The 288,358-nt window shown below is 43.2% G+C and overlaps 1 protein-coding gene across 1 annotated transcript; it reads right to left on the reverse strand.

The window, feature by feature from the left end:
- Positions 1 to 1,759: 1,759 nt before the first annotated feature.
- tmem132e (transmembrane protein 132E) lies at positions 1,760 to 169,333 on the reverse strand. Its single transcript, XM_056284913.1, has 9 exons — positions 169,252 to 169,333; positions 167,396 to 168,368; positions 91,758 to 91,898; positions 64,683 to 64,875; positions 44,970 to 45,113; positions 33,308 to 33,513; positions 24,145 to 24,424; positions 7,193 to 7,387; positions 1,760 to 2,848 (listed from the first exon to the last, which is right to left on the reverse strand). Exons 1-9 carry the CDS (start codon positions 169,328 to 169,330, stop codon positions 1,760 to 1,762), a joined length of 3,300 nt encoding a protein of 1,099 aa, XP_056140888.1. The 5' UTR covers positions 169,331 to 169,333.
- Between the last annotated feature and the right edge of the window lie 119,025 nt (positions 169,334 to 288,358).

Consider the following 288,358-nt stretch of genomic DNA (forward strand, 5'->3'; position numbering starts at 1 on the left):
ACACTCCCTCCACCGGCTTGTTGTCTTCCCACAGTGCATCCTGGTGCCATCAATTCCCAGGTAAATGGCTCACATGTATACGGCCATCGACGTGATCTAAAAGAAAACGGGACTTATCGGACCAGGCTACCTTCTTCCACTGCTCCAAGGTCCAGTTCTGATGCTCCCATGGCCATTGTAGGTGCTTTTGACAGTAGTCATCATGGGTGCTCTGACCAGTCTGTGGCTACGCAGCCCAATACACAGCAGGGTGCAGTGCACTGTGTTGTGACACATGCCTCCTGTAATCATCATTAAAATATTTTCTGTGACTTGTGCCACAATAAACTTTCTGTCAGTTTGGACCAGATGGGATAGCTTTTGTTGCCTTTGTGCATCGTTTAGCCTTGGGCGTCTAACACCCTGTCACCGGTTTGTGGTTTGTTCCTCCTCGGACCACTGTCTGTGGGTGCTCACTGGGAGCACCCCACAAGCCTTGCTGTTTCAGAGATGCTCTGACCCAGTTGTCTGGCCGTAACAATTTGGCTCTTGTCAAAGGCGCTCAGGTCTTTACTCCTGCACCCAACATGTTGACTACAAGAACTGATTGTTCGCTTACCATCTAATCTACCCGGACTTTGACATGTGCCCTTGTTTGTAGATGATCGTTATTCAGTTCACCTGAGTGGTCATAAATGTTTTGACTCATCAGTGTATGTATGTATACATGTATGTATGTATTTAGGCCTGACATGGCATGCGTGTAAAGCATGATGGCATATTTACTCTAGTAATGTGGAACAATGATTACATAATTACAATACAAACATTTACAACTTTGGAAAAAAAGATTCTGATTGTGCCTCTAGATTTCTTTACATGCAAAGAATGTCAGAGATCCTCACAATTATACAAGCTCTTCTCTTTTCATACTACATGTCTGAGAATCAGTATTACACTACTTCTAACCACAGTGAGAAAACATAGTGTTTGCGTTGATACGTGTAGTGAGCTGTGACCATTTTATAAGGCATTGGATTTGCTCAGGACCAGATAAACTAGTAGTAGGGCACTGCTTTTGGCTGCCTATGAAATGTAGAAAACTGTAAGGAATGAATATGAATACAAACCATGAGAGTGCTGCACCAAGAACGGCAATGGAAAAACGGGACCCCCCCCCCATTAATCAGATGCATTCCTGGCAAAAAAAAAAGAAGAAAGAGAAGCAAAGAAAAAACAACACAGCATTCATGAGAATCTTTGACAGTTTTTTTGTTCATCAAAGGCCTCTTTGTCTGGAGTAGGTACTTAAGAGTTTTGATAAACCAGCAAAAACAAAGCCAATACCAGATCCCCTTCCTGTCAATATAACAGGCTTGCTATCTCATTCCCCTCGAATGAACGAACAGCAGCTCTCATCATGTTTCCAATGAAACATACACACTTAGACACTTCCCTCCACCCCACACAGAGGGAATCTCCTGAAAGCCGTTTTTTCTCCTGGCTGAGATCCTCTGGTCTAGTCTTTGGCTTCCTTTGCATTTGTTTTTTGTTTTTGTTATTTTTGTTTCTGAAAAATGTGAGCATGTATGGGATAACATCACTGTGCAAAAAAAGACAGGAAAAAAAACACAAAATGACAGTTGGCCTGTTTGTTTGTGAAACATTATCTTTCACTCAAGTGAAAAAAGAGAAAAATAGAAAGGAATGTTTATTTTATTCTTTTTTTTCTTTTTTTTTAGAAAGCTGAGTGTGGTGCCTCACACTGCACCATCTTATCTCAGGCTATTTCCTTTATTCTACGCATGTAGTCATGCAGTTCCTCAGGGTCTTGGAAACCCATGTCCTGGCAGACCCATTGAATGTCCTCTTCGTCTGCTATGGGGATAGAGTTGTAGGGCAGGTCCTCTGTGGGTAGGGTGGTAAAGGTGGTAAACTTCACTCTCTTGCGCTTGGAGGTGGGTGAGCTGGCCTCCTCACCGTTCTCCTTCGTGGAGCCGCCGGAGCTGCCATCGCCTCGCCCATGTACCTGGCTCTGAACACTGGTCTGAGAACTGCCACTGCTGTGGTGGTCCCCGTGGCAGCAAGTCTGTACACCTTCTAAGGGGTTGCTTGGGCTTTCCACCTGCTGCGGTGAGAGGTCACCCTGGGTCCTCAGAGGCTGGCCGTTTCCCAGGAACACCCAGTGGTGGGAGTGGTCCATGTTGGCCTGACCCTCAGGCGGGATCCGCTTGTGTCGGTATTTCAGTACGAAGACGATGCAATTGATGAGAAAGACCAAAATGGCCAGGCAGAAGACCCCTAGCAGAGCATACATGCCAATCTCCAGGTCGGTCATGTTACGTGGCGAGTGGACAAAGTCATCGTCCTCCTCCTCCTCCTCCTCCTCCTCCTCTTCTCCCTCGGTCGGTCTCTCCTGGTTGCTAATAGTAGGAAAATTAGTGTAATCTATGGGAACACTGGCAGGCTGCTCATTAGATGTCTCATAAATTCGCCCACCAACATTGGGATCAATAATTGGCCGTCTGGTGACGGGAGCCAGCTCAATCTCGCCATCGGTGTTTGCCTCTTCCTCAGAATCCTCTTCTGGGCCCAAGCGGACTTTGATGAAGACAGCAGCAGATGCAATGACGCTTTTGCGCTTGGTCTTCTGGCAGGCCTCACAGATGGTCATCTCCAGGCGCACCATATCCCCAGATCCTTCCCCTTCTGCTACCACCACCGGCCAGCGCTGCTGAGGCTCTTGGGATACAGATACCAGCTTGTCATCCAGTGTAGAAGCATTAAGGTTGTAGTCTTTCGGGTCAAAATAGGTGAGAGGAGCTGCTGTATTATCACTGAAGCACATCCAAATAGACAAGCTGGCCTCCTGTCGAAAGAAAAAAAAAGGCATTGCAAATGGAATGTTGTAAATGTATGTTTACAATTTTCTACAAGGAAACAACACAATTAATATCAAAGTATCAAAACAGCATTTTTCGTTGCTGAATAGCTGTGAATCTAGCTTGTGTTTATATCTCTCAAAAGGACATTTTGGTGGTTCAGATGCCATTCTTTCATGGCCTTGCCTGTGATTTGAATATCTGTGCCCAATTGAGCCTTTGAAGTTTTGGACTTGCTCCAGTCCGTAAACCTCTAGAGTGTCTCTGAACATCAGCAGCACCCTCTCTGCTCAGTACAAGCTTTGACACACACAGACGAACTGCCTCTGATGCGTACACCAGCAAACCACTTTAAAGCAAGGAGGAGCGTGGAGGGGAGGGCAGTGGGGGTTCTGGTGGCAGTGATGACTGTTGTCCTGCAGGCAACAACACAGCAGTGCTTCACAGCACACTGTGGTTAAGGTGCAGTGTCCTCCTAGAGTGCCATATTAGTTCTAATCTCACAACCTTTGTCACATGTTGTCCTCTCTCTCTCCACTATTTTCAGTCAGCTGTCCACTGAAGCTGAGGTGGGATAAAAATAAATGTATAAAAGCATGGGTACATTGGTGCCTGTGTACTCATTACATGACAGCGCTCATCTGCCTCACACAAATCTTTTTTTTTCCCCTCCCCTTTTTCTCCCCAGTTGTACTTGGCCAATTACCTCACTCTTCCGAGCTGTTCCACCCCCTCTGCCGATCCGGGAGGGCTGTAGACTACCACATGTCTCCTCTGATACATGTGGAGTCGCCAGCCGCTTCTTTTCACCTGGCAGTGAAGAGTTTCACCAGGGGGACGTAGCGCGTGAGAGGATCATGCCATTCCCCCTAGTTCCCCCTCCCCCAAGAACAGGCGCCCCGACCGACCAGAGCAGGCGCTAGTGCAGTGACCAGGACACATACCCACATCTGGCTTCCCACCTGCAGACACGGCCAATTGTGTCTGTCGGGATGCCCGACCAAGCCGGATGTAACAGGGGGATTTGAACTGGAGATCCCTGTGTCGGTAGGCAACGGAATAGACCGCCACGCCACATGGACGCCCCTCAGAGAAAGCTCGACACGTGCCCATGTGGTCAACACAATACTGAGCCTTCCAAGGGTAGGTAGCCTTTGTTGTCAGCTCGGTGACAAACAAGGAAAAATTGTCCACAGAAAAGAGCCCCCAGTTTTGGAGTGGGTTATAAAAATAGTACTTTTCTCTCTTACTGAGATAGGCTTATCCAGACTCTGTCGGGAAGGTCTTGAAAAATACTCCGGTCCACGCCGTGTGTGAGAAAGCAAAGACAGCGATATTCCAGTCAGAGCCAGGCCTTTATTTTCCCAGTTTGCCACCACAAAGGGAGCCTTTGATAAGCACAGATTTAAATAATACATTGAGTTTGGCATCCATGCTCTCATGAGTCTATTCCAGTGCGATCTGGGTGACACAGACAAAACGGCAAAGTGGGGGTGTTATGACACTGACAAAGTACTTCAAATATATTCAGCAGTAACCGCATCTTATGCTGCATTGATTCAACACAAAAAGCTTAATGTCATGCTCTTGGAGAAGATCATTTTGTTTTATTGGGCTGTGATGAGAAAAGAGAATACCAAAAAAGAGAAACCTTCCTCTTCGGGCTAGTGTCAAAAAATCAAATGAGGCTTGCGAGATTTGTGCATTATAGGTCCATTTGAGTCATCTTAGCCCACTGAACCGTCGACACAACCCTCCTCTTAAATTAATGTTATCTGTGTGTATCCAAAAATTAATGTGTGTAATATTGTGGAGCATGGTAATGCCGGCTGCCTATCTTGGTTTAGTTCATGCTTTATAGTGACAGGACATTAATGACAGCAGAAATTCAGCATAAACAGCTATACAGAATAGAATATATAATATCTTTTAGAATATCTCCTAGTAATACACTGTAATTATAAGACTCCTCAAACCTGCAGTGCTCATCTTATGAAAGCTTATTTATTTCATTAAAAACATGTTACATTAGCAAATGTGTCTGAGTATTAAGTTGAGATACTGCATACTGGCTTGGCACTCACACATAAAACAATTAAAGTGGCTGAACTTGGTTAAATGGGGAAAGGAAACGGCGTGGAAAGGCTCAGATTGCCCACCTCCACCTGTACTTGTTTTAGCCCTTTCAATTCATTTCTAGAATAACTGGAAGCATAAAAAAGTTTCCCTGTGAAACAGCATCAAAGCTTGAAAGAGCCCACACGTTGCTTCCTCTGAGAGCTGTGCTGGCAGAAGGACTGGCTGCCTTTTATGGCCAAGCCTTGGAGACCACTTAGGACAATACATTACAATAATTAAATATCAAGGTGGCCAAGAAGCAGAAAGCAAGAAAAATCGGAATTTAATGCTGGCTTCTCTTTCACTCATGCTTGATGTGGTTGTTGGATTTTTGGCAGCTAGCAGGCCACTGGAAGGGCAAACTACTGGCACACACACACACACACACACACACACACACACACACACACACACACACACACACACACACACACACACACACACACCTCTCTTGGTCAGGGACCAGTGCCAATTAAATCTTTACAGGGGCTGCAAAAGATTCCTATGCCCACTGTACCATTGTCAACACAACGAGGTAGAGAAGCAGCACACACTCCTCTGTGACACAAGATGCCCCTCTGCTTCTTGCTTGTCAAGTGCAATTCACCTTGGGGGTCTTTATTTTTTCCTTTTTAATAAGAAGTGTTTTTCCAGGCTTGGCAAATAATGTAGCTAGGGTTAAAACACCATAACTAGGCTATTTATTAGTAAAGCAACAGCACTTTAATCTGCCATCCAATTTAACAATTCTGGCTGGAGTTGAAGAGATCTGGCATGAAAATAATATACCAATCCTCCAAAGTGACCAACAAAATGGCTATCTGAGTCCACCTGGATACTAGTATTATAACCACTGGGAGTAATTATGCAATTAAACTGGGCTTTACTGCTGGAGAGAGAGGAAAAACAAACAGATGTTAGTTGACTCAGGGAATTAAGGATTATTTTTGCAAGAATAGGCCAAGGATTAATTTTTACTGCCTAACAAAGGTAGTAAAACACTCTGGTTATTCTTACATGTAAATGGAGTACAGTATGGTGTGAAATTCAGTTTTCTGGTGTTAGCCTTGCAGTCAAGACCAATCAGGGTGAGAACAAGTCCAGACCGACTCTTGATGGGGGCGAGTCTGATTTGCAAAATGCACAGAAAAAGCTACGTTTTCAAAAATACCCGTGTACGTGTGGACAAAGCATGAGACTGAAGCTTATCTAGTCTGAGTCAAGTCTTTACCGTGGCAAGTCCAGTCCATATCAAGACCAATGGAGCCAAATCCTATGTAAAGGCTGACACCAGAACAGTGCAAATCCAATGAAACACCACGGCTGTATCTGTAGCACTAATATAATACATAATAATACTGAATGAGGCTTTTTTTTCTGTCCCCCCCCTCCCTTTTTTCTCCCCAATTGTACCCGTCCAATCACCTCACTCTTCTGTGCCGTCCCAGTCGCTGCTCCACCCCCTCTGCCGATCCGGGGAGGGCTGCAGACTACCACATGCCTCCTCCGATACATGTGGAGTCGCCAGTCGCTTCTTTTCACCTGACAATGAGGAGTTTCACCAGGGGGACGTTGCGTGCTGGAGGATCACACTATTCCTTCCAGTTCCCCCTCCCCCCTGAACAGGCACCCCGACCGACCAGAGGAGGTGCTAGTGCAGCGACCAGGACACATACACACATCCAGCTTCCCACCAGCAGACACGGCCAATTGTGTCTGTAGGGACACCTGACCAAGCCGGAGGTAACATGGGGATTTGAGCAGACGAGCCCCGTGTTGATAGGCAATGGAATAGGCTGCTACGCTACCTGGACGTCCCAAGGCTTATTTTTTTTCTCCTCTGCCAAGGAAGTAATGTTTAAGATTCCAATTTTCCAATGTTTCAGACACATAAATTAATAACTCAAAAAGGTTAGTTAAAAGTAAAAAAAAAAACTAATTTAGTCTTTTGAAAAAATTATCACAAGTCCACTCGGTCAGAGACCGAGTTCAGTCTGAGTCATTATACTGTGAAGTCAAGATGGAGATGGAGACTTTCAAAATGTGAATTAAGACTGGGCCTGAGACTGACTCCACACTCGAATACTACAACACTATCTGGTCCTTCAAAAGGTGCTTTTTTTTTAAAACCCTATATATAATAAATTATTTTTCTGAACAAAGTTAATATTCAACAGTGTTGATTCAATGTTTGCGATTGAGCGATAAATGACCTGTTTGGGAGTCGTGAGCGTCTGCAGGCCGGTTGCCTTAGCAACCATGGTGTGACTGTTTCCGGGGCTGGGCTGGAGTGACAGGCTCAGGCCAGAGATAGCATGCACACGCAGCTCTGAGATGGACACTTTATCATCTGTGACTGCGAACGGTGATTCTCCCAATACTGCATCCACAGCCAATGGAGACTCAACCTAGGAACAGAGAGAGAGAGAGAGAGAGAGAGAGAGAGAGAGAGAGAGAGAGAGAGAGAGAGAGAGAGAGAGAGAGAGAGAGAGAGAGAGAGAGAGAGAGAGAGAGAGAGAGAGAGAGAGAGAGAGAGAGAGAGAGAGAGAGAGAGAGAGAGAAGGATGGTTCTTTATTGGTTTTTTTTTTTTTTTGGCAAGACAGCAGGATATCATTTAAGTGGAGACTAGATAACAGGTTTATTGTCCTGCGGTATCTATAAACCCCATCAAAAGCTAATTTTGAGTCCGAGCACATTGTGCTGTTGTTTGTTCCAGGGTGGAAAGAACATCTTGAATCCAAGAGAGCCGACTTGTTGACAACTGCTCATCAAGACACAATCTATAGCATCCACCACAATCTTCGCCAAGTGATAGTTGGTGTGAAACAATTGAGTCCATCAAAGTGCCATTAGATGTAACAGAAAAAAAAAACAAACAAAAGGTAAAAAACCTTAAAACGCTGGCAATCCGTCTTCATGGCTTTTGACAGGCCTTTTCACCCCGTATTTTGAGCCACCTTTAAAAGATGGTCATTCTCCCTTTCAATTGAAGCCAGAGGTCATGAGGGACTTTAACAAAGTGGAAAGGGCAATTTGGAGAAGCATCGACTTTATATTTTTTTCAGTCATATGAGGAAATACTTGAGTATTTTGATGGGTTTGCCAGTGGGAAATTAAGAAGGCTATGTAAGAGCAGTGGAGGGTGTGGATGCTCTGACATGCGTCCCCAATTATTAACTAAATCTTTCAGAAGGAGAACCAATAGATCTGTAAAAAAGTAGACGTTGCTAGTTTTCAAATGTTGCCATCTGCAGACTGTAAATTTCAGTTTTTACTCTCACAGAAAAAAATTTGGATCTACTGCAAGTATCCTGGCTGATGCAATTTAAAATAAAAAAATATGTTATTTGCTTGACGGCTTTAATACTTCAATCTCTGATGGCTATATGGACACTTACTGTAACAAAAAAACCCCCCAAAAAAATACAACCTGTGTTTTTGTTAACATCATAGCTGTCTTGTCACATGCATGCTGCGCTTCCCCCCAATATTTCCTTCATGACTGTCACAGCTTTTCCATGTGATTATGGTGCAATGTAATTTGTCATGAAAAGGAGATTGTGTCCTTTGCCAAATAAACAGTAGAAACAAGCTGGCAGCCATACCAACATGTACCCTGGCTCTGCCGCATGATACAAGCTAAGCAGGTATGGGCTTGGCTAGTACTTGGATGGGAGACCTCCTGGGAAAATAAGTTGCTGCTGGAAGTGGTGGGCCAGTAGGGAGCAGTTTTCCCTCTGATCCTTGTGAAAATCCCAGTGCGGTGAAGGGGACATTGTGCTGTAGGAGATGCCGTCCTTCGGGTGAGACGTTAAACCGAGATCCCAACTCACTGTGGTCATTAAAAGTCCCATGGCACTTATCGCAAAGAGTAGGGTATCCAGGCAAAATACCCAACCTGGCTCTCTCCATCTGGCCACCTAACCATCCCCCCCATGTATTCGCTCAATGATTCCCTCCGTCTGGTGCAAAACGGCTGCCGTGCATCACCCAGGTGGATGCTACACATTGGTGGTGGTTGAAGTGAGTTTCCGCCTGTGAGCACTTTGGATATCGAGATAAAGCGCTATATAAATGTAATCCATCATCATCATTAAGCGCATTTGCATGTCTCCAGAATAACTGAGTTGGTCTCAAAACATTTCTCTTTCAACTGTGCTCAAAATTATTAACTTCCCACCACTACCTCCATACGTGCACGTGCGCCCACACACACACAATCCACTCAGAGTGCATCAGTCTGCTAATCTTTTTTTATTACAGACTTTTACTCCCCTAGCCTTTCCTTCTTTCCTAAGAAAGCCCTCCATAGCAGAGGAATGGCATTTGTACCCCACTTACATTATTACTCTTTTTCAAATGGAACAAGCTGAACTCCGTGCTGAGGACATCCATAAAATATAATTTGACACCACAGCTATGGCAAGACGAGTGGGAACTTGGACACTGTCTTCAGCTTGTGGTGGAAGTCTTTTTGCAAAGTTAAGTCTCTCAATTCCTGATAGAATATAATAAATATAGTGCTGAGTGGAGCCACTTAAGCCATCTAGGGACATTCCTCTCTCTGATTGCTGCTACAATGTAGCCACTAAACAGATGATGATGCCCTTTCAAGCCAATGAGTCAGTGTAACATTAGCCAGTTGTTGCTGAGACTGATAAAAAAAAGTTAGAAATTTGGGGGTGAAATGTAGGCCAAGTCTAAAGGTGTGTTTGAGACTGTTTAGACTGTTAGACACACAGCAACTCATTGCCAGACTCGATTCACTTTCAAAGAGAACGGTTGTTGCGGGAACCAAGGGGGATTTGGGTATTAAAGGTACATTTTTTTTATGTGGATGTCGTACAATCAGTGTTGAGTGCAAATGTAGTCAATTGAAGCAATACAATCTTCAGCGTGTGCTATATTGACTGAGAAATCCAAGTATTCTTGGTCGCCGAGCAGTGCCGGCAGGGCTTACATGTCCCAGGATGCATTGCACATGAACTTCTGACACCCAAACCCTGCCCAGGCAGGTGTATCTTGCAGCTCTGTGTACAAGGAACGACGTCTTTAAATATTTACTCTTCTGCCTCCCAACACGGGGATCGCCAGTTCGAATCCCCTTGTTACCTCCGGCTTGGTCGGGCGTCCCTACAGACATAATTGGCCATGTCTGTGGGTGGGAAGCCGGATGTGGGTGTGTGTCCTGGTTGCTGCACTAGCGCCTCTTCTGGTCAGTCGGGATGCCTGTTCGATGGGAAGGTGGAACTGGAAGAACAGGTAATCCTCCCACGCGCTACGTCCCCTTGGTGATATTCCTCACTGTCAGGTGAAAAGAAGCGGCTGGCGACTCCACGTGTATTGGAGGAGGCAGCCCTCCCCAGATCGGCAGAGGGGGCTGAACAGCGGCCGGGACGGCTCGGAAGAGTGGGGTAATTGGCCGGATACAATTGAAGAGAAAAAAAGGGGGGGGGAATAAAAAATATTCACTCTTCGATCAGAAAACTGAAAAATTACCTAAACTGAATTGGATTAGTTCATTGATAACATGCCTTCTCATTGTATCATGCCTGGATGTGACATCTACAGAAAGAGGAGAGGAGGGACTAAGTGTAAACAACCACTGATTACCAACAGATGTTGAGGGGTGCAAAGAATGACTCTGAGCAATTAAAACATTAAAAAAAAAGAAAAACAAACCCAAATAAGATGAGAACGCACCGACACCAGTACTGGGAAATCTTTGGGTATGCTCTTTGCATTTTGCAGCAATGACTACAACAGGGACAAATATTTGAACTGTGCAATACTGTGGTGTATATTTATACTGCATTAGTACTGCATTCATATTCTGCACATATTTTTACACATTTCTTATTTTTCTATATACAGTTATATATTGTAGTATAATGCACATATTTATTTTCAATTTTTCTTATAATTTCACTAATGCTTCGATTTATTTTCTCTTCTAGAACGTGAGCAACTGTAACTTGACCCAGTATCCCCTCGGGGCTTAATAAAGTATTTCTGATTCTAATTGCAAAATCTGGCATGGTCACTGAGTTTGAAACGGGCGTTCTTCAGAATGTCTTTTCAGGCAGCCAGGCCAGGTTGCAGATAGATGTAGTTACCTTTGAAATAACACATCTTGGCCATGGAGGGAACCCTGGCATTTACTGAAACTTTGCTTTTCAAAAACATTATAAACATTTTGTATTTTGCATTTATATTTCATCTTTTTTTGGTCTTTACAATTTTTTTTTTACTAAATGCTTGGATTTAAATAAGTGCATAACAAGCTCCGTTCAACTGCCCTGTTTCCACAACAAGGTGAAATAGGTTTTTAAAGCACTTATTCCATCTCACTTAGAAAACCCACTCCAAGTCAACAGCTTTCCCATTCTGCCACAAATGGTTTATTTTTAACCATGTATCACCCCCCCCTCCAAAAAACAAAATAACAAAAAACCTGCCCTGTTTTGGAAGAAAATGCAATGCATCTTGCCTCTGAAGTGAAGGATCTCTGGATAAGCCAGTAGGTATGATTTTGCATGCACCTGACATCGGTGTACCTGCAGCAAACTTTGATAGTCTTTAGTGTGAAAATAAACCATCCAAGTTTGTGTGTGTATGTATGTATACATACATATATATACACACACACACACACACACATATATATATATATATATATATATATATAGAGAGAGAGAGAGAGAGAGAGAGAGAGAGAGAGAGAGAGAGAACAGCTTTATTCAAACCAACACATTACAATGTGTTATTCAATTTTCAAATCAATATTTAGCATATTGCACATCATACTTTGCAGAGAGTAAAAGACAAGAAAGAAGGTGGTTATTCATCAGGAATCTACAAGTACTGATCATATACTGTAATGTTAGCAGCTATGACTTAATTGATCATGACTACTGCAAACTGTTCTCTTCTCTCACATGTCTTTTCTCTCTCTCTGAATGATGTCTTCTCCTTTCTCTTCTTCTGTGAATGGTGTGACGTGAGTCTCCCTTGTGTGCACGTGTAGTCAGTCCTCCTCCCAGGTTTTCTTAGTGACGGTGGTCGCCACCTGAACGCTGCTTGGCATCCCTCTCATCACATTTTCTTTTTATATATCTTATAAATCCATATAATTTTGTTATCCTGTTTCAATGTTATATCCTCCTCTCACTAAGATGTGTGACTATTCTTTTCTTCTTTTTTTTAAATGGTGATGCTGGTCGCGTGGCTTGGGTCCTGGGCTGTTCCGGTGGCATCTGTACACTTCTTGGCATCCTCCTCATCATATTCTTCATGAATTTTATAGTTCCATTGTAATTCTGTTGTCCTCTTTTGATGTTGTATTCTGTAAATTGTGTAAACACGGCATCCATTGCACGTTGTCCATCTTGGGAGACAGAGCGATCCCTCCTCTGTTGCTCGCCCTGAAAATTTCATCACTCATCTATGTGACTTCATCAGTCTCAGCTGACTGCGGGTATCCCAAACCTTATAAACACCAGAGTTGCACAACAACCGAAACTGGTGATCGGTTTAATATGCACGGCAATTAGCACATGAAACTTTTGTTACATTGCCGGTTTTGGTCGTTAACACGGCGGTCATTGTAATTACAAGTTACCTTAGTGAAGACAACAAATAACATCAGGGTGATACACTGGGCGATGTTTTGGCCAGATGACAGGGTAATCTGCTTGCAACAGGAAATTTAGTGAGATGTGGGAAAATATATTATAGAATTTATCTGTCTAACAAGAGGTTGCTATGCAATCAGTACAAACATGTTGAGAAAACCACTTGTCCAACATTGCCATGTATCACCACATCAGCCTCTCGTTATTACTTTGTAGGCCAAAACATAGCACACTCACTCAGTGGTCATCTGCCAACCCTGCTGGTCTTGGTTGTCTTTTCCAGTTTATTTTTGGGATCCTGAAGAAAATATCCAACATACAACGGTCCATGTGAGGAGTAAACCTTTCATCCATAATAACACAAACACAGGCTGTCTCAGGGTTGGCATCAGTGACAGCATCAAGCAACAACTGCCCACGCTGGAATTCATTGCAGCAGAATGACTCCGTTTCTGTTGTCATCGGAGGGCAATTTGAGTAACGTCACCACCAGTCAATGTTTGCTCTCAGCAGCTGAGGTTCTGGATGGTTGCCGCCCGCCATAGCCGCTTTTTTTTCGTTCCCCAGTTTTATACGGCCAATTACTCCACTCTTCCGAGCCATCCCGACCTCTGCTCCACCCCCTCTGCTGATGCGGGGAGGGCTACAGACTACCACATGCCTCCTCCGATACATGTGGAGTCGCCAGCCGCTTCTTTTCACCTGATAGTGAAGCATTTCACCAGGGGGACGTAGCATATGGGAGGATCATGCTATCACCCTCAGTTCCCCCTCCTCCCTGAACAGGCGCCCCGACTGACCAGAGGAGGTGCTAGTGCAGTGACCAGGACACATCTGGCTTTCAACCCACAGACATGGCCAATCATGTCTGTTGGGATGCCCGACCAAGCCGGAGGTAACATGGTGATTCGAACCAGCGATCTCTGTGTTGGTAGGCAATGAAGTATACTGCTACGCTACCTGGACGCCCCATCCCGCCATATCCTCTTGCTCAGCTACTGCAGCAGCAGCCTCGGCCTCTCTCTGATGCATTTCTTCGGCCATATACTCTGGCTCAAACAAATACGGTTGAGTATCCGAGTCAGCCAAAACAATGTAAAATGTATCCTCGTCCATAAGATCCTCTGCACTCATATTTTAGGATGCCATTTTCGATGTTGGAAATGACAGCTCGTTTGCAATACAAGGTGAAGAGAACAAGGAAGACTAGAAGACTAGAGGCTAGAAATCCAAGCTGAACTTGCCCATACTTCTTCCTTTTCACCAATTATGTCACTGATGCGTCAAATAATGACACTGGTGCCGGAAGAACAGATTTTGCAACTACGGCCTAGAGACACAGAGAACGTTAGCAACAACCGCAGACATGTTTCACACTATATCCCAAATTCAAACAGAGAGAGATAAGGTTGAAAATCGGTGAAGTGGTCCTTTAAGGACAGGATGGCAAACTGTAAAAAGGATGAAAAGTTGAGAAATGCTGAAGTTTTGGACGATCTGGGCAACATATCACCCAGCAGTAGCCAATCAGATTCAAGTGTTTTACTTCTTACTAAATTTGGTTCCCTCCTCCAAGTTCCTGCTAAAACAAAAATGGATGAGAAGCTCATCATTATAGTCTATGGATTCCCGACATTCAGCAATATTCTGTTAACTTTAGTAACTATTTTTCTCCTATTTGATAAAACATAGAATACCAAGAAAGGTGACACGAACAATAAATGCACTGTTAGATTACACATGAATAAACCGCATATCTAGCTACTAGCTCAAATGTTGTAAGCATATTGGAGCTAATAGAAGAAAGCGAAAAGAAACAAACAAAAACAAACAAACAACAAAAAAACAAGTAACAAAAATAAAACACAGAACACACCCACAAGCTGTTAACACCAGAAACTTTTTTTTTTAAATTTTCCCCCCCCTTTTCTCCCCAATTGTACCTGTCCAATTACCCCACTCTCCCGAGCCATCCCGGTCACTGCTCCACCCCCTCTGCCAATCCGGGGAGGGCTGCAGACTACCGCATGCCTCCTCTGATACATGTGGAGTCACCAGCCGCTTCTTTTCACCTGACAGTGAGGAGTTTCACCAGGGGGACGTAGCGCTTGGGAGGATCACGCTCTTTCCCCCAGTCCCCCTGAACAGGCGCCCCAACCAACCAGAGGAGGTGCTAGTGCAGCGACCAGGACACATACCCACATCTGGCTTCCTACCCACAGACACGGCCAACTGTCTCTGTAGGGATGCCTGACAAAGCCGGAGGTAACAAGGGGATTCGATCTGGCGATCTCCGTGTTGGCAGGCAACCGAATAGGCCACTATGCTACCCGGATGCCTTAACACCAGAAACTTGAGCGATATGTCACCTCATGTCTGGACAGCCTTGGTAGATCAACAATGTGCTAAGGTCTAATTGGTAAGACTAATTAAAGATCAAGTGGGTTTTATTTAATTTTTTCTAGGGATCTCAAGTTTCCGTTAGCCCCAGTAGTCCTAGGTGTAGGATAGAGATGATAGAGCTTCTCACCTGATAACCCTAGTTTTTCACAAATTCTTAAAGGGTCTGAATGACAAAAAGTAGGTGTGAAATGACTTTTTCTTGCCCCTTTTTATACTGCCTCGCAACACGCTTGCATGCAACGTGATGGGCAGCATGCTTTCACTGAGGGAGCAGACTTGAATCTTATCCTGCTTACTAAACTGTGCTGTCAGGGTCCACTTCCATGTGCATAATGTTTGGATCTGATGGATTAATGTGCCAGAAAGGAGAGTTATGGTTCACTGGTCATCCCACAGACACGCATATGCAACCCCCCCCCCACACACACAACTGCACAGGCAAAAGCCCGAGGGGTGAGATTGACACAAATGTTAAAGTTTTCATGAAGAAAGCACAGTTGGATGATGGATCACTCACTTTTCCACTATCACAACAACTTTGCGTTAGGCTTTATAGCGGAGCTTTGTTTCATGGTGATTGGCACAGCAAGTAATCAAGGTGAAAAGCAGAGCTCCTTTTCATCGGTAGTGATAGATGATGAGAGGCTGCAACCCCCTTCCCCTTTTGCCTTTTTCTGCAATGCTTTTAATGGGGCCTGTTGCATTTCCATTTGTGATGACACACCTGCATAAAGGATTGCTCCAGGAAGCTTGGACATTGATGAAAAACAGGATGGGTTGCCTGTGGTTTACCGCTGTGTTTAGGTTAATGAAACCGACACAGGGATGAAAGATCTCCAACATCTAAGTGGATCCAATTGACAGACTGAAAAAATTATTTATAGCAGACCAGCGTGCTACAAGTCAGCAGTTTGTATTTGTCAGAAAAGAGACATCTAGGGGCTTTATAAAACTCTTATGAGTTAAACCTCGACTTGATGAATTTAGTGAAATTTGGATGCCTGTAGATGAGGAGGCAGAAAAAATGAGGAAAAAGGAAGGAGACAAGTTTTCCAGGTTTACCTAGAATGTTGAAGTTCATTGAAAGGTGGGGCTTGGTGTCCAGGTAGCATAGCGGTCTATTCCGTTACCTACTAACACAGGGATTGGCGGTTCGAATCCCTGTGTTACCTCTGGCTTGGTCGGGCGTCCCTACAGACACAATTGGCCATGTCTGTGGGTGGGAAGCCGGACGTGGGTATGTGTCCTGGTCGCTGCACTAGTGCCTCCCCTGGTCAGTCAGGGAGCCTGTTCAGGGGAAAGGAGGAACTGAGGGGAATAGCGGGATACTCCCATGCACTACGTCCCCCTCGCGAAACTCCTCACTGTCAGGTGAAAAGAAGCGGCTGGCGACTCCACATGTATCGGAGGAGGCATGCGGTAGTCTGCAGCCCTCCCTGGATTGGCAGAGGGGGTGGAGCAGTGACTGGGACGACTTGGAAGAGTGGGGTAGTTGACCAGGTACAATCAGGGAGAAAAAGGGGGAAAAATCCCCACCCCCAAAAAAACAGAAACAAAAACCCATGTTACAAAGGGAGGAATGGTGTAGGCACCACAACACACCGAAACTACTGAATACAGGTAAGGATTAAAGATCAGTTGAGTTCAGTATGAAATATTAATCTTCGGCCAAACATTTTATTTTGATGTCATCTTTCCAACAGACGGTGAATACTGACATTCCCAATTAACCGTGACATTTACAGACACAGTGTCTAATACGGTGTGTGTGAAGGATGGAGCAAAATAACAATTAAGATGGAGGACATGACATACAAAGCACTTGACTAACTGCATCTCATTTGCACTGCATTCACGCCCCCATAATGAGCTGTTTGAGAAAGAGTAGGCAACAAGGTGGCAGGAAGAATCAAAATTCAAATATACCGATAGCAAATCCTCAGACTCATAAGACATGGCATTAATAAGTCATATAATTAGCCGCCATATTTGTTTCTGGTGTAACTTCATTTGAGTAGTGACCCTGGATTATTCTCTATCAGATTAAGGTAAAATTAATGAATTTAATCCTTGTTTATTATGTGTAATAATGCGTAAATAAATTCCTAAGGGATAATAGGCAAGAAAAAGAAAACTGAGACGGTTTAAACAGGATGCGGGTACTATTTCCTTCTGAACACCAACTTCCTTTCGAAACAGAGAACAACAAGAGACGGCTAGATCTGCTGCAAGTCTGTAACTCTCTCTGGAGGAAAGCATCTGCTAAATGAGTAAATGTAATGCTAATGCAAACTATTTTTACAGTCGACAATAATAACATGAAACCCATGATATGCCACTCAAGCAGAAATTCAAACAAACAATAGGACGGTAACTATGAAAAAAATAGGGTCATTCCAGTTTAGAAATATCTAAATTCCTCACATGAAGACCAAGTCCAACAAAGATCGACAGCTGAACAAAAAGAGAAATAGGGAGGAGATCACTGGTTATAGTTAATATTGCATTATAACACTTAGTCTTTTGTTTTTATTGTTGCATTTTGGGAGTAGATTGGGAATGGGTTCCCCAAAATAGAGTGATTAGGACCTGGAAAGGCAATAAATGCAGCAATCTAGTATGTTTTTTCTTTGATAGTGTCATTTTTATATTTCCAGGCTTTTTCAAGTAAATGTTACAGAAAAATTGAAAGGATAAACATGGATGTATCTCAGTCTCAGCCTCTTGCTTTGTGTTTCCCTCCAGGCTGGCTTGTAGTCATCTGTCATGACTGCCACTGGCAGGGCAAGTGAGATGAAGCATGAATGTAGTTAAACTCTATATTTTGTTTTGCCAGGAGTTGATCTGTCAATTACTATTGATTGTGTGACATGACACAATTATGTAGCAGTATGTGGATAGTAGCATGTGTTTGTACCATCCAGTCCTCCACTTGTCTTGCCAGAGGCTAAAGAGGCAAAATCAATGGCCGGTCTGAGCCACTGATTGATCACAGCCCGGAGACTGAATACTAGCACCTGCCTGACTACACCTTCATTCAACTGCATGCAGTTTGCACCACACTGTAATCCCCCCCAGTCCGCTCCTCCTCTGCTCCTCTTTCCAACCTTTGCATTCGATAAAACACACAAAACCTTTTTCATACAAAGTATTATAAAAAGTCAAGTTGTATCCATTTTAGGAGGAAATTTCATATCTGTTTGCTACCGTCTATTTTCTCTGCCCTCTCTGGGTCTCTGACTAGCGGATGAAACATTCCTGATAAGGATACTTCACATCTCTGACAACGAAACATCCTCATAATATCACACTGTGCCGAGAGAAAATCACGACCACAGAGACCGACATACTCCCTCACACACTGTCTGGACAGGCTGGAAGAAAGGACCTTTGAAAATAAACAGGCACGAGCATTAGTTTATCTGGGCTTTCCTTCTCTAATTAGCAATGCGATGATCTTTTGAGGGCCTTGCATGCTGCTATATTCAGCGAATATCTGGGGAGATCTTTTTGGTGTAGCTAAGTCGAAAATTATTATTGTGTCAACTAGAAATTTCCTGATGTGTGAATATGACAAAACAGAATGAACTCATTCTAGCTGCTATGAAGCTCTATTTCATAAATTACACTCGAGCCCCCCCTTCCCCCCCCTCTTTTCACCCCAATTGTATCCGGCCAATTACCCCACTCTTCCAAGCCATCCCGGTCACTGCTCCACCCCCTCTGCCGATCTGGGGAGGGCTGCAGACTACCACACGTCTGCTCTGATACATGTGGAGTCGCCAGCTGCTTCTTTTCACCTGACAGTGAGGAGTTTCGCCAAGGGGACGTAGCACATGGGAGGATCACGCTATTCCCCCCAGTCCCCCCCCTCCGAACAGGCACCCCAACTGACCAGAGGAGGCGCTACTGCAGCGACCAGGACATATACCCACATCCGGCTTCCCACCCGCAGACAAGGCCAATTGTGTCTGTAGGGATGCCCGACCAAGCTGGAGGTAACACGGGGATTCAAACCGGCGATCCTCATGTTGGTAGGCAACGGAATAGACCGCCGCGCCACCCGGACGCTCTCGAGCCCTTTTTTAAGCATATCGTTACTTTTCAGTCATCGTCTTTGTTCACTGGTATTTAGCTAGTGTGTCCAAAACATTAAGTGACCCCGATGGCCAAATAGCTCTTCTTCCTGCAATTACAAAATGACATGTGTCGTTACAAGGTAGTGTCTTGTTATTAGCTAAACTGCCTGTAAAAAAAACAAAACAAAAAAAAAACAAAAAACAAGTAAGCGGTAGCAGTAATGGTAGGCTATAGCAATCCTTCAAACAGCTCAGTGAGACATTGCTTGTATGGAGATGATATTACCTGCCCGCTTGTATCTCTTTAAAAGGGAAAAAAATAGTTTGATTCGTAGGACAACAGAAAAACACCATCAGCAAACTGAAACTCCATTTGTCATTTTATTGTGGCCTAAAATGACATATCATTTAGTTTGGTTGTGGTTTGACTTTCACACGATCTCTTATTCATCTTTTAGAGAGAAAAAAAAGAAGCATCTGACATATTTCAATTTACTCTCAGTCAAAGAAATGAACATTGACAAGTATTGTGATTTATCCTGTCTTTATAGGCTGGTGTGCAGAAAAGGGAAAGTGGCTTTCTTCCAAGAGATTGAACTGATGTAATATAAATATAAATCCTCTGAAAATGAAATTAAAAACATGCTCCCTTGCACCTTAATAGTTCTGTATACTTTCAGGTATTTACTGAGCTAACTAAAAAAAGTGAAAGAAGCAGAATGAGCGTATCGTTTTTACTTGGTAAAAAAATGGAAGAGAGCACTTGGGTAATAAAAAAGCAAAACATGAATTTTAATACCTATATGAAAGCACTTATGCTTCATTATTATTCAACCTGATGTCATAAAATCACCTTGTGATCACCGTTGTTTGTTAGTTTGTTAGAAATTCCTCTATGCTTCATCCATATTCATGAGCTGGCCAGGAGTGAGAGGGAAATGAAGTTCAGTGTCAAGTCATCTAGGTGATAGAATATTTCTATAGTAAGCACATGGCTTTAATATGCATCACTCTTCACTTTCCCTGAGAATGTCAGTGCTCTCAGTGAGAAATATCCCATACACTGGAGATCTTTTACCTTCTCTCGGATTTTTATGATTCAAGTTTCTTAGCCATCAGTCATTTAATTTGATGGGAATGTGAGTCCGTAGCAGTCTCCTTTTTCTTTTCATCATGGTATTTTCAAGATTAAAAAAAAAACATTTCCAAGATATTTCTTAGCTCCCCGCCATCGGTTCAGGGATGGTCATCAATGTGAAGAGGGAATGACCATCCCTGAACCGGGGGGGGGGGGGGGTGCTAAGAGTACATCTGTCGCCATCTTACAATGCTGTGATTTCAACCATTCCCAAATCCTCTGTGAATAGTACACATGGCCACTGTAACTCTAGTTAATACTCACGGCAATTTGCATATGAAACCGATTGTTTTCGGTCGCTATGCAACAGTATTGTTTATAAGGGTGGGGATACCTGCAGTCAGTTCAGACTGAAGAGGTCACTTAGATCTATTGTGACAATCTAGATAATGCCATAATCTTTAGAAGTTGTATGAGTGATGGAATTATGTCTATCTAATTATATCTAACTCTTTTTAACCTGTTTTCTTTTGAACAGCTCGAGTCAATAAGGCAAGTTTATATCTGCTATTAAATCAGGCTATAATTATTCAATCTTTTCAAGAGATTACAAATGATACATTGCTCATTTAAGATGATGGATTGTTGACTGGTATCTTTTCTCCCTTTTTAACCACCATCATCCCCATCCATCAGACAGCTATTTTCTTCCTCCTGACAGGCTGATAGTGTGATCATTCATGGTGATCAAAAGTCCCACTAACACTTAATTCTTTGAATCTCCAAACACCAGTGACATAGCAATAGATCTGTGGAGGATATGTAACTTCTATCATATCTCCTAAAACGTCCTAAGTAAAACTTGAATTACATTTTTTGGTGCTGAAAACATATTCATATTTCTATAAGGTGGTAAAACAGATTGCCCAGGTAATTAATTCAACAACCGCAACCACATCACATGACTGCTATGAGGGAGATCATCTATGCTCTTTTTTTTTGTGGAATTTTCCCCCTTTTTCTCCCCAATTGTATCCGGCCAAATCTCCATTCTTTCGAGGGCTGCAGACTACCACATGCCTCCTCCAATACACGTTGAGTTGCCAGCCGTTTCTTTTCACCTGACAGTGAGGTGTTTCGCCAGGGGGACATAGCGCATGGGGGGATCACGCTAATTTCTCCCAGTTCCCCCTCCCCCGACAAACCAGAGGAGGTGCTAGTGCAATTACTAGGACACATACCCCACATCCAGCTTCCCACCTGCAGACAAAGCCAGTCGTGTTGTAGGGACGCTTGACCAAGCCGGAGGTAACATGGGGATTCGAACCGACGATCCCCGTGTCAACGGAATAGGCCGCTACGCTACCCAGACGCCCCTTCTCTCTCTTTCTTCTGGGGTAAAATGAACATTACAATCAACCATCCCCAATTTGCCAGCATCATATGAGGGCATCAAATACATTGTGACAACTTGCATTGTGTTGCTGACACACTATGTGCAGTCCACTGCTCATTAGACCAATTAAAAAAAAAAAAACATTTTTTTGAACTACTTTTATTAATCCCCGTGGGGCAATTCTTTCTCTGCATTTAACCCATTCTAGTTGTGTAGCTAGGAGCAGTGGGCAGCCGCCGTGCAGCACCTGAAGACCAACTCCAGTTCGTCTTGCCACGCCTCAGTCAGGGGCACAGACAGGAGTATTAACCCTAACATGCATGTCTTTTTGTATTATATGAGGTGAACAGAAAAGTGACACGCCAGCATTAGCCAACTAAACTTTATGGCTAGACTTGTGAGAGGCTGGGGCATTGCGTTCTTCAACAATAGTGCCATCTTCCCACACCACCCTCACTTCTCTTAATTTCCATCACTTTTTTTGCCTTTTCAAAATGTAAATGGGCGGAGACAAAATAAGGAAGTGTTTATTTACTCATCTTAGGTTAAATCATCCACATAAGTTAATTTAGGTTAAATCATCCACCCTGCTTCTGATATGGGGAGATGGCGCTGCAAATTCACGTTTGCAGTGGCCTAACCCAGTACCGGTGTGGGAAGATGGCAGCGCGAAGTCACATTTGCAGTGGCCTCATCTGGTACCGTCCATGCAGTGTCATTGTCCACATCTGCATCTAAGTTTGTCTTCGTTTGATGGCTGGGGGAGCTTGGTCTGCTGCGTCCTGCATCCCTGCTTGGAGCTGTGCCCGAAGAGGCAACACCAAGGGTGGTCTGACAGGATGCGGAAGTGGGGCAGGCTAAGCTAACTGCTAGCCCATGCAGACTGACAATTCTGATAACACCGAGGGCGGTCTGGTGGCGGCCTCGCCTAGCCTTGACTATGTTTTTAGTGTTGTCGTGTTGAGCGTGGGGAGGTGTGTTTAAGGTGTCTGGCTGGGAGAGCTAGTGTTGGATTGGCTGAGGGAGCTTGTTCTGCTGCATCCTGTGGGCCCAAGGACCATGGCTCTGACTGGAGCTACGCCTGAAGAGGAAACACCAAGGGCGGTCTGACAGGACACAGAAGCAGGGCAGGCTAAGCTAACTGCTAGCCCATGCAGACCGGCAGTTCCGACAGTCATCCTGGCTGGTGTTCGCTCTCCTGGAAAGTGATTTTTTTGTTTAGTTTAGTTATATGTGTTAGTTTAGACATGCGTCTTCTTGTAGTTCTTGTAGTTTCTGGATATGTTTTTGTCTTTGTGTTGCACTGCTGTGGGCCGGGGGAAATGATGTTTCATTTCATTTCATGTGCACAAGTGCATGAAATGAAATGACAAATAAAGTGTTCCTGATTCTGATTCTGACATAAGCTTTCCCTGAGGTTTCTTTCTATTTTTTCTCCCTGTTAAAGATTTTTTTTGGGGGGGGGGGGGTTGTTGGCTATCCGATGTGAGGGCCTAAGGAGAGGACTTTGTGTTGCTGTAAATCCCGCTGATGCAAATTTGTAATTTGCGATAACGGGGTATACAAATAAAACTGACTTATATTAGAGAGCTGGACACAACAGTGGCAACACATTCAGTTTTAGATGAAACAACATTTATATTATAGGCAATACTTACCTTTTAAATGGTAAAAGAGAAAAGGATTTCAGCTTTTTCAAATGATTAAAGGAAAAACAACACTGACACAATTGGGACCCAAGACTTTAGGATGAAGTTTCAAAGGCCATTCATCAGCGAGCAATCCATATTTGTGCAACTGGAACCACATAGTACATAACATCGAAGTGTTAATTGGGTTTTAACTTAGTTTGACTTTAATGTAGAGCTGAAATCCACAACTACCACAATATGTCCCTCCCTCTGGCAGCAATAACTACAAACAAGGTGCAGCAGCCATTGCTGCTTGTGTGCCATCAGCTCAGCAGTAAATATTCCCCCCTTGTAAAAACTGCATCCTCAGATCAAAGCTAACACAGGCAATCTAATGCATTACAAAATACATTAAACTATATGGGAACACTGTTTTACTGTAATATTGATTGTAGAATTGGTACAGTACCTGTCCAACAGAAGCACCGGCACACTGTCATAACCTTTAGTTGCTTTTTATCCTGTTTGAGTAGGAATGTTTGCTACTGCCTCTATGACCATTCCACCCAATCAAGCATTTCAATAATGGCATATGGAATATCTTCAACCATGGTAAAGATGCCAGTTAGTGTTATGCAACCTGACTCCCTGATCCAGATGGATAAAATAAGTACCTATTTATGGAGAAAAATACCAGATTACAGCTTTAATTGGGCTTTAAGCTTTTCTCGACTATGTTAAAGGTTCTATGTTCTTCTATGTTAAAGCCTATATCAAATATTAAACATATTGCACGAGTGTTAATTTTGGGCCTGATGGTGGTGAAGTACAAGTTCAAAGAGAGCAACTCATTGTGCAAACTCCCACACTTCTCAGAGATGCACTGTTTTTCACCAGTGATACAGCTACTTTAGAAACCTGTTCCAGAGCTCAGTCCAGTTACCTTCAGGAGAGTGGAGCCAAGCTCTAGGCCCACCAGGACAGTTCTGTCTACCAGCTCGGCTATCCTGGGATCTGCCACCTTGAGGGAGTCTTGAACGAGGTCTGTGACATCCACCTGCCAGTCGGGCCCCAGCATGGTGATGACTTGGTCAGTGCCCTCTGTAGATGTGGTGTGGAACTGAGTCAGGACTTTGACCAAAGCGCGCTGGTACTGCAGGGTGCAGCCCCGACTCACCCGCCGCTCATCCTCCTCATCCTCTGCGTCACTGTCTCTGGTGCTCCTTTGAAAGAGAAAAATGTGGGAATAATGAGGAAAAAGAACAAAAGTATATTATGTCAGAACAATAAACCTTGGTTGTTGTCAGTGTCGAGGCTTCAACAGATATCAGGAATACATAAAAGCACCCTCGAACGAAAAAAGGTGAGCAAATACTTCTCTAGAAACTTGTCGAAAAAAAATATTGTCACACAAATAATGAGTCTTCATACGCAATAAAACCTCAACTCTTCAAGAGTTTGACTATCATGGTACTTGCACTGGCATGATTTTGTACATATCTGTTACATTTATTTGTTCTGATGTCACAACAATGTGGGGGAAAAGTACTCTAAACCAGCAGGAGAAGACAGATAAGCACCAAAAATCAGAATTTGGACTGATGCCCCTATTTCATAGGGCCCCTGGGCAGAGGGGTTAAACATGCCAGGTGCATCCCCATCCAAGTGCAATCTGTTCTGCAACAAGATATATGAGTTCGCCAACAACCCTCAGTAGGCTTGACAGGCTGCCAGTTTCTCTTTTAAAAGCTCTCCTCTGCCTAATCTGTGCTTTGACTTGTGCTTTGAAAAATTTGAGATTTAGGAAAGGCAGTGGGCTTGTCACAAACTGACAGAGTATTATCTCACACATTGATACCAAGAAAAGCCCTGACTATTGGGCTAGGGTCTGCCCTGAGGTCTTCAAAAATGTTGAGACAATGTTCCCCCAGCACCAAAAATGCGTTCTACATGTGTGTTTTCATCTCGTATGCTCTGTTTTTTTGTTTGCTTGTTTTTGTTTTTTAGCTGCTAATTTTGATGCCTCTATGTAACGCCGTCCATTATCCAAACCTATCCTACATAGGGTCACGGGGATGCTGGAGCCTATCCCAGCAGTCATTGGGCGGCAGGCGGGGGAGACACCCTGGACAGGTCGCCAGTCCATCACAGGGCTGATACACAAACACACAAACACACACACACACACACACACACACACACACACACACACACACACACACACACACACACACACACACACACACCTAGGGACAATTTTAGTGTGGCCGATTCACCTGACCTACATGTTTTTGGACTGTGGGAGGCTTTGAACCCAGGATCTTCTTGCTGTGAGGTGACCGTGCTAACCACTGCATTACCATCCCACCTATATATAACTGACAAACTCAAATAAGACCCATCAGTGAGAAGATTTGATGTTGCTATATAATGGCTACAAATGCTTGTCTCCAAGTCAGATTCCACGTGAGGCCTGATGAAACCATTTATAGCACACAGACGGGATACATAGCCACAATTAGAGATACATCACCCTATTGCTGTTTATCTTGCAAACATCACTACATGTAATGCAAAGATAAGAATGGGCTTCACTCCCAAACTGTTTTCAAACTCTTGAGTGCTGAACTAAAATTGTAAGTCTGTGTGTTATAGTACACTGAAGAAGGCACTACGCAGAAATGCGTCTGTGCTGAGATGTTCTGACAAATAAAAAATAAAATCAGATTATACAAACTGCGGCATTTTCCTGCTTTACTGAAACACCATTACACCCCAGGGCGAATGCTGACCTATATGACAAGTCACAATGCTTATGCCAAATGAAGTCATTCTTCTTTTTTTTTGTTTTTGGATTTTTCTTTCCCTGTTTCTCCCCAATTGTATCCGGTCAATTACCCCACTCTTCTGAGCCATCCTGGTCGCTGCTCCACCCCCTCTGCCGATCCGGGAGGGCTGCAGACTACCACATGCCTCCTATATGTGGAGTCGCCAGCTGCCTCTTTTAACCTGACAGTGAGGAGTTTTACCAGGGGGACGTAGCACATGGGGGGATCATGCTATTCCCCCCAGTTCCCCCTCCCCCTGAACAGGCACCCCGACTGACCAGAGGAGGTGCTAGTGTAGTGACCAGGACATATACCCAGAGCCGGCTTCCCACCCGCAGACACAGCCAATTGTGTCTGTAGGGATGCCCGACCAAGCTGGAGATAACACGAGGATTAGAACCGCAGATCCCTGTGCTGGTAGGCAACAGAATAGACCGCCACGCCACCTGGACGCCCCTATGAGGTCATTGTTCTGGGAAACTTTACCACTTTTGTCCACAGTGGTGCGCAAAGTCAACAAAAATCCAGCTTTATTAAAACTTTTATTTTAGTGCATTGTCTCAGCAGTTTGCCAGGCCCTCTATACAAATCTGTATGTCCTAGAATGCAGAGACACAAGTACACACTTTCTTCTTTTTGTAGGCCAGAATAATTGCCAATACAATATTAACCACCCTGCCTCCTTCCTCTATGTTGCTTATAGTTTTCTCCCCAATTATATCCGTCCAATTACCCCACTCGTCCAATCTGTCCCAATCTCTGCTCCACCCCCTCTGCTGATCTGGGGAGGGCTGCAGACTACCACATGCTTCCTCCGATACCTGTGGAGTTGCCAGCCACTTCTTTTCACCTGACAGTAAGGATTTTCGCCAGGGGGACGTAGCACGTCAGAGAATCACGCTATTACCCCAAGTTCCCCCTCCCCCCTGAACAGGCGCCCCAATCAACCAGAGGAGGCACTGATGCAGCAACCAGGACACATACCCGCATCTGGCTTCCTACCCTCAGACACAGCCAATTGGACGACTGTGTAGGGATGCCTGACCAAGCCGGAGGTAACATGGGGATTTGAACCGGCGATCCCTGTGTTGGTAGGCAATGGAGTAGACTGTTACGCTACCCGGACATTGTTGCTTATAGTTTTGAGCTGAGTAAGAATGAATCACAACAAGGTCGTCATGGGTCATTGTAGGCACCCACATTTGACTGTGGATTTTTATTCAACCGGCTTTCACCTTGTGACACAGTTCTGAACTAGTTCAGCATAGGTCACTGAATTACCACATTCACATCTAGAGTTTCAAATGAATGAATGAAGACTCTTCCACAGTGACGGTGACATTTTGATACTGCGTGACAATGTGCCAAACCACCTGAAATGAACTGTGGAAATGTTTGGCACAAGGTGTATGGCAGGCAAGTGGATGTGTGATTGCTAGAGTACAAGAATTAAGCAAATTAGCAAATGTTACCCCACTACTTTATTAGAAACTGCAAATGGATTTGTCAACAGTTTAAACAAAGATTTATTGACACAAACAACAAACCCCTCCTTTAAAATGTAAACAAACCATTTAAAATGTATGGTTTTTGGTCATCTTGAATTTACACACTTCAATGTGACTAGCTGAGTGGTGATGCCATTGGGATATTTTAATGGAAGACCTTGGTGGGTTTGAGACTCACACCCGGTCTTTAGGATTTGTATTTTTAGTCATGCTTAAAAGGTGTGCACATTACAATAGATGTGGAGACTGCAGATTCTGGAAGTTAAAAAGGTGGAAGGGAAAACCAATGAGACAGTTTGACTCTCAAGGAGTTTCCAAACTCCTGGGCTGGCTCAGGTCAGCAAAAGTTTACCTTCCCGAGACTATACCTTGAAATAAGGTTGATATTTTTCCTCCCCCAGAAGAAAAATGTCTGTTCTCATTAGAATCTCTGATACACCCGAACAAGCTGAGGCTTCAGTGCACACAGACCGGCCTGCCTGAATACACTGCCTTTCCCTTATTTAGAACATGTTACTGGATAATACAGCCAGTGAGCAATTTTGCTGCACTGTAGCAAAGGCACACTGCAGGCCAGGAGACACTGTCTCCGATGGAAGTTCAGAATGAGTCACTTTGCAGGAGATGGAAAGGATGTAATGTAGCAGGATTGCAAAATGTAAAAAAAAAAAGTGTGTAAGAGAGAGGTTGTGAAAAAAGGAAAGATAATTTGCTTGCGAGCGTGAAAATGAGTGCAGGAGAATGGGAGTCGCAGTGTGGGAGAGGGAGAGAGGGGTCGTTGAAGACAAGTGTGGTGGCAGAACTTAACTGTGCTCTAGGAAAGCAGTGAATGAACTGTGTAATTTATAGTATGTCAATAACCACATAGCAAATAGAGCAGCAGAGGCTCTTCCACAAAGACTCAGATCCGTTTTCACATGCCTTACCTGGGTAAATAAAGCAGATTCTGATGCTGAAATAGGAAGACAACCATCTGGCTTCTGTGGTAAATAGGCACTTACGTGGATATCTGCCATTTTTCTGATGACATTGCAAACATCTAGCAGAGTCTTTTGAAAGGATGAGGAGCCTTTTTTATTGACTGTTGACAAAACGGACCGCTTTTATAACCATTTTTTTGAAAACTTATAAGGTAAATAAAAAATATGGCGATAATGGAGCAGGTGACAAGAGATGACACATTGCTGTATTGCACCTAAAGTGCACATGTCCACCACACAACACTGTGAAAAATATCATTATGCCTTACAAAAGAGTAAGACTTCCAGGGTTAGGCCTGATCTGAATTCAGCAGCACATCAGCCGGCTCAATAGTCTGTGTGGCACTTCTGAAATTGAGGGGAGACGCATCTATCTGCTGTTGTCACTGATATCTGTGAAGTACTACAGGGACATGGTAAAGCAAATAACACACTCCTGGTAAATCTACAATACGGTATGCAACAGAGTCATTTTTCACCTGCACTGAATAATAATCCATAGTTTGGATTGTGGGCACTAAAATGAACTTGAACTTGAAATAGAAAATTGATTAAAATATCTGCAAAGATAATAGGTTTTATGATATTGGGGGAAAAATGTGATGGACCGTTTAAGCTAACCTCAATCTCTTCGCTGCTTTTACCTACCAACCCTCAACCCCTCTGACTTGACCCTGGTGAGAAGAAACACCAAGCTGCGGCACCTTATGTCTGAAGAATGTCGCCTATGAGTGACATTTCAGAGCGCTGGCAAACTGCAAGGTCTGGTACCCCATAACTTGGCTCAAACAGCCCATAGAGGAAGGAAGAGTTTCATCACAAGGCCTCACAATGAAACTGTATGGAAGTTACAAAGAGTTTTTTTCCACAGACAATGTGACTGCTTGTGTGCAGGACTCAAATAGACATTATTACTTTAGATTACTATAGTATGTGTCCTGGTCACTGCAGTAGCACCTCCTCTGGTCGGTCAGGGCGCCTCTTCGGGGGGGAGGGGGAACTGGAGGGAATAGCGTGATCCTCCCACGTGCTACGTCCCCCTGGCGAAACTCCTCACTGTCAGGTGAAAAGAACTGGCTGGTGACTCCACATGTATCAGAGGAGGCATGTGGTAGTCTGCAGCCCTCCCCAGATCAGCAGAGGGGGTCGAGCAGTGACCAGGATGGCTTGGAAGGCTGGGGTAATTAGCCGGATACAATTGGGGAGAAAAAGGTGGAACCCCCCCCCCCCCCAAAAAAAGTCTTTACAAATATTGAGACTTAAGGTTCAGGATAGTTCAGTCATATGAAAGAAGAAGAGAGAACTTTGTTTTGCTGTTTGTAATCAAAAAGATGAAGTTTGCGTCTCTGTTCTTTAATTCTTTATATGATGTATGGGACGGTATAACTTACTGTAAATGACTTTCAGATCTGTAAATTAAAGTGGGCCACTGCCAAAAAAAATAGTGTTTTCTGCAAACACCCTATGAATGTGTTAATGTTTCATAAGCAAATATGCAGAGTGGACAAAGTAATGGAAAAGCCAAAGAATATATGAATATCAAGTATCCAATAAAGAGTTGGGCAACCTTTCGCTCTCCGAACAGCTTTAATCCCCCTTGGAATGCTGTCATTCAAGTGCTGATCTGTGTGTGGTGGGTTATGGGAAAGTTCTTTAGCAAGGAAAGCCTCGAGATATTTGAGGAATGAAGGCAGTGGAGATTTTTCATCATGCTCTGTGCTACATGACTCTCTTAATGATGTTGAGTTCTGATGAATGGTGAGGCCATTGAAATCATTAGACTATGTCTTGATTCTTGATGTTTATGAAACCACAGCTGAACTAGTTTGACTGACTGTAAAGGGTATTTATCATATCGGAATATATAACGTGGGAAAAGTTTTTTTTTTTTTTGGATGAATCATAGAGCATTCCTGGCCCTAGAAAAATGTTTCTTGTTCACTGTAAAAACATGCAGCTGATCATCGGACCAGATAAAGCCTATTCAACCATGCAAGATGGTTGCCCATGCCATCACATATTCAGATGAAATCAGAAATTGTGAACTGAAAACTTGTTAACTTGTTTGATTTCCTCCAAACATAAGCCTATTAATATGAGAAAACATGAAAAAAAAGAAAGACTTATCAGACCTTATAACCTTTTTTTCTTCCCAATTGCTCAGAGGTTGACGGTTTGAGCGCCTTACACTAAATTCTGCATCATTGCGTACTGACTTTGGATATAAGCAGCTTATGAATGGCAGCCCTGCCTTGAATACCATCATTGTGAAGCTCACAATGCAGCTTTTTTTTGACTCTGTGTCATGTTAATTCAATTTTGAACATTTTGGGTGGCACGGTGGCCCGGTGGTTAGCGCTGTTGCCTCACAGCAAGAAGGTCCTGGGTTCGAACCCCAGGCCCTTCCAGGTCTTTTCTGTGCGGAGTTTGCATGTCTGTGTGGGTTTCCTCCGGGCACTCCAGTTTCCTCCCACCATTAAAAAGACATGCATGTCAGGGTTAATACTTCTGTCTGTGCCGCTGACCAAGGCAATAGGAAGAAATAACTGGAGTTGGTCCCTGGGTGCTGCATGGCAGCTGCCCACTGCTCCTAGCTACACAGCTAGGATGGGTTAAATGCAGAGAGTAAATTTAATTTGTATGCATGTACAAAATGACTAATAGAGAGTATTCTATTCTATTCTATTCTATTCTATTCTATTGTGGTGATATTTGAGGCAATGTATTATGGTATTAAGTAACTGCTTTACTAGGTGTTGGAATTTTCAAGTTGGTTGGAATTTTGGGTATAGTGTCATGTATTTTGGGCAGTACCCCCTGAGTATGCAATAATGTTGAGATGCACACCTTTAATATTTGGGTGGCAACTAATTGGCCACTTGGGACTCTAGCATGTTGCTTTTCAATCTAATGGAAATATTGGTAAGAGACTGACTTTTTTTAAAGATTAAACATGTGTATTGACATTCACCATAATGCGACTTATCTGCTGCTGCTTCTATTTTTTCATGATCATTTATTCATATATAAATAAATATACAAAGAGAGAGAGATATATTTAAAAATATATGAATACTTAATTTGTCTGTAATACAACACGCAGGCTCTCTTCATCTACAGGATTAAACTTTGGTAGCCTGGCAATAGTTAAATGAATGAGAAATGTGAATGACAAAAAGATGGCGATACAACGGGTGACTTTAAATCAAAATAATATACAGAACCACATATAGCTTTAAACCCCTATGTAAATATGAGGCTATGAATTAAGTTTTCCGTGCACCAAGTGTCGTTTAAAATGCAGATTTTCAACCTCAGGCAACTTGAATGTAATAACTGTCATTATTTTCCAACACATAAATTTGGTCTTTACTGACATGCTCCAGTGCAACTGTATGGTCACAGTAACCAATACTGCTCCCATTTAACATGTCTGATCAGATGGAGCCTAGGATTGTTGCTCCAAGTAGCATGACAAGAGTACTTTACCGCTATAATGACCCTGTGGGGCCATGCCCCTTGAATCAAAACTAAATTTTCATTTAGATTCTTGCTTGAGTGTTTGTGCATCCCTTTGGTATTGTTTATCTCTAAATAAACATAAGGCCTCTGTTGGGTATATATTCTCATGGTTTGTGAGCCACAGCTCATTCCATTTTTATTGCCAGCTACATTCTTTCTATAGAAGAAACTATAATATCAACATCAACGCCACATAATTGACCTTGATCCCTCAAGCTAGCAAAGCCATATAATACATTGAATATTAAGTGCAGAAGACTGTTATATGGTAAATGGGCTGCACTTATACAGCACTTTTCAAGCTGCAACAGGCACTCTAAGTACTTTACAATTAATGCCTCACATTTTACCCACCCATCCACCCAAACACACACACACACACACACATACACTCATACACCAATGGCAGTGTCAACCATGCAAGGCAACAACCAGCTCATCGGGAACAATTAGTGGTTAGATGTCTTCCTCAGGGACACCTCCACAATTTTGCAAGGAGGAGCCAAGGTTTGAACCGGCAACCCTACGGTTACCAGGCGACCAGCTCTACTTCCTGAGCTACAGCCGGCCCTATGAGTGAACAGAACTATTATGAGAGCTTAATAAAGCTAGAAAATGACAGAAAGTAAGACCATACGCATATGGCATCGATGTCAAGCAGTAGCCTTTTGCAAGTACAACTATGGAAACTGTTAAATCATCTTTTTATATACCAGACAACACCTGGAAATAACCTCATTGAGTATAAAGTGTATGCCTTATTCCAAACCTTTTTCTTGGCAACTTAATGTTAAACTGAAACTAGTTTTTGTTGTTTATGTTGCATTATTCAAAGTCGAACAAAGTATCATCTCAACCGAAGTTTCCATGACATTTTTTTTCTTAAAAAGCCTGGTATTTTTGTTTCTTGTTAAATTTTCCTGGTCTGAAATCAAGTGAAGATACTAGGAGAACTGCAGCTGTATTGACATGACAAAAAAATTCTGACTATTCTGAATGTGTGGATATTCATAATACATCCAATAAAACATCATAAGATATTGTGTTCTTTGAGGACAATGTGCATAGTTTTGCTCAAAGAAAAATATTACCATCAGAGGGCACATTCGGCTATTGGAACCAGAACATCTGACTGAAACGAAGCCAATAGTCTTATGGTAAATGGACTTCAAAAGTATTTCATAGGGTGTTTAGTATATGTAGGAAATACCTTCTATTGATTCTCATAGTGTATAATAATTTCATCTATATGTGGGGTGGAGCCTCACCTTCGGTCGGGCAGAATGGGTACCCTCCAACCTTTGATGAAGCTGAGGTTGTTGTCAGACAGTTCCACCTGCAGGGGGAGTTTGGGCACCCAGACGGTCAGCTCCAGTGGTGCGCTCAAGTGCTCATAGCTGAATATGACCCTGGCGTTCATGGACCCGCGTGTCTCCTTCCCATTGACGAACACATAGTCACAATTCATGGACACCTGGGATAGATTGGAAGGGGGGGGGGTCAAAAGTCAAAATCCATCTCTATGGTAATGGTGGCATCAGTGGCAGAGGACTGAAGTGACTTGTGATGATAAACAGTCGCATTCATTACATAGGATTTTAAGGTTTGCTCTTTCAGCAGAGCCGATTTAAGGAATTAAGGCCTTTTAGGACATCGTATTGTAATATTTTAATATGATGTGTACTTTTGGGGTCAAAAGCAATCCCTGTTAATAATTCAATTTTGTCCAACAAGAGACTTAATTTTGTCTTTTTTTGGGGGGGGGGGGGGGGTCCCCTCTCCAGTTGTATCCGGCCAATTACTCCACTCTTCCGAGCCATCCCGATCTCTGCTCCATCCCCTTTGCTGATTCGGGGAGGGCTGCAGACTACCACATGCCTCCTCCGATACATGTGGAGTTGCCAGCCACTTCTTTTCACCTGACAGTGAGGAGTTTCACCAGGGGGAGGTAGTGCGTGGGAGGATCACGCTATTCTCCCCAGTTCCCCCTTCCCCCCAAACAGGCACCCCAACTGACCAGAGGAGGCGCTAATACAGTGACCAGGACACATCCGGCTTCCCATCCGCAGACAGGGCCAATTGAGTCTGTAGGGTCACCTGACTAAGCTGGCGGTAACACGGGGATTCAAACCGCTAATCCCCATGTTGGTAGGCAACGGAATAGACCACTACGCTACCCGGACATCCCTCTGAATTTTGTCATTTAGGGGCATCTGTGAAACACATGGTAAACAATGAGTAGTGGGGAAAAGTCCTTAATCTAACTTGCATCTCTTACTCAGTGAAATGAGTCACTCTAAGTAGCTGAGCTGTTTGGCCCGTACAGATCAGGGATGTTAACAATGTCCCAATCTCATCACCTCTCTTACCCATCCCATTCACAGTGTAATGATCCATGTACAATTATATAGACACATAATATAACAACAAACGCTTTTAAGAGAGCAAATAATTCACATGATGTGAGAGCTGAAAGCCACGCAACACTTTACATGTATTCCACTTTATAATGCTTCATAACACCTGGGCAAGCGCATCGTAGAAGGTGTTTGATCAGGTGTTCATGTAAAATGAATGGTTTGGGACAAAGCAGCAATACAATGTATGAATTTGTCGGACAAATTCTCAAAGTACAAAAAAACCCCTTAACAATTGCCATTGCTAATTAAAAACCATGGCTTTAGGCTTTTAATCGAGTCAACATCCTCAGCCCTGATGTATTATCATAAATACTTGTCCCCATCTAATAATAAATTATTAACTGCAACAGATCTGGAGGGTTTTGCTTTTGGGCTCCCATCTAACATTTATCTACCAGTGGGAGGTAGCTGGCATTGCAATCAGGGAATCTAATCTTCCACAAATGGAGGTCGGCTTGGCCAGTCTTCTCAGGGCTGGGGATTCATCATAACTTGGGGGAGGTCTGGGTAATAAAATTTCCCTTCCAACGCAGACAGGCCAGGGCGGGGGGAAGGGGGAGGTGGAATGGAAGGACTTCTTAAGATGACAGCCTTCTTCTGTGGTTCAGCTAATGCAATTTTTACAGCATTTGACCTCAGAAGTTGCCCAGTAGCCTGTCTTTGTGTTGGACACACACTGCTGTAGTTCTACTGGAGATTTTACAGGAATAGAAATCAGAGGCCTGATACAAAATAATAATGCTATTTTCGAGAGGAAAAAAAAATCCCAGCCACCTTGATTAATTACCCCACATATCACTGTCTGAGGAGTCGAGAGTGTCCTCTACCTGTCATAAACTCACCTATTGCTACCCTTAACCAACACACACACACACACACAAAGACACAAAGACAATGGACCCAATAGGCACTAGCTTCAGCTCCGCTTCAGCTCCTGCAGCTATTACCGCAGATAAACTTGGCTGGCTAATTGCAAGTCAAAAGCTGTTAGTGACTGTGGGTATCAGTGGCCCTGTGGGGGCATGCTGAAAAGGGCTTTCATGCACCAAGCCACCAGATGCCATCACACTACCACTAATGCACTGTGGCACTTTCCACGGTGCCAGCAGATTGCCTGGGTGGAGCGAAGATCATTAGGATAAGGGTGCAAGCGGTTCTGAATCTGAGTAAGCAAACCTAGTGGCTGAGGTGAACAAAAAGGTTCAGAATACTTGGTGATTATGGTACGACAACGACTGATCCCTCAGATGATTAGGATAACATTTCATGTATGTTAGGAATATCAAATACCCTGTTTTCTGAAGAATATATGTTTATTCAATCTGCATGAAAAACATCTGACACACGAAGCAAAGACAGACGTTTTTGGCACCGTAAATGGCTTGATGAAGTTTGAATTTTAAGGGTATATTTGATAACTTGGTGGATTACATAAATACTAGCTAAATAAGGCTTGGAAAATGATTGGAAAGATGCCTTTCAGCTGTTAAGATGCTTTTTATCATGTCATAAATGTGTTGCTAAGCTACATACAAGAGAAGAGAGACGAGTTTCCGTTGAGGTTGCTTACCTATTTTAAGCCACCCCGTATTATCCTATTGTTGGAAAGTGATTTCAAGTCTGAATTTATCCATGGTATTGTAGTACCTGTGCTCACTGTTGTGCCTTCTGGAGGTTTTGTGGCCCTAATTCAACAGATCATCTGTTCAAGGAGGCACCCACTCATGAAGTGCAGCCAATGCACCGTCTAGAAATTCACCTCTTTCTCTTTTTGAATATAATCACTTATAAGCTCTGTGATAGGTGACATTTTACCATGTAAGTGTCAGTGTTGGATGGATTAAGCCCTCTCATTTGCCGTGGTGCAAATCAACAGACAAACCTGCACAACTGCACATTATCAATTACGACCGCAAGCAATCTTTGTTAGAACCCATGAATTGAATTACACAACATGCTAAAACAGGATGTTGCGTAAAAAAAAGCACAGCCTCCAATTTTATTTGCTCTGTCTTACCCCAATTCCCTGTTTCTTTTTAAATTTAGAGTTGTGCTAAAGGTGAATGTGTCACACTAATGTGGAAGTGATGCATGGAGGAGGGAGCCTTCCTTTACCCAGGCATGTGGGCAGGATGTCCATGGGCATGGAAAGCGGCAGTCCAACACAAGGCCTTATCTCTGTCTTCAGATGGGTGACATGACTCACACAGCCTGGGGGAGAGGATGGATCAGCGAGGGGTTGGGGGCGCGTGTCTCCTGCGCCTCTGATGTCAGCCCACAAGGTCTAAGACCTCTTTCTCTCCTCCTTCCCCTATCTCACACCCTCCACCCAAGCCCAAAACCTTGTACAAGCGTCCAGTCTAAGCAGAGCCCTCGAGTGCTTAAATAACTATCCCATGTGCACATGCGTGCATGCATGCACACACACACACACACACACACACACACACACACACACACACACACACACACACACACATACACACACAAAGACTGGCAGGCATGTACACATCACACACACAGAACTGCTTTATGCTCTTGACATATACTGTGGGCCATTTATTTCCAGAGGAGGGGAAAGAAATCAAAATAAGCAAAGGAACAAGTAAAAGCCTCAGCATAAAAGAATGAAAAGAATGAAAGCAGCATCACCTTTTTCCAAAAGTTAGGCACCAATTACAACAGCTTTGGGTTGGCAGGTATGCAAATGAAATGGAAAAAGAAAAAAGGCCAGGTGAAAGTAAAACTTTGTTCAGGGGAGAGCTTTGGACAGTAATCGGACTTCAAATTTTTTTTGAATTCCAATCTGAAGCATCGGGTTCAAGACAGACGCCATGAAAAGGTTCTCTGAAGCATTTCACTTCTTTTAGCTGTGGCAACTTGGGTCTGTGGCGCCTTGTAAAAAAAACAAAAACAAAAACATCTCAACTAAATCAAGAACAATCTAATTAGGACATGCATTACTGATGTTTCTTGAATTACGGGGCCTGTAAAATGAAACAATAAAAGAATAATATTATGAGTACTCATGGTGACTCTTTTATCTCTGGGTTCTGGGTAGTGTTTTGTTGAACTGTTATTTGGATTTCCTGGATGTCAGGGCCTAAGCCTGAATTTGCTTCTTGGGTCAAACGGCAGGAACAATGAAGCAGACCGCAATACCGCATGGCCGTCTTCCTTGCTTTTTAATGGTTAATGGAAAGTGATATATGTTGTGCTAGGGTAACAGCCAGCTTTCTAGTTGATAGTGCACAAGTTTTTTTTTTTTAGAGCAAAGATCACTCCCACTATATCAGGAATCAGCCCAAAACAAGCCGGTAAAGGAAGACCACCTCTGCCCAATTCAATCAAGTGCACTGAACGCTCCATCGACAGACCGTTTTTGAATCATGAGAAAAGAAAAAAAGAACTTTAGTAGCTAAGCCTTCCTCAATCCTAACCAAATTACCAAATAACCCAGGTTCAGGGAGGATGTGCTACAGGTTATGTGTAGTCTACTACTACTACTACTACTACTACTACTACTACTACTACTACTACTACTTTCGGCTGCTCCCGTTAGGGGTTGCCACAGTGGATAATCCGTTTCCATCTCTTCCTGTCCTCTGCATCTTCCTCTGTCACGCCAGCTACTTGTGTGTCCTCCCTTCACCACATCCATAAACCTCCTCTTTGGTCTTCCTCTTTTCCTCTTGCCTGGCAGCTCCATCTTTAGCGTCCTTCTCCCAATATACCCAGCATCTCTCCTCCACATATGTCCAAACCATCTCAATCTTGCCTCTCTTGCTTTGTCTCCAAACTGTCCAACCTGAGCTGTCCCTCTAATATACTCATTCCTAATCCTGTCCTGCTTCGTCACTCCCAAATTAAATCTCAGCGTCTTCAACTCTGCCACCTCCTGTCTTTTCGTCAGTGCCACTGTCTCTAAACCATACAAGATAGATGGTCTCACTACCATCTCGTAAACCTTCCCTTTAACTCTTGCTGGTACCCTTCTGTCTACCCACTCCACCCTGCCTGCACTCTCTTCTTCACCTCTCTTTCACACTCCCAGTCACTTTGAACAGTTGACCCCAAGTATTTAAACTCATACGCCTTCATCACCCCTACTCCTTGCATCCTCACCATTCCGCTGTCCTCCCTCTCATTCACGCATATGTATTCTGTCTTGCTCCTACTGACTTTCATTCCTTTTCTTTGCTTCTTTTTTCTTCTTTTCTTTTTTCTTTTTAGGTTATATGTAGTCTCTACACACCAACTATTCTGTTTGTAAAACTTCCACCAGCTCAATAAACACAAATACTGCCCGATAGGTAAATGGAAAGCTTGATAAATTGGTAACCCTTCCTTTTAGCTACCGATAAACTCCTGTTTGATCCTACTTTTTTATCAAATGGTGGCATGACTTTAAAGATAGTAAGGGTACCAAGTGTATATTTTCAACAATTTCATACTTGAAGATTATCAACACTGGTGCTTTAATAAAACAGCATCCTTTCTAAGTCTAAGATCTCTTATCTGGGTATTTATTCAGTTTTAAGAATCCATTGGAAATATTATTTTGGGCTACACAGCTCATGTTGTTTATGGATAAAGCTTGAAGATAATAAAATGAGTAATAACAGAGTAGGTGTACTTTGTGGGCCCAATTTATCAGTCTTCTAGTAAAAGTACAAGGTATAAGTACAAGGAGAAGGAGGAAGGCTATTAATTTGACAGAAGAGTGGTCTGTCTACAAGACAGAAAAATTATAACTTTTTAACTTTTGTGAGTCTGAGCTCGATGTTAGATTGAACCATGTACAATCTCAAAACACCTTTTATTCAGCAGTGTGAGCATGTTAGCATTACTGTGCCATCCAAACAAAACATCAGGGAAGGAATAACTGGAGATTAATGCATCATGCTCAATAGAGCACGGCGTTGGTGAGATAAAAAGAAAATGGTTGAACCTAAAACTGAAAGAGATGAGAAAAAGCCACGTACAGTCAGTGCACTTCAGCTGTATATCAGTTAATCTCTATTAAAAGATTACACACACACACACACACACACACACACACACACACACACACACACACACACACACACACACACACACACACACACACAATCTGTAGGCACGGGGCAATATTTTAGTATTGGAAGCGTTCTGGTTTCCGTTTTAGTCCGAGCAGTATTGACCAATCACGTTTGGAGTAGGTGGCGATTTCTACAGGAACATGCTTTGGTTGCATTTCGGTAACGTAACGTAACGTAACGTAACGTAACGTAACGTAACGTAACGTAACGTAACGTAACATAAAGTCCGTGTTGTTTGTCTAGGATATATTGAATGCATGAATAACTGACAGACACGTGTGCCAAGCTCAGAACTTGTAATCTCAAGAAGCATGTAACAACGCTACTACATCCGGGGTCATGCATGAAACAACAAACAAGTAGATTGCCGATGGCATCGATCTCACTAGACCCTGTAACATCCTCCTTTTCCAAAGTAAACACCAACACATTAGAGCATAGTGCAAGTACATAGTGCAACATGTCACAATATAGCTTGTAAATAAAATAAATCTTTTCCTTTATCAAAACATTACAACAGTCTCTGTTAACTACTGTTTTTCTGCATTCCTTCTGGTTCTCTTTCTTTTCTTTTTTTTTGAATGGCAACAGCCATACACAGTCCATATTAAAAGTTGAATCTATCAGGTGGCTTAGACAGCCATCCGGCCCTTGTATAGCTGTGCCCCTCTGAGGGTCCGGCTCCGACTGACCTGGGAGAGGCCCTTGGTGTGAGCCTGATGGGGCTTGGCTCGGCCACAATTGGGGGAGCCTCTGCAGCACTATTCTTTGGAACATGTGTAGGCTCTGGCTCATTCTCTTCGCAGGCCCGAATAGGAGTTGGCTCTGCCACTCTGAGGTCAAACCTGTTACGTTGATAGAGTGAGCCATCGACATCCACCAGGTAAGATCTCGGTGCAACCTTGTGGGGGCAGGTCCTGACCTTCCAGAGACTAGTGTTATGGCCAGGCAGGGGCGTCACTCGGACAGTTTCCCCTACCTCCAGCTCCGACAGATCCCGGCTGGACTGGTCATAGAAAAACTTGGCAAGCTGCTTCCTGTGACGTGTTTCTCAGTGACCCTACCACAACGACTGGTTCAAGGAGTTTGTTTGTCACTGGAATGGAGGTTTTCAGCCGACGAGACATGAAGTGTTGCACTGGGCTGCTGTCCATGTTTGCGGTGGGAGTATTCCTCCAGTGCAGTATGGCCTTCCAAGGGTCAGCACTGTCACGCATGGCCTTATGCAGTAGGTTCTTTGCAATCTTTTTAAAAAAAAATGTATTTCTGATTTTTCCCTTTTTTCTCCCAATTTAGTGGCCAATCGATCCCTATTTTAATTCAAACACCCACCCTCATACTGCATGCGTTCCCCAACTGCATCTCTCCGGCCGGCAGTCTCGAAGGAGACCGCCTCCCCACTTTCGTGACAAGGCGACTCCAGGCCGAACCACTGTTTTTTCCGACACACACTGAGACGCATTTATGTGACGAACACAAGCCGACTCCGCCCCCCTCCCGAAGACAGCGTTGCCAATGATTGCTGCTTCATCGAGTCCGGCCATAGTCGGATCTGATGAGACCGGGGGGTTCTTTGCAATCTTGATGGCCGACTGTGCCTTGCCATTTGCGCTCGGGTGCCTTGGAGAGGAGGTCACATGCTCGAATTCCCATTCAGAGGCAAAACGTGCAAACTGCGAAGTAAATTGTGGGCCATTGTCTGTGATGACCTTGTCTGGCTGGCCATATCATGTGAACTGTGCCTTACAAGTCAGGGAGGAGCTTAACTTGCCAAAAATCTAAATAGTGGTCGACTATGAGCAGATAGTCCTTCTGCCTGTGGCTGAACAGGTCCATGCTCACAATCTGCCATGACCTGGTGGGCAGTTCATGTGAGAGCATGGTCTTTTTTTGCTGTTTGTGAGCATACTCGTTGCAGGTGCTCACAAAGTCCTTTATTTCTGCCTGCATGCTGGGCCAGTACAATGTCTCTCGAGCTTGTCGGTAGCATGTGTCTCCTCCTATGTGACTCGTATGTATGCGTGTAAGCATCTCTGAGTGTAGTGATTTCGGGATGATGACTTTCTGCCCCCAGAATAAGATGCCATTCTGTGTGCTGATCTCATCCCGGTAGGGCCAATATTCTCTGATAATGAGAGGCATTTCTTTTCTTACATCTGACCAGCCCATGAGAATTGTAGACTTTAGTGTCTGCAGACATTCATCCCGGTCAGTGTGCAGCCTGATTTGTTCTAAGCGCTGGTCACTTACATTTAAGTAATCTGCCTGGTTCACGTGCTGTTCATCCTCTTGCTTGAGATTATGGCCTCATTGCTGTAGCTTGACCTCATGGCAGCGCTCCATCAGCGCCAGGAGCTTAATGTTATGGTCAGTTTCAGCCTCTTTGTGTCCCCGCAACCCAAAACCAAGATGTCGTCTGCAATAGGCTCGATGCTTTTCAGTCCAACCAGGAGCTCATGTTGTTTTCGCTGATACATCTCAGGTACCACCGATAATCCGAATGGTAGCTTGAGCCAGCATTTCCTCCCCAAGGGGATCCAAAAAGTGGTCATGAGACTGCTCTCATTGTCCACTTTGCATTGCAGAAACATATCTCTGGCATCCACCAAGGTGAAGACTCTTGCTTTTGGTCATATGTCTGCATTCACTTCCCATCACGCTCCTCAGAGTTGCAGCCTGAATTTTCTTGTCCCTTTCAGCTATACCCGTAACGAGGGCATAGTCTTCATATTCGTTGGTGCTCCAGTCGCCCATGAAACTCATTGATGAGGGGGGTGGAATGTTAGTCGCCTTGCTAGCTGTTAGCGAAAGAGGCACACCTGTTACATTGCTTGTTGACTCCGCTTCAGAACTATTCGAGTCCGATCTTGACATAGCCTACCCACTCAGCTAATATATAAATCCATGAACGCGAGTTCAACTACTTCTGACATGTTTGTCTAGGATATACTGAATGCATGAATAAATGACAGACACGTGTACCAAGCTCAGGACGTGTAATCACAAGAAGCATGTAACAACTCTACTACACGTGTGGGGAGCAAAAGTAGAGGAACGCAATGGCTGAAATGCAGTCTGGACCTAAAACACCTCCAAAAAGTATGTTTGTGTATTGTGTGGAGAAACGTTCGACTCGTGTCAACTACTTGTGAAACAATCTGGTCGTAGACGTCGTCTCTCAACTCCAACTCTATTCTTCGCATGGATGAAGAAGTCTTCATAGGATAGGGAAGTGAGCAGCCAGCAGCCACACCGGTAGCTTCAAAATTTTGTCAGTTGTCCCAGATTTAGCCTCTGGATTCTGAGATTGTATATCAATAAACAAAGGTGTTGCAGGCAGACAAGTTCAAAAAAGCCCTACTTCACTGTAGCTTGTTCCTGTGCATCAGGGGGAAATTATTTACCTTAAGAAAAAGCCTATTAGGGACATGCAGACTACCACATGGCTCCTCCGATAAATGCGTTGCCAGCCGCTTCTTTTCACCCGACAGTGAGGAGTTTCACCAGGGGGACGTAGCACATGGGAGGATCATGCTACCCCCCCTGCCCCCAGTTCCCCCTCCCCTCCGAACAGGCACTCCGACCAACCAGAGGAGGTGCTAGTGCAGCAACCAGGGCACATACCCACATCCGGCTTTCCACTAGCAGACACGGCCAATTGTGTCTGTAGGGACGCCTGACCAAGCTGGAGGTAACACGGGGATTCGAACCCGTGATCCCCGTGTTGGTAGGCAATGGAATAGACTGCTACGCTACCCGGACACCCAATACTATTAGGGATAGTTAACATGTTTGGGAGCATATGGCTCACAGGCAGGTGCAACATATCAGAATAATCTCTTGGGAATGTGCCAATAACCAAGAATCCCAGTACTGCAACAACTTGTGTATGTATGATGGCAATGGTTCTTTGTGTTGATTGTGTAAGATCGGGTTAAAAAATGTGTCACAGCATCAATAGAAGATGCCGTGGTATAGAGAACCCACTCATGAGTCATTCTTCATCTTAAAATTTTTTTTTTAAAAATAAACCGGTCCCGAACACTTATTCTGTTTTAAGATTGTGCTATCCACTACATCCTCATGTATAGCAAGGTCAGCCATTGCAAACCACCGCATTCTCATCCCTTGGCCTCGTATATTGCATACATATATAATGATTTGCAAGGTCCACTTCAACGTCTGTATTACATGTGCCGGTTGTTCCATAGGCTACAATGTTAAACTCTCACCCTGATGTATGAATATGTATATTATATCATCATACAGGTTATCATACATTAATATTAACATACGGGTTAGGTAGTCAAGTTTGGTGTTACGATTAAGTGGTAGTTAAACCACCGTGTGTCAAACAGATGCCAAAGCGTACAAAGCGTCAATATATGATGCCATGGCATGAGATTAAGCTCTGCAAAGCATAGGTATACAGCAGGGTAGTACATCTGCCTGTATCATAGCATGACATTTTTATTCAAGCAAATTAATATTGATAATTTGCCTGGAAAAAAAACTATCTAAAATGGAATTTGGATCCAAAACCAAATCCAATGAGTTAAGCTTCACAGCTCTGAAGCGTTCAGCTCAGCCCTATGCAGTATGATGAAAATAAATAAATAAATATTTTCTGATGAAAAAGCAAAGACATTAATTGAAAAAGAAATGAAGCGAGGTGCAGTTTGAGAGCTTCAACCTGTCTTTTTCACATCGTCACCGCTAATCAAATCATAGCAAAATGCATTCTACTGCATTGCTACCTTGAACTATATTAACTATATTATTGTGTATTCTGCCTATAATCCAATCTATTATGACTGTAATTGAGTTGAGAGAATAATAATAGTGTAATCACATCCGCTAATGTGCTCTGCAAATTGTTGTGATCCCCTTTAATTTATTTAATCAACAAATGGGAGTTGATATTGTATTCACAAACTTGCATTCCCCATGGGCCAGAGTGGTTGTGTGTTGATTGTTATGCATCCCAGGACACGAGTGTCATATCTCTGCCTGCAGCCATCTAACTTGGCAAAGTGAATAAAAAAAACAAAAAAATAATACATGGTAGGCTTTGCGCTGGATCATGCAGCAGAACTCTGTGGGGGACAAGGTGTCTCACCTATAAACCAAGAGTAGGGGTAGTGTTTCAAAATAACTGTTATGGAGCCATTACTGCTGCTTTGCAGCCCTATTGATTTTCATGTAGCATTTGAGAATGAACATCCATTGATTCATCTGGGACATAAGAAAGGAATTGAATCAGCAGCACCTATGAGCCAGCATGTAATGAAGTTTTTATGCTTTCATGAGGTTTTGTCTGTGGCGCTGGGCCACTTACAGTATTAGGGGAGTAGCAGAGGGGCTCCATTTTCTAAATTGACATCATGCCCCAGGCTTGTATAGATTCAGGTGAGTCAGTTTTACTGTACCTTGACAATGTCTTCATTTGAGGACTTGCATTGTACGAAGGCTGAGATGTCGGTGACTGCTCCATTCATCTCTATCGAAACCATCTTGACGGGGATGGCCACGGTGCGCCCAGTCAGAATGGCAGTGTTAATGATCTCAGTATCCTACAGAGACAAAAAGAGATGGTTAATTATGAAACCGTTTCTGTAACAGAGAGCTTGTCCTTAGCATTTCACCATTTCGAAACCATTAAAAATCTATTTCCATCAGGGGTCTAACATCCTGGTAGTGCCCTAGGTGGTAGACTATATATCAATTTGCTGAGATCCTTCTCTTATTGATTTTATCAACTGAATTATCCAATTCAACCACACTATTCCATCAGCTGTCCTTTAAACCTTCCAATGATCAATCGGAAGTAACTGAAATGAGGGCAAAAGGGAATAACTGCATGAAAGTAATGATGAATCGTTATCCCAATGCAAGACACTTTATTGGTTGTCCTATCTTTCACCTGAATTTCACCTTGTTATGAAGCTCAAACTACAAGCTTTATAAAGGGAAGTAAACTCACCAACAGCATGGGATCTGATATAAATACTTGTGTTAATGTAGTGTAAGTACATATGTAGAAAGCCTACTTGAATGTGAGAGGACCAGGAAATGGTGAGAACAAGTTTGTCACAGAGATAATTGAAGTGGCACCTTACATGACAGATTGTTTAATTTATGTGAATTACACCCACCTCACCACTAGAAGGCTGAAAAGTAAGTTTTGACAGCAAGGTAACACTGAGTAACACTGAAAAATTATACCCGCCAAAATAAGGTACAGCAAACAACACGGGAAGAAAATAGGCAGGAATTTATGTCTGTCTTTTCTGTAGTCACATGTATATGCCTGCTGGTCGAAGATTGAATCCCACCAGGATATTTTTGTCCCGTGTCTCCATCTCAGCTTTCCTACTGTTTAAACTAATTAAAAAATACTTGGGCGAGTGAACTAACCACTTACATTTTCAAAATAAAAAATCTGTTGCAGCTGCATCAGTAATAGGTTTATTGCTACTGAACAGATAAGACAATTAAGAGGCTAGGAGAAGCCTGACATTATCCCGGAAAAAAAAATTATATCAGGGAAAGATACATGATGAATGTTCAGAAGCAGGGACATTATAATCATTATTATTTCAAAATGTATAGGCGTCCGGGTAGCATAGAAGTCTATTCTGTTGCCTACTAACACGGGGATTGCTGATTCCAATCCCCGTGTTACCTCCGGCTTAGTCGGGCGTGTGATAAGTCAGATGTGGGTATGTGTCCTGATCGCTGCATTAGCGCCTCCTCTGGTCGGTCGGGGCACCTGTTCAGGGGAGAGGGGGAACTGGGGGGAATAGTGTGATCCTCCCACTTGCTACATCCCCCTGGTGAAACTCCTCACTGTCAGGTGAAAAGAAGTGGCTGGCGACTCCACATGTATCGGAGGAGGCATGTGGTAGTCTGCAGCCCTCCCCGGATCGGCAGAGGGGGTGGAGCAGCAACTGGGATGGCTCGGAAGAGTGGGGTAATTGGCCGGATACAATTGGGGAGAAAAAGGGGGAAACAATTATAAGTATTGTTTTTTGAACGTTTTTGTTATGAAATTTATTTCTGCTCATTTTATTTCAATACCAACCAATGTAGACTATCCTAGCATACAATAATATGTGCTTACACTCGCACAGCTGTTCATTTCATGCTTGTTTCGCTTTGTATCTGGTGTACTGCTAGATACTTTTAATACCCTAGTCGTTAAGGTGGAAAAGTTATGATTATTTTCATTTTCAACTCACTATGAGTTATATCTATAATGTGTTGGTAAAATAAAAAAGGATAGGTAACACTTTATTTGAAGGGGTGCGCGTAAGACTGACATGACATCATCAGAACCATGACATTACACTTGTCATGAACGTGAGGGACTCTTTATGAATGTTTATGACTGTTGTCATTACGTGTCATTCAGTCAATTATGTCATTTTAATGCAAAATTAACAATGTTTGAGATGTCCTTTTTTGAGCTACAGACATATGACATATATCAAAATGAGCGACTTGGTCCCACTCGGGTTGCTACAACAAACAAAGACATCTCAAACAATGTCAACTTTGTATTAAAAATGACAGAATTGATTGAATGAGACTCATAAACATTCATAAAAATTCCTTCATGTTCATGACAGGTATCATATTGTGGTTATGATGGTATCATTTCAGTCTTATTTACACCCCTTCAAATAAAGTGTGACCAAAGGTTATAATAACTGCGGGTTTGAGATCCTCTGTCTACCAGCCACAGATTATAGGTGCACGCAAACACCCTTTTCATTCTGAGATGTATGACTGTGATCCTCTTAAAGAGTAACAAACCAAACATCTCTGATTGGTAAAGGCAAATTGACCTCAGGATAAATGAATGTTAATCTGTGTGAAGACTGAATGGAATTGTCTTCATGCATGCTCAATAATCCAGGTAAGGGAATCACAGAGCATTGAATCAGAAATGAATGGAATGAATGGAATTATTCTGCTGTGCCATCTCAGTTTGATCACACCAGTGATAATAACGTATAGGCCTAATAGGAAATTTGATTGTAATTTTGAGTCAAATCCCCACAGTTAAATAAGGTTCACTGAATCGAATTTTAGCAAGATGAGGACTTTCTTTTTTGTAAGTGCCAGTCTAGTAGTCAGGTGGCTTAGGAACAGATTTGAGAAGGATGGGGACATGCCGGACAAAAGCACCAAATTTTTTCCACATGCTCTCCATCACCATAGCTTTCAATTTTTGATGGGAGCCACTTCATCAAGATGGCGGATGGTGGCCATCTTGGAATTTCCGCCATGTAAAATCTTAAAGTGCCAATATCTCAGCTTCCAAGCCACTTAGAAGGTCAATCTTGGTGTCAAAATATAAATTTTCTGGGTCAATGAATACATTAAAGCTATTGAGAATATCACTAGATGATTATTTGTGCCAAGATCAAATAAATATGTTCATTCTGACAATGTATTTACATAATTTTCAACTCAGTTCCTAAACGGTCAGACATACATTAATATAGGTCATATACATCTACACTGAAAAACTGACAACATGCATGAATTGAATTGAACTTTATTATCTTCACTAAGATAATATATAATATTCTAAGATAAAGTATATTCAAATGATGTCACATTTACAACTGCAAAGATCTGTGCAATTCCAGTGTGCCTTCTTGCATGAGCACCTTGCACCACAACCACTTGTGCTTTGACAACTGCACTTGACTAGTTCACTGCAGGCTTTTGACGCCATTGGTAGAATGCTCCACACAGGAAGTCAGACCTGGCTGTCTCCATCCAGTGTCCATCCCCATCCTTCTGGACTGGGTGTCAGCTGCTGGGCCAGCTCAGATGTCGCCCAGATCCCAGACTGGTAAGCAACTCACTTCACATGCTGCAGCAGTGAATCTTGCATTGGTGGAGTGTGTTCCATCGTTTTGTTCTTCTGGCAGAACAACTCTCTCCGTGCTTCATTGACAGATTCCAAATCACTTGTCTTGTCGTAAAGGACAACTGTGTAGCGCTCCAGAAGTCGAAAGTGTTGGGCATCTATGGTCACGGGAATGTGCGGATTCGCTGCCATGTAGTTGAAGGCCTGCTTGACCTTGGGGTAGGAATTCCAAGCCACCCATGCTGACATCGGTGACTCCACATAGAGGGGGAAATCCTGTTCTCTGTGGGCCCGCACACATATCAGACCCAGAATTTCCATGTTGAGGATGGTATCCCAGTACTGGAATGCTGGACTCTTGGTGATCATATCTTGTCTCTAAGCTTCTTTGGTCTTCTCATCATGTGGTCCCTCAGTCAGCATGTCCAAGAAGGCATCCTGCTGCAGCTTCGCCAATGCCAGAGCGCTCACTTGGTGGGCATGTCTTGTCCTAGTGAGGTGGGATGCTTTGAGGAAGGATTCGGCTGTGCCAGAGGATGCAATGCCAGCCTCAATCAGTGCAGTGGTCCATCCAGAGGCCTCCAAGTAGTCGCCATGTGTCTTCCACATTGCCATTTCAATATGGAGACCACCAAACATGACTACACATTTGTCTTCCCCATGTGTTTGAGGCCAGTTCCACTGAACAGATTTGGCCAGTGCGTACAGTGGTGCATCCACAGCCATTACTGGGATCTGTCCTGGATTCAGAAACTGTGTGGCTTCACACTGTACATCCATCCCATGCTTGATCATGGAAGCTAATTTCCTATATAAGATTAAATGGCTAACTTTACTTACCTTATTGTCTACTGGAATGCTCACGCTGTGTGTTACAAAAATATGTTGTGTATAATGTACATAATTGTGTAGATATAGTGCCAGAATGAACTAAATGATCTAATATCAGAAAAAACAGTCACCTATTGATATTCTCAATAGCTTTAATACATTTGTTGACCCAGAAAATGTATATTTTGACATCAGGATTGACCTTCTAAGTGGCTTGGAAGCTGAGATATTGGCACCTATAGATTTTACTTGATGGCCGCCATCCGCCATCTTGATGAAGTGGCTCCCATCAAAAATTGAAAGCTATGGTGATGGAGAGCATGTGGAAAAAATTTGGTGCTTTTGTCCGCTGTGTCCCCATCATTTTGCTAAGCCGCCTGACTATAGCTGTTGGGTTAAGCTAAGTTTGTTTTATGAAAATCCTAGGAAATTTAGCTTCCCCATAGCTGATGCCCTAGCACCGCCTATGCTCTTAGACCTAAGAGTATCTCACAGAGTATCCGGTGATGAAATCACAACCAGACAGCTAAAGACAGACGTGAACTCCTCCAAGATCCATTAAATATTCCATCACCCAAACTACCTCTGCAGGATGTTAAAGATGTGTGTGATCATATTGTTTATATAGTGTGCGCTTAGGAATGCATTCTTCACATGCCCAAGCTGAATTACATAAACTTTCATTTGCACACCTATCACTAACATGGCATAATAACACAATTAATATCAGTGTAGTCCTTTGTGCCAATGAGTTTAAGCTAACATTCGCAACTGTAGTCTGCAGCAGTGTCAAGATCACCAAGAATTTTTTTTTTTTAAATTAAAAAAAGATCAAAATATCTTTTCATAGTCATTCTAAAATGAATAAAGCAGCAGTATTTCAGAGTTAATGTTGATATATTTTGACAATAAGTCAACATTTTGAGAAAAAATGCTCAAAAAATATTTTTTTCTGCATTTCATTAAGTCATTGTCATTAGTAAAGGCCAAACAACAGCCAAGTAACTGCAACAAGAGAAGCACAGCATAAAAAAAAGCCCTTGGCTTAGGAGTGCTGCTAAATGTCAGCATTCAGGTGTTGTGGCCAACAAATCCATGGTTTCTTCACATGTGAAATTCCCTGATCTAAAACTAAATCTAAAACTTTGGCTCTAGCCACCCATGACACCGCACAGGACTAAACAGGTCCCAAAAATTAATTAAAATATGAATGAATCTGCTCAGACATGCAAGTCGCAACACAAACTGTACCACATTTCTAAAAGTAATATGAACCATGACAGTGGCCTATCATGTCATGGTATGCCAGGCCTGTCATGCTATAACCCCAAAATAAACTTCACATTGCAGATCTAATAGGGCATATTAAGTATCTTTTATTTTATCATTATTTTCAAACCTTCTCCATTCTAATTTATGCTAACTCGTTAAATCATTTTTATGCAATTGTCAAGTCCACAGATTGCAGCTGAAGTCAAGTTAACTGATAGAACTCAGGTAATTATGTGGGGTTTCATTGACAAGACTACATTGAGAAAGTAAACGTGCAGACGTGCTTTGTCTCCAAGCCATCCAAGCTGCCTCTTTAATACACTCATTTCAAATCCTGTCCTTCTTCGTCACTCCCAATGAAAATCTTAGCATCTTCAACTCTGCCACCTCCAGCTCCTGTCTTTTCGTCAGTGCCACCATCTCCAAACCATACAACATGGTCTCACTGCCATCGTGTACACCTTCCTTTTAACTCTTGCTGGTACCCTTCTGTCGCAAATCCCTCCTGACACTCTTCTCCATCCACTCCATCCTGCCTGCACTCTCTTCTTCACCTCTCTTCCGCACTCCCATTACTTTGAACAGTTGACCCAAAGTATTTAAACTCATCCATCTTCTTCACCTCTACTCATTGCATCCTCACTATTCTATTGTCCTCCCTCTCCTTCACACATATATACTCCCACTGACTTGCATCCCTCTTTTCTCCAGTGCACACCTCCACCTCTCCAGGCTCTCCTCAACCTGCTCCCTACTCTCACTACAGATCACAATGTCATCCTCCGCAAACATTATAGGCCATGGAGACTCCTGTCTGATCTCATCCATCAATCTATCACCATTGTAAACACGAAAGGGCTCAGAGCCGATCCTTGATGCAATCCCACCTCCACCTTGAACCCATCCATCATTCCCACTGCACACCTCATCACTGTCACACTGCCCTCATACATATCCTGCACCACTTTTACATACATTCTCAAGGCAAACACTGCATCTGTAGTGCTGTTTCTTGGCATGAAACTGATGATTAGCTTCTCGCTAATTATCACCTCTCCTCTTAACCTAGCTCTTTCCCATATATACATGCTGTGGCCGATCAACTTTATATCTCTGTAGTTACTACAGCAGCTCTGCACATAACCCTTATTCTTGAATATTGGTACGAGTATACTTCTTCCTCAGGCATCCTCTCACTTTCCAAGATTGTGTAAAACAATCTAGTTAAAATCTCCACTGCCATCTCTCCTAAACTTCTCTATGCCTCCACAGGTATGTCATCTTGACCAACTGCCTTTCCACTCTTCATCCTCTTCATAGCTGCCCTCACTTCATTCTTGCTAATCCACTGCACTTCCTAATTCACTATCAACATATCATCCAACCTTCTCGCTCTCATTTTCTTCATTCATTAGCCCCTCAAAGTACTCCTTTCACCTTCTCAACACATTCTCCTTGCTTGTCAGCACATTTCCATTGCTAGCCTTCATCGCCTTAACCTGCTGCACATCCTTCCCAGCTCGTTCCCTCTGTCTAGCCAATCGGTACAAGTCCTTTTCTCCTTCCTTAGTGTCCAACCTCTCATAAAACTCGCCATACACCTTTTCCTTTGCTACCACTCTCATCGCCTTATGCTGCATCTACTTGTACTCCTGTCCACTTCATCTCTCTAACTATCCCACTTCTTCTTCGCCAACCTCTTCCTCTGTAAACTCTCCTGTACTTCTTCATTCCACCACCAAGTCTCCTTGTCTTCCTTCCTCTGCCCAGATGACACACCAAGTACCTTCCTAGCTGTCTCCCTCTCTATTTCTGCAGTGGTTGCCCAGCCATCCGGCAGCTCTTCACTACCACCCAGTGTCTGTCTTAACTCCTCCCTGAACTCCACGCAGCAGTCTTCCTTTTGCAACTTCCACCATTTGATCCTTGACTTTGCCTTCACTCTCTCCCTTTTCTTGATCTCCAAAGTCATCCTACGGACCACCATCCGATGCTGCCTAGCTATACTCTCCCATGTCACCACCTTGCAGTCTCCAATCTTGTTCAGATCGCATCTCCTGCATAAGATATAGTCCACTTGTGTGCACTTTACTCCACTCTTATACGCCACCCTGTGTTCCTCACTCTTCTTGAAATATGTATTCACCACAGCCATTTCCATCCTTTTCACAAAATCCACCACCATCTGTCCTTCCACATTCGTCTCCTTGACACCATACCTACCCATTACCTCTTCATTGCCCCCATTCCCTTCACCAACATGCCCGTTGAAGTCCGCTCCAATCACCACTCTCTCCTCCTTGGGTACACTCTCCACCATTTCATCCAACTCACTCCAGAATTCATCTTTCTCTTCCATCTCACATCCAAATTACGGAGCATATGCGCTGATAACATTCATCATCACACCTTCGATTTCCAGCTTCATACTCATCACTCTGTCCGACACACTCTTCACCTCCAGCACGCTCTTGACATAGTTTTCCTTTAGGTTTAACCCTACCCCATTTCTCCTCTCATCTGCACCATGGAAGAAGAGTTTGAACCCACCTCTGATGCTCCTTGCCTTACTCCCCTTCCGCCTGATCTCTTTCACACACAGTATAGCTACCTTCTGTCTCTCCATCATATCAGCCAGCTCTCTCCCTTCACCAGCCATAATGCCAACATTCAAAGTTTCTACTCACCTTTACACTCCTACCCTTCTTCCTCTCCTGCTGCCTCTGGACATGCCTTTCCCCTCTCCTTCGCCTAAATGTGGTAACATATTGTTCCTGGCTAACCAACAGCTACAAACTAAGATATATGACTGTATTTCACTCGCTAGCTAGTTGGCTAACGGCTAACATCAGTATAGCTAATCCAAACGAGTTGAATCAAGTGCAACTGGACTTGGTATATATCCGTGAAGACGTTTCGCCTCTCATCCAAGAGGCTTCCTCAGTTCGTGCCTTTCTGACTAGACGAAGCTAGTCTGAGCCTTTCTGACTAGACCGAGCTAGTCTGACTGGCTGGTGATGAGACTCAGAATTTATCCTCTTGGAGTCGTTGTTAGAGCTATAGATGTCCATGGCTCTTTGTGTCCCGATGTTTACCAACGCCCGTCGCTAACAGAGCCATAGATATGAGTGGCTCTTTTGTGTACCGATGTTTGGCCGCGCCCGTCGTTATCGGAACTATTGATATGCGTGGCTCTCCTGCGCTCCGATGTTTGGCCGCGCCCGTCGCCATCGGAGCTATTGATTTGCATTTGTTTAGCAGCGACGGTCGTTGGGGGGGGGGGTTCGTTTCGACTTCATTGTTCAGTCGTCACGAGAGTCATTGGAGCCGTTAGTGACCGACTGTTGTTCTTGGAGGCTAGGCTTCTTGAGTCTCCTGGGTAGAGATGAAAGGACGGCATTGTAAGTGGGAGATAGGTGGTGTCTCAGACCTCCTCCTCTGTTGAGGGATGGTTTTTCCAGTTTCGCATAGATGGCTTCCTTCACCCCTCTTTCAAACCATCTATCTTCTCTGTCCAAAATGTGTACGTTGCTGTCCTCGAAGGAGTGTGTCTTCTCCTTTAGGTGTAGATAGACTGCTGAGTCTTGTCCTGAGGAGTTTGCCCTTCTGTGTTGGGCCATCCGTTTGTGTAGTGGTTGTTTGGTTTCTCCTATGTACAGGTCAGTACAACCCTCATTGCATTGTACAGCATACACCAGATTGCTTTTTTGGGTGTGTGGTACACGGTCTCTGGGATGAACCAGTCTTTGTCGGAGTGTGTTGCTGGGTTTGAAGTATACCGGGATGCGGTGTTTGTTGAAAATTCTCCTGAGTTTATCGGAGACCCCAGAAACATACGGGATGACTGTGCTATTCCTTCTGTTCCTCTTCTCCTCAGAGGAGGAGAAAAGGAACAGCACTTGATTCAACTCCTTTGGATAACCATGACCTGGATGAATGAGAACATTCACAGACAGTATAGCTAATGCTAGATTAGCTGTGCTTAAAATAAATTTTTAGCCAAAAAGAAAGACTTGATAGTAAAGTTACATAGCTTGATAACACATAATATATGTACCTTGTCTTTAGAGTGCATGGAGAAAGTATCTGGAAGAAAATACGAATCCTTTTAGTCCTAGTAAGAACACGAGGTAGTGCTGCGCTTCAGCCTCCTGTGGCCAAAATGAGTATTACAACAGCAAACACTTGGAAAAACGACCCTGATTAAAAAAAATCAAATTTTTTCAAAGATGAAAAAAATTAACTTAGAAAAATTATCTTAGAATTTTTTTTCATCAAGCAAAACACTTTTTCCACCTGTTTCACAGATTTAATTTTTTTTTAGAAAGACTGATGATTTAATTTACAGGTGTACTTAAACCCAGTGACGTAACCTGAAATTGTTTGTCTCCAAAGCCCATAGGTATACATTTAAACTAGAATGTATTCACATTTTGAGAATTGTATTTTATTGTCACAACCTATAAGTACTGTCAACTGTTATTCTAAGATGTATGTGTCTATAATTGGAATCTGTCTCTACACTATAAGACATGTTCTTCATTGTTGACTATTGTTTTTCTAATCTAATTGTTGTTCTTACAGTACCCTTCCCTACATTTTTGAACCAGATGCTTGTTATCTGATGATGATACGTAATCAATTTTTCTGCAGTTATGTCGGAACTGGCCCCAGGGGTTAAATTCTCATTGTCTTGAGTCAAGATTAGTTAGCACATGAAACCCAACTGTTCTTTGCAGAACCTACCCTTTTTTAGTGGTTTCATGTAATAAAGTAACAGTTAATCTTCTTCCTGGTCTGTGTTGTGTGTATGCATGTATTGATGCATGTACACATAAAGAAAAAAAATAAAAATAGAGCGCAACTCAAATCCATGAGGCTTCAACACTGAAAACAGCATTCATAAAGGAGTCAAAAATCTACTGTACCTTCAAATATACTGTATAGTGTAATCTTCCCTGTTTCCTCTCCTATTCAGCTACCTTCTCTATAACTGACAAGGACAACCCATGAAAGAAAGCTTCAATGGTTTGATGCTAACTGTGCACTAGACAAGCCTGGGGTTTGATTTAACCACATTCACTTGAAACACTTTCACCTTTCACAGTGTAAATTCATCATGATTTGGGGACTTCCCTCCCACTCCAAATTGATCAATAGGTCAACTCCTAGGTGACATGCACTCTTTAAAGAATCTTCATTAAGTCAGAGTTAGGAATGTACGCCAGAACCTAATATGTGGTTCAATCTTTACACAACAATAAATGCATTAGTGTTTTTGAGGCCACTCACTCACACACACACACACACACACACACACACACACACACACACACACACACACACACACACACACAACACAACACAACACAACACAACACAACTCAACACACATCTGTTCCTACGGATTCTGGAAATGCATTGCAATCTTTTATCAAGCTATTCTTTCACCAGAAGCTCAAAAGTGCTGTTTGACTGACATGTAACTATCCTCACAGTGACATCCTACCTTAAAAGAAAATAAAGGGATTTGTGCCTTCAGATACAGTCTTTTTTGAACTGTAGGTAACAGCCTAAAATTGCTTCGTACATGCCATTTCTTATAATATTTCAGGGTTTAGACCATGTTTAGAGACTACTGTAGCAAGGAACCACTAGAGAAAGGGATGCCAGTGTTCAGTTCCATGTTCTCAACAATATGAATAAATAATAATAACAATAAAAAAATATCTTCTAGGTATTGGACAAGAGCATAGCAAAAAACAGTCACACAGTGGTAAGTTTTCCATCAATCCATCCATCATCTTAACTGCTTATCCTGCTCTCAGGGTCGCGGGGATGCTGGAGCCTATTCCAGCAGTCCTTGGGCGGCAGGCAAGGAGACACCCTTGACAGGCCATCACAGGGCCAACACACACACACACACACACACACACACACACACACACACACACACACACACACACACACACACACACACACACCTAGGGACAATTTAGTACGGCCAATTCACCTGACCTACATGTCTTTTGGACTGTGGGAGGAAACCAGAGCCCCCGGAGGAAACCCACGCAGACACGGAGAGAGGATGACCCGGGATGACCCACCAAGGTTGGACTACCCCGGGGCTCGAACCCAGGACCTTCTTGCTGTGAGGCGACCGCGCTAACCACTGGGCCACCATGCAGGTTTAACATAAGGAAAGGAAAAGAAAAAAATAACTCTAAATAAAGGAAGGGATCTGGGGGAACTACTCTATCAAGTGAGGTGACTGCAGACGCTTGCTAAAATCCTCATTACCATCATCATCATCACAATTATATGGTGGGACCCAGGGATCAGAATATCTAACTTGTACAGCATTAAGTACAGTCTTAATACAATATTTATGGATCACCCAAATTATACAAATAAAACAATAACAAAAAAACAGAAGGCTACCCAAAATCAGGGTACCCATAAATGACGCACCCACAGATACCAAGGGGCCGAACACCCTTGTTCAGTATCACGTTTCAATTCTGATATTTCAGCATCATTGCTAGTAACATTTGCACGGCATTCAGTGGAGATCATCTTACATACACCACCGTGTGAGGCTAACAGAAGATATAATGCCATCCTATTTTCAGTTGCTACACATCCAACATCATCGAAGCGTCTCGCCGTGGTCGTGACGGCAGCTGTAGAGATGTTCATGTGACGTTCTAACACAGTAGAGAGTGACTTGATCTCTCCCTGAGCTGCATATAAACCATAAGAGGAAACAGCTATAAGCCTGATCACCACAAACCAGATAGACCTCTTCAGGCAGTACGGGTTGCTTACTGAATAGGCGTGCTAGCTTTAGCAAAGAAAAGAGCTTCACTTGATGTGTGATGTCATGATGACAAGATTACTAAAAATGTATCGCCGGTTCGAATCCCCGTGTTACCTCTGACTTGGTCGGGCATCCCTGCAGACACAATTGGCTATGTCTGCGGTTGAGAAGCCGGATGTGGGTATGTGTCCTGGTCGCTACACTAGCACCTCCTCTGGTCGATCAGGGTGCCTGTTCGGTGGGGGGGGGGACTGGAAGGAATAGCGTGATCTTCCCACGCACTACGTCCCCCTGGCAAAATGCCTCACTGTCAGGTGAAAAGAAGCGGCTGGCGACTCTACATGTATCGGAGGAAGCACGTGGTAGTCAGCAGTCCTCCCCGGATCGGAAGAGGGGGTGAGAGCAGTGACCTGGACGGCTCGGAAGAGTGGGGTAATTGGTTGGATACAATTGGGGAGAAAAAGGGTAAACCCCCCGCCCCCCAAAAAAAAAAGATTACTGAAAATTTAGGTAGGGGGACTAAAAAAGGAAACGGTGTATAAAAGGTCAATTAAAAACAAAATGTTGACATCAGTGTGGTCTTTGCTATATGATACACATACTACACATACAGGATGTTGGGCTGTTAATGGTAAACATTAGAAGACATTTACACAGGTAAATTTAGTTTTATAATATAGTATGATCTAGCTGTAAATGCCAGGTAATTTACAGTTGGTATGAGGTTGAGTATAAATAACTGATGAAATAATAACCACAGTAGGTGCTTAATGCCAGCAGTAAGGTTTTAATGTCAATGCTAATACAGTAAGATAAGGAAAGAGAGAGAGAGAGAGAGAGGAGATGGAACAAGGGGGATGCTGTTCAGTTATTGATGAGTGCCACCATTCAGGATTAAGTTATTTTAGTGCCTGGGTGTTTTAGTTTTTATGGCTCTACTTGGCTTCCCGGAAGCGAGGACACCAAATAGGGAGGGTCAGCAGTTATCTTGCCGGCATACTCCCCAAGTCCAAAATCATTTCCACTGTCTTCATCAGGATCAAGCTCTGGGTTGTTTTGACAGCACTGGGGAGATAGCTCCTTAACCTCAAATCCAGATTTTGACTTCTCGTCATTGCAGTTGGGGTCAGTTAGGGTTTCTTTTTATCCACAAACCTCTGGACCTTTCCAGAGGGGTCCTTAGGGGCACAGTGGTTTGTGCAGAAGCAGCACAGTGAGAACAAAACATGCATCCCTATGGTGAAACAGCGCTGAGAGTCAGCGTTTCTGATTTTTGCTGGTGATTCATTGAAAGACTGGATTAGCCTGCAGGAGCTCCAGTTAGATGGGGTTAACTGCAGAGCTGTAGTCTGCAGTGTCCTTGCACGAGTTTCCAGGCACTGATGATACATGGGATGAAGTACAGGCACATATTGTCTCTATGTTTCATAAATCTGTGGGCTACACAAGCATACAGGTGGTCTTGAAGATGTTGAGGTGAACTGGAAGTTTAAAAGTTCCTCATGACAACAGAGGTCAAGGACAACATGTCTGTATGGTCAATGAGTTACGGACAGATTTGTGTTAGCCCATGTTTTCTTCAAAGTTAATTGGTAGATAATGGTCCAATCGTTTGGCCTTTCAATTATCTGTTGATAAAGTTTTATGGAAAATGCACCAAGATGGTCCAGATGACCTTTTGTGTGAATTGGATGAATGGCCTAGGTAGAGCGACAATGGAACAGATGTGAAAAAATAAAAACAATAAAAATGGCAAAAAATCCAACATATTTGAAACTTGAGAGTAATAAATTGGACATATTGCTTGTTTTAGTGCCACCATGTGGATAATAATGACGATAATGTAGCTCTTGTTTCCCCGAGTAGTGAGTGAAAGTCTAAATCTGCCAGGTTCGGTTGTGAAGCTTTTATGGTCTCTGAGGACCACATACTTTCAGGGCAGAGGAAGGGTTAGGGTTAGAGTTCAATAACTTTGTGCTTGGATTCCCAATAACTATAATAAAAAAAGAATAAAACAATTCCAAGAGGGCTCCAGCACACACAATGATTGGACTGCTAACTAAAATCAATAATTCAATGATAACAAAATGTAAGCAAAAAGAAAAAGGAGAGACCATTAATCTGTTAGTCAACATACAATCGGCACACATTTTGAAGTAATTCTTGCTAAAATATCAGTTACCGTACACTTTACAGGGCTGACCTTAGTTTTAACCTCCTTGCAAATCATGCATTAAATTTTTTTTTTCCTACAGCAGAAAGGGGGTGTCACAGGAATTTACAAAAGCTAATACTGTGCTTCATAATAAGACTCCAGTCATCACTCACATCTCAATCTGCTGGGTCAGGATTTAGTAATGACATGTTAACCATCTCCATCACATTTATTGATTGAGGGGGACACATATCATAGAATTACAATGCTCACAAGTATTCGTCTTGCAAGTGAAATCATCGTGGTCATCACAATGTCCAAGTGCGTAATCATATGTGCACAGTTAAGTTTTTATAGTTGATGGTTTAATGGTGTTAACTTAAATAATGGGATGTGGCAGCCATTCCGGGTGCTTATTTCCTAAAAGCCTTTCTGCACTGAGGGGTTGTTGGCTGAGGACCTTTCTTAGTCTCTCTTCATATCCTTGCTTGGCAGGTAAAACACTCCCCAGCCTTTATCCTGCCTCTTTTTAAAAAGTCAGATATCCCCACGCCAAAAACAAATGAATGAGGTCATAGTGTCTGATCTAAATATTACATACCATATCAGATATAACGGCATCAGCTACATTCAGTAGATGTTATAACGTTGGTAATGGGCATTTTATGTGGCCTACCTACAGGTGTCCTTTGGACTTGGAACACTAAAAAGTGGTATGTGACAAAATGTAATGACAAACAGTGTTGTCACTCATTTTTGTCCCTTTCTCACAGAGCAATGGACATCCAACTTCAACTTTCCCCCCCCCTTTTCCTCCCCAGTTGTACCTGGCCAATTATCCCACTCTTCTGAGCCGTCCCAGTCACTGCTCCACCCTCTCTGCCGATCCGGGGAGGGCTGCACACTACCACATGCCTCCTCTGATACATGTGGCATTGCCAACCGCTTCTTTTCACCTGATAGTGAAGAGTTTCACCAGGAGGACGTAGCACATGGGAAGATCACGTTATTCCCCCCAGTTCCCCCTCCCCCCCAAACAGGCGCCCCGACCAACCAGAGGAGACACTAGTGCAGTGACCAGGACACATAACCACATACGGCTTCTCACCCGCAGACACGGCCAATTGTGTCTGTAGGGACGCCCGACCAAGGCAGATGTAACACGGGGATTCGAACAGGCAATCCCTATGTTGGAAGGCAAAGGAATAGACCACTACACTACCGAGACTAATTCAACTTTAACTTTTTGCTTTCAAATGAGCTTCAATCTATTCAGTCACAAAGCAAAGGTTTGATACAAATTCAGCTTGAAGAAAATACAACAAAATCCAAGTTGCTTCGCGAGACGTTGCCTATACATGAATATCTACTATTACTACTACTTTTGGCTGCTCCCGTTAGGGGTCGCCACAGCGGATCATCCGAACATGAATATATTTCTCCTTATTTCTCTAGATCTCAGGCATCTATCACATTGCACTTTTTGACAAATCAGTCTATTCAGCAGAGGTTGCATTTATTTTGATTGGAGCCCCCCCCCCCTCCCTTTTCATCTGATCAATTGTTAGTCATGACTATCTTTATACATTCATAATCTCAACAACTGAGCGCCACTAAAATAATAATAACAATTAAAAAAAACTAGAGAATTTGACGATCCTTTGACATCTGATTACCACAAAATAAGGAAACTGACCCAGTGCTTCAACATTTCTCAGAAATCCATTTCAGCATTTGTCTTTGTGGTACTTCTTTTACAAGACACACCAATAAATAGATAAATACATAAATAAAGCAACAAATAAGGATTTCTCCTTTGTCATTTCCTGCCACGTTTAAAGTACATGGATAAATCATATTCACACATATCACGGGACTTAATGTGTCTATGGAAAAGGGGGAGGAGGAGGGAGGCACTTATTGATATGCCCGTCATCTGGCTTTTTAGAAAATAAATCTCATTGGTGCCCTCTGAATCTTTGAATTTGCCTATCACACACAGCGCTGTATTTCATTGTCATTGCTCCTCCTTTCTGTGGCACAACAATGTATGTGCGGTATTTGTGTAGTCTCCTAAGCCCATTTCCATGTGAAACCGCTGATGAGCATCACCACGGAGACATCATTATGGAAATTTGCCTTCCAGTGCTGATGTGAATGAATTGGGAGTGAAATCTATTGTACTAGTAATGAAGGAAAAGCTCAACCTCATGCATCCCACAATGGAGACTGATGATACTGCTCATACATTACTCTAGACATTTAATTACTACATGAGGCTTAGTCCCAACTGTGGCATTTACGTGGCACAAGAAGCACATGAGCCGCTCCCAGTCATTGTCATTTGACAAAATTTAACCTCATTCTGGACATCACAGTCAACAGCACCCATGTTTAATTTAAACTCTGCTTTCAAGAGTTGCTGTCTTCATTATATTTCCCCCTTTAACGGCGTTGCCTTTAAGTGTTCTTCAGTCCCCAGAGAAGGGAGAAAACAGTCTAGGGGCAGGTGAGAATATTATTTATGGAAGGAAGTTTGGTGGTATGGTGAAAGCTGCAAAATATAATAATAATAATAATAATAATAATAATATTTATATAGCACTTTTCTAGTCACCCAAAGCACTTCACATTGAAAGGGGTAACTCACTTCAACCACCACCAATGTGTAGCACCCACATGGGTGATACACAGCAGCCATTTTGTGCCAGAATGCTACCACACATAAGCTTGAGGTGGAGATGGAGGAATCGTTGAGCCAATTACATGGGGGGATGATTAGAAGGCCAGATGGAGACAACCAGGTTGGGAATTTCCCCAGTACACTGGGGAACCCCCTACACTTTGCGATAAGTACCATGAGATCTTTAATGACCACTGTGAGTCAGGACCTCGGTTTAACGTCTCATCTGAAGGATGGCATCTCCTACAGCACAGTGTCCCCGTCACTGCACTGGGGCATTGGGATTTGATATTTGTTGTTTTTATGAGGACCAGAGGGAAGACTGCCTCCTACTGGCCCAACAATACCACTTCCGGCAGCAACCAAGTTTTCCCGGGAGGTCTCCCACCCAAGTACTAGCCAAGCCCATACCTGCCTAGCTTCTGTCATTTGGTAAAGCCAGGGTACATGTTAGTATGGCTGCAAGTGTAAAGTTATTTGCAATGCAAGAAGCGATAAAGAGTAAGGTGTGTTGCTTAAAAAACATGTCACACAAATAGCAGTTGCAACAACAGATAATTTTACTGTAAAAGCCCTCCAGCTTAATTATCATGAAAGTCATTACTTTAAATATATTAACATGAACCCTCCACCATTTAGCACTTTGTACTGGTGATATTATATGTGATGATGATGATGATGATGATGATGATTATATGTGTAATCATATAATCAATTCCACCTCAGGGATGAAGAAAGTTTTTTTTAACTGAACATTAAATGTATTTAATAGCCATACAAATCTGGCACTCGTTTAGTGCTAAACTGTTTAATACTATCCAATCTTACCAACATTTTACTGTTGTATAAAGACAATTATATCAATAATCCATCCATTCCATCCATCCATTATCCAAACTGCTTATCCTGCTCTCAGGGTCGCGGGGATGCTGGAGCCTATCCCAGCAGTCATTGGGCAGCAGGGGGGATAATATTATATAAAAATCTAAAATGTCTGAATATCTGAAATATCTTGAGAAAAGATTGTAACTACTTTTTGTGAAACATCAGCTGGTAATTAGCTCACTGAAACTTCCGTATAAGTAAACAAATCCACCAGCCAACAATCAACCTCTTTACCTTAATGTATGTTTCAATGGTTTCACTGAGTTCTTAATGTGATTTTTGTAAAAAAAAAGAAAAGAAAAAAAATCAGTCACCATCACAACATCACATTACCAGCTTACGTTTCTTGCTTAAGCAGACAAGTCTTAAGCAGCGAACTTTGACCATTGATTTACTTTCTCACCAAAAGTGGTATGCACGTGCTGGCCAATTTAATGAGAAAGAAACAAGAACAAATATATTCAACTACAAATGTTGACTGAGTCTCGAATTCACAATTTTTCATAAATCGGAGTCCCAAGGCCTCTGATTCGGTTGGCCCATGGGGGGAATAATTGGCATGTGATGAAATCAAATGTCCCAATGAGTTTGACCTTTTCCATCGGTCTCAACTTCTCCAAGTAAGTGACATGAGACCACCAGGAAGAACTTGACTGAAGGATTCAGGCGTCTTTTGTTTTGAATCAATCCCTGTAATGGACTATTCACCGGCCTCCCAAAATCAGTTGTGCGCCAACTAGAGTTAATTCAAAATGTGGCAGCACGTGTTCTCACCGGAACTAAAACGTATGAGCACATTACACCTGTTCTTAGATCTCTGCATTGGCTCCCTGTCAAAACTAGAATCGATTTTAAAATTCTGTTAATTATATACAAAGCACTAAATGGCCTTGCACCACGCTATGTAAAAGACATGGTAATTACTTACAAACCAGCAAGAACTCTCAGGTCCAATGGCAGTGGTCTTTTAACCATCTCTCATGTTAGGTCTAGAGCAGGGGAAGCTGCGTTTTGTGTTTACGCCTCAAGTAGATGGAACAACCTGCCTGAGGACCTGAGAGAGGCCCCCACACTGGACACATTTAAAAGCAGGTTAAAAACCTTACTTTTCAAAACAGCCTACAGCTAAGTTCTTGGTGTGTGTGTTTGCCCTGAATATTTTGATATTTGTATATTCTGTACTAACACCTGCTGATCTGCATATTTATTTTCTGCATTTGCACTTTTAAGATTGAGTTGCAATTGTATTGTCATTTTATGTAAAGCACACTGTGTTGTCCTGTGCATGAAATGTGCTATATAAATTAAGTTTGGCTTGACTTGACTTTAGCTCCTGTAGTTTGTTTACAAATCGCCGTAACTGTCACCACGCTTGACTAATAGATCTTTAAGTGCTCTGTGCTTTCTCAACAACCAGCATGTCATTACAGAGTGCAAGCGTGGATGAAATACAAGAAAAAATTTGGGAAACTGGTGGTTCAGAGTCTGTCGTTCCTTACAAGGTAAACTGCAATTTCAGGATTGATTAAAATGCCACTTAAAGAAACAGCTCTAATGCTGCAGAAAACGTGTCCCTGTTAAAAAGATTTTCGGTGGCTTCACAACTCACCATAGATAGGGGTATGATGGCCTGAATGTCCCTCTGGACCACAGTCAGCTCTGTCACAACCTTCTCGGAGTCAGGAGGTGGATTCTGTCCCTTATAGTCAATGTTCCAGTTAATCCTCCTTGTCACTGACAGGCTGGTGAAGTTCTCCATCTCGAAATCCAGCTGCATCACCTCCACATTGCCCAATATATCCCTGCCAAGGATAGATAGATAGAAAGAAAAAGAAAAAAACAGCTGAAAAACAAATGCCAATTACAGCAAGATGTTCATGAAAATTACTGTGGGGACACAACACCGAAATCTGCTTTAGCATGCACTTGTTTTTGATAACTGAATAGTGTTCAGGACTGCAGAACTTTCAGAAACACAGTCCTCTGTAGCTGTTTTTTATTACTTAAGTCACTCATGAGAAAAATTGTTTTTATTCATTATGATAATAATGGGAATCAGCCCCACTAAAGGCATTAGAGTGAGGCTAAGTATTTATTTAACAAACAGCAGCAGAAAACATAGCTTTTCAATTATGCCCACACTCATTTAATTCACATTTAATTACATTATTTCCATAATTTTTCTAGTTGTGTTTCAATTTGTTTTAACTAACTTGTTGTAATCAACATAACCATTGTGATCTAGTGCTTCGGAGAAAGTGTAAATGGCAACTCTTATTTCACTGCTCTACATTCAAGTGAGACAAGGCGGACATTGTATTGATGATATATAGTAACCCCCCCACCTTTTTCTCCCCAATTGTATCTGGCAAATTACGTCACTCTTCCGAGCTGTCCCGGTCGCTGCTCCACCCCCTCTGCTGAGCCGGGGAGGGCTGCAGACTACCACATGCCTCCTCTGATACATGTGGAGTCGCCAGCCGCTTCTTTTCACCTGACAGTGAGGAGTTTCGCCAGGGGGACGTAGCACGTTGGAGGATCACGCTATTCTCCCCAGTTCCTCCTCCCCCCCAAACAGGCGCCCTGACTGACCAGAGGAGGCGCTAGTGCAGCGACCAGGACACATACCCACGTCCGGCTTCCCACCCGCAGACACGGCCAACTGTGTCTGCAGGGATGCACAACCAAGCCAGAGGTAACACGGGGATTCGAACTGGCGATCCCCATGTTGATAGGCAATGGACCACCACGTCACCCAGACACCTCTACAATCGTACACCTTTCCCTTAAACCAAAAGAGGTTTGATACCATAATCCCCACCTCTTGCTTCAACTTAACCTCACCTTAAGTTGTGATATTGATACACACACACACACACACACACACACACACACATTCACGCATGCATATGCACACCGCTAGATGTATCTAGGAACTGTTTCTCCATCCCCGCCCTAACGGCTATATTATTTGTTTTTGTTTTTTTTGGAATCTTGTTCATGTGTAACCTTGTCTCTGTGTCTTGTTTGTCTTAATTTTGAACCACTACTTTGTGTGCTTTAGAAAAGTGCTACAGCATTGCTCTCCCTATCTGCTGGCAGATCCCAGACTTCCTGACAGATAGAAGGCAATATATAACGACTCCACTACCTGTCAGACTGTCTCACTGGGAGCGCAATGCACCACAGCCTTGTATGCTGTGCCACCTCCTTCTACTCCCTACACACACACACACACACACACACACACACTGAAATGTCCATTTGTCAAACTTTTCAAATTTATTTTCAAGGTTGTGGAGAACCCCACCCTTGTGGGCAGCATCCCCCTCATTATCCATGTACAGGAGAAAGGAAGCTCGCTTTATGCAACAATATTTACTGACAACCTGGGGCTGAACAAACTAAACTGCTCAAAACATTGAAATATGACAACCTATTTTTTATCTATTTCTTACAGGCCCACATCTATGCACGGCAAAAGCATTTTCCCTCCCTTTCCCCCCTGATGCACTATGCATTGGATTATTATTCGAAAGACGACAGTTTTTAGGGTTGTATTACAGCAACCCTGCATCCTCCAACTGGGCTACCCCATGAATTATCCATATAACAGATACCATGGGCAGGGTCTTGCGGCTCCCTCCCTTTTCTCTTAGTGCCAAGTGCACAGTTTGAGAACACGGATTACAAAACTTTGTGTTATCCGTGCTCTCAAAAAAACAATCGACTCACTGAGGGGACTATAGGTCTGCTTCTGGAAAAATAAATTATTTATTTTAAGTAGTGTGATTGCTGGCCTTTTGTCTCCTCTCCACATGGAAAGGATACCCAGGATAAAGATTGGGTATCTTTATTTTGCTTCCATGAATTGCTAACACAAAGTTACAAAATGTCAAGCCTAAAACATCCATCCATCCTTTATCCAAGCCGCTTATCCCAGTCGGGGTCACGGTGATGCTGGACCCTATCCCAGTAGCCATTGGGCAGCAGGCGGGGAGACACCCTGGACAGCCTGCCACGCCATCACAGGGCTAACGCACACGCACACGCACACACATCTAGGAACAATCTAGTACGGCCGATTCACCTGACCTACATGACTTTGGACAGTGGGAGGAAACCGGAGCAGCTATATAAATATTTATATATTTTAATTCCAACACTAGTAGTTGTGTGCCAGGATGCACTGAAAAAGGGAAGACTTCCAGAAAGTGAGAGATGCTTCACTCTTGCTGTGATACAGATAAAAGGGGAAGAACCCTCACTACCATGGTAGCTACAGATTGATATCGCTGGGTAGTGTTGAAGATGTCATATTCGCCAAATTACAATCTAAGCAAGTGGAGACCCTACTTCCTTCTCTGGTGCACCTGGATCAAGAAGGCTTTATTCAGGATAGGAGCCCTGCTGACAATTTAAGAGTACAGCTTCACTTGATGCAGAGAGCTAAGGATGAGGCTGAGCTCCATCCTGTGTCCTCTCCCCTGATGGGAGAGGGCCTTCTATAGGGTGCAATAGGGATATCTCTTTTGCACGTCCAAAAAATTTGGCTTGGTCCAATTTTTTTTCCAAATGGATCAAATTAGTGTGCAATAATCCAGTAGCATCTGTGACAGAAGAAAGAACGAAAGCCACTTTATTTTGTCATTGTATGGTTAAAATGAAATGTGTTCTCTGCATTTAACCCATCGTGTTGTATAGGAGCAGTGGGCAACTGCAGCACCGGGGACCAACTCCAGTTCTTCTTTCCATTGGTCAGGGGCACAGGCAGGAGTATCAACCCCAATATGTATGTCTTTTTGATGGTGGGAACTGGAGCACCCGCAGGAAACCCACGCAGACACGGGAAGAACATGCAAGCTCCACACAGAGGATGACCTGGGGTTCGAACCCAGGACTGTAATAGCTCCACATCAGCACAATTCTCACTTAAGAAAATTCACAAAAAAAATACAAGTCCAGTCTCCCCCCACATCTTTGTCCTCATGTTTGAGCCTCTTGGAACAACACCCAACACATAAAGTGTAAGAGCAAGGCGACAATTAACACAAAATTCACTTGTGTAGATTACTTGCTATTAGTAGAAGTTGACCCACAAGTAGCTGTCCCAGAAATATGCTCTGTAACTGACAAGTTATCATTGATTTCGGGGTATAAAATCAAATCGGACAAATCAGAAGGAATACCCCTCTCAACAACATCAGAACCAACTGACCTTTAATACTCGTCTTGTCTTGTCTGGTAACAAACACATCACAACTAGATAATATGATGCAGAAAAAAATATCGAACCTGTTATTCAGCGTACTCAAATTTTATTGAAAAACTGGAGTAGGATAACAGTTTACCAAGCAGGGGTTTTTAAAAGATATTCTAAAGATTTGTATGCAAATAGCTGTCCTTTATGTTTCTTCACCATAGCAGCCAGTTGCATATGAAAAAGGCAATGGCGACTTAGAAGAGGCCAAGTTCTTGTAGCTTTAATCAAACCGATTGTTGCTCTCAAGATTCAATAAATGACTTACATTTTCAAGCCATTACTAGAGTGATACAAAGCATATACGTATTCCATCCATTATCTGAACCGCTTATCCTGCTCTCAGGGTCGCTGGGATGCTGGAGCCTATCCCAGCAGTCATGGAGACACCCTGGACAGGCCGCCAGACTATCACAGGGCCGACACACACACACACACACACACACACACACACACACACACACACACCCATTCATACCTAGGGACAATTTAGTATGGCCAATTTACCTGACCTACATGTCTTTGGACTGTGGGAGGAAACTGGAGCCCCCAGAGGAAACCCACGCAGACACAGGGAGAACATGCAAACTCCACACAGAGGACGACCCGGGATAACCCACCAAGGTTGGACTACTCTGGGGCTCAAACCCAGGACCTTCTTGCTGTGAGGTGACAGCGTTAACCACAGGGCCATCGTGCCGCCCAAGTATATATTTGGAAATATAAAAAAAAGCACTTCTCAACTGCTATAAATCATATTCTTTGAAATGTATTAGGAGGCTATTATTTATTATTATTATTAATAACAACAACAACAAAAACAACAACAATAATAATAATGTATTTTATCTGTATTGCTCTTTTCATTAAAAGCAAATCTTAAACTACTAATTTCCAAAATTGATTGACAAAGTCACTCATTTGCACACACACAGATTAGCCAACAGTTTTTTCCATCCAGCATGGACAAAGGCTGAGCAGGAACTTGACATTCCTTCTTTTTGGAGGACATTTTGACAAAATCCCATCCACTTGTGTTTCTTCAGGATCCAGTCATTTTGAGAAAAGCTGGAACATTATCAACTGACTAAAAGTAATCCATGGCTTTTATCTGAAGAATCGGTACGGTTTGCTACAGAGAAAAAAAAAGCAATAAACATCCTGCTGTAGCCAGCGGGAGAACTATACTTTCAATGGGGAACTATACTCAAAGGATAGGCATGGTGGCGCAGTGGTTAGTGCTGTCGCCTCACAGCAAGAAGGTCCTAGGTTCAAACCCCGGGGTTGTCCAACCTTGGGGGGTCATCTCAGGTCCTTTCTGTGTGGAGTTTGCATGTTCTCCCCATGTCTGTGGTGGGGTTTCTCCGGGTGCTCCGGTTCCCCCCACCATCAAAAAGACATGCATATTAGGGTTAATACTCCTGTCTGTGCCCCTGACAGAGGCATGGCAAGACGAACTGGTGTTGGTCCCCGGGCACTGTACAGCGGCTTCCCACTGCTCCGAGCTACACAGCCAGGATGGGTTAAATGCAGAGAAAGAATCCCCCAATGGGGATCAATAAAGTAGAAAAAGTAAAAAAAACAAAACAAAAAAAAAGTATATGGGGGAGATGCCTTGGTCTCCATAAAGCATCCAAAAAGAAAGTTTGGGTTTGGAAAAACAGACTCCTTGAAATTTCTCCAAGTTAAACATTGCCTTTCTTCAATTATTGAAAATAAAATCCAACCAACCATCAGGAATCTGAGACCTAGTTGAAACACCGTGGGGAAAGATGGGGTGCACATCAGTGTCTTATATGAGACTTTCATGCACCCCATCTTTCAGGATTTGAAGGAAGTTAATGAAAAGTGTGGGGGGAAAAAGAATGATGAGCAGAGTTAGCTTGAAAATTAAATGCTTAAATTAAATAAAAAGATAATAGAGGGGGGATAAATCCAGGGTGAGCCACTGTAAAAAATAAATAAAGTAAGAATGGAATAAAATTAAGTAAAAAGGGGATTAAAACAAGGGTGGGGGGGCTGTAGAAGGCTTAAAAAAAGGCCTCTTGATAAAGAAGGGTTTTACGGCCCGTTAATAAGGGTGAGAAAACTCACCCTTATTAATGATACAGGATTTAGTACATCAGAGGACAACACACCGCTTATCAATACCAATGTAATGAGTATTGTTTGGCATTTTACCCAGATGAGATTGAATTGGGGAGGCATGATGGCGCAGTGGTTAGCACGGTCGCCTCAGGGCAAGAAGGTCATGGGTTTGAGCCCTGTGGTTGTCCAACTTTGGGGGTCATCCCGGGTCATCTTTTGTGTGGACTATGCATGTTCTCCCCATGTCTGCGTGGGTTTCCTCCCACAATCCAAAGACATGCAGGTCAGGTGAATCGGCCGTATTAAATTATCCCTAGGTGTGAATGTGTGTGTGTGTGTGTGTGTGTGTGTGTGTGTGTGTGTGTGTGTTTGTTTGTGTGTGGGCCCTGTGATGGCCTGGTAGCCTGTCCAGGGTGTCTCTGCGCCTGCCGCTCAATGACTGCTGGGATAGGCTCCAGCATCCCTGCAACCCTGAGCAGGATAAGCGGTTTGGATAACGGATGGATGGATGGGATTGAACTGAACCTCTGTATAAGCTCATAGTGATGTCAAGCTATGGCTAAAATGTGCAGAATTGTATGGACACTGGAAAACTACAGTCAGTCTCTGGTGCAATGAAAGTTTGAGTAATACTTATGCTAAATACAGCAAGCTACTGTAGATCGTATTTAGGAGTACAGTACTGGAAAAACTTATTTTGAAAATCTGGACACCATTTGGAAGGAATGATGTATAATTGAAGAAACTGGTCCTGGCAATTGTATTGAATTAGCAAGTTGAAATATACACTCCATAAACACCTGCTTGTTTTATGGTACACACTATTATATGAAATACTTTGCATGACGGTAAACACACACACACATATATAAATATATATATAAATATATATATATATATAAATATATATATATATATATAATGAGGAGCGGAATTATATATCTATATCCTCATTATATACACACACACACACACATATATATATATATATACTATATACACACACACAGACCACAGACACACACACACACACACACATATATATATATATATATATATATAATGAGACGCTCCAGCAGAATATTAAGATAGATGTAGGAAAAAAAACCAAACTTACATACATAGCAGAACAAGCCTGCTTCGTGCGTCGCACACTCATCAGCTGCTAATATATATATATATTATATATTAGTTTTATTGTTTATAAATGACCTTACTTTACCTTATTCTTTGTGTATGTGTATAGACACAATAACACATCTACTAACACTTATAAAGGGTAAAATATAATATATATTGGTGCATGAAACTGGGTTTTGTTTTTGCTCAGTGTATAATTTTTGCAGTCGAAGTGCTTCAAGGGAGAATTTGAGCAGGGGCAGATTAGGATGGGATAATTACTAAAAAAATTATATAAATGGTCTCTAAGTGCGTAGACCAGTGTTTCATACTGAAGCAGCTGGTTTGGGGGAAACATCTGTTTGTCTCAGGGAGAGTGGTTTTTGACCTGTATTTGGCCATTTATATAGAATCCTTTCTTTTGAGACAAAATTGAGCTGAGTGCAAAATTCCATCCTTTTTTCCAAAAGTAGAAAGTATGTTTCTTTCATGTGTTGAGAGAACCTACAAAGTTGGTTCACATTTAATCTCTCTCCCTCCCTCCCTCCCTCCCTCCCTCCCTCCCTCCCCCCCCCCCCCCCCCCCTCTCTCTCTCTCTCTCTCTCTCTCTCTCTCTCTCTCTCTCTCTCTCTCTCTCTCTCTCTCTCTCTCTCTCTCTCTCTCTCTCTCTCTCTCTCTCTCTCTCTCCCTATCTATCTATCTATCTATCTATCTATCTATCTATCTATCTATCTATCTATCTATCTATCTATCTATCTATCTATCTATCTATCTATCTATCTATCTAAAGAGTTCAGAACCAAGGCTGCCGTCTGCAGCGCCATCTCAAGATGGCCACCTGAAGGACATCACAGACCCCCTACTGGACCCCCCGCAGTTTGCCAACTGGGCAAACAGGTCAGTGGATGATGCAGTCAACATGGGATTGCACTACATCTTGCAGCATCTCAAATCCCCAGGGACATACGCAAGGGTCCTGTTAGTGGACTTCAGCTCAGAGTTCAACAGCATCATCCCAGACATCCTCCACTCCAAACTCATCCAGCTCACTGTGCCCACCTCCATCTGTCAGTGGATCAAAAACTTCCTGACAGACAGGAGACAGCAGGTGAGGCTGGGGAATATTATATCCAACCACCGGACAATTAGCACTGGTGCCCCCCAGGGATGAGTGCTCTCATCTCTATTCTCTATTATTCTCCCTCTACACAAAAGACTGTACCTCAGGAGACCCATCCTAAACTCCTGAAGTTTGTAGATGACACAACAATCATCGCCCTAATCCAAGATGGTGATGAGTCTGCGTATAGATGGGAGGTTGATCAGCTTGCCCTCTGGTGCAGTCATAAAAACCTGGAGCTGAACGTACGCAAAACAGTGGAGATGCGTCCAGGTGGCATGGCGGTCTATTCCATTGCCTAACCAACACGGGGATTGCTGGTTTGAATCCCCATGTTACCTCCGGCTTGGTCCGGCGTCCCTACAGACACAATTGGCCATGCATGCGGGTGGGAAGCCGGATGTGGGTATGTGTCCTGGTCGCTGCACTAGCACCTCCTCTGGTCAGTCGGGCGCCTGTCCAGGGTGGAGGGGGAACTGGGGGGAATAGCGTGATCATCCCACACACTACGTCCTCCTGGTGAAACTCCTCACTGTCAGGTGAAAAGAAGCGGCTGGCGATTCCACATGTATCGGAGGAGGCATGTGGTAGTCTGCAGCCCTCTCCGGATCGGCAGAGAGGGTGGAGCAGCGACCGGGATGGCTCAGAAGAGTGGGGTGATTGGCCAAGTACAATTGGGGGGGGGGGGGGGGAAATCCCTCCCCCCCCAAAAAAACAAAAACAAAACAAACAAACACTGGAGATGTCAGTGGACTTCAGGAAGAGTCTCCCTGTGTCTGCTGTGGAAACTCTCAGGTTTCTGGGTTCCACAATCTCCCAGGAACTAAGGTGGGTGTCCAACAGACACAATCATCTAGAAGACCCAGCAGAGGATGTACATCAGCTCAGAAAGTTCACCCTGCCTCAGGAACTGCTGATTCAGTTCTACTCTGCAATAATCCAGTCTGTTCTCTGCACATCCATCACTGTCTGATTTGGATCGGCCATCAAACAGGACAGGGACAGACTACAGTGGACAGTCAGGACTGCAGAGAAAATCATTGGTGCCAACCTGCCCTCCATTCCATCTCCCCGGCAAGAAAAATCACTGCAGACCCATCACACCCTGGTCACAACCTGTTCCAACTTCTCCCCTCTGGCAGGCGTTACAGAGCACTGTACACCAAAACAACCGGACACAAGAACAGTTTCTTTCCACAGGCTGTCATTCTGATGAACACTTAACATTGTCATAATAAATCCAAGCACACTGTATACACTGTATATTGTACATATACATGCATATTCTGTCACGTCCACCTAACTCATGTGTATAAGTAACCTGCTAACATATTTATTCCAGCATCTTTGCACTCTGCCCCATTGCACTATTGCCTTCCTTTAACTTGTATACAGTCATTCCTTGTATATATTCCTGAAGATTGTTGTGCTGTTATTCTATGTAAGTACATTGAGAGCCACTAAACCAGAGTCAAATTCCATGTATGTGCAAACACACATGGCCAAATAACGATGATTCCTATCTATCTATCTATCTATCCATCCATCCATCCATCATATCTCATTTCCAACATTTCCAATTCAAGTTTATGTAGGTGAAAATGTGAACGGTTTCATTTGCATTGTCCTCTTGTCTTTCATCTGTTTCTCACTGTTTTATTTATTTGTTTCTCCAATATTATATTTACGTATAAAAAGGGTGACATTTTCATCACAATATTTTGGACTTGGTGTATCAAAGAATTACTACTTTGACACTAGGCCACAGCTACGCCAACAAAAACACAATTTCCTTTGACTCTTGATTTCCCCCAGCAGGGTACTGTCAAAACTAACAAAAATTATATAGACGGCACTTTTCTAAGTGGAATTATAAAGACATTGGGCCTCATTCATCAATCGTTCGTACATACAAATTTGTTCTCACACACCCATGGCATTTTTTTTGAGCTCTCAAGATTGCCCGACAGTCAGAAGCAAAGCCTGATGGTTATTTGTAATTCCCTCCCCCTAACATCTATTGTTTACCTCTTCCAACGAACAATCACCCAGATTTGCAAAGACATCAGTGTTAGCCAATTGGTGTCTAAATTCAGGGGTTAGCCAGGTTCTATACTGGCCTCTGAGAGAAACTTCAGGGCTAAAAAATCCCATGGGTGTGTAAGAACAAATCTGTACGTACAAACGATTGATGAACGAGGCCCATCATAATTATTGTAGTAAAATTAAAAAAAAACATGTGGATCAATCATACAGGCAAGACAGCAGCACTATAAAACTTGGACTCCGTTCTATCACATAATATTGTCCGACTCATTTGTCTTATGGTAGTCAACAAGTGTATGCAGAGTTGCTGCAGAGTTGCTTGACCTTGTGGATCACTGATTTGTGTGCAGACGTTGTCCACACGAGAATATGGGTCAAAGAAATAACATAAATTAGATGACAAGTGTGTGCAAAACTGTATTTCAACGCCAGTCTCTCACTACTCATATTTTTAAAGGGTTATCACTTCATTTTCTCCCTATGCAACAACAAACACTCACACATTGGCGTGAAACTGGTGTAATCGCTATCAATGCACCAGATTTCTCCCACTCATTGTTATTGTCTGAGCCCTTTTAATCCAATTCAAGATCAAGGCAGGCTGGAGCCTATACCAGTGGGTATTGAGCAGAAGGTACAATGACACCATATTCAGTCATTACTATTGGCTAATTATAGTCTCCAATTCACCAAACATCCTCATCTGGACTTTCTTTTTTTCTTTAAAACCCCCCCCCCTAATAAAATTACAAATTATTTCAACATACAGTCATTCCAGTCTCTCAATTTGTGTCTGACATTATTTGGCCTTGTTCACATTGACTACAGTTGAAAGAAATATCACCTCATACTTTTTATGATGATACTAAATAAAAAAATTAAAAAAATCAGACATTCAACATACAATTTGCGTAATTCAATGACCAGTGTCAGACAAGAAAACAAAAAACAAAAAAACAAAACACAACCAATTTGCCCTGCTACAGACTCCGGGTTACCAGAGTTTATGAAAATTGGGCTATAAACAACTTCTCTACCTGCATACGCCATATGCATTCTCAGAACTGGTGTAAACTGTCAGCTGCAAATGAGCATGAGACCCGTTGGTCAGCTTGCAAAAAGGTAGCTGATGCATTCCCCTGGAGAGTGGAACATTTTTCTTTTCTGCTTTGGTATAAAAAACGGGAAAAAAACAAAACACAAACAAAGAAACAAGCACACTGCCTTTGTAAAATGTCTCCTTTCTGTCTGCCTCGCAGGCATTCTCTTCACTTTCATATATAAATAGGAAACTATACAGGAAGCAGAGTAAATGTGCTCCTGCATGTTCTGCCCCAACTCCATTTGCTTAATGATGCCCTCTGTAATTTGTGCCAACAAAATCTACTTTTTGTAATACCTTGCTTAAAGGCTTCTATAGAGCTAGAGGGGATTTCAGCTTTTGATCAGAGCCCTCTGTGAACTGATTAACGGGGAGAGTTCAATTGATCATTTACCTTCAAGGCATAGTTATCAAACAAGAGCCAGAAGACATGTGGTGCAGCATGTTCTTAAATCTATCTCTACACAATGCATATTTGCACTGAGTGTACAAAACATCAGGATTACCCTGTCTTTCCTCGGTATTTTCTCACTTGGTAAATCAGTGTGCATGCCTTAATTGCTTATTGATTTTACAATAACTTCACCTGACTCATGATGGCGGGGTACAGATGAAGAGGTAGGAGACAGGTTAAAGACATATTGTCAGCTAGTTTGCAACAGAGACATGGTTTGTCAGAAGGGGCGTAACTTAATCACAATTCGGAGGGTCACCTTACTTTGCTATGCACACTCATTGTACGTACTGCATTATTGTCTTGAAATGTTATGGTTTTATACTGTGACATCATAGGCACTACACTTACTGTAAAACAAATCAACTTTGTTTGCTATTTTAAACGTTTCCTGGTAGGGTATAAAAGAAAATATATGATTACAATATTCATTCATTCATTCATTCATTCATTCATTCATTCATCATCAGCCGCTTCTCCGGGGTTGGGTCGCGGTGGCAGCAAGCTAAGTAGGGCACTCCAGGTGACCCTCTCCCCAGCAACGCCCTCCAGTTTCTCCTAGGGGATCCCAAGGCGTTTCCAGGCCAGATTGGACATGTAGTCCCTCCAGCGCATTCTGGGTCTACCCCGGGGTCTCCTCCCAGTTGGCTGTGACCGGTAAACCTCCAAAGGAAGGAGCTCAGGGGGCATCCTAATGAGATGCCCGAACCATCTCAACTTGCTCCTTTCAACGCGAAGGAGCAGCGGCTCTACTCCGAACTCCTCACCCTATCTCTAAGGCTCAGCCCAGACACCCTACGGAGGAAACTCAGTTCAGCTGCTTGTATCTGCGATCTCACCCTTTCGGTCACCACCCAAAGCTCAATCAGAGGTGAGGGCTGGAACGAAGATTGACTGGTAAATTGAGAGCTTTGCCTTCTGGCTCAGCTTCCTCTTCACCACACCGGTCCAGCACAACGTCCGCATTACTGCTGATGCTGCACCAATCTGCCTGTCAATCTCCCGCTCCATCCTACCCTCACTCATGAACAAGATCCTGGGATACTTGAACTCCTTCACTTGAGGCAGTAACTCATCCCCAACCCGGAGGGAGCAATCTACCATTTTCTGGTAGAGAACCATAATTAATTGCAATTATAATATCCATCCATTATCCTAACCACTTATGCTGTTCTCAGGGTCACGGGGATGCTGGAGCCAACCCTCGCAGTCATTGGGCAGCGGGAGACACGATAATAATATCCAGCCCAAAACTTAGCAACTATCTGTTCAGTGTGGCATCACAAACAAGTGGTTCTAGGGCATTCGGGTGGTGTGGCAGTCTATTCAGTTGCCTACCAACACGGGGCTCGCTGGTTCAAAATCCAGTGTTGCCTCCACCTTGATCGGGCGTCCCAACAGGTACAATTGGCCGTGTCTGCAGGTGGGAAGCCGGATGTAGGTATGTGTCCTGGTCACTGCACTAGTGCCTCCTCTGGTTGGTCGGAGTGCCTGTTCAGGGGGGGAGGGGGAACTGGGGGGAATAGCATGATCCTCCCATGCGCTACATCCCCCTGGTGAAAATCTTCACTGTCAGGTGAAAAGAAGTGGCTGGCAGCTCCACACGTATTGGCGGAGGTATGTGGTAGTCTGCAGCCCTCCCCAGATCAGCAGAGGGGGTGCAGCAGTGACCAGGGTGGCTTGGAAGAGTGGGGTAATTGGACAAGTACAATTGGGGAGAAAAAGGGGGGGGGGTGTTAAAAAAAATAATAGTAAGTGGTTCTTGGGTCAGGGCTATCTATTTTTTCTTAGGAGCATTTATATATTAGTGCTGAAGTTGTGCTTGCTCGACCCCTTGTTTGATAAGGAATAATTTAGAGAATTATTTAGAGCCACAGGGACATATTTAGAGCAAAATATTGCCAATCAAGAAATAACCTATATCAAACCTTATTTTTCTCCTTTTTTGATTACAACACTGGGAAAGTGATGCATTTACAAAAACTCATAATGGATCCAATGGCCACAATCAATAAGGTTAAAAATCAATTATGCATTATAGTGATTGTATCAACAAGCTTCAATAAGCAGTAAACAGTATTTCTGGATTGAGAGTCAAAAACTGAATATACTCAGAATATTTCCAACGACGACTTAAGCTACTAGTTGATGAAGAAACAACTGGGGGATAAGGACATTGAACAAAGAATGATGAAAAGATCAACAATACAGCAACGTAAAAATGAAGAAAAAAAAAAACAAGTTACAGCTTTCTTTTCATTTCCATGTTCTTCAGGCAAACAAAAGATGTTCAAACAGAGTTAATACTTTCAAGTGCTCACTGGTGAGATGTTTAATGCCTCAGGGTGAAAAGGACAGAGTTGTGCAGAGGTTCTTATCATATGGTACGGAGGGTATGATGGTGGTGAGTCCAAAGTATACTGTTGAAACCCCGTTGATATGTATATAAAACTTATCTATATTTGAGTTGTAGCTATCACTCACAGCTACAGATAAAAATGAACTCTAAGATGCTAAGAAACCAGAATTATAAACTGAACATTTTTGCAATAACATGTTCCAGTGACCGAGATATCTTTGATAATACTCAGAAATGAATATAATTTATATCTGGTTCCCTGTTTGCTGTTCCATGAACCGAACACAAAACGGATATTAAGAAGAAACCTTATGAGCTCAGAAGATGTGTCATGATTATCATCCAATTCTCTTTTACAAAAAGTAGCTGCAGTAACTACATGATGAGCTTGGGGATTAATTCATCACTGTTGCTTTGTGACAGATGACAGGATAAGGCTGCAAGACCTATTTTTGGCTAAAGAAAAACAATTAGTATTACATTTAAAGAAAAACACAATTATAGATATTTCTAGAAATTGCATGATTTTGCTTTGCGCTCTCATCACATCCGGATATGACAGCAGTTACTTTGTGGTGATCGTCTTAACTTCAAACCAGTTAAGCGGTAGTGAAATCCAGCTTTCTACATTATCATTCTTTTCTAAAACAATACAGTGCTAAAATTTAACTTTCTAGTGGTAATTTTGTAAACACACATAATCGACAAGCTAATCGCTTCCACCATCCATCACATACTCTCATCCACTCAAGAAAGGTAGAAAATTAACTGGGTGGAACTATAATATCAAAATCAAAGCTGCATTACCTCCAGCTTGGCTGGGCGTCCTACAGACACAATTGGCTGTCTGCGGGTGGAAAGCCAGATGTGGGTATGTGCCCAGGTCGCTGCACTAGCGACTCCTCTGGTCGGTCGGGGCGCCTGTTCGGGGGGGGAGGGGAACTGGGGGTATTAGTGTGATCCTCCCACGTGCTACGTCAGGTGAAAAGAAGCGGCTGGCGACTCCACATGCATTGCAGGAGACATGTGGTAGTCTGCAACCCTCCCAGGATCAGCAGAGGGGGTGGAGCAGCGACCGGGATGGCTCATAAGAGTGGGGTAATTGGCCGGATACAATTGGGGAGAAAAAAGGGGGAGAGGCAATAAAAAAAAAACTAAGCTGTTAGCAGAAGCATATTCACCCAGCCAACTGAGGATGCACAAGCCAGTGCTTTCTTAGTGCTGGTCCCAAGCCCAGATGAATGGGTTGTGTCAGGAAGGGCATCCGGCGTAAAATGTTTGCCAAATCAAATATGCGGATCATAAATCAGATTTCCATACCAGATTGGTTGAGGCCAGGGTTACTAATGACTGCCACTGGTACTGTTGGCCAGCAGGGTGCCGGTGGAAACTATGCTACTGTTGGGTGAAAGAGAAAGAGATGGGGAAGGCATGTCCAGAGGCAGTGGGAGAAGAGGAAGGGTATGAGTTTGGAGGTGAGAGTTGGAACTTTGAATGTTGGCACTATGACTGGTCAAGGGAGAGAGCTGGCTGATATGATGGAAAGAAGAATGGTAGGCATACTGTGTGTGCAAGAGACCTGGTGGAAGGGAAGTAAGGCCAGGAGCATCGAATGTGGGTTCAAACTCTTCTACCATGGTGTGAATGGGAGGAGAAATGGGGTAGGGGTAATTCTGAAGGAAGAGTATGTCAAGAGCGTGCTGGAGGTGAAGAGAGTGTCAGACAGAGTGATAAGTATGAAGCTGGAAATTGAAGGTGTATTGATGAATGTTATAAGCACATATGCCCCGCAATTTGGGTGTGAGATGGAAGAGAAAGAAGAATTCTGGAGTGAGTTGGATGAAGTGGTGGAGAGTGTACCCGAGGAGGAGAGAGTGGTGATTGGAGTGGACTTCAATGGGCATGTTGGTGAAGGGAACAGAGGTGGGTAGGTATGGTGTCAAGGAGAGAAATGTGGAAGGACAGATGGTGTTGGATTGCAAAAAGGATGGAAATGGCTGTGGTGAATACATATTTCAAGAAGAGGGAGGAACACGGGGCGACTTACAAGAGTAGAGGAAAGTGCACACTGGTGGACTATATCTTATGTAGAAGGTGCGATCTGAAAGGGATTGGAGACTGCAAGGTGGTGACAGGGGAGAACGTAGCTAGGCAGCATCGGATGGTCGTCTCTAGGATGACTTTGGAGACCAAGAAGAGGAAGTGAGTGAAGGCAGAGTCCAAGATCAAATGGTGGAAGTTGAAGAAGGAATACTGTTGTGTGGAGTTCAGGGAGGAGTTAAGACAGGTACGGGGTGGTAGAGAAGAGTTGCCGGATGGCTGGGCAAGCACTGCAGAAATAGTGAGGTAGACAGCTAGGAAGGTACGTGGTGTGTCATCTGGACAGAGGAAGGAAAACAAGGAGAATTGGTGGAGGAATGAGGAATTACAGGAAAGTACACACAGGAAGACGTTGGCAAAAGAGAAGTGGGATAGTAAGAGATGAAGAAAGTAGACAGGAGTACAAGGAGATAGGGCATAAAGTAAAGAGAGGGGTGGAAAAGGCAAAGGAAAAGGCATATGGTGAGTTTTGTGAGAGGTTAGACACTAAGGAAGGAGAAAAGGACTTGTACCAACTGGCTAGACAGAGGGACCAAGCTGCAAAGGATGTGCAGCAGGTTAGGGCGATCAAGGATAGAGATGGAAATGTGCTGACAAGCGAGGAGAGTGTGCTAAGAAGGTGGAAGGAGTACTTTGAGGGGCTGATGAATGAAGAAAATGAGAGAGAGAGAAGGTTGGATGATGTGGGGATAATCAATCAGGAACTGCAGTGGATTAGCAAGGAGGAAGTGAGGGCAGCTATGAAGAGGATGAAGAGTGGAAAGGCAGTTGGTCCTGATGACATACCTGTGCAGGCATGGAGACGTCTAGGAGAGATGGCAGTGGAGTTTTTAACTAGATTGTTTACCACCATCTTGGAAAGTGAGAGGATGCCCGAGGAGTGGAGAAGAAGCATACTGGTACTGATTTTCAAGAACAAGGGCGATGTGCAGACTGCAGCAACTACAGAGGTATAAAGTTGATCAGTCACAGCATGAAGATATGGGAAAGAGTAATAGAAGCTAGGTTAAGAGGAGAGGTGACGATTACCATGCAGCAGTATGGTTTCATGCCACGAAAGAGCACCACAGATGTGATGTTTGCTTTGCAAATGTTGACTGAGAAGAAAAGAGAAGGCCAGAAGGAGTTACATTATGCCTCAGTGGATTCAGAGAAAGCATAAGACAGGGTGCCGAGAGAGGAGGTGTGGTATTGTATGAGGTAGTCGGGAGTTGCACAGAAGTATGTAGGAGTGGTGCAGGATATGTATGAGGGAAGTGTGACAATGGTGAGGTGTGCGTTTGGAATGACAGAGGGGTTCAAGGCCGAGGTGGGATTACATCAAGGATAGGCTCTGAGCCCTTTCTTGTTTGCAATGGTGCTGAACAGGTTGACAGATGAGATTAGGCAGGAGACTCTGTGGACTATGATGTTTGTGGCCACATTGTGATCTGTAGCGAGAGTAGGGTGCAGGTTGAGGAGAGCCTGAAGAGGTGGAGGTATGCACTGGAGAGAAGAGGAATGCAAGTCAGTAGGGGCAAGACAGAATACATATGCGTGAATGAGAGAAGTGCAGTGGAATGGTGAGGATGCAAGGAGTAGAGGTGACCAAGGCGTATGAGTTTAAATACTTTGGGTCAACTGTCCAAAGTAACGGGGAGTGCAGAAGAGAGGTGAAGAAGAGAGTGCAGGCAGGGTGGAGTGGGTAGAGAAGAGTGTCAGGAGTGATTTGTGACAGAAGGGTACCAGCAAGAGTTAAAGGGAAGGTTTACAAGATGGTTGTGTGACCTGCTATGTTATATGGTTTGGAAACAGTGGCACTGACAAAAAGACAGGAAGCGGAGATGAAGGGGGCAGAGTTGAAGATGCTAAGATTTTCATTGGGAGTGACGAAGAAGGACAGGATTAGGAACGAGTATATTAGAGGGACCGCTCAGGTTGGACGGTTTGGAGACAAAGCAAGAGAGGCAAGATTGAGACGGCTTGGACAGGTGTGGAGGAGAGATGCTGGGTATATTGGGAGAAGGATGCTGAAGATGGAGCCATAGTAGAGGAAAAGAGGGAGGCCAAACAATTTTTTTTAGAAAATGATTGTTATTTATATAATAAGATACTGGCCCTATGCTGATACATAAACACCATTGTGGCTGTCAGATCAGTTTTCTTTCACCCCAAGTTAACAGAGCACATGTACTTTTATCATATAATTCCTTGTTTTGTTTTGTTTTAACCTGTGATGTCAGCAGTCTTGGCATACAACACAAGGAAACTGTATACCAATGTGTCCTAGACAGAGTTAATCTGCAAGTGGAGTTCAGGTTCTCCACTTGCAAAGGAAATCTTTATTAATTATCAAGAGCTGCTTATAATAACTCTGTCCTTTGAATGATCTGTGGGATGACAAGAGCACAGGGTTTTTGTTATACATTTATAGCCCCCACCGGCCCCGTTCTTCTGCATATTTGATCAGCTAAACAAACAATGAGCATTGCTTCTCCAAGAGGGGGACAATCACCACAAGTGAAACAAGGAAACTTAGAAATGGAAAATTACAACATATGTCTGATAAGGCAGACAAATACCCCTTTCACATTGGCCAAAAAACCCCGCTAACACCTGCCTTTGGTGGTCAATGTTACATTGACCAAAGGCAGGTGTCACGGGGGAGGGGACAGTCCCCTCCCCCCGTAGTCCACACCCATGACAATGAGCCGCCACCCAGGGGTCCTGGAAAGCACTCGGCTGTGCTTACTGCTCACTGCAGCCCGCCGGTACGCAGCAGGCAGGACACTACCTAGCACCAAGAATAAAGTGATCCACCTGGGCAGGGGGCCCACCCCGGCCACTCCCTAGCTTACCACCCACCTACACTGACCTGCCGCTCAATGTGTCTGTTGTGTATGGAGTTATTATGGCAGAGTGTGGAAGTATCGTCCAGGCTCATCAGACCCAAACCACTTCTCACGCCCTGTGGACCCTGACCTGGTAGTGGGTGTTGTTTAGAGTGTGGTTTGTGTGAATGGGTGTGTGATAAGCTAGTGTGATTGGAATTAAAATTTCAGGACATTGTTGAGGTGCATGCAGGGGCAGGAGTGCTGCGGGCAAGATCTCCACTACCTGCCAGGCCTTCACTCAAATGGCTCGTACCTCACCTCACCTGTCCTGCAAACACCAGACCTATGTATCGTTTGTTGCACATGCTGCATGCATTCCAGAACTGGGGGAGAAGGGCAGGGCACAGCAAGACCAATGCAGGAGTGCAGCCAGCCAGAATGGTCAAGCAGACCCCCCGCCTCAGGACCGGTCTGTGGCTCATCCCCGGTACTGGAGGGGACCCCACCCGTAGCGACCAACCAGAGGCACCCGCCATAAACCTCCAACATGGTGGGCTGTCCTTATAATAGTTTAGTAAAAGGATAGCTTATTAATTATATGTTGGCCCAGAATGTTTGAACAGGTGGGGAGAGCCAGATGGCGTGGAAGTAATCGTCCGTGGTATTGAGTGTACAATGTGAACAAGTGCCTTTTTTTCTGGGAACCCCATTTTGAACATTTGGTGTTGTGTGATATGTGCTCTATGTAAGACTTTGTACTGGATAAGTTGCATGTTTGAATTGTAAGTCATAGAAAACGGGTTGTTACAAATATACTTCCAGAAGGCAATATTATAGTCTATATAGTAGAATTCTTTTTATTCAATAGCTTGGTTGCCAGGTTGAGTGGTACAAATCACATGAATTCTGCCATGTGATTGAAAGTTAATAGCTTATTAGTCAGAGAGCATTTTATGGTATCCAAAAAACACAGAAATTTGACCAGCTACACATAAAAAAAATTACGCAGTATGATAATTTCATACTCGGATTGAAGGACCTCATACAGATGCTTTTTTTTTATCTCGTGGGTTTTGTTTTTTTTTCATGCAAAAATATTCGGACTTGGTATGTACAGACCTTAATATCCAACAGACCCATTATTAAGGCTATTAGTTGCAGCTGTGTTTTTCCTGATATGTTTACATCACATAGTACCAAGACCAGCCTGGCATGTTTAAACATTTAGATGGTTTTTATTCTGTAGATGACAGCAAACTCACTAAAATGGTCTAGGGTTTAGTTACCCTTTCACCAATCTGCATCAGTTATTGTGGTAAGGACATAAGTGTGTATATGTCTGCTAACAGGAACCAAAACAATGAGATGCAGGCTGCGAAGAATGGAGAGGTTCTTCATGTCATAGCAATGTCTAGTAGGGTTCTACGATTCTGGATTATATGGGAATCACAGTTTTTGGCTTCGAATTGAGATTATGATTCTTAGACACTAATATTGTTAAAAAAAAAACCTCTCTCGCTCTCTCTCTCTACATTCATTTGCTAAAAGGCAATTCACAATTTTTAAAAAATTTTTTGAGATACTTTACTGAGCCCCGTAAGGAAATTATGATCTGCATTTAACCCATCCTAGCCGTGCAGCTAGGAACATTGGGGAGCCGCCGTGCAGCAGCTGGGGACCAATTCCAGTTCATCTTGCCATGCCTCAGTCAAGGGCAAAGACAGGAGTACTAATCCTAACATCCATGTCTTTTTTTTTTTTTGATGGTGAGGGAAACCGGAGCACCCGGAGAAAACCCACTGCAGACATGGGGAGAACATACAAACTCCACACAGAAGATGACGTGGGATGACCCCCAAGGTTGGACAACCCCGGGATTTGAACCCAGGACCTTCTTGCTGTGAGGCGACAGTGCTAACCGCTGTGCCACCGTACTGCCTGATGTATGTATGTATATGTATGAATGTAGTGAATTCAGGGGCAGCCAGGAATCCGTCGCAGCCAGGAATTGAACCCGGATAGCCCGGACCATGGGCGACTGCGCTAACCAGTCAACTAAAGGGCCCGACCCCTATAGATAAAAAAATCTATTAAACATTATTACAAAAATGTCTACTTAAATTAGCACCTAAACTTAACCACTAACCCTACACTTGCTGTCACAGGGCCACAAGTTCATTGTATTGCTTTAACCACTGCTGCATGCATTACTGATAGCCAGAGTGTGAATGTGTAATGAGAGAGAAAGAGACAGGTACCCGTACGAGGGCATACAACTATATAACCCAATAACTATTATATAATTAACTATCTTATTTACTACTTGGACAAGCAAAAACCAATCACATGTCACAGTGGGAGCAGGAATTGAGGACTCAAACGCAGATGTGGTAGCAGGTGGAAAAAAAAAGGCTTACTGGTAGGGAAACTTGAGGGCATCCTTAACACACGTGACAAGAACATGACGGAGATATGGTGCAGACATGGCAAGTGGTTGTGACATGGTACGCTCTGACAATGAATGAACGAAACATCCATCTATCCATCCATTATCCAAGCTGCTTATCATAATTAGGGTCACACGGATGCTGGAGCCTATCCCAGGAGTCATTGAGCGGCATGTGGGGAGACACCCTGGACAGGCTGCCAGGCCATCACAGGGCCAAACTTAAACACACAGAAACTTGAATAATCAACAACAGCTTTGGGGCAAATGGATAACAGAGGGGAACTGGACAGGCCTCAGGACTAGGGTGGTGTTGTCAGAGCAGGACAAGACATAAGACATGAGATGTTGAAACCAGGGCTGGAGTGGCCGCAACCAGGAGCGACCATGACACCACGAATATATTCAATAACAACGATAATACATTTGCCACTAATGGAAAGCACTTCACCATATCATCACTGCATGAATGTGCCACAGCATCATGCGCACTGCTGGGAAGCAGCACAAGTTAAGCACAATATTCACCATTCACTCTTAAATCTCCTCGAATGATTTGCATTCTGGGAGATGTTGGTCAAATCCAGGATTCTCTTAACTAATCCTTGAAAGTTTGGAGACTTGTGAAGAAATCAACGGGCTCATTCATCAATCGGTGGTATATACGTATTTGCTCTTACACACCCATGGAATTTTTTAACCCTGAAGTTTGTCTCAGATACCAGTGTACCAGTGTACCTGGGTAACCCCTGAGTTTCATCATCATTGGTGGTCACTCAAAGCAAGTATAACTGTCCTCTCCATTGGGTTGTCTACTTGTGGGTCTCCAGATGGCTGTAGAGGCCAATCCGTGATGCACATACTTTGGTGAAGCGTGGACAGGGGAAAGTAGTGGTGGTTGGTGGTGGTGGTTGAGCCTTTGTCTCTCTCTCCACGCGGTGCTGTTGATTTTTCTCTGCGGCACAGTTGAGTTCCAGTTCATGACATACAGCTCCTTCTTGCACAGATTTCTTCCAGGAGTGCCTATCCAATGTAATGTGTTCCCGGTTGCTTGATGTGATGTTGAATTTCTTCAGACTGATTTGATTTTGCCCTTGAAATGTTTCTTTTGACCCCGAGATACTTGAACTCCTTCACTTGAGGCAATGACTCATCATGTCTCCTTCACTTGAGGCAACGACTCATCATGTTCACGAGTGAGGGTAGGATGGAGCGGGAGATTGTAAGGCGGATTGGTGCAGCATCAGCAGTAATGCGGACGTTGTACCGGACCGTTGTGGCGAAGAAGGAGCAGAGCCGGGAGGCAAAGCTCTCAATTTACCAGTCAATCTTCGTTCCAATCCTCGCCTATGGTCATGAGCTTTGAGTAGTGACCGAAAGGGTGAGATCGCGGATACAAGCGGCTGAAATGAGTTTCCTCTGTAGGGTGTCTGGGCTCAGCCTTAGAGATAGGGTGAGGAGCTCGGACATCCGGAGGGAGCTTGGAGTAGAGCTGCTGCTCCTTTGCATCGAAAGGAGCCAGTTGAGATGGTTCAGGCATCTGATTAGGATGCCTCCTGGGCACCTTTCTTTGGAGGTTTACCAGGCACGGCCAACTGGGAGGAGACCCCGGCATAGACCCAGAATGCGCTGGAGGGACTACATGTCCAATCTGGTCTGGGAACGCCTTGGGATCCCCCAGGAGGAGCTGGAGGGCGTTGCTGGGGAGAGGGACGTCTGGAGTTCCCTACTTAGCTTGCTGCCACTGCGACCTGATGCCAGAAAAGTGGCTGAAGATGAGATGTTTCTTTTGCCTGCCGGGAGCTCACTGACCTTCCTTCAGCTGGGAGTACAGGATCTGTTTGGGGAGACGTGTTGGACATGCAGATGACATGGCCTGTCCATCGAAGTTGGTGCTGCATTATTGTGGTGGTGATGCCAGTCGTGTTGGCTTCTTCCAGAATGCTGATGTTGGTGCGTCTGTCCTTCCATCTGATTGTCAGGATCTTTCATAAGGATCTTTGGTGGTATTGTTCCAAGGCTCTCAGGTGCCTTCTGTGAGTAGTCTGTGACTCTGCTCCATACGGCAGGGTGGTGAGACCAACAGTTCTGTAGACCAGGAGTTTTTTTCGGGCCTTTAGGTCTCAGTCTTCAAAGACTATTTTCCTGAGTCTGGTGTAAGCACCACTGGCACAACTCAGTTGATGGTTGACCTCAGCGTCGATGTCAGCTTTTGAGGGGAGAAAGCTGCCGAGGTAGGGGAAGTGACGTTTAACGTCACTTCCCCTACCTCGGCAAAAAACAAAATGTTGTCCACTTTTATGGTGGACTGGGTAGATGGCTGGTTGGGTGGAGGTTGATAAAAGACCTGGGTCTTCTTGACATTTAATGCTAGACCCCGGGGCTCTGTATGCCTTGGCAAAGGCATTCAGAATGTCCTGGAGGTCTTCTGCAGAGTATGCTGCAATGGTGTTGTCATCTGCATACTGAAGCTCCATGATGGTGGTGTTGCAGACTTTGCTCTTGGCCTTGAACCTATTAAGGTTGAAGACCCTGCCGTCAGTTCTCTATAGGATTGGGATCCCCCATGGCAGCTCTTCACCAATAAGATGGAGTATGGCAGCAATAAAGATGGCAAACAAGGTGGGTGCGATGATGCATCCATGTTAGATCCCTGTTTCCAAAGTGAAGGGCTCTGACTCAGAGTTGCTGTTGCTGATCACTGTGACTGACATGCCATCATGTAAAACCCCTAATATTGGATGTATTTGTCAGGGCAGCCATATCTTGATAGATAGTATGCTCCACAGAGCCTGGCAGTCTATTGAGTCAAAGGCCTTTGTCAGGTCTATAAAAGCCATGTACAAAGGCTGCCTTTGTTCATAGCATTTTTCCTGGAGTTGGTGTGCTGTAAATATCATGTCTGCTGTACCTCTGGATGGGCGAAAGCCACACTGAGATTCTGGGAATACTTCCTCAGCCAGTGGTAGCAGTCGGTTTGTGAGGATGCGAGTGAGGACTTTGCCTGTTGTTGACAGGAGTGAGATGCCCCTGTAGTTTCCACATTCTGCCTTGTCCCCTTTCTTGAATATGGCCAATATTAGAGCATCCCTGAGCTCTGAGGGAGTTCTTCTGTTTCCCAGACCTTAAGGAGGGGGGCGTGGATGTGGTACAGGAGCTCTGGTCCACCTTCCGTTAAAATCTCAGCTGGGATCCCATCTGGACCGGTGGCCTTGTTGTTCTTAAGGCTCCTGATGGCATCTTGATGAAGTTCCACCATTGAGGTCTTGGTTGGATTGCTCTTTGTCAGGGACGTCCCCCTTGACCTTACCGCCATGAGTGACCCTACCAGGAGCATAGCTCCAGACGGCATTGCTCTTGAGATCTCAGGACCACGCAAGCTTCTCCACCACGACACGGGGACAATCCATGGAGAAAAACCCCTGAATTTAGACACCAATTGGCTAACACTGATGTCTTTGCAAGTCTGGATGATTGCTTGTTGCAAGAGGTAGACAATAGATGTTAGGGGGAAGGAATTACAAATAACCATCAGGCTTTGCTTCTGTCAGACAGTTTTGAGAGCTAAAAAAAATTAATGGATGTGTAAGAACAAATTTGTACATAGCAACGATTGATGAATGAGGCCCAATATTTGCAAATGCATGGAATGACATTTCCAAGTATTTGTATGCCACTTGCTAAGAATGTGAATTAGCAGTCTTTGTCACATGGTTTCAAAGAGAATGCCATCAATACCACGAACGTGGTCTGCTTTTTTTGTCTACATGTTGCATTCTTGTATTTACATGGTACAATGTCATTGGTCACAGCAAATAAGTAATTTCATGATCCTGTGTAGCTAGACCTCAGTCTCATCAAGCTTCATTGTGCTTGACCTAAATTACAATGTGAAATCCATTTTCAGTGGCAAGATGGCCAGACTGTAACACATATCAAGAAATATCAATTTAAATGCTTTGCAACGTACTAAGAAATGGGGTTTAAATGTGATGTGCAAAAATCTGTTTCAATGTTGTTGTTGTTGTTTTTTTTTCTGGGTTTGCCAGATATCAGATTTGAGTTGCCATTCTCAACATAACCTGAGGGTGCGTTCACATTGGATTGGATTGGTTTTTCTGAACCTGGGACTGTTTTCCCCTGAGAGTTTGTTATATCTTATCAAGTGTGAGAGCTGTTTTCGAAGTCAGTCATGCATCAAAAAAGCAGCCTTGAAGCTGTTTAAAAATGGGGGTCAATGGACTGTGGTTGGTATGAAAATGATCTTGTCTAATTTGAGAAAGTGAACTGTTATGTATTATGTATATTTTGATGGGCTGTCACAAGGTGGGTTTCCATTAACCTGCTTAATGTGCAATTTGAAACTGAAAAAAAAAAAACTAATGAAAACACGTGAATTTCAAAAAAACTCAAACATCGCAAAAAAAAGAAAGAAAAGTATACGCTAGCATGAGTTCGTTTTTCAGACGATACAACAAAGCGATATCTCGCAAAATTGAAATGGAAAGACATTTTTCGCATTTAAGTCAAGGTAGACACACCACCCATTGTTCCGACGGCCCATTAGTCTGAAAAATGTCCAATTGGACTGAAAGCCCATTTGTCCGATACCCCGAAAACAAAAGCCTACTCCTCTGAAGGTCCATTGTTCGTGAGGCGCAAATGTGAAGATACCGTAGGAGGTAGAATGTTAAAAGCACTTGTGGGAATGTCATCTCCTCTTCACCAGAAATAACCGCTTTCTTGTATTTATCGCTGGCCAGCTCAGATCAACGATTCGCAGCGGAGAGTGTGTGTTTTCGGAGCAGCTGGCTTTTGTTTTGGGGATAATGGGCTACTGGACAAATGGGGCTTTGCCCAATGGGACATTTTTCGGATTATCGGGGCTTCGGAATAATGGGCCAGCGGATATGGCATGGCACCTTATAAAGAGCGACAGCTATGCGCTTCTCCATTGGAACTGGCTCCCTCAAGCATGATATGGCAGGCGCCACAGCAAGAAGGTTCTGGGTTTGACCCCTGGGGTAGTCCAGCCTTGGGGGTCATCCCGGGTTGTCCTCTGTGTGGAGTTTGCATGCCCCCCCCCCGTGTCTGTGTGGGTTTCCTTCGGGTGCTCCAGAGTTTCTTCCCACAGTCCAAAGACATGCAGGTTGGGTGAATCAGCTGTACTAAATTGTCACTAGGTGTGAATGTGGGTGTGTGTCGGCCTTGTGATGGCCTGGCGGCTTACACCACCTACAACGCAATGACTGCTGGGATAGGCTCCAGCATCCCCGTGACCCTGAGAGCAGGATAAACGGATTGGAGAATGAATGATTGTATTTACATATCTGTATAGCTGTACGTTGTGGTGTGGTTATCTGTATGTTTCTGTGCATGTACTGGCTGTGAAAACACATTTCCTTCAGGACAATAAAGTATCTATCTATCTATCTATCTATCTATCTATCTATCTATCTATCTATCTATCTATCTATCTATCTATCTATCTATCTATCTATCTATCTATCTATCTAAATATGTACCCCCCCCTTCTGTAACCTCAGGGGAATTTTCACTCCCGGCATGGATCACTACCTTTAGAAGCAACCTTTAAGTAGAGAGTAACCTCTGAATGCCATGACTGAGTTTTTTTTTCAGTTTTTTGCCCATTGTTGTTCAAGGAAAAATATCCTTTTTCTATACATACCAGAAGGGAGGGCAAGAATCAGCAGCTACAGCTGCAATGTCGGTTAGACAGATGTAATGTGTGCTTAGGCTTGGGGCTGTTGACTTACTCTTGTTTCACTCCTTTGTTTTTGTTCACATCTATGGTGGTGATGGAATGCTTTGCCCCAGACTGCACCTTCCAATCCACCTTCCACTGGGCATTCTTTGACTTACTCTGGAGCAGGTTCACCCCTTTCTTTGCCTTGACCCTGCAAAAACAGAGGGAGAAGGAAAAGATGAATCAATTTTACAAGAAAGGATGATTTATGTGTCAGGTCAGAGGCAGACACTTTATGGGGACAGTAGTTCTCTTCATATCATGTCACAGCGAAAGCAGTCACAGAGATGAATCAATGACAGAAATGAATGTCGATTACTGGGGTCAAGATATATTAGACCAAGTGATAAAAAGGTTAAGAGATTAAAATTATTATACACAATAACATATACTGTGAATATCACGATGCTATTTAAAATACATTACATATGCTTACATATTACATATGTTTATAAAAACTTGTAGTTGTACATATTATTTAATAGTGATAAATAACACCAACTCAAAGTCAAGTGAAATGATGCTGTCAAAATATGATACTTTCATTGATTCCCTTAGGGAAATTTTGTTTTTGCCTGCTCCCCCATCCTCTATAGGGAACCCTGAGTGCAGTGTCAGGTAAAGAAATGCACCCCTGAAGTTGAAGGGTTTTCAGTGTTGCTCAGGGAACTATAAGAACGGGATGATTCTTGCTGACACACAGACTAAAGTCTTTGATCCAGTATTAAGATGGTCTATTCATTTTATCACTTTTCTCCACCACAATTGTAACTACGTAACTGCTGACGTAACTACACTTTGCATAGCCTAGTTTATTTGCTCCAAACCAGTTGATGGAAACGTGGCTACTTCAAATTTTTACGGTTCAAGCGCGGAGGTCTTTTTTTTTGTGCTGGTTTATTATCCATCCATCCATCCATCCATCCATCCATCCATCCATCCATCCATCCATCCATCCATTATGCAAACCGCTTATCCTGTTCTCAGGGTCGTGGGGATGCTGGAGCCCATCTCAGCAGTCATTGGGCGGGAGGCGAGGAGACACCCTGGACAGGCCGCCAGGCCATTATTATTGCTATTCTTCTTCTTCAGAAATGTTTGAGCAAATTCTTGTGAGATGGTGAATGATACAGACACGAGATTTTTTTAAAACCCCCTCTCCGGTTGTACTTGGCCAATTACCCCACTCTTCCGAGCCATCCCTGTCCCTGCTCCACCCCCTCTGCCGATCCGGGAAGGGCTGCAGACTACCACATGCCTCCTCCGATACATGTGGAGTCGCCAGCCGCTTCTTTTCACCTGACAGTGAAGAGTTTCGCCAGGGGCACGTAGCGCGTTGGAGTATCAAACTATTCCCCCCAGTTCCCCCTCCCCCCGAACAGGCGCCCCGACCGACCAGAGGAGGCGCTAGTGTAGCGACCAGGACACATACCCACATCCGGCTTCCCACCTGCAGACATGGCCAATTGTATTTGTAGGGACGCCCAACCAAGCCGGAGGTAACATGGGGATTCGAACCCAGATCCCTGTGTTGGTAGGTAACGGAATAGACCCGAGACATGATATTTTGCTCATTGTTTGGAAGTTGTGTGCAAGTGCTGCCCAAGAAATATGACCCCAATCGGCCTGATGGGGCACTACAATTAAAGGTAAAAATTTTAAATGTTGAGAAGTCATAACTCCTAAATCCGGTTTACACAAAACGTTGTACAGACATCCATCTATCCTTATTCTATAAATTTGCCCCAAGAACCACTAAAGTTCACCTGGCTAGATTTTCCGCCATTTTTAATTTTTTTGGAAAAATGCATTTTTGACCTCCTAAACCGTAGGCCCAATTGCTTCCAAATTTTCCGTGGATCAGATTATTGGGTGAAGCCTATCAAAAGTTGCATAAATCTTGTTGATATCTTGTTAAGTTTTCAAGATATTGACCAATGAACTTCAGGGGCATGGCTCAGCACATAAATAGATCAAAGTCAACAACTGTTGGGCCAATCTCCACAAAACTTGCAGGATATGTCCACATAAGTACCTGAAACATACCCTGACAGTTTTATTCAAATCGAACATTAGCGGATGCTACAAAGGCAAAAAAGAAAAAAATCGCCGTGGCATAACGCAAATCACACTATAAATCAGAGATTGTTTGTCCAATCATTGCAAAACTTGCAGGATATGTTTCATAACAATTTTGAACCATATGTGTAAACCTATTTTGAAATGACTTGATAGGGGGCGCCACCAGTTCCAAACACTTGCATGGGCCTGACGCAAATTTGGCCAAAAATCAATGACAGTTTTGCAAGCATCATCAAAATTGGTGGATATTTTTGATTAAGCTGTTGAAGCTATCAGCTTCTAACGGTCTTTGTTGGCTTGAACCCTGGAATCGCCAATTGTGGCTATATTCTTTCTTCCCTTTTTTACGACATTTCAAAAGTTTGCTTAAAATTTGCCTGCAACACCTGTTAAACCAAACTTTGTACTGAGATCTGAAGTACCTTGATAGAGAATGAATTTTGTAAAAATACTGAAGGTGAAAACAAAGGCTGTATGAGCATGGTGTTCTGGAAAGACAGGACACATGCTCACATTCACTATGATGACAACCACATTGAATTAAGCGCATGTCGGAATGAGAAAATAATATATCTATCTTTATGCATGCTCAATAATCCAGGTAAGAAAGTCACAGAAAGTTGAATCAGTTTCTCTGGAGAAACTGACTCAACTTTCTGCTTCAGGTTATATTTCAACTACATCACCAGCTTTACTCTTTTTGAGACCTTTCTGTTAACAACAAATGACTGATCTGCTGTGTACTATTGCAAAATAAATTATAATTCTTATGTTGACAAGGATTGCCCCTTAAACCGTGAGACTGGTAACTAAGTATCTTAAATGTTTAATATTCCAATATATATAAACAAAAGTTTTCCAGACGTATAAAAGCATTTGTCTTGCAAGGAATACAAAAAGCAAATAGAAAACAAACAACCCCCCCCCCCAATTACTGGCACTTCTTTCTTCTCAGTCGGTGAATTTGGAAATTTGAACGCTGCCCTACACCCAGCAATCTCCAGCAATGATGCACAAGAGGAGACGATCCATCCATCCATGGAGATGTAGAAGCAATGGAGCTCTTATTGATCATCTCATCTCATTTTCATGAAATGCAATACGGAAATTAATTATTTATTAATTAGGAATCTGTTTTTTTTTCTTCCTGCTCTGTCTCTCTAAGCCGGTTCATTAATAAACAGACCAATTGATAGTTTGGCTGTAAGATGTAAAGATTTGCAGCTTCCTGCTCCTGCTAAAGTACCGCACTTAAAACGTTCAAGAATTAACAAACAACAAATGTTGACACGATAACTCAATGAACAGCATTATTTCCCAATGGTTGTTCCTGGTTTTATAGGCATGGATAAATATCCAGGGTTAGCTCTCAGCCCCCAGCAGGCAACGCTCTATGGACACAGACTGAACAGCCTTGCTGAAAGCAAAAGGCAGTACTGTTTTTTTCATGTTGAAAAATAACAGCTCTTTACGAAAAATAACAACCAAAATAACTCGAGTATGATCTATTTTTTTCCTCAGGCAGTTTGTGTGCCATCGAGCTCACACTTTCAGACCAATGGAACATCTTTCAGGTTCTTTTATTTCTTTAATGAGAATATTTTGCATCGTGCTGGGATGTTTACATCTGCCATGTTAACCTACGCACAGTGCATTAACCTCTCATCTCTGACTTGACAAAGCAACAGACTTTCAACAGAATCTGCATCTTTCATCTAAAGCACATAAACGGGGTATTAAATAGGTTAAGAGAAAACAAGTCACCCGCGGAGTATAAAGATTTAACTCGACTATTTCCTCAGTATGTCCCCATTAAATGAGAAGCACTGATTAGTAAATACAGTGCAGCCTATGGGAGATTAAATAGAAATACTTCTTTTCTCTGATATGAGGATAGGTTTACTTTGGTCTGCTCATTTATAGACCGATGAACTGTGATGCCGCTGCTGACTGTTACATTGCAGTACCTCACAGAAACTGGTCATTAGAAATGATAATTACTGTTTATAAAGCAGAACAAATTACATTTCACTCAATGCTGCCGAGTAAGGATGCAGCACTGATGAGTAAATCACAGCTATATCCATTACCTATATTCACCAGCAAGTTATAAAACCCACTACATATTCATCTTCATCTTCTGAGAGACTCTGCATATTGTATGGTACCAGTGTATTTTTAATCAGATGATCCATTTCACAGACCCCGGCCCATGTTAATTTTTCGCCAACAAATGAGAGGGGGATGAGGCATTACCCTTGGGAGGCACCACGTGAATCGGTTTAGCCATTGCACGATACTAAAGCGGATTAATGAAAGAGCATAGCAAATGGAATCAGAGTAAAGCAATAACGAGTAGGGATACGAGTCCAGGTTCTGAGAGATCCGATGTGAGCTCTGCAGCTCTCGTAGGAAAACGGAGAGAAAATCTGAGCCACTCGAGCTAAAACAGTGCTTTTACTTACTCATTCCACACAGATGCCTCCTGCCCTGGCAACATCTATTAGACTACCGAGTTTGTTGGCTGACTGCTAAATAGGACAGCTTAGCTCTACACATTTCCACTCAGCCCAGAGTGGATTCTTTTGAAAAAGTCTTGCACACTGGCAGTGCAGCGTTCAGACTACACCCTCCGTAAACTCAACTCTCCCTGTGATCACGTATTTAGAAACTGTCTAAATGGCATTAGCCTTTGCATTGTCTGATTAATCTGGCGTTTAACCTGCAAAGCAAGACTTCCTGCATAATGTTGCCATCTTTGATCCAGCTTGTCGTTTAAAAGGCGTCTATAACCACCTTCAAACGCCGCGGCGTCGAGATGGCTCCAGTGCAATAGATGGCAGGCGCTCGAGCGACGGGCACCGCGGTGCCCCCAGATCAAAGGCAGCAATCTCCGCGATCATCTCAAGCACTTTGATATCTTATCTTGCTGATCGCTACACAGCTCTGAGATTTTTTTTTTCTTCCAACAGCGGCATAGAAATGCATAGCCGGGGAGACCGGAATTGTGTGTGAACCTTCCAAGGACAAACTTTTTAATATCAAGCACCGAAAATTAGAATGTGAGAGACTCGGGAAATATCAGACGGTGGATGACACCTTTGAAAATATGACTGCCAGCGAGCACGCGTTGAAGTGATTGATATCGCATGGATAATATACTTAAAGTTAAGGTGCTGTGATAAATGTGCATAAAGGTACCGTGAGAATATTCATAATTAACAATAAAACATTGAGTTATTAACAAAAGAAAGTCTTGAAGTATGAATAACCTGCCAAAAATGTCTGAAAGTATTATCAACTAGAATAAAAAATAGCCAGCCTTGATGGTTTGATTTTATATTCGGTTCACACATACCATGTTATAAGCCTGTTAGAAGAGCTTCAAAGGCTTGTGCGCCATCATGAAAAATTGACAATACTACAAATCATTACAACTATGGGCTGCAAGAGTCACACCAAGGAAAGCATCAACAATTGTGTTGAGGTTATGGCTTATATTTCAAATAACCCTCCTCTTGCTTCCACGGTGGAGCACAATGGTTGCAAAATAAGTTGTTATTTTATTTGCGTTAACATGAGAATCGTCCTCCGATTTCTTCGCGTTCTCCCTCCCATGCAAAGGCCGCCCAAGAAAAAATGGGAAGATGCACTGAGGGGCCGATTTTTGAGTGGGATTAACCGCCAAATGGTTTTCAAACATTTTCTCCCTTTGCCTTTGAACTACAGTGCTGTTCCCACTGCACTCACCTGATAAAGCCCCGAGCTCCAGTATAAGGACTGAACCATGATGAATAGCTGCAGTTCCTTTAAAAATAAGCCCCAGTTCACACTTATCTCCTCTTTGATGCTCCATGCTAAAGTACTAAAAAAAAAACCCACCCTCATTGATGATCTGTAACATTTCCACTTTTCAAATGTAAACATCAATGGGGGAAAGGAGATGAAATCTTTTCAAGATTTTGCATGGATCTCTCTTCGGAAAAGGATTTCCTTTCCTAGAAATTTGAAAGTGCAAGTCTGCAACTGGGAAAGCCTCAAACACAGGTGGAACTTTTGAGGGATCTTGCAAAGCTCTGCCTTTCTTCTTTTTTGTGTGCAAAATCCTTGTTAATTAGGGAAAGGGATGATGGCATGATATCTCCTTCAGATTGCACAGGATAATTTTTTTTTCAAATCTCAAACAGCCTCCAATGCTGTAGAAATGCAAGAAGATAACGTTATGCAACAACAGAGGACAAGATCTTATTTGGACACTTCTATTCAAAGATTAAGCAAGCACTCGTATTCAGTCTGTCTCTGTCTCCTGACATTTATAAAAAGTTGATAAAAGAGGGTTGTAGATGTAGAGGACAGTGCTGGTGGTGTAGATTAGACTGAAGGTGTCACTGTTGGAGTAGACCACCTCATCCCAGGTTCTCACAAGTCTACCCGTAGAGTTTAGTTGGCTAATGCCGGTGTGCCGCCTTTCCAATCACCTCATATTTCATTTGTCTTACAAGCTGGACCCCACATGTTTCACCTGCATCACATGGGTCTCAGAGTCTTCGATGCCCCTATCTTAAGTTTTTTTTGTTGTTTTTTTTATTTTCCCCCCTTTTTCTCCCCAGTTGTATCCAGCCAATTACACCACTCTTCTGAGCCGTCCAGGTCGTTACTCCAACCCCCTCTTTTAAAAAATCAGGTTTTTAAGACCAGAGAGAAAGTTTTTTTCCCCCAAATAATAATTATAGACACCGTCAAGGGATTTGGTTACAGGATTGTGCAAATAGTTTTAGAGAGACAGAATTGCTGATAGCAGGTAAAAACAAATATGGTAAAACTAGACATATATGCATTTGGGAGAAACCATAACATTCGATGTAGCAGCTGGCTTTGACTTTGTTTCCCCTTAGAATCCCCTGTTTGCATTAACTTCCTTGTCCCTAAATTTACCATCCCCGATTCTGAGTATCACGAAATACACAACTCCGCGTTCCACTTTGTACATTTCACTGGGGCCTGACCACAATCCCCATGTGAAATTATCAAGCAGAACGGAAAAGACCTTTTTTGTTGCATGCCAAACCCTAGCAGATTGGACTTGAAGTATTTGGCAGTTGCTAGTGACATAGCATGCTGCGGATGGGGACAACAAAAATAGACATTTGATCATGGATGCTGGAGACAACAGCCGACAGAGCACTTGTAGTGCCACCACTGGTGAGCGGAAATCTGATGGATGGAGTTAGGCTTCATGGTGGTTTCCTTTAGCAATGCACAGATGAAGGCAAAAAAGTAAATAAACAACTAAAATGTCAGCACTAGAATGTCTCAAAGGCATTAGTTGCACTCCCTTTTGCATTACAGCAAAAACAGGGTCTCTCACGACAGCTAAATTTGGCCAGCAAAGCCATTTTTCTCCGCTCATCTGTAGGCAGAAGCTCCATTAGTTCCTCTGAGGGGGCACTTTACAGACAACTTCACCACTTGCAGTACTGCAGACACAACAAATTCCATTCCATGACAATATATATAATTCAAAATAAGTGCATATTTGTATTTGTCCTTGGCCTGTGGCTAATGTAGAGGCTGTTTTTATGTGTCAAATGACATGATTCAATCACATACTTGACTGTGCATGGAGTCTCAGCTATAGCATAGAGTACAGTATACGCTGGGTACATCCAAGTTTCATTCAGAATTGTTGCATATCTTCAGACCTTCCGTGTAACCTTCAAGCACCCTTTTAAGCCTTGAATTCAGGACAAAGCTCTTATCAATTTCTAAGCTGTCACCACAACAGTAGATGATTTTAAAACACGGCAACATCCTGTGTGGCCACTAATGCAAAAGCCCTCTCAGAGCAAGGTCAAAGAACCCAATTTGTTGCAGAACCTCAGACTGATATAGTTCTTATAAAATGGATGTTTCCTGAAGAAATATAAGTGAAATGGTTAATACAATTTATATCTTGGTGTTTATAAATTTAAAAAAACCCACACACAATACATGCACTTAAAACAAGATGAACATACCACATCTACACACATATGCACATTTATTAAGGCTAGGCCTACGCACACACAGAGCACCTTACATCAAACACTATTTATTATTATTACTGCTTTTTTGTTCTGTTTTGTTATTTTAATGCTACTCAAGAATTTTACTCTCTTGTACTTTTATAATCAGACGTAACACATAAAGAATCTTGAATCTTGATCTCTGCATATAAGGAATGAAAAAAAACAAACATCAGGGGTATAAAAATAATGGAATAAATTATTGGCATGTGCCATTCACAGGAGCCTGATGTGGTCTGCCAAGATTTGCTGCAGTTAAATTGATTTAGCAGGGCATTAAAATCTGAAAAACAATGATTTAACCAGTGCAAAAGGTACACAGTTCAGAGCTTCTCTGCACGTGCGCGCGCATTATAACAATCCCAGTGCCCGCTGGATCCTCAAGCTGATCATAAAACCATAGCTAACTTCAAGATGGGGGCTGAGGTTGGTTGCGGGCAGCCCCAACAAAAAGCCTGTGCAGTGTGTTCATGTGTTGTGTCTCCATCTAAGAGGTGTCAATATGGGGGCTGCACAATGTTGTCACTGATGAGGATGAGAGCGGCCATCTCCACAGCTGTTCACTTGGCATTGTGATGTACAGAATCACGAACAGATCCAAAGCTCATTATAAAAGTCAGATGACAGAGTGCCCATCTAACGACAAACGAAGCAGCTGGGTAATGTGATAGGGGCTGGCCAGCGGGGACATCATCAACACAGGCAGTTTTACAATAATTTCTCACTAAAATGAAATAAGCTGCAACACAATGGGCATTGCAGTATGGACCAATAGTCTGAATTTGGCCTAATCCGACAATTCACCGGAAAAGAAAAAAAAAGGAGTAGAAAGTAGAATAATAATTTGATCATTTTCATGAGAGCCATTTCTCAAGTTGCATGGATGGATGCTTGAGACTAGTCATCTAGTATGGCTCTATTTAGGCAATGTGGAACGTGTCCTTTATTTATTCAGCAGAAGTGACAGAGGTCCCAGAAGATATGGAAATGCAGGGACGCCGGCATAGCCGAATGGTTACGGCGCTAGCCACATGGTCGCAACATGGCTGGTTCGATTCCAGCAGGCGATCTTTGTTGCATGTCATACCCCTCTCTCTCCCTCATTTCCTGTCAGCCTCTACACTATTCCTGTCTTAAAAAAAAAAAAGCCAAAAAATAATTCTAAAAACAAAGAGATGGAAATGCAGTTTTTATAACCTGATAAAAGGAGACCGTTTTTTGAAGGCTTAGCAAGTATTTGCACCCATGGGGAGGATCTCCCTGAACCAAATCCAATTCAGCCTGTTGCTATGGAAATGATCTAGACTATAATTACAGTGCACTTCAACTTCTCTTACATTTCAAATCTTAATCATGTCCCTGCCTGTTTTAACTGTATTGAACAGAGTTCTGTACTCTGACCTCTTGCTGCAAATCTCAATTAGAGGACTTTACAGGAAGCAAAACTGAAAGCCTTTCTCGTCTGAGGTAGTAGATGAAAAGGGCTCTTTCTGCACAGCCTCTTGGTTAGTGGGGATAAATGCTGAAGTCTCCTCCAGACAGTTCCAAAGTGTTGTGCATCGGATCCATTCGGGGTGGCAAGGGTTGCATTTGCCTCTACTTCTTGGCCAGAACTCATGCTCGGTGCTAAATACTCCCAGCTTTCCTCTAAATTAATTAATGTTCAGTGTTTTCAATGCAGCAGTGAAAAGCATCCAGCATCACTTAACCATTCAAATAATGTTAATTTCTATTATTTAGGATTTTTGTTTCATCGTATAAAAACTGAAAACTGAAAGGGCTGGCTGACGGGCGCCTAAAGTCATTTTTTGCTGACATATGGTTGTGATGTTATGATACAGCTGGGTGGTACAGAGAGCTTACTTAATGCACTTTCTTGACATAATATCACCACAGAGCACTTTGGACCCCTGAGTATTAGATATCATGTAGTTTGACTGATGCAAGCTTGCACTTGGCAATCTCTAAGTCCACACTGCTTGTTTTCTGGAAACAGAGGAAATGGTCTTGGGCCAAAAGACCGGAGAACAAACAAGCGACTTCTCCTTTTGCTTAAACCAACTGTCCTTTTTATGTTTGGACAATAGTTGATTCTTCACATTTCCCAATGGAAAGGGTTCAGAAAGTATTCAATCCCCAGACTATCCTTGACTCTTTCAGCAATTTTGTCATGTCACACCCTAAATTTACAATAGATTTACTCAAAATTGAACTTTGCACAGTAACACATATCATCACAGATTTTTCTGATAATTCTTTTAGAAAACAATTAGAAATGTTATTTTAGCTAAGACATTTTAAGCTGATAAGTATGCATTCCATGCAATACATTTAATTGAGTCATCCATGTTATTTAAGAACCCAATGTTGTGAATGTACGTGAGATGTCTGGTCAAGTTGTACTGTTGCAATTCAGTGCAATTGGGTGTGGTTTAAAACAGAAAACATAAACTCAGAACTGCCCATAAAATTTAGAGCCACATCAAGGGCAGGCATATGTGCAGAAGGGTATATAAAAAAAAAAACAATTTCCAAAATGTAAGGAGCTGAAAACATTCATCTGTGAGTGGATATGGCTTAAACAAAATATAAATGTCTATATACAAACCTACACGACAGTGCATTTTTTTTATTTTATTTTTCTTTACTGTATCAATCCCCATGGGGAAATTCCTCTCTGCATTTAACCCATCCATAGTGGGCAGCCGCTGTGCAGCACCCGGGGACCAACTCCAGTTCGTCTTGCCATGCCCCGGTCAGGGGCACAGACAGGAGTATTAATCCTGACATGCATGTCTTTTTGATGGTGGAGGAAACCGGAGCACCCGGGGAAAATCGACCGCAGACACAGGGAGAACATGCAAACTCCACACAGAGGACGACCTGGGATGACCCCCAAGGTTGGACAACCCCGAGGTTCAAACCCAGGACCTTCTTGCTGTGAGGTGACAGCACTAACCACTGCACCACCGTGCCGCATGTCAGAGCAAAAACTCCATCATGAAGTCAGCATCATACTGGGGGGCGGGGGGTGGATTTTTCAGCAGCTAGACTTGGAGACTTACTAGGTTAGCAGGAACAATATATTTAGCCAAATACAGGCAAATTATTGAAGCAGATGTGCTTCTAAGTGCCATGGACCTTTAAAAGGGGTAACAATTTTTGTCTCTGTAGGAGAATAAACCTGAGCGTACTGTCGAATTAACTCTGCAATGTCTGTAGAACAATAATGTAAAAGTCCTCGAGGGGCCTGGACAAAGCCCCAATCTCAATGGAGTTTTGCAGAATGAGTTAAAAATAACCATTCACAGACGATTCTCGTCTGACGTGAGTGAGCTTGGGTAAATCTGCGACGAAGAATAGGAGAAAATCCTAAAATCCTGCTGTGCCAGGCTGGTGAAGTCATATCCAAAAAGACACAAAGCTGAAATCATTGACAAAAGTGTTTCTACAAAGCACTGTCTCAAGGGATTGAATACTTAAACAAAATACATCTGTTTTTAATTTTTACATAAATTTTCATTTCTAAAGATATGTTTTCAGTTTGTTATGAAGTGGTATTGTGCTGAAAGAGGAAAAAAAAACGATAGTTGAGAAGATGTCGATGGTTAAAAAAAACCCAAACGTTTTTAAGACCATGCCTTTAGTTTACTCTAAACAAATGGCATGCAAAATCACCAGCATTACTAAAAATGAAAATATATCATACTTAGTATAAATCATTTATCTTAAGAGTTAAAATGGCAATTACATTAGCTGTTAACTCAAATCTTTGCTTGTTTGTATAAACAATTTGTGTTAAAAATACATATTTACACAGTCCTTTTCTATGGTATAGATGTTTCAGCTAAGTAATGATCTTAGATCAAGTAGAGACTATTTCATACTAAACAAAGGTGGGAGAACCTGATGAACCAAGGAGGAAGGATCAGTTTTTAAACAGACTCCTTTCTCCTCCTGCACAAATGGGGCACTGAGCATTTACAAAACACAACCACAACACAAACACACGGTTGCATACATCGCAGTTTAGAAGCATTAATGGAGCATCCTTCAAGTGGACAATTATTCTAAGTAGTTTTCCCATCTTCCAGAGCCATGAGTGGAAGATCCTGGGGTGAGCTAGAACCTTTCTGTCGAGGCAATCGGGGAAATAGCCACCGTCCAATTTATCTGATAAGGTGAATAGAACTCAGACCTGCCAACAGATGGAGGGAGGAAGAAAATAAGGGCCTCAGTGAAACCTAGTTGTTGACAGTTTCAGAGTTCAAATCACCATACATAGATACACACATACACACATGCACAAATACATACATACATACATACATACAATGTGTTTCACCATGGTTTGTGGAGTAAACTGCAAGTCGTCAGCTCTCTGTAAGCCAGCTTGAAGATCAAACAAAATCTATGAACTGCAGGGTGTCCGGGTAACATAGTGATCTATTCTGTTGCCTACCAACACGGGGATCGCTGGTTTGAATCCCCATGTTTCCTCTGGCTTGGTCGGGCGTCTCTACAGACACAATTGGCCGTGTCTGCGGGTGGGAAGCCAGATGTGGGTATGTGTCCTGGTCGCTGCACTAGCGCCTCCTCTGGTCGGTTGGGGTGCCTGTTCGGGGGAACTGGAGGAAATAGCATGATCCTCCCACGCACTACATCCCCCTGGCGAAACTCCTCACTGTCAGGTGAAAAGAAGCAGCTGGCGACTCCACATATATAGGAGGAGGCATGTGGTAGTTTGCAGCCCTCCCTGGATCAGCAGAGGGGGGTGGAGCAGCAACCGGGATGGCTTGGAAGAGTGGGGTAATTTGCAAAGTACAATTGGGGAGAAAAATGGGGGAAAAAAAATCTATGAACTGCTTCTCACTGGAGCTTGAGATCGCGAGGCTGCCTCACATTACCAGTGGTAATTTCTATATAGTGATGGTATACAATTGAGCCTTCATTTAAATTATCCTGGAACTGGTGTTCAAAGATTCTTTTCAGGAGTGGTGTCAGCGGTCCTGTTTTCTCGACTCCTCCCCACGAGAGCTCTAATTCCACAGGGAAAAACTTCAAAAAATGACAGCTCTCGAGATTATCAGCCACACACAAACATGGGAACGTGAGATGAATGTCATTCCTTTCAAGGGACTCAAGGGACACAAACTCGTACAATACTGGTAACAGTGACTCCGTATTATGAATCACAAAACTACCAACAGAGCATTTAACATCCCCACATGGGAGAGTCAGCGCACAGAAACATTCTAGCTATTATTTGAATTATTGAATCAGTGAGTGCTGTCTTACTGAGTGAAATCTTAAAAAAAAAAAACTAACAAAACATGTGAATGCCACACATGACATATCACATATCTTAAATAGAGAACAATCATTCCTCCCCTGACCAATTTTATTACAGTACTGCCTCCATGACAAAGCTCCTCTTTACAGATAATCAGTGCCCCAGAAAGCACTTGCCCCTTAGAAGATCAGTTGAAGACAGACCACAAAACAACATGGGTCCTTATCAGACTAGTAGTCGAACCTGCAGGCAAGGAAAATCATCAATATGTCAAGTGGGTCCATTTCTGATCTACACATAGCAACATCAAGCAAATGGCTTTCTTTTGCCTCTTCTATGGCTGGGTTTCAAATATTTCTCAGTAACCTGAGGCACATAAAATTCCTCTGACGTAGTACTGGCAGCAGTCTTGTGACTGATGTCAATTATCCTGCTACAAATGACAGTAATACTCCAGAGAGCAGCTCTCTGACATACCCTTAACTTGTAGATATACCTCTTTCAAATGCAAATTCATCTTTATTTCTCCCAGGCACAGGAATTGCTCTCTACATCTCTGCAGTGTAGCGCATGAGTATAAAGGTTGCCAATAATCCCTCCAAGACCTGAGAAGAGGTACCACTTGAACTTCCTTGAGATGTCTTTGTGATTATGCATGCCGGATATATATGTGGCTGCTGCTGCAGCCGTCGTTTTAAGTGGAACTGTCGTCAGTTCTTTTTAAAATACTTGTATGAACTTTCCACAAGCCCCTCTTCATTGATTATGTAGCTATTATTATCTAACTAAGCTATACAGGGAATGAATGTGCTGACTTCCGTTCAGACACATCAGTAGTCTCTGGAAATTATTTAAAGGCAGACAATATATTTGCTCATGTCTGCTACTAGAGCCTTGTTAGGTTCTTCCCTCCTCAACCATACCTCATGGGTGGAATGGGTATTATATTGTATCGTACAGGCATATAACACTATAATAAAGATTGAAGGATCAATCACTACTATTACTACTACTACTACTACTACTACTACTACTACTAATTTCGGCTCCTCCCGTTAGGGGTCACCACAGTGGATCATCTGTTTCCATCTCTTTCTGTCCTCTGCATCTTCCTCTGTCACACCAGCCACCTGCATGTCCTCCCTCTCCACATCCATAAACCTCCTCTTTGGTCTTCTTCTTTTCCTCTTGCTTGGCAGCTCCATATTCAGCATGGTAACTGGGTACACCTTGGACCCTGGCTGAACTACAAGGGACTCGGAGGAGGTCTGGCCCCTAGACATGCGGTACGCAGGCCCACCAGTGTGTGGATATTCCCTGATGCCTACGAACCAGCCCCCAGCTATGGGTTAAATAGTGCAACTGCCTAATGGATACCTCGGGAGAGGAATAGACTACGGGAGTAAACCCCTACAGAAAATCAATGTCTACAGTGCTTTTGTTTTTTTGTTTTTTTTTTCTTGACCTTTGTGTCTGTTTAAGTCGGAGAGTACTGCTGGTGTCATGTGTGGCTGCCACTTCTCCCTCTCGTAGCCCCCCTTCCCTTCCACCCCTGTATGTCTGTGTTATGTTTATCTGTTGTCTTGTTTCACTGCCGTTTATTATAAAGTGACTTTGAGTGTTAGAAAAGCGCTATATAAGTTTGGTTTATTATTATTATTATTATTATTATTATTTCTTTCACGATTTCAATCTCCAGGTCTTTGTACTTGGTCAGCTTCTCAGTGACTTTCACTGAGGTGTTTTTTTCGGATGATATTGCCATGTCGATGAGCATGCACCGCCTTTGCTTCCTGTCCTTGATAACAATGTAGAGCTTGTTGGCTTTTATCTGTCTGTCAGTGTGGATGGGCATGTCCCAGAGGATGGTGACATCATTGTTTTCAGTGACCGTTTTTGGCTGATGTTCGTACCACTTCTCAGTTGTCTTGATCTTGTAACTCCTGCAGATCTTCTAGGGCAGGTATGCTGCTGCTTTGTTGTGCCTGTACATGTACTTGGTCTTTACCGGGCAGCCTGAGACAATGTGGTCGATGGTTTCTTCATTTATTATTATTATTATTATTATTATTATTATTACTATTATTATACCCAGCATTGCTCCTCTGAACATGTCCAAACCATCTCAATCTTGCCTCTCTTGTTTTGTCTCCAAACTGTCCAACCTAAGCTGTCCCTCTAATTTCTTCTTCTTTCAGCTTTTTCCCTGTTTTTCAGGGGTTGCCACAGCAGATTTTACAGTTTCCATAAGGACCCATGAGGGCATAGCACCAATGCTGGCCATTGTTAATGTGGGCCTCAACCGATCCGGTATGGTCTTGTCAATACGCATACTGACTTAGCAAAATTTTACTTTGGATTCCCTTCCTGACACAACCACTAACCCTATGGACTAGCTGTCCCTCTAATATACTTGTTCCTAATCCTGTCCTTTGTCACTCCCAATGAAAAGCTTAGAATCTTCAGCTCTGCCATCTCCAGTGTCACCTCCTGTCTTTTCATCAGTGCCACTGTCTCCAAACCATATAACATCGCTGGTCTCACTACCATGTTGTATAATTTCCCTTTAACTCTTGCTGGAACCCTTCTGTCGCAAATCACCCTTGACAAACTTCTCCACCCACTCCACCCTGCCTGAACTCTCTTCTTTACCTCTCTTTCACATTTCCCATTACTTTGAACAGTTGACCCCAAGTATTTAAACTCATCCACCTTTGTCAGCTCCACTCCTTGCATCCTCACCCTTCCACTGTCCTCCCTCTCATTCACATGTGTTCTGTCTTACTCCTACTGACTTTCATTCCTCTTCTCTCCAGTGCATACCTCCACCTCTCTAGGCTTTCCTCACCCTGCTCCCTACTCTCACTACAGATCACAATGTACTCTGTGAACATCATAGTCCACGGTAACTACTGCCTGATTTCATCCATCATCCTGTCCCATCACCACTGCAAAAAGAAAGGGCTCACGAGCCTATCCTTGATGTAATCTCACCTCCACCTTAAACCCATCCCTCATTCCTACTGCACACCTCACCACTGTCACACTGCCCTCATAAATATCCTGCACCACTCTTACATACTTCTCTGCCACTCCCAACTTCTTCATACAATACCACACCTCCCCTCTTGGAACCCTGTCATATGCTTTCCCTAAATCCACAAAGAGACAATGTAACTCCTTCTGGCCTTCTCTATACTTCTCCATCAGCATTCTCAAAGCAAACATTGCATCTGTGGTGCTCTTTTGTGGCATGAAACCATGCTGCTCTCCTCTTAACCTAACTTCCACTACTCTTTCCCATATTTTCATGCTGTGGCCGATCAACTTTATACCTCTGTAGTTTACTTTAGTGACTACAGCTCTGCACATCACCCTTATTCTTGAAAATCGGTACCAGTACTCTTCTTCTCCCCTTGTCAGGCATCCTCTCACTTTCCAAGATTGTGTTAAACAATATAAACTTAACACAAAAAGTAAGGAAATTTGTGTTTGATAGATTATTTCTTTGTTGTAACAATGCTTCTTGGCAATACATTTTATATCAGGCACCTGATTGTTAGCACCTGGGGTACCAGAAGCTCAAAACAAGAGTCAATAGCAACAGCAAAATAAGCTGTTTGGCATTGGCAGAGAAGATTTGGCAAATTTTCATGGGCGCAACCCACATACTCAGCTCTGCTGCTCATCCCACAAATACATGTTCCTTACAAATGTGGCACCATTTAAAAGGGAAATAACAGGCTTTCCAATGGTATAAGATTTATTGCCAAGAACCATTGTTACAACAAAGAAATAATCGACCAAACACAAATGTCCTTACTTTTTGTGCTAAGTATAGTTAAAAACTCCACTGCCATCTCTCCTATACATCCCCATGCCTCCAGAGGTATGTCATATGGACCATCTGCCTTTCCATTCTTCATCCTCTTCATAGCTGCCCTCACTTCAACCTTGCTAATCCACCACACTTTTTAATTCACTATCCCCATATCATCCAACCTCTCTCTTGTTTTCTTCATTCATCAGCCCCTCAAAGTACTCCTTCCACCTTCTAAACACACTCTCCTCACTTGTCAGCACATTTCCATCTCTATCGTTCATCACCCTAACCTCCTTCACAGCCTTCCAAGCTCGCTTCCTCTGTCTAGCCAGTTGGTACAAGTTCTTTTCCCCTTCCTCAGTGTTGAATCTCATACAACTCGCCATATGCCTTTCCCTTTGCCTTCGCTACCTCTCTATTTGCCTTACACTGCATCTCCCTGTACTCCTGTCTACTCTTGTCCATCTCTCTAGCTATTCCACTTCTTCCTTGCCAACCTTCCTCTATATACTTGTCTATACTTTGTAATTCCACCACCAAGTCTCTTCGTCTTCCATCCTCTGTAAAACCCTGGCTGTCTCCCTTTCTGTTTCTGCAGTGCTTGCCAAGCCATCCGGCAGCTGTTCACTACCACCTAGTGCCTGTCTCAACTCCTTCATGAACTCCACACAAGTCTTCTTTCTTCAACTCCCACCATTTGATCCTTGGCTCTGCCTTCACTCGCTTCATGTTCTTGATGTCCAAAGTCATCCTACAGACCACCATCCAATGCTGCCTAACTCTGTTCTCCCCTATCACAACCTTGCAGTCGCCAATCCCTTTCAAATCGCGCCTTCTGCATAAGATATAGTCCCCTTGTGTGCACCTTCTTCCACTCTTATATGTCACCCTGTGTTCTTCACTTTTCTTGAACTATGTATTCACCACAGCCATTTTTATCCTTTTCGCAAATTTCACCAACATCTGTCCTTCCACATTTCTCTCCTTGACACCATACCTGCCTATCACCTCCTCATCACCTCTGTTCCCTTCACCAACATACCTATTTAAGTCTGCTCTAATTACCACTCTCTCTTCCTTGGGTAAACTCTCTACTACCTCATTCAACTCACTCCAGAATCTTCTTCTCTTCCATCTCACACCCAAATTGTGGGGCATATGTGCTGATAACGTTTATCATCACAACTTCAATTTCCAGCTTCACTGCTTCATGCTTGCCCAACACTCTCTTCACCTCCAACACACTCTTGACATACCCTTCCTTCAGAATTACCCCTACCCCATCTCTCCTCCCATCCGCACCATGGTAGAAGAGGCTGAACCCAACTTCGGTGCTCTTGGCCTTCCACCCCTTCCACCTGGTCTCTTGTGCACACAGTATATCTACCTTCCTTCTCTCAATCATATCAGCCAGCTCTCTCCCTTTAACAGTCATAGTGCCAACATTCAAAGTTTTGACTCTAACCCCCACATTCTTACTCTACCTCCTCTCTCGCTGCCTCTGGACATGCCTTCCTCCTCTCCATCTCCTTCGCCCAACAGTATCATTGTTTCTGGCACCCTGCTGGCCAACAGTACTGGTGGCGGTCATTGGTAGCCCGAGCCTCGACCGATCCAGTACGGAAATCTGATTTATGATCCAATATTTTATTTGGCAGAGGTTTTAGAAAGAATGCCCTTCCTGACACAACCCTCCCCTTTTATCTGGTCTTGAGACCGACACTAAGAATGCACTGGCTTGTGCATCCCCAGTGGCTGGGAAAATACTTCACAATAATTATCTCTTTAAAACAGCTTTTAGAGCTCTGTGGAAATGCCACCCAATATTAATCTTTGTTTGTTCTCGCAATCGTTAAAATATTTTTGATTAGGAGAAGAAGCAGTGCAAGACATACAAAACTGAGACCTGCTGCTGTAAAACAGCCATCACTTTTTCATACGTCAGCAGACTAATTTCCTAAATCTTCGCGGGTCTTCAGACTGCAGTGGGAATGCAGACACCAACTGGCTTAAGGAACCTTTTACCTCCTTGAAAATTAGTTCCTGGGGCGTCCGCGTAGCGTAGCGGTCTATTCCATTGCCTACCAAGATGGGGACCGCCAATTCGAACCCTGTGTTACCTCCGGCTTGGTCGGGCGTCCCTACAGACACAATTAGCCATGTCTGTGGGTGGGAAGCTGGATGTGGGTATGTATCCTGGTCACTGTACTAGCGCCTCCTCTGGTCGGTTGGGGCGGCTGTTAAGGGGGGAGGGGGAACTGGGGGGAATAGCGTGATCCTCCCACGTGCTATGTTCCCTTAGCGAAACTCCTCACTGTCAGGTGAAAAGAAGTGGCTGGTGACGCCACATGTATCGGATGAAGCATGTGGTAGTCTTCAGCCCTTCCCGGATCAGCAGAGGGGGTGGAACAGCAACTGGGACAGCTCAGAAGATTGGGATAATTGGCCAAAATTCAATTGGGGAGTAAAAGGGGGGGGGATTAGTTCCTGGGACTAAGGCTGCATTCATACAGAATCAAGCAATGCGTTAAAAACGCAAAGTCCTCCCATTCATTCTGAATGAGGTTAGTGCCTTTATGCTGTGGCAATGTATGCCACAGGGGGTACAGCAGGGAAGAAAAAAAAATGCATTGGCATCAGCAAGAAAGTTGAGCTAATTCAGCTTTTGCCAGAATGCAACCCAATGTCATGTTGCAGGTCCATATCCCATAATGGCCATAATCACTGCAATTGCCCACTGCAGTGATCACTGATCGCAATGGCCCATGTAGAAACACGTCCACACTGCTGCACTACGCTGTGGCCAAGCATCGCATTGCCTGATTCTGTGTGAGTGTCGCGTAAAAGTTACAGGTACTTTGGGTGGAAACACGGCTTAATTGTAAGAGCTGTAAGTTCCACTGGTTCTGACTAAATAAGTTGTTACCAGACTCTTGACTCCATTAATTTGTGCCACATAAGCATAAATGTCAAAAAAAGTTCAAGGACTCTACAAATAGCACAATATTTCTAAAAAAAGAAACATTATTCTTGCATATATGCAAGTTTTCACATTTCATAGGACCTGTGACTGAATTTTAAGAAGTTCATAAACAATGAACAACACCCATGCTGACATTCATTTGTGAACAAATGAATGAAAAGTGGTGCATGACCTTGTGACTGTGTGAGAGAATCAGATTTCAACTCCGTTCCTCACACTTACAGCTGCCATCATCTGCGTCTTAAGAGAAAATGCTCTTCATCAGCAACTTTAATTTGCAGTGGCATTTATTTGCAGGGCAATATCCAAAGGCCTCTAAAAAATCGATTAAACGATAAAGGTACAATTACTATACTGATACTAACCTAAGGCACTGTGCAGCTGTAATGCAGCATGCTAATATGTCAATTGAAAACAGTTATTTTCTGCTTTTCTTTGCCTTGAATGCACAAGTTGTCACAACTGAAAGAACTCAGTGAAAAGGACACACCTGCCTGAACCAGGGTCCTCCTATGTCCTCATTCACATATCAAGTGGGAATTATCCATGTATTGCTATATAACCAAACACTATTTTCTTGAAAACCTAAAAAACAAACATGAAATCCAAAGGAGGAAGTGGCTTAAACTGGCATTCCTGTTTTTGAGAGAGTTCACATGGGAGGTTGGTCATCTATGGCAAAGCAAACATATTGGTGCCAGTTAATTAAGAAAATCTTTAATGACTCTATTGTATTTAGAAATCACGTCAGGACACAGCGCTGTCGCTCGACACAACCGCTACGTTGCATTCTTTATTTAGACTGACACAGCATCACAGGCAGACCCGATCAAACAACCCAGAGCCCGCAGGCATCACCAATCGATCCCAGCACAATAGAACAGCACCAAATCAAATGCAGCACTGTCGATGTGTACAGACATAACACCCCCCCCCCCCGGCAGGATTTTAAACATGAAAGGTTGACACAAAGTCCTCTAGGTGGCCAAGGCGTAAACGTGTGCGAACAGGTCGCGGGCGGCCTGAGGCTGGGCAGGCCGAGGTGGGGAGGGAGAAGGCAGGGGAAGCTGAGGCCCAGGAATGTCTGGGGCCTGTGTAGGAGCTGCATGAAGCCCCGGGGCATCTCGCCATACTGAGGGAATGGCTAAGGTTGTGTCACCAGCTGTGTGTGGCGGAGCTGACACCTTCCGTAGACGACTGGAGTGCCACCGAGTGCCATCGCTGAGGAGGTAAGTGGCTGGGCCCAGCTGACGGGTGACTTGGAGAGGAGAGGACCAGTATGAAGCCATTTTATTGTCCCTGTGGGGCCTGCGGACCCTGACCCAGTCTGACACATTGATGTCTGGCACCCTGGTTCATTTTGACTGGTCAAACTGTTGCTTCATCCGCATCTGCTGACGAGTGACTGAGGCTCTGATCCCAGACGGAGGTGCCTGGGGTGTGGAGGGGCGGAGCCTGTCAAAGGGCATGCACAGTTCCCAGCCTAGCATGAGAGAGGCTGGGGAGACGCCTGTGGTCGAGTGCTGTGTGGCCCGATAGTGCAGCAGAGTGTGACGGATGGCCTGCGTGAAAGAGCACCCTTGGGCCATGTGTGCTCTGAGGCCGTTCTTCAGTGACTGGTGAAAACGTTCAACGCCGCCATTGGCCTGGGGGTGGTAGTACGCAGTGCGTATATGACGGATGCCCTTGCTTTCGAGATAAGCAGTGAACTCAGCAGAGACCAGCTGAGGGCCGTTGTCAGTGGTGATGGTCTTTGGGAGGCCCCAGCGAGAGAAAAGAGAGTCCAGGAAGTCGATGATGATCTGTGAGGTCACAGTGCCGGAAGTGGTGAGTTCAGGCCATTTTGAGTGTAGCTCGTAGGCGACCACCATGAAGCGTTGGTGGTGGGGAACTCCATGGATCTCACCACAAATGTCCAACTGCAGGTGTTCCCAGGGCTGAGAGGGCCAGGCGAGAGGTTGCAGGGGTGGGGGAGCCTGGTGGCCAGTCTTGCCACTCACAAGGCAGGCAGAACAGTCCTTCACCAGAGCCTCAATATCTCTGTCTATCCCCGGCCACCACACCAGGTCTTGGCAGCGCTGTTTCAGTTTCACAATGCCCAGGTGGCCTTCATGCGCCATATTCAAAACACGTGCACGGAGAGCAGCTGGGACCACTGTGCAAAACCCACGTGCCACGCAGGTGTCGTTCCAGCAGGAGAGCTCCTGTCTGACTCGGGCGAACGCAGCCAGCTCCTCTGGGACCTTGTGAGGCCAGCCGTTCTGGATGTAGGTGCGGAGCTGGGAGAGGACAGGGTCCTGTTCGGAGGCTGTCCTCAGCTCCTGCAGAGAGACAGTGGCCTGAAGGGGTGTGTGTAGCATTTGGACAATGTCCTTTTCCACAAAGTCGGTGTCCGTTTGTGGAGCTGGGGTGGAGACAGAGCGAGAGAGCAGGTCGGCGACAACATTGTCTCTGCCTGGGGTGAACTGCAGGCTGAAGTTGTACTGGCGGAGGCGGTCAGACCAGCGGTGCAACCTCAGGGGTTTGTGGCCTGTCCCAGATGTGGACAGCAGCGCTGTCAGGGCCTGGTGATCTGTCCTGAGGGTGAAGGAGCGGCCATAGAGGTAGAGGTGCCACCTTTCACAAGCCCAGATACAGGCTAACGCCTCACGCTCACCCACGGAGTACCGCTGCTCGGTCAGGTTGAGGGCACGGGAGGCGAAGGCAATGGGCTTCTCCACACCGTTCTGGGTTTGAGAAAGCACAGCCCTTATCGCTGTGGCTGATGCGTCACAGGTCACAAAGGTGGAGCTGGAGATGTCGAAGTGAGCCAACACTGGTGGTGAAGTCAGTTGAGTCTTGAGATCACGCACAGCGTCACTGCATGCCTTTGACCACACCCATGGCTCGTCCTTACGCAGCAGCTGGCGCAGGGGGGCTGTGGTCGCAGAGTACTGGGGAAGAAACCTCAGGTAGTAACTTGTCATACCCAGGAAGGAGGCGACCTGGGCGGCCGAGCTGGGCTCAGGGATGGCCTGAATGGCGTCCACGTTGGATTGTAGTGGAGTTACACCGCTCGCTGACAGCCGGAACCCCACGAAGTCGATGGCTGGCACAGAGAGGACACATTTCTCAGCATTGAAAGTTAGCTTGTGCTTGGACAGGGCTGCGAAGACCATGTTGAGGCGCTTGTCGTGGATTTCACTGGTGGGCCCGTGTACCACTATATCATCCAGATAAATGGCCGTGCCCAGTATGCCAGCCAGCACGGAGACCACGATTTTCTGGAAGCAGCTAGGGGCGGAGCTGAGAACGAAAGGCATCCTGGTGTAGCGAAACACTCCTGCATGTGTCACAAAGGCTGTGAGGTTTTGGCTGCTGGGGTGGAGGGGCACCTGTAAGTACCCCTGTCTGAGGTCGAGCTTGGAGAACACCTCAGAGCCATAGAACTGAGCAGTGAGTTCTTCTGAGGTGGGCAGTGGTACTTATCAGGGACCACTGCCTTATTTACTGCACGTAGATCGACGCAGACACGCAGGCCCCCCGACTTCTTCTTAGCCACCACGAGGTTTGAGACCCAAGGTGACGCGTCCACCGGTTCAATGATGCCAGCTTCCAGCAGTTGTTGCAGCTCGGCGGAGACCCCATCACGGAGAGCCAACGGGATGCGGCGCAGTGGTTGGATGACAGATTTCACAGCAGGGTTGAGGAGAGGTCGATGGGCGAAGGCGGAGAGGCAGCCCAGCCCCATAAACAGCGATGGCCACTTCTGCTGCCAAGGTGTGGCAACAGTCAGGATTGCTGCCCCCCTTGTGTCTAAGAGGGAGAATCCCAGAGCGGAGAACAGGTCCAGGCCCATCAGGTTGGCCCCACGGCGTGCCACATGAAAAACTGCATTGGGCACCAGCTTGGTTCCATAGCGGACAGTCACTTGGAGAGAGCCAACCAGATCGATTTTGGAGTCACCATACCCACAGAGGACTGCTGAGGGTGCGGACAGTGGCAGTGAACCGAAAAATTGACTGTAGGTATCAACATTCAGGAGAGACACACCTGCACCGGTGTCCAACAGCAGGGGGATGCACACATCATTAATGTTGACTGTGCATGATTTGAATGACACTGGCCCAGAGCTCACCTTGTGAATGACGGCGGTTGAAGACTGGGGGGGTGTGGCCCTCTGACCCAGCCGGGGAAGATCGACAGACGTTGGCAAAGTGATTTTGCTTACCGCAGCTACGGCATGTCTGGCCACGGGCAGGGCAGTTCTGAGCCCTTGAAACATGAGACCGAGATCCACAGTTACCACAGGACTGTTGAGGGCGGGGCCGAGAACGCCGTCGTTGCAGTTGCAAGACGTCCCCAGTGGAGTCGGCGCCCGCCTCGCTCTGGCTGGGTTGCGTCCCAAGGGGCAGCCGTGAGTAGAGGGAGAAGTTGTTGGCAGCTTGACTGGAGGTGGCCACTTGCTGTGTATTTAGCATAGCAGCACACTCAGCTGCTCCCTCAACCTGTAGTGCGATGGCAATTGCTATGGACAGCAGCAGATCGTCTTTTTCCAGCAGGAAAATCTCACGCACCTTTGCGTTGTTGGTGTGTTAGATTAGCTGGTCGCGAACCATCTCGTCCTGAAGCGCGCCAAACTTGCATGAGCTAGCTAGCCCTCGCAAATTAGCTACATACTGCTGCACAGACTCACCAGGCAGTTGGTGTCGCTGACGGAATATAAATCGCCGAAGGAGGGGACTCTGTGGAGCAGCGAAATGGGTGCTCATAAGTCCCACAGCTTCGTCAAAGTTTGTGACGTTCCCCAGAGTCTCGAGCACACGATGACCCTCTGCTCCCAAGCAGTGTAGCAACAGAGCCGTCTTCCTAGCCTGGCTCACGTCGTCGAGCCCTGAGGCGATGATGTAATTTTCAAAACTATGTAGCCAGCGAGTCCATGGTACTGGAGGCTCGCCAGGTAATGCCAGGAAGGGGGCAGGTGGTGGGAGAGAGATATCAGCCATCCTCGTCGCCAATATTGTATTTAGAAATCACGTCAGGACACAGCGCTGTCGCTCGACACAACCGCTACGTTGCATTCTTTATTTAGACTGACACAGCATCACAGGCAGACCCGATCAAACAACCCAGAGCCCGCAGGCATCACCAATCGATCCCAGCACAATAGAACAGCACCAAATCAAATGCAGCACTGTCGATGTGTGCAGACATAACAGACTCTAATACAAGAACATATTTTTAAACCCTGTGTATCTCGTTTTATACTTGCCAAATTATGCCATTTTTTATACAATGTAGCCTTTTCATTATTTTGTTTTTCAAAAATGAAATGCATGGTAAACAGAATTCAAATTGGAAATGAGTGGCTATTTGCTGATTTTCTGACATTTTTCCCGTTTGCTAGGAATTATTCAACTAGATACAATATACTTTATATAATAACTATAAATATAACTAAATATATATATAACTATATATATATACTATATAGATAGATAGATAGATACTTTATAAAATAACTATATACATATAATATATATGTATACATATATACATACACACACACACACACACATATATATATATATATACTATATAGTATATAGTATATATATATGCTTTACACAATAACTTAGAAACTGCTGGGAAAACTGACTGGTTTTAGAGTTGCACCGTGCAACTTTTTGGTTTTTAACAGCAAAGACCACAGAGGGGATTTTTTGTCTTATAATGTAGCAACAAGATATGTGCATTTATCTACAAGCAGTAGCTCAAAAGAATATTAGGAAAGAAGAGGAGCTTTGTTCACAGATGAGCACAAGTAAAATTGTTATGTGTGTGCTGTAAAGCGATCCCTACATTTTCCGGGAGGTTTCGTGCTTGGTGGGAGACAAAATGCATACCAAAAAGGCTTCTTGGGAACTAATGTGAGGGACTGTGTCATTGTCATTGTGTCATATATTACTAGGTATCATCAGCATAGTACTGAAAAGCAATTCCATGTAGTGTCTTTAATGGCATTTCTAGCAATAAAATAAATAAGTTATCAATTTTCCAAAAAAAAAAAGGTTTTACAGTTCTCATTGTAAAAATATAAAGATGGAAATTATATATGTATTCTACTCAAGGGGATAAAAGTAGGTGGACATCGTGGTGAAGGTAACTACATTATTTTAAACATCTGAATAAATAGCTGTTGAATTAATATCCTAAGCATAGTAGAATGGTAAAATACCCTACATGTTAAAGGGAAATGTGTTTTTATTTTGAACACTATTTCTTTTTGGCATGCCATTAGGAAAAATAAAAATCTAGGGGCTACCGAGTTTTGCAGTTCTATGGTTATTGCGTGAACTCAAAGATCACCTACAACAAAAATAAACTTTGCTATCCTTGCAAAGAACAAACTTTTCATCTAGAATTGTATGCCTTCTAGCTCATTTAAGCTCAATGACAGAAGTCTGCATATTACAGAAGTGGTGGCACTTAAACTCCAATCAACAAGCTGAGGCTTTGGCCATCTACATCATCCGTCTTAATAAATGCTCTACGAGATTAGAAGGAAATTAAATCAAGATGGTAGTAAATCTTGGTCAGTAAATTTTCCTGACCTTTTGACAATAAAATGCTAGAACGCATGGTACATCTGGACCGGCTTTGATACTGTCACTGTGTATGTGTGTGTGTGTGTGTGTGTGCGCGTGTGCATGCGTGTGCCATGTGCATGGGGGTTATGAACTGGGGCATAATTTCCATGGGGATGGGGAAGGGACATGACATTTCCCCTCCTTCAGTGTTGTCCTCCCCCCCCCCCATTTTCAAAATCTTTTTATTATTTTTTTTCTAAGCACAAAAATCATGCTTAATACACTACTGTTTGGCCAGCTGTCAGATTCTGTCTGAGAATGTGAATTGAGCTGCTAATTGTAAGGCCCTGATATTCTCAAAAAACCCCCCAAAAAACTGCCACAGACGAGGAGCGGACATGGACAGCCTGCTTATGTGGTTCCATAGTACATTTTGGCATCTGTGGACGCGGACGTGCTCCATGCATGTGCATTTGAAAAATTGCTCACTGAATGATTAAGTGGCAGTTCATAAAATGAAATGCCAGCAACAGCAGTTAAATTAAATGTCTTTCTTTGGAGAGGGTATGAAAAGAAAGAAAGAAAATGTGAGTTGGTTGATTATAAGGCTACTCAGTAATTTAGACCAGGAAAATCATATGTTCTGTCTAGACCTGTTGATGTTAGGCTAATGCTGACTGGGCCTCGGTTTAACGTCTCATCCAAAGCCAAAGGACAGCATCTCCTACAGCACAGTGTCCCCATCACTGCGCTGCATTTTTTTTAGGATGTGAGAGCAGACTGTCCCCTACTTTTACCCAATTTCCCCTTGGGGATGAATAAAGTATTCTGATTCTGACATTGGCCCACCAAAAACCACTTCCAGCAGCAACTCACTTCCCAGAGAGGTCTCCCATCCAAGTACTAGCCAACTTAGCTTCCGTCATTCGGCAGAGCCAGGGTACATGTTGGTATGGCTGCAAATGAAGTATCTTGAAATATTGGGGGCTTACCCCAGCCCGGAAATCTTTAGATTTTCAACCGATAATTTCCCCACTTCCAAGTTATTTCAGAGTAAAATGAATTTAAGATGTGAGACACTGCACTCTACCAAAAGGTTCTGGTCAGGTGTAGGCTGGCTTTCACAACATGAAATCAAAAATGAGTGCAATCTGAGTTCTCATTCAACTTTGTCATTTTTATTTTCAGCAGCAGGGGTAAAACCCTAAGAAAAAAATAAGAGCCTTGACGTTGATGAAGCAGTCATATGATAGATTGTATGTTCCTGATGTTTTGCTCAATTTTGAAAATTGACCAACCCTGGTCTCATAGCTTCTGAACTGTGACAAATCTGAACTGTGACAAATTGTGTTAACTCTGTCTTATTTATCTGTCTGATTGTAGCACACTTGATAAGAATGACACTTACAAGGGCTGGTGTTTTTGTTGTTTTACTCCATCTGTAGACTTTAAGATAAATGGCCAAATAGGAGAACGGGGGCAGACAGACAAGTTGTCTTATATAAATCTCTCACATGATACTCTCCTCTTATTCACCTCTCTAGTAGCTCTTTTGATGTCTCATCTGTCCGTCACACTCATCTCTCTCCTCCTGTTCTCTTCTCCTCTCTCCTGTCCTGGTCATATCAAGGACGCAATCAGCAAATCCCAACCAAAAGCTAACCAAATCTCGAATTTTTTTGATGTGATGATTAGCTCATAAACACCTGTTACTTATCTAATTATTTTATACATAGATTAAACCAATTATTTGAACACACCAACCAATATCGGATTACACAAAGAAGAAAACATTATTGCACTATTCCATCCCATAGGGGCTAAACAGCCATCATCGCTCATTATTCCATGTGGGCTGACAGTCACACAACACAGCAACACTGTTGGATGGCAGCTACAGGCCCATATTCAATGCAGCAACAGTTGTACATCAGTCAGGATTCTATTGCTATTTACTAGTACTGCATTGTAATGAGTGGATTCTGTGCTCTCTCCCTCTGATAACAACTATCTTCACGGCCTCATCCCTTCCTCTGTTGTACGCTTGTTGGGTCTTTTAAGTTCTGTCTGTCTCTCTTGCTCTCTCTCTCTCTGTCTGGTATTGTAGCTAGCTATCCGTTAACATTGTGGCAGGAGATAATTCTTCCTCCACCTCCTCTAGCTTTGCCTGCATCTCGTTGCCTTCATCCTTTTTCTTTTTGAATAAGCTTCTTATATCCATAGCCTTCAATCCTTGTCTTAGTGAATTAGCTAGCTAACCACTGCCGGATGCCAACAATGACAAGCCCTGTAACCAGTGCAGCTCGCTCTCGCTCTCTCTCTCTCTCTCTCTCTCTCTCTCTCTCTCTCTCTCTCTCTCTCTCTCTCTCTCTCTCTCTCTCTCTCTCTCCCTCTTACGCACGCACGCACAAAATCACACAAAATGCATGTATGCCAAGTAGTGTGATTTAGATCTGCTGCTTTAATGACACACAGAGGACCCAAAACGTACTTGCGTTTTTGATCAACGATATCACATTATTTTTCGAGGGCTTTAATGCATGATTGGAATGACAGATGAATAGAGCCAAGACTATTTTTTTATTAACCTAATTTTTGTAAAAAAAAACAAAAACAAAAACAACAATTTGTTTAAGATCTGGGACTATTCAAAAGACATTCGAGGCTGTAACCTTGGATGCCAAGGCCTAACGATGCCACTGGTTGTAAAAAAGCGATTTGACAAACTAAATATGTAAGGAGGTTGTAAAATAACACGATTTTTCTATGCAACTTGAAAACGAGTCCACCCTAAATCGCAGTAAGTATCTGTCAACAATATATGAAAAGCTGTCTCTCTTGCTGCTAGCTTACTTTAACATTAGACTCACACCACGGGTTCAATAGGATAATTCATCTCTGCTTTCATTTCAGATCAGATGAGGTGGAGGTGCCTATGGAAGACAGGGAGGGTGAGGCAGGCAGAAGCAGCACCGAGTTACAGGTACTAGGTTACTGTGCTGTACAAAGGGTTACCGTAGTCTCTAAATCAAATCAAATGTCTTTATTTTGAACACGCAAAATAAAAGAAAAATGACCAAGCATACACTTAAAAAAAACAACAAACAATAAAAAATAAAGCCAGAAGAATTCAACAAAAGACTTCTCAATAGAGAATCCAACACATATCATAGTATGTTCGAAAAGGAGCAGGAGGAAGTTATTACGTATCATTGCCTGTACCCTCTCAAATGCTCAGTTAATACACCTAAATAGTAAACTTAGGTATTCACACATCAAAGTATGTCATCCTCAATATCTCTCAGAATGACTCAATAAAAAATACCAACCAATAAAAAAAGAATAAATAAAGAAAAAAGACAACCCCCCCCCCAAAAAAACCCCAAGAACAATGATTTGCAAAAAACAACAATAACAGCATCTACCATGGGCATCACAGTCATGAGGGTAGTAAAACCTCCTCATCCTTGTACCTCTTTATTAACAATTTTTTGTACCTCCTTAAATGTATATAGAAATGCAGGAAACTGGATTCAAATCAAATTTCAAGATTTTTTTTTTCCGGGGGAGCCCCCTCCCCACTTCTAAAACCAAAGTTACAAGTTCAAACTTGGCTTATGAGTTACTTTTACTGGAAACTTGTAGTTTCCAACTTCAATCCTCACGATACCCAGTACTGCTGCTTTGTTCTGCCAGGTAATTGATTAGACTCAACTGTTGTAAGAGGGCTATAAATTCCCTGATTAGTTGGCTGGAACAAGTGGCAGTACTGAAATCCAGCAGTAATGGGTGTCCCAAGGACTGTAGTTTTAAACCATGCCTTAAACAAGACCCTGGAGTTATGATTGTTCCTTGTTATAGGATCGGCGAAAAAAGCTACACAAGCAATCTTTACTTCACTGTGATACTATAGACAGAAGATCTAAGAGAGTGTTGGGGACAACTTGTTATTTTGTATTTTTTTTTTTGCCTTCCACCTGTTTCTCCTCTCCTATATTCTCTTGTTGTGGCCCACGTGTAATTAATTAAGGCAGATCAGAGCTTTTGATTTCCTTTATCTTTATCAGGAGCACTATAGATAAGTACGACGAGGCCAGTACAGTTACTGTAATCAAGTAATCGATCAAAGACTTCAATATGATGGACATGTCTCTATTGTATTCTGGTTAATAGCAGGATTGAAGGCCTCGGAGAATGATAAGCCCAATTTAAACTATAAGAGCAAAGTGGATCACTAGGCTTGTAGGTGAAATGAGCCAGGCTGCTCCTCAAACACAACTCCTTTTTTTTTTTGTGCTAGATTTGGAGAAGACTAGTTTCCACACTCGTAGGACAAGAACCGTGTTTTGGCACCAGGTCAACACTTTTTGAATATGTGGGTGTTACTTATCCAGGCAGACTGTAATAAGAACTGATCTGAGAGTAGATTTCTAGTTCACAGTATGTGATTTGTATGAACAATTAATACGAGCTTGGCACTGATACTAAATCTTCCACTGTTATGGCAGTCGAGAGTCTTTTAAAAATCCCCTTGCAGGGGCGAGAATACAACATTTCAAAGACCCACCTTCGATTACCTGTGCACAGTCGACTATAATGTTTTAAGTTATGATGTCCCGGGGCTCCTCTCCTTGCCTGCTCAAAGAGGTCATTTGTACACATGGGTGTAACTCATTGAGACAGCCCCGATTCTCCCTAACTCCAAATAAATGAATATATATCACGCTCAGCCTGCCACAATTAGCCCCAATACAGATTGTAGATCATTCAATCATTCAATGCAATAGAACTTAAATGCAACATTGGGACAGGGCAGCAAACATGAATACTAAAAACACTAGGTGCTCTATCCCACAAGGACATAATAAGAAAGGAGGGGAGGGGTGTTAGGGTGTCCAGGTAGAGTAGTGGTCTATTCTGTTGCCTACCAAGACGGGGATTACCGGTTCAAATCCCCGTGTTACCTCCAGCTTGGTCGGGCATCCCTACAGGCACAGTTGGCGGTGTCTGCAGATGGGAAGCCGGATGTGGGTATGTGTCCTGGTCGCTGCACTAGCGCCTCCTCTGGTCGGTCGGTCGGTCGGTCGGGGCGCCTGTACGGGGGGGGGGGGGGGGGGATAGCATGATCCTCTCATGCGTTACGTCTCCCTGGCTAAACTCCTCACTGTTAGGTGAAAAGAAGCGGCTGGTGACTCCACATGTATCGGAGGAGGCATGTGGTAGTCTGCAGCCCTCCCTAGATTGGCAGAGGGGGTGGAGCAGCAACCGGGATGGCTCGGAAGAATGGGGTAGTTGGCTGGGTAAAATTGGGGAGAAAAAAGGGGGAAATAATAATAACAATAAAACAAAACAATCCAAAAAGTAACGGGGGGGCTGAAAACCCCAATACATTTTTTTTAATGGCTGTGTAACCATACACAGAGTGCAGGGCTGAGGGCATTAATTAGGAAACTAAGGTGGTTAAAACTGTTAAACCACCAAGGTAATGAGAGAGCATTTGAAATCATTTGAGTGGCTAAAATTAATACCGCCACCATGCCTGGACAACCTTGACGGAAACGGGGGAATTTGGCTGATGTTGAACTTCAATCAAATGTATAGAGTCATACTCAGCCAATTTTCAACAATGTTTAGTAATGCTCGGTTATTGAAGCTAATGAGTTGCTGATAAATGATTTCCTTGATATGGGCGTAACATTTAAAAGGCTAAACTTAATCAGCTTGTTAGAGGCATCAGACTGAGGATTAGGAAATCATTTTATGGGAACTAAGTTAATTAATATTAGCCTTGTTTTTTTTTCTTCTTTTTAGTCAGGGGCCTAAACATAAGGTACAAAATCTGAGATTTTTTTTTTCTTTAAGATGATTTTTTTTGGCATTTTCCACCTTTATCTGACAGCGATAGCTGAGAGAAAGAGAGAGAGAGAGGCAGGAAAGGCAGGGGATGATATGCAGCAAAGGGCCCGGGCCGGATTCATACCCAGGCTGCTGTGGTAAGGACTTGACCTTGTGTGGTACACGCTCTACCAGGTGAGTCACCGGGGCTGCACCCTCTGAGATGATCTTGAAGGGGCACTGAGGGAAATCTAGTCTGACAATGTGGTTATGATAAAAGCAACTCCCCATTGCATTTTTAAATCTGTGATGGAAGATTGAAGATAACACCTGTTGACTTGGGTTGCAGAACTACAGCTGCTGAGTAGATGAACTACAGTGGTCATTTTGCGCTGGCACAGACTTTGTTGATCGCACAATTCTGCTCAGCATCTGGTTTTGATGAACATTTCCACATTTTATGCAAGTAATAAAGCACTGCTTCCCTATCTTGCTGAGCCATTCATACATTCATACAGCTGGAGTATATTAACATGTAATGCCAACAACACAACAAAAAACAATATAATCTACCTATTCTGTGCATGGAAGTCTTGTCTTTTTATTATGTACATACGATATAGACTTTGCATGTGTTATAGAGGCTGAGTCTGTGTGCTTACTTTGCATTGGGTGCATTCTAAAACAGACTTTTCATCAAAATGCCAGTGTAAGAATATACACTGTGCAACAGTTTAAACACAACACTTTTGTTTTTGGCCCCATTTTTCACGAGTTGAAGTAAATGATCCCATATTTTTTCTATAGCTGTATGAGCTTAATTTTCAGATTTTGCACACAAATTCGTACACATTTCATCTTATTTCATCATATTTTCATCTGTTGTCAACATAATCCACTTATCTGACAGGTGTGACATCAACATGCTGATTAAACAGCATGCTCATTATACAGGTGTTTGTTACGATGGGGAGAATAAAACTCTTAAAATTTTCAGTGTTTGCTGCACATCATCATGTCAGAGATTCCACAAATGCTGAGAGGTTGTGCAATTAGCATGCTGATTTCAGGAATGTCCATTAGGGCTGTTGCCACATTATTGAATGCCCATTTCTTTACCATAAGCCTCCTCCGGAGTAATTTCAAAGGTTGTGACACATATGACCACACCAGCCCCAGGACCGCTATTTCCAGCTTCTGCACCTGCTGGATCATCTGAGATCAGCCATAAAGACAGCTGATGAAACAGTTGGTTTGCACAACCCAAGAATTTGTGATCAAACTGTCAGAAACTGTCTCAGGAAGGTTCTTCTGCATGCTTGAAGTCCTTATCAGGGTCTACCCCAGAATGCTGCATGGCACCTTAACCATCCCGAGTGGGCAAACGTTCATCGACGATGGCTCCTGGAATGCTGGAAAAGGGTCCTCTTCAGCAATTAATGCCAGTTTCAGCAGTATCGGGCAGATGGAAGGCGGCTGGTATGGTGCCATGAGAGTGGGCGGTTTGCTGATGCCAATGTTGTTGAAAGAGTGGCCCATGGAGGTAGTGGGGTTTTGGTAAGGTTATGCATAGCATAGGGACAAAGAACACTGGTGCAATTTGTCAGTGGCAATTTACCAGATACAAAAGTGAGATCCCAAGATCCATTGTTGTGCCATTCATCCGCAACCATCAGTGCATGTTTCAGAATGATAATACACATTGCCAGGATCTGTACTGAATATCTGGCAGCTCAAAATGTCCCAGTTTTTACTGGAAAAAAAGGCCCAGTTCTTCAGCAATTGAGCATACTTGGGACGTTTTGGACTGGCGGATATGACAGCGCGTGCCAGTTCTCAGCAATATCAAACAACTTGGTAGAGCTACTGAAGACGAGTGGTACAACATTCCCCAAGCCACAATACACAACTCGATCAACTCTATGCAAAGAAGATGTTTTGCCCTATAAGGGGCAAATGGTAGTTATACCAGAAACTGACTTGTAAATCTGTTCCATGACCCCACTTTGTGTTTTTGGGGGTTACATGTGACCAACCAAGGTATATTGGGGCCAAAATGATGTGAAATTGATAGATAAGTGCCTAATAAGTAATTTTCAATGAATATGTTTCCATTTATGAACTTCAGTTTCATAAGATCTTTGAAATAACCAAGGGTTGCATTTAAATGTTTGCTTAGTTTAAATGTCTTTTTTTTTTTCAAAGATGGTGTGGAGATCATATGTTTTGCCCTTTTGAATCGGTCTCTAATCTCATACCCATATACTTCCAGAGCAAAAATAATTGTATAACTATTCGGGACAGATGCACTTGTGGAAAAGTAGGAAAATCAAGAGCTTGTGGAAACTGTGTTATTGTTATGCAGTTCAGCACTTCACCATCCATCTTCCTGTGCATTTTCATTTTCATTGCCCTTTCACTTGAGAGCTGAAACAATGATGCCATAAATTAATTTAAAAAAATATAAATGTCACATTGAGCACTTTTAAAGATCAATGAAATATCAGATTCTTTCCTTTGCATGCTGAATGTTGCAGAATACAAGGACGAGCTCCAGAACTGAAATGGAAGAAACCCAGGGCAGATAAACATTACATGGGATTGGGTCAAGTGTTTTGAAACTGGCTCTGCATAAACCTTGAGCAATTCTTCCCAACAAGTATCTTGGCATTTATGCAAAAATAAGAGTGGATATTCAGGATATTGGCAGGTGCATCATTTCCCATCACCTGTTTGTCTTTCAAATAAAAGCCTCTGATGCGTTCAAGAAGAGCCCATTAGTGCAAGCATTCTTTTTATCCTCTTTTGCAGAAACTCTTATACACAGGGTCTGCTTGTTAGTCATACCCTTCAACAGGTCCCTACCTTTTCTCCCCCCCCCCTTTTCTCCCCAATTGTATGCGGCCAATTACCCCACTCTTCCGAGCCATCCCGGTCACTGCTCCACCCCATCTGCCGATCTGGGGAGGGCTGCAGACTACCACGTCTCCTCCGATACATGTGGAGTCACCAGCTGCTTTTTTTCACCTGACAGTGAGACGTTTTGCCAGGGGGACATAGCATGTGGGAGGATCATGCTATTCCTCCCAGTCCCCCCCCCCCACACACACACACAGTTGCCCCAACCAACCAGAGGAGGCGCTAGTGCAGCGACCAGGACACATAACCACATCCGGCTTCCCACCTGCAGACACGGCCAATTGTGTCTGTAGGGACGCCCGACCGAGGTGACACGGGAATTCGAACCGGCGATTCCCATGTTGGTAGGCAACGGAATAGATCGCTACCCGGACGCCCTTACCTTTTCTACTCCTAATTACCCTATCTTGTTTAAATAGTGTTGTTCTACCACACAAAGCTGTTTAAAGGTACAGTATGCAAGTTTATCCACTTAAACAAAATGAAAACAAAATATCTACAGGAATCGGATGGATATGCTAATCAAAATGCTGCTTTTCCCCAAAATGTTTTTACTACCCATCTATCTTTGTGTTTTAAGAAGCTTGACTGCCCTAGAAAATCTGTTATGTTGTGGTGTGAATTCAAACACAATGGCAGGTCCCATGATGAGATGTATGCCTTAACAGCCAATTAAATTTATACGTTTGGATATAGCTGAAGTCAGTTGGTAGCTAAGGCTACCAATTCCCACATAGGACCAGCTGCTGTTTTTGAATTCAGACCACAACATAGCAGATTTTGCAGGGCTGTCGAATTTCTTAAAACATAGAAATAAATAGGTAATATAATTTTTTGGGGCAAAATAAATACTTTGATTAGCATATTCATTCGATTCCAGTGGATGTTTGATTAATAATATTAGCATCATTATTACGTATCATCTACACCGCCGGTAGTGCAGATCACAAACTTGCACCCCAATTATTTTAATGCAAAAACAGTTTGACCTTTACTGTTAGTATTTGTGCATTATCTATATTGACCAGACCATAAAAGATGGATGGGATATTTATATTCCCCTTGTGAACTTTACGAGGTCATATCCCTAAAAGACAGTGAATTGAAAAGATGGCTACTGATGCAACCCTACTGACTCCAGCCTGCTTTAATGCACTGCAGGCCAGGCTCCCCATGATAGATGATTCACGTAGCTAAGACTTTATGTCATCATACCCCCCCCCCATTACTAGTAAATCAATATATCCTTAAAGAAAATCTCTGAAAGTTATTCTACATACCTCTCTCAGTTCTCTGAAAGCAAATCAGGATTTTAATCCAACTCTGATCAGATATTTATTATCCTCTAAATAGCCATATGAAGAGTCATAGACGGCAACTCATATACTAGCTCACAGTTGCTGTTTTATTTTGCTCCCCCCCCCCCACAAATTTTGTGATAAGCTGAAAATTAAGGCTTTCCTTAAGGTACCGAGTGTCTGTGACCTGAGAGGCAAGTTGAGAGGGAAATATCAGAGGAACCTTTTGTTGTCATTCCAAATGCTCATAAAACAAATGACCCTATTTAATGACTTGGCCTCCAAGCTAACGGATAAGAGTTCCTTCTGAACTTCAAAAACTTCAACTGGCCTCGAAAAAAATCATCATTAATAGATTTTACCAAACCAAAGTAGGAAAAACATACGTATTGAAATAATATTACACTCATTCCTTTGGCAAACTCAAAATGTATTTGGCTCTAGCTGGCAGCGATAGTGGTGGGATAGCTACAGAATATTTGACCATTAATGAAGGTAAGGTATCGGGAAAGAGATTGACAATAAGCAGACTGAATGAATAAAACCCAGTTTAAGACAGGGACAGTGAGAATTAGATAGGGCTATCCATGCAAACGAAGTACTGCTGATGTGATGGTGTGGTAGCTGGAGAAATTTACTTCCCAACACGGTGTAAGTAATCTAAACATCCAAGATACAATCTCTGAAAAATTGCTGGCTGTACAATATATAGACTCATATTTCAACAGCAAGGGAAATTAATAGAACAAGACACGATATAAGACAGTTAGATGAAAATGTAAACATAATATTTCACTTTTCATACTATCTTTATTTTGGATTCCCACCCCCCCCTTTTTTCTCCCCAATTGTATCTGGCCAATCGCCCCACTCTTCCGAGCCGTCCCGGTCACTGCTCCACCCCCTTTGCTGATCTGGGGAGGGCTGCAGATTACCACATGCCTCCTCCGATACATGTGGAGTCGCCAGCCACTTCTTTTCACCTGACAGTGACACATTTCACCAGGGGGATGTAGCACGTGGGAGGATCACGCTATTCCCCCCAGCCCCCCCCAAACAGGCGCGTGGACCGACCAGAAGAGGCGCTAGTGCAGTGACCAGGACACATATCCACATCCGGCTTCCCACTCGCACACACGGCAAATTGTGTCTGTAGGGACGCCTGACCAAGCTGGAGGTAACACGGGGATTCGAATCGGCGATCCCCGTGTTGGTAGGCAACGAACGGAATAGACCACTACACTACCCGGGCACACCCATACTATCTTTTACAAATACCTCTCTTTTCTTAAACAATTCCTCTTTACTGTGTTGGGCTGTAGATTCGAAGTTATTTTGAATCAGCCATTGCCAAACTAATATAAGATGTATATTTTCATTTTAAGATCAGTTGATAGAATTATTTTATCACTACTATTGTTTTTTTTAACTTGTCAACACATGTCAAATGTCATGCCAAAACGGCCCATTGGATTAAAACTCAACTGAAAAGGTGGGATGTGGAGCATAAAATGCAAAGTCACATTGAACATGTAATTATGACCCTGCCTTCACCTCCTTGGCTTTGGTGCATGCCAACCTGCCCTCACATCAACCCCAAAGTGACTTAATGTACTTCCCCAGGCTCCAGTTAAGCCGCTCTGCTTCAATTCCCTCTATGCTATAGACACTTTCCTCTGCCCCCCCCCCTTTTCCTTGTTCATTCACTCTTCCCTTTCCATCTTCTCACCCCGCAAGTCTAATTGCCCTGCTTTGCTGAACAACCCAACCGATAGTGCCTTGAGTTAAAGGCTGATGATCAGCCTTCCCTATCCGGCCCTCGACTCCTTGAGACAGCACGGCTAAATACAAAAAAAAGGACAGATGGATGAAGTTAGTGCTCTGAATGCAGATTCTGTACCCGGTACGTTGACAGCTATTACTTATGACAGCCAGTGTGCCATCGTGTTTTAGTGTCCCATGACAGGAAAGTCACCCACATCTTTGCCAGTTCAAACCTTGTCTTGTTTTCAGGGATCGTCTGCTACATATACGGGGATACTGATACTACAGCAAAGCTAACTTTGACTCTCTGTCATGAACACAGCACAGAGAATTACCACAACCAATTGAAATTGCATGGCAAACTTTTTGAGGGGTACACAATAAGAACGGGATTTTCTCTCTCTTAGACAGGCCGCCTTGTAACAGTCAGAGTCCAGTAAATATAAATATAGTAGTGCTGCAATGACAAATGGCACCCGAACATCGGGAGTATGGACTGGACTGGACTACTTACTGCATTCATCCACCGTGGAAGTCGGTGTAAATGGATTATCTTTTTTTGCAGGTTTCCCGGATGTGACCGTATCATATTTGAAGCTAACATCTCCTGGAGCTAACCGGACTCTGACTGTTACAGCCTACGAAACAACAGATAAAGTGACTTATATCCACTTTATAGCCACTGTGTAAATGATTACGCAAACAAAATACAGCTAACTCCAATTTATTAATAACAAGCGAGTTCCTTTCGTTCACACCACCAATACATTCCAGCAACTGTTTACAATGAGCTTCTTGACATGGTGGTAATATTTGGACATAGGGGAGTCAACCAAGAGGTGCTGAGGAAATAACTTTAAAGATAAGCAAAATGCTATTTACCCATGTGGGGAAATTAAAGTCTACATCAAAAGCAGACATATAAACAGTACAAAAAAGACATGGAAATGCAATGGGTAAAAAAAACAGGAATACAACCATGATGCCACAAAAATATAAATATAGACACTCTACATACTTTACATAGTATAGAGAAAACTATCATCAACCCAAAATTTGTAAGGCTAATGATAAACGATAAACAGGAACATGAATAAAAGAAGGATAAGGTTAAATAAAAGCTATTATAATATAGATTAGATCAGTACAACACAGATTCAAAATGTATTGATCCAAATCATCATTAATAAATTTTACCAAACCAAAGTAGGAAAAACATACATATTGAAATAATATTACACTCATTCCTTTGGCAAACTCAAAATGTATTTGGCTCTAGCTGGCAGCGATAGTATAGCTCTTGATATCCAAGAGGGATATCAAGAGCTTTGCAGTAGCAGATATTTACCAAAACAACAGCATAAGATGGGCCTGACTGAATAAGGCACCTATGTATAACTAAATATCAACTTCAAATGTTCTTATGTGCACATTTATGTAGAGTAAGAGACTGCGGTATTGCACTTGACTGGGCTTTTGCACATTACTATAGCTACAGAAATGCATAAACTAGGAGTCATCAGGAGGCTGTACCACCAAGCCGACAACGTCACCACTGACACAGTGGCTGGGGAAGGGGAGAAATCCCACATTAAACAGGCCCGGGTCAAGTGTGGTTATACTAACTGGACGTTTGTCGAAGCCAGGAAGATGCTCAAACAGTGCACCAGCCAATCGTAGAGAGGAGAAGGTCAACAGCTGCCTAAGCGTAAACCAGTGGTGATTCCGTATGTGGCGGGAGCGTTGCAACAGTTGAAACTCAATTGCTTTCAAACCTCAAAACACACTGTGCCAGAAGTTGGTCCACCTCAAGGATCGGGTGCCCCGGCCCAAACAGAGCAATATAGTGTACTCTGTTAAGTGCCCGGAGGATTGCCGTGACTTGTACATCGGGGAAACCAAACAGGTGCTGGCCAAAAGAATGGCATAACGCAGTCTACATCCCCCTACAGGCCACTGGCCACTCTTTCAAGGTTGAGGATGTGCACATCCTTGATAGGGAGGAACGCTGGTTTGAACGGGGAGTCAAAGAGGCCATCTATGTGAAGAGGGTATGACCATCCCTGAACCGAGGAGGGGGGCTTAAGAGTACATCTGTTGCCATTTTACAACGCTGTGATTGCAACTATTCCCCAATCCTCGGTGAATAGTACACATGGCCATTGTATCTCTAGTTAATGGTCACGGCAATTTGCATATGAAACCGATCATTGTTTTCGGTCGTTATGCCACTGTATTGTTTATAAGGGTGGGGATACCTGCAGTCAGTTGAGACTGAGGAGGTCACTTAGATCAGTGATGAAATGTTTCTCCCAATAAACGTTGTGCCCAGATGAACTGATTCAACTTTCTGTGACTTCCTTACCTGGAATATTGAGCATGCATAATGGGATTTACATGTTTTCCTTTCGTTGTGTTTCATGTGTGAGGAGGAAAGGTAAAATACATTGGTCTCTGGAAACATGCCTTCCTCCTACACTGTGTCTGGATGCAGCGGCGCAAGGAAGATAAATCAAGCAGTACAATGTTAAACTTTCACCATCTTCCACCTCTGCAGGCAATGGCTGCAAGCAATAAAAACCCTCTTTATGAGGGCAACGCATCGGCAAGTACAGTCAAAAATATGAAGGCAGGCGACTTGCATTTCACCCTGGCTGATTATGATCAGGACACACAAGAAGAAATGTTAGGTGTAAAAGAGAAAATCATAAGAAAGAATGCTGTTGCTTCGTTTTTCTTTTTTTTGTTTTTTTGCGGACAAAGATTCTTATTCTGTGACGGGAAGGAAGTGAGGTTGAATAGAGACGGGTTTGTTTTTATTACGCAAAAAGAAGAAGAAGAAGAATGCTTTTCAAACATTAGCAAATATAAGCAACAGTCTGCAGCATTCTCACCCTATTTCAACCCATGATAGCTGTAGGTAGCATTGTTATTTGCATTTTGTTAAACAATATAGTCTATTTCCAGCTGATGGTACAGCAGCAAACCAGAAGGTAATGTTTGAATTTTCTACATTCACTGACCATAACCTAGTGACGTCACTTGCAGACACTTTTTCCACATTTCCGGCCCATTTCAGGGATAAAAAAGACTATTCAGTGGTGTCCAGGTGGCATAGTGGTCTGTTCCGTTGCCTACCAACATGGGGATCACCGGTTCGAATCCCCATGTTACCTCCGGCTTGGTCGGGCATCCCTACAGACACAATTGGCCGTGTCTGTGGGTGGGAAGCCGGGTGTGAGTATGTGTCCTGGTCACTGCACTAGCGCCTCCTTGGGTCAGTTGGAGTGACTGTTCGGGGGGGAGGGGAAACTGGGGAGAATAGTATGATTCTCCCACACACTAAGTCCCCCTGGTGAAACTCCCAGTCAGGTGAAAAGAAGTGGCTGGTGACTCCACATGTATCAGATGAGGCACGTGGTAGTTTGCAGCCCTCCCCGGAACGGCAGATGGGATGGAGCAGCGACCGGGACGGCTCGGAAGAGTGGGGTAATTGGCCAGATACAATTGGGGAGTAAAAGCGGGAAAAATACCCCCCCCCCCCAAAAAAGACTATTTAGTATTATGGCTGCTAATGAAGCATTATCCCTATTACACACACACACACACACACACACACACACACACACACACACACACACACACACACACACACATACGACTAGACCCCTTCTTGTCATTCTTTCTAATGAAATCATCTTTATAAAAGTAGGTTGCAACATGCAGGTAACCGTATTCGCTTTAAACAAATATTTTGGCAAGCCAGAATAAGCTGTTTTGGGTACCTCTTGATGGTATAATGAAAATAAACACGCCTGGTGTATAGTTTGCCAATCACAGTGGCATCATTTTGGTCTGGATTTTTGAGCTTAACCCACAAATGCTTCAAGCATAATTCTGCTTATTTTCCAACTCAAAGAAAAAGAGAGATCCTTTTCTCTACACTGAAAGTACACTTCCTATGAGGCTCTCTAAAAAGAGCCCTTTTTATTTTTGTCACCATTGGAATCCCCCCCTACTTAGACTCTTGTAGCTTGCCCTTAACCAAAAGCACAAGTTGCATGTGCCCCCTTATTGTTTTGCATCACCATTCTGTATCTTTCAACCCATCCTAGTATGTGTTCACACAGATGATACAATTCCACGAGACACAAACAGGGGCCCTCTAGTTTTGCTTATTTAGGTCTCCTCGTTTCTCTTAAAACAAAATTATTGCCACTGTGTTAAACTGTTGTTGCAAAAAAGAAATCACTTGCCAATCCAGACATAGCATCAAGAAATTCGGCTTTCAATATGCGTTGGAGGGAGGAGAAAGGACTTAAACAAAAAGAGAAGGTAGGATAGAGTAGAAGACTGGTGAGGAGTGGACAGGAGAGGAGAAGAGATGAGACAAGAGAAGAGAAGAGGTTTAGAGAGGAAAATAAGATGAGAGTGACAAAAGCTGACAAGGAGATAGAAAAGTGAAGGACGGCACGCATCAATACATCATTAAACCTTTTTAGCTTTGGCCAGGTTTTTATTTGTGAGACGATAAGTGAAATCCATTTAGAATGATAAGTATGTCCATGTTTTTGTGTGTGTGGCTGAGAAACAGTTTGACTGTGAGAAAAGGGAGGAAACTGAGAAAAAAAGATGGCCGGTAAAGAAAGCTGACCAAAATAGTTATTTAGGACACACACTGATCAGCCAAAACATTAATACCACCGACAGTTAAGTGAGTAACACTGAATATCTCATTACAATGGCACCTGTTAAGAGGTGGGATATATTGGACAGAAAGTGAACAGCCAGTTCTTGAAGTTGATGTGTTGGAGGAAGGAAAAATGGGCAAGCGTAAGGAACCACTTTGACAAGGGCCAAATTGTGATGGGTAGATGTCTGGGTAAGAGCATCTCCAAAATGACAGGACGTGTTCCTGGTATTCAGTGATCATTACCTACCAAAAGTGGTCCAAGGAAGGACAACTGGTGAACCGGGGACAGGGTCATAGGTGCCCAAAGCATGTGGACCGAAGGCTAGCCTGTCTGGTTCGATCCCACAGAAGCGCTACTGTAGCTCAAAGTGCAGAAAAAGTTCATGCTGGCAATGATAGACAGGTGTCAGGACACAGTGCATCACAGCTTGCTGGGTATGGAGCTGCGTAGCTGCAAACTGGTCAGAGTGCCCGTGATGACCCCTGTCTGCTGCCGAAAGTGCTTAAAATAGGAACGTGAGCGTCAGAACTGCACATTGTAGCAATGGAAGAAGGTGGCCTAGTCTGATGAATCACATATTCTATTATATCAGCGGTGGCTAACCATGTGCCATGGAGAGCCATGTGTGTGCTGGTTTTCATTCCAACCTGACTCCACACCAGGTGATCTCACTGATACATTCTCTCTCTTTGGTTGAAGGGTTGCTAATCAGTGAAATCACCTGGTGTGGAGTCCGGCTGGAATAAAAACCTGCATACATGTGCCTCTCCATGGCACATGGTTAGCCACCCCTGTATTATATCATGTGGATGGCTGGGTGCATGTTCGTCATTTACCTGGGGAAGAGATGGCACCAGGATGCACTATGGGAAGAAGGCAAGTCGGTAGAGGCAGTGTGATGCTTTAGGAAATGTTCTGGTTGGAAAACATTGCGTCCTGGTATTCATGTGGATGTTACTTTGACACGTACCACCTACTTAAACATAACTGCAGACCAAGTACACCCCTTCATGGCAGTGGTATTCCCTGGTGACAGTGGCCTCTTTCAGCAGGATGATGCACCCTACCATATTGCAAAAATTGTTCAGGAATGAATGAGTTCAAGGTGTTGCCTTGGCCTCCATATTCCCCAGATCGCAATCTGGTCGAACATCTGTGGGATGTGCTGGAAAAACAAGTCTGATCCATGGAGGCCCCACCTCACAACTTACAGGACTTAAAGGATCTGCTGCTAATGTCTTGGTGCCAGATACCAGAGGACACCTTCAGAGGTCTTGCGGAGTCCATGCCTTGACGGGCCAGAGCTCTTTTCGTGGCATGAGGGGAACCTACACAATATTATGCAGGTGGTTTTAATGTTTTGGCTGATCTGTGTATGTTTAATAACTAAAAGAAACATTAGTGTAATTTTCTTAACTTCAAAATAAAGATAATATTCTTTACTGAGTAATTTACGGCCTGGGAAAAAAACTTATAAAAACATCTCGGTGGGGAAAAAAATAATCCAAGAACTACATTATATGATTCATATTAAGGTTTGCTGGCCTCAGATCACTCCCTGAAATATTTATAATTACAAAGAGACCTCAGTGGAGCTTGGCCTATCGTGATAATAGAAGTTAAAAAAAAGAGAAAGAAGTAGTGCTTAAAACAACTCTCCCTTCATCCAGACTGGCTGAAAGCAGAAAACGAAAGGAATCTAAATAAATCCATTGATGGAGAGAAATACTCTACCCTGCATATTTTCATATGTTGAACAGCAGCAGCCAGAGTAACAAATCCAGCGACAGCTCTTTTTGGTGTATAAAACACACTGGCTCGGCATTAGCAAATGATGGTAGAATATACATGGATCAGTCAAAACATTAAAACCACTGACAGGGAAGTGAATAACATTGATTATCTTGTTACAATGGCACCCGTCAAGGGGTAGGATATATTAGGCAGCAAGTGAACAGTTCAGTTCTTGAATTTGATGTGTTGGAAGAAGGAAAAATGGGCAAGTGTAAGGATCTGAGCGACTTTGACTAGGGCCAAATTGTGATGGCTAATTGACTGGGTCAGAGCATCTCCAAACGGCAGATCTTGCGGGGTATTCCCAGTCCTCTAGTGATCCAGTACCTACCAAAAGTGGTCCAAGGAAGGCTAACCGGTGAACCTGGGACAGGGTCATGGGCACCCAAGGCTCATTGATCGGCATGGGGAGCAAAGGCTAGCCCGTCTGATCCGATCTCAGAGAGGAGCTATTTTATCTCAAATTGCTGAAAGGGTTAATGCTGGCTATGATAGACAGGTTTCAGAACACACAGTGCATCACAGCTCACTGTGTATGGGGCTGCATAGCTGCAGACCAGTCAGAGGGCCCATGATGACCCCTGCCCACTGCCGAAAGTGCCTACAATGGGCATGTGAGCGTCAGAACTGCACCATGGACCAATGGAAGAAGGCGGCTTGGTTTGATGAATCACATTTTCTTTTACATCGTGTAGATGGCCGGGTGCATGCACATCCTTTACCTGGGGAAGAGATGGAGCCAGGATGCACTATGGGAAGAAGGCAAGCTGGCAGAGGCTATGCAATGCTCTGGACAGTCTTGTGCTGGGAAACCTTGGGTCCTGGCATTCATGTGGATGTTACTTTGACACGTAACACCTAGCTTAACATTGCTGCAGACCAGGTACACCGCTTCATGGTAGCGGTATTCCCTGATGGCAGTGGCCTCTTTCAGCAGGATAATGCATCCTGCCACACTGAAAAAATTGTTCAGGAATGGTTTGAGGAACATGACAAAAAGTTCAAGGTGTTGCCTAAGCCTCCATATTCCCCAGATCTCAATCTGATCGAGCATCTATGGGATGTGCTGGAAAAAAAAGTTCGATCCATGGAGGCCCCACCTTACAACAGACTTAAGGGATCTGCTGCTGATGTCTTGGCAGCACATACCAGATGACATTTTCAGAGGTCTTGTGGAGTCCATGTCTCGATGGGTCAGAGTTGTTTTGGCAGCACGAGGGGAACCTACATAATATCAAGTAGGTGGTTTTAATGTTTTGGCTGATCAGTGTTGCGTGTATATATATTTCTGTTCTTCCATGCAACATTGTTTTCAGTATCCACTATTTCTATGTAACATTTTTTAGGGTAACATATTGTCTCAAACACAAGTGTTAGAATTTAATGATTTTAATTTTGGTGAATTTACAGAAGCTTAGATAACTGGCCTAGAACAGCAATGTTTCTTCACAAATCAATACAACGAGAAATAAAGGTCACCATAAAGTTTACTTGCAACTATTTTTTTTCTTTTCACATTTTTGTCCAATTTAAATTATAGTTATTGTCGGAAGTTGGCCTACTTAGTAGATGTGTGACCTGTTTTTCTTTGCACCATTTGTAATGCAGGCCTGGAGATTGGTCTGAAGCCAAACTTAGCTGCCAAGTCCTGCTCAATTTGAATTATAGAGGAGTTGATGCTTTCTGCAAATACTTGATTTAAAGCTAAGGGTTTTTTTACAGGTGATGCTGTTTTTAGTTTTTGTTTTTTTCTTCAGAAAATTCAAATCAACTGGTGGGCTTTAGGACCTTATTTTAAAGATGCAAAACACAATTTAGTTATATGCCGGATAGCCTACAAAACAGCACAGTCGTTTTGTTGGATAATATGTCCTGGGGACTTCAGTAACAGCTTTTTAGTCATTCTCCATCATTCCTCATCTATAACATAAGCAAGTTTATAAGGCTTGGGAATTCTGAACCAAAAGGATCCTTGAAGCAGCTAACCAAGTTTGCTGGGCTCCAAGAGAGGCAAAGTGGATGTAATTGTAAGTGACCCTGATGATGGGAACCATTGCCGGTCATTAAAATGTAAAACACCAGCAAGTGCAGGAGATAAATCTGAGATAGGACTGTTGAACTCAGCAAAATCAGCCAAGGCCAGGATCACAATGGCCAAGGCTTGAGGAAAGGCAGGATCGGAATTTCAATAGAGTCAGCCTCTTTTCCAACACACACACACACACACACACACAATACCATACACACCAACACACTGCCCAGTGATCTAGTGTCCTTAATACTATTCTGATAATGTATTGTAGCGAATTCAGGGGGCAGTCCGGGAGACCGTCACAGCTGGGACGCCAACCCGTGTCTCCCTCTCCGCAAGCGACAATGTTAACCAGTCGACTAAAGGGTCCGACCCGTTAGTCCAGGACCAACGTGTCTACTTATCCATGCACGTTACAGTATGAAGACGCCATGCTAATAATAACAGCGACAATGGCAGTGTGCCTCCTCAAACTCTCTCAGTAAGAGAGAAGTAGGAAAATAAAGGACTACTGAGCTGGATGAGCAACAACATGAAATCTGCCATTTCGACCTGCCATCAATTACTAAGACTAGCTTTACAACTGATTTTTTTTAATTATTATTTTGATATACTTTATTAGTCCCCATGGGGAAATTCGGCTCTGCGTGAATTTAACCCATCCTAGCTGTGTAGCTAGGAGCAGTGGGCAGCTGCCGTGCAGCACCCGGGGACCAACTCCAGTTCGTCTTGCCATGCCTCGGTCAGGGGCACAGACAGGAAGGAGTAGTAACCCTAACATGCATGTCTTTTTGATGGTGAGGGAAACTGGAGCACCCGGAAAAAACCCACACAGACACGGGGAGAACATGCAAACGCCACACAGAGGACGACCTGAGATAACCCCCAAGTTTGGACAACCCCAGGGTTCGTACCCAGGACCTTCTTGCCGTGAGGCGACAGTGCTAACCACTGGGTCACCGTGCTGCCCAATGATGATTGTCCATTTTGTCTGCGGTTCCTTTTGTGACGAAATGAAATAAAATGTTCTTTTGTGCAACAAGGCCTTCATCAAAATAAAATAGATATATGCCATCTCTTTTTCAGATCTCCCTGCAAAACACAAGCCATATTCAAACAGCTAAGAACATACGTCACACCTGGAGTGAATATGTCACCATTCTGTGTTCACCTAGCCAATTATGTCCAAGGTCTTCTGACCAGTAAATAATAGAAAGGCAACGTGGCACATAGCCAAAAAGTAAGTTGGTGACAATATGGTGCTCTCCAAACCACATGAAACGCTAATATACTGCAGGGGCTTGACGTGTTATGCAGCTTGCAAATAGCACAAGAGTGTAATATCACTGAACAAAATATCAAAATGTTCAAGTATTTTAACCGTCCATATAGTTTCACAAGTGGCATGGATCCAAATAGAACATTTTTTTTTCTTCATAGGATTTTTCCCCCTTTTTCTCCCCAATTGTACTTGGCCAATTACCCCACTCTTCCAAGCCATTCCGGTTGCTGCTCCACCCCCCTTTGCTGATCCGGGGAGGGCTGCAGACTACCACATGCCTCCTCCAATACATGCGGAGTCACCAGCCGCTTCTTTTCACCTGACAGTGAGGGGTTTCATGAGGGGGACGTAGCACATGGGAGGATCACACTATTCCCCCCAGTTCCCCCTCCCCCCTGAACAGGTGCCCCGACTGACCAGAGGAGGCGCTAGTGCAGCAACCAGGACACATGCCCACATCTGGCTTCCCACCTGCAGGCACGGCCAATTGTGTCTGTAGGGACGCCCGACCAAGCAGGAGGTAACACGGGGATTCGAACTGGTGATTCCTGTGTTGGTAGGTAACGGAATAGACCGCTATGCTACCCGGACACCCCAGCATTTCTTTTTTTTTTTTCAATCAGTCACGATTGTGAATCGCCTTTGTTTACTGAACTATCATTTATAATTTAGGATCACACACTAAAAGGGAGATACCATAACCATTACCAACCACCAGAAAAATACAGTAGGGCTGGGGCTTCTAACTTCGACATGGAAGGGAATGAGAATAATTCTTAGTTCGAGGATATGTTTGATGATAAACATCTGCTTTGGTAGGTTTGTACTTTCACCCTTTTCACAAAGAGAGACGTTCTTCCTGTCACATTTCAGATTGCGATCACGAGATTTATCAAAAATCCTCAACTTTAAAGACTGTTCATTTTGCTAGAATATTCTTTCCATTTGGCTCACTACATCAAAAAAATCTGTAAGTAGGGCAAGAAAAAGAAGCCTCTGCTCTGTTTTACAAGGTAAGAAGACAGCTAAATTCCTCTCATCCGCCGTTCATCTATCACAGACTAATGTGCCAAAATGACTCGGGAAGGGGACATGTTTTATTTACACAGCTCAAAATATCAGGGCCAGTGCTCGGACCACTGATTACGGATTACATGGAAAACATCACAGTAAACAGAGAGACAACTTATTTTGCCCCCCCCCCCCCAACAAACCAACTATTTAGCGTCTTCAAAATTTCAAGGTAAATGCTGATTTTGAAGACCTAACCATGACATTATTAGTGCCATGTTCTAGCCCAATGGGCTCCACAATTAGGTGACTCCTTCCTCCACTGGGCAGCATTTATCCGCTCTGACTTTTTCCATTGTTCCCCCCTCAGGTAGACAGTATACCAAAGCCCCCCTTCCCGACCCTCGATCCTTGATCATACTGGACCCTGGGGGAGGCAACATACAGCAACTGCAAGACCTAGGGGTGGGAATAAGGGGTGTTAGGGACCCGCTGTCAGTTCCAATTGGCTCGTTCTCCGGCACATAGCCCTCCATATTCCACTGGGCCATGTTCAACCCACTGGAAACGACTGGCTTGAAGATGCTTGACGATGGACAGGTTAGTTGGGAAGGGAAACGGGGAGAGACTTAAAATGAGAGAGTGCTGGGCAGTCTCTAGGCAGCTCCCTCCAAACACACACACGTGCACACACACACACACACACACACACACACACACACACACACGTTTGTTTTTCTATACTTGTGAGGACCTCATTGACTATATTTCTTGCCTAGACTTTAGCCACCAGGAGTAAATGCCTAATATCAACTCTTACCCTAGCCTTAACCAAATCTTAACTCTGACCCCAAACCCAATTTTAAGATAGCCCCTTGAAGGGCTATTTTCTCACTTTGCAAAGATGTCCTCACTCTTATGGTTAGAAACTCAAATTGGTCATTCCAAACATAAGTTAACAACACTGCTTGGTCTGCTGGTTTCATTAGTCTTCAATAATTGCAGCAGATGATAGCGGGAAGGGTTGTGCCTTAATACATTAATGCACTTGCCACTTGCTGTGTACATAAACCACTTTGATTCGAATGACAGTCGATGCTGTTTTGCACCTCTCTCAAACGCTTCCCCGTTACACAGGGATGACGCCATGTCAGCAGTCAGAAAGTGTTACATCACAGGAGTTCTCCCACTGGGTTTACAGCTGATCGTGTTTCTCACCGATGACAGTTGCTACAGCAGTTGACAAAACAACGGGGATCTTCAATTTCCTGGGCAGTAACAGATAAATAATTATTTTCCTTCTTGATCTTGAGGAAAATAGATATTCCGCCACAACTGTGCTGGTCTGCCACGGGCTTAAAGAAAGAAAACTACCAAGTTTTAAAAAATTCCAGTAATGCTTGAAACGCAACAGTGATGCTCTACCAAAACCTGCCTCTGATATATTTTGACACAAAAGCTTGTTTTTAATTTATAAATGCTCTTTGTGCGAGACAGTTGGGGCACCGGGTCAGCCAGCTGGCTGCAGCATTACACCTTAACAAGACAGGGATTAAACATCTTGGTCAAGGTTACTTGACAGGTATGGCTGTGCAAAGGATCAAACCTGGGCCTGGCAATCACAGACGACCTCATTAGTCATCAGCCTATCACTGGGAGTACTTCCTGGGATCATTAATACATATAACGTGAAGCCAATTAATCCTCTACTGTTTTGTTTTTTCCCCCAATTTTCTTTTCATAAAAAAAAAAGGTTTTTGTAGACCCCCCACCCCTTTTTCTCCCCAATTGTATCCATCCAATTAACCTGTTTTATATGCCATCCCTGTCGCTGCTCCACCCCCTTCTGCTGATCTGGGGAGGGCTGCAGACTACCACATGCCTCCTCCGATACATGTGGAGTCGCCAGCTGCTTCTTTTCACCTGACAGTGAGGAGTTTCGCCAGGGGGGATGTAGCACATGGGAGGATCATGCTATTCCCCCAGTTCCCCCTCCCCGCCGAACAGGCACCCGACTGACCAGAGGAGGCGCTAGTGCAGCGACCAGGACACACACCCACATCTGGCTTCTCACCCACAGAAACGGCCAATTGTGTCTGTAGGGACGCCTGACCAAGCCGGAGGTAACACGAGGATTCAGGCCGGAGATCCCTGTGTTGGTAGGCAATGGAAGAGACCGCTACACTACCCGGACGCCCCAGGAAGTATTTATTTCTTTATGTACATTGAGGAAAAGTCTTGTCTTAAAGATGAAACGTAAGCTTTGACATTTTTTTTTTTACCAATTTTCAACAAATTTGTCTTTCTGACCTCTTAATGCACAATTTTCTATGAATTCCATTTCAATATTAGCAGGAAGAGAAGATAAACCCACTTTTTTGGACACACAGTATTTTCCTTAGGGTAAATGAGATTCTAACATGACTCTCAATTATGCGCTTGGATGCCTTGCTGTGCTTAGGCTTGTCTGGTTACACAATAAGTGTTCCATGAAGAATAATTTATCTTTCATTGAAATGTATGTAATACCATATGGTATTGCGTATATCATGGAATTATTTAACAGGCTGTTTATGGCATTTACATCATGGTCTTCGCTGGCATTAACACGTCAATTCAGAAACAGATTGGATCAGAGTAAAAAGAAATATAGCAACACTTGACTATAAACATAGTTATCATTCATGCTCATACAGTGGTTGGGGAGACTGCAGCTTGCAGATTTTTCATTATATTATTGGTTCTCAAACGTTTTCAATTAAATTCTCTCTTTCAAAAAAATTTTTCTGCCTCCCACTTTAGGAGTCACTGCATGAGAGGGAATTTAGCCCCCCCAAATGCAGATGTTTCCAAGATTAACTATAAATGTAATTGTGCGTATTGTGCATATTCATTAGGAGATACATATAATTATAATTGCATTTTGTATTCTGATTAACCTTGTGAGCTTACACTCTCACTGTTATCTAACAGTGAAATGAAGGTGCAAATTAAATTCCACGGAAGGCGATAACACTCCAGGTACAATTTAAACTATTCAGATAACTGAACTACAGATGTGAGCTATGGCTACAGGCATTCTGAGCATATAGCGCTTAAAACTGTACCTAGAGTTTGTGGTGCCATATGGACTTTGACCTTCATCGCTTCACAGTCCTATGATTTTTTAACACTGTCTTTTCCTGATCAATGCGTCCGCTGAAATTTTTAAACCTTGCTTTAAGACACTTTCAATTTTTATCTTTCCATAGGCTGACCACCCTAAGAATCCTAGTCGCGAGCAAAACATAAGTAGCGTCGCTTATATCATCTGGCTTAATCAGTAGATTTTGATGAGATCGTGTCAGAATAATTAGGCTCTAAAATAATGCACTCAAAGTTTGACTATGTCGTAAAAGTCTTACTACAGCTGACCTCTGACTAGAAAGGGTTCATGGTTTGATGCAGAAGATATTAGTAATCAGGTTTCCAAGGCAGGCTTGCATATTGAACAGTCCTGCTTGCAGAAAGACAGTGATCGCTGCCAGGCAGAGGGATGATGTCCAAAAGCTGACCCTGACCCTTGAGCTGACCCTGACGCTTGACCTCCCCACAGAAGAGAGCCAGAAAATGCCCCTACAGGAACAACAATGATAATAAGTAGCATACATTTTATGCTAAAGGTAGAGAGAGAGAGAGAGAGAGAGAGAGAGAGAGAGAGAGAGAGAGAGAGAGAGAGAGAGAGAGAGAGAGAGAGAGAGAGAGAGAGAGAGAGAGAGAGAGAGAGAGAGAGAGAGAGAGAGAGAGAGAGAGAGAGAGAGATATTTTAAATTGTAGGGTGTCCGCGGTAGCATAGCGGTGTACTTCCTTGCCTACCAACAAGGGGATCGCCAGTTCGAATCCCCGTGTTACCTCTGGCTTGGTCGAGCAACCCTACAGACACAATTGGCCGTGTCTGTGGGTGGGAAGCCGGATGTGGGTATGTGTCCTGGTCGCTGCAGTAGCACCTCCTCTGGTCGGTCTGGGCGCCTGTTCAGGGGGGAGGGGGAACTGGGGGGAATAGTGTGATTCTTCCACGTGCTACGTCCCCCTGGTGAAACTCCTCACTGTCAGGCGAAAAGAAGCAGCTGGTGACTCCGCATGTATTGGAGGAGGTATGGTAGTCTGCAGCCCCCCTCGGATCAGCAGAGGGGGTGGAGCAGTGACTGGGACGGCTCGAAATAGTGGGGTAATTGGACGGGCACCATTTGGGAGAAAAAGGGGGAATAATCTGGAGAAAAAAAAGATTTTAAATTGTAAATCCTGAGGCTGATTTCAAACAGGGGTCAGGTTATCGTTCTCTACCAGAGGCACCACCTATACAATGTGATCTGTTCAAGGCATTGTGGACACGTCAAGATTAAACTCCTCCATTCATTTGCCCAGAAAGAGAGAGGGAAAATGAATTAAATAACCATAGTGGGAACCAGTCGGGGGGGGGGGAGTGTGAGAAATAAGCCCCGGTATTCTTCACATAATTCGTGCATGGCTGAGATGTTTACACAGCAGCTATGTTCACAATCCTCTGAGATGTGCAAATCTATTAAGATACTCAGGGTTTCAGAAAAAAATGCACCTAGCAGCAGACACACACGTGCACACACACACACACACACACACACACACACACACACACACACACACACACACACACACACACACACACACACACACACACAATCCACACCACCGCTTCACTGACTTGTCATACAGTGAAAATATTTTTTGAAATGAACATTTCTTTGTTTTATACTGTATTACTGAAAGTACAATGGAAAGTGATGTGGGAGCTTCCTATACGAGAAAAAAGATATAGCCAGGCAACGTAGTCTGAGACACCACAACTAAGAACAATATGATATATAGGTTAAAAACCATAGACCTTAAAACTCTTTAGAACATGACACTGAGCCACTTAAATACACAATGCCTTGCCAAAAATGTTTCGCTCATTTTCCTCTGGTTGCAACTGTTTCTTGTCACAAAATCAAATAAAACATTAAGGAGTTCAGGGCTCCGCTCAGGGCTTTGTGGCTGCAGTGCTAAACAGCCATTAAAGAGCATGGGAGGGTATAGCAAATGGCCATAACAAATCTGCCCCAGTTAGCTGGGAGGCATCAATTTTCAGAAGTGAGCACAGAATTATTCTAATTTAAATCAGCCTCACATAACAACCTCCAGCAACGGGAACCTCCACTGTGGCGCCTCCTCCCTCCCCACAAGAGGCACAAAGACAAAGACGATGAAAGACACTTAATGGCACGAGGAACGAGGCTTCACACCAGCCCACTTGGACCGTGAAAGTGAAGGTGTGTGGGGTCCATTTCCCAGTAGTGACGACACCATTTTGACAGTCAACATCCACAACTACACTAGGGTTAAAAAAAAAGAAAGTCCATAACATTAGTATGTTTCGTGTTGTGTTGTATTGTATTGTATTATGTTGTGTTGTGTTGTGTTGCATTGCGTTGCGCTGTGCTGTGCTGTGATGTGTTGTGCTGTGTTGTGTTGTGTTGTGGTGGAGGAGAGGGAGTGAGGGATGTCTAGACTCTGTTCTTTTAAAGATTTTGCTGTCTCTCAGAGGACATAAGCCTCGTATTTGTAACGGAATGTGATGGTCTGGCGGCCTGTCCAGGGTGTCTCCCTACCTGCCGCCCAATGACTGCTGGGATAGGCTCCAGCATCCCCGTGACCCCGACAGCAGGGCAAGCGGTTTGGATAATGAATGGATGGATGGACATCAGCCCAAGATATCAGTAGGCAGTGTTAAAAAAAAGAAAAAGAATCTAATTTATAACTATTTCCGCGACTTGCTGGGGCTCATTGGCACTTTGTATGCTTCAAGTATTTTAAAGCCATGATCCCATATGCCAGTCCAGGCCATCAATTAAGTGTCAGAGAGGAAAAGAAAAAAGCAACCGTGTGTAAAGTCTTTTCCTGAGCACCGCAGGGAAGATAGTCCAGCCGAGCTGCTAAAGAGATCTCTATGTAGGGCTGGCACTGATGGAAATAGGCTTTGCCTTATCTCATAGCCTCAGGTGAGACCACCTGGGAAACATTGCAGTTGGGGGCGGAGGCCAACAGACTGTTGGCCAACCCACAGTTGGATGGCAAGACACAGTGTCAGAACCAAGGTAATTACACAAGAGTTCTTTAAAAAAAATTACACCGTGAAATCAAGTGGTTCTTTGCCAAGTGGTCTCAAATTGTCTGTTTAAAACCCATCCCTCTGTCCAATTTAATGCAGAAGTCAAAGGAAATCAGCTACTTGGCTTGCTGTTTCAAACTCAAAAACCCAAGCTAGAATTAACCCCCCCCCCCGTCCTCCCTCTGGAAAGAAAATCAGCATCTCAGATGATGCCTCTATTTTTAAGGCCCTGTTCAAACCTGGTGTTGTTAACATGCGTCTTGGGTGAGCCGATCACAAGTGGACAGCGTAAAGTACAGGTGTGAATGCACCCAAGATGCATAGAGAATGTATTGAGCTCTGATCGCTCAGACCACATTTGGAGGTGGTCTGAGCCACATATGGCCACATTCTTTTAGCAGTATGTACGCAAATGTGTCCTGGGCCATACTGAAGACCACCTACTCAGCTGACATCCTCTGCGTAAGCAGAAGTACGTACTCATTCGAGCGCCAACGGCACTGTACTAAAGTGTGAAACAACTACAAGAAGCCATAACAATAAAAGAAGAAGAAACCACCATAGGCAAAATGGATTGTCGTGGATGGAGTACACATGAAACAGGCTGTTTGATTTTCCTTTGGGGCAAGTGTCAGTACAATGGAAACTTGATGATTCATATTGCAACCGGGCAATTCATGAGGAGATTTTGAAGAAGATGGAGTGGAATGGTTACAGTCGATCATGGCAGCAATGCCAATGTAAAAAAAACAAAAACAAAAAAACAATGCATTTGGCCTTTGCAAATGGAAATCATGCATGTGCTTATTTACATAGTACAATGGGGAAGTGAGTTCTGATCACAAGTGGTCACTCGAGATGCATATGGAGACACATTCTAATACCAGGTGTGAACTGATGTACTTAGGGCTGTCCAGTTGTGATCGGATCACCCAAGACAAATGTTAATACCAGGTGTTAACAGGGCCCAAGACAAACTTTATTCACTCTGAGCAACAGTCATCTCATTAACACTGTCAAAAAGCATGAACGCATTGTACTGACATAAATGGAGTGCAATACACTCCTTCATAGCAGTCTTCAAAATGACTGCAAGACCATGGCTGCTGTAATTTCACTTCAAACTTTAAAAAAAACAAGAGTATCAGATGGAATTCTGACAAACTGTCATCTTCTATAAATGCCAACATTAAGCAAATTTATGTCAAACTATCCTCCTTTATATTTTGACCCATTTCCAATGTGCTCACAAGCTTCCGATTTTGTGTGCCTGTTCCCACCATGCAGAAATAAGGGGCAGACATGCTGCCAAGGATGCTCTATTACCTGGAATGAAGAACACCATGGCCCTACAAAATGTAGCCGCTAAAAATAAATTTAAAAAAATCAAAAACATCGGACTTTGGACAGACGACCCTTATTTACTCGCCTCCATTGTTGTGTCATGCAATTTCCTGCAGTGTTTACGCTTAATACTTGCAGCTTTTTATAAAAAAGGCACTGTAAATTCCCCATGCTAATGTGATAAACAGTCAAAAGCATAACCGCCTGTACCTATTATGAAACCCAGCGTACCATTATTATGAAATACTATGTAGTAAAGATCCAAAACTTTGCCATCTGAATTTTATGCCTCTACTATGCCTTGTGACAAAAATACTTGCAAAGAATTGAATGCAACATTATGTGAAGTTTTGCAATTTTGTGAGTTGAGTTACTGCATCTCAGTGCCTATGGCTACAAACAGCATCACTGTAGGTAGGGAGCACCTTATTAGACTCAAAAGAGGACAATGCAACTTTTCCACGCCACTGCCTTCTTTGAAATTGCATCGGGTGGTACAATCTGTCCTGCTGGGCAGGGCTGTGTTCGTTAAGATAGATTTGCTAGGCAAATCTCTCGGTAGCCATCATACAAAGCGTGAGGTACAGACAGTAAATAAAACCTCACCAATTTTTGTCGGCTTTGTGCCAACATGAAAAAGGAAAAAGACAGGTAAATTGGTTGTGCTTCCAGTGGAAAATATAACTTATCTTGGGTCTTGTCTCCTAAACCCCCGAAGGTTTTAAAAAATAACCAGCGAAGAGTGTGTGTGTGTGTGTGTGTGTGTGTGTGTGTGTGTGTGTGTGTGTGTGTGTGTGTGTGTGTGTGTGTGTGTGTTTTTGTGTTTGTGTGTGCGTGTGCATGTGTGTATATTTGCTCGCGCTTGCGTCCATGTGATGTAGGGGTGGGTGGGGTGGGTAGGTTGGTGTACTTTTGGCAGTGAAAAATGATCTAATGGATGGAGGAGAGGGATGTAAAATTGATGGTGACTGAGAAATATGATTACCCCCGGTGTGGTTTAGATGGGTGACTGGATGTCTGATTTTTTAGATCTCTATGTACATGCATGTATAGGTACATGCATGTATTCCCATATGCCTACTCACAAAGACTTTTGTCCATCTTTCTATCTATCCATGTCTCGATTTGTCGATAGATAGATAGATAGATAGATAGATAGATAGATAGATAGATAGGTAGATAGGTAGATAGATAGATAGATAGATAGATAGATAGATAGATAGATAGATAGATAGATAGATAGATAGATAGATAGATAGATAAGTTAGACACAAGCAGACACGCACGCACAAATATGTACATATTAGAAAAAATGTGTGAAACAAGGGGAAGCAGAAACAGAGGTGAACAGCAGCCACATACATTAAACAGAGAACTGTCTGAACTGATTTTAACGAAGCAAGTGACAAGATACAAAGCGAGAGACAAAATTTTACAGGTTTTACAGTAAAAAAGGGATTTGCATTTACAAATGTTATGCTTATAAACCCTGATATTGGGCAAAATTCAATTCAACTCAACTTATCGTCATTAAAAACAATGGGCAGGCACACGTGTAAAAACGAAATAAGGGAAGGTTTTGATATACATGTCACCACTATAAATATAGGTTTGAGATTGTACAATCAAAATTGTACAATCAAAATTGAGAAGGCCCGAAAGAGCTGGCAGGGAGCCAAAATATAGTGCTGTCTTAATATAATACATTTTTAAAGGGCTGCCTCACACTGCCTTTTCTTTCCTCTGTACTGTCTCTCTTTGTTTGCTCTGTCTTCCATAGTCTACACCATGGGTCTCAAACTCGCCGTTATTTTGTTGCCCCCTACTTGACATCAAAGTTTAGTGCTAGTGCGGCCCGCGCTTGCCCTGGGCTTTTATTTTTCACTATGAGCTACCACAGCGCAGGCTCATGACAGCTTCCGGTGTCGCGTTTGTTGTCGCGTCATGGTGCGTTCCCGTTACGTTGGAAGTTGTAAATTGGAAAGACTCGGATTTCAGACTTCCCGTTGAAATGTCCAACTCGGAGCTCAGAAAGTCCGACTTCCGAGCACAACTTGACGCACCATAATGGGCAGCGCGAAGTAGCAACTGTTGAAACTTGGTTGAAACTTGATTCCGGAGCGACACCAAGTGGAAGGAACATATATCCTGTCAGCAAGCCCCAGTTATGTCTTTCTCAAAACCTGCCGTGAAGAGAAAAGTTGGTGACGAGCACAGACAATTTCAGGAAAAGTGGGAGACGGCATATTTTTTGTTGAGCACAGAGGCAGCCCGACGTGTCTTACATGCACCGAGAAAGTTACGGTGCACAAGGAAGACAACATCAGACGTCATTACTCGACTAGACATGCTGATGATGAGTATACAAAATACCAGGGAGACGAGAGAAACGGGTCGCCAATCTTAAAACATGTTTACTGAAGCGACAAGATTTCTTCAAGAAAGCTAGCAAAGATAATGATGCAGCAGTCGAAGCTAGCTACGTGGTGAGTGAGATGATTGCTAAGTCGGGAAAGCCATTCAAAGAAGGGGAGTTTGTTAAAAAGTGCATGTTACAGGCTGCAAGTATAGTCTGTCCGGAAAAGAAGGGTCAGTTTAGCAACATCGGCCTTGCAGCCAACACAGTGGCAGAGCGCATTTCTGACCTGTCAGGTAACATATATGATCAACTGCGTGAGAAAGCCAAACGTTTCTGTGCATACTCAGTCGCTCTTGGTGAGAGCACAGACATCATTGACACTGCGCAGCTCGCAATCTATGTCCGTGGTGTTGACGACAGTTGTGAAGTGATGGAGGAGTTGCTCACAGTGATTCCAATGCATGGCCAGACCACTGTTGTAGGGTAATGTTATGCAGCCAACAGCTCCCCCTGGGGGCACTGAAGGATGTATACTTGCCCTGTGTAACATGCCTAAGCTCTGTTATGGGCACAGCCGGTGAATACATGTTACTAAGCGACACAGCCCGACTCTGTCTGTGCGGTGTGCCACAGTACTTGCATTCACCTGTGCCTCTCTGTGGCTGTGCAGATGTGTTGGTGGGCTCGGATGGCCTGCTGGTAGGTCTCCGTCCTGGTCGCTGTCCATGTGCTACATTGATGCTCTGTTATTCATATGCACCTACACTTGCAACAACCACCTCTCAGGAGATATTCCGCCAGCTGTGTGATGCCATTGTGGATGCGGGTTTGCCATGGAAGAGGTTTGCTGGAATAACAACCGACGGAGCGCCATCAATGACAGGGAGGAGAAATGGAGTGGTGGCACTTGTTCAAAAAAAACTGTAAGAGGAGGGTGTGGAGGAGGCCATTGCTCTGCACTGCATTATCCATCAGCAGGCCCTTTGCAGCAAATGCCTGAAGTTTGACAATGTGATGTCTGTCGTTGTGAAATGCATCAACCATATCAGATCCAGGGGTTTAAAGCACCGGGAGTTCCGCGGCTTTTTGGAGGAAATAGAGTCAGCATATGAGGATGTGCTCTACTTCACTGAGGTATGTTGGCTCAGTAGGGGAAACGTCTTGAAGAGGTTTTTTGAGTTGAGAGCAGAAGTGAAAGCCTTCATGGAGAAGGCTGGGATAGCTGTTCCTGTGCTAAGTGATCCCAAATGGCTCATGGACTTAGCTTTCCTTGTTGACATCACACATGAGCTGAATGTACTGAACAAGAAATTACAAAACCAGGGGCAGCTTGTCAGTGCTGCCTATGACAACGTGAGATCATTCTCCACAAAATTTGTGTTATGGAAAGCCCAGCTCTCTCAGACAAACCTCTGCCATTTCCCAGCATGCAAGGCACTCATGGATGCAGGCACACCATTCAGTGGTGAGAAGTATGCTGATGCCATTGTGAAGCTACAGGAGCAATTTGATCACAGGTTTGCAGAGTTCAAGACACACAGAGCCACTTTTCAAATTTTTGCTGACCCCTTCTCCTTTGATGTGCAAGATGCCCCTCCTGTGCTTCAAATGGAGCTCATTGACCTGCAGGTCAATGAGCTTATTTGATAGCTTGTTTGTTTTTGTTGTTTTGTTTTGTTTTTTTTAGCTTATTAGTATTCCATCTTGTCATAACAGAACCTGGTGTCCCCTTTTTGTCTCACACTGTTCGTTTTTGTTCCGGCACTTGTACTGTTACCTGTCTTGTTTTGATCACCTGTATATATAAATAAAACATTTTTTTTAAAAAAGATTGAGAACATTGGATCGGTTGTACTTTTTTTTTTTGGAATACTTGCGGCCCAGCCTCACCCAAACTCTACCTCCAGCAGCCCCCAGGTAAGTTGAGTTTGAGACCCCTGGTCTACACAATGTGTTCTTTACACACAATATGTGCAGTGTTCAATATACTACAATCACATTACCATAAATACTTAAATATCCAGATTATTTAATTTTTTCACTTTTTTATTCAACTGAATGGGGCTGGGACGGCTCAAATGTCACTTGAGAACTTGTCAAGTTGGTCTCGACATCATCGGCATCTGATGCAGAGGAGAGGCTGGGTCTGGGTGGGCAGGGGGTGAGAAAAAGCCTGATATTTTTCATTTGCCAAGTTCGTTTTCTTGCCAGCTGGCTAAGGTTAGCTAACTACGCAGGTAGCTACATCCAGGGTGGCTTTTTCAGGGGAGCCCTATTTTCCGGTTTGCTACTTCTCATGTAACATGCACATGCATACGTGAATGTGTGCGGCCAATTGCAGGGTTACTGCGAAAAACACTGCTGTTACTATATACAGTTAATACTGTCAACAACATTTCACTTCATACTGAGAAAATCTAGCCATGCAGGTAACACAAAGACAGAAAAACAATTCGACGTTGCAATGTTTTATCAGATAAGCAAAAAAAAAAAGCCACACAATGAATCAGCCAATGGTTTACACTATGCTTCTAAACAGACCAGACCTAACAACTTCCTGAGACAGGACGGCCCCCAGCCCCACATTGCTGGCGTCTGTGTCCACGATGAAGCGGCACTTAGGATCAGGAAGGGCCAGGATGGGTGCAGTGATCAAGGCAGTGCGGAGCCGGGCAAAGGCGGCTGCACAGTTGTCGTCCCCGTGGAACTCCCGTCCCTTCTCAGTGAGATGGTGTAGGGGACTGGCAATGGAGGCAAAGTTGCGGACAAAACGTCGGTAGTAGGAGACGAGCCCCGTGAAGCTGCGCACCTCGCTGACGTTTCGCGGAACTGGCCATTTCTCAACCGCCTCCACCTTTGTAAGATCAGGGGCCACGCCCTCTGCCCCCATCACATGGCCCAAAAACTTGGTCTCACGTCGAAGGAGGTTGCATTTCTTGGGGTGCAGGCGCAGGCCCGCCCCCCGAATGGCTTGGAAGACCTGACGGAGGTTCTCTAGGGCCAGCAGCATGAACCAGAAGGTCATCAAGGTAAACCACGCACCGGTTGCGGGGAATGTGAGCCAGCACCCTCTCCATTAGTCTCTCGAACGTGGCGGGGGCATTGCAGAGACCAAAGGGCATCACACGAAACTGCCAGAGTCCCTGACCGATGGTGAAGGTCATCTTGGGTCTGGCTTCTGGTGCCAGCTCCACCTGCCAGTAACCGCTCCGTAGGTCACTTGAGCTGAACCACTGTGACCCTGCAATGTGGTCCAGAGCGTCGTCAATGCGGGGCAAGGGGTAGGAGTCCTTGCCAGTTGCATTGTTCAGCCGACGAAAGTCCACACAGAACCTCCAGGTGTCATCTTTCTTTTTGACCAGGATGGCAGGGGCGGCCCAAGGGCTATTGGATGGCTCTATCACCCCGGCCGCAGCCATCTCTAGAATCATCCTCTCTGCAGCTTCACGCTTGGCAAGCGCTAACTGGTAGGGTCGCAGTCTAATGGGTGGGGTTGTACCAGTGTCGATTGTGTGCTGCACCAGGTTGGTCTGGGTGCACTCCTCTTCACGTGCAGCAAAAATCTCAGCGAACTGTTGGAGCAGGTTTTTCAGCTGTTGACTCTGCTGAGGGTCCAGCCCTTCACTGCTCCGCTGATACAGATCCTGGATGGCGGCAACAGTGTCCGGCGAGGGTGTCTGAGGAATGGTAGCCTCAATGAGGGTCGTCATCCCCTTGGTTGGCAGTGGAGGTGGGGGCGGCAGCATGGTGACAGGTGGAGTTGGCTGGATGTGGACACGTCCCACCTTCCTCTCTGGATGGCGCCGGAGGGCCAGGGTCTCTGTGCCAAGGTGAATGGCATTGCTCGACACATCGACCAGAGCCCCCCAGCGAGTCAGCAAATCTAGCCCGATGATGCAACGGTCTTGTATTTCAGCCAACCAAAACTAGAGGGTGGCTGCAACTTTCCCTGCCCGCACCTGCAGTGCTCTCTTCCCCAGCATGCTGGTTAGTTCCCCAGTCACAGTTCTGATTTTACAGGTGGTGGGCCTCCACTCTGTCTCTGGCAGCACCCCTGGACGCACAATGGAGATGGTGGACCCTGTGTCCACAAGGGCCCAGCAGCGGTGTCCACCAATGGAGCAACAAAGATAGAGACCGTGTGCGTGGCCCACTCTGCCGATCTGGGAAGAGTTCTTAATGGGGGATATGATCGGTTGGCTGTGTGGGGCCATTACAGCCTCCACCCTCTCTGCCTCTTCCAATGCAGTCTTGAAGGCTGTAGGTGCCGTGATGTGGAGGTGCTCCTTCAACCTCTCTGGGGTGAGCCCCTGGATGAAGGCACTCAGGGCTAACTCGTCACGAGCTGCTGGATCAAAGGTGGGGTAGCCACGATGTGCAAAGAAGTGCACGTCTGCTGCATAGGTTCCCAGGGTCTCGCCCTCTTGGCGGCGCCGGCGGGCCAGTCGGTCTCGCATGCTGTCAGTAGAGACCCGTTGACCAAAGCGTCGGTCTAAAGCAGCGGCCAGTGTCTCGTAATCCTGCTGTTCTGACGGCATAAGGTCGAGCAATACCTGCAGCGCATTCCCTTCGAGCGCCAGGGCAACATGAGCAGCAGTGTCTTGGGTGCTCCACTGGTTGTGACTTGCTACCAGTTTCACTTGAGCTAGGTATGGCTCCAGGGCTGTGATGCCCGCATACCGTGGGAGCTTGAAGATGCTTGGGGATGGCAGCATCACATTAGCAGGGGGTGCTGGGGTTGTAGTGACGTTGGTCAGCGAAGTGGTGACGGTGGCCGGTGACGTAATGGCGGCGGCCGGCGAAGACATGGCGGCTGTTGAGAGTGGATGGGCCGTGGCCGGCACCGGCGATTAGACGGCGGTGGAGATGGCGGCGGCTGGCGATGACGTGGTGGCAGCTGGCAGCAGCATGGCGGCTGTTGTAATCAGAGTAGGCCGCGACTTCTCGGCGGCAGTTGCCGCCTCCGAATCACTGAACCGGCCGGCCGTGTCGGGTCCTGAAGGACTGGGGGCGCTGGCTCCGTCCGCCCTTCCTCCGCGGGACATCTTCCGAGTGGCGATGCTCTCTCCCCGGGAAAGCTCTTTTTCCAGACACTCGATGAAGTCCTCAATCTGCCGGAGCTCTACATCGAAGCTTCTTCTTGACGTTGCCATCTTCGATTTGTGGGTATTGGCTGCAATACCACTTCTGACACCAGTGTGGCGAACGTAAAAGCAACGACAAAGGTAACTTTGCAGCCCCTTTATTGAACTCACACAGAAACAAGAACTTACTGAAATGTGACACAATACATGGGGGTCATCAACTCGAACAACAAAGTTGTTCAGGGTTTCAGTTACAAGGTTACACAACACAACAGAATGACAACTGCAATTACACCACAACAAATAGTAATCACATAAACACATAAAACCACATAAAACACTTACAAAACATTTAATAACAACTGACAATCTGCACGCAGTGCCTGATGGGTAAAACAGGACAATTGGCACAATTCTGACGTGGTAGCAACTTCGCTACAGTATCTTAACATGGACACGCTGACTCAAAGTCTACTGTGGGAGAGTTACATAGAACAGTGCAGAAGCAATGGAAAGTTATCCCACTCTGAGGTTTCACAGCGGGCCTCGGCCTTCTAATTGATAAGAAAAGCTCAAACGGAAGGGGCGTACCCCCCGTCTGTCAATCAAAAAGCTGAAACGGAAGGGGCGTACCTCCTGGCTGTCAATCAACTTTGTGCAAAAAATCCGGTGGTTCAGCTGGGCAGCTCTCGAGGGAAGCCTCATTTGCAGCAGGTTTGTCTCCCCCAGCCAAATGAAAATATCGATCTACTTCACTTTTAACTACTTCGTGAGGAACAATGGGCCTAATTCATGAAATGATCTGACACACAAATCTGTTCTTATGCACTTTTTAGCCCTCAAACTTGTCTGTATAAGACCCAAATCCAGACACCAATTTGTAAACGATGCCCAATGTTGGTAGTATAATTTTTACACGCTTAGATTATCAATTGCAATACATTAAACTTTCTAAGTGATACTATGGATCTTGTGGACAGAGGTGGTCACACAAGGTGCTAGTACTTTGAAAATAGCAATCTCCATGTTTATGAATGCTTTACCTGGTACAAAAGGGCTTTACAAGAACAGTGTTGTAGTAACTTAAACTCAATGAAAAGACATTTTTTACCTGCATAGATTATACATTGTACTATCTTAACGTAATTGCTATGGCTGTTGGGTGGAGGAACAGGCCGAGTGCGAGTGCTTTAAAATACAAATCTCTATCTTTATGAATACTTCACCTGTAAGAACAAAAGTGCCTCACAACAACAATCTTTACTTGCATAAATCATCAATGACAGTATGGGTTCTGCCAGTTATAATGAGCAGACTCATGCATTTGCATGAACCTGGTTTGTAGGGAGAGGTTACAGGAGGGATGTAGGAAGCAGGGGGTAGGGGTGATTTTCTTTGGGCTGTTTACTTTAAAAATCTAGCTTGGTCTTGCTCATTTCCCCAAAGTTACATATTGTAGCTTTAAGAAGATTAAACTACTTCAGTTTTAACCAGATGTTGAAATAAACCTGTCAAAAATGTTACATTTTACCTTACATGGATAGCTGAGATATGCAACTTTTTTTTGGCACTACAACGCTCAACTTCAGAGTGGTCCATTTCATTAAAATCTTGGCACATACATCTCCCTTGGTTTGTGCCAAGAGTCTTTAAGTGGATATCCACACATATTATAGCTCACAATGGTAAACACTTCCTCCCTTGTAGCTGACCTTAAGTGGCACACTCAAAGTAAGTCACAGAGACACAGAGAAAAGAGAAATGCAAGCATACAGTGAATTACAAGTGGGTTCTCTTAACTCTTTTCATGTCACTTGCAAACACAGAAGGGAGGAAGGTGCAACAGTACCCCGACGAGGCATCCTATGCTACTCAATAGTCTGGGGTGTCTGTTATAGAAGTGAAAGTACTTTGGGGAAGGGGGAAGCTGGGGACAGGCCTCTCTCCAACCCCCCCCCCCATCCCAACCCCTCCTTTTCTCCTTTTCATGGGAGACGGGTGCCGTTAAACAGCAGTTCTCCGTGTCACCCAATGTGTCCTGACAAGCCGGCCCGTGGCAGGAGCTTCACTTCCCGAGTCATACGATCTGAGCACGCACACTCTGCAGCGAGAGGTGATGACATTTCCCATCAAAGTGGTGGGAAGAGACGAGCCCACACTGACAGCGACAAGGAGGCGTGGGACACGGAGCGAGGAGAGGATGAGTGAGAGCAGGAGTGAGAGGGAGAGGGAGCGAGAGAAACGGAGACCATAGAACTGGCAGGAAACAGGCCGAGGTCAGGAATTTGCTGAGTGCTGATGAGGTTGGCACTGCCGGGTATTAGCCCCTGCTGCCGAATGTGGGTCATCGTTCTTGTTTTTGATTTTTTTTCTTCTTTTGGTGACTTGTTTTTACTACCTTCTGGTACCAGTGCATTTGAATATTGCATCTTGTACCCATGGCTCTAAAGTAACATTGCGGTGTATCCAAATTTGGCACATGTGTATTTTGTCTGAGAAGGGTGTATTTACTTACGTATCATTTAGTATGTTGCTAGTGAATTGTCAAAAAGGCCCCTGGCACTAAATTATGTCAGCGCCCTTTACTCATTTAGCACTAAAACGCCTGCTGCACTTTTGTTTGCATCTGTTTGTCAAAAGGTCTCGCTTAATAAGGGAAGTTAATGGAGTCTGAATTAAAGGATAGAACCGTACAAACTGAGCCATATCTGTCTGGATCGTGACAAGCAGCCTATGCTATATAACATTAATACTGCAGTGCATCTTCTTACAACACTGCCATGGAAACAGAAAATTTGACAGATCACTACTTCCATCCTATTACATGAGACGCACATAAGCAGGCGAGCACGCTGTGTATTTCTGACACCACCGGAGTGTGGGGAATTCCACAAGCGCCAATGCTCTGCTGTCTCTCTGCCCGAAACGCTGTCCTTTGCCGTAACAAGTCAAGGTCTTCAAAGCTTAAGGACTTAAAAAAAGAAGGGGGTGAAAGGGATGATAGAGAGAAGAGTGAAAGGGGGAGTCTTCTTCTGGGCTTCTGATTCATCTTTAAAGATGTTCCTTATTACATCTTTAATCATCTTCCTCGATGCGCGGGGACGACTTGACAGTCGGCTTCCAGAACTATTGAATTCACACCCCATTGAGTCAAGTCACACATGGGGCTCAAACTGGGCTTTCTCCTTCCCGCCCCATCTCTTTATAACTCCCCTGTTTTATATTTCTTTCATTTCCACCCCCATGAGAGACTGAAGAAGGCGGCAGCTATGTCTTGGGCTGCCAAGGACAGTGGCGATGGTGTATATAGAAACTAACATGGCAAGTTAAATGTTTCAACAAGCAGGGGCTATTATAAACCACTTTTTGCAATACAAAGTCTTTATGTAACATTATTACATCGTGCTTTGACAAAACTCAGGGACCTGCACTCTTTTATACCAATTTGTTTTATGATCTAGCATGCAGGCAAAGGCAAGTATCACAGATGGAAGAATACAGCATGAAACACAGGACGGGTGCTGGGCAGAAGCTTTAGCTAGTGTACTGAGAAGGGCACTTTATAACCGACACTGGATCACAGATTTGAGTGAAGGAGTTTCCTTCAGCATACACAGTGTTCTGATGGTCTGTGAAGGTAAAAGCCTGGGATTTCTCGAGGAGGTTGACGGCAAATGATTATGTGTAGTCTTTATGGAGGGCACCTTAATCAATTAATTAATTGATTAATTACCCTCCCCCTTTTTTGTCTCCCCAATTGTATCCGACCAATTATTCTGATTCTGATTCCGAGCCGTCCCGGTCGCTGCTCCACCCCCTCTGCCGATCCGGGGAGGGCTGCACACTACCACATGCCTCCACCGTTACATGTGGAGTCACCAGCTACTTCTTTTCACCTGACAGTGAGGAGCTCCACCAGGGGGATGTAGCACGTGGGAGGATCAGGCTATTCCCTCCATTCCCCCAACGGGTGATACCCATGTTGATAGGTAACGGAATAGACCGCCATGCCACCCAGAGGCCCCAGGCACCTTAATGTAGGACTGAGAGAAATGCCTCTAACCGCGCAACACTCCCACAGATGCACACAGCCGAAAGGATCATTTAACTACATTTAATAATTGGCGGTCGGAAGACTGTTGATCAATCATTCAACAAGCAATTGGTGTATAAGAATCACAAAGACACCCACCTTGTCTTACACAGAAGCTTAACTCCAACACAATTAACCTTAACTTAAGCTCTTGATACAAGGGAATAGTCTCAGGAAGGGTTAATTGCTTCAACCACTGGTTTGCGGGACCTACTTGCAGGTTTTTTTGTCAGCTTGCGGTCTTCTAAGATTTTCTTTCCCCCAAATTACTCCTCGGTGTTTTCAAATAAATGTATTGACATGCAGTCACATCCTTGTCCACTTAGACAAGCACTGACCACTTTTACCATTCCTCCGCATGCTAATTTGTATTAAAATGTCTGCCCCTCATCTCACGGTGACTTCAGAAGCTGAGTTGTAGCAGCTCCCAAATGGACTGAGCTTGTGGCCAAACTCAACATCAAGTGGAATGACACGATAAAATAAAACTTTCAGCTAGCAGGTAAGAGAAACAATGACAGAAAAATGTACAACTCGCTGAATAAGGTTAGAAAAAAAAAAGGCTCACCTCACTGTGAACTAATCAAAACAATATGTTAAAACGCTGGTTTACTGCCTGTAAAACAACCTGCGTAGTGTAAAAATAACTTCACATGGTTAGCTGCCTTCCCCTAAGCAGTTTTTTCAATATCCTAATTAACTTACATGAATTCACAAATGGACTTAGCTTGCGAACCAGTAAACCGCTTCTCATAGAAATGTATTCAATTTGCCCACAACATATACTGTACTGAGATTAACCTCTGGACACGGCTTCCTGCTCTTTATAGAAGCACTGAGTGGTTCTGTGTTGGAGGTTCCTGTAACATTCCCGACATTTCTACATCTGAAAAACTACTAACCAGAGATCAAAGAAGGCTGAATCAGTTCATCTTCAGACATCTTCAGTGACATCTTAGTTGAGTGATGAAATGTCTGTCAATAAACTCTGTATCCAGGTGAACTGATTCAACCTTCTTTGATTTTCTTACCAGGATTATTGAGCATGCATCAAGATACTAACCAGAGACACCACTGCCATTGCAGCTGATGTTTATTCTGGAATACATGAGTTTTAAATAGCGTCCTACATTGTTTGTTTGTGAAAATTTTAGCAGCATCGCATTTACCTTTGTCTTGTAGAATCTGCCTATGATCTTACTAAGCTATCCTTCTCGGCTGTGGACAACATTCTGCCCTGCTCTTTTCCATTGAGAAAATAAGTCACAATGAAGCAGAGGGCTGGTGACACAGCTGCCAGCATAATTTGTTTTTGTCAGCCCAACTTATAACAGCTGGAAACAGTTTTATAACAGCCTTAAAGCACATTCTTGGATTCTTACGTAGATTTTTTCTTTAAGTATAATACCCATTGTTATCTAATTGGTTGCGCTAAGAAAGTAAGCGATGGAAAACAGCCAGTGTATAAAAAAAAACATGCGACAGCTGCAAAAACAGGTTCGAACAATTTTTTTTTCCATTGCAAGTGCTACCCAGTTGCCACTATTACCAAAACTACCAGCATATGGTTAACATTTAATATTATGGTGCTTGGGTTTTTCAGCCAAATACAGTGCCTGAATATTAACAGTAGCTTTAACCACAACATTCTCAGAAAAGGCTGGAGAACTGCTGTCTGCTGATGTTTACGGAGCCTTGGCTCAACAGCAACACAGCCGACTCGACTGCCGCACAGCCTTCTGTGCCGACAGGACAGCGGATTCCAGCAAGATCCGTGGAGGAGGTTTGAGTATTTATGTCAATAACTTTTTGTGCAACAATATAAAGGTTGTTGAAAGGCATTGCTCTGCTGATCTCGAGCTCCTTATGATTCAGTGCAGGCCTTTTTACCTGCCTAGGAAGCTAACAGCCATTACCATTGCTGCTGTACACTACTACTACTACTACTTTCTGCTGCTCCCGTTAGGGGTTGCCACAGTGGATCCTCCGCTTCCACTTCTTCCTGTCTTCTGCATCTTCTTCTGTCACACCAGCCACCTGCATGTCCTCCCTCACCACATCCATAAACCTCCTCTTTGGCATTCCTCTTTTCCGCTTCCCTGGCAGCTCCATATTCAGCATCCTTCTCCCAATATACCCAGCATCTCTCCTCCACACATGTCCAAGCCATCTCAATCTTGCCTCTGTTGCTTTGTCTCCAAACTGTCCAACTTGAGCAGTCCCTCTAATATAATCATTCCTAATCCTTCGTCACTCCCAATGAAAATCTTAGCATCTTCAACTCTGCCACCTCCAGCTCCACCTACTGTCTTTTTGTCAGTGCCACTGTCTCCAAACCATATAACATAGTTGGTCTCACAACCATCTTGTAAACCTTCTCTTTAACTCTTGCTAGCACCCTTCTGTCACAAATCACTCCTGACACTCTTCTCTTCTCTTCCCCCTCCACCCTGCCTGCACTCTCTTCTTCACGTTTCTTCTGGGTGGCTGGGGATTTTTGTGGCTGGGTCAGTATTGTCCTTGTCGAAGCGGGCGTAGAAATGATTTAGCTCGTCTGGCAGGGAGACATCATGGACAGTGGGACTGCTGTCCATGCTATACCATTGCTGCTGTATACATCCCCCCACATGCTAATGCTAAGGTAGCACCTAAACAGCTACAATGTGCCATCAGCAGACAACAGACCAAACACCCGCACAATGCCTTTATCATAGGTGGTGATTTTAATCAGGCTAACCTCAGGGCTGTATTGCCCAAATTCCATCAGCATGTCTCCTGCCCCACTAGGGGAGAAACCACTCTGGACCATCTCTATACAAACATTAAGGGCTCATGCAAAGCTACTCCCTGCCCCCACCTAGGGCAGTCTGACCACCTCTGCCTGTTCCTGGCCCCAGTCTACAAACCCCTCATAAAATTGATCAAGCCAGCAGTAAAGACAATCACTGTCTGGCAAGAAGGAGCAGTCTCTGAACTCCAGGACTGTTTTGACAACACAGACTGGAGTATTTTTGCACATTCAGCTAGCTACCCATGGCTCCCATATAGACATTAATGAACAGACATCTGCCATGCTATCCTACATTAACTTTTGCACTGAGAGTGTCACAACAAAAAAAATCAATCCACACCTTTCCAAACCAGAAATCCTGGATGACCAGTGAGGTCCGGCAGCTGCTGAAAGCCCAGGGTGCAGCGTTCAAGTCAGGTAACTGCGAGGCCTACAGTGCAGCCAGATCCAACCTCAAAAAGGGCATCAGAACAGCCAAACATGAATATTCCCTACGAATAGAGGACCACTTTCACAATAACTCCGATCCCCGGTGAATTTGGCAAGGCATTCAGTCCATCACAGACTACAAAAGCTCCAATAGCAGTCCCACTGTCCATGATGTCTCCTTGCCAGACAAGCTAAATATTTTCTACACCTGCTTCGACAAGGATAGTACTGATCCAGCCTCAAAAATCCCCAGCCACCCAGAAAACCAGGTGCTCACTCTATCGATCACAGAGGTCAGAGAATCACGGCACAGAGTGAACACACGGAAGGCCGCCGGACCAGACAGCATATCGGGTCAGGTCCTCCAGGAATTCTCCGACCAGCTGGCTGAGGTCTTCACAAGTATACTTAACCTCTCACTGTTCCAATTCATAGTCCTGGCATGCTTTACAACCACCTCTATCATTCCTGTCCTGAAGAAATCAACACCCACATGTCTGAATGACATCCAACCAATAGCACTCACCCCCATTGCCATGAAGTGCTTTGAGAGACTGGTTCTGGTTCACATCAAAAACATTATCCCCCTATATTCAACCCACATCAGCTCACCTACCATCTCAAAAGGTCTATGGAGGATGCCATTGCCACTGCCCTGCACTTTGCTCTGACCCACCTTGAACTTAATAACACATATATCCAGATGTTGTTTATAGATTACAGCTCTGCCTTCAACACTATCATCCTTGCCAAACTAACCACTAAACTCCTCTCCCTTGGCCTCAACCCCTCCCTCTGTAACTGGACCCTGGACTTCCTGACCAACAGACCTCAGTCTGTTAGGTTAGGTGACCACACCTCCTCCACCCTGACCCTCAGCACAGGTGCCCCTCAAGGCCGTGTTCTGAGCCCCCTCCTTTCCTCCCTCTTTACCCACGACTGCCTGCCAACTCACCCTTCAAATGTAATAGCTTGTGGATGACACCACAGTCATTGGCCGTATCATCAACAATGACGAGACGGCCTACAGGGACGAGATTTAGCACCTCACATCATGGTGCACTACCAATAATCTTGTTCTCAATGTGCAGAAGATGAAGGAGCTGATTGTGGATTTCAGGAGGTCTAGAAGCTGCATCCACTCTCCCGTACACATCAATGGGGTGGAAGTGGAGCATGTCCCCAGTTTTAAATTCCTTGGAGTCCACATCAGCGAGGAACTTTCCTGAACATCATACACCCAGGCCCTTGTGAAAAAGGCCCAACAACGCCTGCATTTCCTGAGGAGGCTGAGGAGCACCCGTCTATCCCCCAAAATTCTCACCAACTTCTACCACTGCACCATAGACAGCATCCTGGTGTGGTACAGCAACTGCACATCAGTAGACCAGAAAGCTCTGCAGCAGGTCGTCAAGGCGGCCCAGCATATCACCGGTACCCAGCTCCCAGCCATAAAAGACATTTATCACAAACGCTGCCTTTGAATGGGTCTCAGCATCAGCAGAGATCCTACCCACCCCAACCATGGACTGTTCTCCTCCCTGCGCTCTGGGAGGTGCTACAGGAGCCTCAGAGCCTGCACTACCAGGCTCAAAAACAGCTTCTTTCCCTAAGCTGTTGCCCACCTGAACCTGGCCTACCCATTGAATGTTTGTGGATATTTTTAAATATTTTGTACTCGTGCTATTTTGTAACTTATTTTTAGCTTTTGGTCTTCATCTGTGTCTATCTTATACTGTGTTTGTCTGTGTCTGTCTTGCACTGTTTGGCTAAGCTGCAGCCCTTATTTCATTTTTAACATGTGCCTGCACATTGTATGACAATAAACTGAACTGAATTGAATTGAATTGAAAATTGGATTCTTAAATTATGTGTCAAGAATAGCAGCAGTTAGTATAAGAAAACAGTGGGAGCTAATTTTTTTAGTGGATTTACACTGGCCAAAACATTGAACATATGGAAGCTGTAGGAGTCTTTCCCGCTAAATAGAGATAACGCCGATGAACCATTTTTGTCAGCCTAAACGTTATTACTGTCATTTCTCCTAGGGCTTAATGAGATGTTCAAGCCCAATTAAAACCCTATAAATTCCTAATCTGAAGTCTGTGATCTGTTACAATTACCACCACCATGTTTACACATATGACAGGTTTCATCATCGTACCTCAGTAACGTGTTTGTATCGGGCCTTTTCCCTGACATTTTTCCTCACCTTCAAGCCAACAGTGAAGAAAAGATAAAAGCTTTCCTTTCCAAATCTCTCATGGGTATATGCAATAATTTGCTCAACGAATCCTCCAACATAACCCTCAACATTTATAATGGAAACCCAGTGCAAAGGAGCAGCACAGGAACAAGAGAGCCCAAATGTGTCTCATATCCTGGAAGTTTTAATTTAACAAGAAGTGGGTCAGATTCATGGGGGGGGGGGGGGATGCAGACATGAGGTTTTAAATGGCAATGTCCATAATGAAAATGGGTAGAGTGCTCCTGTTAACCAATTACACTTGAGTTGTTTTTTGCCGATTTGAAAACTAAGTGAGCTGGTTCGAAAACTAAGTGTGCCACCAAAACTACTCACTGAATAGTATGAAATAGGTTTCATTTAAAAATCTACACTTGATAAAACAGCATTAGTATTGTCACATTACTCACACTGTTTGTCTTCCTATGTTGCTACAACACAACAGTTCCTATTAATTACTGAAGGTGTGACTGTGTTGGCGGTGGCATGATTAGTATAGACATACCTGTGATTGCCACCCATGAAGAAATCTAAAGAAAACTACGCCAGCTTTTGGATGTTTCTACTTTGTTCTTGATTTGCGTACAACAGTATCTAGAAGAAACCATGCTCAGCCACCTATACCAGAGCAAAGAGGATGCAACAAAGGAAAGAATATAGTCCTTTGTCGGAATACCATATATAATATGAACGTATAAATAGTAATGTTTAAACCATACCTCACCCCTTTTTGAGACCTAATGCTTTGAACAACTGTTCAATGAACTTTTATTTGCATAAACCTATGCTGAGAAAGACAACTAAATATGTTTATCTGCCACTTCAAAAATGGTTCACATTTGTATGTACTTCAACTCTACATCTTCTCTTATGCTCTATGCCCCTTAGCTTAAATTACCAACGGCACATTATTGTGATCAGTGAAAAGGAAATTGATTCAGATGAAATACATAATTACAAGCTCATTCTACTTCATAAGCTAAATGAAACTATGTGATAGTTCATCTACCTTTGATTGCTTGCCTACATGGACTATGATAATATTGCATGATACTAGGATATATGATATATGATCATGATAATAACAGTGGCTTCATCATTAACATGCCATAACTTGGATGAGAGGGCTTTTATAAAAAAATACTATGATTAAGATTTGGGTCAGCATAGACTTTGTGTGTTTAACATAGATACTGTGCTGCAAGATACGCTGCATTGTTGGAAAGTTGTTTGAATAATATCCTTTGTAACTCTGTCCACTAGAGATTTAGCAAGTTAAAACTTTTAAAATGGCATCTCTTTGTTTAAAGTCAACCTTCATCCTTGAAATCATAGCACTAGATTATCTGTAGAAAAGTTAAATCAAAGGACTCAATTAGTTTGTTGTTCATCACAGGGGGAAGCGACTAATGATGGTTGCGGGCTACGGAGGACCAGGCACATCACAACACAGTGCATGACTGCATCAAAATAATGACTATTTACATCACCTTATTTTGTTGTACACAAAAACAGCTCAATGGAATATCCATCAATCAAAATAAAGATATTAACTAAATTATTTGATGCACTTGGATGTAGACAGTGTCTCATTTAAAATGATCATATTCTTGGAGACAGAGTGAAATCATGATTTTTCTTTTAGAAAAAGAACAGCACATATCTACATGCATATATTTTAAAGAAGACTTACTTGAGGGTGAACTGCTCGACAGTCGAGTTGGGCATCAAGTAGAGGAAGATTTTCAGGGTCTCGCCAGGCTTCAGGGGCTTCTCTGGCAGTCTGAGAAACATGTTCTTGTCCAGCTGTTTGTCCACCAGTAGCTGCTCCTGGCTTGCTTGGTAAAGGCTGATGCTACCTATGCGCAGCAGGGGGTGCTGTGACAGTGGTTCTCCCCTGGAACCACCGCCACCCCTATGGCCTGAACCTTCACTGCACTCACCCCCAGCATTAGGTTCATGGAGGGTGTAGTACAGCTCTGCTTGGAGAGTTTCACTATTGAGCCCGTCCAAAAGCCCATCACTGGAGCCTTTCCTTCGGCCCAGTGGGGCCATGTTGGTGTTGAACCAGGAGGAGGGAAGGTCCAGGTGGGCCAAGCATTGAGCCAGGTTGCCTTTCATCCGACAGGAGGTTTTAATCTCTCGGACATCGCGAAAAGCGTGGAGCCGGACACAGGGGAGCTTGTCCTGAGCCCTGAAGTCATCCCAGTCACGGCCAGCAATGTAGAAAAAAACTTGGACGGTGGGGTTGTTGGAGAAGACCCGTGCTTGGACAATGAAGGCCCGTACCTTCCAGTTGACTGTTAGCTGGCCGGGAATATCAAGTGGACTAGCTGGCTGGAGCAGCTCCTTAGAGAGCGCCTGGTCCTGGGCAAAAGGCCCAAAGCTTATGTTGACAGAGGGGAGGTCCTTGGTCTGGAAAACCACAAAACTTTCTGAGCGTAGCAGTGGCTGTCCAGTGTTGGGGCTACTGCTGCTACTGCTCCTACCATTGCTGCCAAATGCTTGCCCTGTAATCTGGGCTTCTCTGAGGAAGAAGGCCAGCTGGGCATTGGACAGTTTGAAGTTGGCAGGAAGGTAGATCTTGGGTGGCAAGGGATTGGCTGTGGCTGCTGAGGAACTGAGGAGGGCATCTGAGCTAGTTGGAGAGATTTTACCTGCAAGTGCTGTGAAGACAAGATGAGAAAAAAAAAGGAAATTATAAATTGGATTATTGTTTCTCTTAATGCTTTTTTTTAACTTTTTGTACACTGGCACGTTTACAGCTTTTCAAGTCAAGTCAATTTTTATTAGCTAACTTTGATCATATACAAGGAATTTGACTTGGTATGTTGCTTTCGGTTACACATAGCACATGCAAATATAAACAGCAAGATAAGTGTAAATGAAAGATTAGATACCAGAAGCTAACTATAATAAGAATACAAAATAAAAATGCAATACCATCAGTATAAATGTAAAGCTATAATAAGTATGGAAGAATGAGTGCAGATCCAAGTATGAGCGAAAAGCGAATTCAACTTAAGTGTTAAGAGTAAGAGAGGAAAGAAAGAAGAAAAGAGGAGAGGAGGAGGTGAGGAGAAAAGAGGAGTGAGAGACAAGCAGAGAGAGACAGATGGGAGAAAGGCAGAGGTCAGCTCCATTCACTCAGCCGTGGAAGGAGGAAAAGGGAGAAGGTCAATACACACACACTAATCAGCTGATAACCGGTCAATACATGTCAAGTTTCCAGAAGGCACGCGATCCAAACCAGCATTTTGTAGACATTAACAAGTTGCCCGGCAAATGATCTTTATCCTGGACGTGACCACGTTTAAACACTCGATTTGCAGGCTCAATAACACACGGATACTTTAGCTAGTTTTAATAAAACGCTGTGAAATAAGATATAAAACCCACAAAGGGCACTGAGCTAATCATAATAAAAAGACCAAACGGGAACATAAACTTGCCTCTACAGTTATAAGTGTGCAAAGCATGGCACTTTTGGTGCTATAACGCAATCAAGATAGGTCAAAGTCATCGTAAAACATCATGAACAGAACATACTTATCAAAATTACCCAGAACTGAGCACAAAAATATCGTTGCCTGTCCCCGCAGTCCAAATCATAAATAAAAAGTCCCATATTCCAAATGTTTTTATCATTGAAGTTGTACTCTTAAATCTGAAAGTCAAAAGAGAAGTACGTCCCGCAGCCACTAAAGTGAAAATCCTTTTTCCAAAGTTGTACCGCTTAAAGAAACTCCACAGAAGTGTTCTCTCTTTTGTTTTGTCTTCACAAAGAAATCAGAAAAAGAAAAATGGTCCGCAGTTCACTTGTCAACACTCCTGTTGGCTACAAAGATCCCAGCGATCTTCAGCAACTTGTGATCCTACTAATGTCCTGTGGTTAAAGTCTTGGTCTGGTGTGTTTCAGCCTAACGCAGAGGTTCTTTGAATCTCAGACTGCGTGCAGCTCCAGGACAGCCTCCGATAGACAGGCACGACCTCCTCCCAGTTGGTGGGCTGTGCGAGAGTCATAGACAAAGCCTTTGACACCGCCCCTTCTTGCCACACCTAGTCTCTAGTCTATAATCATCGTTTTAGCTCCCGGTCAGGGCTCAGACACACAGCCCTCAAAGGACTCAACTTACAACCCCCCCGCCCCCCCCCCCCCGACACACACACACACACACACACACACACACACGGTCGGAAAGAACTAACACTCTCCAGCTTGATTCATCCTCTCCCTCTGGACATGTTCAGGCAGACTTGTGTGCATGCAAGTCTGTGTACGTTGTAAGGGTTGAGGGTTTGTGAGGTGGGAAGAGAAATGGACTGATGGCTTTCCTTGAATGCTTTCAGGCAAAGAGTAAGGAAGAGGGGTGGGGGCGGGGGGGATTAGGTAAAGATTATTGATGAATTAGCCGAGCTCTCCTTCCCTTTCCTCTCCTCTATGTCTGCCTCAGCCCCTGAGAAATCCGCGGGGATGAGGGGATGCCAGTAGAAGGGGGGAAGGGGGATTTTTGACTGCTTCCCTCCTTCTCCTTCAGTCACATGTGGCTGGAATTCCAATAATAAAAGGGAAAGGAATCCATGGATGTGTGTGTGGGCCCCATAAACTGAATGGCAAACACTGGGGACAACAAAAGAGGAAGCCCCGGCTTGGGAAACATTCCTCACTGCAAACAAGTGATTTTAGTGGTGGGGGGGAAAAAAAAAAAAACCCGAATAGCTATTAATTATCGGTGAGGTGCATTTTTCTCTCCTCAAAGACCAATGAAGCCTTTAATGCGGTTTAAAACTGATCAAATTGTGGGACAACAGCATCCACTCTTTGATTCCTTTATATATCACTAACCTCCCATGTGCACCAGCAACTGGGGTATAATCTACTGCGTCTCACACAGAAAACAAAAAAGCCGAGACATCCAGGGTTTTTCAGAGATCAACATTTGTGGGTAAGTGTGCAACAAACTGCAACGTATGTGTTGTCCCCAACACGGTCACAAAAAATGTATTTTAGCTGGAGTTGTCCCTGTGCCTGTTCTGCCATGACACGAGCTCTTAATAAACCAACACTACTAATAGTACAAACATTCACAATGACCTCTAACGAGTGTAGTCAACAAGAAAAATGGGGGCGTGTATGTGTACCTTACCAATGATGCTCTCTAGCTTCATCATCTACTTCTAAGAGTAAGATGGACACCTATCAAGGAGAATCGTTTCACCCCCAGACCCATATACTGATAACATTCATTTCCATGTTACGCCTGAAGACTACCTGACTACTCTAGCTGCCAAAGAACTCCTGTTCAACTTCTCAAAGCAAAAACTCAGTTTAGAGCGTCAGCTATCTTAAATTAGTCTTAGGTTAGGTTTATGATTTGATGGCGAGGTAGACGATTGGATCCCTTTACATAAGGGTGCCCTGTCTCGGCATCTCATGGGGGGGGGGCTCAGTGAACACAGAAGGGCTTCCGTTGTGAAACACTATCGCCTTCCTCTTTCACTGGTCTTCCTATTAGACCCCAGGCTAAATTGAATTGAATTCTCTTCCTAGTGGGCTCCCATTACACGAAACATCTGTTGTATGCACGGGGGGGGGGGTGCATGTGTGTGCGAGGGTGTTTCTCCAAAGGGCTTTCTCTGTCCATCAAAGCACTTTGTCTGATGGCGATTAAAGAAAGCACTGGGCTACTCTGAGGTTGAAATGGTTCTATCCCACCTCTGCTGTCATGCCAACAACACTGCATATAGATGAAGAGACTTGACACCCAAAAAGAAGAAGAAGAAGAAAGCAACACTATTTTGTCATTGTACAGGTTACTATGAAATTTGTTTTCTGCATTTAACCCATCCCACTGTATAGGAGCAGTGGGCAGCTGCAGAGCCCGGGGACCAACTCCAGGTCTTTTTTCCATTGCCTTGCTCAGGGGCACAGACAGGAGTATTAACTCTAACATGCATGTCTTTTTGATGGTGGGAGGAAACCCATGCAGACATGGGCAGAACATGCAAACTCCACACAGAAAGGACCTGGGACGCCCTGGGGTTTGAACCCACGACCTTCTTGCTGTGAGGCAACAGTGCTAACCACTGGGCCACTGTTCCGCTCAAAGAAGGACAGCAATTCCAGTCCTCACAGCAGTGATTAATCGCAAAATGTCAATTTGTTGAAGGCCTATACACCTATGCTAACAGCTGTATTCTAAAAGATGATTAAGCGGATTAAAGATGGGCAAAAAGCCCAGCCTGAATAACATAAGTCTCTATAAATGTCATTAACAATGAAAAATATTTTGAAAAAAAAAGGAAATGAATTTCCAAGACATCAACTAGATTGAAATAAAAGAAAGGTGCCCAAAGATTTCAGATCAGGCTTGTTTTTTGGTCTCTATTCATCGACTGCCAAAAACCATAACTAGCCAACTACATGTACAGTACTGAGCGAATATGCGCAATTGACATTTTATTTTACTTCTCTTTCGCTGTGCATTTTTCAATAGGACAGATTTGGTACAAAATGTATGGGGAAAAAAGATGTGGAAAATGTGACGTGGTATTGCGTTTTACAGTCAACTTAACTAGACAAGTCATCGTTTCAGTTTAAATACCATCTGTTAAACCTGCCAACTGCGATTCACTTGACCTTTTTTTACACCCACAATAAGTGTTAGCGTTACTGCTTTTTATCCATCCATCCATCCATCCATTATCCAAACCGCTTATCCCAATTGTGGGTCACAGGATGCTGGAGCCTATCCTAGCAGTCATTGGGCGGCAGGTGGAAAGAGACCCTGGACAGGCCTCCAGTCTATCACAGACTACTGCTTTTGTTTCTACTGCTTTTTATACAACAACAAAAAATACATGAAGTAAAAACACAAACTTATTACTTATTTGACTTATTTAGATATAATATTTCAATGAGATTAGGCATCCGGGTAGCGTAGCGGTCTATTCTTTTGCCTACTAACACGGGGATCGCCGGTTGAAATCCCCGTGTTACCTCCGGCTTGGTTGGGCATCCCTACAGACACAATTGACTGTGTCTGTGGGTGGTTGCTGCACTAGCGCCTCCTCTGGTCTGTCGGGCACCTGTTCAGGGGGGAGGGGGAACTGGGGGGAATAGCATGATTCTCCCATGGGCTACGTTGCCCTGGTGAAACTCCTCATTGTCAGGTGAAAAGAAGCGGCTGGCGACTCCACATGTTTCGGAGGAGGAATGTGGTAGTCTTCAGCCCTCCCCGGATCGGCAGAGGGGGTGGCTGGCTCGGAAGAGTCGGCTAATTAGCCGGAAACCATTGGGAGAAAAAGGGGGGGAAAATCCCCCCCCAAAAAAGAAAAAAAATATTTCATTTGAGATTGATGTTGAATTGTCTACTATACAACCTGTTTTACTGTCAGAATTTTCTGATGAGGAGGCTTTTGCTAGCAGGTTTAAAAGTTCAGTTTAAGTTTTCAGATGCGTTTTTTTTTCTGCTGCCGGCACAAAAAGGCTACCGCGTATTAAAGCCATCAGCCAAGTCCATGGGAGCCAGACAGACAGCATGTTATGAGGAGTGCCGATTCAGAACATGTATTGAGTTTGAGAGGTGAACGAATGTCTCTTCAAGTAAAAGGTCAGGGGGAAAAAAAAACAGCTGTAGTGTTGAAGGAGGGAGAGAGGCAGCATCCTTAAAGCACTACTAATGTGCTCCCTCAAGGGCTTGCTTATCGATCCTCATCTTACCCCACTTTCTCTGCACGCCTTTACATTGCATTGAATATCAATATCCTGGACTCAGGGTTGAACTCTTTATCTTTGCAAATCACATTCAAAATAATAATAAAAAAAGAACATATATATATATATATATATATATATATTCTTATTTGTTGAGCATTTTCCCTACTGTTGTGTTTCTTTTAACAAAGTTATATATATATACACATACACACACACACACACACACACACACACACACACACACACACACACACAGAGTTATCTATGATATGCAAGGATAACAGTTTTTTTTTTAGGATATTTAGTTAGCCGTTACTAAGCTTATATTTTCCAGTCTGATTATTTATATCGCAGTTTTGCTGAGACTTGTATGCAAATAAAGTAAGCTAATCTAAAATGGCTTGCATTATCATTCAATTAGCTGTGAGTGCAACACAAAGTGCAGATGAAAAGATATGTTAGCCTCAGGATGAAAGCTATATTAGTACTTGAAACAGCAAGGGAGTTAGTTCTAATTTTGCCCATCTCTGTGGAACGTCTATTTCCATCTTGGCAAGACCTGGACTACGTTTTCATACATGCTCAAATCTTGATTATCTCAAAGTACACCAAATTGCCGTGCGGCATTAAATCAACCATTTCATCTCCGTGCACAAGAATATCACATTAAAGTTTGAATCACATCAGGACTTGACGCCACTCTATTTCATTTTTTTTCTTACATGTTCAGTTAATTGTAGCTCAAGCGTCAAGTAATGCCCAGTTACTGAAAGCCAGTTGTTTTTTCTACTTTGTTTTTTATAGATATTATATAAATTAGTGTAAATCAGATAATACTATATTTCTATATTAAGTAAATTGTCCATGAATAAGATCAGCCAAATCAGCCTGCAGTCTACAATTTCAGAGTAGTTTTTGCACTGAAGTGTAAAAGAAAAGTTGCCTTTATTCATTAATTAGAATGAAAATTTAACATCAATCTAGCCATTCATTATCCAAGCCACTTATCCCAATTGGGGTCACGGGATGCTGGAGCCTATCCCAGCAGTCATTGGGTGGCAGGTGGAGAGACACCCTGGACAGGCCACCAGGCCATCACAGGGCCCCCCCCCCCCCACACACACACACACACCTAGGGACAATTTAGTATGGCTGATTCACCTGACCTGCATGTCTTTGGACTGTGAGAGAAAACTGGAGCACCCGGAGGAAACCCACCACAGACACAGGGAGAACAAGCAAACTCCACACAGAGGATGACCTGGGACGACCCTCAAGGTTGGACAACCCCAGGGTTCGAACCCAAGACCTTCTTGCTGTGAGGCAACCGCACTAACCACTGCACAACCGTGCCACCAAAAATGTAACAATCCTGAATTGTTTTTAAAGTCCCTGTCCAATATTGCACTGTACATTACAGTCAATGTCTTCTACAATGGCAACGTGTCTACCACACTTTCCTTAGCAATCTGAACTGCTAATATCCCCCTTTAAAATCTAACAAGAAAAATAGCTGCAACATCTGCACAGGAATAACTATTCATATCCATATTTGTATTCACACCAATAATCTCACTAGCACTTGAATAGCTAAAAACATATTTTGTCATCTGCATATATTAGATTGCCCGTATTGAGAGCAGCTGGTGATGCAATGTAGGACATCCAATAAAACATGCACATTTTAAGACGGTTATCCTTTTCTATGAAAGAAACAACTCTGTTTTCTGTTGTATTTGCTTCAGTACTGTCTAACTGTCTCTGCTTATCTCTATGCTGCCTCTGTGATGACCCAATTTCCCCACGGGGATGATTAAAATTCTGATCCGATGTGATCATGAGCATCAGCAACGGCCAATCATTGCGGTAATTAGCCTGCTACTATTAATACGGCGTGGGAATTCTTTTGTATTGGAGAAATATGAACAAAATCAAAAACACTACATCCAGCAGTGGAAGTTCATGATAGTCCTTGCGTGGCTATCAGCAACTGTTCTCTCAGATGCGAGTGAGATTCAACAGTATTTATCCTGAACACTACTTTAGCATTATGCTGTGATGTACAATGCACTGTGTTCAACATTAACAATCATCCCAATGCTTGTATTGAATCTGGTTCAGAGGTGTAAGACAACAAGCAAGAAGACCAACTTTTTCCCTTTTTCGATATGTTGTATTGCAGCACAGTTTTACACTGGGTTCGAATTATGGGGTAGCTAAGAGGAGAACGGATCCCCTGAAAAGGACATGGAAAGTACTTGCTTATTAATAATAATAATAATAATAATAATTACATTTATATAGCACTTTTCTAGACAACCAAAGTGCTTCACATTGAATGGGGTAACTCACTTCAACCACCACCAATGTGTAGCACCCACCTGGGTGATGCACAGCAGCCAATTTGCACCAGAACGCTCACCACACATCAGTGTGGGGTGAAGATGGAGGAATCATTGAGCCAGTTACATGGGAGGGATGATTAGGTGGCCAGATGGAGGGAGCCAGGTTGGGAATTTTGCCAGGACTGTGCATTAAGCTGTGCATTTGTGACAACTGGCTCTAGTCCTATTTATTATTGAACTTTTTTGTTATGATTGTTATGTGAGACTGTTCCCTAACTGTGATGTGACTGGTCTATTCTGTTTTTATCAGATTGACTTGCATGATGTTGTAGGATAGGCTAGCCTATAGTATAGACAACATGTGGCATGTGATATGCATCCGCATCCTGTATGCTGTATCTTGTGTGGTATTGTCATTTTATTTAGGCCCGTAATGTTTCACTTCTATTTTTGCAAGGTGCTGAACAAAAGTGTGATTGGTACTGTGTTATGGTGTATTATCATAGCGACATTGCCTCCACCATGGAGATGTTTAGGAGAGATGGCAGTGGAGTTTTTAACTAGATTGTTTAACACAATCTTGGAAAGTGAGAGGATGCCTGAGGAGTGGAGAAGAAGCATACTGGTACAGATAAAGCTGATCAGCCACAGCATGAAGATATGGGAAATAGTAATAGAAGCTAGGTTAAGAGGAGAGGTGACGATTAGTGAGCAGCAGTATAGAGAAGGTCAGAAGGAGTTACATTGTGTCTTTGTAGATTCAGAGAAAGTATATGACAGGGTGCCGAGAGAGGAGGTGTGGTATTGTACGAGGAAGTTGGGAGTTGCAGAGAAGTATGTAGGAGTGGTGCAGGATATGTAAGAGGGAAGTGTGACAATGGTGTGGTGTGCAGTTGGAATGACAGATGGGTCCAAGGTGGAGGTGGGATTACATCAAGGATCGGCTCTGAGCCCTTTCTTGTTTGCAATGGTGATGGACAGGTTGACGGATGAGATCAGGCTGGAGTCTCCATGGACTGTGATGTTTGTGGATGACATTGTGATCTGTAGCGAGAGTAGGGTGCAGGTGGAGCAGAGCCTGGAGAGGTGGAGGTATGCACTGGAGAGAAGAGGAATGAAAGTCAGTAGGAGCAAGACGGAATATCTGTGCATGAATTAGAGGGAGGACAGTGAAATGGTGAGGATGCAAGGAGTAGAGGTGATGAAAGCGTATGAGTTTAAATACTTGGGGTCAGCTGTCCAAAGTAACGGGGAGTGCAGGAGAGAGGTGAAGAAGAGAGTGCAGATGGGGTGGAGTGGGTGGAGAAGAGTGTCAGGAGTGATTTGTGACAGAAGGGTACCAGCAACAGTTAAAGGGAAGGTTTACAACATGGTGAGACCAGCTATGTTATATGGTTTGGAAACAGTGGCACTAACGAAAAGACAGGAGGCAGAGCTGGAGGTGGGAGAGTTGAAGATGCTAAGATTTTCATTGGGAGTGATGAAGAAGGACGGGATTAGGAACAATTATGTAAGAGGGACCGCTCAGGTTGGATGATTTGGAGACAAAGCAAGAGAGGCAAGATTGAGATGGTTTGGACATGTGTGGAGGAGAGATGCTGGGTATATTGGCAGAAGGATGCTGAATATGGAGCTGCCAAGGAAGAGGAAAAGAGGAACGACAAAGAGGAGGCTTATGGATGTAGTGAGGGAGGACATGCAGGTGGTTGTTGTGACGGAGGAAGATGCAGAAGAAAGGAAGAAATTGAAATGGATGATCTGCTGTGGCGACCCCTAATGGGAAAAGCCGAAAGTAGTAGTAGTATCATAGTGACGTTGCCTCCAAGATGTTTTACTACGGGTATCCGGGTGGCATGGTGATCTATTCCGTTGCTTACCAACATGGGGATCGCTGGTTGGAATCCCCGTGTTACCTCCGGCTTAGTTGGGCTTCCCGACAGACACAATTAGCTGTGTCTGCGGATGGGAAGCTGGATGTGGGTATGTGTCCTGGTTGCTGCACTAGCGCCTCCTCTGGTCGGTCAGGGCGCCTGTTGGGGGCGAGGACTGGGGGGAATAACGTGATTCTCCCTAGCACTACGTCCCCCTGGCAGAACTCCTCACTGTCAGGTAAAAAGAAGCGGCTGGCAACTCCACATGTATCGGAGGAGGCATGTGGTAGTCTGCAGCCCAACCTGGATTGCCAGAGGGGGTGGAGCAGTGACCAGGATGGCTCGGAAGAGTGGGGTAATAGGCAAAAAGTACAATTGGGGCAAAGGAAAAAGAAAAAGGGGAAAAAAGCCACAAAAAAAAAGTTTACTATGCAGTAGGTGTTTGCGTGTTGTGTTTTGAGTGTGGCTGTTGTCTTTCTAGCCATGTTTTGTGTAAGACCAACATGTAAGACCAACAGCTGAGGCCGTGGCCATGTTCTGATGTTGTCATGTGATGTAACCTAGGCCTTGTCTGTTTAGAAGCATAGCGCAAACCATTGGCCGATCCACTGTCTGGATTTTTTATTTTCTTTGCCCGAGAAAGAGAAGAGAATGAGAGAAAGCCACTTTATTTTGTCATTGTACAGTTACAATTAATTTGTCCTCTACATTTACCCCATCCTATTGTATAGGAGCAGTGGGCAGCTGCAGCACCCGGGGACCAACACCAGTTCTTCTTCCCACTGCCTTGCTCAGGGGCACAGACAGTGTATTAACCCTAACACGCATGTCTTTTTGATGGTGGGAGGAAACCGGAGCGCCCGGAGGAAACCCACGCAGACACAGGGAGAACATGCAAACTCCACATAGAACAGACCTGGGATGGCTCGGGGTTCGAACCCAGGACCTTCTTGCTGTGAGGCAGCAGTGGTAACCACTGGGTCACCACGCCGCCCCAGTGATATAAAACATTGCAACGGTGAATTGTTTTTCTGTCCCTTTGTGCTACCTGCATGGCTAGATTTTCTCTGTATGAGGTGAAATTTTATTGACAGTATTAACTGTGTGTAGTAACAGCAGAGTATTTTTCGCAGTAACCCTGCAACTGGCCACGCACATGTCCGTGTATGCACATACATGTGACATGTGTTGGAGCACACCACAAAATAGGGCTCCCCTGAAAGCCACTGTGTAATTCGAACCCTGGTTTCAACTCAAAATTACAGTAAATTCAGTAGTTATTTTGATGTTTTTGAGTGCAGCTTTGTATTGCACATTGGTGTTGTTACAGCTTGTCTACAATAATGACTCCCAACTTTCTATCGACAAATTAGCCACTTCAGTGACAGACAAGACAATAACACTGTCATCCCAAAGTGAAAAGGCCACTGAATGGTGAAATCAACTGCACTCATTTGTTAGCACAATAACAGCAAGTCATGGTATGGCACGTCTTATCCACTTTCATATCCATCTACATAAGCATTGTTGGATTGTGTTTTGTAAAAGGAGGTACACAATTGGCTCTCATTTGGCACAACAATTGTAATTCTAGGCGTTTTTTTTTAGGTGCTGTAATTATTCAAGTTTAGGCATCCTTTCTTCGCATACTGTTGTCACACTGATTTGACACGCAGCACAGTACAGGTAAATGAATGGCCAACTGCTTGACATGCAAGAACCAAAATGTGTGGGCCACACCAACCACAAGCAAGGTGGTTCGAAAGAATAAGACAGAGGAGATATTGAATACATTGTGGAGTTAGAAAACAACGAGACAGGAGACGTGAGAGTAGACGTAGTCGAGGTAGTTTACTAGCTCCAACTTTGCATGTCATACGTTCGACAACGACACTGAACTGACTGTGAACCGGAAGCGGAAGTGCATTATCTGACCCCTCGCCTCTTCCCTTAAAGGTACACCGTCCTCTTAGGTGAATGTCTCTCGATATATAGATGTGGGTCACCACAACATGCCTTAAAGTGCATTGCAAGCATTCTACCATTTCATTATGCCACACGCCTCTTTAAAATCCATCACTTTGTTTGGCCTATTCCTTTACTTGGACATTTACAAACAGCTGTTTCCCAAATTGTGAGCATCTAGATACTTACATCTCAAACATGCGTCATTGCAAACTAGTTATGCAGATATAAAGATATCTGTGATAAGCTCATTTACAAGGAAAATAAAAAGCTGTTTCTGCATATGTTTCTACCCAGTATAACATGGCTTCCTAGAAACAAGTGGGGAAATTTTCATTTTTTTATCCTTATAATGCACTCCTATATATTCTACAATTTCTAGTGCGGCGTTATTGATTGCTGGCATCTTGTAAGTTACTTAAATGCATCCAGTCCATCGGTCAGAGTATTTGACTTTTAACTCATTCAAACACCCATTTACTAACTGAGCGAGACCATATTTGTTGACACCATTTGGCAGCCACTTTCCCCTAAGAGCACACCGGATGCCAAATGCCACTGTTTGCCATCAAATATTTACTAACCAATTAGTCATAAACCAAGTTTTCAGTGCAATACAGTTAGATAATACATCAAATACCCTCTTGCTCAACGTTATTGGAAGAAACACACAGGAACTGCCCCTATTCTAAACCATGAGAGCTAGCTGAGGTTTTGATGCACCATCGCCACTGTCTGAGAGGTTTCTGTGAAGTAATATTTAAAGTTGCCACAAAAAAAAAGTACTCTGTGCAGTTTGACTAGTATGTGGGATAACTGCTTTAACATATATGGGCTGAAGAGTTTTCTCAACATTGGGCGATATGGTTATCCCAGTGGTTAGCGCTGTTGCCTCACAGCAAGAAGGTCCTGGGTTCGTACCCCAGGGTTGTACAAGCTTGGGGGTCATCCCAGGTCATCCTCTGTGTGGAGTTTGCATGTTCTCCTCGTGTCTGCTGTGGGTTTTCTCCGGATGCTCTGGTTTCCCCCACCAGCCTAAAGACATGCATGTTAGGGTTAATACTCCTGTCTGTGTCCCTGACCGAGGCAATGGAAAGAAGAACTGGAGTTGGTCCCCGGGCGCTGCAGCTGCCCACTGCTCCTAGCTACACAGCTAGGATGGGTTAAATGCTGAGAGGAATTTCCCCATGAGGATTAATATAGTATTTTTTTTTTAAATTGGAATGTAAATTTATTTCCTTTATTGCAGCAAAGACTCATCCAACAAAACTTAACACACAAACAATGTGTTGAATTTCTATTCCTTGATTTGGCACATTTCGTGAGTAGAAAATATAAGGTAGGCTTATTTATGCTTCTTGACGTCAGTTTTATCCAGCTAATTTCAAATTCCTAATGTGATGCTAACCCGTGCAATAAATAAATGAGGACTAGATCACTTACCTATTTATGTTGGTGAATATTTTAGAGTACATAATTTCAGCCTTGCAATATGATCTGTCGAACTGCAGAATACAGCTGCACCCATTCAAATATTTACATAACACCAGCAATCTCTTCCTTGATTACAACAAAGCTTTGCACATCCATAGGTATAAAATAGAGTGGCTGTGAGAAACGAGAAGGAGGGATAACCATGCAAGTACTTAGCATGTGCCTTAAGTTGCTGAGCCTCCATGACACCCCATACTTTGAATTATTATGCTGCCAAATGGAGCCTCCTAGGCACAGCTATTGCATGCATGAGTAGAATATATTGATGAAAAGATGCAAATGCCTTGTGGCACACGGTCTGTGCCTCGGTTCGATCTGTGTCTGATGCAATCTATTGAAGTCTTGACAACAGTGTGTCCCAGAAGGGACAGGCCTTGTGCGGTCAAACAAGTCTCATGCCAATACAGCCGCACTGTGTTTTGTCCCCGCGGCAACCGTTACAATAGTGCATCTATATGTACCAAAAGTTAAAGTCTTTATATGAGGTTTGGTGTTGAGGGTGTCATCTATGCAAGGGAGAGCTTCAATCCACTGTGCTTCTCATAGCATTTTGTTGGCCATTTCATCAAAATGGATGCCATCTCTATGAATGAACAGGATTTTGTACTAAATTGAGTCACGATGACTAAAAGTATTTTTAAAAAACAAAACATATCTTCTTACACTCATGAAAATTAGACCTAGTCCTGCATTATACTTAATTTACTACTATTTTACAGCATTCTGTTGACCGATCTGTCAGTTCCATGGCTTTGAGTCCATGGACAAGTTCAATTTTTTTAAGTATTTATCTATAGACTACATTTCATTCAGATTTTAGATCATTTTTCAGACCGGTCATTACACGTAGCCTATGGTCACAGTCACATGTCCACTAGCTTTGGACACTTGCTCAACCACCACATCTCTGGAAGTGCTGAGAAATTTATCCAGCGATCCTTACAGCGACTTATGCAATTCTTCCTACTATTTTTTCTCCCTTTTCTCAGAACCCCACTTGTGTTTCCAAAACCGGTCGTGCTCTTGCACAGCCGACATTGTTTCCACCTTCTTCTTCTTCTTCTTCTTCTTCTTCTTCTTCTTCTTCTTCTTCTTCAATGCGCTCCATCTCGCTGTATCGAAAATGAATAATCCTGAATAATTTGTTAGAGTTTTTCATGTGAGCTCGACTATGCATAATGGAATTGACACACAGGAATTTCATTTTAGAAGCATGTTGGGTCAAGAGCAGTGATAAATTATATATATATATATATATATATTAAAAAAAACACAGGTTGAAGGTCAGGAATCAGGCACTGTACGGTTCCACACTTTGCATATCCCATGCAATGTTCTGATCCTACATGTGCATAGGAAATTGCATGCACAAAGGTTCTATGGGTAACATTTATATGTGCGGCCCCTGTTTTTTTTTTCTCCCTCTTTTTCTCTCAATTGTACTTGGTCAATTACCCCACTCTTCCGAGCCGTCCCGGTTGATGCTCCACCCCCTCTGCTGATCTGGGGAGGGCTGCAGACTACCACATGCCTCCTCCGATACATGTGGAGTCGCCAGCTGCTTCTTTTCACCTGACAGTGAAGAGTCCCCCTCCCCCCAAACGGGTGCCCCGACCAACCAGAGGAGGCACCAGTGCAGCGACCAGGGCACATACCCACATCTGACTTCCCACTCGCAGACACAGCCAATTGTGTCTGTAGGGATGCCCGACCAAGCCGGAGGTAACACGGGGATTTGAACCGACGATCTTCGTGTTGGTAGGCAACGGAATAGATCACCAGGCCCCTGGTATGCCTTACATTGAGTTGGTTAGGATTGATCAAAATTTGTCATTTAATTTCATGTACCTGCATACATGAAATGAAACAAATTCCGTTTCCCCCGGCCCACAGCAGTGCAACACAAAAACACATCCAAAAACTACAAGAACACATATATTCAAACTAACACATATATCCAAACTAAAAAAGAAAAAAAATCATTGTCCAAGGGAATGAACGCCAACCATTATGACTGTCGGAACTGCCGCTCTGCATTGGCTAGCAGTTAGCTTAGCCCACCCCGCTTCCACGTCCTGTCAGACCACCCTCCATGTTCCTTCCTTGGGCACAGCGCCAGCCAGGGCCGTGGTTCCTGGGCCCACTGGACAAAGCAGACCAAGCTCTCCCAGCCAATCCAGCGCCAGCTCTCCCAGTCAGATACCCTCGACACACCTCCCTGCACTGCACATGATGACATCAAAAACACCACAGTCCATGCCAGGTGAGGCCACCGCCAGACCACCCTCGGTGTTATCGGAACTGCCAGTCTGCATGCGCTAGCAGTTAGCTTAGCCTGCCCCGCTTCCACGTCCTGTCAGACCGCCCTCGGTGTTACCTCCTCGGGCACAGCTCCGGGCAAGAACATAATCGCTGGGCTCACAGGATGCAGCAGACCAAGCTCTCCCAACAGATCCAGCGCCAACCCTCCCAGCCATCAAACGAAGACAAAACTTAGACGTAGATGTGGACAAAGACACTGCATGGACGGTACTGGGTGAGGCCGTGGCAAATGTGAATTTGCACCATCTTCCCATACTGGTACCGGGTGAGGCCGTTGCAAACGTGAGTTCGCACTGCCATCTTCTCACACCAGAAGCGGATAAAACACTTTATGAATGATAGGTAATAAATAACATGAACAATATTGTCAAAGTAATTTACAGGCATTAACATTGTCTGTGGACTGAAAGCAATGAAACTGACAGATCAGTAAATAGAATGCTATAAAATATGCAAAGTGATTTTGGATGTGTCAGCACACCTATTCGCATTGACATACAGAAAGTTAGAGCCAGCTAACAATTGTCAATAGTACTGAAAATGCTGGCACACCTAACGTTCAACAGACCAATTAATGTTATTAGCTGCAGTTGTGTTTATCCTGCTACGCAAACATCACAGAGAACCAAGGCCAGTGTGGCGTGGTTTTATCCTTTACATGGTTTTTAACCTGTAGATAAAAGCAAACTCACTAAAATGGTCAATGGTTTAACTACTCTTTAATGCATTTGATAATATTCAGCAGAACATTACTAACGATGGCGCTTTGGTTGTGATAAACCTGAATTAATTACCCTTACTGCAGAGCCCACTGCTCACTTTTGGGTTTGAATAGAGAAACATGTAAAACATCTGAAAATGCAGGATGTAAATGCAATACTTTTAACAAAATGTGAAAATGTAAATGGGATATTGTGACAAATGGTACTCTACAGAATAACTAGGGATTGCTTCGTGATGCAAAGGATCTGTACAAAACAAAACTGTGTTTTAATGATCATTGCACTGTTTTTTTGTTTTTTTTTGTTTTTTTGGTTTGTTAGTCACACGAGACTGGTAAAGCATCCTTTTCCTTTGCCTATACCGTCTCCATGGGGGTGTTTAGAAAGGGTCGGGCATCCTAAATACAGAGGGAGAAAGAGATATTGCGAATATGATTATATGGCACTCGGTGCTGTTAGCAGTTTAGTTTTCTTGCCTAAATAATGTCTTGAGAAACTCTCTTAAATGGCTGCAACTGTCATTTTCTCAGATGGTGAGCTGAGGCTCGGACCGTCTATTTAAATCAACACCAGTGAGCAACGTATTCTACAGCCCGGCATCAGCCAGGTTTTCTATTTGATTCAACCTGTTATGCATATACAGGATGCCTAGTTCTTTGGGAGAGAAAGCTTTGCGAGATTAAACCTGCAGATTGACAGGCAAGACCTGTTCAAATCACACTGTTAAGTTTTTCGTCTTCTTTCTTTCGTCAAATCACATTATGCATCGCCGGGTCTCTAGCCAATGACTCAAAACTCGACATTCCCAGGCCTTCTGCCAAGAAGATCTACGTGATACACATGACATTTTGGCTCAACAGCTTACGTGCTGCTTGTGGGGTTTTTTAAATAAAACAGGGGAAAAAGAAAAAAAACAGCCTTTGGTCTATTGTAAGGCAGGTCGGTTGTAAAGGAGCCCCTCATAGTGTCACAGCCTGTACACAGCCAGAAAGGAGCTTCCAAAAGCAGAGTGCCTCAGAGCTCCCAGAGAGGAGAAAGGGAATATCTTTGTTTCAAACTCCTTCATATCACTGCCCCACAAACACACAGCTTTTAGTTGTCGTTTCCATGGTGACGGGTTACACAACTTGCTGCAAAATCTCCATAACAACGAGCTGAAAAAGGGGTGTCAGGAAAAGCACTCACTAGGGGACAAATGGGCGTTCAGAGTGTGCGATCCTGATGCCATCTTATACCTACAGGTTTGACGGCTGGGGGGAAAAGGAGAGGTTTTATTTAAGCTCAAAATGGAAAGAACTTTCTCATTATAACAAAGTATCACAGCAAGGCATATCACTGATCTTATTTACTCAATAATACTTAGGAAAAAGAAAAAAAAAGTCAACTGCATCTTTGCCATGTCCAGTTTTGGGAAAAGGGGAGCTTACTGGGAAGTCTATCACACCTACCAAAAATCCCACCACCACCACCACCACCCATAAGTGCCTCCCCAACAATATATCAATTTCCCTTCCTTTTAATTCCGTTTTAATTATCGTTGCTGATGCTGATAGTACTTTCACCATATACAATCTTGCACCGCACATAGAGTGACGAGCCAAAACATTATGACCACCTGCCAAATATGCTTTTGGTCCTCTGTGTGCCGCCAAAACAGCGCCAACCGGCCGAGGCATGGACTCTGCAAGACTCCTTAAGGTGTCCTGTGATATCTGGTAGCAAAACATTAGCAACAGAGCCTTCAAGTCCTTTAAACTATGAGGTGAAGCCCCTGTGGATCGGACTTGTCCGTCCAGCACATCCCACAGATACTTAATTGGATTGAGATCTGGAATTTTGGAGACCAGGGCAATACCTTGAACACCTCATCATGTTCCTCAAACCATTCCTAAACAACGGGGCAATGTGTCCATTGCCATGAAGGGGTGTACCTGCTCTACAATGATGTTTAGGTCAAATTGATGTCCATATGAATGGGCGGACCCAGGTTTTCCCAGCAGAACATAATGTGGAGCATCACACTTCCTCCACCATCTTGTTATCTTCCCACAGTGCATCCTGGTGCTATCACTTCCCCAGGTAAATGGCACACATGTACATGGCGATCCATGTGATCTAAAAGATAATGAGACTCATCAGACCAGGTGACTGTCCTCCATGTTTCAGTTCTGACATTAACTTAGCCATTGTAGGCGCTTTCGACGGTGGACAGGGGTCATCAGGGGCACTCTGACCGGTCCGCAGTTACGCTACACAGCCCCATATGCAGCAGGGTACGATACACTGTGTGTTGTGACATATTCCTTCTGTAACCATCATTAAAATGTTCTGTGACTTGTGCCACAGTAGACCTTCTGTTGGTTCGAACCAGACAGGATAGCCTTCATTGTATTCACACATCTATGAGTCTTGGGGACTCAATACCCTGTTGCTGGTTTGTCCCTCCTCAGACTGCTGACTGGGAGCACCCCACAAGCCTTGCCATTTCAGAGATGCTCTGACCCAGTCATCTGGCCACAACAATCTGGCCCTTGTCAAAGTCGCTCAGGTCTTTACGCCAGCCCATTTCTCCTGCATCCAACACGTTGACTATGAGAACTGATCGTTTGCTTACCATCTAGTCTTCCCAGACCTTTACACGTGTCCTTGTTTGGAGATGATCCATGCTATTTGGTTCACCTGGGAGTGGACATGTTTTGGCTCATGAGTGTATGTTCCTCTCTACTTCACTTAATTAGCAATTAATAAATAAATAAGTAAAAAAATAAAAAATGACTTAATTCTCGTTTAGTTATAGCATTTTTGATGGCTGGCTTGCTTCCCTCACGCCTACTGATCCGTGTGCTGCTGCAGCAGCTCCATACTCGACCCCTTTCATCTTTTCAATATTTTCAATCAGAGGTTCAGGTTGCCAAAATTACGGTAAGGGAAAATTAGCCCATTTTTAGCATAAAGACACTCGTGTGCAACCTTTCAGTAGTCATACAAATATTAGAAAGTACGTATAATTTAATGATTATTGTTGTCATTGTAACTGTGAGGGGTTATTGGTAGCTACTCTTTCATTTTATGTGAGGCTGCAACATGAATTCTGTATTAATACACAGTTAATAGAAACATTTGTATAGTTTGCCAATACAAAATGTACATTCATATCAAATTCAATTCAATTCAATTCAATTCAAAACTTTATTGCAGACTCAGGGTCCATAACAGACAAAGACAAATAGGTAAAAGACAAACCCTAGACAATACACAGAATTGAATTGAATTGAATATCAAGCAAGTGTCATCAGTTAATATTACCAATCTTTCAATCCAGCTCCTATACATAACAAAAATTAGTTGTTTACTTGACCAATTTCATTTTTTTAATTTCTGTTTAATCTTTTACATTTTGTTTTTGAAACCAGTGAATACATTGCCATGTCATCACATACAAAAAATGGTGGGCCTTTTGAATTGCTTTTATGGAGGTGTGTGTCAAAAATACCTTTGTCATGAACTTATACATGGCAAAAAACAAACAAAACGGAGTCCTTGTGTCTTAGTTGTCTGTGACATGTCAATTGAAACAAGCACTCTGGAGATTTGCCCATTTCCAAAGGCCCTGTAGTGTGGTATAGTGGAGCAATTACCAAACGACATGGTATTCTGATTAAATATGGTCATTTGAGATGCACTGCTGCTCAATGATGTGTGGAGCAATGTCGGATTACCGCAAATTGGCTTCAAACAAAAAAACAAAAAACAAAAAAAACCCAACCAACGAGAAAAGATGTTGAGCACTGAGTTATGAAACTCTTGTAACAGTCAAGAGTGTCGTAAGACCCAGACATCCAGAAAGCTGGTGCTTAAAAGTAAATATATGTTACGTATATCTTTTTTAAAAAATTTTCCCCCTTTTTCTCCCCAATTGTATCCAGCCAATTACCTCACTCTTCCGAGCTGTCCCGGTCGCTTCTCCACCCCCTCCGTTGATCCGGGGAGGGCTTCAGACTACCATATGCATGCTCTGGTGCATGTGGAGTCGTCAGCAGCTTCTTTTCACCTGACAGTGAGGAGTTTCGCCACAGGGACGTAGTGCGTGGGAGGATCACGTTATTCCCCCCAGTTCCCCCTCCCCCCAGAACAGATGCCCCGACTGACCAGAGGAGGTGCTAGTGCAGCGACCAGGACACACACCCACATCCGGCTTCCCACCCGCAGACACGGCCAAGTAGGGACACCCGACCAAGCCGCAAGTAACACGGGAATTTGAACCGGTGATCCCCTTGTTGGTAGGCAACAGAATAGACCGCTACGCTACCCAGACACCCGACATATATCTTTTAATCATACTTATTTTTTTGAGAGGAAAAACTGAAATGCATGGCTCTATCTAAATGAGCTAATCAGTCCTGGATGATATTTCAACCTCTTTGTACAAATATGATAATATATGCATTCCCTGCAATAAATCTGCCAACATTACACCCTTGCTGGTTAAACTCTTCCACACACATGCAATCCCAAATGCTTACATGTCCAAGTACTTTTGTCCACAGACACATTGTGCATGCAATAAAAGGTTGCGAATGCAAATACTACCAATGATCAGAGACGGTCTAATCCCAACCAACCATTCCCCCTTTCTTATCTGTGCTGGGAGCAGACTCACCCACCAAAATGTCCCATTTATTAGCATTAATCAAAGATGAGAAACGGGCAGAGCACAACCCATTCCTGGGATAAAATAATGCAAGTTGCTTTATGTACTCAGTAGAGAAATTTTTATTTTCTCTTAAATTTTAGTGTAACCATTCTTAGCCAGTATGTCAGGGAATCTCATTTTGTAGCGTTACAAAAAAGCTGTGTCTCAGCCAGCATTTACCAGTAGGATGATGTCATGATGCTTGATGGAACAAGTATTGTGCCATACCCCGAAATGAGGACTGACACAGAGACAAAATTCAACCAGAAAGCCATGTCCATGCCTTAACAGAATGCACTAAACCATTACTAGTCGCCTTTGCGGACATCAGGTGGCTCGGTCAAGAATCCGTTGTTCAACCTTTCACTACATTACACACACAAAACTAATTTCTTCACTTTCACTTCATTAGGCATACAGCACCTAGAGTTTCAACAGTGTATTTCAGTATCCCTGAAGCACATCCTTCTAGAATCTAAAACCATTATTCTGCACCTAACATCCACCTGATATTCACCTGCTGTCCAACCACCATCAATGTACTGTATCCATGTATCAAGCTAACCGTCACATGTTCAGCACCTACACCTAGAACTGCATCCTCACAAGGTACAAATGAAGTCCTAAGATTGGAAATTAACATCTATACGTTGCATTTGTTGCACTCGGGCTTACAGCTATCGCACAATATGAAAACCAGCCATTTCTAATATTGATACCAGTCTCATCAGCAGAAGGGGCTACGGGAACATCACACACTTCCAGTTCAAAACAGCCCGCTCAGCAGATCATAAACCTGACGATATGAAGTTAGAGACTACTGAGCATCAACATCAGAATTTCCTGTCACCTGCATGCAAGCATGGAGCCCTGTGTACAAAGGACTGGCCAACAGGCAAACAAAATATGCTACAAGTGTTGCACCGTTTAAAACAGATAGTAAATCCAATATCCTTTGCATGCAAATATGCCATTTTCTTTAAACTTTGCACTATTCTCAAATTGCTCATTCAGACCATTGATACATGATTTGGGAAGAACGGCATTTAACTTGATAAACAAAATATAACCTATGACAAAGGCCAAACCATGACAACACTTGAGCAAAAAGGAAGCCAAACAAGGATTGGTATAAACTGATGTTGACATAAATGGCAACAAAGCAAAAGAAGGACAGAAAGGACAGCATCAACTTCTGGCTTTAAAGAAGTCCCATGATGTTTCATTATGATGAATATTTCTCCTTCATTATAGATGCGAATACGATGGCTTCATCATTCTGTGCAGATAGTAAAATGTGCAGGGCATCAATGCAAACAATATACTGCGAATAAAGTAAGTCACCTTCCCAAAGACAGTACGCAGCTATAATATCAGTACCTAACACTGAAGCTTACGATAAGTATAATATTAAGTATATGATGTGAGGAAGACTCAAATAATCACAGTTACAGTAAATACAGTGTATGACACCCCCTACCCTAGATGCCCCCCTATCCATGAGTACCCACTTTTTTGCCTTTCTTTGGCAGGTAGGACACCAAGGATGTGTTGGATGTGAACACATACTTAGATGAATTGACGGGCTTGTTCTGAGTAGTCAACAGCTGAGGTGAGAGCTCGGCTTGTTTGTTTTTTTCATAGTGTTCCTGCCATCGTCAGCTTCCTCTTGAGGGGCTCCTGTCCCAGCCTGTGAGAAGTAAAAAAGTTATTGCATGCGATGTTGTGGCCACAGAGTCCCTGTGTCATGTCCAGGATAACCCACATCCCTTGGTTCTTCTCAGGAGTTCATCCATCTGGCTTCTCCATATACACTTGCAAGTTCGACATATATAATGAGGCAGCATCACAGGAAGCCAAGATCTTGATTCCATATCTTGTAGGTTTAGACAGCATGTACTGCCTGAAGGGTAAAGAGTGTTGGCGACGCGGGAGCAGACAGTTCTCAGTGCTTGAAACACACACACACACGCACACATGCACACACTCACACACACACACACACAGAAGGCCCAGATAGGAGTAAGACTCAACACAGTTTTCTCACTTCTATTACCCTCAGGTCCAGTGGACCCGAACATCATATATGTAATATATATATATATATATATATATATATATGTGTGTGTGTGTGTGTGTGTGGGGTGCACGATGCACCCTCAATGAAAATGTTTTCTTTTACATGTTCTTCACGCTACATGCTCTTCTTCACTTTTTGGTTGTCCGAATATATTGCATATTAGGGAGCTACAGTGTGCGGATCATCGTTTATCCTCATTTTAGTTTCTTTTTGGTCCAGCACCTGATTTATAGTTTTTCTGTGATGTGTGCGTTCTACTTCTCTTCATATGTTTTTCACAGAAAATGAGTCAAGGCCAATGACTCTTAGGCTATAAAAAGAATTCATTTTATCACTTTTATTTTATTAAACATTCACAATGGGTCCACACAAGGTTAATGCAATATCAACAAGTGGCTTTGGAATGGATGGTGCACAAACATCAAAAACACTGACGGGTGAAGTGAACAACATTGATTATCTCGTGACATCCCACAGAAGAGCTACCACAGTTCAAAATGTTTCAAAAGTTCATGGCTATGATAGACAGGCGTCAGGACATAGTGCATCACAGCTTGCTGCATATGGGGCTGTGTAGCCGCAGACTGGCCAGAGTGCCCACGATGACCCCTGTCCACTGCCAAAAGCACTTCTGAAGAGCACACAAGCATCGGCACTGGACCACGGAACAATGGAAGAAGGTGGCCTGGTCCTGGTTATGATGTTACTTGGCGACATAAATACTTATGAGCCCGCTGAAATAAGATCCAGGCAGTGGTTACAAGAAAAAGGTGAGAGACTGTCTGAAGCTGTTAGAACAGGAAAATGATGTTGACAGAATGTTGTACCACAGATTATGCCCAAGGGAAGCTACAACTAGTCTGTATGGTTTTACTAAAATACACAAACAGGATGTGCCATTACGGCCTATTGGTTGTATGATTAATTCAGTGACCTATAACATCTCTAAGTTTCTTGCATCTATTCTTAACCCGTTGGTAGGCAGTACTGAACATCACATGCAGAACATTATGGATTTTGTTGGTAAGGTGAGGGACATCATTATGGAGGTGGACGAAACAATGGTCTCTTATGATGTTAAGTCTCTCTTCACGTGTGTTCCTGTTGCTGAAACAGTGGAGGGTAGTCCATATGAAATTATAGGATGACCCCACCCTTAGCAATAGGACCACCCTTAACATGACCAAGTGTGTCTGCTCCTGAAGCTGTGTCTTCAGTTCACATACTTCACATACAGGGGGCAGTACTATAGGCAGAAGCATGGGTGTGCTATGGGTTCCCCAGTCTCACCTATAGTGACCAACTTGTATATGGAAGAAGTGGAAAAGAGGGCTCTGATGTCCTATCCAGGGACACTACCTAGCCATTGGATCAGACCTGTGGAGGCCACCAGGGTTAAAATCAAATCTCAGGATGTACCACATTTCACGACCACATTAATTCTGTGGGCATCCACATCAACTTCACCAGGGAGGATGTGAAAAATGACAGGTTAGCCTTCTTAGACTGTGAAATTGCACTGGTGATGGGGAACATTTGATTGTTGATGTTTACTGTAAACAACACATACTGATCAGTACTTAATGTTCGACTCTCATCATCCATTGGAGCACAAACTAGGAGTCATCAGGTCACTGTACCACCGAGCTGACAACGTCCCCACCAACACAGCGGTCGGGGAAGGGAAGAAATCCCATATCATGCAGGCCCAGCTTAAGTGTGGTTATTCTAACTGGGCGTTGTCAAAGCCAGGAAGACGCCCAAACAGTGCACCAGCTGATCGAAGAGAGGAGAAGGACAACAGCTGTTTAAGTGTAAACCAATGGTGAGTCCCTATGTGGCGGGAGTTTCGGAACAGCTGAGACTTGTATTTGCCAAACACTGCATCTCAGTTGCTTTCAAACCCTAAAACATGCTGTTCCAGAAATTGACCCACCTCAAGGATCAGGTCTCCCAGCACAAACAGAGCAATATAGTATGCTGTTAATTACCAGAAGGTTTGCCATGACTTATATATTGGAAAAACCAAACAGATGCTAGCCAACAGGATGACACAACACAGGAGAGCTAACGCATCAGGCCAGGACTCCACAGGCTACATCCATCTACAGGCCAGTGGCCACTCTTTCAAGCATGAGGATGTGCACATCCTTGATAGGAAGGAACGCTGGTTTGAACGGGGAGTCAAAGAGGCCATCTATGTGAAGAGGGAACGACCATCCCTGAACCGGGGGGGGGGGGGCTAAGAGTACATCTGTCCCCATTTTACAATGCTGTGATTGCAACTATTCCCTGATCTTCTGTGAATAGTACACATGGCCATTGTAACTCTAGTTAATGGTCACAGCAATTTGCATATGAAACCTATCATTGTTTTTGGTCGTTATGCCACTGTATTGTTTATAAGGGTGGGGATACCTGCAGTCAGCTGAGACTGAAGAGGTCACTTAGATGACATTGTGTCCAGATGAACTGTTTCAACTGTCTATGATTTCCTTACCTGTATTATTGAGCATGCATAAATAAATACTGTAATTTTTTTTGGTTTTTTGATAAACGTTCGCAGACATTCCCACTTCTCTCTTGTCAACACCCACATACGCTGCAGCTCCCCAAACTGTAAAATTAATTGGCTTTTATACTGTTGCCGCCTTGTCATTTTGGCAGGTTTCAGTGTTACGGTTGCAGTATAGTGAATGAAAAAAGTATGAATGGATTATTATCGAATCATATCGTTTAATAACAGCAACAACATTAAACTGTATTAAATTAATTTACAGGTTCCAAAAACTGTATAAAGTCAGTTGTGAATATTAATATGACTGCATATGACATGTGTAAAGAGTTTTAAAAATGATTTTTTCCCCTGTAAAACAAACATGTGACCTGTTTTGACTCCACGCCTCTAAGAATTAGAATTGAGAATTATTAAGAACTGGAATCGATAAGGAGAATCGGAATCAGAATCATTAAAATCCAAATGATACCCAATCCTAATGGCGGAGGCAGTGTGATGCTCTGGGTAATGTTCTGCTGGGAAGCCTCGGGTCCTGGTATTCATGTGGATGTTACTTTAACACGTACCACCTATCTAAACATCATTGCAGACCAAGTACACCCCTTCATGGCAATGGTGTTCCCTGATGGCAGTGGCCTCTTTCAGCAGGATAATGCATCCTGCCACACTGCACACATTGTTCAGGAATGTTTTGAAGAAAACAACAAAGAGCTCAAGGTGTTGTCTTGGCCTCCAAATTCCCCAAATCTCAATCCGATCAAGCATCTGTGGGATGGGCTGGAAAAACAAGTCTGATCCATGGAGGCCCTACCACACAACTTACAGGGCTTAAAGGATCTGCTGCTAATATCTGGGGGCCAGATACCAGAGGACATCTTCAGAGGTCTTGTGGAGTCCATGCCTCGACGGACCAGAGCTGTTTTGGTGGCATGAGGGGGACCCACACAATACCCCCCCCCCTTTTCTCTCCAACTGAATTTAGCCAATTACCCCACTCTTCTGAGCCGTCCCAGTTGCTGCTCCCCATCCTCTGGTGAGCCGGGGAGGGCTGCAGACTACCACATGCCTCCTCCGATACATGTGGTGTCGCCAGCTACTTCTTTTCACCTAAGAGTGAGGAGTTTCGCCAGGAGACGTAGTGCATGGGAGGATCATGCTATTCCCCCCAGTTCCCCCTTCCCCCCGAACAGGCGCCTCGACCGAACAGAGGAGGCGCTAGTGCAGTGACCAGGACACACACCCACATCCAGCTTCCCATCCACAGACACAGCCAATTGTGTCTGTAGGGACGCCCGACCAAGCCGGAGGTAACACGGGGATTCGAAGCGGAAGCCCGGTGTTGGTGGGTAATAGAATAGACCGCCATGCCACCCAGACACCCGACCCACACAATATTAGGTAAATGGTTTTAACGTTTTAGCTGAATGGTGTATATTAAAAAGAAAAAATCTTATGTATCCAGTCTACAATATATAATTAAATAGTAACCTAATTCTTCTCATTAGTGCATGTTGAGAGTTTCGCAATAAGTTACAAGGAAGTAAAAATACTTAGCTGAGGATATTATTTAGTATGCCTTTTAAAAAGTATGGCAACATCACATTCATCCCTTGTCCTATCTGCTTCCCATTTTGAAGTCTGCAACAGCTGGCAGTTGGTACGAGGCTGTAGATTTGAGCAAAAGCACATATTAGCCAAAACACAATGATGTTTTGATTTAAGCAGAATTTATGATATCCAATTTAACAAGGTCACATAGTACTATATTGGGTTTTAGTAGTAAGAGGGAAGAGTGTGATCTTTAAAGAAATTACTAACAAAACCTGACATTTCAGATTCCTTCTTTCAGCTTTTTCCCTGTTTTTCAGGGGTCGCCACAGCAGATTTTACAGTTTCCATCAGGACCCTGTGAGGGCACAGTACCAATGACCGTTGTTCGATCCGGTATGGTCTTGTCAATCTGCATATTGATTTGGCAAAATTTTACGTCGGATGCCCTTCCTGACACAACCACTAACCCTATGGACGGGGGCACAGGTAAAGCGCTGGATGCCACCCCAGTATTCATGGACTTGCGCCCATGCCTGTCGCTATTAACAAAACCTGACATTAACATACCTTTTTTTTCCTCATTCTGGGCCTTGGGGAACATTTTATTTCTTTTTAAACTGAAAATATTTTATCACAGATTCTGGCTTTTCAAAATATTTTCTTCTTCTTGATGCCATGCTATGTTCAGAGCGTTCACATATTGCTTTAATCTTTATATAAAGTCTTCTCTTGTTTGTCATTTCATTGAAAAGAACCACTCTGTTCATGATTTGAGATGTACTGGTAGTGACCGGGGAAATATGAACAACAACGCATTAACAACAGAAGCAAGGTGGACTTGTTGGTGGAAAAATTTAACTTCTAATGGATTAAATGAGGAGTTGCTCCCTCACACATTCCTATGATGTCTACACAAAAAAAATGATAGGCTATATGGCTACTGTTTGTTGTGATGCGTCAGAAACTAATTGAACTGGATCCACATTAACCAGTTTTTCAGCGAAGTCACATACATGGCCTTCTCGTGTTTGTTTACTTTTTCTTGAAAATGATAACTTGTATTTGTTTTTTTCTTATTTGATAACATTCAATGTCTGTAGTTTAACTTTTTTCCCCCTCCTTTTTCTCCCCAATTGTACCCGACCAATTACCTAACTCTTCCGAGCCTTCCCGGTCGCTGTTTCACCCCCTCTGCTGATCCGGTGAGGGCTGCAGACTACCACATGCCTCCTCCGATACATGTGGAGTCGCCAGCCACTTCTTTTCACCTGACAGTGAGGACTCTCGCCAGGGGGACGTAGCACGTGGGAGGATCATGCTATTCCCCCCAGTTCCCCCTCCCCCCCAAACAGGCACCCTGACCAGTCAGAGGAGGCGCTAGTGCAGCGACCAGGACACATACACACATCCGGCTTCCCACCCGCAGACACGGCCAATTGTCTCTGTAGGGACGCTCGACCAAGCCAGAGGTAACATAGGGATTCGAACTGGTGAGCCCCGTGTTGGTTGGCAACGGAATAATAGACTGCTACACCCAGACACAACCCAATATCTGTATTTCTACATATTTTATCTGTATGTGCAATGCGTTGATTCACTGGCTTGTGTGCCTGGTGTGACTGTCTGCTTGTCTGACTGCCTTACTTTGTTGTGCCTTACCTGTAGAGTTGTTAATTTCAGGCCATGTTGTTGTCACCTTACACCAATGAAAGCTTGCTGCTTGAAATGTCTTCTTTTTAATCCCGTTGTCATATTAAATGAAGACAGTTGTATTTATCGACAGTTTGTCTTTTAGTATGTGCTACCGTATTTTTTCAATTTGCAATTTGTTTATCGAGTGAGCTCAGTCAATTAAGATAAAAAAAAATAAATTTGATTAATTAAAATTAAATTAAAATCAGAGGATGTATACTTTAGTAAAGATGGAACTATTACACAATAAAAAAGGTTAACATTTTATGGAAAGAATTTGGGTTGGGGATACTCTCAAGGGGTCCCCTTAGCTTTACTGAGTCCCTCAGAGAGAAGAAAGGATACTGGTCTGAATCAGATGCATTAAACTGGAGTTGGCAGTGGAGCCTGGGCTGGATCTACGCACAGGCATTCTAGATACATTCCTAGGGCCTCATTGCAACTAGGTGCCCAGATAGAGGGGTAAACAACATCAACTGCCTACATTAAGTATTAGATGAGGTAGAAAGCCATTTTATTTTGTCATTGTTGATTACAACGACATTGTAGGTTACAATGACATTTGTTCTCTGAGCAGTGGGCAGCTGCAGTGCCTGGGGACCAACTCCAGTTCTTCTTTCTATTGCCTTGGTCAGGAGCACAGACAGGAGTATTAACCCTAACATGCATGTCTTTGTGATGGTGGGAGGAAACGGAGCACCCGGAGGATGACCTGGGGTTCAAACCCAGGACTTTCATGCTGTGAGGTAACAGTGCTAACCACTGGGCCACCGTGCCACACCTTAGGTCTTTAAAAATTTTTAAAAAAAATAAATAAATAAATATATATAAAACTTTGTTAAAAGAAACATCCAACTGTAGGGAAGGTGCTCAACAAATAAGGAGCAAAATAATCCAGTGAGTCAGGTAAATTCTTTATGAGACAGGACAAGCCTGTTTCATGCCATAGCAATCATCAGCTGTCAAAGCTTGATTGACAGCTGATGATTGCTTATGTCATGAAACAGGCTTGTACCGTCTCATAAAGAATTTACTTGACTCACTGGATTGTCTATACATATAATCCGATCTAAAACTTTATTTCAAAGTTTATTTATTTTTATTCATTCATTTATTTATTTATTAGACATATTGTGGTGGACACTAGGGGCTATGCCTCTCACCCAGCAGGGCTGTGAGCTGGGGCCGTGGTTTACGTTCCCGGGCTTTCTGGTGCAAGGTTGTTCCTGTTGCAGTTTGGTTTTGGAGCTGAGGAATAAAGTTCAAACTCGCCTTCGTCTCCTGTGTTTTTCCTCATCCTGCCACATTATATGACATTAGTGCCAACGTGTGGGAAAAAGTATTTCCGATTTAGTGGCGTTCATACTCGCTATCATCAGCAACATATGGGCTAGCAGCTTTTCAGCATGCTTTCAGGTGCAGCAAAGCGAAGGGAAAAAAAAGAAAATGAAGAGGAAGAATGAAAAAGGACAATTTTACACAAATTTCTCTCAGGTCCTGCAGTTTCAAAGCCCACAAGCCAGCCTCAATTACTGACTGCAAGACCCTCAACACCCGAAGACTCTGCAGCAGAGGCAGTTGGTTTTAGCCCCAGCGTTACATTAACAATATAGCAGCAGCGGGTCGCAACTTTGACAGATACCAAGGATGATTCCTCTCCAATGAAACAAAAATACCACCACAAAAAACAAGGATGTACAACGGATGAAGACAACGCATCAACAACAACAGCAGTATCAACATCACAGGACAAGGCTGGAATTACAAGAGGCCAGAGAACGTGAGCCAAACATTTTTTTTCCCCACAGGACCTCAGTACCGCAGTTAAAATTCATGTTGTTTGTTTACCAAATATCAAAATATGCATGTAGGGGGCCCTGAAAAATAAAGTCTGCATTGTGTAATCTATCCATTTAATCCGGCTCTCAGCAGAGGCTGTGTCACACCTTATCAGGGGGCCCAGAGTTTCTGGCAGAGCCTCTACTGAGAGACACAACAAATGTTTTGTAAATATATAAAAACAGCAACTTTCTCAGCGGTGAAATATGGGGGGTTCCTGGTCCCTTGGCGAGTTTACTATTCTTTGCTGCAAATGGGGCGCATGAAAGGGAACAATTCAGAGTCAACGACTAGAAATTTCTTGAACTTTCTTTAGCAATTTAGCAGATAAAATGAAACAAGTGGTGAGATTAAATATTCACGAAACCCCCCCATAAGAAGAGCGTATGTTTTATTGATTGAGAGCAGAGAACAATAGAGTCAGGTTTTGGCTTTCAGAGCATTCTGAAGTGAATGGAACTGGTGCACTAAAGGACCACAGCAAACCAACAGAGGCCTTTCTCCAGAGACATTTTCCTGCCACGCTACAAAGACTAAGGTTAACACTCTGCTCTGGAGGCTAATGGAATGCAGTACAGCTCTCCACTTAGAGGGATGTATGGGTTAGCATACTGTCAGGAGAGATATTATGGCTTTGGGTTTGAAAAATGAATAGGTGAAGTGTAAAGAGACTGTTTATTTAGGGATCAAACACCTGAGACAAAGGAATAAGGCGGATGAAAAAGCACACTGCCTACACGGGCACTGGTTAAGTGGATGATGTGTATGCCGTATTGAGCATTGCTCTCTAATGGATATTTTGAGGAAGGAAGTTGGTGCTTTTGTTTTCAGACGATTACACAGGGTATAGGCCTATGTGAACTGCAACACTAGGGACTATAAATGAAATGATACTAATAGCTACTTTAAAGCAGTGCTTCCCAACCCAGTCTTCACAATGACCCCTCTCCTGCAGATTTCCACTATGAGTGTGCATCGGTAGGCCGGCTTGTACTTAATCAAGCAAACATATTATAGCACAGAGCAGCACAGTGGCACAGCGGTTAGTGTGGTTGCCTCACAGCAAGAAGGTCCTGGGTCAAACCCCCGGGTAGTCCAACCTTGGGGGTCCATCCTCTGTGTGGTGTTTGTGTGTTCTCCTCGTGTCTGTGTGGGTTTCCTCTGGGTGCTACGGTTTACTCCCACAGTCCAAAGACATGTAGGTCAGGTGAATCGGCCATACAAAATTGTCCCTAGGTGTGAATGTGTGTGTGTGTGTGTATGTGTCAACCCTGTGATGGACAGGCAGCCTGTCCAGGGTGTCTCCCCACCTGCTGTCCAATGACTGCTGGGATAGGCTCCAGCATCCCGTGACCCGCATTCGGATAAGCGGCTTGGATAACGGATGGATATGTCATATGTATCGATTGTGAGACAATTAAGTGTTGATTGTTTGAGTGAGAACAAGCAATTAAAATTGCAATTAAAATATGAAGGACAGGAAATATTTTAGAAATGGGTTGAGAAACAATGCTTTAAAGGATGGTTCCAGTTTTTTGCATACAAGTTATGATATAATTTTTACTCAATAGCTTCATTGTGTAAGATTTTGGGTCTAGGACCACCACTGGACTCAGCTTTTCAGCAGTATCTTATGGGGCAGTGGAACACAAAAGTCAGACATGTTTCAACAGGTCCAATTTAACTCAAATATCCAAACCACATGTTTGGAAAAATGTAAGTTTTTACCCAAAATTTCCAATATAATCAATGATTATTGCTGAGCTTCTTCCTTGTTCAACTTTTAGGAATGACCAGCCTATTCTTACCATAGGTAGTTGTTATTTATAAACTTACTACCTGACCAGTGCAATTGAGAAGTCACAGAAAATTGGAAATCGTGTACACAGAGAAACTGAGGCACTAGGTTTTTTTTGCTTGTTTGTTTTCTATTTGGGCTGTTGATATTGAAAGGACAAATTTGAGGTTAATGTTCAGTTGCTCCATTAAACAAAGTTGTAAAGCAGTGTAGCAGCGGTCCCATGTCCAAAACCTCCAAAATGAAGGGTGTAAGTAAAATGATATCATGATTAATATATACAACAGCAAAAACTGCAAAAAATAAGGGCAAGATTGTAAAAAAAAAGTCATTCAAAGGAACGAATGCTTGTACAGTTGAGTACTTGCAAGCTTAACAGACTATACTGGCTAGTGAGCTTTTCCATTCTCTGGCTAATACAGTTCTCCATGTGGTATGGGAGACCAGAGTAGATTACTTTTCATAACCCAGCCTTCATGCGTTTATCTAAGGAATTGCCTGATAACACTGAATTTCATAAGGAATGCTTGGGAGAGCTCTAACAATGTAAACACTTGAGGTTTTTACACATTGAATTTGGAGTGTTAAAACAGAAGCAAAAAAGAAAAAAAATCCATTGTAAATAAAAGCTGCATGATTTACACCTGGAAGGCAGGATTCTCATAAGACTCTCTTAACTCCAGTGGCAGACAATTGATTTGGTAGTATCAACACAACTTGATACCACTTTCTGCACAATATGTTCATTTTTATCTACATGCAGTGGCTCAAAGTTTCAAAGCAGTTGTTTACCAAGACAAATAAAATGTGTCCTGAATGCCAGTGTGTGCTCTACATTTTGTTCTTTATGCCACAGTCAGAGGTGGTGGATAAACAGTGCTTACAATTTTAACAAAAGCATTTTTCAGCCAATGGAGCACTCTATCACAACTCCATCTCAGTCGAGGTGATAAAACACAGGAATGTGATATTAGTAGTGTGAGCTCTGGCAGGTTTACCTCTGCTCAGCTTTCATAGTTTCCCAAAAGGAAAGGAGGGCAAGAGAATGACGGGCCAAAGCAAAATATCAAGTCACTAGGCTGCTTGCTTGCTCATGTTTAATGACTACAAAGGAAGACAGAAGATATCAAACTGAGGGCATCCAGCATTTATTGAATAGTTAAATATTACTTTCATTTTTTTTGTTGTTGTTTGGTTTTGGTTTGCAGTATGCCAGGGCAAACAATTGCAGGGATTTCAGGCATATGTTTAGCATTTTAAGCCTGGATCACACTAGACGATTTAAAGGCCAATAATAACCCTGATTTGGTCATTACGAGTGATTTTTCAAGATCAGGGAGAGTCTGCACTGGTTTGCTCAGAATAGGGCACAGCACCATGGACAGTTGGCACGTGCATTCCGGTAGTGTGTTGGAGTTTAAGATTAAAATTGCTAGCCTCCTGCTTGAGCCTTTGACCAGCTGGAGCTGTCACAATAATATCAAACATGTTTTGAGTTTTATTACTGGAAATGGACAAATCTGAGCTCATCAGCAAGTGGATGTGCTGCTATGGCTACAGTAGGAACCAGTGTGCTTGTCCACAGCTATTATATGCAAAGGTCAGTTGTTAAATGTGTGATGCCAAATCTTCTCCCAGTGGGATAGTGTGGTAGTGGGCTGCGGTTTAGCCTCGGCTAAGCGGAGAGGAAGGGGGTGTGGGGCAGCAAACGTGATAAGGGGGTTGATCAGCCTCAGGTGTGCCTGACTAACAGCATCTCTTTTTATTCTGCGGTGAAGCTGGGTCCGACTGACTGACACACTTATATGCACACAGACGAGTGCAGGAAAAGGACAGAGATGGAGAGAAAGAAGTCTCTGAATAAGGACAGATGCAGAGAAAGGAGTCTCCGAAGCCGCTGATGTCTGCAACCTGAAGACATCTATGTAAGAGCAAACACAAATAAGACAGCCTATGTAGTCCTCTCTTATACTACTGCAAAAGTTACAATTCCAGCTCTAAAACAAAAATTAAGACACTAGTCCAGTCTAGGCAATGCAACGAGCTGTAATGTGCATGGATAAGAAGACACGCTGGCCGCTGGATGGCGGGTCTGACCCTTTAGTCGAGCGGTTAGCGATGTCTCCTGCAGTGCGGGCGATACGGGTTCGCTTCCTGGCCGCGGCAGTTCCTGTGGTTGCGTTATCCCCCGAATTCGCTACAGAGCAAACGGCATGGAGAGAGAGGGAGAGTTATCATCATCAATAAATAAATAAAGCTAACTTCTAAAGCAAAGTGCAAATCCTCCTTACAAAAATCACATCGTCACACAAGCTGGGTGTGCACTTCAGCGGAATATGGTGACGACGGACCAGGGTGCAAAACTATGTGCAGAAGGCATGACAGCATCCCCTCCTACCACACAAAACCAACAAAATTCCAAGTAAGCGTATACGTCATGGCAACGCACACACAGCCAAGCAACCATTAACAACAGATGGGCGCCCGGGTTGCGTAGTGGTTTATTCCGTTGTCTACCAACACGGGATCTCCAGTTCAAATCCCAGTGTTACCTCCGGCTTGGTCGGGCGTCCCGACAGACACAATTGGCAATGCCTGCGGGTGGGAAGCCGGATGTGGGTAAGAGTGGGATAATTGGCTATTCACAATTGGAGAGAGGAAGAAAGAAAAAAAAACATTAACAACAGACACTTCAAAACCATAGACAGTGATCCACGATCATGGCATTTTGGGAACCCCCCACCACAAACAAGCGATCTGGTTAATAAATAATATTGTAACGATCACGGATGAATAGACTCGCTAGCCCTTGGCTAACGGATCGCACACTTTATTTGACTGGTTAACATTGTCGCCCGTGGTGCGGGAGACGCGGGTTCGCGTCCCGGCTGCGGCTGTTCCCCAGCTGCCCCCCCCCCAATACGCTACAATATTATAAATTCGCTACAACATTATAAATTGGCCGTTTAAATATATATGTTACAGTAAAAGTGTATAATGACAACTGAGTTTGTTACATGTACATACTGACAGCTAATTCTGCATAATGACCGTTTTCCCAAAATATTTATTTGGGAAAACGGTCATCATGCAGAATTACCTGTCAGTATGTACATGTAATTAATTACCTGTCAGTATGTACATCAAAACAGTGGCAGCGGCGGTCAGAATAAAATCAGTTGGCATGGCAGCCTATTAGATTTTGAATAATTTATCAAATTACGCTCTGGTGTAGGTCTTCCTTTGCCGATTAACTCCAACTTAAATCTTGGAACGGCGTGGATAATAAATTCACTACAATGTCTTCCTCACTAGCGGCAATGTTACTTGTGGCTTCCATCGTGAACCAACAGGCGAACTAGCTAGCTAGTTTATTGGCAGATTTTTTTGTTTTGTTGCTAGCTTGTGATTTGTGTTCCCCGCAGTGGGCGGACCTTGTCATAAAGTAGGTGATAACATAGCCCACCCATTTAGAGGTAAGTTATGATTCGTCAATTTTACTGTCATTTGAAATTATGCTCTCATCGAATTATTATTGCTCAGACCTCTGTGAAATTATAGCTGGACCACCAACCACAGAGCTAAAAGCATAGCATTTTCTTCCCAGCAACTGCAGAGGCAGAACAATTCTGATAGGTAGACAAAGGTGCTTCTTTCATTTAATCCTTCATATTCCAACACAAACTGAATAGGCTGGTTTTAATGGTTTATTTCCTCAGATACATTTTGTTTAGACGTTGATTGTCAAATTATGAATTCATAAAACATTAAAGCTGATTTTAAATATTATTTTCTGAAATATTTTAGACCCTCTCTGAGGGCTTAGAGGGCCCTGACGGTTCCCCTCTGGTGTTTCACCAACCGTGTGTCCTTCCTCCACCTCTAGACCCTCCCGTGGCATGAGCGTTTGCCACAGATAGGACTTTAAAGTATTCAACTTTGTTCCCAGCTTTAGGTTTAAGACTCAATTTAGATTTCCAAAAAGTAGCTAATCTTACCAGTTGCAGATGGCTTCCCAAGTTGCTATGTCACACCCACTAGCAGAATGTGCTTTCTGAGCTTGAATCTTCAGTAGGTACCGCCAACAAAACAATCTCCTCAAAGTCACAAATAAATAGTATAAAGGACACAACAATAATCTGTGACACAATCCCGCCTTATTTACCAGTGCAAAGATGAAACCATTCACTCAGTAGTCTTATGCTCCAAGTGAACAAACAATGCTTAGCACATTGTTAAAAAAAACACAAACGCAAAGATCAAAGCCATTACATTTTTTTCCTGACAATATCCAACCAATTTAACAAGCATTTCTGGCATGAGCATAAATACCAAATAGCTATTTATGCAACGACAAACCAACGCTGACGATAAAAACAATTAAACTCACCAGTGCTATTCATTGAAGATGAAATCTATCCCAGTTCCAGCTGCTAATACCCCTTCTTAACAATGTTCACCTTTTTCGTGGTTTGTCCCAAAAACAGCAAAGACATTAAATCTGTAACAACATCAGGTTCCTCTCCATCTGGTGTCATTTTCACTCATGCTACACAATTAGCTAAACATAAGTTATGCAATAACGATCTGACACTACACACTTCCCACACCGCATTCAAAATGTATGCAGAGTAGGACTTCCTAGATTATCTATGGACCAGGGGAACACCCTTAAAAATGCTATCACTGGCTCCAAGTCACAACTTCAGTGGTTAGTCAATATGTAACTCGAAGATCATGCACTCTCTTTTTATTTTTTTTAAATTTCTTAAAATCTTTTGGATCCCCCCCCTTTTCTCCCTAATTGTACCCGTCCAACTACCCCACTCTCCTGAGCCGTCCAGGTCACTGCTCCACCTCCTCTGCCAATGCGGGGAGGGCTGCAGACTACCACATGCCTTCTCTGATACATGTGGAGTCGCCGGCTGCTTCTTTTCACCTGACAGTGAGGAGTTTTGCCAGGGGGACGTAGCACGTGGGAGGATCACCCTATTCCCCCCAGTTCCCCCTCCTCCCTGAACAGGTGCCCCGACCGGCCAGAGGAGGCGCTAGTGCAGCGACCAGGACACGCCCACATTCAGCTTCCCACCCGCAGACACGGCCAATTGTGTGGAGGTAACACTGGGATTCGAACCAGCGATCTCCATGTTGGCAGGCAACAAAATAGACTGCCATGCCACCCGGATGCCCCATCACTCTTTTTATTTTAATGGGTGAGGCCCTTTATCGAGGAACCAAAGACCCTGAATGGAGGATAGAATGAAGAGTTCCCCCTCCTGAGGTACCTGAGAAACATGCTCAGATTAGTTGAAATTTTCATCTGCCACATATGACCATTAAAAAGGGATTTGCATGCACATTATACCACAGAAATACAAGGCAATCTAACACATAATATAGCTAACCTATTCAATGACGCAAGGCTAAAAGGATTTACAGGATCAGACAAAACTGTTTTTTTTTCCCATCTGAGAATGAAGAGGGTCTTCTGTGAAGCTCCTGAAAGCTCAGATGGTGGAGGCTCAATTTGTTTATTTTTTTGGTGTTTAAGGACTTTACATAAAAACAGGTACAGAGAGACAATTGGCATCTGTTCCCTGCAACAATGTTACAAAAGCACTTACTTTGAATGCTTGTGACAGCCAATTCCCAATTAAATTCAATTAAAAAACAAAACGTGTTTTATTACCGATTTATCTATTTTCCTTTCTTGCATCATTTGAGACGTTCTCATTCTCTCCGGGAGAGAGGAGAGAAAGAAACATCTCACTTGAAAGGAAAAAGAAGAAAAATACATTTCCCTTTCAGGGTGAATGAAGTCTTCACACACCCAACCAACATCTGTGTGCTGTCTCAGGAAAACAAAACAAAACAAAACAAAACAAAACATGAAAAAATATACCAACATCATTTCCATGTTGATCCCTCTGTGGGACGGTACAGTGGTTCATTTGTGCTGCAGCTGTTAACTAGATGACATTAATGCTATCCAGTAGCGTGCTGTCGGGTTTCAGTCAGAACCCTCGGTGGAGAACTGCCCCCCCCCACACACACACATTTCTCATATGGGTGCTGATACAGCCAATACAGCCACATAGAAAATACATTATTACACACTACTGCATCAACACCAACAAGACAGCTGATTTTCAACAACCACAACGCACACCACTGTGCACTATAGCAGCTATTGCAGCATCACATCAGATCTTCCTTTATGTCACTCAGCAACCACACTGCACACACACACACCATGTGGCACTAAAACAAAACAAACAAAAAAAACCCAAAACAAACAAGTTTCCATAGTTGATGTAGCATTCATCGTTCACTTGAGGAACTTCACAAAATTCAATAAAGTATAGGCACAACATTATCAGTGCACTGCCTTAGGTTCAATAAGAAAAATGTGCACACCAGTCTGGAGTTGAACCTCCAACTCACTTGAGAGAGTCGTTGCAGCCTTCTCTTGCAAAATTCATCCAGTAATTTAGTCCGTTTGGGAGACGTGTAAAAAAAATGTAGACAACCCTACCAGATCTGCAAAAAACACGACACAGATCGACAACAAGATTGTCAGTAGCTGTGAATGTGGCAGTCTTTGCGGTTCGTTCGCTGACAACCCGCCAAAGAATCAAGTTCAAAGTTGATGACGACACCGAGGCACAGCACCGATACATCGCAGGGCCCCCGGGGCGTTCTGTCACTACACATCAAAATTTGATTGGCTGATCAAAGTTGCAATCAGTTTGCAGCTTCGTGCTTCAACGAAAGGCTAGCAATACCACTAGTGCTGGTCCAAAAAGCTATGGTGCATTTAGATGGCATAGGAAATCCCTGCTCAGCCCCACGAGAAAACAAGTAATTGAATTTAGACACATTGTGGACACACTTCAATTTATCGACTGAAATACCAGATACAATTTTGATTTGAGAGGGCCAGCGGAGAAGACCCTGATGGCCATGAGAGCCCATCACTGATGCTAGCTTTAAAAAAGTCTGCAGATGATGCTCTAGGTGGAAAGGGTGTGAAAATACACAGCTGGAGGTGCCTGCTCCACTTTGTCACTCTGCCCTTGCAGCTGCACAGCAGACGGAGGCCATGTTTCTGTAGCCTCAACACACATGCACGTGCACACACACACACACACACACACACACACACACACACACACACACACACACACACACAAAGGTGGGGACAAAAGAGAACCTGCTTGTTGGCATTAAAGTAGAGTTCGCCTTGACAATCTCCCAGGATGCAACTTGGAGGCAGGACTGAAGGGGGAAGCTGTTATAGGGGGGAAATCAATAATGCATGAAAGCACCATCAAAAGAGCACAGAGGAGATTTCTGAAGTGTGTGTGTGTGTTTGCATGGACATATGTGTGTGGTGAGTGTGGGGTAGTAATGTAAACCTTGTAACATATACAGCAAGACACTTCATTAAAGTGTGGATTCAGACTACCATATAGCTATGTCAGGTGTATTAGGAATCTGGTACTTGCAAAGTAGATACCATAAGGCATCACCACTAGCAAATGACTCCTGCTCTGATCGTTTTTGCAAAGATGCCCAACGAGGCATCAACTGCCCACAAATATGATCGATAACAATATTAAACCTCTGGGTGCAGTAGGCTACTTTGTGTGTTGCAATCCAAATGATAACTCTTTATTTTTTATGCTAAAACGTTACCTGCCAGAAAGTGTCTTTCTTTTGATACCTTTTGGAAAGGAATGATAAAAAAAACCACAAAAAAAAACCTTGAGCCTACAATCATTTCTTGGAATACCCCACAACAAAAAAAGAGACAAGACGGCCTTCCTTAGATCTGGCCATTTGATCAGCTTCTCTCTGAATAGAGACAGAATCATTTTGAGGGGCCCGTATGAAGAATCTAACGCAGTCCATCTGTCACAACACAGTGATGTACTACTAATTATCCTCTTCAAAGGAAGATCTTCTAATTCATCTGCTCCTGCACCGCAGCTTTACAGGAGCCAAAAGAAAGCTATCCAGAGATGCACTAGATCAAGATCCCAGAAAGAGGTCTACGATTTCATTTGTAAAAGTGGACGTTACTGAAACAAACACTCCCGCCTACTATAGTGGCATGACAATAAAAACAGAATCTGACAAATAAACTAAGAAATGGAGCAGCAGGCAGGTGGCCATGGCTACTTCTGCACCACCCAACCGGTCCTATACTTGCATACAATTGTCACATATATTAGTTCCAAAGCCATCCATTCCTCCATTATCCAAGCTGCTTATCCCAATCAGGGTCGTGGGATGCTGAAGCCTATCCCAGCAGTCATTGGGCAGCAGGCGGAGAGACACCCTGCACAGGCCGCCTGTATATATATATACACTCACCGGCCACTTTATTAGGCACACCTGTCCAACTGCTCGTTAACGCAAATTTCTAATCAGCCAATCACATGGCAGCAACTCAATGCATTTAGGCATGTAGACATGGTCAAGACGATCTGCTGCAGTTCAAACCGAGCATCAGAATGGGGAAGAAAGGGGATTTAAGTGACTTTGAACGTGGCATGGTTGTTGGTGCCAGACGGGCTGGTCTGAGTATTTCAGAAACTGCTGATCTACTGGCATTTTCACGCACAACCATCTCTAAGGTTTACAGAGAATGGTCCGAAAAAGAGAAAATATCCAGTGAGTGGCAGTTCTGTGGGCAAAAATGCCTTGTTGATGCCAGAGGTCAGAGGAGAATGGCCAGACTGGTTCGAGCTGATAGAAAGGCAACAGTAACTCAAATAACCACTCATTACAACCGAGGTATGCAGAAGAGCATCTCTGAACGCACAACACGTCGAACCTTGAGGCAGATGGGCTACAGCAGCAGAAGACCACACCGGGTGCCACTCCTGTCAGCTAAGAACAGGAAACTGAGGCTACAATTCGCACAGGCTCACCAAAATTGGACAATAGAAGATTGGAAAAACGTTGCCTGGTCTGATGAGTCTCGATTTCTGCTGCGACACTCGGATGGTAGGGTCAGAATTTGGCATCAACAACATGAAAGCATGGATCCATCCTGCCTTGTATCAACGGTTCAGGCTGGTGGTGGTGGTGTAATGGTGTGGGGGATATTTTCTTGGCACACTTTGGGCCCCTTAGTACCAATTGAGCATCGTGTCAACGCCACAGCCTACCTGAGTATTGTTGCTGACCATGTCCATCCCTTTATGACCACAGTGTTCCGATCTTCTGATGGCTACTTCCAGCAGGATAACGCGCCATGTCATAAAGCTCAGATCATCTCAGACTGGTTTCTTGAACATGACAATGAGTTCCCTGTACTCAATTGGCCTCCACAGTCACCAGATCTCAATCCAATAGAGCACCTTTGGGATGTGGTGGACCGGGAGATTCGCATCATGGATGTGCAGCCGACAAATCTGCAGCAACTGCATGATGCTATCATGTCAATATGGACCAAACTCTCTGAGGAATGTTTCCAGTACCTTGTTGAATCTATGCCACGAAGGATTAAGGCAGTTCTGAAGGCAAAAGGGGGTCCAACCCGGTATTAGCAAGGTGTACCTAATAAAGTGGCCAGTGAGTGTATATATATATATATATATATATACTACCGTTCAAAAGTTTGGGATCACCCAAACAATTTTGTGTTTTCCATGAAAAGTCACACTTATTCACCACCATATGTTGTGAAATGAATAGAAAATAGAGTCAAGACATTGACAAGGTTAGAAATAATGATTTGTATTTGAAATAAGTTTTTTTTTACATCAAACTTTGCTTTCGTCAAAGAATCCTCCATTTGCAGCAATTACAGCATTGCAGACCTTTGGCATTCTAGCTGTTAATTTGTTGAGGTAATCTGGAGAAATTGCACCCCACGCTTCCAGAAGCAGCTCCCACAAGTTGGATTGGTTGGATGGGCACTTCTTGCGTACCATACGGTCAAGCTGCTCCCACAACAGCTCAATGGGGTTCAGATCTGGTGACTGCGCTGGCCACTCCATTACCGATAGAATACCAGCTGCCTGCTTCTGCTCTAAATAGTTCTTGCACAATTTGGAGGTGTGTTTAGGGTCATTGTCCTGTTGTAGGATGAAATTGGCTCCAATCAAGCGCTGTCCACTGGGTATGGCATGGCGTTGCAAAATGGAGTGATAGCCTTCCTTATTCAGAATCCCTTTTACCCTGTACAAATCTCCCACCTTACCAGCACCAAAGCAACCCCAGACCATCACATTACCTCCACCATGCTTAACAGATGGCGTCAGGCATTCTTCCAGCATCTTTTCATTTGTTCTGCGTCTCACAAACGTTCTTCTTTGTGATCCAAACACCTCAAACTTGGATTCATCCGTCCACAACACTTTTTTCCAGTCTTCCTCTGTCCAATGTCTGTGTTCTTTTGCCCATCTTAATCTTTTTCTTTTATTGGTCAGTCTCAGATATGGCTTTTTCTTTGCCACTCTGCCCTGAAGCCCAGAATCCCGCAGCCGCCTCTTCACTGTAGATGTTGACACTGGTGTTTTGCGGGTACTATTTAATGAAGATGCCAGTTGGGGACCTGTGAGGCGTCTGTTTCTCAAACTAGAGACTCTAATGTACTTATCTTCTTGCTCAGTTGTGCAACGCGGCCTCCCACTTCTTTTTCTACTCTGGTTAGAGCCTGTTTGTGCTGTCCTCTGAAGGGAGTAGTACACACCGGTGTAGGAAATCTTCAATTTCTTAGCAATTTCTCGCATGGAATAGCCTTCATTTCTAAGAACAAGAATAGACTGTCGAGTTTCAGATGAAAGTTCTCTTTTTCTGGCCATTTTGAGCGTTTAATTGACCCCACAAATGTGATGCTCCAGAAACTCAATCTGCTCAAAGGAAGGTCAGTTTTGTAGCTTCTGTAACGAGCTAAACTGTTTTCAGATGTGTGAACATGATTGCACAAGGGTTTTCTAATCATCAATTAGCCTTCTGAGCCAATGAGCAAACACATTGTACCATTAGAACACTGGAGTGATAGTTGCTTGAAATGGGCCTCTATACACCTATGTAGATATTGCACCAAAAACCAGACATTTGCAGCTAGAATAGTCATTTACCACATTAGCAATGTATAGAGTGTATTTCTTTAAAGTTAAGACTAGTTTAAAGTTATCTTCATTGATAAGTACAGTGCTTTTCCTTCAAAAATATGGACATTTCAATGTGATCCCAAACTTTTGAACGGTAGTGTATATATAGTATATTTTTTTATGTGTGTGTGTGTGTGGTTGTTTGTGTGTGTGTATATGTATATATTATATGTATATATATATTATTTGTAGGTATATAGTATATAAGTATACAGTTCATATATCCATCCATGCATCCATCCAAACCGCTTTGTCCTGCTCCCAGGGTCCAGGAATGCTGGAGTCTATCCCAGCATTGACTTCACAAATCTCTCCATTGGGGAAAAAGTGGATACATAGAATATAATACAGAAAGACTCCTTTATATGGAAAGTAAGACTGTAGATGTGCATGTGTGCGAGCTCGAAGTACGGACTGTACGGACAAAAAAAGCATTTTTTGTCATGTGAAACATCACCCAGCCGGACAAAAAAAAAAAACAACATACAAAGTACACCAAAAGTAGACAACAATAAAATTTTTATAATTGCAAACTCAAGTATTTAGGTTGAAGACTATTTGAGATGCATTATGTTCGATATAACTAGACAAAATGTTGATCTTAGCCTAACTTGTGCACACACACACGCACGCACGCACGCACGCACACACGCACGCACACACACACACACACAAACACACACACACACACACACACACACAGATGATGTCCAGTCTTATTAGCAAAAGGCACTTGAGACAGCAACAGCATCCTATTGCCATTGTTGACATTTGACTTGATACTACCTCATAATTCAAACTGCAGACAGATGTACTCACCAGTCCCTTCTTTCTTTCTTTCACTTTTTTCTCCAGCAGTTATGGTTTGTTAGGTTGCCAATAAACCGAGAACCCTGCTAATTAATTGCAGGAGTTGTTCTTTTTGTTCCCCTTCTACCATCTTTGATTTAATTTCTAATACAATATTTACTTATGTTTCAAAACTGCTTCCTGGTGTTATATTTATAACAATGTAAACAGTATTTTTTTTCTTCAGACCAACTACTTTGCATTGGCTGATATAGTAGGATTTAAGAAATAAACAAGTTAATTGGCTAAGTGGAATTACAAGCTAATGATCGAAGAGCAGTGTAAGACCTTACAGGCAGGGCTATCACTGCCACACATAGTATTGAATCTAATCTTCAGATGACAAAAGTCCACATTAAAATGTCTTTACGCATGCTCAATAATCCAGTTAAGAAATTAAAAGAAAGTTGAATCAGTCTCAACTGACTGAAGGTATCCCCACCCTTACAAACAATACAGTGGCATAGTGACCCATCTACAGGCCAGTGGCCACACTTTCAAGGATGAGAATGTGCACATCCTTGATAGGGAGGAACGCTGGTTTGAACATGGAGTCAAAGAGGCCATCTATGTGAAGAGGGAATGACCATCCCTGAACCGACGAGGGGGCCTAAGAGTACATGTGTCACCATCTTACAATGCTGTGATTGCAAACATTCCCAAATCCTCTGTGAATAGTATAAATGGCCATTGTAACTCTAGCTAATGGTCACGCCTATTTGCATATGAACTTGATCGTTGGTTTTGGTCGTTATGCCACTGTATTGTTTATAAGGGTGGGGATACCTGCAGTCAGCTGAGACTGAAGCTATCACTTAGATGAGTGATGAAACGTTTCTCCCAATAAACGTTGTGTCCAGATGAACTGATTCAACTTTCTGTGATCCACATTAAAATGCTGTCTTGCAGAATTACACATGGTTACCAAGGTTCTCAAACAACTAAATGTCTAATTGAGCGAAATTAATATTTGGAATGTTGTGTTCAAAATCATTTTGAGTGGCAGTAGGGATATTTATGTGTGGACTGACACATCCGGAATTAGCATCAAGCAGGTCTAAAATAATTGAAGTTTGAGTTGATCTGAGACTTGGATGGTAATCACTTGCTCAAACAGTATTTCTCTTGATGTGCATTTTGTCCATTCACATGTAATGGGTGCATATAACAGGGAATTACACTGAGTCCCTCTATTTCGTTGTTGATAATGTGCTTTCTCTTCTGGGTGTACCTTGGCTCGTTGGTATGGTCGACCAGCTAAATGTACCTGCAAGATTTTCTGTCTGAAGGTATCCACAACCAGGTAGTATGAGGTGCCTCTGATAATCGATTCTTGTTCTCACATAAAATGTAATAAACTAACTTCTCTCTGGTTTGGATCATAAACAAGTCCTCATGACTTTTTTGTCTATTTTCCACTGGAAAAATCAATCAAATGGCTGCCATTTGCCTCAAAGATGTTTCCTAGCTTCTTCAGACCTTAAAGCACATTAGGACACCTTATATTTTTTCCATTATCATACCACAAACTCAAGTCAATATTTTAGAGATCAATGTATATTTCTGTTTATGTGTTTCATAGCAGTGCATTTTTTTTCTGTTGTGAAAAACACAAAGCAGTGACCTATTTCCAAATCTTTGGATAAGTTGTACCATAGTTATGACACTTAAATATTGTGCAACACAACAGCACGACACCCTCATAACTCATAAGCTCAGTAAAATATGCCCTATTGGCTATTAAAGAACCCATATTATGATTTTTGGGTTTTCCCTTTCCTTTAGTGTGTTATATAGCTGGGACACGCATGTAAAATGTCTGCAGATTTACAGTCCACACCAAAGGGAGTCATTCTCCTTGACATGTAACACTGCTCCTGAATTGCCTGAAATGCCTTGTAGTCCAGCCATTTCTTCCATTACGTATCTACGTCACTATGCAACACAATTTAATAATGCCGACCTTCTGGCTAGTTTGGCCTGCCCTCAAACAAAGCTAGGTGGACCGGAGGTGTTAACTGGGAACCAGACGAATCTGTGAGCTCATGTTTTACTTTTCCTCCAGCAGATGCATCTGGCCATCCTCCCGTTGAGGCCATGGATGTATTATAGTAGTTCTACTATAATGCATCCATGGTTCAGACAGATTTCAAGCTGACCTGTCCTGGGTCGGGCCAATCACAACCGTTTATCTAATATTGAGCAGGTTTGATATGATGACAGACGGCCTTATTTTTTCCTACCCGCATTCTGGGAATTCTGCCTCTGATTGGCCAGTAGTCGTTGCCTCTGTTAGTTAAGTTGTTTAAGGTTAGGGTGGGGCTAAGTATAGGGTTAGCCAATCAGAGGCAGAGTAGGGGCAGGTCTTCCTGGAATGCAGATGGGAAAAAAATAATGGCGACATAAAGAGGAGTGCCGTTGGCTGTTGCTGATGAGGAAGGGTCTATTGAATCTGCTATCATGACAGTATTAAATGAACTGGACGGTATATTTTCTCTGAAAAAATAAACAACTGCACTTACAGCTTTTGTTGAAAAGAAAGATGTTTTCTATACTTCCAACAGGATTTGGTAAAAGTTTAAGCGCTACGTAACACGTTTTGTTGCTCTGCTTGGTTGTAGGTCTATCCAACGGCACCAAGAGGCTCAAAGAAGGCTGAATCAGTTGGTCTGTGCCCATCGATAACCCCCTTGGAAATCGAAAATGAAGTGAGAGAAGACAGACTAATTAGCATTTGCAAATTCGTCTGGTTCCTAGGCTACCGGGAAGCCTCAAACAAAGCCTGGTAGAGCAAAAGCTGGTGTCGTGCAAAGGTACGTATCCCCTGATAGGAAGTGTACCCTTGGTCGCTCCGAGGGTCGTAGCATCAAAAGTCGATGTCAGATTGCTCCGACCCTGGTACCATTTGTTTAAAGAAAAGGGTCAAAGACACCCCTAAAGTGCTTATAGAGCAAGATGTCTTGATGCATGCTCAATAATCCAGGTAAGAAAATCAAAGAAGGCTGAATCAGTTCATTTGGATAAGTTTATTGACAGATACGTTTCATCACTCAACTAAGTGACATCTTCAGTCTAAACTGACTGCAGGTATCCCCACCCCTTATAAACAGTACAGTACAATACAGTTGCATAATGACCGAAACCAACGATCAGTTTCATATGTAGATATGAGTGTGACCATTCATTAGAACTTCAAATGCCATATGTACTATTCACAGAGGACTAGGGGATGTTACAATCACAGCACATAAGATGGCGACAGATGTATAACGACCGAAACCAACGACCTGTATTGTCGACACTGTATTGTTTATAAGGTGTGGGGATACCTGCAGTCAGTTTAGACAGAAGATGTCACTTAGTTGAGTGATGAAACGTACCTGGCAATAAACGTTGTACCCAGATGAACTGATTCAACCTTCTTTGATATAGAGCAAGATGTTCCTGTAGGGATCTGCTAGCAAATGGCTCTTTATTTCAGCATGCGATCCCACGGTTTGAAACATAAATACACATTATACATCAAAAATGTTCAGTATTTCTTGCTGAATCGAATGGTACCTGAGTCGAAGCAATCTTTCCTCTACTTTTGATGCTAGGACGCTCACAGCGACCAGGGGTACACTTCCTATCAGAGGGTAACTTAGGGCAGTGCTAGCATCCAAAGTAGGTGTTCACTTTGTTTTTGATACTGTTAGATTCAGGAGACACTGAAATTTTTGGTGTATGATATGGGTATGTTCAGTTGCATAAATAGTGAAAAACAAGCTTAGGTTTTGGCCAGGAGCACACTTCCATCAGGGGATATGTACCTTGATAGGACACCGGGAAGAGTTTAGTTAGTTCGTATCGCCATGTCAACAACACAGTTTTCTTTAGTGGAAAATGTTTTGTTATTTAATTTATTTTAATTTAGTTATATAATTGTTATCGTAATTATATATTAATTTACATATTCCCATATTTTATTTTTTATTAGAGGCTACCAATTGTCTTGGGAAGACACCCACCAGACCAAGTTTCAATAATAAGAATAATAATAACCAATAATAAACCAAAACACCCAACAGGAGAACAAGGCAGATAATCACAGGTTCTGTTAAGTTTACAATGGGCATTTATTTTATATTTAAACAAATCATCCATCAACTGGGAAATAAAAGCCTCTTGTCTATGAGACCAGTCTCTTGAAAGAGCTCCAGCCAGCTCACAGTGGGGTCTCTGAGCGTGACTGGTCGGATGGTTGCCAGCTCACAGTGGGGTCTGTGAGCATGACTGCTGGCTGACCGTTTGTGGAGCTTCTCAACTCCAAAAACGTTGGAGCAAGTTTTCGATTCGTCACCAATTTTCGTAAAACTGCCAATATTTAAAATCTACACAGTTAATTTCTTGGCTCCAAAATTTTTACAAGTGAATTCGATGATGAAACACAACATAAAAATTGTAAAAAAAATTAGCCCCCATACAATCTGAGGCGGTTGACCAATCACAACAGTGTAGGCTTGGTACAGTGAACTGTGTGTGTGTGTGTGTGTGTGTGGGGGGGGGGGGGGGGGGGGGTTAAGGAGACAGAAGAGATTGGAAGCCAAAACAGCCCGTTTCAGGCTGAGTGAGCATGAGGTGCTGCACACACAGCCTGTGCAGCTGTAACTGGGTGCTTTTTGACCATAAAAAATTTCAAATGTTTGTAAATAGGCCACAAAAATGAATATATTAAAATGGGAAATAGTATAATATGGGCTCTTTAATGCTAAAATATGAAAATTGTGTGTACTACCCTCTGGACAATCAATATGCAGTAAAAAATTGAAATGTGGCTGTGTTTGGCTTTCACACTTAAAAGGCTTTGCATACATTTGCAACTCTCTTTGCGAGCACCTTGCGGCACTTTGCCATCTCAATTTGGGATTCCAGAGGGCTCAGCTGCAGATACATAGGGGGAGCTCTTAAAAATAACCTTATATCAGAATAAAGATTTTTAATAAATCTATAATAATCACGCAGTGTGATGTTATTAATCAAAATAAGTGTAAAGATTTCCCCAAAATAATGAGATAACCAACATAGATTAGCACTTTGCATTGATGTAACTGAAAAGAAATCTAGCAATCAAGCTGCATGCACTTTTAATGCTAGCACATTTAGCCTAGCCAATATGAAATACATTGTAATTAGTGGACGCAGACAATACAACTAATCATTGTTAGAAGGAGACCACATCCTCAATTGTTTATCAACCAACGTTATCACCCAGATTTTGACCCCCTAATGGAAACAAGTGTTTATGCTTGGGAAATGAGCTTCACTCAGTAGTCTGGCTCGTCAAGCCTGTTTACATGTATGGATCCACTTACTTGCAAGAGAGCAGTGCAGAAGCTGACTGTGGTGCATGGCAAACCAAGTAGATTTACAAGGAATTTTAAAGTGCAATTCACAAATATGCTGGGATATGTTACCACAAACCAGCCAGGGAGAGTTGTCATCTAAGCCAAAAGCATCGTCAGTTGCCGAATATTGGTTGTTTGAGCTTTATTCTGCACTGCAGAAGAGCACAACACTGCCCGCCATATAAACACAGTGTAAAGGGAACTGCTGGGTCATTAAACGAGCTATTATATTTTAGTTGCCATCAGACTGTACAACCGCTTAGTATAATATCCGTTGTCATAGTACACGTTTAACATGTGGTTATAAATTAGTAGGAACAATCTAACATTTATGTCTGACTATTCGTCTTCACACTTGATACTTACACTGTGGGTTTACTCATTTGTTCTTCACATCTTATAATTCCTGTGTCTTAGGCTGTGCAAGTTTGTGATCCCAATGCACTTTTAACATGTACTATGTCAACAGGGCGAGCACTAATTCATGTAATTCCTTACTTGCTAAAGTTAAATTACATATTTGGCTATTGTGTATAGCTGTGTAATGGGTTGTCCTGTTTTGTAACTATAAAAACTTCCCATTTCTTTAAAATTACATTTACATGAAAGCCTACATCTAATTCAAATGCAATTTCTCATGACACAAGATACATAGTCTGATAGATAAAAGGTTGATTGACACAGTCCGAAACACAGAAAGACAGACAGAAGGATAATTTGAAAGGATCACAATGTCCACTGTTTGAAATCAGTGTTTTGTCCCCTATGTGAACATTCTCTGTTCCCTGCTCTAGATTGTATTCTAGGACTACATGTCCACAAGTACATTTTTGAAGGGTCTGCATTTTGATAAGTCAATGTATAGGGCAATATATTATGTGGGGTTGCACGTAGCAGTAAACAGAGAGAAGTAAATGTAAGCCTACATACTCGTACCTACATGCCTTTTTTTAAATAATGGATATTGCCCTCCAGAGCTGTTCAACATCCTGAAATGAGAATTCTTGGAATATAAATTCTCACATCATCTTAATTTTGCCGTATAAACAGGCAGCAGGATTGCACAGAGGTTAACCCAGCCACTGAGGATGCACAAGCCAGTACATTCTTAGTGCCGGCCCCAAGCCTGGGTAAATGGGGAGGGTTGCATCAGGAAGGGCATCTGGCATAAAACCTCTGCCAAATCAAATATGCAGATCATAAATCAGATTGCCATACCGGATCGGTCGAGGCCCAGGTTACCATGACCGCCATCGCTACTTTTGGCCAGCAGAGTGGCAGAAACTATGCTACTGTTGGGCGAAGGAGAAGGAGAGGAGGAAGGCATGTCCAGAGACAGCGGGAGAAGAGGAAGGGTAACAGTGTGGAGGTGAGAGTCGGAACTTTGAATGTTGGCACAGTGACTGGTAAAGGGAGACAGCTGGCCTGGCTGATTTGATGAAGATAAGGAAGGTTGATATACTGTGTGTGCAACGGACCAGGTGGAAGGGGAGTGAGGTCAGGAGCATTGGAGGTGGGTTCAAACTCTTCTATCTACCATGGTGCGAATGGGAGAAGAAATGGGGTAGGGATCATTCTGAAGGAAGAGTATGTCAAGAGTGTGCTGGAGGTGAAGAGAGTGTCGAACAGAGTGATGAATATGAGGCTGGAAATTGAAGGTGTGTTGATGAATGTTATCAGCCCATATGCCCCCCAAAAGTTGGGTGTGAAATGGAAGAGAAGGAAGAATTCTGGAGTGAGTTAGATGAAGTGGTGGTGAGTGTATCCAAGGAGGAGAGAGTGGTGATTGGAGCAGACTTCAATGGGCATGTTGGTGAAGGCAACAGAGGTGATAAGGAGGAGATGGGCAGGTATGGTGTCAAGAACAGGAATGTGGAAGGGATGGTGGTGGATTTTGCGAAAAGGATGGAAATGGCTGTGGTGAATACATATTTCAAAAAGAAGGAGGAACACGGGGTGACATGTAAGAGTGAAGGAAAGTGCACACAGGTGGACTATATCTTATATAGAAGGTGCAATCTGAAAGGGATTGGAGACTTCAAGGTGGTGACAGGGAAGAACATAGCTAGGCAGCATCGGATGGTGGTCTGTAGGATGACGTTGGATACCAAGAAGAGTAAGCGAGTGAGGGCAGAGCCAAAGATCAAATGGTGGAAGTTGAAAAAGGAAGACTGTTGTGTGGAGTTCAGGGAGGAGTTAAGACAGCACTGGGTGGTAATGAAGAGTTACCAGATAGCTGGGCAACCACTGCAGAAATAGTGAAGGAGACTGCTAGGAAGGTACTTGGTGTGTCATCTGGACAGAGGAAGGAAGACAAGGAAAATTGGTGGTGGAATGAGGAAGTACAGCAAAGTATACAGAGGAAGAGGTTGGCAAAGAAGAAGTGGGATAGTCACAGAGATGAAGAAAGTAGACAGGAGTAAAAAGAGATGTGGCATAAAGTGAAGAGAGAGGTGGTGAAGGCAAAAGAAAAGGTGTATAGTGAGTTATGTGAGAGGTTAGACACTAAGGAAGGAAAAAAGGACTTGTACCGATTGGCTAGACAGAGGGACTGAGCTGGGAAGGATGTGCAGCAGGTTAGGGCGATCAAGGATAGAGATGGAAATGTGCAGACAAGCGAGGAGTGTGTTGAGAATATGGAAGTAGTACTTTGAGTGGCTGATGAATGAAGAAAATGAGAGAGAGAAGGTTGGATGATGTGGGGATAGTGAATCAGGAAGTGCGGTGAATTAGCAAGGAGGAAGTGAGATCAGCTATGAAGAGGATGAAGAGTGGAAAGGCGGTTGGTCCAGATGAAATACCTGTGGAGGCATGGGAATGTTCAGGGGAGATGGCAGTGGAGTTAACTAGATTGTTTAACGCAATCTTGGAAAGTGAGAGGAAGCCTGAGGAGCAGAGGAGGAGAAGCATACTGGTACCAATTTTCAAGAATAAGGGTAATGCGCAGAGCTGTAGCAACTACAGAGGTATAAAGTTAATGAGCCACATCATGAAGATATGGGAAATAGTAGTGGAAGCTAGGTTAAGAGGAGAGGTGATGATTAGCGAGCAGCAGTATGGTTTCATGCCAGGACAGAGCACCACAGATGCGATGTTTGCTTTGCGAATGCTGATGGAGAAGTATAGAGAAGGTCAGAAGGAGTTACATTGTGTCTTCATGGATTTAGAGAAAAAATATGACAGGGTGCCACGAGAGGAGGTGTGGTACTGTATGAGGAAGGCGGGAATGGCAGAGAAGTATGTAGGAGTGGTGCAGGATATGAATGAGGGCAGTGTGACAGTGGCAAGGTGTGCAGTTTGAATGACAGATAGGTTTAAGATGGAGATGGGAATACATCAAGGATCGGCTCTGAGCCTTTTCTTGTTTGCATCCTTCTCGGGCAGGAGTCTCCGTGGACTATGATGTTTGCAGATGACATTGTGATCTTTAGTGACAGTAGGGTGCAAGTTTAGGTGAGCCTGGAGAAGTGGAGGTATGCACTGGAGAAAAGTGGAAGGAAAGTCAGTAGGAGCAAGATGGGATACATATGTGTGAACGAGAGGGAGGACAGTGGAATGGTGAGGATGCAAGGAGTAGAGGTGACGAAGGTGGATGAGTTTAAATACTTGGGTTCAACTGTCCAATGCGGAGTGTGGACAAGAGGTGAAGAAGAGTGTGCAGGCAGGGTGGAGTGGTTGGAGAAGAGTGTCAGGAATGATTTGCAACAGAAGGGTATCAGCAAGAGTTAAAGGGAAGGTTTACAAGATGGTAGTGAGACCAGCTATGTTGTATGGTTTGGAGACAGTGGCACTGATGAAAAGACAGGAGGAAGAGCTGGAGGTGGCAGAGTTGAAGATGCTAAGATTTCATTGGGTGTGAAGAAGAAGAACAGGATTAGGAATGAGTATATTAGAGGGACAGCTCCAGTTGGACGGTTTGGAGACAAAGCAAGAGGCAAGACTGAGATGGTTTGGACATGTGCGGAGGAGAGATGCTGGGTATATTGGGAGAAGGATGCTGAATATGGAGCTGCCAGCAAAGAGGAAAAGAGGAAGGCCAAAGAGGAGGTTTATGAATGTGGTGAGGGAGGACATGCAAGTGGCATGACAGAGGAAGATGCAGAGAACAGGAAGAGATGGAAATAGATGATCTGCTATGGCGACCCCTAACAGGAGCAGCTGAAAGTAGTAGTAGTAGTAGTAAAAGTAGAAAGATGGCAAAGAGGTATGAAGCTGGACCAACAATCTGACCAATGACCCAAATAGCATGAGTTCAGAGTCTCAACTTCAACAGGCAGGTCAAGTCCATCTGACAACGGGGGGGAATAAAACCTACCATCATGCCTGCCTACAACATCTATGGTGCCCACCATTGGAATGATGATATCTACATCTGGAATCTTTATCAAGAGTACTGAAGTGCCCTTAAGCAATACACTGGCCCACAAGATGGCTGTTTTGTGACACTTAATGGTATGTAGAATTTGAGAAATTCCAGTTACATTGAGTACAATGTGTTATCTGCTGCAAGTTGATTGAGAGTAGTGCTTTGTTGTTTTCCTCTTCCAAACATTTCAGAAATGTTGGTCTATAAACTTTTTCCTATTGCTATTTCACAGAAATCTTTTCATCTTTCCATTAATACCTTCCAAATAGCAATATTGGTCAGGCAACTCATTTGCTATTGATCTCCACAGGAATGATACTGAGCAAAACGGGTTTGTCATGCTGGCTGGAAGTTCAGAACTATTCTTTTGTCAACTGATATTTTCCACCTAAAACATATGCATCAAACACAGTTTGTTATTTATAAAAAAAATAAAATAAAAAATCCAGCAACCCTCATCACTTCCCTTAGCCAGCAAAGTTTACTTTAATGGGACTTCAGTATTTCATATTCAGAACACCCTGACAAGTACATAACTTGTTCTCCCCAGATTCCAGACAGCTCACAATCAGTCTTTCATTATGTATAGATGCACCGCGGGTAACACTTGAACTGTGAATACACCACACACACTAAATCAAGACAAGCGACATTCATATGCCGATGAATGGGTTTCTCAAAACTTTCACATACTGATCAAGAACCTGTATGAAAAATGTTTGAAGACACATATATATACACACACACACACACACACACACACACACACACACACACTCTTATGTACACAAGCAAAAACAAACTCTCAAACTTTCTTTTTCATCTTCAATATGAGGTGTAATATTTTGTCCCACAGCTATTATTAATTCATACTGTTTTTGTTATAAGATTTTTTCAAGCTGGGTTTGACTGTTTTATGAAATTCTAATTTTTTTGACATCTTTTTGTGCATTTTTAAGTTTTGTCATTTCTTTTATGCTCCCCCCCCCTTGTTTCTCCCCAATTGTACCCGGTCAATTACCCCACTCTTCCGAGCCGTCCTGGTCGCTGCTCCTACCCCTCTGTCGATCCGGGGAGGGCTGCAGACTACCACATGCATCCTCTGATACATGTGGAGTCACCAGCTGCTTCTTATCATCTCACAGTGAGGAGTTTCGCCAGGGGGACGTAGTGCATGGGAGGAGCATGCTATTCCCCCCAGTTCCCCCTCCCCCTGAATTGGCGCCCCGACCGACCAGAGGAGGTGCTAGTGCAGCGACCAGGACACATACCCACATCTTCCCACCAGCGGACATGGCCAATTGTATCTGTAGAGATGATGACCAAGCCGGAGGTAACACCGGGATTCGAACAGGTGATCCCCGGGTTGGCAGGAAATCGAATAGACTGGCATGCCAACCGGACACCCAAGAGTTTTGTCATCTTGCAATAGTTTGTTTTTGTGACCAACACAATCTGTGTGTTCCCTCCATCTTGTGCTCTTTGTAATAAATCTTGCTAAAGAGTAATTACACACACAATGGTTTGTGGTGGAAATGTCATTGTAATCTGCCATTCTGTTCGTAGACACGGATCATGCCCTGACTCCTATTACTCTAAGCACAGTAATTTATGGGAACCCAGTTTTGCATTTTCTTGAAAAATAACGAACAACTCCTCCTGTTAAAGCCTGAGCTCTATCTCTGAAATGATAGAAATGTGGACTTTCAATGCAGGCTTATGTCATATAGATAAGGGAGTTTCCAGCCCTTATCTAGTCTGCTCTTGCTCCCTTTTGTTCTGGCTGGTACTGCTCTATCTCACAATACAACAAAGTGGTGGGAGAACAGACAAAATAAACACAAAACACACAGAAAAATGTGTTTCCATACACAGTTTAACAGCAAGAAATAATGATATGGCCTTATTTAATTTTCAAGATATTATGCCATTGGCTATTTGGTATTTTACATTTTACATTTGTACTCAACATGTACAGATGACTTTTGGTTTCATTATTACAAATTTCTTTCCAAAAATAAAAGCTTCTACTATGTTGCAGGAAAGGCATGTATGTAGCTCAGATTTCTAACAGGTTCACATCTTAGCTCTCTGGGCTGTGGCTTTAGGAAAGAGTAATTAATATGAACAAATAACCTGTCATAGATTATTGGACTAACCATTTTTTTTGATACTGAGTGGCACTTCCCTTTAAATAATTTTCATTAAAATTAATTGGTCTTCGTATCATTTGCTGACAAGGTTCTACAAGAGACCATGGAACCTGTCGAAAGAGATTTCTCTTTGTGGAAAATGCCCCTTTTCAAATAGATTAATTTATTAGCTGCAAGCCATCTGGGTATTGCCACAGTCTATTGCTGTTAGCAACATGGAGTGGATAACTATGAAAGTACATACAAAAGACATTTTCAATTTAACTTCAGACACTAAGTCGATGCTATCATTTACAGCATCTGACAATAGCTGTGAGCAGTGAAATGGGTGAATTTAGAAGTCACATTAAAACAAAAAAAAAGTTGTGTACTGTAGTGGGTATGGATTTCTTTCTTTAAAGCAATGATATAACCTTATGTTTTAAAGAAACAGTAGCCTTTTCTTTCACTTATCCAAGCTGTCGCTAGTAATCATTACAGTAGCCGGCCTTATTTTACACCACCAAGACCCACAGTGAGACAATGCGACTTTCATTCATCACAAATTAGCTCTATTCTAAACACAAGTTTGCATCAATCTGTCCATCATGACAGTGTCTATCATCCATCGCCAAACACCATCTCCACATTTTACTTGGTGGCTGCATCTGAAATTAATGATTGGCGTGAATATAACATTATTGATTTTAAGCAGGGACACTGTATATTTTCAGCCATGGTCAACCCCAATTCCAGTTATGTGTAGAGGAGTTCAAGCAGGAGTCGTGACAACTTTCTCTTTCGGCTACACAACGTGCACCATTTATTCCTTCACCCATAACAACAACAACACAAAAACCCACGCAACGGAAGTGTATCACAGTAAACCCGAACCAAGAAAACAGCAGCTGTAAACCAACGTTCCTACTAGCTCAATAAGAGGAATTATGTATCCCAATAACCACTACACACGTCCCCCCAGAATTCGCCTTAATACGAAAAGTCAGTGTGGCGAGGGGGGCGGATCTCTCTGCCCCAACGGCTCCGCTGAACAGGAGCTGGGGGCTCGTTAACCGCAGGCAAAGCAGCAGAGTCCTCACAGCTGGACTGGGGAAAGGGAGGGGCTGCGGAAGCAGGGGACGGCTCGCCGGGGGAGGGGGGCAGGGCCGGGGGCGCCCCCGCCGTGGGGGCAGGGCCAGACCAACAGGGCGGTCTAAGTCCAGGTGAGCAGGCTTGAGGCGGTCCACAGAAACCCGCTCCAGCCTGCTGCCAACCTCCACCACAAAGTAGTTATCTTCAGTGTCCCGTACCCGAAATGGGCCGTCGTAGGGTGGCTGCAGGGAACCATGATGCGCATCGTGATGGATGAAAACATACTCCGCCAACTGCAGCTCCGTGGGGACATAGGACTGAGAGCCGCCATGCCGAGAAGCGGGGACTGGTGAAAAAGCCCTGGCTTCCTCCTGCAGCGCAGTCCGTTAGCAGCTGGCGGACCAGGGAGCTGTGGCGGTGGGAAGGAAATCCCCCGGGACCCGAAGTGGTTGTCCGTAGACCAGTTCGGCGGATGAGGACTGGAGGTCCTCCTTGGGGGCCGTCCTGAGCCCAAGCATGACCCAAGGCAGTTTGTCGACCCAGCGGTCGTCCTTGAGGGTAGCCCGCAATGCGGCCTTCATCGAGCGATGGAACCTCTCGACCAATCCATTAGCTTGAGGGTGATACGCTGTGGTGCGATGGAGCCTCACCCCTTAACCCGCGGCGATCTCCTCCCAGAGCGCTGACATGAATTGTGGACCTCTGTCCGAGGAGAGGTCAGATGGAGTGCCAAAGCGGGCGACCCAGGTTCCGATGAACGCTCGGGCAAACTCAGGCGCTGTCGTGGATGAAAGCGGGATGGCCTCTGGCCATCGCGTGGTCCTGTCGACCATGGTGAGCAGGTATGTGAAACCACGGGAGGGGGGTAGGGGGCCTACCAGGTCCACATTCACGTGGTCGAACCTCTTCTGAGATACCGTGAAAGGTATCAGGGGCGCTTTGACATGCCGGAGCACTTTGGAGCGTTGGCACTCCACACAGGTGTCAGCCCAGTCCCTCACATCCTTTTTGAGTCCATGCCAGACAAATTTTGCCGCCACCAACCTCTGTGAAGGCTTTCTGCCAGGGTGAGACAGCCCATGGACTGCGTCGAAGACCCGCCGCCTCCAAGCAGTCGGAACGACGGGTCGGGGCTGACCCGTAGAGACGTCGCACAGGAGCATGGCACCGGCATCGTCGAAAGCCACATCCTCCAACTGCAGCCCTGTGACGGCGGTCCTGCATGCCTGCACTCCTGGGTCGGCGGCCTGGTCAGCCGCCATCTGGCTGTAGTTGAGTCCCAAATGGGCGGCACCAGCGATGGCCCGGGAGAGACAGTCGGCGACCGGGTTGGACTTCCCAGCGACATGCCTCACGTCGGTGGTAAACTCTGAGATGTAGGCCAACTGTCGCTGCTGGTGGGCTGACCACGGCTCTGCCACCTTGGCCATCGCGAACACCAGCGGTTTGTGATCGATAAAAGCTGTGAACTGACGGCCTTCCAGTAGGAAACGAAAGTGCCTAACAGCGAGGAAAAGGCAAAGCAGCTCACGATCAAAGGTGCTGTATTTGCGCTCTCCCAGGTTCAACTGCTGGCTGAAGAAGGCAAGCAGCTGCCATGCGCCGCTCACCCACTGCTCATAAACCGCACCGACAGCGTAGTCCGAAGCATCCGTCGTGATGGCAATGGGCGCTCCAGACACAGGGTGAACCAGCATCACCGCGTCAGCAAGGGCGGCCTTCACATCCTTAAAAGCCTTGTCCCTCTCTGCACACCAGTCCACGGCGTGTTTGGGAGCTGTGCCCTACAGAGCCTCATATAGGGGGCGGAGGAGATCGGCAGCCCGGGGGATGAACCGTTGGTAGAAGGACACCATGCCAATGAACTCCCGGAGGGACTGGGCCGTGTGTGGGCGTGGAAAGTCTGCGACGGCCTCCACCTTAGATGGAAGGGGGGCCGCCCCATCCTTGGTGACCCGGTGGCCCAGGAAGTCGATGGTGCTCAGACCAAACTGGCATTTGGCCAGGTTAACTATCAACCCGTGCAGGCTGAGCCTCTCGAAAAGGGCTCTGATGTGGGACAAGTGCTCGGACACGGAGGTGCTAGCGACCAGGATGTCATCCAGGTACACAAAGAGGAAAGGCAGGTCCCGCAACACTGAGTCCATGAGGCGTTGGAAGGACTGCGCGGTGTTCTTGAGCCCAAACGGCATGCGCAGGAACTCGAACAGTCCGAACGGAGTTGTCACAGCCGTTTTGGGGACATCAGCGGGATGGACGGGCACCTGGTGGTATCCACGGACGAGGTCCACCTTGGAAAAGGTCACTCTCCCAGCCAGGTGGGCGGAGAAATCTTGGATGTGAGGGACCGGGTAGCGGTCTGGTGTTGTTGCGTCATTGAGCCGACGGTAGTCACCACATGGACGCCACCCACCGCCAGGCTTAGGCACTATGTGGAGGGGTGAAGCCCACGGGCTGCTGGAGCGATGGATGATGCCGAGGCGCTCCATGTTCTCAAACTCCTCCTTGGCGACAGAGAGCTTGGTCGGGTAGAGGCGCCGAGCTCGGGCATGCACCGGCGGGCCAGTGGTGACGATGTGGTGCTCAACCCCATATTTGGTCATAGATGACGAGAATGTGGGCTGAGTGAGGTCAGGGAACTCGGAGAGAAGATGGAGAAACACGTCCTCGTTGGAGAGCATGCTGGACAGCCTGACGGAGCCTGTATCGCTGAGTGCACACGCGTGTGAAGCGAAGGTGACGGCGTCAATCAGGCGTCGATTCCTGACGTCCACCAGCAGCCCATGAGCACAAAGGAAATCTGCACCGAGGAGGGTAAATGCCACGTCGGCGGTGACAAAATCCCAGCTGAGCCGCTGTCCGTTAAAACACATGTCAATGTGCCTCGTGCCGTACGTACGGATAGAGCTGCCGTTAGCAGCTTCCATGGGAGGGCCGTGAGCGCCCGACAGGGCGTCCACAGTCGATGCAGGTATGACACTCCTCTGCGCCCCAGTGTCGCATAGGAAACGCCGTCCCGAGATGGAGTCTTGCAGGAAAAGTAGCCTGTTGTCCTCCACGCCGACGCCCATGGCCACTAGTGAGCGCCGGCCTTGGCGTTTCCTGACGAGCTGAAATTGCACGGGGAGTTGCACTTTTTCGCCTTGGCCCCGAACTTTGCATGGTAAAAGCACAGGCCAGGCTCCTGTCGCCGACCGGGGGTTGCCGCAGCGACCACCATGGAGTCACCAGGTGGTGGCATATGGGGGTGGGCAGGGGTGAGCGCGGACGCGCAGTGCTGCTGCTGGCTGGCCAGGAAGAACTTGTCAGCTTCTTCAGCTAGCTTGCGGCAATCGGTAATGCTGGTGTTAGCCAAAGCGGCCCGCACCTGAGCAGGTAGTTGTCGCAGAAACAGTTGGACAAAGAGGAAATCAGGTGTGTGCGCTGGTCCCAGCAGATTCAGCATTTTGTCCATGAGCTCGGATGGCTTGCTGTCACCCAAGCCTTGCAGAGAAGAGACGGTGGGCCCTCTCGGCGTCGGAAAGTTCAAAAATCTTCAAGAGGTGATCTTTGAGCCCCTTGTATTAGTCTGCCACCGGAGGATTTGTAAGGAGACTCACCACTCTAGTTGCAGTCGAACACCCGAGCGCCGATACCACGTAGTAGTATTTAGTAGCATCATCTGTTATTTTGCGGATAGCAAACTGCGCTTCCGCCTGGGTGAACCATGTCGTTGCCGATGGCTCCCAGAACTCTGGCAATTTGAGAGAAACCGCGTTGATTTCATCAACCATGTTCGTCTAAAAGATTGTCTCTGATAACTACCAAGAGACAAACGTCGGGGTCACCAGTGTAGAGGAGCTCAAGCAGGAGTCGTGACAACTTTCTCTTTCGGCTACACAATGTGCACCATTTATTCCTTCACCCATAACAACAGCAACACAAAAACCACAAAAGTGTATCACAGTAAACCCGAACCGAGAAAACAGCAGCTGTAAACCAACGTTACTACTAGCTCAATAAGGGGAATTATGTATCCCAATAACCACTACATATGCACCCTTACACAGCTATTCCCATTAGCACATTGTCAAGCGCTTTGAGTACCTATGATGATATACCTTTTTACCAGCACAATATACTCACAATTGTATACACAGTATATTTGCAATCATATATGCTATTAAGTTTAAATAGGACATTTTTATGTCCTTACATTTGCAGTGGATTAGAGCTGTGAAACTCCCGTTGGGGCAGCCAACAGTTGAAACTTTTTTTTTTTGTGGTGGATAGCACTATTGATTGGGTTTTTGGCGAATGTCTCTAGATGCGGTCTCTTACTGTATAAAATTACCCTCCATCTAGGTGACTGCCCTGTTACACTGCGTGTCATGCTGGATGAAAACTGATGATAGTTTCACAACAAAATGGCTGTATACACCATTTCATTAGTGGGCATCAGTTACAAGAGAGAAATGTCAAGAAAAAGAACCAATTCCTTTATTCTCTGACCATTATTTTTATTCTGAAATACTGAGGTTATTGTGACAAATTTGCATCTTACTTTTTTTGAAACATTTCAGAGAAAGGTTGCTCTTTCAAAGACCATAGCTACAAAACCAATTCATGGTTGTTTATTTCAAGCTTGGAAAAATAGGTTTATGGAGGTATTTCAGCTCTTCTGGAAATGAAATGCAGCATGACAGGAACTCAACCAAGGTCCAAGGTCAAATTGCCCACAGAGACTTCGGGTATTTTCTTCTGTTTCACTCACGGAAGTGGTCAAGTTAAGTAAATACAGAAACTTCCAGCCAGTGGGAAAAAATACTGTTACACCTTCACAAAACAGCTTCTTTCCTCTTAGCACTTTGAAAACAAATGAGACCAATTACGGACCAATTATGTTTCTTTATTGGCTTGGCTAACTTTGCTTGCTCAATATTGTTGAATGCAAACCAACAGTAACTCAAAAATGGGAAAAAAAAAGTTAACAACATGAACAATGCTGAAAAAAGAAAAACTCCCCAGCTGATTGCTATTGGTACTGTAGGCAATAGATTTGTAGGTTTTGTTGTTTTTTTGTTTTTGTTTTGTTACAGTGTTCTTATTCTTCTGTGTAGTTGTAGCCTCGCTCGCATTCAAGTTAAGAGGATGACAAAATGCAGACTTTAGGTAAACAGTGCTATGAAAAAGTATTTGCCCGCTTCCTGATTTCCTCTATTTTTGCATATTCACTACTACTACTGCTACTACTACTACTACTACTTTTTTTTTGTTGCATATTTATTACTACTTTCGACTGCTTCCGTTAGGGGTCGCCACAGCGCATCATCTGTTTCCATCTCTTCCTGTCCTCTGCATCTTCCTCTGTCACACCAGCTACCTGCATGGCCTCCCTCACCACATCCATAAACCTGCTCTTTGGCCTTCCTCTTTTCCTCTTCCCTGGCAGCTCCATATTCAGCATCCTTCTCCCAATATACCTATCACCTCTCCTCCACACATGTCCAAGCCATCTCAATCTTGCCTCTCTTGCTTTGTCTCCAAACCGTCCAACTTGAGAGCTCCCGCTAATATAATCGTTCCTAATCCTGTCCTTCTTCATCACTCCCAGTGAAAATCTTAGCATCTTCAACTCTGCCAGCTCCAGCTCCACTGGTCTCACTACCATCTCTTGTAAATCTTCCCTTTAACTCTTGCTGGCACCCTTCTGTCGCAAATCATTCCTGACATTCTTCTCCACCCACTCCACCCTGCCTGCACTCTCTTCTTAACCTCTCTTCTGCACTCCCCGTTACTTTGGACAGTTGACTACAAGTATTTAAACTCATATGCCTTCGTCACCTCCACTCCTTTCATCCTCGCCATTCCACTATCCTCCCTCTCATTCACGCACATGTATTCCGTCTTGCTCCTACTGACTTTCATTCCTCTTCTCTCCAGTGCATACCTCCACCTCTCCAGGCTCTCCTCCACCTGCACTCTACTCTCGCTACAGATCACAATGTCATCTGCAAACATCATAGTCCACGGAGACTCCTGCCCGAGAAGGATGCAAACAAGAAAAGGCTCAGAGCCGATCCTTGATGTACTGTTTGGAGACAAAGCAAGAGAAGCAAGATTGAGATGGCTTGGACATGTGTGGAGGAGAGATGCTGGGTATATTGGGAGAAGGATGCTGAATATGGAGCTGCCAGGGAAGCGGAAAAGAGGAACGCCAAAGAGGAGGTTTATGGATGTGGTGAGGGAAGACATGCAGGTGGTGGGTGTGACAGAACATTTTACTAGTTACTTGTTTTTTTTAATTTACTAGTTACTTATTATTACTTTTAGAACATTTTACTAGTTATTTATACAGAGGACAGGAAGAGATGGAAACGGATGATCCGCTGTGGCAACTCCAAACGGCAGCAGCCGAAAGTAGTAGTAGTAGTAGTAGTATTTTGTGGGTTGTCCTTGTGTTTTGACCATGAGTTGTTTTTTGATGCTGCCATTTGCTTATGTCGTGTTAGTTGCTTTATCTTATCTCATCTCATCTCGTCTCATCTCATCTCACCATCAGCCGCTTCTCTGGGGTTGGGTCGCGGTGGCAGCAAGCTAAGTTGGGCACTCCAGATGTCCCTCTCCCCAGCAACGCCCTCTAGCTCCTCCTGGGGGATCCCAAGGCATTCCCAGGCCAGATTGGACATGTAGTTTTTCCAGCGAGTTCTGGGTCTACCCCAGGGTCTCCTCCCAGTTAGACATGCCCGGAAAACCTCCAAAGGAAGGCGCCCATGCCCGAACCACCTCAATTGGCTCCTTCCGATGCGAAGGAGCAGCGGCTCTACTCCGAGCTCCCTCCAGATGTCTGAGCTCCTAAACCTATCTCTAAGGCTGAGCCCAGACACCCTACAGAGGAAACTCATTTCAGCCGCTTGCATCTGCAATCTCATCCTTTCAATCACTACCCAAAGCTCATGACCATAGGTGAGGGTTGGAACGAAGATTGACTGATAAATTGAGAGCTTTGCCTTCCGGCTCAGCTCCCTCTTCACCACAATGGTCCGCATTACTGCTGATGCAGCACCAATCTGCCAGTCAATCTCCCACCCCATCCCACCTTCACTCGTGAACAAGACCCCGAGATACTTGAACTCCTTCACTTGAGGCAACAACTCATCCCCAACTTGGAGGGAGCAATCCACCATTTTCAGGTAGAGAACCATGGCCTCAGACTTGGAGGTGCTGACTCTCATCCTGGCCATTTCACACTCAGCTGCAAACCACCCCAGTGCATGCTGGAGGTCACATTCTGATGAAGCCAACAAAACCACATCATCTGCGAAGAGCAGAGATGCAATTCTGAGGTTCCCAAAATTGACAAACTCCTCACCTTGGCTGCGCCTTGAGATCCTGTCTATGAATAATCACAAATCGGAGACAAGGAACAACCTTGGCGGAGTCCGACACCAACTGAAAATGTGTTTGACTTTGTGCCGAGAATGCTGACACAGCGCTCACTATGATTATACAAGGACCGGATGACTTGTAGCAACTGCCCCGGTACCCCATACTCCCGCAGTACCCCTCCATAGAGTGCCCCAGGATACACGGTCGTAAGCCTTCTCCAAGTCCACAAAACACATGTAGACTCGCTGGTCAAACTTACGTGCCTCCCTCAGCACTTCCACAAGGGTAACGAGTTGGTCCATTGTTCCATGGCCAGGACAGAATCTTCATTGTTCCTCTTGGATGCGAGGTTCGATAATCGGTTGGAGCCTCCTTCCCAGCACCCTAGATTAGACTTTCCCAGGGAGGCTGAGCAGTGTGATGCCCCGATAACTGGAGCACACACCCCGTCCGGTGTTAGTTGCTTTATCCAGCTCTGAAATTGTGATCACAGATGGGTCCAAATAAAATTCATCAGTATTATGAAAAATACATTTTTGAGAAATCTCTCGTCAAGGAGGCCGATAATTCTTAAGGCTGCCTGCCTTGACTATGAAAACGCTGAGTGAAACACTGCTGAGTATTGTCTTTTATTGTAATTTTCCTTTCTTCTGTTGTAGGACTTCGGGCTGCCAGGAGAATATGGAACAAATCACACTCTGTATCAGTTCATGGATGAACGCATCATTTCCTTCTAAAATACAGGAAGATTAAGGTGGCAATATAAACAAGCAAGAAACCATCCAGAGTCCATGGGCGGTTTGTTCCTTTGGTGATTGGGCGACACACTATCAAAGGGAAAAGGGAGAGAATTTTTTCTGTCTCTTTCTACCACAGTGTTATGCTAGCCAGTGACTTCTATAGTTTGTCCTGCATCTGAATATCATGGTCTAAATATATATATATATATATATATATATATATATATATATATATATATATATATATATATATATATATATATAATAGTCCAATCAGTGTCAAGTAGTGTTCCATGAAGTACCACCCCTTTTGGATGACATCAGTCCATCCATCCATCCATCCATCCATCCATCCATTATCAGAACTGCTTATCCTGTTCTCAGGGTCCAGCATCCCCGCGACAATATCAGTCTGATTGAAAATCACCCAGATTGCTCTGATAGTTTCATGCAGCAATCTTAATTAAGGCAAATTTAATTCGAACTGCAGACACTGCAATGCAATCTCTATGGGATCCGGGAGGGCTTGCACTAGTGTGTTTTCATCATACGTAACCGGGCCCGCCAGCCATACCTCAGTGGCCAATGTAGTATGTTGCTGCTATGTCTGCACGTCTGCCATATTTGAGCGTTTAAGATCCGCTAGTAAACAAATACACTGTGTATTGAGAGATGCAGACTTCACTATAAAATCGACTGTAAATCACTTAATTCTGAACCGATTTTCATCAAATTTGGTTTGTTATAAATGTGAGAGATTGAAAATTTTACTAGCTACTTGTTGAAATAAAATCCAGTTACCGGGGAAGGATCTAATCAGCCCTACGCCAAAACATTGACCTTTAGAATAGCCACAACGTTCTCTGAGATATGCAGGCTCCGATCTATGAATAGGCAACATCAAGTGTAAATTATTGAGAATTTCAGCTTTTGTGAGTTTCTCTTATAATGTATATTTTTATACCTGTTACATGCAAGTGGCTTGTGTGACACAGGAAGATGTAGAGGACAGGAAGAAATGGAAACGGATGATCCGCTGTGGCCACCCCTAATGGGAGCAGCAGAAAATAGTAGTTGGAGTAGATGTTGTTATAAAGACGCCTGGTTGCTTGGATAACTAAAGGTGTCACCAACATGCATCACCTCTCGGAGAAGGTGAAAAAACATTGCCACACAATTGGACGAAAACTACAGGATACCTGTAAGTCATCACAACGATGAGGTGAGCAAGAACCGCCATATTCTACCCAGGCTTATTGACTGTGAAGTTTTGTGGAGCGTTCCTCATGTAGACTGAATCAGATTGTGAGTGAAGACCTTACTCAATTTTATTTGATTAATGGTAAAGCAGGTCTCTTTCTCTTCACATTCAAAAGTGTTTTTGAGGGCAAACTGATGGATGACAATTTATCTGTTGATGACCACTGTGGATTGTTCAGTCATTGTAGAGCCAAAATAATTTGATTCTAGACATTTACAATTAACTCCTGAATGTAGCTCTCCACAAATACTGTGCAGTATGTAGCCCAAAGAACAGTCCTTGTCTTATGTTGCCATTTAGTGGTTACTGGTGGTATTGCTATGTGATGTGACCAGAAAAAAACAAAGTGTACAATGCAATGTGACAATGTCAAGTTAGCTAGCTGACTTAGGTTAATTTACCCATTGAACAGGTCACCTTAGCAATCATCACAACAATTGCACTCCCCCCCGGGAGATTTGGCAGGAGCTGCCACTGGTCCAGATCCACGATGCACTCGCCAAGTGTGAAGTTGATCGGATGAACGGTTGCCGAGAAAATCAAAAGATAGACAGACAGCGACTCCTTCCATTTTAGTTAGATTATTATTATTCCAAGGTCTGTTAAGGTCTGGTGCGGTGTGTGTTAAAAACACACAAGCCTAGCGGAACGTAAAGCTTCTCCCAGACAGGCCAACCACACCTTCTTGTGGTTCAGACTGTTTTCACAAATGGGGCTCTGGCTAGGGGCGAATAACTGGTGCCCTAGAATTTAACTGGTCCACTGCTGCTTTGTGGGATGGGCTTTTGAGCCAAAAGCTAAAAGTGAGGTCCCTAACAGAAACCTACATAGGCGTAACCCCCCGTAGACTCATTATTATGGCCCACTGGCATGTGGAAATGCCCTGATGATGAGCCAAGGTTACACCAGCTATGGGTTGAATAACATTATTTATCAAGTCAGGTCAGCCTTTGCTGCTACCATTATGACAGTAGATGGTACTATCTGCATCTGTTTCTACTGCCTTGTAGATTTGCCTGCAAAGGCTAGGAGAAGGTAACTCCAAATTCAAATCCAAGAAGGCGCTGGCAGCAGGCTGCTCAATGGTGTTCGCGGCAGAAGATCACAATAGGATTGTGAGCCCTATTGGACCAATGGCACAAACATCAGATGGCATGCAGATGAACCGCTCTGTTGGTCAATGGATGGCATCACTTGACAAGTAGGCTGTTACTGCGGGGCAACCTCTTTATCTACCGAGTTCATTGCACTACAGTGTACCACTTAGGAATGGGTTCTGAGGTCCAGAGAAACTGTTCAGTGGGGTTACGACACTGACTGTCTTAACTACTGTGGAAGGCATGATGTGAGGAGAGCTTGATGGGAAAAGCACTTGCGAGGAGAGCTTGTTTGCAAAGTCCTATGGCGACAGAATGAACGTAATGGTAACAGGCTTAAGGAACTGGAAACTACTAGCAGGACCTCTGCACATAGGCGACTCACATGTGATGGTCGCAACTCTGTTGAATCCTGGACAACAACAGGGTCGAGGCAGCTGTGTGAGTGTCCAGGAAGCCCTTTTCAGGGAAAGCACTGCCCGCCCCACAAGGGGAAGCCCCTAGAAAAAGTGGGATAAAAAAATATTACTCAGAAATTACCTGGCTGGTTCACCGCGGCCAGCGGGTCTTCACTTCAGTGATCGAAAATGCAAGAAAGTGAAACTGACTGTTGCTACATGGAATGTTCGGCCCATGTTGGACAACCACACCAGACCTGAGAGAACTGCATTGATTGCTAAGGAGCTAGAGAGATACTTCATTGACATTGCTGCTCTCCAAGAAACAAGGATTGAAGGCCAAGGACAAAAACAAGAGCAACTACACCTTCTTCTGGACTGGAAAGGCCGATGGAAGGAGAAATGCTGGATAGGCCTTTGCCATTACCAACAGAATTGCGTCCAGACTGCCCACTCTACCATTAGGAATGTCTGAGGGGATTATGCGTTTCCGAATCCCAAGGGGGGGGAGAACGCTTCGTATCACTCATCAGTGTGTATGCTCCAACCATGGTGTATCCAGATGAAGACAAGGAATCTTTCTACCAGAAATTGGCTGAAGTACCGGACAGTGTACCAAGTGCAGACAAGCTTCTCATTTTAGGAGACTTCAACGCAAGGCTAGGCAAGGACCACTTAACCTATGAGGGTGTCATCAGAAAGTTTGGCAAGGGCAATATGAATACCAATGGTGACCTTATGTTGAATTTCTCTGCTGAGCGTGACCTGTGTATGACAAACACCTTCCTCTCTCAGCCCAAAAAGAACTACTTCACTTGGATGCATCCAAGATCAAAGCATTTCCATTTGTTAGACTACGTTGTGATTCGTGTGTCATGAGGAGTGCAGAAGAGAGTGTGTGTACAGGGAGTGCAGAAGAGAGGTGAAGAAGAGAGCGCAGGCAGGGTGGAGTGGGTAGAGAAGAATGTCAGGAGTGAATTGCAACAGAAGGGTACCAGCAAGAGTTAAAGGGAAGGTTTACAAGAAGGTGAGACCAGTTATGTTATATAATTTGGAGACGGTGGCACTGACGAAAAGACAGAAGGCGGAGCTGGAGGTGGCAGAGTTGAAGATGCTATAATTTTCATTGGAAGTGACGAAGAAGGACAGGATTAGGAATGATTACATTAGAGGGACTGCTCAAGTTGAACGGTTTGGAGACAAAGCAAGAGAGGCAAGATTGAGATGGTTTGGACATGTGTGGAGGAGAGAAGCTGGGTATATTGGGAGAAGGATGCTGAATATGGAGCTGCCAGGGAAGAGGAAAAGAGGAAGGCCAAAGGGAAGTTTATGGATGTGGTGAGGGAAGGCATGCAGGTGGCTGGTGTGACAGAGGAAGATGCAGAAGACAGGAAGAAATGGAAACGGACGATCCGCTGGGGCAACCCCTAACGGGAGCAGCCGAAAGTAGTAGTAGTAGTAGTAGTAGTAGTAGTAGACTACGTTGTGACTCGTAGGGCAATCTTGACAGAAGTACTCTCAACTAAGGTGATGCATGGAGCGGAATGCTCAACTGATCATTACCTGGTCTGAACACAGTTACGAATTAAACTAAAGATGAAGTCACGAAAAATACACTATGAAGCACCCTGTGAAGAACCAAAGAAACTGGATACCAACAAGCTACCAAGCACAGAACATCAAATGAGACTAGCTGCAGCAATCGAAGAAAGGGTTGCAACAGGCGCAAGTAATGTTGAAGAGTGCTGGACACAAATGAAAGAGATCTATAATTCAGCAAAAGAGGTGCTTGGTCATCCAAAAAGAAAATTGGCTGACTTGTTCCATGATCAAGATGAAGCAATCCAAAAACCGCTACAGGAAAAGCAAATTCTTTACAATATTCACATGAACGAGAACTCTGAGAAGAGTCAATCTGCCTTCAAGGCAATTAAAGTCAAAGTACAGAAGGAGATTAGGGTGATGAAGGACAACTGGTGGCGCAATAAAGCAGAAGAGATTAGCAGATCAAAATGATATGCATGGACTCTCCTCTGCGCTGAGAGCCATCTACAGCCCAAGAAGCAATATGATAGCACCAGCAAAAACGGCAGATGGAAGTAAGCTGTGTACTGACCTGAAAGAGATCACAGAAAGATGGAAAGAGCATTTCTGCACCCTCTTGAATCAAGAAGGATCAGCAGATCCAAATGCATGCCAGTGGCTTCAAGAAGGCTGATAAGAGAAGCCTTCTGTAAGCTGATCACAAAGGAAGGAGAGAAAGCACTTAATGACACCAGAAGTGGGAAGGCACCAGGACAAGATGGCATCCCATCAGACATCCTGAAGCATGGTGGCTCAATACTTAAGTCAGAGCTACTAAAGCTCTATAATACCTGCTGGCAGAACCCATGCCTTCCTCAAGACTTCAAAGATGTTTTGATTGTGACCATCTACAAGAAGAAGGGTGAATGAAGTGATTGTGGAAACCACCATGGGATCTCGCTTCTGTTGACTGCTGGAAAGGTCCTGGCTAAGGTCATACTGAACCAGATAAAGATCCTTTCACAAGTAGTGTTGCCTGAAAGCCAATGTGATTTCAGATCTGGTAGATCCACCACAGACATGATCTTCACCCTGAGACAACTCCAAGAGAAACTGACAAAGACTTATGGCTGCCCCCAGAAACTGATCAGCATCATCAGACATTTCCACAATGATATGACAGGGAAAGTATCAATTGGAGGAGACGTCAGCGATGCTTTCAACATCAAGCATGGAGTGAAGCAGGGATGTGTGCTTGCATGTTATATCTCGCTGCAATCCTAGAAACAATGTCAGCGAACTTGAGAGGTGGCTTGTACATCAGGACCCGAACAGATGGAAACCTCTACAATCTTGCAAGACTCAAAGTGTCTACCAAAACAAGAGAACTCTGTGTTTGAGAGCTTCTCTATGCAGATGACTCAGCTCTGGTTGCCTATGATCCTGGATAAATGCAAGAAAAAGTAGACCCCTTCTCTTCAGCGGCTACCCTATTTGGACTGAAGATAAATGTCTCCAAAACAGAGCTTTTGTATCAGCCTCCCCCTCAGAAAAGCCTTGAAGGAGGTCAGCCCAGTATTTTGGTTAACGGAGCAACTCTGAAGACCACTGAGTGCTTTACCTATCTGGGCAGTGCTGTGACAGATACAAACTCCTCTGACTTAGAAGTGGACAGAAGAATCCAAGCGGCCAAAAAAGCCTTTGGTGCCCTCCACAAATGGCATTGGCCCCACCATGACGTCAGGCTGACAACAAAGATCAAGGTCTACACCACAGCTGTTCTCCCATCTCTACTATACTCCACTGAATGAATGACCCTGTATTGCAAGCATGTCAAGAAGCTCACCAGCATACAGCGTCGTCATCTAGGAAAGCTGCTTCGAATCAGATGGGAAGACAAGATGCCTGACATTGAAGTACTGAGACGTGCTGCTACTGTCAGTGTTGAAGCCCTAATAGCAGCCAACCAGCTCAGATGGGCCGGCCACGTGAGAAGAATGCCAGACAACCGCCTACCAAAAGAAGTTCTCTATGGGGAGCTGTGCCAAGCAAAAAGACAGCAGGGAGGCCAGAAGCTACACTTCAAAGATGTGCCCGAGCACCACATGAAGATCTGTGGCATAGATTTCAGCTGGGAGACAGTGGCCCTGGACAGACAGAGATGGCATGCTACAGTAAGGCTATCGAGAACAGCTGTTGAACAAAAGAGTCAAGAGGCCTATGGTAAGGCCCACCATGCAAGACATAACAGACCAACTCAAACAACATTCGTCTGTGACAAATGTGGACAATACTGTCACTCTAATGCAGGCCTGATGGCCCACAGGAATGCTTGCCGAGCTTAAACTGCATCGCAGTCATCATTATTTCGAAGGAATTTTGAAATGTATAGTATGGTTAATATATCAAAAGATGAGTGAGCACGTGTCCTACTGAACATCCCCCTCAGGTCGTCCATGAATGAGTGAGTGATCACAATTTGCGATGGAACCCATGGTGGCAGTTGCGCGGTGCGGTGGAAAAAACATTTATTTTATATTATTGCAAATGTAATTTTGGAAATAACACTGGACAACAATTTTTTTTAAACGTTTTGCTTCCTGAAAAACATTTTTAGAGATTATGATAGACAATTTCAAGCTGAACAAAAAAATAATTCCAGATTTGCTGTATCACGTAGGAATTTGAAGAAATATTAAAATAACTTATTGAATTTAATCTGTTTAATCACATAATGATGCTGACACATTGTGTCAGTTCAACTGAATTTAAAATGTTTTGCGGCTGATTTTCGTTTGTACTCAGCATCTGGTGCCTCTCATGTCAGTGTCCAACAATAGCTGGCCAGCACTGATAGATTCCAGTTGCCCTGATACCTCTTTTCCATGGTCGCAATGTCCTGGTGAAACCTTTCCCCATGGTCGTCACTGACTGCACCAAGATCAGCAGGGAAGAAGTCCAAGTGTGAAAGCAGAAAATGAATTTCCAATTGCAATCCAATTCCAATTGTTGCACTTTATGATTTTGTATGCTTTAGGCATGTTGTCAAGCAGCTCAATGTAGTTTGGTGCTCTGTAGTTGCCAAGAAAATTCTCAAAAACATCCTTAAATGCCTTTAATGCCATTTTCTCTGGTCCCATGAGCAGATCTTCTAACTCCCTGTCATTGATGACCTGCCTAATTTTTGGACCAACAAAAATGCCTTCCTTAATCTTAGCATCGGTTATTCTTTTTCATTAATCTGAGTTTTATATGAAGAGGAGGCGGAAATATCTTTATTGGGTCGACAAGTGGTTTATGCGCCACAGTTTTCTGCCCTGGAACAAAGTGCTTACAGAGCGGCTAGTTCTTCTTAATGTAATGTGACTCTTGAGCACAGCTATCCTATTCACAAAGGAAACAACAGTACTTTGTAAATCCAAGCTGCATTCCTAATAGCAGTACCAATAATTTTAGATCACCACAAATCTTCCAGTCGTAATTGTTTTACTGTGTGTTTCAACAACAGTTCCATGTTACTGTAAGTTTCTTTCATGTGTACTGCATAGCCAATGAGTACTGAAGGGTGAACATTGCCATTCTGTAACAGGACAGCTTTCAGGCTTAACTCTGACAAATCTATAAAAAGACGCCATTGTTGTGGTTCATGCACACAACCCAAAGCCATGAACAATCCATCAATTTCAGTGTAGAAACAGAGGTTGTTAACCTGTGTAAATAAGTTTTTCAAATGTTCCTGATGGTTCCGAAAGATAGAAATTTTTGTACTTGGTGACAGCAAACCCCATCCCTGCAATCTTGAACCAAGTAGTTCTGCTTTAGCTTCTGACAAATCTAAGTCCCTGACCAGGTCATTTAATTCTGGTTGTGTTATCAGATGAGGATAACCAGGCATGAAGGGATCTGGGATCTGGATCAGTGTCATTTCCACATTTGGTTCATGCATTGTGGCATCTTCATCTGCCTCATCTAGGCTCCATGTCGCTGGTGGCTTCGGTACTGGCAAACTGTCATCATGTGGCACTGGTCTTATGGCTAAAGGCAGATTGAGGTATTCAATAGATTTCTTATTTTTAGTAGAGAAGCCAGATACATTGGTAAGACAGAAGTAACAGTCCGTCACATGATCCTTCTGTTGTTGCCATATCATTGGGACTGCAAATGGCATTGACTTCTGAATACCTCTGAGCCAAGCTCTCAGGTTGACTACACATGTTGCACAACAAATGTGAGGAGCCCAGAATTTCACTTGGTCACCAATTTTATATCCGAAGTAGTGCTCAAAGGCTTTCTTAATAAGTGCAGTCATGGTGCGTCTTTGAGCCTGAAGCGTATACTCGCCACAGACGTAACAGTATGTATCACAGCTGTTGCAACATTGACGAGAAATTTCTGTTGTATTAAATCTTCCTGAAGACAAAATCCTATTGTTAAGTATACTCACTATGCTATTGCCTGAAGAACACGTGCATCAACGTGTGTCCAAACAGCATCTGTAAATGTGAGTAGTTTTTATAGCCTGTCTGCTAGCATCTAACCTGACTAAGCATGCTCAGGCATGCCTAAGACAATATCTGCATAGCCCCTACACTGAGTGCATGCCCAGGCATTCTTGGACTGATCAAAACAGCTTGCTTTGTGGGCAATATACTAGTAGACTTAAAATATGACGGGAAATCACAAAAATAGGTTATATCTACAAAACTGTATGTGACAGCAACATTTTAAGGTGATTTTCATGATTAGCAGCCCAAAATCCATGAAATACACCCAAACGTGTTCAGGAAGCAAAATCTTTGTTGTCCAGTGAATCCATTTTCAAAAATTGTATTGGTAGTCTGATAAAAAAAAATTTCAGTTACTTATTTTTGTACCCTAATTACGTAATGCCTGTTACTGTATTATGTTACTCCCCAAGCCCGGTTAATGCAAACAACAGATTAAAAATGATTGCCTGTTTTCACCTGAGCCAATAAGCGATGTCATTACTGGGGTCAGTTCTGACCGGCTCATCCAGTTCATTGACTTCTCCAGACACAAACACTGGGGAAATCACAAGTAATATGTTTATGTTTCACTGACACAAATAATATTTCTCCATCCAAACCAAAGCTCTGCCCATTCTATTGTCTAGAATTGCTCTCCTAAAGGTGAAAGAGGTCAATGCATATTCTTGCTACAGTACTCTCACTTTTTCCTCTCTTTCCCTTCATCTTCCATCTCCTGTCAAGTTGTGTGTAGGGCCCCTTGCTTTCCCTCTTCCCCACAGATGTTAGCTGACAGGAGGAGCCTGTATGTCTGTCATCAGTCAGGACAAGTGACAGGCACGTCGGCAGCCTGTCACAGCTGCTGTTTCTCAGGTCACTGAGGGTATCACCATCATGCATCCACCCCCACCTACCTACCAGTGCCAAATAAAGTCTCATAAGAAAATTAGTCCACAAGGGCTACCCAAGGAGTTGTATCAGTGCAGACAGGCATGCTGACAGTCATGCCAACAAACAAGCTAAAATTATGAGGAAAGTCATGTGCATGCACAAGCAAACACAAACAAACGTGTGTACGTGTACGAATGCAAGTACATGTACCATACCATTGCAAAGACATCATCTCCTCTGAGAGATACTTTGCGGTTGCATAAAACAGAGATAACAGTCGCTGGATTTCTAGCTAAATGTAACATGCAAGTACAAATGTCTTCAGACAAGCATATGTACCAACAACTAAAACCCACACACTTATAGCAGTTCAAGCAGAAATTCAGTGTTCAGTAAGCCAAGAAACAGTACCCTTCTCTTTGTCCTGTAGGGCTTTGATCGAACCGTGGTTCCAAACAGGATTACATCATCTGCCTCAAAATGCCATGACCCCATCTGCTTGCTAATGAATCACATCCTTCATTTGACAGCATTATGAGGGTTATGGGGGTGCCTTCAATATTTGATGCCATTCAAACACCCGCTCTCCCATATCAGCTATTTCAGAGGCAAAGCTACTTTGTTTAAAAAATTATGAATCATAAAACAGTAAGAAAAAAGAAAAAGACAAAATGCCTGTACATGTACTAATAATTTAGGTTTATATATATATGAAATTGCACAAACATACATACATAAACCAACATGGCCTTGTGAGGTTTAACCAATGCAGTAGCAGTAAGAGGTAGAATACGCAAATGTGAGATCTGAAAGCCAAGCCGGCAGCATCACCAAAAAAATGTCCATTCTAATGACCTCCCAGAGCGAATATGTTTTCTTTTCTCTCCATCCATTTTTCTCTGTTGCCAGTATAGTCACATATGACTGTGAAATGAGAGCTCTTGTTCACCCCTAGTCCCAGGGAGTGGGATCCTTGCTCAGCATCCCATTTCCATTTCCATTCAAAGTGTTATTTACGTCAGTTGTCTGCTATTTAAATGCAAAATATGACACTATTCAGCGCATGTGCTGTCTGGGCACTGAGGTACGACGTGTTCTGTCCATAAACCCTAATAAGGAGTAATGTAAAAGGTAGGAGGGTGTGTGTCAGTCCACTGAAAACAATAAGAATATATTGATGTGTTTATTCACTATACACAGGACTATCATAGCTCATTTTTGTCATGCTCACACCCACATCGTGTTTCATCTTCCCTCCTATTTGCCATCATTTTTGTTTCGCTCCCCTCTTGATCCTTCTCCTCCCTCTTTACGGCGGTCCATCCTTACACTCTTATTCCAGGCTTAATCACTCATGCACTCTTTACTGCTTTTTTAGTTCTCTCTCCCCGTGTGCCTTGCCTCCTCTCTTCACCTCTCCTTCGTATTCAGGTCACTCTCCTTGGGTACCAGCCCCTCCCTCTGTATATTTTCCTGCCCCTCCCTTCTTTTTATGCTTTCGCATTTGTCCTTCCCTCCCTCTCCCCCCTCTTGAAAGTGAGAGTCCAAGGACGTGGCGAGCTGAGGGGACTGTGATGCTCGTCTCCTGGGCTTCATGCCACCTTAGTCCCTGCTGTCAGGCTTGTAATTAACAGTCGTGGCTTCCAACTGATACATGGACGATGCCTTCAAAAAGTCAAATATGTCACATTAACTACTAGGGTGAAGAGAGCAAAGAGTGCGTTAGAGAAGGTGGTGTGTGTGTGTGTGTGTGAGAGAGAGAGAGAGAGAGAGAGAGAGAGAGAGAGAGGGAGGGAGGTAGAGAGAGAGAGAACAGTGGGACTACTGACGTCGGGTGCCGTCTGAGCAAGAGTGACATCAGGGTAATGAAGCCCTGATGATAACTCTGGAATGAGATGGGCGCAGATAGGCTGCCTTTGCATCATATTGCCTCAAACTACTTGGGAGTATACACAGCTCCCCCGTCATACTCCTCCCCCCCCCCCTAATTTTTCTCGTATCTCTCTATTTGCATACAGCCCTTTCAGGGTTTTGTCTTCCCGGTACAGGTAGGAGAGACATCTGGCATAAATATGGAGCGCCACATGGATAGCATCCATAGGGGTACTTCGATAACACAGATTGAAGTACTTCACAGGCTGATCTGAGAGCAGCATCTGGCAGTAGAAATGTGCAGGTTACAAGGGAAATTAATCTAAATGCACTATATTATGAACATATTTAAATTAGGGACAGTTTTTATTCATCTCCCTTTGGTTTTTAGGGATAATTACATCGTGCATTTATACATCCGGCACTAAGCCTGTGGGTGTGGAGTGTGATTTCACTTTGCAGGAAAATATATAGCTGCAACCCGGTGCACTGGATGAAACTATATTCAAGCTCTTTTCTTGTTCCAGTTACAGAGACAAACGCCCCCCATTGGTAGCCCCCTGCGTCCCCTCGATGCCTCTTTTGCCTTCTCTGTGCAGAACACATCAACAAAGTAAACATGCCTCCGTGGGCACAGGAGGACAGCGGTCCATCTGGCAATCTCAGGCTAAGAGGTGACTGGGGCAGCTGGATGGCATGGAATTGCTGCATGCTACCTTACTGTTCCCTTCCTTTATCTCTCAAAGCCTTGTCAGTCAGTATTAAAGCCAAAACGAGCACTTTAAAAGCGTTGTGTTTAGCGGGGGGGATTTTCATACATGCTACCACCGTGTACACAATTGCACATCCGCTCGCTAAGCTGCGCCTCATTGTAGCTGCAAAAAGAAGGGGGGGGAAAAGCAGCACATGTTCCACGTTTGTTAGGTTCTGTCTTACTCATTGCCAAAAATAGAAGGAAAAATAAATAAATAAAAACACCAACGAACTTAAAAGTGGCTGTTCGATGGCTGCTACATTCTCAAAGTGTCATGTCTGTGGTTAAAATCGTTTGACAGTAAAAGCACAGAGCTCGGAGAAAAGAAGAAAAGAAAACATAGCTGCTATGATCAAGTGGAGAGAGAGCATAACACAATCCATAAATGCCCATTTGCCTTCTTTGTCTAGAATGTTGTACGTCTCCCTGCTCAATCAGGATATTAATTTTGATTTAGGTTAAAGGATAATTCAGTTTTTTTGTTTGTTTTACAACCCCGATTCTTATTTTCATACATTTTGCCGATATGCACTTCAGTAATGGCATCATTTCCCTCACCAGCTTCACTGTGAAGAGTCTGGGTGTCGGACCACCGCTGCACCAGCATCTTACTGCACATCTGAACACAATCCTGAAATCTGTCCTTTCAACAACAGCAACGACAAAAACCCCAATGCCTCAGTTAGACTGTGTACAGGATTTCTCATTATCTGTGACTTCTCAATCGCTCTGGCTCATTAGTATTTACTAGTTAGTAACCGATAACTAGTAACAAGTATAGGCTGATCATTCCTGAGAGCTGAACCAAGAAGTAGCTCAGCAATGTGATGGACCATTGTTGATAATACTGGACATTTCAAATGGTAACTTTTAACACTTTCGTTTTCATAACAATAATTCAATAATTTAGACAATATCAAACAGTTTAGAGTTTATGAAACATGTCTGACGATCGTGTTCAGATGCCCTGTAAGACACAGCTGAAAAGCTGACTGCAGCAGTGGTCCTGCATCCAAAATCTTGACAATGAAGCCCATGAGCGAAAGATCATGACCGACATGCACAATGCCAAAGAACTATGAAAATAAGACCCAAATTGTTACAGAAATGAATTAACCTAGTCCTAGTTTTAGTCCTGAAACATGTTATGCATGTATGCCAGCGACTGTGAAGGAAACAAAGGCCAGCTTGCTGGCAAACCATTAAAAGCACTAATTGCCAATGGGGTGCTGTCATGAATGTCATGCTGGCCACCATCACTCACAATTCAATCAACCTCCTCTTGACACCTGGCCATCCTTGCACCAATCAATCAAAACTCCATAACCATATTGTGTTCCAGGAGTCCCTGAAGAGCCTACAAATCAGACTGCGTCTATTAGGACACACATGGGTGTTGGCACACATGCATTCACAGCCATGCACTGAGTTCATTAACGACAACGATGGACAACACAGACAGCAGCTACAAACTATCAGCAAAGCAGGTAATGTTTGTGTCTAGATTATATCACCGGGCAGAAAATAGACGGGGACAGTGTGAGCACTGATTTTGACATTGCATGCTACACACTGTGTTTGCTGTGTTCACATTTGCTAAATGAATTTGTGGTCAGCAAAATACTTGTACAATTATTTATACAATTTATGGCGATATACGCAGAAGATGCAATCAACATGAATAATTCATAATGCTGCCAGAAAGTCTATATGCTGCTGCTATGTAAATCTAGGCTTAGGCGGTGAAGCAGAGGGTGAGAACATGTTTGTCATTAGCCAGCAAACACAGGTCACTCCCAGCCGAGGTCTTTAAGACACCGCCTGAGTACCATGGAGAGGAAGACAAAGAACTTCTCATGTTGCCTATTTTTTTCAAAGGCAGAGGTTACTCTATTGTTTAGGAGAAGCAAGAGATGATCCGTGCTCATGTTACTCGCCCTCGCTCCCCCCTTGTTGGTCAGTCATGTACCATTGTCAATTTTCCTTTCCTCTGTATTTCATTTCTTACATCACTCCACCGCTCCCTCCTTCTGTAGATATAATATTTCAGGCTCCCCCATCTCCCTCTCTTTCTCCTCTCTCTCAATGTTACCTTGTTTGTCTGAGTGCTCCTGGTTGGATTCGGGAGCCTCTTTTCGAAAAGACGTGACATCAATAGACCATCAAAATCGTTTTGGAAGTGTGTTGTCAGCTGCTTAACATCAGATTGTTTATGATTGTGCGATAATGGCACGAGGAACGCATGGTCCCGTTTCAGCTGAGCGGCATAGCCACCGGACTAGCTTGCTGACGAGGTATTTCACTGTATGCCGTTAAAATAAAGCAAATGTCATAAAAATAAAAGAGAGAAAAAAAGATGATTTTTGCCCCCAAAAACAATCCGCACTCCCTTCTCTCGGCCCCAACCATTACACCTCACATCAGATCTACACACATACAGTCACTGAAGCACTGGCATGTCAGCATAATGAAATTAGACAGCACAGTTAGTGACAGTGCATTGTCCTTGCTCATTCGTCCCACCAATCCCATCCCAAATGGCCTGTTCACCCCTTCCAGAGCTGAGCTACCAGGATATTACTAATCACTCACAATAGAGGGATTAGCAGTTGGGGACAATGGAGGTCTAAATGTCTGACCCTAGCACCTGCCTAATGCCCCCTCTGTTAGACAATGTTCAATGGCAGAAGACGGCTGGCAAATGGCAAAACGTTGCTTATGGTTTATTGCACAACAAGGGAGGAGCCCATAGGCCTCCTGAGATCACCAAGACACACACCATAAAACACACCCGACCAGATACCCAACCCCCTTTTTTAATTTGGACTGACACAAAACAAAGCTTGACTCATTCTTCACCTCAGTCTATTATTGTCCATGGTGTTTTTGTTCCTACTAAAGTACCTTTTCTTATCTGTGAAAGCAGACCTTTGTATCATCAAAAACTGTCTTGTGTTTAATATAACTGCATGTATTTTAGCCTATAATAAAGAAGTTATTTTACACTTTGAACATAATTCATATTATAATTTGTGATGTCAAATTAGGAGTGAAGGCACGAATGAAAACTGTGCTAGAGATAGTGCAGCTCATTCCAGGGAAGCCAAGCAGTTCGTAAAGAATGACCATTCTATAAAGTTCTCAACTTTTCTGTCATTATACTTCCATTCATTACCGCTAGGCAAATTTAATTCTCATGGCTCCATTTTTGCTCCCTCCACTTGGTAGTGATCCATTAATTCGTGGCCAAGACTAGAGCCAAACAAAACACAATGTTAAGGGTCCATTTTAATTGGCAAGAAACAAGTTGTGAGAGTAAACCCTCCAAAGTGTCAGTGGTATAGAGATGGCGTCTCTTAATACCTCAGAATTCTCAAGTCATTGGCCTTTTTTAAGGGAAGTGGGAAATCTGGTTTGAGAATTATCTAGTTGAAAGAACTGCTTTTCATATTTCAGAAAACCTGTGATGAATGAGACTGACTGACTTCGGAGTAGATGCTACAAACCTCTCCACCCCCCCCCCCGAATTTCAATAATTTAGTGCTATAATCTCTCCAAAACTAGTCTTGATGCATTCCCTGGAGGGATTAATGTGTTTGATCACAGCTAATCTCGCAAACTACTAGACCTATCAGCCTAAATTTTTCTTGTGCACGGTAATGACTGTATGATATAGAACCTCTCGCGGTTGCCATGATTAAAAACCTTTGAAGAAAGTTTGCTTTCGCTATCGCCACTTGCTCTCTTCATTCAATCTGTAGCTCACTCGACCAACGCCTCTCCATCCCTGCACAATCTGAGTCATATGCACCACTCACATCTACAGTTGAGTCAGATTGGGCAGCAACAGTGTCAAAACCAAAATAATATGTATTCTGGTATGAGTCTTAAAAGTAAACGAGAGGTTGATCGTATTTCGCAAGTCAGCAAATCATTCACTGCTGAACTCAGCACAGCAGAACTGAAGGAACACTGGATAAACCAAAAATAATCCGCTTTATTCACCTCGCTGCCACACAGAAGTGCCATAGTTTCCAATTTTAAAACTGCAATAAAAATACAATTTCAAGAGGGGGATTAATCATAGTGACAGCCGGGAATCATCTCAGGAGCTGCATAAAGCATTTCCCATGGCTGAGCTATGTTTTCTTACTGTTGTTTATGCGTGAAAGTCAATCAGCAGAGCAGCCATTCGCCTTGATTCCTTTTATATCATGAAAACCGCGATGGTTAAACACATTCGAAGTATTTAAATAAGGGCTTTGAAATTATGATAGTCTGATCTCTGTCATTTCATGTCAGACTTTGTTGCATTTGTGTGAGGGTCCACCAAGGAAGCTGTGCATCCACAGACTGACTGGCAAAATGTTTTTATGAGGTCGATTTTTTAGCTTGAGCGCTGCATATTAACAACTTTTTTTTTTTGCCCCACATTTCCTGTTAAATTGAATTGGATGCTTTGCAGAAGTCTACAATGGCAGGAAAAACACCGGTTTTGCTGTCCCTTGTGTGCGTGTAGTTCCCTTCTCCCGGTAGGGGAAAAAAAGGTTGCTTTGTCGCCAAGTTCGAACACCAGAGAAGGGGTGATACGTCTGCCTGACAGAGATCTGCACTCTACTGAGTGCACTCCTCGAGTTGACAAAGTACTTGCTTCACATTCATTACAATGCTGCTTTCCTTGTGGTGCAAATTCCTATTTCTGCTTGGTACTTTGCTTCTTAATCTTATCACTGCATGCCACCATGAGCCACAAAAAGACAGCCCCATTTTCCTGCTCTCACTTGATGATCAATAGAGATCACTTCATAAATTTTTTTTTTTTAAAAAACAGAAGTCCCAGCCAAAGTCTAATTATCACAAAGAGGAATAGAGACACAGGAGTTCTTGAACATTCTCGACAAGTAGTACAATACTGCCACAGGCTGTCACTCCAAAGAGGTTTCTGATTCCACCGTTGTTGGTGTTCACCATCCCCTTCACTTGAAAATAGCTAGGTGAGGGTATAGGATGTATTCTATGGCGGATACAATGCAATTTCCAAAGTGACCATTCTGATATAATGTAGCTCAATTGTGAGTCCCAAGTGTAAAATGTGAACGCTAAAATGGCAAAGAAATCTGAAATAGTATTCCATTATATAGTATATATATATATATATATATATATATATATATATATAGTATATATATATATATTTTTTTACTACTTTATTAATCCCAGTGTGGAAATTCTTTGCATTTAACCCATCCTAGCTGTGTAGCTAGGAGCAGTGGGCAGCCACCGTGCAGCACCCGGGGACCAACTCCAGTTCGTCCTGCCATGCCTCAGTCAGGGGCACAGACAAGAGTACTAACCCTAACACACATGTCTTTTTGATGGTTGGGGAAACCGGAGCACCAAGAGAAAACCCACTGCAGACACGCGGAGAACATGCAAACTCCACACAGAGGACAACCTGGTATGACCCCCCAAGGTTGGAAAACCCTGGGGTTCGAACCCAGGACCTTCTTGCTGTGAGGTGACAGCGCTACCCAGTGGGCTACCGTGTCAACAATTATTATTATCATTATTTTGTTGTCTCTCAAACAACTGGAGGGGGAAAAAATAAATAAATTATTGCAACAAGCTGCGACTCTGCAGTCCTAGGATTCACATGCCAGAAAAAAAATACCACCCATCGTCAAGTGTTTTGTATTAAAAATGCTATATGAAAACGTTATTAATTTCGCAGATCTGTCGACAACCGGACAAGAATAACATTTTACATTGAAAAGATTTGAAACACCTTTTCTCGAAACATTAAATGTTAGTTCACAACAGCAAAAAGACAATAAAGGGATAAAGTGTGTTTGATGAAGGCCTAAACTTATCGTCAAATATTGACAAAAACTGGGAGAAAAATATTTTTGAAGTTCAAATGGCAGATTAAATATCACATTTATGAGCAACAAAGATCAGTTTTGGGAAGAGCACATTTCGTCTCTCACCGTGTTGTACTCTCACCTTGTTGTACTGTCAACGTGTTGTACGGTTTGTCATGTAATATTTTGAAATACTACATCCTGAATTAGGGAGAGGAGTACTGAACAGAGGGGTGCAACTATGATGAATTTCTTTTTTTTTTACCCCCCCCTTTTTTCTCCCCAATTGTATCCGTCCAATTACCCCACTCTTTCAAGCTGTCGCGGTCTCTGCTCTACTCCCCCCTGCTGATCTGGGGAGGGCTGCAGACTGCAGACTACCGCATGCCTCCTCTGACACATGTGGAGTCGCCAGCCACTTCTTTTCATCTGACAGTGAGGAATTTCACCAGAGGGACATAGCAACTAGGAGGATCACGCTATTACCCCCCAGTTCCCCCTCCCCCCTGAACAGGTACCCCGACCAACCAGAGGAGGTGCTAGTGCAGTGACCAGGACACATACCCACATCTGGCTTCCCACCTGCAGACACGGCCAATTGTGTCTGTAGGGATGCCCGACCAAGCCGGAGGTAACATGGGGATTCGAACCAGCGATCCCCGTGTTGGTAGGCAACAGAATAGACTGCTACACTACCCGGATGCCCCTTATGATGACTTTCTTAGCACACAACCAGAATTTCAAAGTTATTATTGACAAAAGGCCCATGTGTTCCTTTAAGTTTGAGGTTTTTGACCAAAGAGCAATGCTACACATGCATAAACTAAATTGTGAGCCTATTTCTCAAAATGATGAGAAATATACTCAGCAGAATCAGCGACACTGTGCAGAAACGCAAAAGTCACAGTGAAGTTCAGGTTGATGAAACATCACAGCAGCTGCAGGCTCAGGCTGTATTAAGGCTGGATTAACTTATGATCTGGAGTCATGAGCCCTATCAAACCTTCAGTCACCGTTAAGCCTGCCTTAAAGATGACCTGTGTTGCCTGTGTAGTTTCAACCTAACTAGTAAGCAGGCCACGAGAGGTTGATTTTAACTTATTGCCTTTGTTCAGATTTTGGAGGGTAGCATGATTGATGCTAATCATTTTTAATTACCCAAGTGAACTTAAGTAAAGATGACATCCAGATAATAAAACAGTGTATCATGGGAACTCATTTGACACCATGATAATGCATACAGATAACATGATTAGCTGTCTAAATAATTATCAGTCTATCGAGTGTAACAATTTTTTTCCAAGGTATCATACCGTGTTTCAAACAAGGAAAATCAGAAAAGATATTAGTAACCAAAGTGGGTTCATAAAAAAAAAATCTTGGCTGTTTTTTTTTTGGAGGAGCAAAAAATGTGACTTGTTTTATTCCACACCGCCCAGCCTATCTGGTGACACTTTCCATTATAACCTTAGGTATCAAAATCGCAATTTGCACATCACAAATACATGGCGCAAAGTATCAAGCTGTATCTGTAAATCACAAACAGATGGAGCAAAGGATTATGGGAAGTTGGGGATGAAACAAACAGTCAAACAAAATGAAACAAGCCACAAGACAAAAACAGTACTCTTCTATTCCCAGTAAAACAACACTGTTGATCACCCACTTTCTGCTAAAGCAGGCAAGCCATCAAGAGGCTGTGAAGACGTTCGTGTGAACAAGAGACACGGGGAAGACAGAGAGGAACTCAAGAGGGAAAGACTGAGTGAAGGTTTCTCTGTAGACTGTCACACTGCCTCCATGCAAATGCTCAAGAGCTGCTGGGCTATGTGTGATATTAATGTCATCTGCCTTTTGTAATTTGACTTTGAGGTTCAAATCGCATTCCAGTTTTGCCTCTCGAGTCTGCAGGATGAAGAGGGATGATTATTGGGCTAGAGCTACAAGCAGACGTCAAGGTACTCGCCACAATCAAATAGGCAAGTCTGCCTTTAGAAAAGAGGTCATTTGGCTGACAGTACTCGGCATCTCTGGGCAACATTTCCTGTCAGTGAAGTGGTAAATGGGGACTTTTACTCGAAACTAAGGAGGAGTTCTGTCAGCGGCTCACCGCTTGCTTTGGCAGATCTCACTTCCATCTATGTTTGTGTACATCTGCGTAGGAACGAGTGTTACATCCAGCCACAGCAGGGAACTAGCTGAAGTCTGAGTGGTGTAAGAGTCAGTTGGGTTGTAAGTGAACATGCTGGTTTGTATATTAACCAGGTAGAGCTCATTCTCAAGGGGGAAAAAGTGGCGTTGAGGCACTGAAGTATTGCTGCTCTTCACCATTTTCATAAGAAAGGCACTTTATTTACTCAAGGCGTTCTCTACAGCAATCATATTTTAGAGCCAGACTTCACAACCTGTCACTGTGACCACTTCGTTGCTGATGGCATCGGTCTGGCTGCCTACACTTGGCACTGGATTGCCGATTCCCCCGTTGTCTCTCTTAAGTGAGACAGTATACCCACACAATGGCTGAGAGACAAAATAATTGTATCCACCCTTAAATGAATATCTAAGACCATAAGGCAGAGGGTGTGACTTGATAAAAATAAAAAAAAAATAAAAAACAGAACCAATGTGCAAAGTAAATGAGCTAGAAGCTATCAGACACAGTGGTGAATAACGGAGAAAAAGCCGGCATGGCAACGAGATTCAACTTAGACCGGAGAGAGAGACAAAATAAAGAGGCGCTAAGATAATGGCTGGAGCCAGTGGATTGAATTTCAGAGTGAGACTGCACCGGCTATCAAATTTGGCTACAGCATCAATACGTGATTGGGCCTCCGTGTTTCAGCTCAGCTACACAAGGTTTCTCCACACTGAATACTGTTGTCGGATGCTGCGCTAGCAACATACAGCAAATTGAAACTTGGTAGATATCACCAATAATTAAGATGAAAATAATTTACCAAAATAAAATTTAAAATGCTAATGTGTTCTTCAACGTCTGTTCATTACTGGGAGGTTTGCGGAACACGTGTAAATGCATGCACTCTATGCAGTGCTTCACAGGCACAGTTCAACACATTCACGCCTGTGTAGTCTGCATTGATTACCTCTACTGAAGCAGTTGGTGGATCAGCACCTTGCTGATATCTTGGCAAGATGCAAGAAAAGGGAGGGAAACACTTCCAAATCATATTTCCTCTGCATCTTGGACTTCCAAAATGCAGTTTTTACATTTCTTTTTTTTTTTTTTAGCTGAAAAACTAAAAGTCATCATTGTAAGCAAAATGTTGCACTTACATCATGCATATTGCCTTGAAATCTAATGCTACAATTAAGGGTTGAGGAAGTTCCATGCAATTGTGGGGGGGCAGAGGTAAAAATGCATAGTGGTATCCAGCTGGGTGGGTACACGGGGTGGTGTTTTCCCCTTTTGAACAATTTAGAGGTGTATCTGCTAAGCTTCAGCTTAAAACTTAATGTAGTTTTGAGGTGGAATATGAGGTGGAACAGTCCTACAGGTGTTTTGAAGAAAAAACAATGTCTTTATGCATTATAATAAACTGTACCACACCAGTGCCAGACAGGAGTAGCCAGAAGTATGATATAAGTGGCAGAATCTGATGATGAGAAAACACAAATTATTACTACTACTACTACTACTACTACTTTCGGCTGCTGCCGTTAGGGGTCGCCACAGCAGATCATCCGTTTCCATTTCTTCCTGTCTTCTGCATCTTCCTCTGTCCCACCAGACACCTGCATGTCCTCCCTCACCACATCCATAAATCTCCTCTTTGGCCTTCTTCTTTTCCTCTTCTCTGGCAGCTCCATATTCAGCATCCTTCTCCCAATATACCCAGCATCTCTCCTCCACACATGCTCAAGCCATCTCAATCTTGCCTAGCTTGCTTTGTCTCCAAACCGTCCAATCTGAGCTGTCCCTCTAATATACAGTGCATCCGGAAAGTATTCACACCCCTTCACTTTCCCCACATTTTGTTATGTTACAGCCTTATTCCAAAATGGATTAAATTCCTTTTTTTTCTCATCAATCTACACACAATACCCCATAATGACAAAGCGAAAAAGCTTTTGTAGAAATTTTTGCAAATTTATTAAAAATAAAAAACTGAAATATTGCATGTACATAAGTATTCACACCCTTTACTCAGTACTTGGTTGAGGCACCCTTGGCAGCGATTACAGCCTCAAGTCTTCTTGGGTATGAAGCTACAAGCTTGGCACACCTACAGTGCATCCGGAAAGGATTCACACTCGTCCACTTTCCCCACATTTTGTTATGTTATAGCCTTATTCCAAAATGGATTAAATTCCTTTTTTTTCTCATCAATCTACACACAATACCCCATAATGACAAAGTGAAAAAGGTTTTGTAGGAATTTTTGCAAATTTATTAAAAATAAGAAACTGAAATATTGCATGTACATAAGTATTCACACTCTTTACTCAGTACTTGGCTGAAGCACCCTTGGCAGCGATTACAGCCTCAAGTCTTCTTGGGTATAAAGCTACAAGCTTGGCACACCTATATTTGGGGTATTTCTCCCATCCTTCTCTGAAGATCCTCTCGAGCTCTGTAAGGTTAGATGGGGAGCGTCGCTGCACAGCTATTTTCAGGTCTTTCCAGAGATGTTCAATGGGGTTCAAGTCTAGGCTCTGGCTGGGCCACTCAAGGCCATTCAAAGACTTGTCCCGAAGCCTCTCCTTCGTTGTCTTGGCTGTGTGCTTAGGGTCGTTGTCGTGTTGAAAGGTAAACCTTCGCCCCAGTCTGAGGTCCTGAGCGCTCTGGAGCAGGTTTTCATCAAGGATCTCTCTGTACTTTGCTCCATTCATCTTTCCCTCGATCCTGACTAGTCTCCCAGTTCCTGCCGCTGAAGAACATCCCCACAACATGATGCTGCCACCACCATGCTTCACTGTAGGGATGATATTAGCAAGGTGATGAGAGGGGCCTGGTTTCCTCCAGACGTGACGTTTGGCATTCAGGCCAAAGAGTTCAATCTTGGTTTCATCAGACCAGAGAATCTTGTTTCTCATGGTCTGAGAGTCCTTTAGGTGCTTTCTGGCAAACTCCAAGCAGGCTGTCATGTGCCTTTTACTGAGCAGAGGCTTCCGTCTGGCCACTCTACCATAAAGGACTGATTGGTGGAGTGCTGCAGAGATGGTTATCCTTCTGGAAGGTTCTCCCATCTCCACAGAGGAACGCTGGAGATCTGTCAGAGTGACCATTGGGTTCTTGGTCACCTCCCTGACCAAGGCCCTTCTCCCCTGATTGCTCAGTTTGGCTGGGCGGCCAGCTCTAGGAAGAGTCCTGGTGGATCCAAACTTCTTCCATTTATGAATGATGGAGACCACTGCACTCTTCGGGACCTTCAAAGCTGTAGAAATGTTTTTGTACACTTCCCCAGATCTGTGCCTCGATACAATCCTGTCTCGGAGGTCCACAGACAATTCCTTTGACTTCATGGCTTGGTTTCTGCTCTGACATGCACTGTCAACAGTGGGACCTTATATAGACAGGTGTGTGAATTTACTACAGGTGGACTCCAATCAAGATGTAGAAACATCTCAAGGACGATCAGTGGAAACAGGATAAACCTGAGCTCAATTTTGAGTGTCATAGCAAAGGGTGTGAATACTTATGTACATGTAATATTTCAGTTTTTTATTATTAACAAATTTGCAAAAATTTCTACAAAACCTTTTTCATTTTGTCATTATGGGGTATTGTGGGTAGATTGATTAGAAAAAAAGGAATTTAATCCATTTTGGAATAAGGCGGTAACATAACACAATGTGGGGAAAGTGAAGGGGTGTGAATACTTTCCGGATGCACTGTAATTGTTCCCAATCCTGTCCTTCATCACTCCCAATGAAAATCTTAGCATCTTCAACTCTGCCACCTCCAGCTCTGCCTCCTGTCTTTTTGTCAGTGCCACTGTCTCCAAAGACAAACTGCTGATGCTAAATTATACTGATATGCAAAACTATTGATCTTCTATCCTTTCAAATATGAATTTGCTGATATACAATTTTTTAGCGCCTTATTAACTATTAACACATTTGGAATGACCTTACTGGTATAAACAAATAAATCTTAGATTTCAAATTTAATGTCAACATAGAAGGGATATTTTGGTTTGATCAGAGGTCTAAAATACCGTACTGCATGATAATAAAAGTGATGTGAAAGTAATTCATATTGATATAATTGTGTTGGCATCCAGATACCTAACAAAAAACCCAACATAGACATCAAGTTAATGTATGCTGTCCATTGCACGATTTAAAGGATGCACCATCTACAGTCTTAATAAAACTAAAAGGTCTGAGTTTTTCACTCTTTGAAAAGGTGCTCATGAGTGGAAACATCTAGCATCCAATCACAGTCTGTATAAACAAACAACAATACTGAAATGTATAAGACAGCTAGGGAAAGTAAACCATAAAAGGTCTTTTTGTACTTTTTTTGCGTGACATTTTTTTTTCAAAGATTTCACTGTGACTTTTGAAAAAAATTACATGAAAATGAATTTTTTTGCGTGAAAATGTTGACCAACAACATTTTCCAGATTCCCGGTGAAGAGGCTATAGCAAAAGTCTTTAAAATTGTTTCGGGTTCTTTGTAAAGGCAAATCTTAACAATTTGTATTTTCTTATATTCAAAAGATGCTAGGTCAGTTAGTCAGTTGTCCAATGGTCCACAATATAACAGATGTTACATTAACATCTGAAAAACTATCAGTTAATTTCCTATGTACAAAAGAAAAAGAGCACAAAAATGCATCCCGGTTTCATTGGTGCAGAAACATAAATAACTAACTGGTAATAGAGTACACACTGACGGATGCAGGGGTAACAGGAGTTCACATTTGGTGCAAAAGATACAACAGAGAGTGAGCTTGATGTATCACACTCCTTAATAAAGGATAAATTTGACTTTTATGTGCATTCATGCACATAGTAGTAGGTGGGTGTAATGAAGAGGAAGTACATCAACATACTATATTCTACATTTATTATGAACCATTAAACATTGTATTAAATATTTCTGTCAGAAAACAGAAAACAACATCCTCATGACACACTTTAAAAAAGGGAACAGCTGGAATCTCAGACATCAGCAGATGAGAAAGTGCACATTTAGGTTATTTTGAAGAGTGTGCAATTACCAAGCGTGAACTAATTACCAAGCCTGTGCCGACTATCACAGCACTGAGATGGTCATGAAGCTCTCCATCACAAAATTACATGTTTCCTACTGTAAACAAAATCTAAATGTCGTTGTTTGCTGATATACACTTTGCTCCTGCACAGCTGTAAAATACAAATGGCAAATATGCAACACAAATTCATGCAAGAAAAATATCACTTTTATGTGTATGACTTATGGCAAGTGCTGCATATGCATGCACACTTACACACCTACACATTTCTATGTATTCACTTCCACCAACACAGACCGACAAGCTAAATAACTGGGCCAAATGAGACTGTTTCTTTCACATGAACTAGTATTTGTCAGTTGTTTTGTCTCAATGCAAGAAGCTCATGGTATACAATATGCTATTAATGATGTGCAAATCCATCACACATTACAGAACACAAAACTACAACATTTCAATGATACATTCAAACCTTAAACAGTTGAGACCTTTAACTTTTATTTCCAGATATCTTGTACTGAGATAGTCCACTAAAGGTGAGAGGGACACAGCTCGGGCTCCATTCTCTAATGGTTCTCATATAGTATTCAAAAGATTGAAGAGCCGGAGCCCAAAGTGCCCAGAGGCTAGGGGACAGAGTAAACACTTTGCAGGTAATGGTACCACAAGGATTTGAAAGGCTTTCATATCATTCTATCTTCTGTTGAAACATTGTCACACAAGGTAATGGCAGAGACAGCTGCAGTAAACCTGTCAAGTTAATGATGAAGCTGATGTGACCTGATGGAACCTGATGGAACCTGATGTGATGTGGGTGAGAGCTGTAAACAGGATGGGGAGTATCAGGAGCCCTCTATCCAAATTACAATCTGCATCCCCAGCCTGTATTCACGCCGTTTTGGGCTCATTTGTTGGGAGTAGGGATATTGCGTCATATATGGCTTGGGGGATATTTTTGCAAGGCATATCAAAATGACTCGTATGAAAATATGAGCCATGTTTTGGTAGTAGTAATTTGCATGATGGATGAGGAATATAACTTTACTTATACACAAAGAGGCTTATAGCCTATATAAAGTCATGACTTCTATAGAGGGTTTTCGGCTTTTCTAGAAAAAGGGAAATAAATAAGTTAACAGAACAAATGTTGTTTTGATGAACTTAAAAGTGACTTACATGCAATCTTTTCTTCGCCTATGCTCTTATTTCGCATCACAAGACTTTGCTGACTTTCTTGGGAACCAGTGACATCTTAAAAGCCTTGCCCCTTGGTTTCCAGACTAGTCATTGTGCTTGAAAACAAATCACGCAAACAGGAACTGCTATTTTTTTACACAGATAAAACCCTTCAGAATCCATTATGTCCTCCTGCACTTCTACACTGCACAAGGGAGGCAAAATAGAGATCTCTAAAGCAAAATTGAAATGCTGATTCGTGAATGCCTGATAATCATTTTGGAAAAAAAAAAAGAGGTTGGACTGAAAGGATACAGAGCTATCCACAAAGTAACATTTCATTTGAAGAATATTAAAAATATATGAGCTGCAATGTGTGAAATTCTCCACTACTCCGATGTAGCTGAAGGTTTGATCAAGGTTTGATTTTAGTGACACAAAGACAATTATCATTCTTAAAATTACAAATTCCTTAAGAGTAGAAGTGATAGATACACAAACATTAATCAAGCTTGGTAAACAAAAACAGTGCCCAGGTTCACATAGCCCTCCAATTTGATAAAAACAATTTTCAGTGAAAGGGGTAGATTATTCAAATTTCTAATTTGCATTATTGAAACCTCTGCCAGAAATGAGATGAGTATTTACCTTGATACTGTCAGACCACCCACACAACCACACACCCAAACACACACACCTCACATTTTACCCCATTTAACTACAGGGAATTAGATCCTGTTCCTAAGAAATCACTAATTTTGTAACGGGCTCTCATTACTTAGGTATGGGATTTCATGCAAGAACATTCTCTTAAATTCCTCATAAAATTTGATCTTACAAGAATTGCTTGACAGAATTCAACATCTGATTCATGAAGCATTCTTAATTACTCGAGTTTGTTCTTATGCGTTGTTCATTAACTGAATGCACATGGCAATGGACCTTCAATTATGGCATAGTTAACACTTTAAAAAAGACAATATGAGGACAGTTAATTTGGGGTGTTGTGTGGAACAAGAAAGAGTAAAAACATGATTTGGGAGGAAGCTGAACAGCTGATCACCTGTTTCCTATATCAAGACACCACATCTGAAATAATCTAAAAAGACAAATGACTACTATAATAGACAAAGAACTACTGTAGGTGTAATTGTTGAGTTGGACCGGATGCTGCGTCTAGGAACACCCAGAGCACGCGCTCTTCCTGTGTGCTCCTCCTGCCACGTGCCCTTGACTTGCACTGCAGGATAAATACCAATTCATTGTTAATGTAATTGTGAAAGCTGTCCAGTAAGATATTTACAGAGAACTGTGCTGGACCTATGTAGACTTAATTTTGTTTGCCTCCCCACCTGTTCAAAAATGACAGTTGATCAACTTATGCATTAAGAAGTTACTTATTGCAGGGAACCTCTTGGTTACACAAATGCCATGCTGCCCCAACAGTTTTGTGCTTGTAGGTGAAGTATTTACAATGTTTGCTACTGGACAATTGTCAACTGCCATCTTGACAACCAAGAAATGAAACTTGTACTGATTAAATTCAGCAATCTTTGCACCAAAAACAATTATATTTTTCAGCGACTTCCTTAGTTAGAATAAGACAGCAGTGTGCGGTTTGTTTATCGGCAAAGCATATTCCGCTTCCAGTGTGAGAAGATGGCTGAGCGAATTCACATTTGTAGCAGCCTCATCCAGTGTCGGCATTGGAAGATGGCGGCGCGGATTCACATTTGCGGCGGCCTCACACAGTACCGTCCATGCAGTGTCTTTGTCCACGTCGAAGTTTTGTCTTCATTTGGTGGCTGGTAGAGCTGGCGCTGGATAGGCTGGGAGAGCAGGGTGGGCTAAGCTAACTGCTAGCCCATGCAGACCGGCAGTTCCGATAACACTGAGGGCGGTCTGGCGGCGGCCTCACCTGGCTTTGACTGTGGTGTTTTGATGTCGTCGTGAGGAGTGCGGGGAGGTGTGTCGAGGGTGTGTGGCTGGGAGAGCTGGCACTGGATTGGCTGGGAGAGCTTGGTCTGCTTCCTCCGGTGGGCCCGAGGACAATGGCCCCTACCTGGAGCTGCGCCCGAGGAGGAAACGCAGAAGGCGGTCTGACAGGATGCAGAAGCATTAAGCAGGGTGGGCTAAGCTAACTGCTAGCCCATGCAGACCGGCAGTTCCGACAGTCATCCTGGCTGGCATTCGGGTTCCCTTGGACAGTGATTTTTTTTTTGGTATATGTTCACTTAGATATGTGTGTTCTTGTAGTTTTTGATATGTTTTTGTCTTTGTGTTGTACTGCTGCATGAAACGGCATTTCGTTTCATTTCATGTACGCAAGTGTATGAAGTGAAATGACAAATAAAGTGTTCCTGATTCGTGATTCACAGACATATCAGTTTATTGTCGATTTCTAGATTGCATTTCTAGACCGCAGTTTGTGCTTGCCTTTCCGTGTTGCTGAGGCTCACCCATGTGTGAGCGCACGCGTGCGCGTGTACCACTCCTGCTGGTGTAATTCTGGCCTTTAATTCATTGTTTCAACAATGGAGTGTCAGTCTTTCAGTCACTGAGTAAGTGACTTTCAGTGTCATAGGCCGCAACGCCATGCTCTGGAGCAAAAAGAACATTACAAGTCAACAAATCAAAGTGCTGCTTCTAGAACCGACATGAGGGTGTAAAAAAAAATCATCACAAGGTTTCATATCTGAACATTCTTAAAGCCTCACCAGTTTCAGTTGTGTGAGAGCGCAGTGTGAGAGAGTTCAGTCTGTAATAGATAGGTTTGCTTCACTGCTAATCCTCCTATTTGCATCTGCACGAATAATTGATGGGCATGTAAAGTATTTTCTAAGAACTGACAGAAAAGGACATTAGCCAGACTAGGGCTTTATTGGTTTCAATTCATCAGAGCTGACAATACCAATTCTGACACAGGGGATTTTATATATATATATAGCGATAGAGAGAGAGAGAGATGGCAGCAATGCTATTGCAGGCCTCTTTATATACATTTCAAAATACAGTACATCCTAAAAGTAATCTAAAAAATATCAGGTTAACTCCAGCTCAGCCAGGTTCCTTGAAGGACAGCAATTGGCAGCACTCCTAGGTGGAGAGTCGGCGAGGGTAATCTGTCTGACCATTTCAACTAGCATCTCCTGCAGCAACATCTGATGTGGGGGAAATAGCAAGGGCCTCCACATGCATTACGTTCCCCCGGAGCAAGCCACGGGCAGGTGCATAGAGGATGTTGGCTGGCTCCATGTGTGTCAGAGGATGCAAGTGGAGGTCTTCCCCCTCCCCAGCTAAAATCGGGGTCATGCAATGGTGAGACCCAGAGGAAGGCGGAACGGGACATGCCAAACTCGGATGAAAGAGGTAGTGTATAGAATCACAAATAAATGAATAAATAAAAGAATAAATAATTTTCTACTTTTCATTACAAACTATTTTTGGTGAAGTCCATCTGATGTGATAAACACAGAGACTACTTAATAGCTTTTAAACAAAGCTATGTGCTTCAAATCATAGCTTTGTTTAAAACCCATCACATCATTGATCTATTCTGAGGATACAGATATGTGCGTCTCTTGTACCAGGAAAAAAACCCAAAACAAAACAACTTAATTCTCAACTCTGTTAATTATCTTATCTTTTTGAAGTGAAAATAGAGAAAATCCTCTCCTCTCTTGTTCAACCCCATTCAAAGGCAAGTTTCAGTAGCTGATGGCTGTGAGTAGAGCCATCAGGTACCATCAGGACAGATCCTAACACCTGGCTTGCTCTTCAGCATAGTATGGCAGAATCTCTAGACTGCGTGTTGAAGATCCATCTTTGTTCCTTTTTGGGGAAAAAGATGAAAATTCAGTGTCTGAGTCACAGAAAGCTGAATCCGTTCATGTGGGCATAACGTTTGAGAGAAACATTTCATCACTCATCTAAGGGACATCTCCAGTCTAAACTGACTGCAGGTATCCTCACCCTTACAAACAATACAGTGGCATAATGACAGAAACCAACGACCAGTTTCATATGCAAATTGCCGTGACCATTAACTAGAGTTACAATGACATATGAAACTGATAATTGTTTTTGGCCGTTATGCCACTATTAATTATGAGGGTGGGGATACCTGCAGTCAGTTGGGACTAAAGAGGTCACTTAGATGAGTGATGAGACGTTTCTCCCAATAAACGTTGTGTCCAGATGAACTGATTCTCCTTTCTGTGATTTCCTTACTTGGATTAATTATCATGCATAAAGACATGCATCAGTGTATGAGCTTTTTGAGTTGCTGTGTGCCCACAGTAGTTCAGCAACTAGACCACGGTTAATATTATGCTTTTATTCAAGTAAAAGTCTAAGCTAGTAAAAAAGAGTTGCTGAAATAAGAAAACAACAACAACAAAATATTTTCACTACAAAGCGGAAAGAACATCCCCTGAGCAACTGAGAATTGGAAACAAGTCCCTCAGAGATGAGGTTTACACAGGTGGGTCAAATGAGCTCACTAATATCTTTAGCATGAGGACGACAGACTGCAAATCAAACGAGATATTTTTGATAAAAAAATAAAAATAGCCAAGTTCACTCATCTTCTATCTGCAGTCGATGCATTTCTTTTTTTCAAAACTGATTAAAATAGAATAGATGAATGAGAGAATAGCGAATAATTGCAATATGTAAGTATTTTTGAATAAATGCACGTAATAATTAAATATCTGTAACAGATATTCTCACGGAAACTGACCTGGAAAAACCTCATAAATGAAGTTGGCAAGCCTGAACTGAATCCAGGTTGCTCCAAAGCCTGTGCACCCTAATGGGGAGAATGCCATCACCCTTATACTTCAGCCTGGACTGAGTGCTTTTAGGGCTTTTAAGGGCTAAAATGTAGAGGCTGGTGTTAATTAACAAAGAGCCCTAAACGTGATCAATAAAGAAAAAAAAATCAATCCTAAACTGTACACATAGCCAATGAAATGATGTAAAAAACGGGGCTAATATGCAATCAGTGGTTCTCTGAGAAATTACCGCTCAAATTTGCCACAATTAGCCTCTGTAGTAGCTCCATGTTGGCTTTGGCTAAACTGAGTGACAATTTGCCCTCATGACTTTCATTGCACAGTAGCTGGTTATCATGACCTACCAGTCCAATATGAAGTACAGTCAAATGGGTTGTGAAATAAAAATTATGAAATTGTTTTCATTTATCCTTTCAGCTTAGCCTAACATCCTCACTGGTGCAAAAAACAGGGACTTTTTTTTGTTTCGCACACTTGCTGATGACATCCTGGTTCAAGGTTTTGAATATTTACCTTTCAAAAGTGTTTTAATTATGTTCTGTTATTTCTCAAACTAACAAAATGTCCCTCAACAAATCTCAAGGGAACGCCAGGTAGCATGCCTAAGATGAATTCTCTATTAAAAGAAATCAGTGTACGTGCTTCTTTTTTTTCTACTAGTTTAAGTCCCCCCCTCCTTTTTTTTTAAACACATTTAATTTATTACTACTATATTAAGAAACAACACCGTGTGATATTTCTCACTGGACTTCGACAAAGCCCAATGGAACAATTGTTGAAGCCTACAAAAACAGTTTCTTCTCAAAATGGGAAGCTCACAGTACAGTCTCATATCTTAATATGTTCCATTGGAGGAAAAACAATAAACAGTTACAAATGTATCAAGTTTAAATTAATTTATTTTGCACTTCTGAAGATACATTTTCCTTGCTACTCCCCAGCCATTAGTTGTCCTACTACATGTTTATTTACTCTGGTTAATACTACAGGACTGCTAGACAACATGATTTCCTGACCTTGATACAGTTACACAGACTGAGATTTATTTAAAGATTTATTTTGCTCCGATTTGGATGAGCTTACTGAGACTGTATATATTTTTGTGAGGATTTAGTAATCCCTAAGAAATCAACTTCTATTTTTCCTAATAACAAACCATGGATGTCCAAATCTGTTCGAAACATAATTATTAAGAGGAATATTAGGTTTAAACAGGGGGATGATACTCGTTGCAGAAGCAAGTTAAGAAGGAACCTAAACTTGCTCAACTTAAATATAAGGACAAAGTAGAATCCCTGTGGAGCACTGGTAATTCACGCCCAGCATCGGAAGGCGTGACTCCCATGATGGGCATGCAGTCTCCAAAGTGTCCCATTTCCTTTGCTGGCAAGACTGACTCTGGACTTGCTAATGACCTGAACATTTTTTATAATCCTTTTACTTGGTATGTTAGCGATGAACTGTCTGTGTATAGAATTGCTTGCCCAGAGCAGAATAAGATACATGTTGACAGGGACAAGGTTTTTAAAATTTTTCAGGGGAGTGAAGGACAGAAAAAAGTCCTGATCCAGATAATATTGGCAGTCGACTTCTTAAGAACTGTACAGAACCATTGTCTGACAAATTTTTCTTCATCTTCATTAAGTCACTTCAACTCCATAGGGTTCCTTGTCTCTGTAAGGATTCAGTGATTGTACCTGTGCCCAAGATTAAAGCACCAAAATCACGCAATGACTAGGCCTGTGGCATTTCTGTCATGAGAACCTTCAAGACGATTATGGAAGAGGAGATTTTGGGTGCAACTCAGACAAAATTGGATCTACTCCAAATTGCTTACAGGTCAGGCAGGAGTGTTGAGGATGCTACAGGCCCCCTACTTAACGTGGTCCTAGATCACCTGGATGGTGTAAAGAATTTCGAATGACTGCTTTTTATTGACTTCTCCCCAGCTTTTAACTGCATACAACCTCACATGTTAGCAGATGGACTTACCAGCATCCACAACACTGACTCTGGATTAATATGTTGGTTGGTTGACTTTTTAACTGACAGGTCTCAAACGGTGAAAGTCAATGGCGTTTTATCTGATGCCCTTTTATCTTCCACCGGTTCCCCCCAGGGGTGTGTCCTCTCAACACATTTGTTTTTTACACAAATGAGTTACGGTGTCATTATCTGGGAAGACGCATCATCAAGTTCGCAGATGATGCCGTTATTGTGTCCCTGCTCAGTAATGATGAAACTGACCACGGTCCAGTGGTGGATGATTTTAGTGGCTGGTGTAGGCACTCCTTCATGGACATAAATGTGTCCAAAACTAAGGAAATGATAAAGAAGAAGCCTTCCCCTATTCTTCCTGCTGTCATTCATGGCCAGGCTGTTGAAGTTGTCCTACAGCATAAGTAGCTGGGGACAATAATTGATGTTAAGTTAACCTTTGAACCAAACACTGATGTTGTGTGTGCCAATGTCCATCAGCGTATGTATTTTTATGGGAAGCTCAGATGTTTTAATGTTGACACCACCTTTATGAGAATATTTTACTCTTGTTTTATCGAGTCCGTTTTAATGTTGTCTTTTATTTGTTGGTTCTGGTGCCTTACCTTGAAAAACAGGAACAGATTAGAAGGAATTGTTAAGATGTGCAGTAAAATTGCTGGCACAAATCTAAATGACCTCTCCCATGTGTACAAAGTCAGAGCCACAAAGAGGATTCAGTCAATTCTTGCTGAACCGAGTCACCTCTTGTTAAGTGAGTTTAGGTTGCTTCCATCTGGTCACAGATATAATCTGCTAAGATGTAGGACCAAAAGTTTTTTGTTTTGTTTTTTTGTGGATTTTTTCCCCCTTTTTCTCCTGTTGTACCCATCCAATTACCCCACTCTTCTGAGCCATGCCGGTTGCTGCTCCACCCCCTCTGCCAATCCGGGGAGGGCTGCAGACTACCACATGGCTCCTCCAATACATGTGGAGTTGCCAGCCGCTTCCTTTCCCCTGACAGTGAGGAGTTTCACCAGGGGGATGTAATGCATGAGAGGATCACACTATTTCCCCCAGTTCCCCCTCCCCCCCGAACAGGCGCCCCAACTAATCAGAGGAGACACTAGTGCAGTGACCAGGACTCATACTTACACCCGCTTCCCACCTGCAGACATGGCCAATTGCGTCTGTAGGGACGCCTGACCAAGCCGGAGGTAACACGGGGATTCAAACAGGCGATTACTGTGTTGGTAGGCAACGGAATAGACCGCCACGCCACCCGGATGCCAAGACCAATAGATTTAAGAATTAATTTGTCCGTGTCGCTATTGGCCTTTTGAATAATATTACATAATTCTATGGTTATTTGTGCGAATTGTTTGTGTGTTGATTGATGTGTGTTGCTCATCGATGTTGATTGTCTTTACTGCTGGCTGTGCAACAAATTGCCCCTTGGGGATAATAAAGATTACCTTGACCTTGAAGCCTTCAAGTGGAACTGTGTCAATAGTGAGAAACAATTCCTATGCAAAACATATATTCTCAAATGTGTGACTGTACTGTGACCTACATGTTTTCAAAAAAGAGATATATTCTGATTTTTAAAGGTTGAAATGGTTGCCCACTTGAATGGTGTTGAAGTCCAGTGAGAAAGTTCAGAGTTAAATGGTAAGTTTCTCAATACTAAAGCGACCAGCGATGTTTTCGTCTGGATGACCTCAGTGATGCTGACAATGTTTTATGATGTGAACTGGGTTAAAATAAATAAATAAAACTGCACTTGAAATTTAATTTGCTTGGGAGCTAATGAAATTTGTAAGGTAAAAATGATGAAAATCAACTGTTCTACATTGTGATAGACTATTACACAGCAGTTCACCTTAAACCCCAAATTCCAATTAACATGCACCAAAGAGACATGTTGGCAGCAAAGGCACATTTTGAAAAATAATTTAGCAACCTGACGCCATAGGGGAGGCTTTTATTTTTTAATCACTCAGATAAAATACACCGAGCTGAATACAAAGGCCAAAAGAAGAAAAAAATCAGGTGAAAATCTTATGTAGTACAGCTACTTGGAAATGAGTTCATGATTAAGTGAAAAGACAATATCTGAGCCTTGGTCTCTTGAAAACAGCATTGTAATAGAAGAAAATGTTCAGAAGTCAAAGGGGTGAGTAGTTTTCGGAGTAGCTATATGTGAGATGGATGCTGCAGGGTGTGCAGGAGTGGTTGCGTCATCCTCCACTTCAAAACCCTGAACAGAAAATATGCTTTTATGTCAATGCTACCCTACCCTGTAGTCATTTTTTTTTTCTTGTGTCAGTGAGTTCTTCACTAGCAAGGAAAAGAGGAATCCCAACATTTTTTTCTGTACCATTATTACCATGAAACATCCTGACCAAAGCACGTCAGATTCATGTTATAGACACATTTCATTCCCCCCCTTACAAGAAAGCCAAAATTTAAATGATTAAAATGATTTCGAAAGCTGTGTAGCTGACCTATATTTTGTAAGAAACAACAAATGTCATTTTAAGGGAAACACATTTAAATTTTGATTCAAAGTTTTGATATAGATGTAGCCTGGGTGCTCTTGTAGTTACTGATTCGAGGAGAAAAAGGTTCTGTATATGGTTGCGGCCCGCATATTTAATGATAGGTAGAAAGGCAAACCATCCTCAAAAGTAGGTGATACACATCTTTCTCTATGTAAGGTGGGTGCATGCAATGATGAACATCTTACTTGTTCTCTGTTCAAAAAGTGAAGCAAACAATGTTGAGGGAGCCTATGCATTATTTAACAGACTGGAAGTTGCTCATCATCAATTTTTTTTTCAGAGCTTCAAAGCCTGAAATTGTTTATTCATTTATTTGGTCTGAGATACAGTTTCAAAAATTTACAAGCAGGATATTCTCTTTCTTGAGTGGCCAAACAGTGGCAGAAGCAAAGCTCTAGAAAGCATCTAAAAACCAGTTGCCATTATAACTTGCACTTCCCACTGGTTTCAATAAGAAGTGAATCATGACAGGGGCGTCCAGGTAGCGTGGCGGTCTATTCTGTTGCCTACCAGTACAGGGATTGCCGGTTCATATCCCTGTGTTACATCTGGCTTAGTCAGGCGTCCTTATAGACACAATGTGGGTAAGTGTCCTGGTTGCTGCACTAGCGCCTCCTCTGGTCAGTCGGGGCGCCTGTTCGGGGGGGAGGGGGAACTGGGGGGAATAGCGTAATCCTCCCACGCGCTACATCCCCCTGGTGAAACTCCTCACTGTCAGGTGAAAAGATGCATTGAGCAACTCCACATTTATCGGAGGAGGCATGTGGTAGTCTGCAGCCCTCGCCGGATCGGCAGGTGTGTGTGTGTGTGTGTGGAGATTGGGACGTCTTGGAAGAGTGGAGTAATTGGCTGAATACAATTGGGGAGAAAAAGGGGGAAAATTGCACAAAAAAAAAAGAAACAAGTGAATCATGACAGACTTTTATAATGTTTTCCAGTTGTTGAAGTTTTGGCTAGGTTAGTAACCTCTATAAATGCTGCTGTATAAACCAAAAAAGTTTGCGTTACGGTGGGTTACAAAAAAAAAGGCAAAGTCAGACGTCAGAAAAGAATGAAAAATGGTCCGCGGTGGTGTAGCGGTCTAAGCATCGGCTTTGTGTCGATGCAGTTGCCCACTGGGGACCGGGGGTTCGCGCCCCGGTCTCGTCAGCTCCGACTATGGCCGGACTTGATGAAGCAGCAATAATTGGCAATGCTGTCTTCGGGAGGGGGGCGGAGTCGGCTTGTGTTCGTCACATGAATGCGTCTCTGTGTGTGTCGGAAAAAGCATTGGTTCGGCCTGGAGTCGCCTTGTCACGAAAGTGGCGAGGCGTCTCCTTCGAGACTGCCGACCGGAGAGATGCAGTTGGCAAATGCATACAGTATGAGGGTGGGTGTTTGAATTAAAATAGGGATTGATTGGCCACTAAATTGGGAGAAAAAGGGAAAAATCAGAAATAAATTTAAAAAAAAGAAAAAGAAAAAGAAAAGAATGAAAAATCGACTGAAATTCAAAATATCAAGCCATCCCTTTCATAAAAGAATTGTTTAGTGCAAATTATACCAACAGTAGTGTCTTCCTTCTATACTTAAATATGGAGCATTAGCATAGTAAGGCAATTGAACACTCTATAACAAGGTAATTCCACTACATGTATTCTCTCAATCATAAACAGTTGAAAACACAAATGTACAATTAGTAAGCAAGATCCTTCTATATAATGATCACTGCCCTCACAATAAGAACGCAAACATGCCATGAAAACATTAAGGTTCTTTTCCCCCCTTTTTGTTTATGTGAACAGAAATAGAACATTCAATTAGAAGTGAACTTGAGTCGCAATTACTGTTTATGTATTTTCCATCTGAGCATGTGATGGGTATTGTATTGCTTGAGTACTCTTCAATATCAGATAGCGATCATTGGTAAACGGTTACAAATAGTCTGCTCAGCCAGTCGAGATGAGGTTTGATAAGAAATAACGAAGTTACAGAGGCCCTGTCCATTTCACAGCTGATTCAATTACAGACTAATGGTCTAGATTGCCCAATCTATGATCAAGTAAAAAAAACAAAAGAAAAGACAAAAGCTTTCTAATAAAAATACACCTCCACTCTCCTATAATTGCCATGTGTTCACTTGATTGTATTGTATTGTAATTAAGCTACACAATTGAATGGTTTGGTGTACAATGAACACCTCACAGTCTGCACCAAACTGTAAGCACAGTTTAAAGAGTCTCTAATCCCAAAACCATTTTAGTGAGTTTGCTGAAATCTACAGAATGAAATTATTGAAAGATTAAATACAGGTTGGTCTTTGTACTCTGTGTTAGCATAGCAGTATAAACAAAGCTGCAGCTAGTAACATTAATAATGGCTCTGTTGGACATAGGTGTGCCAAAGAACCAGTATTGACAGTACTATTGACCATTGTTCCTGCTTGCTCCTTCTGTCTACCTGTCAATGTTGATAGGTGTGCCAACACACCTAAATCAGACCCAATGTTATTAGCTGCAGTTGTGTTTATCCTGCTATGTTTACATCACAGAGAACCAACAACAGACCGGCACGCTTTTAACCTTTATATTGTTTTTAACCTGATGTCAGAAAACTCCCTAATGGTCTAAGGTTTAGTTAATTTTGTAACTGTTGGGCCTCCTTTTGTTCACTGTATTTGTGGGTGTGCGTGAGAGAATATCAAACTGATTTCTCATCATTTCAGCATTGTTTAGAATCAAAGTATGCGGCCTTCAATTGTTTAATTCTCACACCGCCAGGTGTAGTGCAAAAAAGTTATCAAATCAGTCTCATAAAATCAGTCTTGCAAAACCAGAATCATAAAATTATTAACCATTAACTTTGGTGTTTAATATTGTATAATCAAACAACTAAAATTGATGGAAAAATCTAGTTGTAACACTGTGTGCTACAACCTTATCTGGTATTGCACTACTAATGGAGTAATTACACTATTAAGTCTATGACACTCATGAAACAACCAGGTTGATGAAGGTAATGGGAGTACTTTGCTTGGCAGATGATGGCTTCAGTGAATATTGCAGCAAAAGAAAAAAAAAAGAAAAAAAAATAGGACAACAGTGAATTCCAATGAGACAATTGAATAATCAACACTAATGAATAATCAACACTAATTATCAAACTAGGCAACATCACTGCAGACCCATCACACCCTGGTCACAACCTGTTTCAACTCATTCCCGTTGGTAGGTGCTACAGAGCACTGTACACCAATTTAAAAACACCACTATACACCAAATATAAAAACTGTTTCTTTCTGCTCTCTGTCATTCAAATTAACACTTAACATTGTCGAATAAATCCAACCATTTTGTATATACTGTACTGTACACTTTACGTATACTGTACGCTCTCTCATGTCCATCTACCTCCGCCATGTATGTAAGTAACCTGCTAACATCTATTTCAGCATCTCTGATATATTCTCTGCACCATTGCACCTCTTATTTCACCTGTATATAGTCAATCCTTGTGTATAGATCTGAAGATTGTTGTGTTGTTATTCTATGTTCAGTACACTGAGAGAGCCATGAAACCGGAGTCAAATTCCATGTGGGTGCAAACCTACATGGCCTATAAACATGATTCTGATCAGGTACAATCAATCAATAATAATAATAATAATAAATAAATCTTATATAGCGCTTTTCTAATACTCAAAGTTGCTTTACAATAAACGGGGTGAAACAAGACGACAGATAAACATAACACAGACATACAGGGGGATGTCTGTGTTATGAGCAGCAATGTAATGACCAAGGCACAAAGGGTGACATGAGGCAGTGATGCAATGGGCAAATATTCCGGTGTAGAATGAATGAGTGTAAGAATGGAGTGTGTCTTAGGGTGAGAGAGAGGGTGAGTGGGTGGGTGTGTGCACGTGTGCCGCTCCACACCAAGCGGAGGAGGCATGTGAGAGAGAGGCGCACAGCGGGAGGTGTGTGACAACATTATGAAAAAGGGAGAGAGAGTGAGAGCGAGAGAAAGAGAAAGAGAGAGTACATTCACAATCTATCTACAAAGGTAGCAAACAAAAGATAACAAACAGCCTAAGGCCAAATTCTATGTGTATCAAGAGCATGCACATCTAAACCAAGACTGAATTTAAATAACATCACTTTTCTTACGTGAGATAACTACCACTACGACTAACTCTGCCCAGATGCCGGCCTTACTTGAGACTGCTCTTGCACGGCGACTAGAGGTGTGTCTTTTGTTGTGCAATGGAAATGGGAAAACGGTTCTTTTCCTCCACAGCTTGTAAGCTGAAGCTACTCGTTGCTCTGTCGGTCATTCGATGATCTTGAAGGAGTCTAAGTTACAGTGTGTCGACGTTTAAGAAGATTTAAGAAGAAATTAAAAGCACTGCGGTTGCCTTTTCTTTCTATGAAAACTGCATGTCTTGCAGGAAAACTTCACCGGTTATAACAGCTGATTAGCAGATGAACAAGCCTCGGTTATCTTCCAATAAAACTAGGGCCAGCAGTAATGTGAAGACAAAGTAGTCTTTTGTTCTTTGTCCTTTGTTCTGCAGAAAATGGGTATTTCTTTCATGCACGTGGAATCCACTGCATGAGAAAGCAAACTTCAATTCTGCCGTGTTTTAAGGGTGAAGTTGCGTCACCACCTACAGTACTGCTGTATCAATACTGTTAGTGAGAGAAGATAGGTGTAGTGTACTGCTGCACCAATACTGTTACAGTGAAGGTGAGGAGATGGATGGAGAATATCTTGTGAGGTTTAGCAGGGAGTTATGGGTATTGTAAGCTACGGGCAGGGCAGCCCCTACACAGGTACACATATGTGTGTATGTGTTAATAAAAAGAAGTGGGTGAATGAACAACCCTGAATCACGCAAATATCTTCCCACTGTGAACCAAGCAGGAACCAAGGAATTCAGAGGACTGCTGGCACTAATATGAGATTATCCTTCTGCATATTCTCATACTATACATCTCATTTTCTTTTGCAAGCTACATTATGCAATGATTATCTCTAGCCAAGAAAAGTGATCATCCAAATTGGCATTCTAACCATGTCATCTCGCTAATTTCAGCCACCTGCTTTCAGCGCTTTTGATGTTGGAGAAAATGTTTTACTTTGGAGCATAAACATGAGAACAACTGTTCTTTATTTTCACAAGTTTGGTGTGCAACTATTTAATGGTGGCCATTTTTTGTTTGATCTTGCAAATTAAGTTTATATGATACAGAGACAAAAATGCCAGAGTTTACGCAACCCAAAAATACTTTACAAGTGTTTCCAATACAGAACCAGAATCAGAATCAACTTTACTGGCCAAGTGTGCCTAGGCACACAAGGAATTTGACTCAAGTACACAGTCACTTCTAGCACTTGCAGACACCACTCACACAAATTAAAAAAGGGGGGAGGAAGAAAACAAACAAAAAAGAAAAAAAAAGCAGAAGAAATAAATGGAACAACAACAGGACACTGGAGGCAAGCGTGTATGCACAACAGGTATGTCACTGCTATACTGAATTTTGTTACGGTTGAGTAATCAACAACCTATGCCCATATTATACCATATTACTTATATACTATATTGCCCATAAACTATACCATACCACAAATCCACAACCCATCATGCCCACATACAATGCTATATACTCACACTATATTACATTATATTATCTTGTGTTCCAGAAGTATACACTATATTAACCATCCATCTCACAACCATATACTATTATATATCTATGTTACAACCTCAACAATAACAACAATAATTGTAACCGGTATACAGCAGTTGAATATGTATTTATAATTTTACATTTGTATTACACAAACATTCGTATTGCACATCTGGTTTAAAGAGGTAGTGCACATCGTACATATATAGGTGAGACATCTTGACAAGAAGGGTCTGTTTACAATGTGTCACATTTATATAAGAAGTGTCCATTATTGCACCACGCTATTAAGTGTTCATGAGAGAGATCGCCTGCGGGAGAAAAAATGGTTCCTATGTCTGGTGGTTTTGATGCACATTGCTCTGTAGCGATTGCCAGAGGGTAGGAGTTCACACAGACTGTGACCTGGGCGTGTGTGTGTGTGGGGGGGGGGGGGGGTCTGTGCTGACTGTGCCCACCCATTTCTGGAATCTAGAGGTGTAAAAGTCCTGCAGGGTGGGCAGAGGAACACCAATATTTTTTTTTTCCCTGCTGTCCTTACTGTTCGCTGCAGTCGGTTCCTATCCTGTTTTGTTGCTGCTTCGAACCAGACCGTGATGGATGTGCACAGGATAGATTCAACGACCGTGGTGTAGAACTTGCTCAACAGCTCCTGTGGCAGACCAAATTTCCTCAACTGCTGCAAAAAGAACAACCTCTGCTGGGCCTTTTTGAGAATGGAGTTGATGTTGGTCTCCCACTTCAGGTCTTTAGTAGTTCCCAGAAACTTCAAGGTCTCCACAGTTGACACAGGGCTGTTGGATATTGTGAAGGAGAGCAGTGCTGAGGGGTGTCTCCTAAAGTCCACTGTCATCGCCACAGTCTTGAGCATATTCATCTCCAAGTTGTTCTGACTACACCAGAACACCGATGACTGTAGTGTTGTCTACACAATTTAGCAGTTTAACAGCTGGGTCCTTGGAGGTGCAATTGTTGGCGTAGAGGGAGAAGAGCAGTGGCGAGAGGACACATCCCTAGGGGGCAACAGTGCTGACTGTCCATATACCAGAAGTGACTTCCCCAGCCTCACCTGCTGTTTCCTGCCTGTGAGGAAGCTGGTGATCCACTGACAGATGGCAGGGGTATACAGTGGGCTGGGAGAGTTTAGAGGAGAGGATTTCTGGAATGATGGTGTTGAACACCAAGCTGAAGTCCACAAACAGGATCCTTGCATATGTCGCTGGGCAGTCAAGGTGTTGCAGGATGTAGTGCAGTCCCATATTGACTGCATCATCCACTGACCTCTTTGCCTGGAAGGCAAACTGCAGGAGGTCCAGCAGGTGTCTTGTGACGTTCTTCAGGTGTGCCAAAACCAGTCATTTGAAGGTCTTCATGACCACAGACGTCAGAGCAACAGGCCTGTAGTCATTCAGTCCTGTGATGGAGGGTTTCTTTGGTACTGAGATGGATGGCGGAGCATTTGAAGCAGGAGGGGATTTCACACAGTTCCAGGGATCTGTTGAAGATCTGCATGAAGATTGGAGCCAGTTGGTCAGCACAGGCTTTAAGACAGGATGGAGACACACGGTCTGGACCTAGTGCCTTCCTGGTCTCTTGTCTCTGGAAAAGCCAGCTCACATCCTCGAGACAGCACTGCACCAAGGCTGCCATCCCCAGTGCCATCCTGATGGCATACAATGGTTGATACTGGTAGTCCACTTACGAAGATAAAGAGCCACACAAGTAAACTCTTCAGTTTTATTTCTGAGGTTCTGGGATGCACCAAACTAGTGTTTAAATCTGGTATTTCCAGAAAATTTAGCATGGGTACGTAGAGATCTAAAGGATCTTTAAGTAGTTGCCATGATAGTGAATTAAAACTATCAAGGAAACTAGTTGTTACACAAGTGATATCTTGGCATAACCATTATGGCATTGTAAATAATTTTATCTTCGAAAACATAAAACTAACAACACTATTGTGGTGCCGCATGACTCAGGAGGTAGAGCGAATTGTCTAGTAATCAGAAGGTCACTGGTTTGATCTTCGGCTCCTCCAGAGAGCATGTTCAAGTGTCCTTGAGCAAGACACTGAACCCCTAACCGCTCCTGATGAGCAGGTTGGCGTCTTGCATGGCAGCCTCCACCATCAGTGTGTGAAGGTGTGTGTGAATTGGGGAATGTGAGACATAAACTGTAAACACTTTGAGTGGTTGGTCAGTAGACTAGAAAAGCACTGTATAAATGCAGTCAATTTACCATTTTAGGCAGCTGTTGTAGGACCACAGTCTGTCTAAACATACTGTGTCCTTATATAACAATTTGGTTGTATCAAGAATGAACAATAGCACAGAAAATGAAAAGATTAAAAAAAAAACAGCCATACTTAAGCCATACTTTATATCAGGAATATGTTACATGGGGTTGCTGTATGGTCACATTAAATTCCTGTGAGTTTTCAGTTCTTAACCAGAGGTAGAAGACTAAATATTGTAAGTCAATATGGAGATTTATTTTGGCTGAGATCTTTTAATTTTCACATACAGCATCTTACCACTTAACCTTTAATTAAGTGGTCTACAAGGCAAAGGGTTCAGCTACTACAAGGACTTTTTTTGGGGGGATTTCCCCCCTTTTATGAATTATTTAGCAATATTATTTCTTTGAGGAAATTCAAAAATCGACACTATTGAACAGATCATCTTCCCTGGCTAGGAGCACAGCAGTCAGATGGGTATCTTACATGGCACAGAAAAAAGAGCCTTAATTTTTTTTTTTCATCCCATCTTCAGAGCAAAATAAACGGGGTGACTGAGTAAACTACCTACTCACATCTCTCTTGGTATGACATGACAACAAATGGGTAGAAGGAACAGAATACACATTTTCTAGAAAGAGTCAAATATTCTCTGGGGAAGTGGCTGGAGCACATTTATTGTTTATTTTATTCTAACAGAGGAAGTTTTTCAAAGGGGGATGTGAAGGGCCGGGCAAATTTATGTGTGCAGCACATTTCACACTCTGGCAATTCAAGGCATTAAAAAAAAAATTAAATAAGAAAAGCAGAAAAGAATGAAAAGAAATTAAAAAATAAACAAAAGGAAATTTTGGCATATCAAGAAAGACGTAAGCAACACTGATAACAGCGGAGCCCCTAATTGGTACCACAATTCTTCCTAACACGTGTCATTAGCTCAGGAAGACAAGTTGAAAAAAGATATTTCACAGCATAGACACTAAATGAGACATTTATTATCATCCACTGTTTTCCTGGAAACAGATTCTTTGCCTTTCCTCTCCCACCCTGTACCCCTGAATTTTAAGAAATTGTCCTTATTTCCTGCTTCGCATAGCCTTCATCATACACGCTATTAGAAAATTCCTGGAGCTTTAGTATGCAAACAAGAACTTACCTTAGCCCCATAATTATTCATGTGTTTACTTCTTTTATTGCAAACCATCTGTCTTCTCCTGATTTTATCTGCATCCCCGTTTTTTCCCAAGGAAGTTTCCTGTACACTGAAGGGGTTTACATAAGAGGCGAAGTTCTTGCCTGGCAACATATGGACCACTGGTGATGATGACATAACCCCCCATCAGGACCTGGTCCAACAAACAGCCTGTCTACACAGATCTATCCTCTGCAACTTTCTGAACTGTTCACCGTATCCCTTAACGTATCTTAGAATCGATTTTCAAAGTAATTGCTAAAGAAGTGAAACCTCGAAGAATGTGAAAAATGATGGTCCATTTCCTAATGCTCCATCCCTATCTAAAATCTTAGATGAAAGCGGGGTACAGGCCTGGCTGCCTTTCTTTGAAATGCTCATCAAGGCTGTAATCATACTGCCTTGAATCCTGAACTCCCAATATCAAAAGATAGATAAAATAGATAAAAATTTGATTAAATTAGATTAAAATAGATAAAAAATAGATTAAATAGATAAAAATTACACTCCTCAATGATAAGTTCAGGAAAATACTCAAGATCCTTGGCACAACAGTATGTAACTCCATTTTTTATTCAATGGGCATGCAAAGTTCAAAAAAAAAAAAAAAAAAAAACAACAACTAATCACTATGTTGAAGATGTATGAAACCTTTTACTGCATTTTTTTGAGCTAAAAACATGCTGGTATTCCCATTGAGAATAGAACTGCTTACCAGGGTGATAAATTTAACAAAAAAAAAGAGATTGCATAACATGGCTGATCAGAAAGAGAACTTGTGAGGTAAAATGCACATTGCAATCAATCCAAATTTGCCAACATCATATGAGGCTATTGAAGACATATTCCACTGCAGAGGGCAGAGAAAGACTTAAAATGTGTGTTAATTTAAAAATTAGACACATTGATGGATACTTCTGTTAATTTCAGTAAGTGTTGAAACAAGTTTTAATCTCAGAAATAGAATAAAGATAACAGTTACTCCCCATTTTTGACTTGAAAAAAACAAATGAATGCATTGGTTTCGCCACACTGGTGGCCCGAAAAAAAAAATGTTCAGTTCTGATGCCACACACACACACACACACACACACACACACACACACACACACACACACACACACACACACACACAAATTCAAAAGCAAGAGTCCACTTGCCTTAAGCAGTAAAACACTTGACAAGAATTTAAGGTAACAGAGGTCATCACTGAGGGGCAACTTAATAGTGTTTTGTTTTTGGCATAGTCTAAGATTTGTGGCAAGCCTCTGTATCACCCTGAATTATGTATACGAAAATTATTTACTCTGACACTCCCTGCAGTGTTAGCTATTCATTTTTGAAAGTGTAATGAACTTGTAGTTTCTTTCTGCATGACATCATGTTCCCTTTTAAATTTAAATATTTAGCATTCACACATCTTCAATAGAGAACAATAAAAGAAAAAATATCAGTGTGAGGGTAGCAGATTTACTCATCCTTATCAATGCAAACCAGTGTTCCAGTGTAAATGTGATCTCCTTAGAAGGACTATATATATATAATCCAGTGAGTCAAGTAAATTCTCTTTAAAACAGTACATTGTTGAGCACTTTCCCTACCACTGGGTGTGGCTTTTATACATATATAAGATAGATGTAGGAAAAAACTTTAATACATAATCAATAAAGTTACACAGGACCTATTCCTTATTACAAGTTACAAAGTGTGAGTAAAGTTACATGGGAAATGTTTCCCATGTAACTTTATTGACAGCTGATGATTGCTTATGGCTTGAAACAGGCTTGTACTGTCTCATAAAGAATTTACTTGAATCACTGGATTTTATATATAGAAAAATATATACACAGTGCATCCGGAAAGTATTCACACCCCTTCACTTTCCCCACATTTTGTTATGTTACAGCCTTATCCCAAAATTGATTAAATCCCTTTTTTTTCTCATCAATCTACACACAATACCCCATAATGACAAAGTGAAAAAGGTTTTGAAGAATTTCTTGCAAATTTATTAAAAATAAAAAGGTGAAATATTGCATGTACATAAGTATTCACACCCTTTGCTATGACACTCATAATTGAGCTCAGGTTCATCCTGTTTCCACTGATCATCCTTGATTGACATCATGATTGGACCCCACCCGTAGTAAATTAAGGTGATTGGCCATGATTTGGAAAGGCACACACCTGTCTATATAAGGTCCCACTGCTGACAGTGCATGTTAGAGCAGAAACCAAGCCATGAAGTCAAAGGAATTGTCTGTGGACCTCCGAGACAGGATTGTATCGAGGCACAGATCTGGGGAAGGGAACAAAAATTTTTCTACAGCTTTGAAGGTCCCGAAGAGCGCAGTGGTCTCCATCATTTGTAAATGGAAGAAGTTTGGATCCACCAGGACTCTTCCTAGAGCTGGCTGCCCAGCCAAACTGTGCAATCGGGGGAGAAGGGCCTTGGTCAGGGAGGTGACCAAGAACCCTATGGTCACTCTGACAGAGCTCCAGCGTTCCTCTGTGGAGATGGGAGAACCTTCCAGAAGGACAACCATCTCTGCAGCACTCCACCAATCAGGCCTTCATGGTAGAGTGGCCAGACGGAAGCCTCTGCTCAGTAAAAGGCACATGACAGCCCGCTTGGAGTTTGCCAGAACGCACCTAAAGGACTCTCAGACCATGAGAAACAAGATTCTCTGGTATGATGAAACCAAGATTGAACTCTTTAGCCTGAATGCCAAACGTCACGTCTGGAGGAAACCAGGCACCTCTCATCACCTTGCTAATACCATCTCTACAGTGAAGCATAGTGGTGGCAGCATCATGCTGTGGGGATGTTTTTCAGCGGAAGGAACTGGGAGACTAGTCAGGATCGAGGGAAAGATGAATGGAGCCAAGTACAGAGAGATCCTTGATGAAAACCTGCTCCAGAGCGCTCAGGACCTCAGACTGGGATGAAGGTTTACCTTTCAACATGACAACGACCCTAAGCACACAGCCAAGACAACGAAGGAGTGGCTTCGGGACAAGTCTGTGAATGTCCTTGAGTGGCCCAGCCAGAGCCCAGACTTGAACCCCATTAAACATCTCTGGAAAGACCTGAAAATAGCTGTGCCGCGACGTTCCCCATCTAACCTTACAGAGCTCAAGAGGATCTGCAGAGAAGAATGGGAGAAATACCCCAAATATAGGTGTGCCAAGCTTGTAGCTTCATACCTAAGAAGACTTGAGGCTGTAATTGCTGCCAAGGGTGCCTCAACCAAGTACTGAGTAAGAGGTGTGAATACTTATGTACATGCGATATTTCAGCTTTTTATTTTTTAATAAATTTGCAAAAATTTCTACAAAACCTTTTTCGCTTTGTCATTATGGGGTATTGTATGTAGATTGATGAGAAAAAAAAGGAATTTAATCCATTTTGGGATAAGGCTGTAACATAACAAAACACCCAGCGAATAAAGGTTAATATTCCGCTCCTCATTTATTGAGCAATTTTTTCAACACCATTGATGGTTTCCGGAAAAAAAAAATCTCTCTCTCTCTCTCTCTCTCTCTATGTATATATATATATATATACACACACATATACATATGCCACACTATATACATATATATATATATATATATATATATATAGCGTTTTTGTTTTTTTCGGAAACCATCAATGGTGTTGATAAAAGTGCTCAACAATTGAGGAGCGGAATATCAATATAGACGTAGGCAGCTGATGAGTGCATGACGCACAAAACAAGCTTGTACTGTGATGTATTAAAAGTTTTTTTTCCTACATCTATATATATATATATATATATATATAGCACCAGCAATAATACTTATAATGCTGATATTAGCAATACTGATCTTGCTAATACATTTAACAATCATTTTTTCTCCATAGGTGAAAATCTTTCCAACAAAATTAGCCAACCACAGGGTGCCCTTTTCAGCCAATATCTACAAAAAATTCATTTTCTTGAAGCCAACTGACAAAAATTAAGTTTTTAAAATCATCACGATTATGAAAAGTTCACCTATAGCTGGCGCAGACAAAATCTCTAGCAAAATTCTTAAAGCCATTGTGAACGAAATTGTGGAGCCACTTGTCTACTCTATTAACCTCTCATTACTTTGCGGAGTTATGCATAATAATACAAATATTGCTAGAATTGTTCCAGTCTTTAAATCTGGTGATAAAAATGATATGCACAACTACCGTCCAATATCTATATTGTCTACACTATCCAAAGTACTAGAGAGAGTTGTGTATAGCAGATTAAGTGATTACCTCGAAACATCTAATATTCTTGTTCTGTCTCAGTATGGCTTCAGGAAAAAGAGCACCACATGCATAGCGATTCTTGAACTTACTGAAAAAAAATCAATGATGCTAGATATAAAGGAGACTGCGGCATTGGTATTTTTCTGGATTTGTCAAAGGCATTTGACAATATTGATTTTGAGATTCTTTTAAATAAATGGCATCATTATGGGTCAGAGGTACAGCGCTTAACTAGTTCAGAAGCTATATCTATGGGAGAAAGCAATATGTACTTCTTATAAATGGCCACAAATCTTTATCTAAATCCATCAAGTATGGGGTCCCCCAGGGTTCCATTTTAGGGCTGCTCCTCTTTATCCCGTATATAAATGACTTTGTAAATTTCTCTTACATTTTACATAAAATATTGTTTGCTGATGATACAAATTTGTTCCTGTCACATAAGGCTAAATGATCTTCAAAAAAATTCTAAATGAGGAGCTGGTGAAGGTGGGCACTTGTAATAAATTATCCCTAAATATCACCAAGACAAACTACACTGTGTTTTGTTCCAACAAAAATCAAAATAATGAGCATGTTTTTCTCAAGTTTAATTGTCAGGATATTGAAAGTGTAAAGTTCACAAAATTCCTAGGGATCCATATTGATGAATCCTTAAATTTTAAGGGCCATATTGATGCTTTAACAAGAAGATTATCTAAATATGTTGGTCTGTTTTTTAAGATAAGACATTTTCTCCCACGCGCAGCACTTCTTACTTTGTACAAGTCTTTATTTCTGCCCCACATCAATTACTGCAGTGTTATTTGGTACAAAATTTTTCCCAGTCATCTAAAAAAAACTACAGATTCTGCAAAAGAAAGTTATATGCACTATATTGTGGTCTGGGGTCTGTGCTCCCATGGACCCTCTTTTCTGCAATTATGGTCTTTTAAGGCTTGCTGAATGTAATGTTTTTCATAATGCTCATTTGATGTACCATGTTATCTATGGGATCAATGACAGACTGTGTGACCTCATTCAAATTTGCCTCCCTCCGCATGCATTTAGCACCAGGAATAAGAACCTTATAGCGGCAAGTGGCGCAGGCTTAGATGCACAAGCCTTGGTGTGGCATGTAAAGGCCCACAGGTGTGGAACGAGTTAAGTGACGATTTGAAAATGTCATCATCCATACATGCCGTTAAAAAGAAATTAAAACATAAATTAATTCAGAAATATAATGCTGACTGATATACTAAAACTTGCTAATTATAGGGCTCGGACTTTAGATTTATATTTTGTAGGTTTTATTTCTTTTATTTTTTTTTCCTTTTATGTCTGATACTCTTGATGTAAATTACTTTGCTTAAAGTATGGGCACCCGTCCATAAGCTCTGCTGAGCTTCCTTGGGGTGTCCCTTTTCACACCATTTTGTGTCTTATATATGTATAAATTGTAATTTTCATATTTGTGTGAAATAAAGTTTATGTATATTCCCTCCTAAGGCCCTTATCAGATAACTATGCCCTGATGAGCCAAAACATTATGACCACGTGCCTAATATGCTGTTGGTCCTCTGTGTGCCACCAAAACATCGCTGATCCACTGAGGCATGGACTCTGCAAGACCCCTGAAGATGTCCTGTGGTATCTGACACTAAAACATTATCAGCAGATCCTTCAAGTCCTCTGTTGCTCTCCCTGAGGTTTCTTCCTATTCTTTCTCCCTGTCAAAGGTTTTTCTTTTTTAGGGAGTTGTTCCTTATCCAATGTGAGGGTCTAAGGACAGGATGTTGTGTTGCTGTAAAGCCCCTTGAGGCAAATTTGTAATTTGTGATAATGGACTATGCAAATAAAATTGACTTAAGATGCGAGGTGGAACCACCGTGGATCAGACTTGTCGGTCCAGCACGTCCCACAGATGCTTAGTCGGATTGAGATCTGGAGAATTTGGAGGGCAGAACAATGCCTTGAACACTCCATCATGTTCCTCAAACCATTCCCAAACAATGTATGCAGTGTGGCAGGGCACATTATCCTGCAGAAAGAGGCCACTGCTATCAGGGAATACCATTGCCATGAAGGAATGGCTCTGGTCTGCAATGATGTTGAGGTAGGTGGCATGTGCTAAATTTACATCCAAATGAATGGCTGACCCAGGGCTTCCCAGCAGAATACTGCCCAGTGCATCACACTCCTTTCACTGGCTTTTCATCTCCCCACCACTTCCCCAGGTAAATAGCTCACATGTACATGGCCATCCACGATGATCTAAAAGAATATGGGACTCATTGGACTAGGCGACCTTCTTCCACTGCTCCAAAGTCCAGCTCTGACGCTCACATACCCATTGTAGGTGCTTCCAATGGTGGATAGGGGTCATCATGGGCACTCTGACCAGTGTGCGGCTACGCAGCCCCATAAGCAGCATAGTGCCGTGCACTGTCTGTTGTGACACATTCCTCCATTAACCATCATTAAAATGTGCTGTGACTTGTGCCACAGTAGACCTTCTGTCAGCTCAGAACAGATGGGATAGCCTTAATTGCCCACATGCATCAATGTTCCTTGGGCACCCAACACCCTGTTGCTAGTTTGTTGTTTGTCCCTCCTCGGACCACTGTTGGTAGGTAGTCACCACTGCTGACTGGGAGCACCACACAAGCCTTGCTGTTTCAGAGATGCTCTGACCGTCATCTGGCCATAACAATTTGGCCCTTGGCAAAGTCGCTCTGGTTTTTACTCCTGCCCGTTTCTCCTGCATCCAACACATTGACTACAATAACTGATTGTTCACTTACCATCTAATCTATCCAGACCTTGACATGTGCCCCTGTTTGGAGATGATCAACATTATTTGGTTCACTGGTGAGTGGTCATAATGTTTTGGCTCATCAGTATAAATACCTCTCTGAGATCAGAGTGAATAAAACAGGAAAAATGAATGATAGAAAATGCAGAGGTTGCATAAAAGATATACTTAATTCAATTTTATGCCATTATGCCATACTGGAAGTGTATTCTCATATACTCAACCTGATTTCAAATGTCTGGTGGAGTCAGTAAGTATATGAAGAACTGCTTCAAGAGCAGGACATGAGCGCTGGCCAACATAAACAAAATGAGTCAGAGAGACAGAATTAAAAGTCATAGTGACTGTGCATAAAAGCCCATTACACCATGTGCGCAATGAGTCTTGCTTTGTTTTTACGTCAGACACAGTTAATCTTATTGATTTATTCACAATTGACCAGTCACAGCCAGCCAAATCAGTCAGCCACATCTGACTGAACTGTTGTAAAGGGACAGTTGTGAGCTCCCTTGCCAATGAGGCAAGCACATTCAATTTGTTTTTGCTGATTTTAGCTCTACTAAAACTACCATATACTAGAAGCTTTAAATCTCCAAACTGCAGCATTAGCAAAGTCAGTATTAACTAATTATCAACTCTACTTCTATATAAAAATAGGGAATACTAGAGTGAGATGTTTATAATGGTGTGCTGCAACAAAACTGATGATCGACAATGATTTTTTTATGGTTATCTAGATAATCCAAACTGATAGAACGCCTTGGCTAGGATGCAGATTTATGGCATAACTTATATATATATATATATATAAATAAAAAAAGCATATTGCGCGTGGCAAATCCCAGAGGAAGGAGGCATGTTTAAATTGCCCCCAACAACATTTACAATCTGTATTCTCCACTTTTTTTGCAAAGCTTAGTGCCTGGCTGTAAACAAGACCTCTTCCTCATCCTCTCTGGAGATTCATTAAAATTTGAGCACCAGCTCTCTGGTCAAATCGGGGACGCTTTGATTGTAAGGTCTAACAATCCAATGAATATGAACCTCTGCTGACATGACCTGTGCAATGCAACAAATTACTTTTACGAAGGCTCGGACAGCATCCACAGGGGCTCTGGATTTGACCAGCTCTCAACCTCTCTGGCCAAACAGAAAAATAAATATTCTTAGGTTTTGTTTCCCAGATTGAAATTTTGAGGCCTGACTCATCATTGTAGGGACTCACAACTTTTCAATTTAACATTAAACTACATGGGCGGCACGGTGGCCCAGTGGTTAGAGCTGTCGCCTCACAGCAATAAGGTCCTGGGTTCAAACCCCAGGGTTGTCCAACCTTGGGGGGTCATACCAGGTTGTCCTCTGTGTGGCGTTTGCGTGTTCTCCCTGTGTCTGTGGTCGGTTTTCTCTAGGTGCTCCGGTTTCCCCCAACATCAAAAAGACATGCATGTTAGGGTTAATACTCCTGTCTGTGCCCCTGACCAAGGCATGGCAAGACAAACTGGAGTTGGTCCCTGGGTGCTGCAGCTGCTCACTGCTCCTAGCTACACAGCTAGGAAGGGTTACATGTAGAGAAGAATTTCCCCAAGGGGATTTATATAGTATATCAAAATCACTAAAAAAAAAAAAAATTTAAAAAAATTTCATTATATTTTAAAAGCATCAAGCCCTCGAAAGAAGTGAGGAGATACTGTATGAGTGAAGCAGTTCTGATGGTTAGTATGCTCTTTTTCAGCCTTAATTGTTTTCATTATTTTCCATCAACTGTATATTGCACAGCTGATAAAACTGCAGCAATGTGAAGGAGGCTATTTGACAGTTTAGGCCTAATTCATGTGAGCAACACAAACACTGATTGTTAATTTGTTTATTTCTCAGATGTTCAGCAGGGTGTAATTCCTTCTCTAATACAGGATATGCTTCAGTATGCAGCAACATACCTCAGCCATATTCATAACAAAGGAGGGGGATTCGAAGCAATAATTTCTCCCCCTCGGACAAAAAGGCCAACTCAGTCAGACGCTATATATATAAAATGAGTCTTACGGTGTGTAAGCACAGTGTGTGAGAGACCTCACTGACCTCTGTTTCTCAACGCTGGCAGGACTTCTCTTACTCATATATTTCAGATCACCCTCATATTGGCAACTTAAAACGTTTCATAAAAAATAACAGGCACAACACCTTCATTAGTTGTGGAAGGCTAGCGCTCACCACTTCATTTCTGGAGCTGCGTGCTTCCGGTACTTTCCTAGCAAGGTTAAACTATAAATAGCCTCACTAGAGAGGTCATCCATCCCCATTATGACTATCCATAAAGAGGATTCGATGGGGGGGTGCAGTAGTCTGAGAGAGACTGCATGTATATGACTTACCTAAAGGATAAAGGCATCATCAGTAACCACCCGTTGACAGGATATGGAAAGATTAGGGAGAAAAAATAAAAGAGAAAAGGGAAAAAGTTAGTAAGACAGGATAGAAATCACACACTTATTTTAGAAAAGGTTCTAACGCGGCAGCAAAATATTACCATCTGTAAAACAAAAATGGTCACACTTGCCTATTCCATCATCCACTCCTTAAGACACTACATTATAACTCGGTGAAAAGAGATTTCTCCACTCCCATCCCCAACCGATTTTCTACACTGAAAGCTCTCCAAAGCAGTCTGTCACTACAACAATTATCAAGGATAAAAAGGGTGCGAATGATGACGCCATGCCTATTCTCGGAGAAGTTTACTCCAGACTTCCAAAACAAAAGTTACTTTAGCTGTAAGTAATAATTTATAACTTTGAAAGCATTACGATCACATAGACAAACCAACGAGAAGCACAGCATCGTCTTGCTGTGGCTCCGATTCAGTCTGTTACTGGGGGAATTAAAAAAACCACTCATGTTCAGTTCAATGCGGGCCAACAGATTATGATAATATCATAGTGTGCGAGGTCAGATAGTTGCACAATGCCCCTGG

This window comes from Lampris incognitus, chromosome 8 (genome assembly GCF_029633865.1).
Source record: "Lampris incognitus isolate fLamInc1 chromosome 8, fLamInc1.hap2, whole genome shotgun sequence".
Taxonomy (NCBI): domain Eukaryota; kingdom Metazoa; phylum Chordata; class Actinopteri; order Lampriformes; family Lampridae; genus Lampris; species Lampris incognitus.

Coding starts and splice junctions, on each gene's coding strand:
- tmem132e (XM_056284913.1), bottom strand. CDS start 169,330: ATGGGACTTTTTATTTATGATTTGGACTGCGGGGACAGGCAACGATAT. Junction 45,114..64,682: donor CCATCATACCCCTATCTATG/GTGAGTTGTGAA, acceptor TTGTCTCTGTAG/GATACTGAGATCATTAACAC. Junction 7,388..24,144: donor TTGGCTCCACTCTCCTGAAG/GTAACTGGACTG, acceptor CTCTGTTCCTAG/GTTGAGTCTCCATTGGCTGT.